The sequence below is a fragment of the Heloderma suspectum genome, chromosome 13 (genome assembly GCF_057233095.1).
Source record: "Heloderma suspectum isolate Gila_16-S chromosome 13, 16-S_ref, whole genome shotgun sequence".
Classification (NCBI taxonomy): Eukaryota; Metazoa; Chordata; class Lepidosauria; order Squamata; family Helodermatidae; genus Heloderma; species Heloderma suspectum.
The window spans coordinates 30,425,250-30,681,862 of NC_139470.1; the positions used below are offsets into that span (position 1 = coordinate 30,425,250).

At 49.2% G+C, this 256,613-nt stretch overlaps 10 protein-coding genes across 34 annotated transcripts; 5 read left to right on the top strand and 5 right to left on the bottom strand.

Moving 5' to 3' along the window:
* Positions 1–15,417: 15,417 nt before the first annotated feature.
* On the top strand, positions 15,418–23,317 carry DGCR6 (DiGeorge syndrome critical region gene 6). 2 transcript variants are annotated; one of them, XM_084819707.1, is made up of 5 exons: positions 15,418–15,635; positions 18,461–18,621; positions 19,695–19,795; positions 20,901–21,041; positions 22,890–23,317. In XM_084819707.1, exons 1-5 carry the CDS (start codon positions 15,472–15,474, stop codon positions 22,971–22,973), a joined length of 651 nt encoding a protein of 216 aa, XP_084675833.1. In that variant the 5' UTR covers positions 15,418–15,471; the 3' UTR covers positions 22,974–23,317. The 2 variants fall into 2 exon arrangements, with proteins under 2 accessions (XP_084675833.1, XP_084675834.1); XM_084819708.1 differs by lacking the exons at positions 20,901–21,041; positions 22,890–23,317 and adding an exon at positions 20,188–20,396.
* Positions 23,318–31,578: 8,261 nt separating this feature from the next.
* SLC7A4 (solute carrier family 7 member 4) lies at positions 31,579–50,067 on the top strand. 4 transcript variants are annotated; one of them, XM_084819710.1, is made up of 5 exons: positions 31,579–31,690; positions 34,865–35,914; positions 36,668–37,344; positions 39,408–39,516; positions 47,001–50,067. In XM_084819710.1, exons 2-5 carry the CDS (start codon positions 34,933–34,935, stop codon positions 47,192–47,194), a joined length of 1,962 nt encoding a protein of 653 aa, XP_084675836.1. In that variant the 5' UTR covers positions 31,579–31,690; positions 34,865–34,932; the 3' UTR covers positions 47,195–50,067. The 4 variants fall into 4 exon arrangements, with proteins under 4 accessions (XP_084675836.1, XP_084675838.1, XP_084675837.1 ...); XM_084819712.1 differs by having other exon boundaries at positions 34,868–35,914; XM_084819711.1 differs by having other exon boundaries at positions 31,661–32,013.
* A 205-nt stretch (positions 50,068–50,272) lies between these two features.
* On the bottom strand, positions 50,273–72,614 carry LRRC74B (leucine rich repeat containing 74B). Of its 2 annotated transcripts, XM_084819714.1 has the most exons (11): positions 72,446–72,614; positions 70,179–70,320; positions 68,977–69,119; positions 67,447–67,579; positions 66,726–66,932; positions 62,945–63,054; positions 58,875–58,990; positions 58,006–58,084; positions 57,830–57,925; positions 57,205–57,321; positions 50,273–52,522 (listed from the first exon to the last, which is right to left on the bottom strand). In XM_084819714.1, the coding sequence occupies exons 1-11, from the start codon at positions 72,557–72,559 to the stop codon at positions 52,514–52,516; spliced, it is 1,266 nt and encodes a 421-aa protein (XP_084675840.1). In that variant the 5' UTR covers positions 72,560–72,614; the 3' UTR covers positions 50,273–52,513. The 2 variants fall into 2 exon arrangements, with proteins under 2 accessions (XP_084675840.1, XP_084675841.1); XM_084819715.1 differs by lacking the exons at positions 70,179–70,320; positions 72,446–72,614 and adding an exon at positions 69,570–69,718 and having other exon boundaries at positions 50,318–52,522.
* A 1,738-nt stretch (positions 72,615–74,352) lies between these two features.
* Positions 74,353–100,276, top strand: P2RX6 (purinergic receptor P2X 6). The gene is made up of 12 exons (XM_084819273.1): positions 74,353–74,486; positions 75,685–75,835; positions 79,509–79,580; positions 80,462–80,537; positions 80,971–81,064; positions 82,395–82,475; positions 93,447–93,588; positions 95,392–95,501; positions 97,416–97,509; positions 98,491–98,556; positions 99,246–99,323; positions 100,238–100,276. Exons 1-12 carry the CDS (start codon positions 74,353–74,355, stop codon positions 100,274–100,276), a joined length of 1,137 nt encoding a protein of 378 aa, XP_084675399.1.
* Positions 100,277–101,103: 827 nt separating this feature from the next.
* LOC146336290 (transmembrane protein 17B-like) lies at positions 101,104–110,438 on the bottom strand. The gene is made up of 4 exons (XM_084819274.1): positions 110,327–110,438; positions 105,144–105,247; positions 103,143–103,256; positions 101,104–101,448 (listed from the first exon to the last, which is right to left on the bottom strand). The coding sequence occupies exons 1-4, from the start codon at positions 110,436–110,438 to the stop codon at positions 101,104–101,106; spliced, it is 675 nt and encodes a 224-aa protein (XP_084675400.1).
* A 1,607-nt stretch (positions 110,439–112,045) lies between these two features.
* AIFM3 (AIF family member 3) lies at positions 112,046–178,985 on the bottom strand. 7 transcript variants are annotated; one of them, XM_084819722.1, is made up of 21 exons: positions 178,657–178,985; positions 168,862–169,115; positions 155,087–155,257; positions 147,721–147,934; positions 144,508–144,617; positions 142,154–142,263; positions 141,444–141,488; positions 139,382–139,478; positions 137,788–137,900; positions 137,117–137,203; positions 135,438–135,529; positions 134,257–134,387; positions 133,117–133,232; positions 132,879–132,950; positions 131,837–131,900; positions 130,954–131,030; positions 129,925–130,042; positions 126,852–126,950; positions 125,799–125,874; positions 119,167–119,271; positions 112,046–114,639 (listed from the first exon to the last, which is right to left on the bottom strand). In XM_084819722.1, the coding sequence occupies exons 2-21, from the start codon at positions 168,890–168,892 to the stop codon at positions 114,600–114,602; spliced, it is 1,968 nt and encodes a 655-aa protein (XP_084675848.1). In that variant the 5' UTR covers positions 168,893–169,115; positions 178,657–178,985; the 3' UTR covers positions 112,046–114,599. The 7 variants fall into 7 exon arrangements, with proteins under 7 accessions (XP_084675848.1, XP_084675849.1, XP_084675844.1 ...); XM_084819717.1 differs by lacking the exons at positions 168,862–169,115; positions 178,657–178,985 and adding exons at positions 118,678–118,715; positions 155,478–162,504 and having other exon boundaries at positions 114,530–114,639; XM_084819723.1 differs by lacking the exon at positions 155,087–155,257 and having other exon boundaries at positions 178,657–178,940.
* A 5,329-nt stretch (positions 178,986–184,314) lies between these two features.
* Positions 184,315–196,079, top strand: SIRT4 (sirtuin 4). 7 transcript variants are annotated; one of them, XR_014785729.1, is made up of 7 exons: positions 184,315–184,484; positions 185,853–186,361; positions 188,354–188,648; positions 189,410–189,597; positions 190,689–190,733; positions 190,971–191,085; positions 193,031–194,997. XR_014785729.1 is itself a non-coding variant. In XM_084819724.1 (5 exons), the coding sequence occupies exons 2-4, from the start codon at positions 185,853–185,855 to the stop codon at positions 189,560–189,562; spliced, it is 957 nt and encodes a 318-aa protein (XP_084675850.1). In that variant the 5' UTR covers positions 184,315–184,484; the 3' UTR covers positions 189,563–189,597; positions 193,031–196,079. The 7 variants fall into 7 exon arrangements, 3 of the variants coding, with proteins under 3 accessions (XP_084675850.1, XP_084675852.1, XP_084675851.1); XR_014785728.1 differs by lacking the exon at positions 190,689–190,733 and having other exon boundaries at positions 193,031–195,003; XR_014785731.1 differs by lacking the exon at positions 190,689–190,733 and having other exon boundaries at positions 184,315–184,470; positions 193,031–195,003.
* A 3,911-nt stretch (positions 196,080–199,990) lies between these two features.
* LOC146336293 (hydroxysteroid 11-beta-dehydrogenase 1-like protein B) lies at positions 199,991–212,490 on the top strand. Its single transcript, XM_084819728.1, has 6 exons — positions 199,991–200,082; positions 204,465–204,595; positions 205,590–205,701; positions 208,647–208,835; positions 210,409–210,552; positions 210,651–212,490. Exons 1-6 carry the CDS (start codon positions 200,001–200,003, stop codon positions 210,863–210,865), a joined length of 873 nt encoding a protein of 290 aa, XP_084675854.1. The 5' UTR covers positions 199,991–200,000; the 3' UTR covers positions 210,866–212,490.
* Positions 212,491–222,583: 10,093 nt separating this feature from the next.
* On the bottom strand, positions 222,584–241,335 carry LOC146336294 (uncharacterized). 8 transcript variants are annotated; one of them, XM_084819730.1, is made up of 8 exons: positions 234,125–234,176; positions 230,548–230,594; positions 229,626–229,848; positions 228,171–228,294; positions 225,396–225,538; positions 223,811–223,887; positions 223,254–223,355; positions 222,584–222,803 (listed from the first exon to the last, which is right to left on the bottom strand). In XM_084819730.1, the coding sequence occupies exons 2-8, from the start codon at positions 230,562–230,564 to the stop codon at positions 222,644–222,646; spliced, it is 846 nt and encodes a 281-aa protein (XP_084675856.1). In that variant the 5' UTR covers positions 230,565–230,594; positions 234,125–234,176; the 3' UTR covers positions 222,584–222,643. The 8 variants fall into 8 exon arrangements, with proteins under 8 accessions (XP_084675856.1, XP_084675859.1, XP_084675858.1 ...); XM_084819733.1 differs by lacking the exon at positions 230,548–230,594 and adding an exon at positions 233,020–233,160; XM_084819736.1 differs by lacking the exon at positions 230,548–230,594 and adding an exon at positions 233,020–233,160 and having other exon boundaries at positions 222,590–222,803; positions 223,811–223,884.
* On the bottom strand, positions 234,893–248,552 carry PLA2G1B (phospholipase A2 group IB). The gene is made up of 4 exons (XM_084819738.1): positions 248,384–248,552; positions 245,457–245,613; positions 242,739–242,866; positions 234,893–235,267 (listed from the first exon to the last, which is right to left on the bottom strand). Exons 1-4 carry the CDS (start codon positions 248,415–248,417, stop codon positions 235,146–235,148), a joined length of 441 nt encoding a protein of 146 aa, XP_084675864.1. The 5' UTR covers positions 248,418–248,552; the 3' UTR covers positions 234,893–235,145.
* Positions 248,553–256,613: the final 8,061 nt, after the last annotated feature.

Below are 256,613 nucleotides of genomic sequence, written 5' to 3' on the forward strand. Positions count from 1 at the left end.
AGTCTGAATCCAGCTGGCACAGTGCAGGTTTTAAACCGGAAAAAGGGCCTGGTTGGACAGGAGACAGCCGAGGGCAGTTCCCCGATTTATATTTGGGTCTTTGTCACGACTCATTCCGAAGTTCCTTCCCTGCACCACCCGCCACCACCACCTTCCTCTTCTTGTTCGCCTGTTTAGTCTGTGCGAGGAAGCACAAATCACGGCTCGATGTCATCGCTCTGGCCGGATCTGGATTTCATTGTGGCCCACGTGAGCAGCCTCAGCTGACGGCTTGGCCTTTCCCCCCAGAGTGTCTGCTGTGCAGGATGCAGAGGGGCAGTGGCTCCTTGCCCGCTTTGCTTACCCGCCCAGGCAAGCCTTCCTCACCAGCTGGCAAAGAGAAGCGGCTGCACGCCAGCGTGGTTCCTTGTGGAGCGTTGCCGCTGCGACACGGCCTCCCGCTGAAAGCAGAAGGAAGCGACGGGTTGAAGCCTTCGCTAGAACTGAACGGGAGAAGTGGGCCTGGGAAGTTGGCAGCATGAGCCTGTTCTGCCACGGCAGATGTCCCCAACTTGGTGCCCTCCGGATGTGTTGGCCTGCAGCTCCCATCACCCCCAGCCATTAGCCATGCTGGCTGGGGATGGTGAGGGTTGCAGTCCAACACATCTGGGGGGCTCTGGTTGAGAGATGTCTGGCCTACCATGCCCATGCTGACCCCTTGAAGAAGCAGAGAAGTCCCACGCAGCCCTGCTGCTGTCAACTCGCTCTGGTACAAAAATGTGTTTACTGTTTTGTCAGGGGCGTCAAACCTCTTTTCACCTGAGGGCCAAATGCCATTTTGGAGAAGCTCTTGGGGGCCACGTTCCAGTGGCAGGCAGGGCTGAATGCAAAAGGGATGTGGCCAAGCACTGCCAGTAACTCAGCCCGGGGGGGGGGCGGGGGGGGCTTCAACCTTCTAGAATGGGGGCGGGGGCTGCGCAAAAGCCAGGAAACCACCAAACGATAAGGGGCCGTGTGGGGAACACCAGATACCAACACTGCCCTCGGGAGAAATGGCCGCTGCCCTCAGAGATGCCCGTCAAGAGCACAGGCTTAGTCCGCAGGCTGGTTCCAGGCGGAGGGCTCCTGGCACTATCCATCGAAAGCCACGGTGCAGCTATTTCGCCTTTCCCTCCTTCACGGATTTTTCTGTGAAAAAAGACTGAAGAAGTGATGGGAAAATATGGGCAATTTCACAATAAAAGCCTTATCTGGAAGCACCCTAACGCCTTTTTAAGGGGGGGGGGACCCCTGCCCTTTCCATTGCAAAGAAGCCTTTTAAACTCCCCACCCCTGCATGCGTGCCTTCCCCAGCGAGAGGAGTGTGCCCCTCGCAGCACAGCACTGGGTTCTCCCAGGCCTAGCAAAGACAGAAGAGCTAAACGCTTCCCCAGCACCACTCTGAAATAACGCCGAATGTTTAAACAACATGGAACAAAAGAAATCCCAATGCTGGCTTTGAACTGGGCTTTGACATTCATTTTACTCTTCCCCAGGCTGGCATTTAAAACCGATTCTGGACCAAGAACATTTCTAAAATTCATCTTCCCTTTTTCTAGTCCTCCTCACACACCCAAACCCATTACTCCTAATGTTTCTCTGTTTTCCCTGGGAACTCTTTCTGATTAGTGCTGGCCTAAAAATAAAGGCTCTGTTAGCCGGCAGTTATTTTTTCTATATTTCCAAATCGGGGAGGGCACAACATGCTTCTCTGACCCTCTGTGTAACTTGAGATCTTTTGCCCAAGGCAAGCTCCACAGACCTCCTAGTCTGCACAGACTTCCTCCATTATCTCCACTGAAAGAAACTGCAGAGGAAACATCTTTTCCTCTTTGTTCACGTGTGTGCGTGTGCATGTATGTTTTTAATCAACTTGAGGGGTTCTATGAATCTTGAAAGTTCTGCAAATGTTACTTTCCTTCAACATAAGCTGGTTCCTATAAAGCAGACATGTTGGAGCGCAACTCCCATCGATCCCAGCCAGCATGGCCAAAGGTATGGCCCCAGGTGGGGGAAGGACGCTATAAAGCCTCTGTTTTGCAGCCCCCAGAGCTGAATATTCTTCTAGGGGCAGTTTATACTGACCACTGCCATGGCAGTACTAGGAACTCAAGGGGTGGGGATGTGGGAGGGGGTGTAATATCTGTTTATTTGTAAATATGGATTCTGGATGTGTTTAAGGGAGGGATGTTGGCAGACCCCAAACCAACAGCACTAGCAGCCTCCATGCTCCCCAGAAGCAAGGAGCATCCCCTTGGAGCTCTTTGCCCAGGCTGCTCCCTCCAGCTTCCTGCAAAGACTCAAAGGCTTCACGCCCTTCACTGGACGTTACATTCCAGGTTGTCGTACTCTTTCCTCCAGCCACCGACAGAGCAGATGAGGTGTATGCAGTCCCTAGCAGCCATCAAGGCTGTAAAGCAAGGAAGCAACTACAGAAAAGCCTTCAGGTAGCCATCTCCTCTCATCATGCATGCAGTACAAAAGCATTACAGTATGAAGCTATGGATGATGCCCGCGGTTGGATCTCGCCCTAAAGAAGGAGTGCGCAGTCGGCAATACCTGCTGCTTGCACTGGCTACAGGCGCCTGGCTGCTGTGACAGTGGGAAAGGTATAGGGCTCTGTGGACTGGTTGGAAACACTTGACAGGCCTAATGTGCACTGCGCAGAGAGCAACAGAGTTGTGTGCTGTTAAATACACCCACTGCTGCAGACAAACCTCACAGCCCAATGCAATGTCAACCCCACACACATACTTTCCCCTGCCTGCCGGACCAGCCAAGCTGGCCGGGTCCAGCAAGTGAGAGGCAGCGTTACTCTACTGGCGCGCTTCTTGCCAAGTTAAACATCTCTGGGCACCACCACAGCTCCCACAAGGAACTCGGCCCTTCCCAGAGACAGGCAGGCAGCCGAGAACGGCAGAATCCTGAGCGCAGCTTTTTGCCAGATTAATTAGAAGACGCCCAGGACCAACATCTGGTAGCTATTGAGGGCGGGGGGGTGAGTGGGATGTGCAAGGAGTTGTGGGAGAAACAATTATGTCCACAGCTGCCTTCCCCAACCTGGTGCCCAGCAGTTGTGTTGGACTGCAACTCCTGGGTGGGGGGTATGGGAGCTGTAGTCCAATACTTCTGGAGGGCTCCAGGTTGGGGAAGACTGGTCTAAGGCACAAAGGAAGCAAGAGCAAAGTCCCAATGGGCTTCTCCCTCTCCTGCACGGAGCCAGGGCTGGGCCGGGTTCAGCAGCAAAACAGAGCAACAGTGCTTTGGTGGGCACTACTGAAGCCACTCGCAAGCCAAGAAGCATAGCCTAGGATTGCTCGCGGTGGTACGGAGAATGCCAGGGGGATGTATGAGTGCAGAATGGTACCTGACACGGAGTCAGGTTATTGGCCCATCTAGCAGGCAGACTGAAGCCTTGAACTGTTCTCCCACATAGGGGGACACTCTGCACATTGCTCAGAGGACCTCTCATTTGAAGAATTAGCTACTGGCTGGGATTCCTTGGCGTACTGCCATCACTTCTAAAAGGGACCCCAAACCTGCCCCATTGTTAATTTTCGCATTTGATACTGTTAGGTGCGTGCACCCCACTTCCCAGCAGCGAGAGGCTTCAGGGGTTCCACTGTTTACCCAGCATTCAGTTTCCTTAGAAGGAGCTCACTGGGGACTTAGGGCATTTCTGTGATATAAGGTTTATTTAGACATATATACATGCTGAGCCTAAGGTGAGGAGTCACAGCATTAACCACCAACAAATTCTTGTTCCCGTCACAGTTCGAGGGGTTCCTGCAGAGAGCAAAGGCGGCTCTCTGCTGCCCTTTCAGACCAGGTTCCAGCACAGACTTCCTCCTGCGCACAAAGGGCTCCCTCTTCCCCTCCCCTTGCCTAGTGGGGGAAGAAAGCATCATAGAACAGCAGGGTTGGGAGGGGCCTACAAGGCCATGGAGTCCAACCCCCTGCTCAGTGCAGGAGTCCAAGTCAGAGCATCCCTGACAGGTGGCTGTCCAGCCGCGTCTTGAACGCCTCCAGTGTGGGAGAGCCCACCGCCTCCCTAGGGAATGGGTTCCACTGTCATATTGCTCTTACAGTCAGGAAGTTTTTCCTGATGTTCAGCCGGAATCTGGCTTCCTGTAACTTGAGCCCATTATTCCGTGTCCTGCACTCTGGGATGATCAAGAAGAGATCCTGGCCTTCTCTGTGACAACCTTTCAAGGACTTGAAGAGCGCTACCATATCTCCCCTCAATCGTCTCTTTTCAAGGCTAAACATGCCCAGTTCTTTCAGTCTCTCTTCATAGGGCTTCATTTCCAGTCCCCTGATCATCTTCATTGCCCTCCTCTGAACCCTCTCCAGTTTGTCTGCATCCTTCTTAAAGTGCGGTGCCCAGAACTGGACACAGTACTCCAGATGAGGCCTAACCAGTGCTGAGTAGAGAGGAACTAGTACTTCCTGGGATTTGGAAGCTGTGATTCTATTAATGCAGCCCAAAGTAGTATTTGCCTTTTTTGCAGCCACATCACATTGTTGGCTCATATTCAGCTTGTGATCTACCACAATTCCAAGATCTTTCTCGCTTGTAGCCACGTATCCCCCGTCTTGTAACTGTGCATTTGGTTTCTTTTTCCTAGGTGCAGAACTTGGCATTTATCCCTATTAAATTTCATTCTGTTGTTTTCTGCCCAGCGCTCCAGTCTACCAAGATCACTTTGAATTTTGTTTCTGTCTTCCAAGGTATTAGCTATCCCGCCCAATTTTGTGTCATCTGCAGATTTGATCGGCATTCCCTGCACCTCCTCCAAGTCATTAATAAAAATGTTGAAGAGCACTGTGCCCAGGACTGAGCCCTGTGGTACCCCACTAGTTGCCTCTCATCTCTGCCCATCACCCGTGCCCTCTGGGGCCATCCCAGCTCCCACTGAAACATGTCACCAGAATGTTACCTGGAATCAACTGTCTTTTAAGGGTGCAATCCTATGCATGTTTAGACAGAAGGAAGTCCTATAAGTCCCAGCATTCCCCAGCCAAGGTACCCACCCATACTGTAGAACTACATCCAGAAATCTTAAGAATCAAGGATTACAGAGTCGGAAAGGATCCTGAATCTCTTTGCAACCTAGACACTGGGCTGTAAGGGATGGCTGAAAAGTCATTCAGACCAACCCCCAACCTATAAGAAGACATTAAAACGTAGCCCCCAAAATGCCCATTCATGCTCAGTGAGACTGAGCAGAAAAAATAAAGGACCAGAAGCGAACGTACCCTTGGAAAACCTGTCCCAGGAATAAGAGCCACCCAATAAGTACACATAGTAACTGGGTACATAGAGTAACAATAGAGCTACTGTGCCTTTCAAACAGGTACACTTGGAGCCTGTGGCAAGCAGAATTGAGGTTGCTCCACGCCTGGGAGCCTGGACCCGCTTACCTACAACTGTCTATTGCACTCGGGGAAATGAGCTTTTGAATAAACGTGTTAGGGGTTGCCCTGCATGAGTCAGGTAGCAGAATGAAGTCTGAGGAGCTGCTCCTCAAGGAGCAGGGAGGAAAGCGGCACCTGCCAAAAGGCTCTCCACTGACCATTCTGGCTGGGATGATGGGAGTTGTGGCCCAACACATATGGAGGGTGCCAGGTTGGGCAGCCTTTCCCAACACGGCAGCCTCCAGATGTCTGGGACTCAACTGTCTTACAGGAACCCAGACAGCCTCCTGTGCGTATGGGAAGAGCCTGAGGAAAAGCGTCCTGTTGCGGCCTAATCCACAGGCCGGGGAAATACATTTGCCACTCATGCCATGGATCAGGGCCCCCCCAAGCCACAAGCTTGATTTTTAAAAGTGCACAAGATCTTGGAGGCAAAATAAACATGCGATAGCCAAGGACGCAACTCAGCCTTGCTTGGAAGCAAGCCCCATTGGGGTGCCATCTTGCACATCACTCTTAGTTGTGCATCAAAGTCCCTCATGCACTAGGCCTCGTTTCAGTACAGTGGAGCTGCCTCCCTTCACCGAATCGCTTTGAGAATCATGAGGTCCAGTGGAGTGAGCAAGGCCCACAGAGGGCAAAATGTTACACACACACACAACGCGAGGGTTGCCAGTGGGCCAGAATTTCACCCACCTGGTCACTTGCCAGAACAGGAGGTTGAAGAGTGCCCTCACCCCTCACCCCGATAGATAGATTAGATAGATAGATAGATAGATAGATAGATAGATAGATAGATGATAGATAGAAAGAAAGAAAGAAAGAAAGAAAGAAAGAAAGAAAGAAAAAGAAAATCGAGCAAGAGAGAGATTTAAAGTTCTCCCTTGAGGGGTGAGGGCACTCTGTCTAAGCTCAGAGGTATCTGGCTCTTAGGTGCTTATTTGAAAGAAAGAAAGAAAGAAAGAAAGAAAGAAAGAAAGAAAGAGAAAATCGAGCAAGAGAGAGATTTAAAGTTCTCCCTTGAGGGGTGAGGGCACTCTGTCTAAGCTCAGAGGTATCTGGCTCTTAGGTGCTTATTGAAAGAAAGAAAGAAAGAAAGAAAGAAAGAAAGAAAGAAAGAAAGAAAGAAAATCGAGCAAGAGAGAGATTTAAAGTTCTCCCTTGAGGGGTGAGGGCACTCTGTCTAAGCTCAGAGGTATCTGGCTGTTCGGTGCTTATTTGATAGAAAGAAAGAAAGAAAGAAAGAAAGAAAGTCGAGCAAGAGAGAGATTTAAAGTTCTCCCTCGAGGGGTGAGGGCACTCTGTCTAAGCTCAGAGGTATCTGGCTGTTCGGTGCTTATTTGATAGAAAGAAAGAAAGAAAGAAAGAAAGAAAGAAAGAAAGAAAGAAAGTCGAGCAAGAGAGAGATTTAAAGTTCTCCCTCGAGGGGTGAGGGCACTCTGTCTAAGCTCAGAGGTATCTGGCTGTTCGGTGCTTATTTGATAGAAAGAAAGAAAGAAAGAAAGAAAGAAAGAAAAGAAAGTCGAGCAAGAGAGAGATTTAAAGTTCTCCCTCGAGGGGTGAGGGCACTCTGTCTAAGCTCAGAGGTATCTGGCTGTTCGGTGCTTATTTGATAGAAAGAAAGAAAGAAAGAAAGAAAGAAAGAAAGAAAGAAAGAAAGAAAGAAAGTCGAGCAAGAGAGAGATTTAAAGTTCTCCCTCGAGGGGTGAGGGCACTCTGTCTAAGCTCAGAGGTATCTGGCTGTTCAGTGCTTATTTGATGAAAGAAAGAAAGAAAGAAAGAAAGAAAGAAAGAAAGAAAGAAAGTCGAGCAAGAGAGAGATTTAAAGTTCTCCCTTGAGGGGTGAGGGCACTCTGTCTAAGCTCAGAGGTATCTGGCTCTTAGGTGCTTATTAGAAAGAAAGAAAGAAAGAAAGAAAGAAAGAAAGAAAGAAAGAAAGAAAGAAAATCGAGCAAGAGAGATATTTAAAGTTCTCCCTCGAGGGGTGAGGGCACTCTGTCTAAGCTCAGAGGTATCTGGCTGTTCGGTGCTTATTTGATAGAAAGAAAGAAAGAAAGAAAGAAAGAAAGAAAGAAAGAAAGAAAGAAAGAAAAGAAAGTCGAGCAAGAGAGAGATTTAAAGTTCTCCCTCGAGGGGTGAGGGCACTCTGTCTAAGCTCAGAGGTATCTGGCTGTTCGGTGCTTATTTGATAGAAAGAAAGAAAGAAAGAAAGAAAGAAAGAAAGAAAGAAAGTCGAGCAAGAGAGAGATTTAAAGTTCTCCCTCGAGGGGTGAGGGCACTCTGTCTAAGCTCAGAGGTATCTGGCTGTTCGGTGCTTATTTGATAGAAAGAAAGAAAGAAAGAAAGAAAGTCGAGCAAGAGAGAGATTTAAAGTTCTCCCTCGAGGGGTGAGGGCACTCTGTCTAAGCTCAGAGGTATCTGGCTGTTCGGTGCTTATTTGATAGAAAGAAAGAAAGAAAGAAAGAAAGAAAGAAAGAAAGTCGAGCAAGAGAGAGATTTAAAGTTCTCCCTCGAGGGGTGAGGGCACTCTGTCTAAGCTCAGAGGTATCTGGCTGTTCGGTGCTTATTTGATAGAAAGAAAGAAAGAAAGAAAGAAAGAAAGAAAGAAAGAAAGAAAGTCGAGCAAGAGAGAGATTTAAAGTTCTCCCTCGAGGGGTGAGGGCACTCTGTCTAAGCTCAGAGTATCTGGCTGTTCGGTGCTTATTTGATAGAAAGAAAGAAAGAAAGAAAGAAAGAAAGAAAGAAAGAAAGAAAGTCGAGCAAGAGAGAGATTTAAAGTTCTCCCTTGAGGGGTGAGGGCACTCTGTCTAAGCTCAGAGGTATCTGGCTGATCGGTGCTTATTTGATAGAAAGAAAGAAAGAAAGAAAGAAAGAAAGAAAGAAAGTCGAGCAAGAGAGAGATTTAAAGTTCTCCCTTGAGGGGTGAGGGCACTCTGTCTAAGCTCAGAGGTATCTGGCTGTTCGGTGCTTATTTGATAGAAAGAAAGAAAGAAAGAAAGAAAAAGAAAGAAAGAAAGAAAGAAAGTCGAGCAAGAGAGAGATTTAAAGTTCTCCCTCGAGGGGTGAGGGCACTCTGTCTAAGCTCAGAGGTATCTGGCTGTTCGGTGCTTATTTGATAGAAAGAAAGAAAGAAAGAAAGAAAGAAAGAAAGAAAGAAAGTCGAGCAAGAGAGAGATTTAAAGTTCTCCCTCGAGGGGTGAGGGCACTCTGTCTAAGCTCAGAGGTATCTGGCTCTTAGGTGCTTATTAGAAAGAAAGAAAGAAAGAAAGAAAGAAAGAAAGAAAGAAAGAAAGAAAGAAAATCGAGCAAGAGAGATATTTAAAGTTCTCCCTCGAGGGGTGAGGGCACTCTGTCTAAGCTCAGAGGTATCTGGCTGTTCGGTGCTTATTTGATAGAAAGAAAGAAAGAAAGAAAGAAAGAAAGAAAGAAAGAAAGAAAGAAAGTCGAGCAAGAGAGAGATTTAAAGTTCTCCCTTGAGGGGTGAGGGCACTCTGTCTAAGCTCAGAGGTATCTGGCTGATCGGTGCTTATTTGATAGAAAGAAAGAAAGAAAGAAAGAAAGAAAGAAAGAAAGTCGAGCAAGAGAGAGATTTAAAGTTCTCCCTTGAGGGGTGAGGGCACTCTGTCTAAGCTCAGAGGTATCTGGCTGTTCGGTGCTTATTTGATAGAAAGAAAGAAAGAAAGAAAGAAAGAAAGAAAGAAAGAAAATCGAGCAAGAGAGAGATTTAAAGTTCTCCCTTGAGGGGTGAGGGCACTCTGTCTAAGCTCAGAGGTATCTGGCTCTTAGGTGCTTATTTGAAAGAAAGAAAGAAAGAAAGAAAGAAAGAAAGAAAGAAAGAAAGAAAGAAAGAAAATCGAGCAAGAGAGAGATTTAAAGTTCTCCCTTGAGGGGTGAGGGCACTCTGTCTAAGCTCAGAGGTATCTGGCTGTTCGGTGCTTATTTGATAGAAAGAAAGAAAGAAAGAAAGAAAGAAAGAAAGAAAGAAAGAAAGAAAATCGAGCAAGAGAGAGATTTAAAGTTCTCCCTTGAGGGGTGAGGGCACTCTGTCTAAGCTCAGAGGTATCTGGCTCTTAGGTGCTTATTAGAAAGAAAGAAAGAAAGAAAGTCGAGCAAGAGAGAGATTTAAAGTTCTCCCTTGAGGGGTGAGGGCACTCTGTCTAAGCTCAGAGGTATCTGGCTGATCGGTGCTTATTTGATAGAAAGAAAGAAAGAAAGAAAGAAAGAAAGAAAGAAAGAAAGAAAGAAAGAAAGTCGAGCAAGAGAGAGATTTAAAGTTCTCCCTTGAGGGGTGAGGGCACTCTGTCTAAGCTCAGAGGTATCTGGCTGTTCGGTGCTTATTTGATAGAAAGAAAGAAAGAAAGAAAGAAAGAAAGAAAGAAAGAAAGAAAGAAAATCGAGCAAGAGAGAGATTTAAAGTTCTCCCTTGAGGGGTGAGGGCACTCTGTCTAAGCTCAGAGGTATCTGGCTCTTAGGTGCTTATTTGAAAGAAAGAAAGAAAGAAAGAAAGAAAGAAAGAAAGAAAATCGAGCAAGAGAGAGATTTAAAGTTCTCCCTTGAGGGGTGAGGGCACTCTGTCTAAGCTCAGAGGTATCTGGCTGTTCGGTGCTTATTTGATAGAAAGAAAGAAAGAAAGAAAGAAAGAAAGAAAGAAAGAAAGAAAGAAAATCGAGCAAGAGAGAGATTTAAAGTTCTCCCTTGAGGGGTGAGGGCACTCTGTCTAAGCTCAGAGGTATCTGGCTGTTCGGTGCTTATTTGATAGAAAGAAAGAAAGAAAGAAAGAAAGAAAGAAAGAAAGAAAGAAAGAAAATCGAGCAAGAGAGAGATTTAAAGTTCTCCCTTGAGGGGTGAGGGCACTCTGTCTAAGCTCAGAGGTATCTGGCTCTTAGGTGCTTATTAGAAAGAAAGAAAGAAAGAAAGAAAGAAAGAAAGAAAGAAAGAAAGAAAATCGAGCAAGAGAGATATTTAAAGTTCTCCCTCGAGGGGTGAGGGCACTCTGTCTAAGCTCAGAGGTATCTGGCTGTTCGGTGCTTATTTGATAGAAAGAAAGAAAGAAAGAAAGAAAGAAAGAAAAGAAAGTCGAGCAAGAGAGAGATTTAAAGTTCTCCCTCGAGGGGTGAGGGCACTCTGTCTAAGCTCAGAGGTATCTGGCTGTTCGGTGCTTATTTGATAGAAAGAAAGAAAGAAAGAAAGAAAGAAAGAAAGAAAGAAAGAAAGTCGAGCAAGAGAGAGATTTAAAGTTCTCCCTCGAGGGGTGAGGGCACTCTGTCTAAGCTCAGAGGTATCTGGCTGTTCGGTGCTTATTTGATAGAAAGAAAGAAAGAAAGAAAGAAAGAAAGAAAGAAAGAAAGTCGAGCAAGAGAGATATTTAAAGTTCTCCCTCGAGGGGTGAGGGCACTCTGTCTAAGCTCAGAGGTATCTGGGTGTTCGGTGCTTATTTGATAGAAAGAAAGAAAGAAAGAAAGAAAGAAAGAAAGAAAGAAAGTCGAGCAAGAGAGAGATTTAAAGTTCTCCCTCGAGGGGTGAGGGCACTCTGTCTAAGCTCAGAGGTATCTGGCTGTTCGGTGCTTATTTGATAGAAAGAAAGAAAGAAAGAAAGAAAGAAAGAAAGAAAGAAAGTCGAGCAAGAGAGAGATTTAAAGTTCTCCCTCGAGGGGTGAGGGCACTCTGTCTAAGCTCAGAGGTATCTGGCTGTTCGGTGCTTATTTGATAGAAAGAAAGAAAGAAAGAAAGAAAGAAAGAAAGAAAGTCGAGCAAGAGAGAGATTTAAAGTTCTCCCTCGAGGGGTGAGGGCACTCTGTCTAAGCTCAGAGGTATCTGGCTGTTCGGTGCTTATTTGATAGAAAGAAAGAAAGAAAGAAAGAAAGAAAGAAAGAAAGTCGAGCAAGAGAGAGATTTAAAGTTCTCCCTCGAGGGGTGAGGGCACTCTGTCTAAGCTCAGAGGTATCTGGCTGTTCGGTGCTTATTTGATAGAAAGAAAGAAAGAAAGAAAGAAAGAAAGAAAGAAAGAAAGTCGAGCAAGAGAGAGATTTAAAGTTCTCCCTCGAGGGGTGAGGGCACTCTGTCTAAGCTCAGAGGTATCTGGCTGTTCGGTGCTTATTTGATAGAAAGAAAGAAAGAAAGAAAGAAAGAAAGAAAGAAAGAAAGAAAGTCGAGCAAGAGAGAGATTTAAAGTTCTCCCTCGAGGGGTGAGGGCACTCTGTCTAAGCTCAGAGGTATCTGGCTCTTAGGTGCTTATTAGAAAGAAAGAAAGAAAGAAAGAAAGAAAGAAAGAAAGAAAGAAAGAAAGAAAGAAAGAAAATCGAGCAAGAGAGATATTTAAAGTTCTCCCTCGAGGGGTGAGGGCACTCTGTCTAAGCTCAGAGGTATCTGGCTGTTCGGTGCTTATTTGATAGAAAGAAAGAAAGAAAGAAAGAAAGAAAGAAAGAAAGAAAGAAAGTCGAGCAAGAGAGAGATTTAAAGTTCTCCCTCGAGGGGTGAGGGCACTCTGTCTAAGCTCAGAGGTATCTGGCTGTTCGGTGCTTATTTGATAGAAAGAAAGAAAGAAAGAAAGAAAGAAAGAAAGAAAGTCGAGCAAGAGAGAGATTTAAAGTTCTCCCTCGAGGGGTGAGGGCACTCTGTCTAAGCTCAGAGGTATCTGGCTGTTCGGTGCTTATTTGATAGAAAGAAAGAAAGAAAGAAAGAAAGAAAGAAAGAAAGTCGAGCAAGAGAGAGATTTAAAGTTCTCCCTCGAGGGGTGAGGGCACTCTGTCTAAGCTCAGAGGTATCTGGCTGTTCGGTGCTTGTTTGATAGAAAGAAAGAAAGAAAGAAAGAAAGAAAGAAAGAAAGAAAGAAAGAAAGTCGAGCAAGAGAGAGATTTAAAGTTCTCCCTCGAGGGGTGAGGGCACTCTGTCTAAGCTCAGAGGTATCTGGCTGTTCGGTGCTTATTTGATAGAAAGAAAGAAAGAAAGAAAGAAAGAAAGAAAGAAAGAAAGTCGAGCAAGAGAGAGATTTAAAGTTCTCCCTCGAGGGGTGAGGGCACTCTGTCTAAGCTCAGAGGTATCTGGCTGTTCGGTGCTTATTTGATAGAAAGAAAGAAAGAAAGAAAGAAAGAAAGAAAGAAAGAAAGAAAGAAAGTCGAGCAAGAGAGAGATTTAAAGTTCTCCCTCGAGGGGTGAGGGCACTCTGTCTAAGCTCAGAGGTATCTGGGTGTTCGGTGCTTATTTGATAGAAAGAAAGAAAGAAAGAAAGAAAGAAAGAAAGAAAGTCGAGCAAGAGAGAGATTTAAAGTTCTCCCTCGAGGGGTGAGGGCACTCTGTCTAAGCTCAGAGGTATCTGGCTGTTCGGTGCTTATTTGATAGAAAGAAAGAAAGAAAGAAAGAAAGAAAGAAAGAAAGTCGAGCAAGAGAGAGATTTAAAGTTCTCCCTCGAGGGGTGAGGGCACTCTGTCTAAGCTCAGAGGTATCTGGGTGTTCGGTGCTTATTTGATAGAAAGAAAGAAAGAAAGAAAGAAAGAAAGAAAGAAAGAAAGAAAGTCGAGCAAGAGAGAGATTTAAAGTTCTCCCTCGAGGGGTGAGGGCACTCTGTCTAAGCTCAGAGGTATCTGGCTGTTCGGTGCTTATTTGATAGAAAGAAAGAAAGAAAGAAAGAAAGAAAGAAAGAAAGAAAGTCGAGCAAGAGAGAGATTTAAAGTTCTCCCTCGAGGGGTGAGGGCACTCTGTCTAAGCTCAGAGGTATCTGGCTGTTCGGTGCTTATTTGATAGAAAGAAAGAAAGAAAGAAAGAAAGAAAGAAAGAAAGAAAGAAAGTCGAGCAAGAGAGAGATTTAAAGTTCTCCCTCGAGGGGTGAGGGCACTCTGTCTAAGCTCAGAGGTATCTGGCTGTTCGGTGCTTATTTGATAGAAAGAAAGAAAGAAAGAAAGAAAGAAAGAAAGAAAGTCGAGCAAGAGAGAGATTTAAAGTTCTCCCTCGAGGGGTGAGGGCACTCTGTCTAAGCTCAGAGGTATCTGGCTGTTCGGTGCTTATTTGATAGAAAGAAAGAAAGAAAGAAAGAAAGAAAGAAAGAAAGAAAGAAAGTCGAGCAAGAGAGAGATTTAAAGTTCTCCCTCGAGGGGTGAGGGCACTCTGTCTAAGCTCAGAGGTATCTGGGTGTTCGGTGCTTATTTGATAGAAAGAAAGAAAGAAAGAAAGAAAGAAAGAAAGAAAGTCGAGCAAGAGAGAGATTTAAAGTTCTCCCTCGAGGGGTGAGGGCACTCTGTCTAAGCTCAGAGGTATCTGGCTGTTCGGTGCTTATTTGATAGAAAGAAAGAAAGAAAGAAAGAAAGTCGAGCAAGAGAGAGATTTAAAGTTCTCCCTCGAGGGGTGAGGGCACTCTGTCTAAGCTCAGAGGTATCTGGCTGTTCGGTGCTTATTTGATAGAAAGAAAGAAAGAAAGAAAGAAAGAAAGAAAGTCGAGCAAGAGAGAGATTTAAAGTTCTCCCTCGAGGGGTGAGGGCACTCTGTCTAAGCTCAGAGGTATCTGGCTGTTCGGTGCTTATTTGATAGAAAGAAAGAAAGAAAGAAAGAAAGAAAGAAAGAAAGTCGAGCAAGAGAGAGATTTAAAGTTCTCCCTCGAGGGGTGAGGGCACTCTGTCTAAGCTCAGAGGTATCTGGGTGTTCGGTGCTTATTTGATAGAAAGAAAGAAAGAAAGAAAGAAAGTCGAGCAAGAGAGAGATTTAAAGTTCTCCCTCGAGGGGTGAGGGCACTCTGTCTAAGCTCAGAGGTATCTGGCTGTTCGGTGCTTATTTGATAGAAAGAAAGAAAGAAAGAAAGAAAGAAAGAAAGAAAGAAAGTCGAGCAAGAGAGAGATTTAAAGTTCTCCCTCGAGGGGTGAGGGCACTCTGTCTAAGCTCAGAGGTATCTGGCTGTTCGGTGCTTATTTGATAGAAAGAAAGAAAGAAAGAAAGAAAGAAAGAAAGAAAGAAAGAAAGTCGAGCAAGAGAGAGATTTAAAGTTCTCCCTCGAGGGGTGAGGGCACTCTGTCTAAGCTCAGAGGTATCTGGCTGTTCGGTGCTTATTTGATAGAAAGAAAGAAAGAAAGAAAGAAAGTCGAGCAAGAGAGAGATTTAAAGTTCTCCCTCGAGGGGTGAGGGCACTCTGTCTAAGCTCAGAGGTATCTGGCTGTTCGGTGCTTATTTGATAGAAAGAAAGAAAGAAAGAAAGAAAGAAAGAAAGAAAGTCGAGCAAGAGAGAGATTTAAAGTTCTCCCTCGAGGGGTGAGGGCACTCTGTCTAAGCTCAGAGGTATCTGGCTGTTCGGTGCTTATTTGATAGAAAGAAAGAAAGAAAGAAAGAAAGAAAGTCGAGCAAGAGAGAGATTTAAAGTTCTCCCTCGAGGGGTGAGGGCACTCTGTCTAAGCTCAGAGGTATCTGGCTGTTCGGTGCTTATTTGATAGAAAGAAAGAAAGAAAGAAAGAAAGAAAGAAAGAAAGTAAGTCGAGCAAGAGAGAGATTTAAAGTTCTCCCTCGAGGGGTGAGGGCACTCTGTCTAAGCTCAGAGGTATCTGGCTGTTCGGTGCTTATTTGATAGAAAGAAAGAAAGAAAGAAAGAAAGAAAGAAAGAAAGTCGAGCAAGAGAGAGATTTAAAGTTCTCCCTCGAGGGGTGAGGGCACTCTGTCTAAGCTCAGAGGTATCTGGCTGTTCGGTGCTTATTTGATGAAAGAAAGAAAGAAAGAAAGAAAGAAAGAAAGTAAGTCGAGCAAGAGAGAGATTTAAAGTTCTCCCTCGAGGGGTGAGGGCACTCTGTCTAAGCTCAGAGGTATCTGGCTGTTCGGTGCTTATTTGATAGAAAGACGGAAGGGAGGGAGGAAGGAAACAGTCCAGCAGACGCCCTTCACGTTCTGCGGGCGGGGGGCCTCTGCCCGCGCTCAGCGGCGCCCAGGCCGCCTCTCGAGGGCCGGCCCCGACCCGCGCTGCGGCCCGGCCCCCTCCGCCCGCCCGCGAGGGCGCGCCGCCGGCTCCCGCCCAGCGAGAGGCGGGGCGGCGCGAGGCCTCGCCGCTCGCCCGCCCGCCGGCCGGCCATGGCGCGCTTCGGGGCGGGCTTGGCCTACGACGCCGCCGAGGACGCCGGCGACGGAGGAGGCCGCGCGGCTGGGGGCGCCGCAGGACGCGGCGGCGGCGGGCAGCAGGCCCGGCACTACCAGCTCCTGTCCGAGCTGCAGGCCCTCGTCAAGGACCTGCCCAGGTGCGCGGAGACGGGCCGCCTCGCCTCGCCTCGCCTCGCTCGCCTCGCGGCCGCTTCCTCCCCGCGGGCTGCGCGGGCAGAAGAGCCGCCGCGGAGCGCTTCCTCGCCAGCCGGCGCCCTCCGGATGTGCGGGGCTGCAGCTCCCTTCGCCCCCGTCCGCATCATGCCTGGGGGCGGTGGGAGTTGCAGGCCTACACAGCTGGGGGCCACTGGGGTGGGCAGCCGTGCCCAGCCTGGTGCCCTCCAGATGTTTGGGACTACAACTCCCAGCATGACTGGCCATTGGCCATGCTGGCGGGGCCCGATGGGAGTTGAATCCAAAAGGTCTGGAGCAGGGGTCCCCAACCCCCGGGCCGCGGACCAGCACCGGTCCGTGGCCCGTTAGCAACCGGGCCTCGGGGGGGTGCGAAACCCCCTCACCTTGGGTCCGCGGGGGCCTGTGGGGGGGGGAGGCAATGTGCCCCTTCCCCCCCCCCCGAATCCTTGCCGGCTCCGCTCCGCGGCAGGTCCACAACGCTGCCGGCCGGCTCTGGCCGCTGGCGGACTTCTGGCCACTGGGACGCAAATGGCGGCCACGTAGCGGACGCCATTTGCGTCCCTGTCCTTCAGGCAATAGGCTACGTAAATCTGTACTTAGCCGATTACCGCAACTGGACCCTGGCGCCAGAAAGGTTGGGGACTGCTGGTCTAGAGGACACCAGGCTGGGGGAGGCTGCTTTGGGGAGGGGGGTCACAGTCAGTGCCTGTACAATTCTGCATGATGGGCGGAGAAAGTGGACACAGATGTTTGGTGTTTTGTTTTATTCCTTCCCCTCCATCCCTCCCTCTCCCGGCATACCAGAACCTGCGAGGAAGCATCCTGTGGTGCCTTAAAGACCAACAGACTGATTTACAGCAGGAGGTTTCATGGCCTCGGAGTAGATTCTGGGCTGCTGAGGACGGCCTTCAGACTGCCCCTGAGGAAGGGCCGTGTTTTTGAAGTCGTAAACAAAAATCCTCCTTCACCCAGCAACACAAAATTAAATGATGGAACTTGAGTGACTGCAAGATGCGGGGATAGCTTTAAAAGGGGGTTAGACAAGCTCATGGAGGAGAAAGATGGCTACTAGCCATAATAATAATGCTTTGCACTTGTATAGCACTTTCAAGTGTCCATGTGCATTGATCTAGTTGTAATCCTTACAACAACCCTGCATTCCTCATCTGCAATTGGCTGAGACAGAGGCTTGCCTAAGGCTACCTATGAGTCCAAGGCAGAGGTGACATTTGAACCAGGGACTCTCCAGTTCATCCCTCAGTCTCATAGGATGCAATCCTATGCAGGTTTAGATGGAAAAAAAAGGCCTACAATTCCCAGCATTCCCCAGCCAGCCATGCTGGCTGGAGGATGCTGGGAATTGTAGGACTTTTTTTCCATCAAAACCTGCATAGGATTGTTCCCTCAGCCACTATGCTACATGATGGACACGTGGAGCCTCCATGATTAGAGGCAGTGTACCACTGAATACCAGTTTCTGGAGGGCAGCAGTGGGAAAGGGCTGTTGCCTCCATGCCCTTCTTATGGCTTTCCATTTGGGCTTCTGGTTGGCCCCTGTGGGAAGTGAGACGCAAGACCTTTGGTCTGATCCAGCACAGCTCTTCTTATATTGATGACAATCAGCACCCATCCTTTTGAGCAACCGGCAGAAATACAGCAGGTGCAAGATGCAGATTTATGAGGAGTGTCACTGGTTGCATCTCTACCATAGGTCTTAAAAGCACAAGAGGGTCGGGGAGAGATGCAGTCTGGCTTATTATTACTAACAGACTCCGTTAGAGTCTTGCCTTTGCCAAGCAATACTCGTATGGTGGCGACGGTCTACGTTACAGGATTGTTGTACAGACTGATAAAGTCTGTAAAACAGTGTATTACTCTGTTATTAGCACCATGCTTTACAGAGGCCTGGATGCTTTGTCGATGGAGATGGCATACAAATCATTTCACCCAAAGTAACTTTCCTGAGTGTGGGAAGAGAAATGATCCCCAGTGCCGTCTCCCTTGCCAAGTAACAGTGTTGCTGCCTTCCCCTCTGCAGGTAGTTTACTGAACAGATAGGTATGCACTGTCTTGGATATGACTCCATTAGAATTATAAGAAACTAAGAGGAGCCCTGCTGGATCCAACGAAAAGTCCATCTAGATCAGCATCCCGTTTCCCACAGCGGCCAGTCAGATGCCACTGGGAACCGAGTTGAGCCTCAGGGTGCAATTCTATGCATGTTTATACAGGAAAAATATCCCAGCAGGAGTTGTAGAACATTTTTCTGTCTAAACACATACAGGATTGCGCCCTAAAACTCCTAAACTTTACTGCATTGCAAACCCACTTTTCTGGGTTTTTTGTTCTTTGCAAGCCCCTGTGTTGTCTTATCTGATGGCCACCATTTGTTTATTTTACTACGTATCTGTGTCACCCAATAACTGAAGCTCTGTAGGCAGTTCATGTAGGTGGGGGTGGAGACTGAATAGTTTCCAGCTTAAATTCTATGTGCACGCAAGCCATCCTAGATCTCTTTGATGTCTCGGCTGGAGCCACTTAAGCTGCTGAAGAGGCAAGCAGCTGTTAATTTTTAAACAGAAAAATGGCTTGCTTCTTCAGCATGTGGTGCAAATGTCACAGAAACTTTCAGTTGCCCAATGTATTTTCTTTGTCATCCCAGGGACCACTGGAAAGAGCATGCCTCTTGCATCACTAGTTGAGAGCTACTGCTGTTGAGATACCTTTGCTCATAAAATCCAAGTGAGCCCAGGATGTCCCTTGACTCTGTTCTGCTTTTTCCTCCCAGTTCTTCCCAGCAAAGGCTGTCGTACACTATCCTCAGTGACCTGGCACTGGCTCTCATTGATGGGACTGTCTTTGAGATCGTCCAGGGCCTGCTTGAGATCCAGCACTTGACAGAGAGAAACCTCTACAACCAGCGACTTAAGCTGCACAGTGAGCACCGAGGCAAGGAAACGACATCACTTGCATGAAATGGTGGTGCCTCAGAGACCGACTGGCCTCTTCTACGCACCAATCAGGGTGGTTAAACAGCGGGAAACGTGGTTTCCCCCTTCCCGCTCTTTTAATGAGTGAAATGAGGATTGCAGGTCAGCTGAGGTGGTGGTGATTATTTCACACACTTTGCAGGAGAAAGAAATTAAGTGATGCCCGCTGGTCTGTTTTGGCAGAGCTCCCCAAGCCCAGACTTGAGGCAGGAATCATTCCTTGCTGGGCCTTTAGCTGAGCCTGCCTGCAGTGTTGGGAGAGACCTCTTTAGCACACACAGTTTGGCCTTTAAGAACAGTTTCCCTATCCCCTGGTGAGCTCTGGGCAAGGTGGGTAAAAAAATCCATGATTATTGTTTTCTTTAATGGATTTTAGGATTTCTGTTTTCTTAAGTATGTATGTCCCTTAAAAATAGACTGGTTCAGAATGGTATCTGAATGGAATACAAGAATATTAAAGCCTTCTCTCATAAGCTCTTAAAACTGAAACTATGACCCTCTCTCCCAACCGGGTGCCCTCCATTTATTTTCGACTTCAACTCCCATCAGCCCAGCCAGCATGGCCAATGTAGCCTGAAACATCCGGAGGGCACCAGCTTGGACATGCCTGGCTTAGAGCTTGACCATTTACTTCCCATGTCATGGAGATAAAAACTGTGGCAGCCTTACCCAGCCTGGGACCCTCCAGATGTGTTGAACCACAATTCCCATCATTCTTAGACTGTGAATGATGGTAATTGCAGTCCAGCACATCTCAAGGCCCCAAGTTGGGGAAGGCCAAACCGATGCAACAAGCCATTTCTCTTTGAGGCAAATAATTCACAGGGAAGAGAAGGTTCATTCCTACTACTAAAGGGGCGATTTTGCCACCACTTTCTACCCCCACCCCCCACTTCCTGCAAACAGTCACTCAAACCCGATTGCCCAGGCTAGGGCAGGGGGCCAGCAGCAAACACACCATCAAGTCAATCGTGTGCTCTCCTCTTCTGACCCCAAAGCAAGCAGTGACCTTTTGCTTTTGTCCCCTGCCAGTTCTCAAGCAGGAGATGCTGCATAAGCACAAGGAAGCCCAGCAGGGCTGCAAGCTGCACAATCTACCCCTTCTCAAAGCAGCCCAGCAGAGGGAGCTGCAGGTAAGCAAGGTCTGCCACTTCCCCAGGTAGGAAGGAGGGGCTTGATCCGGGACAGCCTTCCCCAACCGGGGACTCTCCAGATATTTGGGACTTCATCCTCCAGGAGCCCGAGACAGCTTGGCCGGTGGCCTGAGATCATGGGAGTTGTAGTCTGACACACCTGGAGGGCGGAAGGCTCTTTCTGTGTAGGTTTCCAGGACACCACTGAATGTTCAGGGGAAATGTTTCTCCCACTCTTGCTCCAAGGAGTTCAGGGCCGTAACTCTGGTGCCCTCCCATTCTTACACTCCTGTAAGGCAGATTAGAGGAGCTACGACATGGAGGGGTCGCAGCACTAACTGTCTTATGCCCCTATTCCATCTTTTTTTCCTTAATGAATTGTCCATGATAAGAAAAAGATGGAAGAAGTGGTGAGAAAACACAGGAGGGTTACGAGCGGAAGATGTCATTGTCCGAAAACGCGCACGCGCACATGGAAGTCTGCAAATGACGCAGGATGAAGGCTCGGTAAAAGCCTCGTCTGGAGGCACCCTAGACCTGGCGGATGTGACCCGCCAGGGTCATCCAGTGGGTTTCATGCCTGAGCAGGGATCTGAACCCAAGTCTTCCTGATTCCGGTCCAGCCTCCTTCACCACGGCAGCACGCTGGCTCACTGCCAGAACTAGGCGGGAGGTTGGGCAGCATTGGGTTACATCCCCACCCCAAAGTCCTGGAGGTACCTTTGTGGCTGGGCTTCAGTCAGGGACTGGCTTCCATATTTGGGGTCAGGACATAGTTGCCCCCCATGTACAATGGCTGGTAGGCCTGTCGGGCCTTTCTTTCCTCTGCAACACATGGTTTGGCTTATTTACACAAGTCCTGAAGCCATTAACTCATTTCCACAAGAAGCCCAGTGTGACTAAGATGGTCATGCTGGCTGGGAATGATGGGAGTTGCAGTCCAACACATCTGGAGGGCGCCAGGTTGGGAAAGGCGGGTGCAGGCTGATTGGGCAGTCCTGCATTGCCGGGGGCCATTGGACCAGCCAGCCCCTTTGCTCCCTTTTCAATCCTGTGTGATCTTTTCTCAGGTGGGTTTTTGCTCTCTTTTCCCCCTTTTGCCCAGGCCATGGAGCAGCGAATTCATGAAGAGCAGCAGATGATGGATGAAAAAATTGTCCTGGAGCTGGATCAGAAAGTGGTTGACCAGCAGAGCACGTTGGAGAAAGCTGGCGTCTCTGGGTTTTATATCACTACCAATCCCCAGGTCTGTGTAGAGCAGTTGGATTGTTCAAAGCCCTGGCAAGGAGTTTGAATCTTCAAACAGTGTCACAGGGACCCCTGAGGCACCTTAGGTGCTTACCAGGGTTACTCGGTGAGAAGATAAATGATGCAGATGGGTTTCCCTCCAGAAAGCTCTCCCATCCACGCCCACTGTGCAGCTGCAGGGATGTGGGTGCACACGCACGCTCAGAGCCCACAGTGTGTATTGCCGCATATGTATTCTTACTTTTCTAAAAATATTATTCAAAGTGACGTATGATAAAAGAATAAACCCACAGTCAAACACCACTCATAAAATTGTCAGGATGAAAGCACTGAATTTCCGGGCCAAATTCAAGGTGTTGGTTTTGACCTTTAAAACCCTACATGGCTCCGGCCCAGCCTATCTCAAGGAGCGCCTCCAGCAACACCAGACAGGCTGCTCAACAAGATCAGCCTCGGATGGCCTTCTCTCTGTCCCATCAGCCAGGACAGCTAGGCTGGTGAGGACGAGGGAGAGGGCCTTCTCTGTGGTGGCCTCCACTCTGTGGAACTCCCTCCCTAGGGAACTCTGCCATGCCCCCTCTTTAATGAGCTTCCGCTGTGCATTAAAAACATGGTTGTTCAGACAGGCATTTGGGGTGGGCTAGGGTAATATTAGAAATGTGATGTTTTTAATGTTGAATTTTATTGTACGAACTGTTTTTATTGCTATACATCGCCCAGAGTGGCTGGGTGACTGGCCAGATGGGCGATTAATAAATTAAAGAAAGAAAGACAGCAGGAAAATCCAGTGGCAAAACTCTCTAGCAATCCCATCATCCGAAACACCTCATCCAGCTGAAAAATCTGGCTGGGGTAAAAGACGAGAGATTTTGATCGGATGGTGGTGAAACTGAGTGAGGGGGGAAAGGCTGCATGGGAGGGTGTCTCCTAAGGCGAGTACCACCATCGTACCAGCCGTCCTAGCACCCCAGCAGAATGGACAATGGAGGAAGTGGGAGCACAGAGCAAGGAAGCTAAGCGAGCTTGGAGTCTTAGCAAGGAAGCCAAGTGAGCTTGGCAATGCTTGGATTCTAAGGGTTCCTTGGAATCCAATTTGATACGGAAAGGGCTCTGTGAAGATCAGGTGTTTGAAGGCCACAGCACTAACCTGAACGACTGGAGAGTTCTCTCCCCCTTCCTTGCAAACATGCATGATGGATCTGTCCCCCACATCTGCCAGCACACTCAGCAGCACCCACAATCTGCCCCCGTGGCCGCCTCATCTTGCTTCTTGCAGTAGAGATAAAACTAGAGAGTCACTGTCGGATCATTCTGAGAAATTGTGCTGCAAGAGTCATGTGACTCGGCCTCCACAAGTCACACGACTCCTTGGAAGACAGAGACGTGTGTTGCCCCAAAGATGTGGCAGTCTTGTAAATAAATCCACAGATGTATCTAGCCCGTTAGCCTGCTTTCCCAAACATATTTAAGGGCACAATACTATGCATTTTAAGATAGAAAAAAATCCCGCAATTCCCAGCATTCCCCAACCAGCCATCCTAGCTGGGGAATGCTGGGAGTTGTAGGACTTTTTTCTGTCTAAACGTGCATAGGATTGCACCCTAAGTTAATCACTTGTGGTTTAAAATGGGTGGGGGACCTTTCCTGGTTACATCGAGATGGTTTTTACTTGCTACAGGTGAGTGGCTACTTACGGGAAGGCTGGAGTAAGCTCTGATGCCTTTTTGCTCCCCTCCCTACTCCAGCAGACATCTTCATACCTCACCCAGGTACTGACATTTGTGGTCAGTTGGAAGAAATTAGTATGTTCTCTTCCTGAGGTAAAAATATTATTTTCCCTTCACAGGAACTAACTCTGCAGATGAATCTCCTGGAGCTTATTCAAAAGCTGCAACAAAAGGAATCTCAGCCAAGAAAGCCATTCTCTTGAGGAGAGGAGGGCACAGGGACAGCTCTTCTCCTGTGTCTAGCCACGATCCTCCCTCCGTGGGTGTCATGTTAAAGGAGATTACTCAGTGTTTTGTTCTTGCATCAAAAGATGGGTACATCCAATTCCCTTGCCAGAATGCAGAAGACAAGGGACGCAATGGGACCAAGCTTTCTCACACCCCCATCATACCCACCAAAGCTTGAGCTTGATTCTGTATTTCTTTCTTTCTTGGGTGTTTATTTATTTATAGCTGTTGAGGAATTTCCACTTATCTCAAGGCTATTTGACATTGTAGTCTATGGATTGTGGTCTCTAAAGAAGGCAATAAACATAATTCAGTATAATTTAGTTTCAGTGCAAATTCTCACCTTGGGGAATGTAGTTTTGGGAGTGGGGAGGAGAATGAGCCCGTGGTTCCAAGTTTTTTGCCAGAACTTTATTTTATTGACGGCATTTTGATACCACCAGTTAATACGTTTGCTGAGCACTACACACAAACTACATTTAAGCCCCAGAATATAAAAATGCTACATAAAGATAAAAAAAAAAGTTAAAAGAGCATCAGGATAAAACCAGCAACAGCAGTTTCCAAGGTCTAAAAAGCACGAAAACATTTTTTTTAAACTGAAAAGCCTGGGGAAACGAAACACCCTTCAGCTGGGGAGCCCCTTTGTGAAGGGTGTTGCACAATCGCCAAGACGCCACCGCTGAGAAGCAGCAGCTGCCCACCTTGCTTCCTTCAGCTGGGCACCTGAAGGTGATCTTAGGGTCTGTGCGGGTATATATAGAAGACACTCCTTCAGATAGTTTGATTAAATGGAATTAGGTTGATTAAATGGAATTAGGACTGAAATTGAACCGGCAGCCAGTGCAGAGGGCAAAGCACTGGGGTAGTATGATTAAATTGGCCCAGCTAACAATTATGCTGCCCCATTTTAGACCAGCTGAAGTTTCTGGACCATTTTCAAAGGCAACCCCACATACAATGCACTGCAGAAATGCAGACAAGAGGTTACCGCAACATGGATAATGGCTGCTAAACCAACTCTGTCCAGGTAGAGCCATAGTCGGTATATCTGCATAAGCTGATTAAAAGTGCTCTCCACTGAGGCCAACTGTGCCTCCAGTGACGATGCTGGATCCGTGCACACCCTCAAACTAAACCGAAGGGGTCCTGTAGGGGAGTGCAGCCACCTCCAGAACAAGTTGAACACCACTCTAAGGCACTCCCTAGTCAGGCTCGGTGGGCTAATTGTCTGGCTCTGTGGAAGACAGCTTTATGTGTGATATTCAGGGAAGGCAGCCACACTCTTAACCGTAGCCAGGCAGCCTCACCAGCCAAATGTAGGGATGTCAGAGCGTTCTGCCACGGACTCCAGTGAGGCCAGATTCTTTAGAATCCAGCCCCCCGGAATCTGTGGTGGAACGGCCTCCCCCCCCCCAGCCACCCCGCGGAATCCCCCTGGGACAGAGTGTACCTGGCGGCGGCTCCAGCAGCAGCGGCTCCAGCGGGTCTCCCAGCCACTGCCTGGCTGCTGTGGCCGCAAATGGCGGCCATAGTAGCAGCCACCATTTGCATGGCTGCCTTTTTCATGATAGGCTATGTAAATACTTACGTAGCCTATCATGGCAAAGAGCAGGGGCGCAAATGGTGGCCGCTACACCATTTGCGCCCCTGTTCTTTGCCGTTAATAGGTTACGTAAGTATGTAGCCTATCATGGCTTGGCAGCCACGCAAATGGTGTAGCAGCCGCCATTTGCATGGCTGCCTTTTGTCATGATAGGCTATGTACATACTTATGTAGCCTATCACGGCTTGGCAGCCACGCAAATGGTGGCCAGCATAGCAGCTGCCATTTGTGGCCGCAGCAGCCCAGCAGCAGCTGGAATTCCGGCTGTGGGTGGCCCCAGCTGGCAGCTCCGCGGAGTCGCCAGGGAGCAGGGCCAGCCAGGGAGGATTCTGGGGGGAGGGATGGCACGCCTATCCCCCACCACGGATGCCCCGGAACGGAGCCAGGTAAGTGTTTCATACATCCCTAGCCAAATGCATATTTTAGAATTGTTTGTTGCATTCCCAATGCAGCATGACATTTTTTCTAGGTTTGAGATAACACAATAAACTGGCTCATTGTTGGCATCCTCGCTCTGAAGGGCTGGTAAATCCCAGCCAATGGGAGGTAATCTTTGATTATTGCTAAGTGTTTGATAGGGCACAGCTGCAGCGTGTTTTGGGAGGAGAGCTGCTTGGACCTGCGTAAGGAGCATTCCTCAGGTATGTCAGCCTCTGCGTGTGTGACGGCAGTACTTGCTCTTGTCCTTTGCCTGGGACCAAGCAGGTTAAAATGGAGGGCTTGGCATAACTAGGATCTACATATCCTTGGGTGAGAAGAAATGTTCGATATGGAAAACTTGTAAATGCTCTTAGTGGGGTGGGGAGATTACAGCCAAACTGCTGAGATATGGCCAACCCATTCTCTTTCTGCCATGACTTGGGGAGAGGTTGAGAATGTGTGAACAAGTGGAGGACCATTGCTCACTATTCTATGATTCTATGATTTTGCCAACTTGGTGGCACCATCTTTCTGCACCTTTCCTTCCCATGGGCATCCCAGGGGTAAGACATTCAGCAGTTTCTAAAAGGCTGGACCTCTGTAGTCTAAGACAACCTTCCCCAACATGGTGCCCTCCGTATGTTTTGGAATTCAACTCCCAGCATCGCTGATCATTGGCCATGTTGGCTGTGGAATTGTAGTCTGAAACAGCTGGAGGGCACTATGTGTGTGGGGGGGGCTGGTCTAGGGGGAGGAAGTGAGACTGGCAGCTGTGCCCACAGTTTGCCTCTGGGTGGCACGAACCTTCAGTTATTTCACTGATTGATTGTTCATGGCACATGGTTTGGGAACTGTCTGTCTTTCCAGCACCACTCAGTAACCACTGATTTGATTAAGTGTGCTTGTGTTTAAAGAGAGAGCGCATCATGGTGCTTTACAGAGTTACATAAATTTAAAGGGATGGCTTAGGTTCTGAGGAGCGTACGAACTAAATTTTGACAGATGGGGATAATGGAGCGAGGGCGGACAGAGTAACAGGATGTATGTGCGGAACTGCAGTTACATGTTCCTTGTACATCTTGGATGGGGATAGCCGTGTTTTGAGATCAAAGGCTGCTGTCTCCAGGAGCTTTTGAGTTTTTCTGGTGCTTCCCTGCGCAGACAAATTAACCACTGAGCACACCCCGGCCTTTTCCCCGACATGGCCCTACACACTTTTGTGCAGACATGAGCTTTCCTGGACAGTCAAATGTAAGCTCTTGGTTTGTATTATTAGTTATTGTATTTGTATTTGTGATGACTGCAGGTTGGTTTCTTTTGTCATCCTGCTTGGCTCCCTTGAGACTTGTGTCTTAAGGGGAGAGTCCAGCTCAGCCAAGAAGCCATTGCTGTTAGTTCGGTAGTTGTCACAGTGGTTTCCACAACCCATGGTGAGAACTGGGGGCCTTCCGAGGGTTACAAGCGAAACATCTTTAACCAAAGCTCAAATTGGAGACTTCTTTGAAAAATGAGGTGCCATAGAAGGGTTGCCCACCTTAATGATAGGGTGGTTTACAGTAAAGAACCAGTGGCCATGCTGGCTGGGAATGATGGCACTTGCAGTCCAACACATCTGGAAGGTGCCAGGTTGGAGAATACTGATGAACGCCCCCCCCCCCAAACTACAAGACTTCCAAGTTGTTCAGGCTTCCCCTCCCTTGAGTAAATGCAGCTTGGGCACACTGAAGCCATCAAAGAACTTGGCACTCTTGGAATAAGAGGAGAGGGCCTCTTGCAGACTGATAACAGGTTAAAGAACAGGAAGCAGACAGTAGGAATAAATTGTCAGTTCTCACAATGAAGGGATATAAACAGTGGAGTCCCACAAGGATTGTATTGGGACCAGTGCTTTTCAACTTGTTCATATATGACATGGAATTAGGAGTGAGGTGACCAAGTTTGCAGTGACCCTAAATTAGGTGACCCTAATTTTTTAGGGTGTTTGAAACAAAAAGGGATTGCAAGGAGCTCCAAAATAATCTCTCCAGACTGGGAGATTGGGCATCAAAATGGCAAATGCGGTTCAATGTAAGCAAGTGCAAAGTGATGCACTTCGGGGCAAAAATTCCCAGCTTCACGTATAAACTCATGGAATTTGAGGTAGTGGTGACTGACCAAGAAAGAGATCTTGAGGTTGTGGTAGACAGCTTGATGACCCAGCGTGTGGCTGCTGTGAAAAAAGGCAAATTCCATGTTGGGCGTAAGTAGGAAAGGAATTGAAAATAAAACTGCCAATATCATACCGCCATTACACAGATCTATGGTGTGATCACACTTGGAATACTGTGTACAGTTCTGGTCACTACAACTCAAAAAGGATCTTGCAGAGTTAGAAAAGGTGCAGAAAGGTTCAGCTAAAATGGTCAAGGGGCAGGAGCAGCAACTCCCTACAAGGGAAGTTTACAATGCCTGGAACTTTCTAGCTTAGAAAAAAAATGGTGAGTAAGGGGAGACATGCTAAAGGTGTTCAAAATTATGTATGGTGTGGAGAAGGTGGATTGTTGTTGTTGTTCAGTCATTCAGTCGTGTCCGACTCTTCATGACCCCATGGACCAGAGCACGCCAGGCCTTCCTGTCCTCCGCTCTCTCCAGGAGCGTGCTCAAGTTCATATTCATTGCATCGGTGATGCTATCCAGCCGTCTCATCCTCTGCCATCCCCTTCTCCTTTTGCCTTCAATCTTTCCCAGCATCAGGGTCTTTTCCAGATAGGAAGATGTTTTTTTCCTCCTCCCTAATACTAGAATCCCCTTCATGGATCACTGCCTTGTTGTGGCAAAGGGGCTTGCGTAACTCAGTGAAGCCATAAGCTATGCCGTGCAGGGCCACCCAAGACGGACAGGTCATGGCAGAGAGTTCTGACAAAATGTGGTCCACTGGAGAAGGAAATGGCAACCCACTCCAGTATTCTTGCCAAGAAAACCCCATGGAACGTATCACAAGGCTAAAAGATAAGATGCCGGAAGATGAGCCCCTCAGGTCGGAAGGTGTCCAATATACTACTGGGGAAGAGCAGAGGGTATTTCCGAGCAGCGCCAGAAAGAGTGAAGCGGCTGGGCCAAAGCCGAAAGGACACTCAGCTGTGGATGTGTCTGGTGGTGAAAAGAAAATCCGATGCTGGAAAGAACAATATTGTTTAGGAACCTGGAATGTCAGATCAATGAATCAAGGTAAGCTGGAGGTGGTCAAACATGAGATGGCAAGATTGAACATCGACATCTTGGGAATCAGCGAACTAAAATGGACAGGCATGGGCGAATTTAATTCAGGTGACCATCATATCTACTATTGTGGGCAAGAATCCCTTAGAAGAAATGGAGTAGCACTCATAGTCAACAAAAGGGCGGGAAAAGCAGTACTGGGGTACAATCTTAAAAACGATAGAATGATCTCAGTACGAATCCAAGGCAAACCATTCAACATCACAGTAATTCAAGTCTATGCCCCAACCACTGATGCCGAAGAAGCTGAGGTTGATCGGTTCTATGAAGACCTACAACACCTTCTAGAACGAACACCAAAAAAAGATGTCCTCTTCATCATAGGGGATTGGAATGCTAAAGTAGGAAGTCAAGAAATCACCGGGATAACAGGCAGGCATGGCCTTGGTGTACAAAATGAAGCAGGATAAAAGCTAATAGAGTTTTGCCAAGAGAACACGCTGATCATAGCAAACTCTCTTTTCCAACAGCACAAGAGGCGACTCTACACATGGACATCACCAGATGGTCAATATCGAAATTAGATTGATTATGTCCTTTGCAGCCAAAGATGGAGAAGCTCTATACAGTCAGTCAAAACAAGACCTGGAGCTGACTGTGGCTCAGATCATGAGCTGCTTCTTGCAAAATTTCGGCTTAAATTGAAGAACGTAGGGAAAACCACTAAACCATTCAGGTATGACCTAAATCATATCCCTGATGAGTATACAGTGGAGGTGAGGAATAGATTTCAGGGATTAGACCTGATAGACAGAGTGCCTGAGGAACTATGGACGGAGGTCCGTAACATTGTTCAGGAGGCAGCAATTCAATCCATCCCAAAGAAAAAGAAATGCAAGAAAGCCAAGTGGCTGTCTGATGAGGCTTTACAAGTAGCTGAGGAAAGAAGGGAAGCGAAAAGGAAGGGAGAAAGGGGAAGATATATCCAACTGAATGCAGAGTTCTAGAGAATAGCAAGGAGAGACAAGAAGGCCTTCTTAAATGAACAATGCAAAGAAATCGAGGAAAACAACAGAATGGGAAAGACTAGAGATCTCTTCAAGAAAATTGGAGATCTCAAGGGAACGTTTTATGCAAAGACGGGCATGATAAAGGACAAAGAAGGCAGGGACCTAACAGAAGCAGATGAGATTAAGAAGAGGTGGAAAGAATACACAGAAGAACTACACCGGAAAGATCTGAATGTTCCTGATAGCCATGATAGTGCAGTCACTGAACTTGAGCCAGACATCCTAGAGAGTGAAGTCAAGTGGGCCTTAGGAAGCATTAGTAACAACAAAGCTAACGGAGATGACAGTATTCCAGCTGAGCTATTTAAGATCCTAAAAGATGATGCTGTTAAAGTGCTGCATTCAATATGCCAACGAATTTGGAACACTCAGCAGTGGCCACGAGACTGGAAAATGTCAGTTTACATTCCAATTCCAAAGAAGGGCAACGCCAAAGAGTGTTCAAACTACCGCACAATTGCGCTCATTTCACATGCCAGCAAGGTGATGCTCAAAATCCTACAAGCTAGGCTTCAGCAGTATGCGAACCGAGAACTACCGGAAGGACAAGCTGGGTTTCGAAGAGGCAGAGGAACTAGAGATCAAATCGCCAACATTCGCTGCATCATGGAGAAAGCAAGAGAATTCCAGAAAAACGTCTATTTCTGCTTCATTGACTATGCTAAAGCCTTTGATTGTGTGGATCACAACAAACTGTGGCAAATTCTGAAAGAGATGGGGGTACCAGACCACCTTACCTGTCTTCTCAGAAACCTGTACGAGGGTCAAGAAGCAACAGTAAGAACCAGACATGGAACAACCGAGTGGTTCAAAATTGGGAAAGGAGTACGACAAGGCTGCATATTGTCACCCTGCTTATTTAACTTATATGCAGAGTACATCATGAGAAACGCCGGGTTGGATGAATCACAGGTCGGAATTAAGATTGCTGGGAGAATTATCAACAACCTCAGATATGCAGATGATACCACCCTAATGGCAGAAAGCGAAGAGGATCTCAAGAGCCTCTTGTTGAGGGAGAAAGAGGAGAGTGCAAAAGCTGGTTTGAAACTCAACATTAAAAAAACGAAGATCATGGCATCTGGCCCCATCACTTCCTGGCATATAGAAGGGGAAGAAATGGAAGCAGTGACAGATTTTACTTTCTTGGGCTCCAAGATCACCGCAGACGGTGACTGTAGCCATGAAATTAAAAGACGCTTGCTCCTTGGGAGGAAAGCTATGGCCAACCTAGACAGCATAGTAAGAAGCAGAGACATCACCTTGCCGACAAAGGTCCGTCTAATCAAAGCTATGGTTTTCCCAGTAGGAATGTATGGCTGTGAGAGCTGGACTCTAAGGAAGGCTGAGCACCGAAGAATTGATGCTTTCGAACTGTGGTGCTGGAGAAGACTCTTACGAGTCCCCTGGACTGCAAGGAGGTCAAATCAGTCAGTCCTAAAGGAAATCAACCCGGAGTGCTCACTGGAAGGACAGATACTGAAGCTGAAGCTCAAATATTTTGGCCGCCTAATGCGAAGAGAAAACTCCCTGGAAAAGACCCTGATGCTGGGAAAGACTGAAGGCAAAAGGAGAAGGGGACGGCAGAGGATGAGATGGCTGGATAGCATCACCGATGCAATGAATATGAACTTGAGCACGCTCCGGGAGAGAGCGCAGGACAGGAAGGCCTGGCGTGCTATGGTCCATGGGGTCACGAAGAGTCGGACACGACTGAACGACTGAACAACAACAAAATACTAGAATCTGTGGCCCTCCCATGAAGCTGTTTGGTGGGAGATTCAGGACCGAGAGAAGGAATTATTCCCTCACACAGCGCATCCTTGAATTGCGGAATATCACTGCCACAAGATGCAGCGAAGGCCGCCAATCTGGATGGCGTTGAACGGCGATTAGACAAAATCAGGGAGGAGGCGGCGGCCGTCGGTGGCTACTGGTCCTGATGGTGCACACCGACTGCTGCGGTGGAACGGGGCCGGGGGCGGGGGGCAGTTGCATTCATGTCCTGCCCATGGGCTTCCCGTCGGGACAGCGGCTGGCCGTCGTGTGAAGAGAACGCTGGGCGAGTCGGGCCTGGGGCAGACCCAGCGCCAGCGCTGCCCCGAGGTCCCTGCGGCCCGCCCCGGGCTCCGGCAGGCCCGGCCACCCGCGCCTTCGCGGCCATCGCCTCGGCCCGCCGCGCCGGGGGGTTCCTGCCAGCGCACCTGCCGGCGAGAAGGCGCCGCCGCCTGCCATCCCTCCGCCGCGGCGCGCCGGGCGCAGCTGGCAGCGGCGCGGGGCCGGGCTGGGCGCGGCAAGGCGCCTGCCGCCGCCCCCCCGCGCGTCCCTGCGCTGCGCGGGCCGTGACGCAGCGCTGCTGCCCGGGCGCGAGCGGGAGCGGCGGCGCCAGCCGCGGCAGGTGAGCGGGGCGCGGAGGCCCGGGCAGCCCTTCTGCGGCAGCGCGGCCAGGCCGGCGGGGGCCGGGCCGGGCCGGGTGCGCGGGGAGCTGTCCGGGGCAGGGCCGTGCTGACGCGGGCCGCTTCTCGGCCGGCCGGCCGGCCTGGGCAGAGCTGGTCCAGGCCCAGAGGAGCGCGGGGGCGGGCCAGGAGCGGGTCGTCTTCAGCTCCCCTCCATCCAACGCACCCGCGGAATTATTAACCCCCCCCGGCGCCGCCGCCGCCGCAGGTTCCCCTCCCCCTCTTTTCAGGCGGAACTGGATCCAAGGCAGCCCTAGAGAACCAGGTGAGCCCCCCCCGTCCCGCCCGCCCCCAGTGCTTCTCGCGGAGCCTCAGCGCAAAAGCCGAGCACCTGGGCCTGTGCAGAGTTCCGTTCCTGCCCTACTGAAGAGTCTCAGCCAGCCCTCCACGCGCATCTGGGGCTTAAAGGCAAGGCGGCCTGCCCCCGCACCCCTCTCGGAGGAAAAGAGCGCTGCCTGCCCAGTGGGGTAGGCACAGGGGAGTGGGGGGCAGAATGGATAAGTGCTGGGCTAAGGGCTGAACTAGAGGTGATGTCAAGGGCATCTTTGCATTTAATGTGCAGGGTTTGTTTGTTTGTTTGTTTGTTTAAAAATGCAAATAGCATCAGCTGAGAATGATCGGGATTGCAGCAGACAGGCACTTTAACCCGTCCTGTTCCTGCTGTGACCCTGAGGAATATCCACTGAAGATGATGCCCCAGGCCAAAAGTACCCCTGGGAGACAGGGCTTGTCCGCAGCACCTTTGTGCCTGAGGTGGGAAATCCAAAAAGTGCTCCCCCTCCTCCAGTTATTTCTTTATTTAAATTGATAGCCCACCCTTCACCTTACAGCCCCAGGGTGGGTACATACATATCGATAAAGCAATATAAAACCATTTAAAACCACCATCAAAAGCTCTGTTGAGGTCGTGATGCAAAAGCTTCCTCCATGTCCAAAGAGGTGCATCTTGACTTGCTGATGAAATCCATACAATGACAGCATCAGACACATGCCAGAGGGGAAAGAATCATGCAGCCACGGGACCACCGCAGAGAAGGCCCTTTTACATGGGTCACAATCCACTGGGAAATGGTCCTACACGTGGTCTGTTGAAATGAAGGGGAGCAGCATGAGAGCACCCTCCTTTTCCTTTTAAGAGGAAAAGTGGCCTCTTAGTGGCCTCTAATATCTGCCCTCAGAGGCTTCCAAACACACACAGATACACACACACACACACACACACACCTTCTGTCTAGGCCACAGGGAGATCCTTTTTGCAATGCCTCCAACATATTTCCACTGAGGGACGTCTTGAACATACAGATAACAGGTGCAGGGAGATGGCTTGAGAGCCGTTTTCCAAGGTCACCTGCCCAGTCTGGGGTGAGGGCATTCACAGCTTGGATGGGTGGGTTCCTCTGTGTAAGATTCTCTCTCTTTATATCTACACCTACACACACACACACACACACACACAGTTGTCACCTGTGGCGCACGTTAGCCATTCCAACTCACATTACCCCTAATGTGGGTGAGTGCATGAGAGGCAGGTTCACTATTAAATTGGAAAAGAAAAGAAAAAGACGAACCAGTCACTGATAAGCACATTTCTTATGCTTGCTTTTTATACCTCATAGTAACAAGAAATATGGATGCTCCTGAGGAATCAACCCATGTGTTTAAGTTGAATTTATTTGTATGCTGCTTTTCCACAGTAAGCTGTGCCCAAAGACACTCGCACTAAATGCTAACTTATCAAAATACGTAATATGGGGGGGAGGGAGGAATTTGTTACAAAACATATCAATACGTTCAAATGAGACAAAGAGCAATTCAATAAACAGAGGACAAATTCAGTATTACAATGAAATAACGCAGGTGGGGTGGGGTCTGAAACATGGGAGCTGGGGTGGGGGCATCCATCCTAAATTGGAAGGATGAGGGGGAATGGTGGGAGTTGGCCCAACACATCTGGAAGTCACAAGGATGTGGAAGGTTGTTGGACAAGGTTTTTGCCCTCCAGGAAGACTGCAGTTTGCCTTGCTCAGGTAAGGAGTTTAGCCCATTTCAGTGGTCCCCACTTACCTGATTTTTGGATACCTCTCCCAGGTAGGTCACTGTCCCCATTCTTGTCCTTGTGGGTATGCATCTTTAAAAAAATGCATTTGGTGTGCACATGCATGCATTAGAGTTGCTATCCTGCCAGTTTCAGCCCCCTCTTCCAGGGTCTCTAATAGTTAGGTCTCTAACTATTAGAGACAGATGCATCTTGATATTGGGCACATACATACTAAGGCTCCACGTAATGGCTTCTAAAGCAGTGTGTATTACCAAACTACTCACAGTTCCTTAAAAAAAATAGTGTGGCAAATGGAGGACATGGTGCTGCAGAGCGGGTAGAAGAGAGCCATCAGCAGTGTGTAAATGGGCTGTGTGCGTGCTTCAGGCAGTGATGAGGTAAGACACAAGAGTGTTCCTGCTTGGGGCTGCAAAATGGTGGAGGATACATGCTGCTCCTGTGCAGCCTGGACAAGCTGCCCTCTTGAAACCTTGAAAGCACAGAACGCTGTGGATTTAAACAGGAGAGCTGTGTTACTGTTGAGGGACCTTCTGTCAACATAGCAAATGCTTTGGGATGTGGCTGCTCTCGTGTTAACAGGGCGCCCAAATAACTGGGCCCTGCTTCAAAGACTGGAGGATCTTTTTCTGTTGATATTGGGGGAGGGAATGCACCCTAAATATGCTCAGAGGTGCTGTTATTCATTCAAAGCTGAGCCTTGATGCTGAAATAGCTTCCATGTCAGAGTCCTTGGTGAGGCCTGGCTCAGCCTGAATCCCTTCCCCCTGGGCCCTGCACCACCAGCCTAGAAAAACTTGCCGGAAGGACAGCTAGCCCTTCACGCAGGATTGTTTTTCCCTTAACTAAACCTGTTCTGCAAGCACACTCCATTCTATCGTAATCCCAATAGGCGGAAGAGCCGGGTACCTTCCCAAGAGCGGCTTCCCTCCTTGCAGCCGCTTGACTGGCACTCTGGAAAAGGTCACTGCCCCAAGCAGCTTCAGTTGCTGGCACGGCAGAGCTGGTCCTGGTGAGCAGGTGGGATTTTACGACTCTTTTCTGTCTTCCTTCTGACCAGAAGACGGGGACTGCTCTGCCTTCCTGCTCCACCTGCTGAAAGGTGGGGGACCCTCCTCTCCCGCCACAATGGTGAGCCACCTGCCTCGCTCTGCGGACTTGGCCCGCTTCTGCCAGAAGCTCAGCCGGGTGAAGACTCTGGAGGAGGACATGATGGAGACGTCCTTCAACCGATGCCTGACCACCGTGGACTTGGCCCTGCTGGGCATTGGGGGCATGGTGGGCTCCGGCTTGTATGTGCTGACGGGCACCGTTGCCAAGGAGACTGCGGGGCCCGCCATCGTCATCTCCTTCATTGTCGCAGGCGTGGCCTCGCTGCTGGCGGCTCTCTGCTATGCTGAGTTTGGGGCCCGTGTGCCCAAGACAGGCTCCGCGTACATGTTCACCTACGTCTCTGTGGGCGAGATTTGGGCCTTCCTGATCGGCTGGAACGTCATCCTGGAGTACATGATCGGTGGGGCCGCCGTGGCCAGGGCATGGAGCGGTTACCTGGACGCCATCTTTGACCACAGGATCAAGAACTTCACAGAGACCCACATTGGCACCTGGCACGTCCCCTTCCTGGCCCATTACCCAGACTTCTTGGCATCTGGCATCCTGCTCATCGCAACTGCCTTTATCTCCTTCGGCGCGCGAGTCTCCTCCTGGCTCAACCACGTCTTTTCTGCCATCAGCATGGGCGTCATCCTCTTCATCCTCGTGATGGGATTCATCCTGGCCAGGCCCGAAAACTGGGCTGCCAGTGAAGGGGGGTTTGCCCCGTACGGCGTCTCGGGAATCATGGCTGGCTCAGCCACGTGCTTCTATGCTTTCGTGGGCTTTGACGTCATCGCCACTTGCAGCGAGGAGGCCAGGAACCCCCAGAGGGCCATCCCGAGAGCCATCGCCATCGCGCTGAGCCTTGCCACAGGTGCCTATATCCTGGTGTCCACGGTCCTGACGCTGATGGTGCCCTGGTACTCCTTGGACCCCGACTCTGCCCTGGCTGATGCCTTTTACCAGAGAGGTTACGCCTGGGCGGGCTTCATTGTGGCCGCTGGCTCCATTTGCGGTAGGTCTGGGCCGTGTCCCCAGGTGGGGGGCTTCTCCCAGCAGCACTTGCGCCCCCTCCTGCCCCATGCTCCTAATGCAGGGCAGGGAACCGCAGGCCTGGGGGGCATATCTGGCCCTCTTGGGGACCCAATCTGCCCCTCCAGGGTTCTCCAGATGGCCGGGCCCACCGCCTTTCCTGGCTGCTGTGCAGGTTTTTTGCCCCCTTCTAAAAGGTCGAGATGTTCCAGAGCATCTGGAAGGCAGAGTTCCGGGCAGCAAGTGCCTTGAGCCACGATAGGGTGGTGTTTTTTTGTCATTTGGCCCCGCCCCCTTTGCCTCCGGCCCCGCCCACCCCTGGAAAAAGCCCCGGAGAGCTGCTCTGAAATGGCAGCTATTCGCCCTCGGGCTGAAAGAGCCCCGGCGGCTTGCTTGTCTGCCCTTGTCCTTTCCCCGGTAGGCAGTCCACTCCTAATATGACGGCCGATGTGGCCCACAGCTGCAGAGTCCCGTGGGGGCCGTTGCAGAGGTGGGTGTGGGGAGCGGCTCCCTGTGTCCTTCCACGCTGCAGTGGAGCGCTCCTCTTCAAGCAGCTTCCAGCAGGAAGGGGCTGGGGGGTGGGTGGGCCTCTGACCCCGAGCCTTTCCTGGACGGCCACCTGTCGGGGATGCTCTGACTTGGATGCCTGCATGGAGCAGGGGGTTGGACTCGATGGCCTTGTGGGCCCCTTCCAGCCCTACTGTTCTATGATTCTATGATTCCTTTTTCTCTCCAGCCATGAATACAGTTCTCCTCAGCAACCTCTTCTCTCTGCCCCGGATTGTCTACGCCATGGCTGAGGATGGGCTCTTCTTCCAGGTCTTCTCGCGCGTGCACCCCCGCACACAGGTCCCCGTGGTGGCCATCGTGGTGTTTGGCATCCTGATGTCTGTCCTGGCCCTCATCTTTGACCTGGAGGCCCTGGTCCAGTTCTTGTCCATTGGCACGCTGCTGGCATACACCTTTGTGGCCGCCAGCGTTATCATCCTGCGCTTCCAGCGGGCCAAGACAGAGCCTCCCAATCCGTCTGCGGGGAGCGAGACTGCCCCAGCCTCTGCCGATGGCATCGGCACCGCTGAGCCGAAGGAGTACGAATCATTCTCTGATAAGCTGCAGTTGGTGGGCAAGGAAAAGGCAAAAAGCCAGCGGGAGCCAGGGCAGCTGAAGGCAGCCTTTGAACCCTACCTGGACTTCCTCAGTGATTTCTACCCTGGTGAAGTGGTCACGGTGGCAGTTATCATCCTTATGGTGTCTGCCCTCTGCTTGTCATCCATCTTGGTGTTTGGGAGGAACCAACTTCACCTGCCCACCTGGAGTTACGCACTGCTTGTCGTGCTCTTCAGCCTGGCCTTTGTGTTCAGCTTGTTTCTCATCAGCGTCCACGAGCAACAGCAGAGCACCCAGACATTCCAGGTAACCATGGCCAGAGCCCAGTGAGTGATGTTGGGCAAAGACTTTGCCCCCCAACACCGCTTGGATTCTCTCACTGTGGAGGTTTGAGGCCTACAGAGGCAGAAGGAAAAACGGTCAGGCTTAGAGGCCTGGAGTTTTCTGTTGGGAGCGGATAGCGGAGTAGTTTCATTTTTCTGGTTATGTTTCATTTTCATTTCCCTAGTGAAGTTTCATTTCTTCTGGTTTGAAGCAGTACTTTCAGTTTTGAGGGAGGTGGGTATATATAGGGTTAGGGCTGCAACCAGAGCAAGAGTCAGAGAGAGTCGAGAGACAGCCAGAGACTGAAGAGAGAGCAGGAAGAAGCAGCCTAGAAAAGTCTAAGGACAGCTAGGGTAAAGGAACTTGCATTTTACAACTTTTATTTTCTTTTAATGCCTTTTGCATCACTCAGCTCTATTGTGTAAAAACCTTTAGTTATGATTTGCTAGCTTTACATTTATCCCTAAACAGTTGTGGTTAAACCCTGTGCCTAGAGTGTCAGTCACCCCACATCTACAGCCTAAACCCCACGTTAATGGGAAGGAGAAGTTTAAAAGAAGGAAGGTGGTGCTCTTACGGAGGCAAAAGATCCTTAAGGAGTTACTCAGGGGGTCCAAGTTGTAAGTGGAACATTGACACTCACTCACTCACTCACTCACTCACTCAAGCAGCCGATTTGGGACCTCAAAGGCCCAATTCACATGCGATCCGCGTGATGAGTGTGGAAGTGGGCTTGGCAACAGTGTGCCGATGCAAAGCTGCCAAAAGTGGTGATGTGAGGAGCATGGGCGCAGTTGTGAGTTGTGCTCCTGGTGAAGCAGTCACAGAACCGTTCTAATTCCAGCCACTGCCAATATCTGTGCACCCCAGAGCCTTGCAATGTCAAGTTAGGTATGGGTCTCCAAATTGTAATTTGACCACCCGGCAGGGCTGTGGTACACCAAGGAAGTCCTGTGTATTTCAGAAAGGTTTGTGAAATGTGTTAAATGCGGGGGGCGGGGGGGAAGTACAGTCTGTAAAGCAGCTTCAGTTCCCCCAAAGTACGACCATACAAAGTGTGCTCCTTGCAAACCAGCAGCTATAGCCTGGAACCTCTGTCTCCTTCACTGATTGTATCAGCCATGGGGAGGGGCCGTAGCTCAGCGGCAGAGCCCCCACTTTGCATGCAGAAGGTCCCGGGTTCGATCCCCGACAGCAGCTCCAGGTAGGGCTGGAAAAACCCATGCCTGAAACCCTGGAGAGCCGCTGCTGCCTGTCAGTGTCAACAGCCATGGTGGCTGGGAGCTCCAGTCCAGCGCATCTGGAGGGCACTGACCTGGGCTACATTCCAGTTGTTAGATTGTCTCCTTCAACCCCCATCCAAGCAGTTATGATGCGTCACACGTCTAGTAGCTAATCAGCACCAAACACCGGCAGCCATGAAGATGGCAAACTGCGCAAAAAGTACTGAGAGAAGGCCATTTTGCACATCCAGAGAGGATGATCCAGCAGCTGCCTTGGCTGGGCCCCCAACCCCTTTCACCCAGCCCTTGTTGAAAAGGCCACTGACTGCCCACCTGGTCTCATAGAATCATAGAATAGGAGGGTTGGAAGGGGCCTACAAGGCCATCGAGTCCAACCCCCTTCTCAAGGCAGGAATCCAGGTCAGAGCATCCCGGACAGGTGGCTGCCCAGCCTCATCTTGAATGCCTCCTGCGTGGGAGAGCCCACCACCTCCCCAGGTAATGGGTTCCATTGTCGTATTGCTCTGACAGTCAGGAAGTTTTTCCTGATGTTCAGCCGGAATCTGGCTTCCTGTCACTTGAGCCCATTATTCCGTGTCCTGCAGTCTGGGATGATCGAGAAGAGATGCTGGCCTTCCTGTCTGTGACGACCTTTCAAGGACTTGAAGAGCGCTATCACATCTCCCCTCAGCCTTTTCTACTCCAGGCTAAACAGGCCCAGTTATTTCAGTCTCTCCTCCTAGGGCTTTGTTTCCAGTCCTCTGGTCATCTTTGTTGCCCTCCTCTGAATCTTTCCTCTCCCCATCTTTGCTTCCTCTTTAGCTACCGCTGGTGCCCTTGACTCCTGCGCTGAGCATTTTCATCAACGTCTATCTCATGCTGAAACTCAACTACATGACCTGGCTGCGGTTCTCTGTCTGGCTGATCGCAGGTGAGTTTGGGATGTGGCTGCAGAGAGAGACACTCCTTGAAAGTGGGTGCTGAGAGAAATTAGTGGGGGGCAGCTTCCTGGGAAACACCAATATGGAACCAGCACCACAAAGAGCACACTGGTGGTGTCACACCCAGTGCTGCTGGGTGACCAGTCCCTTCTTCAGCTCATACAACCTGTACAAAGTTGAGACTCAGCAGATTGCTTTGACACCAGCGGATGGACCCAGGTGGGAAGAGCCCGTTTGACGATACACTGAAGCCTTCAAGCAACCTTACACAGCTATCAGAGCTGGACATGTTGTGCCTGCCCATCCAAGTGAAGCCACGCCCACTGACACCCCTAGGCACGGTCCCCGCCATGGGGCACCCCATAGCCGCCTGAGGGAGGGCCATGTCCCTGAGGGGGCTGCCCCACAGCAGGGGGAGGGCCAGGCGTGCAACTGTGACCCTCGGCCTACGAATCTTTTGAAGGCCTCGAACTGTCTGGAGGGCAAAGCCGTGTGCTACTTAGTGGCATCTGCTGCTAGCGGCTGAAAGTGTAACTGCAGGCTTCTTCCACATGGACACACGTACATTAATTAAAATTAATGCATTTTTAAAACAAAATGACCCTGAAGTGCACATTCCCAGGGTCCCCTTAGTATACATGCCATGTTTCAGGTGTCTAGCTTTCATGGTCTTGGAGCTATGGTGATGACGGACAGACAGGCAGAGACACATCCCCTTTTATGATTATAGGTAATCATATGGTTAACATCTGTGGTTAAAATTTGCTCGCTGCAGTGCTAAATCATCGTGCCAAGTTTGGCTGAAATGGATCAAATGGTATTGAAGCTGTAAATCTTTTACAATTCTGATTGGCTATTTTGTTTCAAGATGATGGTCCAAATTTTCACTATGCCTAAAACCATCCCAGATAGAGGTAGAACAAATCCTAAAAGTTTCATTAGGATCAGATGTACGGTTTTCGAGTCTATCAAGGACATACAAACACTTCCTTTTATATAGAGACAGAAGATAAAAGAGAATTTTATGGAGAATTAACTTTTATTCATCTATGCCTGGGGTCTCGAATATGGTCCCTACAGACACCTCCCTTGGCCTCCACTGAGCTCCCTGCCCCTCCCAATTATTATTATAAAGATTTTTAATTAAAACAAATTAACTGATTGGTTAGCTGGCATGCTGCAAAGCAAAATGCTGCCCTCCAGTTCCACCTTTATTTGGGCTCAAAAGAGTGTTTTTGTGTTTTGGCGCTCAGATGCCACCTTTGCCTTGTACTTAGGTTATTGGGCAAGTTACTTGCCCTATAGTCTTACCAGCTTGCCTTCTATGAAAAAATGAGTGTTTATGAATGGGCAAGACCCCCACTCCCCTTCATGGATCACTGCCTTGTTTTGGCAAAGGGGCTTGCATAACTCAGTGAAGCCATAAGCTATGCCGTGCAGGGCCACCCAAGACGGGCAGGTCATGGCAGAGAGTTCTGACAAAATGTGGTCCACTGGAGAAGGAAATGACAACCCAGTCCAGTATTCTTGCCAAGAAAACCCCATGGAACGTATCACAACGCTAAAAGATATGACGCCAGAAGATGAGCCCCTCAGGGCAGAAGGTGTACAATATACTACTGGGGAAGAGCAGAGGGAATTTCCAAGTAGCGCCAGAAAGAGTGAAGCGGCTGGGCCAAAGCCGAAAGGACACTCAGCTGTGGATGTGTCTGGTGGTGAAAAGAAAATATGATGCTGGAAAGAACAATATTGTTTAGGAACCTGGAATGTCAGATCAATGAATCAAGGTAAGCTGGAGGTGGTCAAACATGAGATGGCAAGATTGAACATCGACATCTTGGGAATCAGCAAACTAAAATGGACAAGCATAGGCAAAATTAATTCAGGTGACCATCATATCTACTACTGTGGGCAAGAATCCCTTAGAAGAAATGGAGTAGCACTCATAGTCAACAAAAGGGCGGGAAAAGCAGTACTGGGGTACAATCTCAAAAACGATAGAATGATCTCAGTACGAATCCAAGGCAAACCATTCAACATCACGGTAATTCAAGTCTATGCCCCAACCACTGATGCCGAAGAAGCTGAGGTTGATCGGTTCTAGGAAGACCTACAACACCTTCTAGAACGAACACCAAAAAAAGATGTCCTCTTCATCATAGGGGATTGGAATGCTAAAGTAGGAAGTCAAGAAATCACCGGGATAACAGGCAGGCATGGCCTTGGTGTACAAAATGAAGCAGGACAAAAGCTAATAGAGTTTTGCCAAGAGAACACGCTGATTATAGCAAACACACTTTTCCAACAGCACAAGAGGCGACTCTACACATGGACATCACCAGATGGTCAATATCGAAATCAGATTATGTACTTTGCAGCCAAAGATGGAGAAGCTCCATACAGTCAGTAAAAACAAGACCTGGAGCTGACTGTGGCTCAGATCATGAGCTGCTTTTTGCAAAATTTCGGCTTAAATTGAAGAACCTAGGGAAAACCACTAAGCCATTCAGGTATGACCTAAATCATATCCCTTATGAGTATACAGTGGAGGTGAGGAATAGATTTCAGGGATTAGACCTGATAGACAGAGTGCCTGAGGAACTATGGACGGAGGTCCGTAACATTGTTCAGGAGGCAGCAACTCAATCCATCCCAAAGAAAAAGAAATGCAAGAAAGCCAAGTGCCTGTCTGATAGGGCTTTACAAGTAGCTGAGGAAAGAAGGGAAGTGAAAAGGAAGGGAGAAAGGGGAAGATATATCCAACTGAATGCAGAGTTCCAGAGAATAGCAAGGAGAGACAAGAAGGCCTTCTTAAATGAACAATGCAAAGAAATCGAGGAAAACAACAGAATGGGAAAGACTAGAGATGTTTTCAAGAAAACTGGAGATCTCAAGGGAACGTTTTGTGCAAAGACGGGCATGATAAAGGACAAAGAAGGCAGGGACCTAACAGAAGCAGATGAGATTAAGAAGAGATGGAAAGAATACACAGAAGAACTACACCGGAAAGATCTGAATGTTCCTGATAGCCATGATAGTGCGGTCACTGAACTTGAGCCGGACATCCTTGAGAGTGAAGTCAAGTGGGCCTTAGGAAGCATTACTAACAACAAAGCTAGCGGAGATGACAGTATTCCAGCTGAGCTATTTAAAATCCTAAAAGATGATGCTGTTAAAGTGCTGCACTCAATATGCCAACAAATTTGGAACACTCAACAGTGGCCACAAGACTGGAAAAGGTCAGTTTACATTCCAATTCCAAAGAAGGGCAATGCCAAAGAGTGTTCAAACTATCGCACAATTGCGCTCATTTCACATGCCAGCAAGGTTATGCTCAAAATCCTACAAGCTAGGCTTCAGCAGTATGTGAACCGAGAACTACCGGAAGTACAAGCTGGGTTTCGAAAAGGCAGAGGAACTAGAGATCAAATCACCAACATTCGCTGGACCATGGAGAAAGCAAGAGAATTCCAGAAAAACGTCTATTTCTGCTTTATTGACTACGCTAAAGCCTTGGATTGTGTGGATCACAACAAACTGTGGCAAATTCTGAAAGAGATGGGAGTACCAGACCACCTTACCTGTCTTCTCAGAAACCTGTACGAGGGTCAAGAAGCAACAGTAAGAACCGGACATGGAACAACCGATTGGTTCAAAATTGGGAAAGGAGTACGACAAGGCTGTATATTGACACCCTGCTTATTTAATTTATATGCAGACTACATCATGAGAAACGCCAGGTTGGATGAATCACAGGTCGGAATTAAGATTGCCGGGGGAATTATCAACAACCTCAGATACGCAGACGATGCCACCCTAATGGCAGAAAGCGAAGAGGATCTCAAGAGCCTCTTGTTGAGGGTGAAAGTGGAGAGTGCAAAAGCTGGTTTGAAACTCAACATTAAAAAAACTAAGATAATGGCATCTGGCCCCATCACTTCCTGGCATATAGAAGGGGAAGAAATGGAAGCAGTGAGAGATTTTATTTTCTTGGGCTCCAAGATCACCACAGATGGTGACTGTAGCCATTACATTAAAAGACGCTTGCTCCTTGGGAGGAAAGCTATGGCAAACCTAGACAGCATCACCTTTGATTCATATAATCAAAGCTATGGTATTCCCAGTAGCAACGTATGGCTGTGAGAGCTGGACTGTAAGGAAGGCTGAGTGCCGAAGAATTGATGCCTTCAAACTGTGGTGCTGGAGAAGACTCTTACGAGTCCCCTGGACTGCAAGGTCAAATCAGTCCATCCTAAAGGAAATCAACCCTGAGTGCTCACTGGAAGGACAGATACTGAAGCTGAAGCTCAAATATTTTGGCCACCTAATGCGAAGAGAAAACTCTCTGGAAAAGACCCTGATGCTGGGAAAGACTGAAGGCAAAAGGAGAAGGGGACGGCAGAGGATGAGATGGCTAGATAGCATCACCGATGCAATGAAGATGAACTTGAGCACGCTCCGGGAGAGAGCGCAGGTCAGGAAGGCCTGGCGTGCTATGGTCCATGGGGTCACGAAGAGTCGGACACGACTTAACGACTGAACAACAACAACAACAAGACCCCCACTGCAGCAGCCATTTTGTGAGAGCACCCACAACAATCTCTTTAAATTCCACATGTGCCCACAGAGCGCCTCCAGCAGCACCAGACAGGCCGCTTAACAAGATCAGCCTTGGATGGCATTCTCTCTGTCCCATCAGCCAGGACAGCTAGACTGGTGGGGACGAGGGAGAGGGCCTTTTCTGTGGTAGCCCCCACTCTGTGGAACTCCCTCCCTAGGGAACTCCATCATGCCCCCTCTTTAATGAGCTTCTGTCGTGCATTAAAAACGTGGCTGTTCAGGCAGGCATTTGGGGTGGGTTAGGGTATTTTAGAAAATGTTTTTATTGTTTTTATTATATGTTGTACATCGCCCAGAGTGGCTGGGTGACCAGCCAGATGGGTGATTAATAAATTTAATAATAATAATAATAATAATAATAATAAACCTGGGGACTCCTGATCTATTATGAGTTTAGTTTAATGAGATTAAACTAAAGGCATGTCCACAGCTGAATCTGAGGAAAGTTCAAACTTTAAATTTTGTTAAAATCTGATCTCAGAATTGACTTTCAGAATTGAAATTTGACATTTGAAATGCCATTGTTTTGGTTGAATAAAATCAAGAAAAAATTGCTGAAATTCATTTGTGAGTCATTCTGTCCAAAGCTGTCAAATCGTGTCAACTTTTGATGGTTCAGGCAATATCCTCTGATGTCAAATGCTGCACTGAAAAAAATCATGTTATTAGAGCACATGCGAATAGAGCATGTTATTAGAGCGCATGCAGACAGAGCATGTGATTAGAGCACATGCAGACAGAGCATGTGATTAGAGTGCATGCGAACAGAGCATGTTATTAGAGTGCATGGAAACAGATCATGTTATTACAGCGCATGCAAATAGAGCATGTTATTAGCACATGCAAACAGCATGTTATTAGAGAGCATATGGACAGCACATTATTAGACCATGTTATTCCCAGCATCCACACAATTGATGGTTATCCAGCTTTTGTTTGAAGAGCTCCAGTGAGGCAGAACGTTTGCCATCAAAATGAACATGTGACAATTTTCTGGATAATGTTCTGGGGAAATTCACTTTAGGTCCAGTCTTTCATAGCACTGAGGAATACCATATTCGTGTTTATTTTTTTTATTTATTAAATTTATTAATCGCCCATCTGGCTGGTCACCCAGCCACTCTGGGCGATGTACAGCATATAATAAAACAGTGTAAAACAATAAAATTCTACAATAAAAACATTTTCTAAAATACCCTAACCCACCCCAAATGCCTGCCTGAACCACGTTTTTAATGCACAGCGGAAGCTCATTAAAGAGGGGGCATGGCAGAGTTCCCTAGGGAGGGAGTTCCACAGAGTGGGGGCCACGACAGAAAAGGCTCTCTCCCTCGTCCTCACCAGTCTAGCTGTCCTGGCTGATGGGACAGAGAGAAGGCCATCCGAGGCTGACCTTGTTAAGCGGCCTGTCTGGTGTTGCTGGAGGCCCTCCTTAAGATAGGCTGGGCTGGAACCATATAGGGTTTTAAAGGTCAAAACCAACACCTTAAATTTGGCCTGGAAAACAAGTGGTAACCAGTGCAACTCCTTCAGCACTGGAGTGATGTGATCTTGCCGGCAGCTGCCTTTAATCAGGCGAGCCACTGCGTTCTGCACCAGCTGCAGCTTTCGAACCGTCTTCAAGGGTAACCCCACGTAGAGCACATTACAGTAGTCTAGACGAGAGGAGACCAGGGCATGTACTACTGATGGGAGCAAACGGTCAGGAAGGAAGGGGTGCAGCCGTATCAGATGGAGTTGATACAGCGCTGTCCGGCTCACAGTTTCTCAAGAATGCCCCCCCAACCCCAGCAACAACATGTACTTGAATATTTTTTCTATTCCAGCTGACAGTACACTTAGGAGCCAAAAAATTTAACAGCTCTCAGTTTTAAGCAGCAGTTAGCTGATGGGCACCTCTGGTCTCCGAAACATTTGCAGCTGAATGTGATATTAATGTAGCATCTTAATATGAATGCACGATATTCACTAGCCACTGATGATACATTGATGGGTACTACATGATCATCTTGGGTCATCGAGATCAGGGGGCTGCAGAGAGGCCCTTCCCTCGGTCCTGCCACGGTTTGGTGGAGACCGTTCTGGGTAGCTGCTCCCAGCCTCTGGAAGTCCCTATAGAGGGAGGTTAGTTGGCTCCCTCTCTGTTGTGCTTCTGCCAACAGGCAGACAATTTTATTCAGGCAGGCCTTTGGGATGTACGCTGGTCTTTTGCTGGTGGACATTTAACTGCTTGGGTACTATGTAATTCTTTTATTGTTGTGTTTTTGATAGTTTTGTTTTTATGTTATGTTTTAGTTAAGATTTTGTTTTAATCCCTATTTTATTACTGTTAGCCACCTTGATCACTGTTTTTGGTGGAAAGGTGGGCTGTAATTTTAATAAATAAAACAATTATTCAAGTCCTCAAGGTGCAAACTGCCCAGATGGAATACATTCAGATATGTTTTTCAAAAAAATACTAACACGGCTCCTGAAGTGGGATGTGTTTGTGTGGATCCACCATGACAGTTGCGCTCCTACACTGTTGGTTCCTTAGCGTGGCCTGCTGATCAAAGTGTCTTTCCTTGCACTTAAATAGCTAATTAAGCATGTTAGTTTTATCGCTGTAGTGCTAAGCAAAGCATTTTTTCTGGCCCCCTTTATGCAAACAAGCTACATGCACTGGCAAAATGTCTGACAGAACTGAAGGTGGTTGTGCGAGGCAAGAATAAAATGGACTCCCTGGATGTTCTGTTGTGCGAGCAACTGTCTGTCTGAATCTGCCATGCTGCTGAGATGCGAGGGAGGCGTGGCGCAACAGCAGGCTACGGGTTTCAGATTGCTGCTGATCTTGCTCTTCCTCTCCACCCTCCAGGCTTGCTGGTCTACTTTGGCTACGGCATTTGGCACAGCAAAGAGAACCTGCGGGAGGCCCAGTCGCATGCCGTCAGTGCCCGCTATGTGGTCTTCCCAAGCAGCAGCCTCGAAGAGACGGTCCAGACCGTACAACCCAGCACTCAGCCCTCACAGGGGCTGGAGGAAACAGTGGAAGAGGAAGCCAAGAGATGATGTGGGGAGGCCTAACCAGAGGAGTCCCTTCCCTTGTCCCCACCCAGCCCGCCACTCTCCAGTGTTTTGGCAGAGAGAAGCATCCTTACCTGGTCCAGCCAGGAAGCCTTTGGGAGTGACAAACTACTGCCAGTGGGGCAGAGACCCACTGCCCCCACTTTTGTGCTTGGACCCCATTTCTGTTGCTGGACAGTTGGACCGATCTTGTTGCCAGATGCCCTTGGAAATTGCCCATTCTGTCCTACCCCTCAGCTTGGAGTTAGGCTTTGATCCACAGCGAATTACTCGAAGTTTGTGACCAGTCTACTGGTGCAGGCCTGTCATCATCGTTTCCCGTTACCTACTTGTTCCCATTACCGTCCTCCGGGGTCCTATCATGGCCATTGTCATTATGGGGTCTTGGTCAACAGGCCTATTTAGATTGCTCTGGGGCGGTCCAGCCTGTAGTTCCAGGAAGGATCCTGTTGGATGGGGGTGAGAAGAGGGAAGATAGAGCATCCAGGACAAGAGGGTTTTGACTCTGGTTCCCAGACCATAACTAGACTAGACCATGTGATATTTAGGTAAAGTCCATTGCTGTCCACCACAAATATATTTTCCAGTCAGTATAAATGGCAACTCTAGATGGCACAAGGCACTTTCACACTGTGAGCTTCTCTTGCTGTTCCTGTGCAAGCCCGTGAAAGCAGGGCAGAGATCTGAGGTAACCGTCTGAAGTTCTGCTGTCCTGGCCCCATTGAAATGAATGGGAGTGCTCCCATTCAGTGCAGGCCCAATGCAGTGCAATGGGGCCTGCACAGTGCAACCCCCCACTGGGCTGTGCCCTGTGTTAACTGGTGGAAGAGAAGTGCTATTTGGATTGCCCACTCAGGCACCAACATGGCTTGGGCCCATCCTGCACCAAGGGGGCTTTGCTGATTTCAGAAGCTTGGCAGTAAAGAAGCAGCTGGCTTCTCATGCTCACCCTAGTTCTTAGGGACACCTAAAGTGAGGCTGCATCTTCAGCCTTCCTAACTTGTAGCAGGGGAGCTCCCAATCTGAGGGGGCAGATTTGCTGGCACCCAGCCCCCCTGCAGCACATGCCCTCTTCTGCCTCTAGGCCCTCTCCGCGTGGGTGTCACGTGCTGCAAAAGCAGCCTACTCACACACCTTGCGGCACTTTTCAGCGCCCCATGGCGGGCTCATCCCTCTTAGCCCCTCACAGAGGGCCAAGACTTACAGATGCCAGGGTGACACTTTTTAATTTTATAAGATAGATCTGTGTTTCCCACACTTCAGGTAGCCGAGACAGACCTTTTTCTGAATTAAATTTAGAAGCATACTTAGTTCTATGTCAGAACGGTTTGTTTTAGTGTGCTCATAAGAAGGGCTACATATTAGGGAATGTCCATGGAAAGCCCAGCAGAGGCTGTTCTGCATAAACGGCCTACCTTCTGAGCAGCCGCCCCCCCCTGGTTTCTGCATTAGGCTGCCACTCCAAGAGGCCTGCCTCCTTTGAGGCATGAAATTCTGCTGTGTGTCCACAGCAGGAGGGATTGAAGGAGGCAGTTGCACCTGTTGTGGAGAGAGACAGCTGTAATCCATGAGGCCAATGGAAAGGAAGCAAGGCCAGAGCAGCAATACAGCAGGGAAGCTTCTTTTCATTTATTATTATATTTCTTTACTGCCCAATAGTCAGAGCTGCTTCTGTGGGCAGAGATTCCCCACACTGTGCACACTGGAACTTGTGTTCTTTGCGGCACGCAGCACGGGCCATTGCTGTAATTATTCTCTTGGTCTTTCTAAAGCAGCCTTCCCCAACTCCATCTTTCCTAGCCAGCATGACAGCTGGATGGAACATTCATTTTATGCAGTTCTTCCCAAGGGAAGCAAGGAAAATATCTGTTTATTTCAAAAAGGACTTTATACTGCCACCCGCCTGGCCATGCAACACACAGGACCTACTCTCCTACAGAAGCACAGCTGCGGGCCCTGCTGGTAAGTCATCAGCTTGGGAACTGCAAGATTGATGATTTATTTATTACCTTTCTATACTGCCCAACAGCCAAAGATGGCCTCCCTGTTCTTTATGTGCCTTTCTCCTCTTAGTTATGTTCAGAAGATGCTCACCTGGTGGCTGAGTATTTGCTCAACCACTCCCCCGCACAGCCCCTTCTGACCCACGCTGCCAGATGGCGCCACCTGGCAAAAGTAGGCTGCACCAGCCAATTCATGTTGGTTACACGTATGCATAGATCCACATCAGTGATCTATGGTCAGCTTTCATCTAAGCAGGAGAACCAGTCTCTGTATTTAAAATTGTGGGAACAGGCCTGCTCCACAACAGTGCCTGCCTTGCGGCCAGGGGGTGCCACCTACCAGTTCCCCTGCTGGATGCACTTTCTTCTGCCACACAGGAAGACAGGGCAGCTAAAGGAAGTGAAAAACAGCTAAGGCTTAGCGGGCCAACTAAAAAGGGACCAAGAGGCCAAATGTGCAACTCCTTAGGAACAAGAAGCTAGCTGGCATTCTGTCTGTCCATCCTCTTGCAGATTGCTAGGAATAGAAATTCTCCCTGCACCTCCTGCCCAGCAAACCAAGGTCTGTTCTTGATCTCGCCCATTTATGGAGGTAGTGTGGCTGCTTCAAGGACTTTTGGAGCTGGGGTTTATCATATATATGCCCATCTACTGTCAGGGAGACCCAGGTAGGAAGGACATACCGCTTCACTCTGTGTCCCAGCAGCTGCTCACTTGCTCCCAACTGCCCCTAGACCCACCACAGCCTGGGTGTTGCCCTCCTTGCCACTGTGTTTTCTTGCTCTGCTACGACTCTGCTCTGTACAACTTGTGACAAAGAAGCCAATCGCATATAAAGATTTGTTGTTCCTTGGCTGTGAGTTGTGATGATGATTTTCTGCACATCACTTAGACAGGCCACAGAAGCCAAATATGGCTACAGCACTAATCACAGGATCTTGCCCTCAGTAGCACCCACCAGCTGCCAGGGCAACCCGTGTGATACTCAATTCTCGCCCTCTTGCCCCCAAATCCCAGGCCCAGAGAGTAACCCAAGGCCCACTCATCAAGGCAAGATCCTGCACAGCTCCTCTGGATCATTCCACAGTGGTGTAAAGCAGCATTTCCCCAGGAGGTCGCACTTTAATAGAAAACAAGCCACCTCTTGCATGAAATTAAAGCAGAGGAGAAGAAAAAAAGAGGGAGAACATCTTTCTTCCCTAGAAGCACATATTTTATATCAAGACTTTTCCAAAGGGAAACACTCCCAGCACAGGGAGCTATTGCACATAACAAAAATATAGCTTTAACCTACGCGGGGGCATTCTAAGGGCTGCAGCACAGTGGGCATCACGCACATTCGCTGCATGCAGATCTCCAGGGTTCAATCCCCAGCAGGGACAAGATGGATTTCAGGGTTTGGGAAAGCAGGACACTCCTGCCAGTTAGAAACAACAGGGGACTAGATGTCTAACTAATCTGACTTGCTGTACAGCAATTTCTTCTCCTGAGGCTTCACTAGTATCCCACACTTCTGACTGCTTTCATTCTGAGGAGGATAAGAGGTCCAAAGACTGGACTAGTTATTTCAACACAGTATGTGAATGTCTGCCCTTGCAACTACTGGCTGGCTTTGTGCCCCTTTCTGCTCCCAGATCTTCCTTGCTCACAGTGCCCCGAGCTCACTTTTTTAAAGGTGTGCTTAGCATTGCCTGCTTTCTTAATGAGAATAAGCATCCATGATCTAGAGCAGAAACACAGCATGAAGGGAGGGGGATTGAATTCTTTCCTTTGTACCCCATTTTCCTGCTGAAAACCACCTCTCCCCGCACACTTGGCTGCTGTTACCTTCAAAGGTGCTGTCTTCTACAAATAGCATCTATGGTCAAATAGCAGCTGGGGGGGGGTGATTTTCAGCAGGGAAAGAGGTAGAGAAGGCTTAAAAAAAACTGTTCTCCACAACTGCTTTTCCTATTTTCTTTAAAAACAAGTGGCCAGCATTAAGTATGCTTTTAAAAAGTCTCCTTAAGGGTGCAATCCTATGCATGTTTAGACAGAAAAAAGTCCTACATGCATAGGATTGAGCCCTAAAGGGAGCTTAATAGCTAAACTGAACTTTTTAGTGTGCCGTTTCACCCTCAGACTCCTACCTCTAGCCTTCTCTTCTTCCCTCCTTCCTCTGGACCATTCCCTCTTTTGCCTCTCCTTTTATAGGACTTTCTGCTTCCTTTCTTCCTCCTACTCTGGCCCCACCTCTTCCTTCCCTGGCCCCTTCCACTTGCCCCACCCTTCAGCATGACCTGAGGAGCTCATTGAGAACAGCTAAGAATCCCAACTGCCTGCCTTGACCTTCTATGACACGAAACCAGCTCAGCCAATCAGCACGAGAAGCTTCACCATCACTTCAGAACCCCTTAACCATGACAAAGTAGAACACCCTTCCCCAACCGGCTGCCCTCCAGCTTGGCTATGCTGGCTGGGGATGTTGGGAGTTGTAGTCCAACACATCTGGAGGACACTAGGTTGGAGAAGGCTGGTGTAGAATATTGACAACTTGAGAAAGGTTCACAGGAGGGTTATGCAGATTATGCAAGAAGAAAAATACACAGTGAGGATGCTAGAAGAAGTAACAGGCTTCAAACTATAGAAAGGCGGATTTTTGGTTAAACCAGTAATTCCCAAACTTGGCGCCAAAAGGCATGAGTATGCAGAGAGAGAATAAATTCATTAAAATGGTACTGTGGGCTCAGGAGTACCATCTCAGGAGGATGCTTTAATATCCTTCCAATCAGCCTCCACAGGTATTCAGTGGCATTCACTGCCCCTGAACATGGAGATTCCACTTAAGACTTCGCAGCCAATAGCCACTGATAGACCTCCTCTTCTCCCGCCATGAACTTGCCTCATCCCCTCTAGATAGTCATCTAGAGTTGCAGTTCAACACATAAACACATCTTGCAATTAATTCCTTAACTTCATTATGAGCTAGCCATTCTTACACATTCACACTATAGTAATCCTTTGTGGGGATGCTTTATCCCCTATATTAATCCTTCTCTCTTACGAGTGAAGCACCTCCAGTTTTAATTCAGAAAATAAAGATGCCCTTTAACAACCAGAAGTTTGGGAAACACTGGGTTAAGCACAAAAAGCAGCGTTAAAACAAACCATGGATGGGGAGGAACTGCAGGGCCTGCCCCACCCTTAAGTGTCAGCAGAAGGAAGAGCAGAGGCTCACAGGATGGGCTCCTCTCCCATCATACAGGTAACCAAGAAACGGAAGATCAGGGATTCATTGGGCCAGCCAGAGTCAGGGATCTTCTCAGGAAACCTATGAAACAGGGAAAACACATACACCCTGAAATGTCAGTGGCCATGTTCCCCAGCATTGCTCTTGTTCCAATGTATTTCACCAAATGAAGTTAGAAAGCACAAGATTCAAACTCCTGGCCCGCGGGGAAAGACCCAAGGCCCAGGGCTAGGCCAGGCCTTTGACAAACATTCTGAAGGGTACACATGGCTTCTGTGAAGGAAGTGAATCTCCAATACTTGTGGAACATCACCAAGTGCTGGGATCTGACCAGCCTGTGTCTGGGGAGGGGATCACAGATTCTACGTAGATTCTACGTATGGGTTCTACATAGGGATGGCGGAGAAATCTGCCACAGACTCCAATGAGGCTGGATTCTTTAGAACCCCCGGAGTCCGTGGCGGAACAGAGTACTCCCCACCACCACCCTGTGAAATTCTCCCCGGACGGATCCTACCTGCCGCTGGCCGGTCTAGGTCCGTCCACTGCCCTCCGCTGCCCCAGTCTGCGGCCGCAAATGGGGTCCGGCGTAGCGGACTCCATTTGCGTACCTGCTCTTTGCCGTGATAGGCTACATAAATATTTACATAGCCTATCACGGCTAAAGCAGGGACGCAAATGGCGTCTGCTATGCCAGATGCCATTTGTGGCCGCAGACCAGCAGCAGACGGAAGTTCAGCTGCGGACGGCCCCAGCCGGTGGCTCTGCGGACTCGCCACGGAGCGGAGCTGGCCAGGGAGGATTCTGGGGGGAGGGACAGATCGCCTCCCCCCCAGCGGATTCCCCAAACTGGATGGGTGAGTGGGGTTCGTACACCCCTAGTTCTACAAGGCAGGCTCAGGCCAGGGAAGAAGGTGGTGGTAAAAGCCATATTTTGTCTGTTTTAGAACTGAGGAGCAGCATCCCAGGAATGACTGTGGTAGCCTAGTGCAGAGAAGTCTCAGGAATATAAAGCTGGAAGTCATAATCGATTGCACGGGCCTGAGTCTTTTAAAATTGGTGGGGGACTAACCCAATAGGAACTGAGAGGGACAACCCCTGCCCCCACTCCCGTAATCCCCCTGGTAACTACATGTCGGCGCCTTCATGGATCACTGCCTTGTTGTGGCGAAGGGGCTTGAGTAACTCAGTGAAGCCATAAGCTATGCCGTGCAGGGCCACCCAAGACGGACAGGTCATGGCAGAGAGTTCTGACAAAATGTGGTCCACTGGAGAAGGAAATGGCAACCCACTCCAGTATTCTTGCCAAGAAAACCCCATGGAACGTATCACAAGGCTAAAAGATATGACGCCGGAAGATGAGCCCCTCAGGTCGGAAGGTGTCCAATATACTACTGGGGAAGAGCAGAGGGAATTTCCAAGTAGCGCCAGAAAGAGTGAAGCGGCTGGGCCAAAGCCGAAAGGACACTCAGCTGTGGATGTGTCTGGTGGTGAAAAGAAAGTCCGATGCTGTAAAGAACAATATTGTTTAGGAACCTGGAATGTCAGATCAATGAATCAAGGTAAGCTGGAGGTGGTCAAACATGAGATGGCAAGATTGAACATCGACATCTTGGGAATCAGCGAACTAAAATGAACAAGCATGGGCGAATTTAATTCAGGTGACCATCATATCTACTACTGTGGGCAAGAATCCCTTAGAAGAAATGGAGTAGCACTCATAGTCAACAAAAGGGCGGGAAAAGCAGTACTGGGGTACAATCTCAAAAACGATAGAATGATCTCAGTATGAATCCAAGGCAAACCATTCAACATCACAGTAATTCAAGTCTATGCCTCAACCACTGATGCCGAAGAAGCTGAGGTTGATCGGTTCTATGAAGACCTACAACACCTTCTAGAACTAACACCAAAAAAAGATGTCCTCTTCATCATAGGGGATTGGAATGCTACAGTAGGAAGTGAAGAAATAACCAGGATAACAGGCAAGCATGGCCTTGGTGTACAAAATGAGGCAGGGCAAAGGCTAATAGAGCTTTGCCAAGAGAACACGCTGATCATAGCAAACACTCTTTTCCAACAACACAGGAGGCAACTCTACACATGGACATCACCAGATGGTCAATATCGAAATTAGATTGATTATGTACTTTGCAGCCAAAGATGGAGAAGCTCTATACAGTCAGTAAAAAACAAGACCTGGAGCTGACTGTGGCTCAGATCATGAGCTGCTTCTTGCAAAATTTCGGCTTAAATTGAAGAACGTAGGGAAAACCACTAAACCATTCAGGTATGACCTAAATCATATCCCTTATGATCATACAGTGGAGGTGAGGAATAGATTTAAGGGATTAGACCTGATAGACAGAGTGCCTGAGGAACTATGGACGGAGGTCTGTAATGTTCAGGAGGCAGCAACTAAATCCATCCCAAAGAAAAAGAAATGCAAGAAAGCCAAGTGGCTGTCTGATGAGGCTTTACAAGTAGCTGAGGAAAGAAGGGAAGCGAAAAGGAAGGGAGAATGGGGAAGATATATCCAACTGAATGCAGAGTTCCAGAGAATAGCAAGGATAGACAAGAAGGCCTTCTTAAATGAACAATGCAAAGAAATCGAGGAAAACAATAGAATGGGAAAGACTAGAGATCTCTTCAAGAAAATCGGAGATCTCAAGGGAACGTTTTGTGCAAAGATGGGCATGATAAAGGACAAAGAAGGCAGGGACCTAACAGAAGCGGATGAGATTAAGAAGAGGTGGAAAGAATACACAGAAGAACTACACAGGAAAGATCTGAATGTCCCTGATAGCCATGATAGTGCGGTCAATGAACTTGAACCCGACATCCTAGAGAGTGAAGTCAAGTGGGCCTTAGGAAGCATTACTAACAACAAACCTAGCAGAGATGACGGTATTCCAGCTGAGCTATTTAAGATCCTAAAAGATGATGCTGTTAAAGTGCTGCACTCAATATGCCAACAAAATTGGAACACTCAACAGTGGCCACAAGCCTGGAAAAAGTCAGTTTACATTCCAATTCCAAAGAAGGGCAATGCCAAAGAATGTTCATACTACCGCACAATTGCGCTCATTTCACATGCCAGCAAGGTGATGCTCAAAATCCTACAAGCTGGGCTTCAGCAGTATGCGAACCGAGAACTACCGGAAGTACAAGCTGGGTTTCAAAAAGGCAGAGGAACTAGAGATCAAATCGCCAACGTTCGCTGTATCATGGAGAAAGCAAGAGAATTCCAGAAAAACGTCTATTTCTGCTTCATTGACTACGCTAAAGCCTTGGATTGTGTGGATCACAACAAACTGTGGCAAATTCTGAAAGAGATGGGAGTACCAGACCACCTTACCTGTCTCCTGAGGAACCTGTATGAGGGTCAAGAAGCAACAGTAAGAACCGGACATGGAACAACTGATGGTTCAAAATTGGGAAAGGAGTACGACAAGGCTGCATATTGTCGCCCTGCTTATTTAATTTATATGCAGACTACATCATGAGAAACGCCGGGTTGGATGAATCACAGGTCAGAATAAAGACTGCCGGGAGAATTATCAACAACCTCCGATACGCAGACGATACCACCCTAATGGCAGAAAGTGAAGAGGATCTAAAAAGCCTCCTGTTGAGGGTGAAAGAGGAGAGTGCAAAAGCTGGTTTGAAACTCAACATTAAAAAAACTAAGATCATGGCATTTGGCCCCATCACTTCCTGGCATATAGAAGGGGAAGAAATGGAAGCAGTGACAGATTTTACTTTCTTGGGCTCCAAGATCACCGCAGATGGTGACTGTAGCCATGAAATTAAAAGACGCTTGCTCCTTGGGAGGAAAGCTATGGCACACCTAGACAGCACAGTAAGAAGCAGAGACATCACCTTGCTGACAAAGGTTCGTATAATCAAAGCTATGGTTTTCCCAGTAGTAATGTATGGCTGTGAGAGCTGGACTATAAGGAAGGCTGAGCACCGAAGAACTGATGCTTTCGAACTGTGGTGCTGGAGAAGACTCTTACGAGTCCCCTGTACTTGCAAGGAGGTCAAATCAGTCAATCCTAAAGGAAATCAACCCTGAGTGCTCACTGGAAGGACAGATACTGAAGCTGAAGCTCAAATATTTTGGCTACCTAATGCGAAGAGAAAAGTAACTGGAAAAGACCCTGATGCTGGGAAAGATTGAAGGCAAAAGGAAAAGGGGACGGCAGACGAGGAGATGGCTAGATAGCATCACCGATGCAATGAATATGGACTTGAGCACACTCTGGGAGAAAGCGGAGGACAGGAAGGCCTGGAGTGCTATGGTCCATGGGGTCACGAAGAGTCGGACATGACTTAATGACTGAACAACAACAAAACTACATGTAGGACACTACCTTAAGTCACTCAAGAGTCTTCCTCCAGTTAGAGAGGGTTCAGGGAACTACTGAAATGACTGTTGGAATGGGGGGGGGGTATTTTCCCCTATTTTTTGACCAGCTGGGGCATTTTGACCACTGTGGGCATTTGCTGATGTTTGTGGAGACAGAGGAGTTTCTCAGAAACCTGAAGGTGTGCCAGAACCAGGAGTTGCTCTCGCTACCTGCATGCTTCTTTTGTCCCGCTGTTGTCTCTGGTCCATGAGGTTCTGTAGGTTTTTGAATCACTACAAAAATCTGCAAGACCCATTTGATCAGAGATAACAGTAGGATGAATGAGCACACCATGGGCAAGGATGCCACTGAAAAACATGTTGCCCACCAGCGTGGATTCATTTTCCATACCTTTGAGGGGTCTGTTCTGAAGAACCAACTGTTTCCATCATGTTTGATCTGAAGACTTGGAAAAACTTCTTGAACAGCATCACAGAGTCCTGCAAAGTCCTGCTTCACAACGATCTCCTGAAAGAGAGAAAAGATCCCCCCACCCACCCACATCACCACATCACGTCTTGGATCAGACCAAGATCCAGCTAGTCCTGCATTCTGTTTCCAGCCAGATGCCTCTGGAAAGTTCATTGGCAGGGCATGAAAGAAAAGAAACAGCCTTCCTTGAATCCCAGAATTTGGTATTCAGAGGTACACTGCTCATGTATATGAAGGTTCCATTTAGCTGTCATGATTACTGCTTGTTCCTAGACCTATACTCCCTTGAATTAGTCTTATCTTAATCCAACATTGTAGCAGAGACTCCCACAAGTTAATCATTTACAGTGTGAAGTAAAAGCAGCCCTGACCACAGCACTGTGCACAATCATATGCACTACTATGTAGTCCTTGCAGGGACTTCCCTTTGCCCCCACTCCACTCACATCTTTGCTGGAGCAGATTCCCTTGCTGCATGTCTCTGGCCAATCCTGCATTGTCTACTACATGTCAGACAGGCCATACTCCACCGATTAATACCTACTGAAAAATCCAGAACCTCCAAGACAGCACCAGGGTTTGCTCGGATGGCTCTAAGAATCCCAGTGCAGCCTTCACTCTGGATGGGGTTCCTGGCCATCTGCAGATCACAGAATGAAAACAAGTGGGTTTGTCTGCACTGGAGCGTTGGGGTCCAGCCCCCTCCAAAAAGCTACTCACACCAAGGCTCTTCAGGGTCTTGTTTTCTTTCAGGCCCAAAGCAAGACAGAGGGCTCCTTCCAGAGAAATGCGATTATTGCTGAGGTGAAAAAAGAGAAAACCATCTCAAGCCCTTCACACACACACACACACACACACACACACACACACACAGTGCCCTTCCTTCTAATATGCTCAACATCCAAGCTGAGCCACATTATACGGTGATTGTTAAGACCTAAATCAGGAACTTCACGGGTTCTCCAGAAAATCTAACTAGCCTCCTTTGGTTGATCACCAGCCAATACCCCTGAACTGTTTGGGGGCTGGCCAGGCAATCCCACCTGGCATCCAAGACAGCAACGTCCTTTCAGCCAACACCCTTTTGCTCCCTTCAGCATCCTTTCTGCAAGAGTGAGGCACCTCTGCTTATCCTGCCAGTTCCATCCAGGTTTCCACTTGGCCCTAATTTGTGCTCATGGCTGTGGACCATGCTGGCTGGGAATAATGGGAGTTGCAGTCCAAGACATCTGCAGGGCAGCAGGGCAGGGAAGGGTGAAGTAGGCCCATGCTAGGCAGACATCAGACTGCTTGATCTATCAGGATGGGGTCGGGGATTGCTGTTGCAGCACTCCCACTTTCAACTTTCCTACTCACCAAGAGCGGGCATAGTCTAACGGCTAAGAGGGTGAGCTGGGAAGTCTCGGATTTGAATCCAACTTCAGCCAAGAGCTCACCAGGTAACCTCAGCCAAGAGCTCACCAGGTAACCTCAGCCTCGGCTCCCCCATCTTATAATGACCTACTTCGCAGGGTTGTTGTAAGGACTACTGAGAGGAAAAAAGCTCCAAACGCTCAGAAAGCACAAAAAGAAATGCTGCGCTTTCTTACCCAATGTGGAGTTCTTCCAACACATTGTTGACTTTTAGGGCTTCGCCCAGGGCAGCCGCTCCACTATTACCAAAGCCATTGTAGGAAAGATTGATCACCCGAAGGAATATATTTGCCTGTGGAAGGAAGGAGGTAGTCTTAGTAAAGCCTTGTAGAAAATTCTAAAGCTTTAATGTCCACATTAGCTGTGGGCCTTTTCTCCATAGCTCCTACAACTCCACAGTCCCTACACTTCCCTCTCCACTGCTCACAATGGCTACTGGTACCCCTGTCTTGTCAGTCATGTTCTTTTCTTTCTTTATGGTATCATACATGCTCTGCCTCCTTTCTGCATGACACTGGGAAGAAGCACTGGGCTTTATTGCTAGCTCCATGCACCCACTTTGCCAGCAAGGGCATGACACCGCAGTTCCAAAGACAGTGGGCAGAACCGGTTCAAACTCTTGCAGCATGTGATAGTGCTGCATCAAGAAGAGTGCACCGAGCCCCAGATCTTGGGCCCCATGTAGGGTCACTGAAAGCAGACCAACCCTACCACCAGAAGCAAGGGGAAGCAACCAACTGGAGAAATTTGAGTGCTGCGAAGAGTGCGGCAGAGTGGAGGAGAGTTAGATCTGGTCCAACAGAAAGGTCTTCAGTGCAAGCCTCTGTGAATGGAACGTCCCATATTAGCTAGTGGGAGGGGTCTCAAGGCAATTTGGTACATGGGGAACAAGCTGCCATTCCTGATGTATCAGACTGGTCTATTTTGATTTGCACAAAATGTGTGAACCCGGCAGGTGTGGGTTACATGAGGATTAAACAACCCTTGCATAATCCATGGTTTGTTTAAGGGTTATGCGAGGGTTGTTTAACCCTCACATAGCCCACACCTGCCAAGTTTGCACAACACGACAACCCCCAAGCGGGGGCTGCATATTCAAAATGATGCCATACACGCTCCAAGAAAATGGTGGCCTTACATGCTGAGTTAAGACCACCCAGACACTCTCCTTCCTGAGATTTCTTTATTTAGGGTGCCATATTGTTGTCTTGACATATTTGAAACAGATTTAGGAATTGACTTCATAGAATCAAATAGTAGGGTTGGAAGGGGCCTACAAGGCCATCAAGTCCAACCCCCTGCTGTTGACCAGGAAACCACAAGCAGACACAAGTGCATCAGCGCCCTCCTGCCCATGTTCCCCAGCAACTGGTGTACAGTTGCTGGTGAACATGGTATACTGCCTCTGATACTGGAACACAGTAGCACACAGCCATCAGGACTAGCAGCCATTGATAGCCTTCTCCTCCATGAATTAGTCTAACCCCTTTTTAGAGCCGTCCAAATTGGTAGCCATCACTACATCTTGTGGAAGTGCATTCCATAGTTTATGCACTGCGTGAAGAAGTCCTTCCTGTCCTGAATCTCCCACCAATCAGCTTCATGAGATGAACCCAGGTTCTAGTATTATGAGGGAGAAAAATGTCTCCCTATCCACTTTCTCCACACCACGTATAATTTTGTACACCACTATCATGTCTTCCCTTATCCTCCGTTTTTCCAAGCTAAACAAGGCCAGTTGTTGTAACCTTCCCTCATAGGAGAGATGCCCCAGCCCCTTGATCATTTTATGTGCCCTCCTCTGCTCTTTTTCCAGCCCTACGATCTTTTTTTAGGTGCGGTGACCAGAACTGTACACGGTATTCTAAATGCGGTCGTACCATAGATTTATATAAGGGCAATATGATATTGGCAGTTTTATTCTCAATTTCCTTTCTAATTATGTCTACTGGATCCCACCTGTCTACATGTTCATTGACACTCTCAAAGAACTTTAAAAGGTAGTGAGACAGGATTTACCTCTATGGAAGCCATGTTGATTTTTTTTTCAGCAGGGCTTGCCTTCCTATATGCTTACTAAATAATGCTTTCAATCAATTTACCTGGAACCAGATGTTAAGCTAACCGACCTGTAATTTCTCGGATCCCCCCTGGATCCATTTTTAAAATCAGGTGCTGCATTAGCTATCTTCCAGTCATCTGGTATAGAGGCTGATCTTAGGGACATGTTGCACATTTTGGTTAGAAGATCAGCAATTTCATATTTGAAGAGCCAGTGTGGCGTAGTGGCTACAGTGTTGGACTGGGAGCCCAGAGATCCGGGTTCTAGTCCCCACTCGGCCATGGAAGCTCACTGGGTGACTTTGGGCCAGTCACAGACTCTCAGCCCAACCTACCTCACAGGGTTGTTGTTGTGAGGATAAAAAGGAGAGGAGGAGGATCATGTAAGCCGCCTTGGGTTCCTTGCAAGAGGAAAAAAGGCGGGATATAAATGCAATAAATAAATAAATAAATTAGAGTCCTTTAAAAACTCTAGGATGGATACCATCTGGGCCCAGTGATTTATTTACTTTCAGTTTGTTGATAAGGTTGAGAACTTCATCTTTTGTCACCACTGTCTGCCTCAGTTCCTCAGACTCCCTTCCTGAAAACATTAGTTCAGGCAAAGGTATCTGTCCTGTATTTTCTGCAGTGAAGACTAATGAAAAGAATTCATTCAGCTTGTCCACAATCTCCTTGTCCTCCTTTAGCTCCATTATTATCCAACGGTCCAATTGCCTCCCTATCTGGTTTCCTGCTTCTGGTATATTTAAATAATTCTTTATTGTTGGCCTTGATGTTGTTAGTGATATGCTCCTCAGAATGCTTTTTTGCATCTCTTATTATCTGCTTGCATTGCCTTTGTGCAAGCTTGTGCTCCCTTTTGTTTTCCTCACTTGGGCAAGACCTCCATTTTCTGAAGGAAGCCCTCTTTTCTCTAATAGCTCCCTTGACACTGCTTGTTAACCATGCCGGTGACCTCTTGGACTTGGTGCTACCTTTCCTAACTTGTGGTATACATTTTAACTGTGCTTCTGTTATTGTGGTTTTGATTAACCTCCAAGCATTTTGAAGGGATTTAACCCTCTTGACTCCCCCTTTCAATCTCCTTTTTACCAGTTCCCTTATTTTAGAGAAGTTTCCTCTTTTGAAGTCAAATGTGACTGTATTGGATTTCCTGGGCAATTTTCCACTTAAATATATATTAAATCTGATAGCCCTGCAGCCACTGTTTCCAACTGGTTCAACAATGGGTCCAGAGGGATTTTGGACTTGGCTCTTTGAATAGGAGACAGCACAACCTGCATGTGACAGTTTCTTCCATTTCAAAAGCAGCTTGCCATGTAGCGGGGGGAGGGGGGACATTTTTAAAGAATATGGAGTCCAATGCCTCATTGGATGCAGCAAACTAGTTGTCAATCCCAGCCAGCCTAACTGGAGCATATTTCATTCCCAACAATGATGGTCCTAATTTCCTGCCCTCCTGAAGTCAGGGGAACCTCCAGAATCTAGCAGTCTTTCTGGGCACACACCAGCAGAACTCCAGCACCTAACACAGGCAACAGAACCACAAGGAAAGGCTCTTCTCCTTCGCTTTCTTTCCTGTTGGATTATTAGACCTCACTGGTTCAGGACTGACAAGCTCCCCACTCCCTTCATTATGCCTTCTGACTTCTTCCTCCTTTGGCCAGATGTCCAGTCTCTTGATCTACCCTCGCTCCCCATACCAGCTCTCCTGTGTCCACACCGATGTTACCCTATGTATCAGATGAAATTCGGCAAAGCCTTCCCCACAGGAATCCAGCCTTGGCAGTACTGTCTACAGTGCCTGACAATCCCTCAGTCGGCCCCGTTTCAGTGAATCCCTAGAGAAATGGCTTGAAATGCTCCCAACGTATCTCAGGACACAAAAACAAGGCCGACCAACTACCAAGTCACTGATCAGAACTCTCTGTCCATAAAAACTGTCCCCCTTTAAGGCCAACTGTAATGTTAGCGCAACTGTATCCACACAAGATCATAGAATCATAGAATAATAGGGTGGGAAGGGGCCTACAAGGCCATCGAGTCCAACCCCCTGCTCAATGCAGGAATCCAAGTCAGAGCATCCCCGACAGGTGGCTGCCCAGCCTCGTCTTGAATGCCTCTAGTGTGGGAGTGCCCCCCACCTCCAAGATGGAGGATCCAGAAAGAACACAGTTCTTACCCCTAAGCCTCTGGCAATAGCAACCGCTCCTTGGCCCCGAAAGTAGTTCCAGCTGAGATTGAGCTCCTTCATGCCCACGTTTTCAGCAATCGCTGCTCCAAGAACTTCACCTGATTAATTACAGGTGGGGGGAAATGGTTTCAGAACACAAGGAATGGAAGAGGGACTTGGGAGGTCAGGGCAGCAGAGGCCTTGGATAACAGCATCAGCGACATTGGTCTCCCCCAAAGCACCCCTCTGACTTCTGACAACTTGCACTGTTGAAACCTCACAAGGCTTCTTGGTGCCGGAGGTCAAGGTGGCCCAACAACCTCGACACTATTGGTATTTCTCACCGGAGAGCAGGAAAGGAAGGAAGGAGGCTGGAAGGAGCAACAAGCAGACAGAAAGCGTGCTGCAGGAAGGTGCGCGCGTGCATGGAACAAATCACTGAAAAGGATTCATGGAAGTGAGCCAAGCCAGAGGATTTCTTGGGAAAACGGGATCGCTTCCAGAACAGCCTCACCATGAGCAGAGCAAAGTGGGCATCCTCTGCACAAGCCCTACTGAAATGAACAGGAGAATTTCCCAGTGGACTCATACCCCAACATTAATGCGGGGGAGTGGTCTTCCTGCCTCATTCTTGGACCAACCATGGTTGTACCAGAGGCACCATTTGGAGCATGAGCAAGCACGTTTTAGCCCTCATGGCTGGGGAGAAATGACAGATTCCCTTTCCGTGGCTCAGTTCTGCCTCCAGGTCAACAAATGTGTATCTAAAGAACAATTAGGTATGCACCTTTACCAGCACAGGCTGGTTCACTAGTGGCATCCCTAATACCTGGACGGAAACAGCCTGGCCTCAATTATCCATCTGCTGGTTGACCACGGTATCCTCCTGGACCGCCTGGAGGGCTTGGGCATTGGAGACACCGTATTGCGGTAGTTCTGGTCCTTCCTCTCCGGCAGGTACCAGAGGGTAGCACTGGGAGAGGAGGTGTCGGACCTGTGGACACTCACTTGTGGGGTGCCACAGGGTTCCATCCTCTCCCCAATGCTATTTAACATCTATGTGAAGCCGCTGGGGGCTATCATCAGGAGGTTTGGGGTGCGGTGTCATCAATATGCGGATGACACACAGCTCTACCGCTCGTTTAAATCTTCACCAAGGTTGACCGTAGAATCCATGTCCAAATGTCTGGAGACGGTGAGTGGCTGGATTGAAGCTGAACCCTAACAAGACTGAGGTACTTCTGGTTGGAGACAAGAGGCGGTTGGGGGATGGTGACCTGGTGTTGAATGGGGTACGGCTACCCTTGAAAGAGCAGGTCCACAGCCTGGGGGTCATTTTAGACTCCCAGCTGTCCATGGAGGCTCAGGTGTCAGCCATGAGCCGGACAGGGTTGTACCAACTCCATCTGATAGGGCAGGTGCGCCCCTACCTTCCCAACCATCTGCTCCCATTGGTAGTACATGCCCTGGTCTCCTCTCGTCTAGACTACTGTAATGTGCTCTACATGGGGTTACCCTTGAAGATGGTTCAGAAGCTGCAGCTGGTACAGAACGCGGCAGCTCGCCTGATTAAAGGCAGCTGCCGGCGTGATCACATCACTCTGGTGCTGAAAGAGTTGCACTGGTTCCCGGTTGTTTTCCGGGCCAAATTCAAGGTGTTGGTTTTGACCTTTAAAACCCTATATGGTTCCAGCCCAGCCTACCTTAAGGAGTGCCTCCAGCAACACCAGACAGGCCGCTTAACAAGATCAGCCTCGGATGGCCTTCTCTCTGTCCCATCAGCCAGGACAGCTAGGCTGGTGAGAACGAGGGAGATGGCCTTCTCTGCGGTGGCCCCCACTCTGTGGAACTCCCTCCCTAGGGAACTCTGTCATGCCCCCTCTTTAATGAGCTTCCGCCACACATTAAAAACGTGGTTGTTCAGGCAGGCATTTGGGGTGGGTTAGGGTATTTTTAGAAATATGTTTTAAAGTAGAATTTTATTGCTTTAAAACTGTTTGTATTGCTGTACATTGCCCAGACTGGCTGGGTGACCAGGCGAGTAAGAAAATCAATCAGTCAATCAATCACCTCCAGGTTCAACTACTGTAATGCACTATAGGTGAGGGTGTCTCTGAAGATGGCGCAGAAATGGCAGTTAGTTCAGAATACTGCTGCTGGGGCAGGGTGTTATGAGCCTATTATGCCAGCACGTTGCCAACAGCATTGGCTCCTGGTCCATTTCTGGGCCCAATTCTAAGTGCTGATCTTGACCTTTACAGCCCCTCATGGCTTGAGGAATGGCCAGGAACATCCAGGATCAGCCATCTCCACAGGTGCCTGCCTGTATGTGGGAGATCATTGTCAGAGGCCCTTCTCCAGTCCGGGTGGCTACTGAGGGAAAGGGCCTTTTCAGTGGTAGCATCCTGACTTTGCAACAGTCTCACAGAGAGACTCACTGGGCCTTACTTTGATGTCTTTCTGGCACCAGGTGAAGACCTTTTTATTTTGCTTATCCGGTTTAAATTAATTATTCCGATATTATCTTTATGCTGCTTTTATAGAACTGCTCTTTTTAGCTTATTTTTATGTATCAGTTATGTTATGTTTTACTGTATTTTTTATATTTTACTGTAAGCCACCCTGATAATGTATTTAGGGCAGGCTAGAAATTATAAATAAATAAATATTTGCCTCCCTCCAAGTCCTACCTTAGTTTGTTCTCTTTCTTTCTCTTTCTTTCACTTTGGCTGTTCCTCCCTATTTTCTGTGCATACTCTCTTGCTCTCTTTGTCCCCTCCTGTTTTCCATCAACTCACAGTGTCCTATCCAAAGTTAAGGGTAGAGAAAGAGAGATCTGGCCAGCAGAAGGTGAAGATCCTTCACTGCAGAAAGCAAATAAGGAGATTCTAAGCAATAACAGATAAGGAAGAGTCAAGAAACTCAAAAAGGAAACTGTAAAAAAGAACAAAAGGAGAGACTAGGCAACTGTATGAAAGGAAAGAGGAAGGAGTAGAGCACAAGAAATCAAGAACAGTGCAGAAATTAAAAAATCAGAAAAGGAGGAACTGATATAAAGCAGAAGGGGGAGTGGACAATTGTGCCTGCTTCATCCTAAAAATAATATTGTAGCTAGTAGTCGCAACTCGTGAATATATAAAACAGGTCAAGCAACACCTTTTTTTGAATCTCCCCTTATTGGCAAAAATATCTGGTTACACAGAACTCTTTCCCACCGAAAAGGGAAAGCTAGGAGGGAAGGAATTCTCAACGATACACAGACCACAGCTCCTTATTAATTCAAAAATTCATAGTCCTCAAAGGCAGGTGGTGGTCTGTCTAGTGTAACACACACACACCCCTTTGCAGAAATTCATGACAGCCACTAAAAATTTCCACATTTATTCTTTATTTATCCCATGCTCCAAGTTATGCTGGAAGCAGGTGAATTCCAGTTATGCTGGAAGCAGGCACCCTAGATGTTTAGAACTTTAAGTGTTTACAGCACAGTTGGGAGCAGTGTCTACGTGAGTCCTCCAGCAGCAGCACCTCTATTTTCCACCCCAAGCAGCAAAATCTTTCCCGGTGGTTCCCTGGCTGGCAGATATGACACTTAAGGACGTCTGAAATTAGCTGATACTCGTAAGAGCAGGCATGCCTTGGATGGAGCCTCTTCCCAGTCTTACCCCGCAGCACTAGCTCATAAACCCATTGAGGAAACCCCCAGTAAGTCCTTCCTGCAAAAATCACACAAACACAGCCTCCCAACATACCATGCATGTAAAATACACCTGCGCTAAAGCGGCTTTACCTGCAGGCCCCCCAAACATGTTGTGGCTCAGATTGAGGAACTCCAGTTTGTTGTTGGTCAAAAAGGCATCTGCTAGATAACTGGCTGCATCATCATTTAATTCATTTCCGGAAAGTTCCAGGGCGACAAGTGTTGTATTTTCCCGAAGCATAGCAGCTAGAGCCTTTGCCCCTTTCACTCCAAGTCTGTTCTCTGATAAGTCAACATCTGAGAGGGAAAAAGAATGCTGACCTTTCAGCAGTACCCCCACCACAAATCAACCTCAGATCCCAGATCCATATCTTCAAATGTCCTTGTCCTTCAAATAATCTCTTGATCAATTAGAGAGGGAAAGAAGACAAGGAGCTGTCACCGTGGAATAACTGATCTCACTGACAACCCCTCACAGAACAATCCCTTGTCACCCCCCACCGTACAAGCCACCCATTCCAGTATCTCCTGGACTCCGGAAAACTAGGAGTAATCATTCTCAGGATATGGAATATAAAACCTGAGAGGCTGGGCTTATTTAGGGCTGCTCCACTGCATTCTCAAACATCACTGTGAAACCACAAGGGCTTAGACACTTGCTTTTTAAAAATGAAAGCTGAGGGTCTCAGGAATCTAACAAAGGCCCCACCAGCTATGCAAAGGTATCTCAGTACTGTGTGTTACATGGACTATATTTTGCCCCATTGCTGTTCTGAAACACTTCTCAAAACTGCTAACTTAAGAAACACACCTGAAATGTAACAATTTTCCTTTAACATATCTGCAACTGCAGCTGCCCCATCTCCATTCAGCCAGTTGTCACTCAAGTTCAACTTCACAATGGAGGTGTTATTTGCCAAGGAAAAAGCTAGAGCTCTGGCCCCCTGAAATATGAAAGAGAGGAGAAATTATCAACTCCAAGGTCACAATCACATGGGTGGCCTATACTGGATTGGACTAAGGGCCCATCAGGTTCCGCTCTAGCCCAGCTCTCACAAATGGGAGTAGTGGGCTGTACCGCTTCGGATTGCAAATGGAGACTCCCAGGATGGGAGGAAGGCAGAGCAAACTAAAACAGGCTGCAAGAACCCTTCGCCCTCACAGCTAGTTTCCCCTCTGGGTCTTTGGCCTCTGGGGTTCCACACTGTTCTGTCTTGTCCCCTACGTTATTTAATGTCTACATGAAGCTGCTGGGAGAGGCTTGGTGGGTGGCGCCTGGGGAAAAGGCCTTCTTAATGGTGGCTCTACCCTAGGGAGGCTCCCTTGATGCCTACTCTGATGTCTCTTCGGTTTATTTTCTTAGGCCTTTTATTGTGCTCTGCTTTATCTGCACTAGGTTTGTTGTTTTGGAGTTATTCCTCCCTCTTGTATTGTTTTTATTACATTTTTGTGTGTTTTAATTTGTTTTATTGAGTTTTGAGATTATGTAAGCCACCTTGGGAATTTTATTGAAGCATAAATCCCTAAAATATAAGAAATGTTAAAAATTCGGTGCAGACATCAAACGCTGTTCTTAACAGCAACACTCAGCATTTCTTAACAGCCTAAAGCGCTGCGTAACGCTTCAAATATGTTACCTTAGTAATCCCTGCAGCAACCCTGTAAAGTAGGTCAATATCACCTTTTCCACACTGTGGATGGAAAGTGGGGGAAGGGAGATGGGGTGTGCTGAGGGAACCTACTGAGTTCCTGATCGAGGAAACCCTCCAACTAGAAAGCTGCCATTTAGGGTGTCTCTGCATTAACAGGAAATCCCGCAGTCCTACCGGAGCATTTTGCTTCCATTTCTGTGGCATTATTAGCGTTGGCTCCTTTAGACGACGACCGTGACATGGAACTGAGAACGCTCTTTCTCAACAGCCTTACCGGGGCTTTCTATATTTTCCCCTGAAACTTCACCATCTAGTGGTGGAATTATTACGGTATGCTGGCACTATACACTGCGGAATCATAGAATCATAGAATAGTAGGGTTGGAAGGGGCCTACAAGGCCATCAAGTCCAACCCCCTGCTCAATGCAGAAATGGCGGGTTGATTTTTTTTAATATTCTAGCTATCTCCGATCCTTTTTAGGGCTAGATAACTGGGGAAAACCACGGAAGATGTCCTGAAGGTTGATGATAAAGGACCCACAAACTTCCATGAGTGGCCAATCACGAGTGCACACTAAATGCCTCATGTAGAAACGGCCTTATGCTCCCTGTTGCAATTGCAACTGCTACATGCCAACCCAAGGCCAGATTAATGGGGCTGAAGAATGGACATTTTCTCCAGTTGTTACCTTGGGGCCAAGGCCGTGGTGCATCAGGGGCAGTTCGGGATCTTTCATGTGCCGTAAAAAATAAGAGATTGGGACAACACCATACATTTGGCAGGTGGAAAGGTATTTGGCTTTTCCTGCTGGATCATATGATGGCTTAGAATCTGTGTCAGGAAAAAAGAAAAAAAGGACCAGAGTCACAGAAAAAACTCGGCTTTCTGAAAAACAATTAGTTTTTCCCAATTAGCCATTTAGTGGAAAGGTCAACTTACTTAAAATCTATAGTTAGTAGATATTCCATTTGCATCCAAGGGCACTGTGCCCTTAAGATTCAAAGCATGAGGTGACACGTCACCTTCCACCACCAACACCGAGACAAGAAACATGTGCAAAGGCCAGTCCAGCAGGACATTCTCTATGTGCACGTTTCGTTGAAATTAAAGGAAGAGCTACAGGAGCAGGGGCACTGTTAGGCCCAGACTGCCAGGCACAGGTACAGGGCCCTGCAGCCTGGACGGCCCCCAAATGCTGTCCTTAAAAAAAAAACTTTCAGAAGAGGCCTCACACACTCTCCCTCTACTTCCTCCTGCCTTGTACTCACTCTCCCCACTTACCAGGCAGCAGCACCTTTCCTCCTTCTGTTTGACTTATAGAACAGGTTGGGCATGCTGCAGAGAAAGCTGTAGTCACGCCTGGCTTCTTCATTTCTCCAGGAAGCCTTCTCCAGAGGCTCTGCAGCACACCCAAACTCTTCTGAAAGTTAAAAGACAAAGAAAGGAAGGAAGGAAGGAAGGAAAGGTGCAGCTGCCTCGTAAAGGAAGAGTGAGCAGGAGCAAGAGTGGAGAGTGGGGCGAAGTGAGAGAGCAAGAGCAAAGAGTGAGACAGGGTACACCGGGGCGGGGGGGAGCACAGAGAGAGAGAGAGAGAGAGCACTAGGGGGAGTTGCAGGAGAGAGACTCCTGGGGCCAATACAGGAGTGTGTGTGTGAAGGCTCCCAGAGGGCATCTCGCCCAGGGCCACCTCAACCATGTCAGTGCCACAACAGAAGATGTTGAGGCAGCCACTAACAGAGAGGTTGGTGGAGGGTTTTAAGGGTTAGACACATCATGGAAGACAGGCCTAACAGCAGCTGGCATAACAGCTACATATGGAACCTCCCTGGTCAGAGGCAATGTACCCATCCTCTAAACACTGGCTGTTGGCATGCAACCTCTAAGCCATACCTTCTATTTCAAGGTCTGTGTCCCACTCTTCATCCCTTTCATCCTCCTCCTCTTCCTCAGACTCATTCTCAGTGTTCTCTGTATAGCAGGCATCACTTTCCTCATGTAGAGTCTGAGGTTCACCAGTGGACCTGGAAAAGGTCTGAGAGAACATACTGTCAAGATGCACACAGACACACATATAATTTTGCCCTGAGAAAGTAATTATGCAGAAGAGCATCTTTTCCTGGGAAAACTAGGGAAAAAATGTTTAAAAGCAACAACTCACTACCGTACTTAACACTGAACCAAAAAAATCAGCCAGCTTGAAGTGTCAGAGCAGGACATGTGGTTAAGCAGGACATTATTTTTTGTAATTAATCCGGCACATCAACTCAATTTACCTTAGCTTTTTTCCTATTTATTTAAATTATTTATTTGCCCATTTTATGCCAATTTGTTTGTTTATTTCAGGCATTTAAACCAAAAACAAAACACTAAACTAGAAAAATCTGAGTGAAATTGGATTAGACGTTTTCAACGGATGTTCCCATTCTGAATGGTAAAGCATTCAGTGTAATTCAGCAAGCATCTCCCTGGTCCTCAGGAGTGGTCCAACTGCAGGCCAACTAATCTCAACTGGGACTAGGACCCAGGCCTTCATGGCTGAGGCTCCAGTTGTGTGGCACCTTTCCCAAAAGCAATCATGGCCCTAGACTTAGTTGACTTAGTTGAAAGTGTGGTTAAGATGATAGCCTAACAGCCAGATCTACGCACATTCACTTGGAAACGAGTCCCACTGAGTTCCACAGAATTGCTTTGACCTGGTTCACATGACATAACAGTCCATCATGGCTTAATTTACCTGTAGGGAAAGTTGCATCATGCCAGGCACCCACCGGCGCCAGTTTTTCATGGCGCCTGCAGGCAACTGGCTTGCCATGTCATACAAACCCAGCTAGTAAGGGTTGTTTGAGAGTTAGACAGCCCTCAAATAACCCTAAAACAAGCCATGGGTTATTTGAGGGTTGTCTAACCCTCAAACAACCCCTGCCGCCCGAGTTCGCATCACACGACAAGCTACAGCAAGCCAGGTGCACAACACAACAGCCGCTGCAGGTAAATTAAGCTGCAGTGGGCTGTTGTGTCATGTGAACCAGACCATTACATAAGCCGCTTGGACAGAGAAATGTCCTTTGGAGCTCTCTAAAGCACTATGCACACTGATGGTGACATAGACAATATGAAATATGGGAATAATACTTACTGACCTTATTTATTTAAAGAATTTTAAGCCTGCTCAATTTCAGCCAAAAAAAAGTTCCAGGAGTGGCTTACGTATCAGCAAAAACAAATATTAAAAGACATGACACTAAAGGAAAAGGGATAGGGAGGGAACGGGGGCGGGGGGGGAGCAAACTCAGGAGTAGTAGATAACGTGGTGCCCTCCAGATGTTTTGCGCTACCGCTCCCATAATCCCTGACCATTGGCCATGCTGGCTGAGGCTTATGGGAATTGTAGTCCCCATTTAGAAATATGGTGTTTTTATTGTAGAATGTTATTGTTTTAAACTGTTCTGTTATATACTTTGTACATCGCCCAGAGGGGCTGGGTGACCGGCCAGATGGGCGATTAATAAATTTAATTAATTGATTAATTAATTAGTCCAAAGCATCTGGAGGGCATCGGGTTGCCTGCCGGTTCTTAGCCACAATGTTCTTAACGACCAGTTGGAACGGAACACAGCGCAAGGCGAGGGGGAGCCAAGAGCGGCTGGGCTGTCAGCGGCGCAGACGGGATGTCCCGCTTGGCGCGGCGTCCTCCCTGGGCCGCTGCCAGCTGATGGGGGGAGAAGCCTGGCCCCTTGCAAGGTTGTCGTGAGGATTGCAACGACGGAAATGTGCGTGGTGCTTTGGACCCTCTGTCAAGCGACAGACAGACAGACGTGTACGCCTGCTATTATTGACGCCTGTGAGCATTTTGCTTTTAGCGCTCAGAGAAGGGCACTCCTGTCGCCCCCAAGCCCCTCACAGCCTTCCCAACCCCGGAGCCTTGGGGACGTGTTGGACTACAACCCCCATCACCCCCAATGTTCATGCTGGGTGGGGATTATGGGAGTCGTAGTCCAGCACGTCCGGAGGGCGCCAGATTGGGGAAAGCGGCTCTATAACTACAACCCCCAGAATTCCGCGCGGCCAGCTCGGCCCCCGCCCGCTAGCAAATCGGCCCTCCCCCTCCTTCAGCCTTGCTTCGCCCTCGTCCCTTCTTCTCTGGCGTTTTCCCTCACCGCTGAACCTCGGGAGCCACCCCGGCTGATATCCGCGGGAGAGCCGCCACCGGGCAACCGACCCCCGACGTCAGTCTCCTGCTCGGGCACTGGCGACAGCGGCAGCTTCGGCATCAGCGCGGCTCGAGCCTAGTCCGCCCTCTGGCTACCATGGCAACGGCGTCGCAGCGGGGAGTGAGGGGCGGGGCTTCTAACGGAAGGGGCGGGGCGGGCAGGGGTCGTGTGCGGCGGTTGGAGGAGAAAGGTGAGGCGATTACCCTATCAAATCTCTTGGGATGGTATGAGGGACAGTTGCTGCGCCCGCCTTGGCTTATCTGAGAAGTGCGGTCGGCGGACCGTCGCCTAGGAGCGGCGGGTTCGAGTCCCGCCGCGAGCTTCTGAGGCGCCTCTTTTTTCCCATTAAAGTTGCTTCTAACCTTTTTTTTGGCGGGGACGGGGCGACATTATAATAATATGATATCAATAAGATACAGATTTTTACAATAAGGCAAATAACGAGAGTGGCAAAACATTTTCATTCCACTTCATATTCTAGAATTAAACAATGTAAGAAAAACCAAGCGTATAGATTCTCCATGAATTCTTTTAGAACGGGTTTTTTTAAAAAATGTGTTTAATACTGGAACATGAAATATAATGTTAATATTTTCCCATTTTCACTGTTTGCTTTATTGGAAGATTTGATACCAACCGGATACTTTTCCATAGTGCACAAGAGGCGCAGGAGTTTTAATTTTACTCCATTTCGCTGTCACGCTTTTAAAGGTCGGCTTACTGTTGAAGGTGTCACACACGTAATGCTTCTGTTCAGCTTGCGCTTTGGCAATGCTGAGTTGCCCCTTTTTGGGAGGAGGTCATTGTATGGCTAAATTCTGTATTGGAACACTCCTTAATATTTACTGATGTACATGCTCTTTTTAAATTATCTGCCTGCTTCCTGGAAGCTAATGCACGGTCTGCGCAAATGGATTCTCTGCGCTCTTCGGACAGCTAAAAGACCGATATTACAACATTAGAAGGATAAATGCTTACCTCGGATAATGCAATGGGCTGAAGACCTTCCAGTACATTCAGCATTTGAACATGTGGTGTATAGATGCCACCCGCCAATGGATACTTATTTGGATATTTGGTACGCTTTTAACTTTTTGGATTCGGCCGCTAACCCCGTTTGGTATCCAAAAGCTCTCTTTAAGTGTCAAAACGAGCAAGTTTGACCACTCTCTGTTAGCACATGGAAACGGCTTCCGCAAGACATGCTGATGGAAACTGGCTTCGATAGCTTTCGAAAGGAACAGACAAATCTGTGGAACAGGACGGGTCTATGCACAGCTGTTTGGCATGGTAACTGAACACAGCCTCCAGTTTCAGAGGCTGCGGTTTGACCCTGATATGGAGAACGGTGCCCTCTAAACGTGCCCTCCAGCTTTCGTTCTGACATCTTACTGTTCAAGGTAGATGTCAAATCACGGTGTTTTTTTCCCCTCCCCACAACCCTGGGGAAATCTGACTTGAAGGTGGAGTGACCACTGTAAAATACGCTATGTACATTTCTGAGCAAATTCTCCATTTGGTGCCTGAATCACTCCCCTGGGCTGCACGCTGATGTTCTGTCAAGCTGCAGGATGCGCACTGCAGAGACCAGTGAATGCATGGCTACAGGAGGGGTGTCACTGTTAGACCCTCATGCCCACCCACCCCCATTCCCAGTTTTAGAGGGTCGGTGTGGCTTATACCCTTCTCTGTCCTCTCCTGACTTTTGGGAGAATGCTGACACAGATTCCAATGTCTTGGACATATTATTTTTAAAAGTTGCCTCTTTGCTTTTTATGCTCCACCTGGGCAGTGGGCCAGGATGTGGTGCTTACTGCTGTAGGCTGCTGCCGGTATTTCACAGCCAGCCAGCAATGGAGGATCCCTGGAGCAATTCCTGCTTCGGCCTTCTGGATTATAAAACGGAGAAGTTTGCACTGACCAGGAACAGAAAGGTCGGTGTCTTGCACCGCCTGATCCAGCTGGTGATCCTGGGCTATATCCTTGGGTAAGAGAAGAGGACGGAACCATGGAGGGGGCACTGATACACCTGCAAAATCGCAAGTCATGGGCATTTCTAGTGACTAAATGGTAAATGGCTTAGAGGTAAATTGCTGCATTGTCTGGAATGACGGTACAGCCTTCAGCTGTAGAAGGGACCTCTGAATCCTAAAAGCCTTTGTCAGGAGGAGCTGGGATATTGCAGGAATGGGGGGGGGGGATAGCTCAAATAACTGGTTCCCCCACTTCTGCACATGTGCCATCTTTGTCACCCACATATCTAGGGTTGCCACATTTTTATGTGGCCCTGCTCCTCTGCCTTTAACAGCAGCTTCACATTAGAGTCTGTGCCAAAATAAATGATGGTGATTATTATTATAGCACTATCAATGGGCAAAGTATAAGAGGACTCTGCTTAGCATCTGTCATTCACTAGATGGGAAACAACAGAGGAATTAAAGGAAATCAAAATGGGTAAATGGGAAGAATGTGCATTTATTACATAAATTGCAAATAAATAATACAGTTATTACCGTTATAGATATACTTAGGGTGCTTCCAGGTGAGGCTTTTATCGTGCCATCACCCCGCCTCATTCATAGAATTTTACAGGGGTCCTGATGACGTCGTCTTCCACTTGTAACCCTCCCATGTTTTCCCACTGCTGCTTCTGTCTTTTTTCTTACTGCGGAAAATCTATTAAGGGGGAAAAGACAAAAGAGCTGCACAAGGCCTTCTAATAATTAGCACCAGAACCCCTCTGTCTGGAAGCACCCTTAGAGGCGTATGGATGTTTAGACAAAAAGAAGCCCTATACCTCCCAGCATGCTCCAGCCAGCAATGCTGGCTGGGGGATGCTGGGAATAGTAGGCCTTTTTTTTGGTCTAAACAAGCATAGGATTGCGACCTTAGTTACACTAGGAAATGGAGACTAGCACTTGTGCCCAAAATACCACCCTTCCAAAGCTGTAAAGAACAGCCTGCTCTCTGAAAGGCTCAGAAGGGGTCAGCCTAATGAGCTTGGGCAGAGCAGTCCACCGTAGGGGGCCTGTCACGGAAAAGGCCCTGCTCCTTGCAACTGTCTTGGAATGTGGAGACAATTCAGCAGAGTCCTGCCAGGTGGTCCCCATGGACAGGGCAGTTGATCTGGGGAGTCGGAGCTTCCTCAAGCACGTTGGCTTCTTGCTTTTTCTGCCTTGTTGCAGATGGGTGCTCCTAGCCAGAAAGGGCTATCAGGAAAAGGACACCGACCCTCATGTCTCTGTGATCACCAAATTGAAAGGGGTTTCAGCTACACACATCAAAGAGCTTGGACACCAGCTGTGGGATGTAGCAGATTATGTGAAGCCCCCTCAGGTAAGTATTTGGGCCAGACCATAGCAAAACTGAGGACAGACAAGATAGGAAGAGGAGGAAAGTTGCCGCGGAAGTATTTAGACAAATAGAACAGATTAAAGGGTCGATTATAACATGAGGTGGGGGGTGGAAAGAAGTATAAAGACACATCTTGAAATGTGTTGCTCCAAATTACTGTAAAGAGTATCCACTTTTCAGTGAATGTGTCAACCTGTGTTCCTCTGAGACTTCTTGAAAAGGAAGTCAGTTATGACATTAACAGCACAATCATATGGATATTTACTCAGAAGTAAGTCCCACTGAATTCAATGAAACTTACTCCCCAGTAAATGTGTACAGGGTTGCAGCCTAAGGATTGCACACCTGGGAGTACGTCCCACTGAAGTCAGCTTACTTCTGAGGAGACATGCATAGAATTGCATTGTAAGGCTGCAATCCTACACACACCTCAGCTCAATAGGGCTTACTTCTGAGTACACATGTATAGGATGGCACTGTAAAGCAATATTCCACATTCTGTCAAACTAGTGGTCAGTGGTCACTTCCCATTTGACATTTTTGAACGTCCGTCCTAGTTTTTATAGTGATTAATTCCCACCCACCCCCAATTTGTTAAGTCTGACTGATTACTGCGTTGTTTTTAAATGTTGTTCAAAACTCATAAAAAACAAAGATGGGGCTGATCTACACTTACGGGTTTTTTCATTTCCAATGAGGTTTCACCGCCCATCTTTCACACTACGTAGTGCCCGCCTCGAATTGGAACCGGAATTTCCTGCTTCCGTGCTCCCGCTTTCAATACCCTAATATCCCGGTATTTCCCCTTAATGTGCTCTGATTTTCCGCCTTCACTACCGTATCTGGTCGTAGTCCCCTCCCCTGCCTGTCCATATATGGCAGTGTTTGTATTTCCCTCCTGTCCAATCACAGCTCTCTATGGCCCCATGTTGTCTTCCGGCTACTGATCACATAGCTTCCTCAGCACTCCTTGTTTCTTCAGCAACAAGCAAAGGGCTGGATTGTCTGATCTCGGAAGCTAAGCGGGGTCGGCCCCGGTCAGTAGTGGGATGGGCGACCACCTGGGAATCAGGCTTCCTGCACTGAGCGGGGGGGGGGGTTGTTCTATCCCTTCAAATGAGACTAAGTTTTACCCCCTTCTATCCCTCGCTTCACCTTTTTCAAAAAATTAAGGCATTATCTTCGAAGAATCATGGCTTTTCCGCGATTTTTTTTTTCTAATTCAGGCACGAACTTCAAAGATTCAAAAATTCTAAGATTTGAAGCTTCACATCTTCGAATCTTAGAAGATCATGCCTGAATTAGAAAAAAAAAATTGTGGAGAAGCCACGATTCTTCAAAGATAACCAAAGGAGGTCACCCATCCCACTACTGACCGGGGCCAACCCCGCTTAGCTTCCGAGATCAGACAAGCACGTGCACATCCAGCCCTTTGGCTGTTGCTGAAGAAACAGGGAGTGCTGAGGAAGCTATGCGATCAGTAGCCGGAAGACGACATGGGGCCGTCGAGAGCTGTGAGCGTGGTGGGTGTGGAATCAGCAGAAACAGGAAGAGTTTCTGACCCTCCAATGAGAGCCTCCGTCTTTAAGAGCAGGAAAACATCACAGCGCTCGAGTGTGGACTGAGCTCACACATTCGATGAAGCACCGCAACGGGGAAAATGGGTGAGTGTGGATAATCACGTTTTAATGCGAGAGCGTTTAACCCAACAGGACACCGAATGCATTGCGACGACGGGTGCAATGTAGATCGGTCCATAGCCACACTGGTCCATGAGGAAAAAAAATAGCAATACCTTTATTAGGACCAACCAAATTGCCACAAAAGATTATGCAGGCTTTCAAGTTCTCCAGAACTCTTCATCAAGCTGAGTCAGCCTTCCCCAACCTGGTGCCCTCCAGATGCACTGGACTACAAGTTCCATAATCCACAGCTTGGGGGAGGCTGGGCTAGGTGATACACAAACAGGGGATGGGGGAAGAACACCAAGGTCCAAAAATTACACCAGATATTGTGGCCTTGAGTTCTGCTGTTTGCTGAAAAGCAGTAAAGAAATGATATATAAGAATACAGTAGCGTAAGCCTTATTACTAGAGATCTACCAGACCAATTTTGTTCATTTTAGTTTTAAACTGAAGATGTAGATGAGCAGAGAATTTTGAAACTTCAAAAAAGTTCAAAGCTCAAGCTTTGGGCAGCTCAGGAACGGAGAAGGGGGAGGGATGAGGCAAAGGGGAGGCTAGTGCCTATGCACCACACTGTGCATGTAATGTAACACGTGACACAGCGTGTGCATGCATGTGTAGTAATGCTTAAACCTGTGAGCTCTTGGAGTGCTGGGCCAATGGAAGGACAGGCACAGAATGTTGGGGAAGGGGCTGAAGAAAAGTCAGTTGGTGGGAGGAGGAGGAGGGAGAGAAGCTGAGGAGAAAGAGCTGCAAGGACACCAGAGGGAGAAGAGAGAGTGAAATCTTACATCATGTGCTTTCAACCTCAAACTTTAAGAAATGGTAAATGATCTTTTTAAAAAGATCATTTTGTTTTCACCTTTGCTGTTTTATTTGTAGTACATTTATTTGAAAAGTGTAAAGTTGTTCCATTCACAAGTGAAACAGGCAAACATATTTTTATCGAAGCACGCTCAAACTACTAGCCCCTGTGGCGAGATGGGATTTACACTAGTAACAAATGAATAAATAAGCAATTGTTTCCCATGTTAGAAAAGCTCTTTTGGTGTGCCTGTGACTTTTGTGGCCTACCAAACTCTTACCCAGCCTTGCTGGGGCTTGCCCAGAAGTCATTCTCAGTGGACACAGACAGGCTGCTGGAGAGGGTTCAGAGGAGGGCAACGAAGATGATCAGGGGACTGGAAACAAAGCCCTGTGAGGAGAGACTGAAAGAACTGGGCATGTTTAGCCTTGAGAAGAGAAGACCGAGGGGAGATAGGATAGCGCTCTTCAAGTACTTGAAAGGTTGTCACAGAGAGGAAGGCCAGGATCTCTTCTTGGTCATCCCAGAGTGCCGGACACGGAATAATGGGCTCAAGTGACAGGAAGCCAGATTGCGGCTGAACATCAGGAAAAACGTCCTGACTGTTAGAGCAATACAACAATGGAGCCCATTACCTAGGGAGGTAGTGGGCGCTCCACACTGGAGGCATTCAAGATGAAGCTGGACAGCCATCTGTCAGGGATGCTCTGACTTGGATTCCTGCATTAAGCAGGGGGTTGGACTCGACGGTCTTATAGGCCCCTTCCAACCCTAGTATTCTGAGCTTCTACGATTCTATGGATTGTGCCCAATGGGTCAGATCTGTTTGTCTCCCACTTCATAGCCCTCAATGGCACCCATCATCTGCTTCCCCCTGGAATGGTCTCTTAACATTCCCCCATCTCTGAAATCTTACTGCTTTGTGTAGACCACCCGGCGAATTCATGAGCGAACACAGGATTGGATCTAAATTAACTCCAAGTAGACACATTGAAACCATAGGACTTAAATTAACCATGACTAACATAAGTCCGATTGATTTCAGGGGGTCTGTTCTAAGTATGAGTAACTCTGGATCCAACCCAAATCTCCCCAGGCCAAATCCAGGGCTCTGTCCATTGGACAACAGAAAAACTAAATGTCTATATTTTGAAACATTTCCTAGGGAGAAAATGTATTCTTTTTGGTGACCAATTTCATTGCTACTCCGAAGCAAGTGCAAGGGTCATGCCCAGAGGTACGTTGCTGGCTCCTCTTTTTCTTGTCCATCTCCCAGTCATTTTCTCTTCAACTTGGCTGGCTGGCACAACTCAGGATGTGTCCCCATATCCACCTCTCTGCCATTCATCTGCTCTTGCTTGTGCATGCTGTAGACCCAATTGCATCATAGCTGATTCTGTGTAGGGCTGGATGGCCCAGCATCATGGGAGTGGGTCACCCCCAGCTAGGGGGCCCATGGTTGGGGAAAGGTGGACTATGAAATCTCGGAGAGAGAATTCCCTGCACCCTTACCAAACTGCAGTTCCCAGAATTCTCTGGGGAAGCCACAAATTAACAGGTGTTAAATAACTTGTAACAATGCTAAGATGACTGTGTTATCGTCACCAATTACTGCTGTTGTGAATGGTCAGCTAAGCTTGTTCTACATACATTTGCGTTTTATTGAATTGTCACAGCATGTCCTTTTTGCATTTCATTGCCATTTAGTCCCACTGTTAAACATTTCCCCCCTCTACACCTCTGCGAACTTGCCAACTGAGGATAACACTTCATGCATCTAGTGGTGAAGGCTAAATCTACACATAGCAGTTTTATCGTTATCATAGTGCAATGATAACTGTTGGTCCACATGACACCAGTGGTCACCAACAGTTATCACTGCAGCATGATAACAGTGTAACTGCTATGTGTAGATTCAGCCGAACTGGACTGTAGCCCACAAAAGCTTATGCCACAATAAATGTGTTCGTTTTTAAGGTGCCACAAGACTCTTTGCTGTTTTCTCAACAGTTGAAGTGTTATTTGTTTGTTTGTTTTTTAAATGTCAGTTCTTAAGTGTAGATCCAGGCTTTATTGGTATAAGAGTTGCATATTTTCCTTGTCACCAATCTTTTCTAGCACCCTTCTGTTCCCAGTGGAAACTGCCAGAGAGATTTGGACTGTCCTGCAGGACAGCCTGTGGTCCATGGAAATGGTAAGGAGACCTGTTTCAGTCCTGGTTCCCCACCCACCCCTCCGCTCCCCAGTTCATGTTTGACACCAATTCAGTATGTGAACTTTATTTGGCCCGGCAGTTAGTGCTTGCTCGATCCCCTATCATTTTTGGAGTTCTCCTCCGCATCCTTCCCAGCCTCCCTGAGTTCAGGACCCTCCAAGACTTACAGAAAGAAGCCAGCCACCAGTTCCTCATCCCTGTATTACCTATGAAGTGCCTCAGTCTTAATCAGAGCCTTGTTCCCTCTAGCTGAGAATTGGCTGTTGGGGCAGCTGTTTGGAGCTCTTGGCTTCCATTGGACATCTGAAGGCCCTAAATGGGGGCAGGCAGGTGGGTGGAAAGCACCATGAACAGAAACAAGGACAGCAGTCAAAGAAAGGTGTGATTGATCTGGGGTTTTGTTCTCTTGCAGGTGTAAAAACAGGGAAGTGCGTCCAATTTAACATCTCTCATAATACCTGCGAGATCTACGGGTGGTGTCCCGTGGAAAACAAGACCTTGCCCAGGTACCAAAGTCGGTAGTGGGCTCTCCCACATTGGAGGCATTCAAGACGAAGCTGGACAGCCATCTGTCAGAGATGCTTTGGCTTAGATTCCTGCATTGAGCAGGGGGTTGGACTCGACGGTCTTATAGGCCCCTTCCAACCCTACTATTCTATGATTCTATGATTCCTTGCTGCTGCTACTTCAACTACCATTGTTTAGAAGTAGTGGGACATGCAAGAAAATGTTTCAGTGTGGAATGTTCCTGTTCAGGATTCCAGCCTCTCCACTCCATTCCCGCTTCCCACCTGTTTCCCCTGGTTTTCCCCAACAGTCAAGCAGCATTCCACCAACAGTGAGCATGCTCAGTCCTGATTGGGCTGTTTGGGGTTTTCTTGTACTTCTGCAAATTTTGGGACACCCCCAAGCCTGCTGATACCTTCCTTTTGTGAATGAATGGTGCTGTTTTGGTTATGTAAGGGCCGGCACTTGGAGAACTGAGATTGCTCTGAGATGATGCCTCTATCACAGCAGCCCCACCAGAAGCCAACCAGAATTTTTCAGCTAGAAAGAGACAGTACTTGTTAAGAAAGAGGGAAGTGGCTTGAGAGAGGCATGACTTCCCTTGAGGTGTACCAGCTGTCTCTTCTGGCTAAAATCTATTTAACCAGAGGTAAAAGTAAAAGATAAGTATACATGCGATGAGCAGCAATCCCTCTTTCAAACTGCCTTCAACTCTCTGGAAAAACTGTGGTCTGTCTCCAAGAAAGATGCATACCCGTTATCAGTCACTGGGCATCTCTACACCAGCCTAAAATCCTGCATTTAAAATGGGGCTTTCTGCTTCTGTTTTAAATGCAGGATCACGACGACTCCCTTTTTCACGTGCTTCCTTCCCCCCCACCCCCTTCCCCCTCCTTCTCCCCATATCTGAGTCTTCCATTATCTTTCATTGAACTCGCTCCTCTTCTTACCGCTTTTACTCTTTTCATGGAGGAAACTGAAGTGGAACACAACGGGGTAATTTGATAGCTCATTATTTGCGATTTATTTAAAAATGGAACAAAGGGCATTCAGTGCAGGAGACGCCTTGAATGATCATGGCGTCATGTAAAGAGCCCGCATACTTCCATGAAGGAGCCATCTCAACCGCAGGGTAAAAGCTCGGTGTGAAGGAACCCACTAACTACTCTCAGATGGCCACCAGAAACCTTGTTTTCTCGCAGCACAGTGACTTAATTTATTTTCCAGTGCTGTAAACAGCTGGCAGGTTGTAGAAGACAAAAACAAATTGTCATGCTCCTTCAATGAGTTCCTTCATTCATGGGCCCACCTGTTGTGTTTCCCATCTAGGAATCCACTCTTGGCTGCAGCAGAGAATTTCACTCTCTTTATTAAAAACACGGTCAACTTTACCAAGTTTAACTTCTCCAGGTAAGGACTGAGGTCTTTAAACAGGCTGAGAGTTGCCATGGCTCGAGACCATTTTTTAGATGGTTTGAGAGAGGGAGCGCAGGCTGAGGTGTGTGTGCACATCCCGTTTTTGCCTCTGGTTAAATAGGTGTTGAGGTGTTCTTATTTTTTTTTTTTAAAACACTGCAAAACCTGAGCAGAGGTGCTGACAGCACAAAATAAGTCAAGGCTGAAGGTTCTCTCTTCTTTCAACCATTCATTACACTCGAACAATCAATAACACTGTAATGTTATAATATTGTATTTTAATGTTTTAAATTTTGTAAACCGCCCAGAGAGCTTCAGCTATGGGGCGGTATAGAAATGCAATAAATAAATAAATGTTAGCATCAAATAGAGAAGCAAAGTTCAAATATCACTAGAAAAAATCACTGAGCCCTAGCAAAATTACATACAGTGCCTCCAATAAGTATTCACCCGCCTTTGACTTCTCCACATTTTGTTGTGTTACAACCTGGGATTAAGATGGATTGAACTGGCATTTTTACCATCTGATTTACGCAACATACTTAACACTTTGAAGGTGCAAAATATTTTTTTTGTGGCACAAAAGTTAATTAAGCAAAACCAAACTGGTATTTGTTGGTTGCATAAGCATTCACCCCCCTGAGCCAATACTTGGTAGAAGCACCTTTGGCAGCAACTGCAGCTGTGAGTCTTTGGGGGTAAGCCTCTACCAGCTTTGTGCATCTGGATCCTGCAATTTGTGCCCATTCTTCTTGGCAAAATTGCCCAAGATCTGTCAGATTGGATGGGGACTACTGGTGAACAGCAATTTTCAAGTCTTGCCACAGATTCTCAATCAGATTGAGGTCTGGGCTTTGACTGGGCCATTCTAAGACATTGTGGTACTTGTTTTTAAACCACTCCAGTGTAACTTTGGCTGTGTGTTTAGGGTCATTGTCCTGCAGGAGGGTAAACCTCTGCCCTGGTCCCAGGTCCCTTGCAGACTGAAACAGGTTTTCCTCTAGAATTGCCTTGTATTTGGCTCCATCCATTTGCCCTCAATCCTGACCAGTTTCCCAGTCCCTGCCAATGAAAAGCATGCTCACCACATGATGCTTCCGCCACCATGCTTCACCATGAGGATGGTGTTCTCAGGGCGATGAGCACTGTTGGCTTTGCGCCACACACGGTGTTTTGCGGTAAGGCCAAAAAGTTCAATTTTGGTCTCATCAGACCAGAGAACCTTTTCCCACATGTTTGCTGTGCCTCCCACATGCCTTTTGGCAAAATCCAAATGGGATTTGATGTGGGGGGTTTTCAGCAATGTCTTTCTTGTCTCACCATTCTTCCATAAAGCCCAGCTTTGAGGAGCATCCGGGTGACAGTTATCCCATGGACAGTTTCTCCCATCTCAGCTGTGGATCTCTCCCAGCTCCTTCAGAGATAGCATTGGCTTCTTGGTTGCTTCTCAGACTACTGCCCTCCCTACCCGATGACTGAGTTTTGGTGGATGACCTTCTCTAGGCAGAGTCGTGGTTGTGCCATATTCTTTCCATTTTGTAATAATGGATTTAACGGTGCTCTGGGGAATGTTCTTAGTTGAGGATATTTTTTTATAACCCAACCCTGATTGGTACTTCTCCAGAACTTTATCCCAGACTTCTTTTGATAACTCCTTGATCTTCATGATGCTGTTTGTTTTCTCACAAACTCTGGGGCTTTCCAGAAAAAGTGTATTTAATCTGAGATCATGTAACACTTGAATTGCACACAGGTGGACTCAGTTCAAATAATTGTTGTTGTTGTTCAGTCGTTCAGTCATGTCCGACTCTTCGTGACCCCATGGACCATAGCACACCAGGCCTTCCTGTCCTGCGCTCTCTCCCGGAGCGTGCTCAAGTTCATATTCATTGCATCCGTGATGCTATCTAGCCATCTCATCCTCTGCCGTCCCCTTCTCCTTTTGCCTTCAGTCTTTCCCAGCATCAGGGTCTTTTCCAGGGAGTTTTCTCTTCGCATTAGGTGGCCAAAATATTGGAGCTTCAGCTTCATTATCTGTCCTTCCAATGAGCACTCAGGGTTGATTTCCTTTAGGATGGACTGATTTGACCTCCTTGCAGTCCAGGGCACTCGTAAGAGTCTTCTCCAGCACCACAGTTCGAAAGCATCAATTCTTCGGCGCTCAGCCTTCCTTATAGTCCAGCTCTCACAGCCATACATTACTACTGGGAAAACCATAGCTTTGACTAGACGGACCTTTGTCGGCAAGGTGATGTCTCTGCTTCTTACTATGCTGTCTAGGTTGGCCATAGCTTTCCTCCCAAGGAGCAAGCGTCTTTTAATTTCATGGCTACAGTCACCGTCTGCGGTGATCTTGGAGCCCAAGAAAGTAAAATCTGTCACTGCTTCCATTTCTTCCCCTTCTATATGCCAGGAAGTGATGGGGCCAGATGCCATGATCTTAGTTTTTTTAATGTTGAATTTCAAACTAGCTTTTGCACTCTCCTCTTTCACCCTCAACAAGAGGCTCTTGAGATCCTCTTCGCTTTCTGCCATTAGGGTTGTATCGTCTGCGTATCTGAGGTTGTTGATAATTCTCCCGGCAATCTTAATTCCGACCTGTGATTCATCCAACCCGGCGTTTCTCATGATGTACTCTGCATATAAGTTAAATAAGCAGGGTGACAATATGCAGCCTTGTCGTACTCCTTTCCCAATTTTGAACCAATCGGTTGTTCCATGTCTGGTTCTTACTGTTGCTTCTTGACCCTCGTACAGGTTTCTCAGGAGACAGGTAAGGTGGTCTTGTACTCCCATCACTTTAAGAATTTGCCACAGTTTGTTGTGATCCACACAATCAAAGGCTTTAGCGTAGTCAATGAAGCAGAAATAGACGTTTTTCTGGAATTCTCTTGCTTTCTCCATGATGCAGCGAATGTTGGCGATTTGATCTCTAGTTCCTCTGCCTCTTCGAAACCCAGCTTGTACTTCCGGTAGTTCTCGGTTCGCATACTGCTGAAGCCTAGCTTGTAGGATTTTGAGCATCACCTTGCTGGCATGTGAAATGAGCGCAATTGTGCGGTAGTTTGAACACTCTTTGGCGTTGCCCTTCTTTGGAATTGGAATGTAAACTGACCTTTTCCAGTCTTGTGGCCACTGTTGAGTGTTCCAGATTTGTTGGCATATTGAATGCAGCACTTTAACAGCATCATATTTTAGGATTTTAAAGAGCTCGGCTGGAATACTGTCATCTCCGCTAGCTTTGCTGTTAGTAATGCTTCCTAAGGCCCACTTGACTTCACTCTCTAGGATGTCTGGCTCAAGTTCAGTGACCGCACTATCATGGCTATCAGGGACATTCAGATCTTTCCTGTATAGTTCTTCTGTGTATTCTTGCCACCTCTTCTTAATCTCATCTGCTTCTGTTAGGTCCCTGCCTTCTTTGTCCTTTATCATGCCCGTCTTTGCACAAAACGTTCCCTTGAGATCTCCAACTTTCTTGAAGAGATCTCTAGTCTTTCCCATTCTGTTGTTTTCCTCGATTTCTTTGCATTGTTCATTTAAGAAGGCCTTCTTGTCTCTCCTTGCTATTCTCTGGAACTCTGCATTCAGTTGGGTATATCTTCCCCTTTCTCCCTTGCTTTTCGCTTCCCTTCTTTTGTGAGCTACTTGTAAAGCCTCATCAGACAGCCACTTTGCTTTCTTGCATTTCTTTTTCTTTGGGATGGATTTCGTTGCTGCCTCCTGAACAATGTTACGGACCTCCGTCCATAGTTCCTCAGGCACTCTGTCTATCAGGTCTAATCCCTGAAATCTATTCCTCACCTCCACTGTATATTCATCAGGGATATGATTTAGGTCATACCTGAACGGTTTAGTGGTTTTCCCGACGTTCTTCAATTTAAGCCGAAATTCTGCAAGAAGCAGCTCATGATCTGAGCCACAGTCAGCTCCAGGTCTTGTTTTTACTGACTGTATGGAGCTTCTCCATCTTTGGCTGCAAAGGACATAATCAATCTGATTTCGATATTGACCATCTGGTGACGTCCATGTGTAGAGTCGCCTCTTGTGCTGTTGAAAAACAGTGTTTGCTATGATCAGCATGTTCTCTTGGAAAAACTCTATTAGCTTTTGTCCTGGTTCATTTTGTACACCAAGGCCATGCCTGCCTGTTATCCCGGTGATTTCTTGACTTCCTACTTTAGCATTCCAATCCCCTATGATGAAGAGGACATCTTTTTTTGGTGTTAGTTCTAGAAGGTGTTGTAGGTCTTCATAGAACCGATCAACCTCAGCTTCTTCGGCCTCAGTGGTTGGGGCATAGACTTGAATTACTGTGATGTTGAATGGTTTGCCTTGGATTCGTACTGAGATCATTCTATCATTTTTAAGATTGTACCCCAGTACTGCTTTTCCCACCCTTTTGTTGACTATGAGTGCTACTCCATTTCTTCTAAGGGATTCTTGCCCACAATAGTAGATATGATGGTCACCTGAATTAAATTCGCCCATGCTTGTCCATTTTAGTTCACTGATTCCCAAAATGTCGATGTTCAATCTTGCCATCTCATGTTTGACCACCTCCAGCTTACCTTGATTCATTGATCTGACATTCCAGGTTCCTAAACAATATTGTTCTTTACAGCATCGGATTTTCTTTTCACCACCAGACACATCCACAGCTGAGTGTCCTTTCGGCTTTGGCCCAGCCGCTTCACTCTTTCTGGTGCTACTTGGAAATACCCTCTGCTCTTCCCCAGTAGCATATTGGACACCTTCCGACCTGAGGGGCTCATCTTCCGGCGTCGTATCTTTTAGCCTTGTGATACGTTCCATGGGGTTTTCTTGGCAAGAATACTGGAGTGGGTTGCCATTTCCTTCTCCAGTGGACCACATTTTGTCAGAACTCTCTGCCTTGACCTGTCCGTCTTGGGTGGCCCTGCACGGCATAGCTTATGGCTTCACTGAGTTACGCAAGCCCCTTCGCCACAACAAGGCAGTGTGACCTCTAAAGGCAGTTGGTTGTACCAGAGCTTTGTCACAGCAAAGGGGGTGAATACTTATGCAACCCAGACTTTTCAGTTTTTTATTTTCGGACCCGTGGCCACTCACTTGTGGGGTGCCACAGGGTTCCATCCTGTCCCCAATGTTATTTAACATCTATGTGAAGCCGCTGGGGGCTATCATCAGGAGGTTTGGGGTGCGGTGTCATCAATATGCGGATGACACGCAGCTCTACCTCTCGTTCAAATCTTCACCAGGGTTGGCTGTAGAATCCATGTCCAAATGTCTGGAGACAGTGAGTGGCTGGATTGAAGCTGAACCCTAACAAGACTGAGGTACTTCTGGTTGGAGACAAGAGGTGGTTGGGGGATGGTGACCTGGTGTTGAATGGGGTACGGCTACTCTTGAAAGACCAGGTCCACAGCCTGCGGGTCATTTTAGACTCCCAGATGTCCATGGAGGCTCAGGTGTCAGCTGTGAGCTGGACAGCGCTGTATCAACTCCATCTGATATGGCGGCTGCACCCCTACCTTCCCGACCATCTGCTCCCATCAGTAGTACATGCCCTGGTCTCCTCTCGTTTAGACTACTGTAATGGGCTCTACGTGGGGTTACCCTTGAAGACGGTTCAGAAGCTGCAGCTGGTACAGAACACGGAGGCTCGTCTGATTAAAGGCAGCTGCCAGCGAGATCACATCACTCCAGTGCTGATGGAGTTGCACTGGTTACCAGTTGTTTTCCGGGCCAAATTCAAGGTGTTGGTTTTGACCGTTAAAACCCTATATGGTTCCGGCCCAGCCTATCCTAAGGAGCGTCTCCAGCAACACCAGACAGGCCAATTAACAAGGTCAGCCTCGGATGGCCTTCTCTCTGTCCCATCAGCCAGGACAGCTAGACTGGTGGGGATGAGGGAGAGGGCCTTCTCTGTGGTGGCCCCCAATCTGTGGAATTCCCTCCCTAGGGAACTCCGCCATGCCCCCTCTTTAATAAGCTTCTGCCACGCACTAAAAACATGGTTGTTCAGGCAGGCTTTTGGGATGAGTTAGGGTATTTAGAAAATGTTTTTACTGTAGAATTTTGTTGTTTTAAACTGTTTTATTATATACTTTGTACATCACCCAGAATGGCTGGGTGACCAGCCAGATGGGCGATTAATAAATTTAATAAATAAATAAAATATTTTGTAAAATATGTAGATTTATTTCCTCCACTTCGACATTATGGACTATTCTGTGTAGATCAGTGACAAGAAATCCTAATTAAATCCATTTTAATTCCAAGTTGTAACACAACAAAACTTGGAAAAGGCAAAGGTGGGTGAATACTTATGCAAGGCGCTGTAGAAATTAAAATGTCAGTGTGTAATAGAAGCAATGTGAAAATGCACAACTAAAAGGCTAAAGAAAAACCCCAGAGCAATCAATTCTTTTAATAGCCAAATAAGCAAATATAAAATGCAATATACATGTTAAAAAGCATTTGCTTGAGCAAATGACAAGATAAAGAACTAACAACGGAGCAGCAGCCCGTTTCTCAGGAAGGCCAAGTTGCCGTCAGGTGTCTTACAAGTGCCCGAGGGTGCGTCCAGGCAGATGGCTCCTAGCGCTCTCTGGCAAAAGGCATTGTGCAGGTAGAACTTCCCTGTTTTTTCCTGCTTAATAGACTTTCTATGGAAAGAAAAAAGATGGACGAAGTGGTGGGAAAACACAGGGGGATTACAAGTGAAAGACATTATCTGTGGTGTAGTGGCAAGAGTGTTGGACTAGGAGCTGGGAGATCTGGGTTCCAGTCCCCACTTGGCCATGAAAGCTCACTGGGTGACTTTGGGCCAGTCACAGACTCTCAGCCCAACCCACCTCACAGGGTTGTTGTTGTGAGGATAAAATGGAGAGGAGGAGGATAATGTAAGCCGCCTTGGGTTCCTAGTGAGAGGAAGAAAGGCGGGGTATAAATGCAATAAATAAATAAATAAAATTATCTGGGGAAAAAACACCTTAAAAGTCTATGAATGAGGCAGTGCACCTTAAAAGCCTCATCTGGACACACTCCGAGATAAAATGTACCAAGTGCAGAGGTATCAAGATCTAGTCCCACGTCAGGATAGCAGGCCATCTGCATTAATTTCCCACACACTTGGGTGCAACAACCCAGCCTTATAAACAATCGCCCAGATCACACCTGGGCCTCCAATTAACCTGACTAACTCCCTACCCATCATCAGGGTGAGTCGCTAGTGTCCTTTTGTCCATCCATCCCCTTCCAATGAAAATAGCAAAAGAGAGCCAGTGTGGTGTAGTGGCTAGAGTGCTGGACTGGGAGTCAGGAGATCCGGGTTCTAGTCCCCACTTGGCCATGGAAGCTCACTGGGTGACTTTGGGCCAGTCACAGACTCTCAGCCCAACCCACCTCAAAGGGTGGTTGTTGTGAGGATAAAATGGATGAGGAGGATGAGGAGGATTATGTACGCCGCCTTGAGTTCCTTGGAGGAAAAAAGGCGGGATATAAATGTAATAAATAAATAAATATAAATAAAAACATTGACCTGGTTCTCACGTAACACTAACCCATGGTTTGTTGCCCTACCCAAGGTTTGTCTGGCAGATGATCAAACAAACTATGGTTTGTTTTCCCAATTCTTAGGTTGTTTGTTTCTCTCATTCTCTCCTACTCCTTCCCTCCGTCCCAAGTTCCTTTGCAGCGCTATAGTACTGGTATGTAGAGCGGCCAGGCTTTTTGACCATTCTTGCTTGCTTCCTCTGTAGCCTGGCAAAACAACCCATGAACAGCCCATGGTTCTGGGTTCACATGTAATGACAAGCCATAGTTAAAACCACTGGGAGTTCACAACCCAACAACAAACAACATTCTCATTCTGGGTTGTTCATGGTTATTGTTGTTGTTATTGTTATTATATTTTTCACTGCAAAAAGTAGTCTTGAAGCAACTTACACACCATACAGAAATCCATGATTAATATAAAGGGAGAAGTAGGGAGAATGAAAATAAACCATAATCAGTACAATAATACAAATAAAAATAAATATCGTAAAACGTTTTAGATTATGTTTTTAAACAGTACAATATGAAAACTGTTCATCCACAAATACACAAAATCAATGATTTGTTAGCACAGTGAGATGCGCGCATCACGGCAAGCCAGAATGGGACCTGGTTTGCACATCACATGGATTAGCACGATGTGCAACCAGGTCATTGTGTAGAAATGAAACTTCTCCTAAATCACTTCCACTTCTCTTAAGAGTGATTGTCTGTCTCCAGCTTCAAGTTTTTCCTCTGTAGCTGAGGGACCTCGAAGAAGGTCAGTCCATGGGAACCTGCCATGCCTGAGAGATTTGTCTCAGGAAGGGGCCACTTAGCTTAGTTTGGTGATAAAGGAAGACTTAGGGAGGGGATCAAGGTGATGGTGAATGCTTCCCTCGAGGAGAGAGTGATGCCATCAGCCCTCAAGGAAGCGGTGATAAGACCACTGTTAAAGAAGCCCTCCTTGGATCCCCAAGACTTGAACAACTTTCGCCCAGTCTCAAATCTGCTGTTTTGGGGCAAGGTGATTGAGCAGGTGGTGGCGATACAGTTGAAGGCACACTTGAAAGAAGCCGATTATCTGGATCCATTTCACTCAGGCTTCAGGCCTGGACATGGGATAGAAACGGCCTTGGTTGCCTTGGTGGATGATATGGGGAGGGCTCTGGATAGGGACAAATGCTCCTTACTTGTTCTCCTCGATCTCTTAGCAGCTTTTGATACCATCAACCATGATATCTGCCTGGAGGGGTTGGGCATAGGGGACACCATATTACAGTGGTTCTGTTCCTTCCTCTCTGGCAGGTATCAGAGGGTAGCTCTGGGGGAGGAGACTTCAGACCCTTGGCTGCTCACTTGCAGGGCTGTTCTCTCCCCGATGTTATTTAACATCTATGTGAAACTGCTGGGGGCTATCATCAGGAGGTTTGGGGTGCAGTGTCTCCAACATGCCGATAACATGCAACTCTGCCTCTCATTTAAATCCTCGCCAAGGTTGGCTGTCAAAACCCTGTCCAAGTGTCTGGAGTCAGTGAGTGTCTGGATGGAAAGGACTAAGCTGAAACTGAACCCCGACAAAACTGAAGTACTTTTGGTGGGAGATAAGGGGAGGTTGGGGGATGCTGACCTGGTGTTGAATGGGGTGCGGCTGCCCCTGAAGGACCAGGTCCGCAGTCTGGGGGTCATTTTGGACTCTCAGCTATCCATGGAGGTTCAGGTGTCAGCCGTGAGCCGGGTGGCGCTGTACCAACTCCATCTGATATGGTGGCTGTGCCCCTATCTCCCTAACCATGTGCTCCTGTCAGTAGTTCATGCCCTGGTCTCCTCTCGCCTAGACTACTATAATACGCTGTATGTGGGATTGCCCTTGAAGATGGTTCGGAAGTTGCAGCTGGTGCAGAACACAGCGGCCTGCCTGATCAAAGGCAGCTGTCGGCGAGACCACATCACTCCAGTGCTGAAGGAGTTGCACTGGTTACCAGCTATTTTCCGGGCCCAATTCAAGGTGTTGGGATTGACCTTTAAAATCCTATATTGTTCCATCCCAGTCTATCTTATGGAGCACCTCCAACAACACCAGGGACGCCACTCAACGAGATGGGCCTCAGCAGGCCTTCTGTCTGTCCCATCAGCCAGGACAGCTAGGCTGGTGAGGACTAGGGAGAGGGCCTTTTCTGTCGCGGCCCCCACTCTGTGGAATTCCCGCCCTAGTGACCTCCGCCAAGCCCCCTCTTTGATGAGCTTCCACCGTGCTTTGAAAACCTGGCTGTTCAGGAGGGCTTTGGGGTGGGTTAGGGTTTTTTAGAGCACTGTTGTTTTGTTCAGTTGATTATGTAAATTTGTTGTATTTCGTGTTGTTATTTGTATTGTATGCCGCCTAGAGTGGCCAGGTAGCCGGCCAGATGGGCAGCTAATAAATCTCATAACTAAACAAACAAACAAACAAATAATTTGAGCGATGGAAGGTCTCCGGCCCTCTGGAAGCAAGTGGGTACCCTTTCCATCCATTTTAATGTTGCTTTTTGCAGGGGTGGCTCCCAGTTGAAGGGCCCCTTAAGTTGCTTTCCCATCAGCCTGTAAGACATTTGGGTGGCTGAGGTGGAAAGTCTGATTGTAATCTTTCCCAGGGAAAAATTTCCCTGACGTTCTCATACTCAAGTGTCGTTGCAGTGAGCAAGTGCTGTGCAAGGACTGCTGGGAGGTGCAAAGCCATGCAGGTATAACTCTAGTGGTGGATTTGGGTGCCATTAAGAGTAGCAGAGGTAGACACTGACAGTCACTACTCTAAGCCCTGGCACGTAACCTGCCATGAATTTCTCCTAGCAAACCCCACTGAAATGAGCAGGAGCTGCACAAGACCACAGTAGTGAGAAGAATGCCAAACCCGCATCTTGATGGTTCAATTCCTAGAGCAGGGGTGCGGAACCCCAGCCCCGAGGGCCAAATCCAGCTCACCTGGGATCCCAATCTGGCCCTCCAGGGTTCTCCAGATAGCCACTTCCCCTGCCCCCCCCGTTTCCCCCAACCACTGATTATTTATGATTTCCCACATTTTGTGCAGTTTTTCCCATTCTGAAAGGCTGAAATGCCTCTCCTAAGGCTTGGTTATTGGCCGTAAGAGCTTTAAGCAAAAAACAACAGCAGCAAACGCTGCTATTTGTGTGGGGTTGGGTTTTTTTTTTAGTATTTTTGCCCTTCCCCCATTTTGCCTTTGGCCCTTCCTGCTGCTGGAATGTGGCACCCCAAAGCTTCTCTGAAATTTCAGCTCTTGGGCTGAAGGAGGGTAGGCACCCCTATCCTAGAGAGACGAGAAAGAGGGTAACCATTGTGAAATCTTGCACACACAAAAAATGCTTCTTCAATGTATGGCTTTCCTTTGGGTTGAGTTGTTCCTACAAGTGGTTTCCCAAAGGCCCTAATTCTTCTCTTGATTTCTTTAAGGACCAACACTTTAAAGACAACCGATGACGCCTACTTCAAGGGCTGTAGGTACGATGCTCTTGCTAGTCCTTATTGCCCCGTCTTTCGTATTCACGACATGGTCAAGGCAACGGGAGAGAGCTTTGAGGAGCTTGCGCTCTGGGTAGGTTCCTTTCCCTGAGCCGCAGGCTTGACTGGCAACTGCCTTTTGAGTAGATCACAACTTTGAAGGCCGGGTGCATTGGGGAGGCACAGGCCGGGTGCTTTGGGGCTCTTTCCCACCCCAAGCAAAGTAAATACGTCCTGGCTAGGATTAGCCATAGAAATGAGGGAGGGGGCTTCTGCTCCTGGCTTGAAAGACAGGCAGGGGATGATTTCCCACCTAGCAATGCTATGGTTTCCCATAACAAACTTTGTCAGTATCGATTCCTACAGTGCCTCAGCAGGGTGCTACAGCATGGCACCTTTCCATGCTGCTGATATAAAACAGAAGCTCCAAATTGGTGTGGAAGGTGCTGGCTATATGGCTGTGTTGACCTTTTCCACATGACCTCAGGACATGTGGATGACCATTCCCTTTGCTTGGTGGATTGCTGGTTAATGGCCCAGAATGATCGGCTGATGCATGTATTATTTATTTAAGGCATGTTCATACCAGCCATCAAAATGGATTCCCGGGCAACCGATGGGAGCAAATGACAAGGGGATAGCTGGCAATCACACGTAACGACAACCCATTGGTTTAAAAACCCACGGGTTGTCGTGCGTGCAGCGCACGACCCACAATTGGCTCCTTCATAGGCTGTGGCGTGCGACGTCCAAATCCAGACCGCTGGGTCGTTTAGGGGCTAAATAACCCAGCGGTTAACCCATGTCTTGTCGCTGATTTATCCAATAGGTTGTTTAACCCCTAAACAACCCAACGGTCTGGGCTTGCACACCATGCTCCACAACCTACAAAGGAGCCTGCTATTGTGGTTGGTGGCATGGAAGCAGAGGGGCGGACGTGCGGCAGGATGTGCAGCATGCCTGCTCATGCATAACAGCCTATCTGTTTTTAAACCAATGGGTTGTCAGTAAATGTGAACAGGCCCTCTGTGCGTTTGATGAAGTATTCATCGGAGCTTGGGGAAGGTCACACACACCAGCGGTGGATAGGAGGAGTGGGGGCATCTCTACACCCGCCTAAAATCCTGCATTTAAAATGGGGCTTTCTGCTTCCATTTGAAATGCAGGATCACAACGACTCCCTTTTCCACCTGCTTCCTTTCCCCCTTCCCCCTCCTCCTCCCCATGTCTTCCTTTATCTTTCATTGATCTTGCTCCTCTTCTTGCCACTTTTTCTCTTTTCACGGAGGAAACTGAAGCGGAACACAACAGGGTAATTTGATAGCTCATTACCTGCGATCTATTTAGAAACGGAACAAAGGGCATTTAGGTCAGGAGATGTCCTGGGGGGTCACGACGTCGTGTAAAGAGCCCACAAACCTCCGTGAAGGAGCCACCTCAATCGCAGGATAAAAGCCCGGGTGTGAAGGAGCCCAAAGTATGTCACACAAAGAGAACCAGCAGCGGTTTTGGAGAGACGAAACATGCGAGAGAGCTGTGAGTTGGCTGAGGGCATCTCACGCGGTGCCTCTCTCCAAGGATCTGATGTGAGGGGGCGGATCATCCTGCCTTGCAGGATAGCCTGCCATTCACTTACAGTTCTGGCCTGCCCTGTTTATGCTGGTAAATAAAGCAACTCCTGTGAAGGCCTGCTCCATGCCTTTGGCTCATCCCAAGGAAACGGAGGCTGAGTACCTCTTGGACCTTCTCGCCGCTCAGGGAATGGGGGAGCGTACAGCAGTGTGGGGTGGGACAGGCTGAAGCAGCCCACTGAGGCCATGGGAGATTCTGGGCGCTCTCTGCTAACAGATCACGGTGCCTTTGTCTGTTTGCTGCTACTTTTGTGGGTCCTACACAGGGGGGAGCCATCGGCCTGCGTATCGACTGGAACTGCGACTTAGACCAGCCGCCTGCAGCATGCCAGCCCTGCTACTCCTTCAACCTGCTGGAGAAGAAATTTAATTTCAGGTGGGCGAATCAGCCAGCAGGCCCGAGGGCCGTGTGAATTCAGAAAGACAGGTTTGCTTGCTCTGAATTTTCGCCACCATGGGAATTATTCTGCTGTTAGCTGCAAAGCACTTAAAGGCAGATGGGAATAGACTGGGGGTGTGCCAGGGCTCAGCGCCAGCATTGGTATATGAAGTGAGAATACTCAGAAGTGCCCCTGAGCAGGTGCAGAGTACATCTTACTCAGCACTTAGTAACCATATAGTCTTGGCATTTCAGGAATCAGGGGAATGGAGGAATTGTTGGTTCCAGACTGATATGAGCACTGCCAACTCTTTTTTGTAGAACTGAGGCAAGCTAGAAGAGACCAGTTGGTTTCTTGCCTGACATGCTGCCATCTGGCAGCAGGATATAAAAAAAAAAATTGGGCACCAAGCACAACTGTGCAACCTGGAACCTCTGCATACTAGACATGTTTTCATAATGTATATTGCGTAATATATTCTGCAGCATTTACTGTTTTGCATAACATTTGCTGGGTTTGCTAGTCACAAAGAAGGGCATCTGATTATGCAGAGCACAGAAGACTCCCCCACCTCAATTCTCTTGTCTTATTCAGGCATTCTCCTTCTGGCTGCTGAAATTTCACCCTGTATTCCCCACACACTTTCAAATATCTCCCTACAGCCATAATGACTAGAAACTTGTTAGCTTTTTTAATTTCATTTCATTTTTTAAAATGAAAGCTGGGATTCCCAGGAACCTCCCACTAATTAACATGGGGCAGACTCCATTGGGATGTTCTCCTGCTCAAGGTCCATAAAAATGATCAGGAGCTGCACAAGAGGATGGCGTATTGTGTGTCTTGTGGACTGGATCTGCCCGTCTCCCACTCTACTGTCATTAATACTGCCCAGAATCTGCCACCAGACCTTTCCTCACCGTAGGGCCGTCTCTGAGAGCTGAAGCAATGGACAAGATGGCTGAGGCAAAGGTGATTGACCAGGGTGTCATGGGTGGGGTGTGTGTGTGTCATGAATTCCCCTCTCTTCAAATTTAGATCAGGGAATAAGGATTCTACTATGATGGATGGGGTTCCACTTCCCCTGAAGATCCAGGTTTGCAGTTTGAATCTTGATTCAGCCCCAAACCTGGATGCCCACGGCTCAGCAATGTCCAGGAGTGTGTTCCCACAACTGGGACTAGCGCGCCTCTTCCTAGATGCGTCTGATATGGCCACAGTCACACGTGCCTTAGTTATAGCCTGTTTAGACTACTGTAACGTGCTCTACGTGGGGCTGCCTTTGAAAACTGTTCAGAAACTTCAGCTGGTCCAGAATGCTGAGGCCAGACTGTTGACCGGAGCTGGTTACAGGGAGAACGTGGCTCCCTTGTTACAACAGCTTCAGCAGGCCTGTTTCCAGGCAGAATTCAGAGTGCTGGTTGTGACCTATAAAGCCCTGGGACCAGATACGGGAGAGACGACACTCTCCCATGCTGACCCTGCCCAGGTTTTAAGATATTTGGGGGGAGGCCCTTTTCTTGGCCCCTTCACCAATAAAGACATGAGAAGGGCCTTCTCGGTGGCCACCCCCAGGCTCTAGAATTCCCTGCTGAGGGAGGCTGGGTTGGCCCCTTTCTCTTGTCTCTCCTTATTCAGGCAGGCCATTGGCATGGAATCTCCTCTGTTGCTGATGGGGCGTTTAACTGCTTGGGTGCTGTTTATTCCTTTTAATTGTGCTTTAAATTTGGTTTTATGTTACATTTTAATTAAGATTTTATTTCCTGTGTTTTATTATTGTTAGCTGCCTTGAGCATCACTGGGGGGGTGGGTGGAGGGTGGAGGCGGGATATTAAATAAATAAACAAACAAATAAACAAAATCCCAAGGCTTTGGAGGCTTGTGACTTATCCATCCATATGGTCTCTTCTCAGAACTGCCACCTATTATCAGGACCCGTTGCGTCGGCATTCCAGGAGCCTCCTGAAACTCTACGGCATCCGCTTTGACATTTCTGTCCATGGCCAGGTAAAGCCCTGAACTGTCCCATACATGGCAGGTTCCTGCTCAGCATGAATCCCCTCCATTGCCCCAGGTGTTGACTTGAATTGCAGGCTCCCTTCCCACCTTCCCCATGAGCGGCGTGCTTCCAGCTGTGCCTCGCACCACCTCCTCCTGATCCACTCAGCATCTCGCCTCTCTCCTCCTCAATCTGTTACAGTCTGTATTGGTTGGCCATTAATCTTCATCCTCCTCCACACACACACACCCCACGCACACTCCATTTGCTTCACTTGTCCTGTAGCACATGAAGCAATACAGTTAAAAATTTAAATGATCTGTTGTGCCACTGATGCGAAGAAAGAAAACACTTTTGCTTCTAATTATTGGAGTAATTGGGGCCAGATACTCCTGTCAGAACTTATAAGAAACTGAGGAGGAGGAGTCAGAATTATAGAAGGGCCATAGCTCTGTGGATGAACAGCTGCTTGGCATGCAGAAAGCCCCAGGTTTGATCCCCAGCAGCATCTCCAGGTAGGGCTGGAAAAGATCCCGGTCTGAATCCCTAGAGAGCCATGGCTGCCAGTCAGTGTAGACAAGATTGAGCTGCATGGGTCCATCGACTGGCTTACTATAAGGCAGCTTCCAGTGTTCCTAATTAGAAAAAGATCAATGGTGCTTTAACAGGAGCTTGATTTACAGAGGTTATCAGGCGATGTAACATTTATCTCCACTCCATGCAAAGCTTCACCTGCTGATTTATGCAGCTGCTGCTCAAGGCACAAGAACAGGCCAGGTAGGGTTTTTGCAGGTCGGCTGGCAACGCTAGCCTTGCCATATCATACCTGGCTATTTTGAGGGTACATTTCTACCAAACATCCCCAAATCCCATTCCTTTCCAACCACAGACTTGTTTACACGACATAAACATGGCAGCAATCTCCCATTACGTATAAACATATCTGAAGTTATTTTCTCTCTCGCTCCATTTCCCCTCTTTTTGCTCAGGCTGGAAAGTTTAGCATCATACCCACCGCAGTCAACTTGGGAACAGGGGCTGCGCTTCTTGGTGCCGTGAGTATGCCCAGATAGAATCCCCCGTCAGCCAAAGAACCATCTTGGTGGATGTGCAGGGGGACCCAGCACTGGGTGCAGCAAACTCGGCCATCTTCAGGGGTGCCTACATTCCAGGGCTCTCTCCCTGTCTGCTGTGCAACTTTCTTGGGGAGAGAGCCATCCCGATGCTTCTTTGAGAGGAGGCACACGGAAGCAGCTTCTGGCAGGAGAGATTTTGGGAGCCGTTTTACCTCCATCAGCTGCCCATGGACATTGCTGGAAAGGAGAGGATATTGAAAATGAAAAGGTGAAACGTGTGCATACCATGTAACCCTGCCACTGGTTACGTGGTACGAGTAACTAGACCAGGCCTAAGAAATGGAGGTTGGGGGCAGCCGAGTTTTAATTTGCCCGGGACAGCAAAAAGCTTTGGGCAGCCCTGACCTGAGCGACTGAGCCCTGCCTCTGTGCAAGCAAGCGGGCCCCTGATCCTCACAGATCTTTGCCACAGCCAGATGGCTCTTAACAGCCAGCACTGTACTCAATCATCCTGATTATGCATATTGCAATTTTAGAATGGATTGAACATTGATTTGTCTGTTAAATGCTATCTTGTATATTACAGAACTGTGTATTTAATTAAATGCATTACTTAAGCAGTAATTAATGTTAGGGTTAACAACGAATCAAACATTTTGCCATCCTAGGCTGCCGTTGTTTGCGATCTTGTTCTGCTCTACCTTGATGCCAAAGCCGAATTCTATCGGGGCGAGAAGTATGAGGAGGTAATGAAGGGGTGCCAGCTTGGTGCCATTTGTGTGCGTGTGCTGCCTGTATTGCTCCTGCAGAATCTTGCATCGTAAAGGCACTGCTTCCGTTGTGCCTGCATGCTGTCATTCCACCCCATTTAGTTCTCATTGCCACCTCCCGTTGCTCCAGTACAGAGAACAGCTGCATCAGCAGAAGCCACTGCTCACATTTTCCCTGTGATCTGCATGGAGGTAGTGGGGAGAAAGCCTGTGGTTGCTTGAACGTTTACTGCATTGCTGGAGGTAATCTGTTGTACCCTGCATAGCAGGCCTTTGGCAGAAGCCTATTTTTTAATGCTGTTTGCCAAAACTGTTTGCAAAACTGTCCCTATCCCGTAAGGCAGGGGTAGGCAACCTGGTGCCCTCTACGTGTTTTGGACTACAACCCCCATCATCCCCAGCTAGCATGGCCAGTGGTCTGGGGCTATGGAAGTTGTAGTCCAAAACCTCTGGAGGGCACCAGGTTGCCTCCCCCTGCTACAAGGAGCGTGCATGTTCCTGCATTTCATGGAGGCTTCCTCTAATTCCTTTCCATTATTCCTGCTTCCCCCAACCTCTCTATTCCTTCAGCTGCTGCCCATCAATGTCCCCCCCACTCTCATGCTTCTCCCTCCACTGACTCGGTGCCCAGTGTCCAATCCCACCCCTCAAAGACCCCTTGCCTCCACCCAACCTGAGACCTAGTTTTGTGAGGGGACGGGGGTAACGGATTTCTTCTGTCTGCCATTCCCCAAGCCAGGGGTGGCTCTGGAACCAGAGGAGGGAGGTGGTGCACTCCGCTGCACCGGGCCCTCCATCCCCTAAAGCCCTTTCCGAGGGGGGATGAGCAAAGTGCTGCACCAGCTGAGCAGCATCCTGACCCTTCATAGTTCCTCTCCTGTGTCCTGCAGGCAAAGCCGCCTAAAGATGAAGGCGACACGGCCTCATAGCTTTACAAACCAGACATGCTCTAAGGAGAAACCTGGCGTGTGATGGACTCTCAGGTGGACAAGGTCTCTGCCTGCAACTCTGGAGAAGTTTGGCCTTCCTGCCAGCTGAGGCTTTCTGAAATCTGGCTGGCATTTTGTTTAAACAACCTCAGGTAGCATGCAGGGGAGAGGCACACACGCAGCCTGCCGCCAGAGAGAGCAGATAGCCCATTGGTCCATTGAGCCCCGTACGGACTTGGTATCAGGGCACCACTAACGTTAAGCAGCCTCTTTGACTGGTCCTCCTGGGCCACTGGCCTCTTAGGCAAGTCTCACTCCACTCATCGTCTCCATCACAGTTCAACACGTTGCTGTTGCGGGAACTGAAACCGGGACGTTGGCAGCAATCTCCCTCTTGAGACGGAGTCTAAGCTGCAGACCTCATGGCCACAACATAGGACCTAACCTCTGCAGTCTTTTGATTCCTCCTTCCCCCGCTGCTTTTTGTCCATCTAGCCCAGGGTGCACAACCTTTTCAGTCCCCAGAGCCACACGGGATCCTGGCTCGGGGGCCACATGCACACACACACCCAAGCTAGCAGCAGCGGGAAAAGAGCAATCTGTATGAGAATGTATGGGGGGGACAGGGCACTGGGGGGGCAGGCACAGTTAAGGCCTGTGGGGGCAGCTTGGGCCTGTGGGGGCAGCTTGTGTACTCCTGGTCTAGCCTGATGAAGAGTCCTGGAGAACTCAAAAGCTCGCTCGCTCTTTTGTGGCATTTTGGTTGGCCCTAATAAAGGTATCGCCTCACTGTGGGTTCGGAGTCTTCTTTTGCAGGAAGTGGCCCATTAGTGATCCTGTGCAGACAGTGGGGTGGGTTCAGGGCTGATGGGTGGCTGGCTGCCCCAACGAAGCTCCCTCCGCCGGCCACCTCGTGTGCTCTGGGCGGGCTGCCCCGCCCCGCCCGGGCCCTCTTCAAATTGTGCCAGGTAGAACTGCAAGGCCAGCTGCGTGGCCATCGCTTTGAGTGCCAAGGAGGCTGCTGTGATCTCCGAGATGAGGAACAGGAGGAGGAGGAGGTGCACGGCCATCTCCAGGGGCAGCCGGGTGACGTGCTCGTCAGTCAGGATAAACAGCAGGACGGGCATCTCAATCAGGAAGGACAGGAGGATGAAGCCAGCAAGTTCCGGAACCTGCAGGAGCCACGGGAGGGGGGTTAGCTGTTTGCTAGTGAGGTTAGAATGGCTGGACCCCGCTGGGGAACTGCTCTGTGCAGGGCTTCACCCTTCTGTGGCTACCCCACCCCAAATCTCACCCCTGAAGTTGGTCTCAGAAGCCACCTGTCATGCTGCAGAAGTGAAGCCTCGCCTGCACTAGAGCCAAAATCAATATACTCCTCAAAATTCTCTGAATTTTTAGTGTTTACCCTTCACTAGACATTCGCTCAGCAGTTGAATGTGAAAGCCAGTGTGGTCACGGTTAGAGCATTCGACTAGGACATATCCACACTTAACCAAGAAGCTCGCTAGGTGACCTGGGGCCAGTCACACTTTCTCTCAGTGTGACCCACCTTGCAGGGTCCTTGTGAGGATAAAGTGGAGGGGGGATCCAGAGTTACCTGGAAGGCAGGTGAGATAGAAATGGAAGAAATAAAACAAACGTTTGCCAAGCCTTTGACATCCAATTATATTTAGTTCAAAATCGGGTACTTAGCTTAGCTATCTGATTTCAGTATTAGCTATTTGGCAGCTGATGTCTGAGAAGTATTGGCCATCTGACAGGCAACGGCAGTTTTGTTTCATTTTGACACTATTTGAGATTTGTCAGCTTTTGAAATTTCCGCATTTTGACACTAGCTAAAAACAAAATACTCAAGAGATGCTGACAAGTCCAAAGCACCCACATTTTGATATCAAATGTCACATTCAGACTGCAAATTCGAATCTCCAATATGCATCCAAAATTTACAACAGCAAAATTGGAAATGTTGGTGCATTTCAAAGGTTTGCAGATGTTGGTAGGTGGGAGGGGGGTTCATACAGGGATGAGGAATCTGAATCCATGCTTCCAGTCTTACTGCAGGAGAGTGTCAGGCTACCAAAGTTATGGGAGGGGGATGAACTTTCTGTTCCCCTCCAGCTTTTTTGTATGAAGAATGTGAAACACACTTTTGCTACCTCCAAACTATGATGGCAATGACTTTGCCCAGCTCTCTCCTGTCTGCCTTTCTTCTTCCCCATCAGACATGCACAGAGATCCTTTAGTGCAGGGGTCCCCAACCTTTTTGGACCGAAGGGCACATTTGGGAAACTACTGTGGGCACTACCACAAGATGGCTCCCATGGAAGATGTGGCAAGTCATATAATGGCTGCTGTGGGGGCCTGGCTAGTCAAAAGTGAAGTAAAGAGGTGGTGGTGGGGAGAGAAATAATGAGGCTAGAGGCTGGGAGGGAGGGAGAAATGGCAAGGCAAAGTGGTAGAGGGGGGAGAAAGAGCAAGGCTAGAGGCCAGAGAGGGAGAGAAAGAAGACTACCCTAACATTTTCCAGGTTTTTGTTTTTAAAAAAAAATTGAAGGGGGCAAGGGCTTCATGCGCGCTATTGGAGCTGCCCACGGGCACTGCACTGGGGACCGCTGCTTTAGTGTGCTCAAGGACTTCCACACACATCAAGGTAGGCATGCTATCCAGCTTCGGTGCATCTTTAGATAAGCCATCTCATTTCTTGAAGTGTCGGGGAAATTTCATTAGACTTGATAGAAAGGTCCCGGAAAGTTTTCTTGGTGGTTCTGTTAGGCTTCCCACACCCCAAGTATGAACCCTCCACATGTCCCTCCTCTTGGAGAGTAGCCTAGGTGAAGGATGGTGCCTTTGTCCCATAACATCTTACCTTTTCCTGCAAATTTCCAATGTATCCAAGGTACAGACGCAAAACTTCAGCTAAGATGAGCATCAGATATGCAGCAACAAGCAGAAACTGGTAGTAAGTGGGTAGCAAACTATACTGTAAGAATAGTAAAAATAGATGAAAAGAAAGCAGTTTGATTTCACCAGACAGCTCACACCATGAGATGGTACCACAGCCTTCCCCAAACTGGTGCCCTCCAGATGTGTTCGACTGCAATTCCCATCATTCCCAGCCAGCACGAGAGTTGCAGTCCAACACATCTGGAGGGCACCAGCTTCGGGAAGGCTGTGGACTGTGGTACAACTCTGCCGCCCTGCCACCCATCCATTCTTATGAATACACTGCGGTCCTTCTCCCAAATTGCTCTGCAAAGAAAAGAGTGGGACAGTGGTACCCCATGTTCACCATATTGGGCAAGAAGCAATAGGACTAAACTCTGGAAAGGCAGATTAAACCACAGAATTCTATGACCCAGTTCAATAGCAAAACCAGGAAGGTTTTGAAATATTCTTGTTGGAGATTTACAAGTTGGAGAGTTTTACTTCATTTACATTGTTTGCAGGGCCCCCAGAGAAGACCTTTGCCAAAACGCCGCTCAGCCTAATGAACCATTTCCTTGTGCACCTCAGACTTCTTTGATCCTTGTTTTGTCCTCCTGCACAGCACATTGCAAGTCTAGCAGGGCAGGGAGAGGTGGTTGAGCTAAAGTCCTGCAAATGTGCCGCAACTGCTGCGATCAGCCTGTATGTACCAATCTGTGATGAGTCTCTCACCTGGGACACTCCGGAAACCTGAGGTTTTATCTCCTGCTCTGCAGGAGATGTGGTATCCTGGAGGTGGTGGAGTTACTCATGATGAAAGAATGGGCTCCTACCAGAAGGAAAGGCTATGTTCAATATGCTTGGTAAATTGAGCTCCCATTTGCAGTATTTGGCAACCAAGGTAAAAGATTTCCTTCTCTCTCGAATCGCACAGCTAGTCCAACAGTCAGCCTCACTGTACAAGCAACGCGAGGGGTTGCTTGAGGCATCCATGCTCTTTAGGGGTGCCGAGGACAGGGGAAGGGCCATAACTAGCTGGCACAGCACAGGCCTTCCCTGCAGAAGGTTCCACGTTTAGTCCACCAAGGCAGGGTGGGGAAGGACTTCCTGCCTGAAACTGGCCAGATGTGGATGATGGTGGCTCCAGTTTCCAGAACGGGTCCAGCTCCTTGGATTGCACCTTTAGAGGCCTGGCTGGTGGAATCACCACTCCTCTGAAACTGGAGCCACCAGCCTCCACTGTGTCCATCGCCACCGGCAGTCAGCTAGACAGACCAATGGCCTCATTCAGTATAATGCAGCCTCCCATGTTCCCAAGCAATATGTGCTCCAAGAAGAGCATGCCCAGGGATCTTTTGCAATGTCTCCCAAATACCTCTCAGATCACAGGCAGGGTCTTTGGAGGTCATCTTGTCCAGGGGTGAGCAGAAAGTAGATCTCCAGAAGTTTTGGACTTCAACTCCCAGCATGCTGGCGGTGGCTTCTGGGAGTTGCAGGAACGACAGGAGACAGCTCTGCTCCATCTTTTGCATAACAGCGTTTCAGATATTTGAAGACCACTGTTACGTCTCCCCTAAATCTTCTCTTTGGTAAACATCCCCAGCTCTTTCCACCGTTCCTCATAGGACTTGGTTTCCAGACCCCTCGCCACCCTTCTCTGGATGCACTCCAACTTGTCCGTGTCCTTCTTGAAATGTGGCTCCCAGAGCTGGATATTGCAGATGCTGCCTCGTCGGCCCAGAATGGAGCAGGGCAATGACTAGACCATTCGCTGCAGCTGCAAGGGGCAGCAAAACCGTTCACACTGGCCCTGTCTCTTGCACAGCTCACAGTCCTGGAGCCCCCAGCACCCGTTCAACAACCCCAAGCGCTGAGTGGATTGAAATTACACACAGACACACACACACACGAACTGGCTACACAAAGCAGCCCTCAGTGGTACCTTGAGTTCCAGCATGACCCCCTCCGACAGGCACCAGAACGGGAAATAGAAGGCATTGAAATAGAGCATCATCTGTAGCGGCAGACAGGGAAGCACCGTCTGGCCTGAGCAGGATACAAAATAGCAAGGGCTGCTTGGATCGAGAGCTGTGCGCAGATGGCCTCTCAAAACTCTCCAGCCTATTTGTGGGCGGAGAAACTGGGGGGACAATTTTCACCAACTTTCTCCTAGGGGAGGAGAAATCCTCCAACCATTGAGGCTTCCACTTTTCTGAGGCAGAATTTTGAATGTCTTTTGGTGGTATTTCTGAGCTTCCCTAATCACTGGGAGGTGGCCGAGGGGGCTGTGTGTGTTTTCTCTCTGTGTTACACGTCTTTCCATCGCTCTGCAGCCTCCCAGGCCGCCTGCACTTCCTGAATGGAAAAAGCCCCATGGGAGGAAAGGCCTCAGGACGTCTTCCTCAGGATAGCTCTGACTGAAGGGTGGGAAGCTGAGGAGGCTGCAGGCTGCCACAGAGACAGCCTTGTACAATGAAAGACAGGACAATCACGCACACTCCACAGCCACCTCATAAGTAAAGGAAGGACAAGAACCCCAAACGCAGCCCATGAGAATTTCTCCAAAATTTCTCCTCCTTGGAATTTCTTTTCGAAAGCAATTTATTTTCTATCAAATTGAATGAGAATGGTCGGAGAAATTTTCAGCACAGCGCTAGTTGAAACAGCAGGTCAGGAAGAAAATGGTTTCCCATGGAATGGCCGCCAGTCTTCCTCTTTTATTTATTTTTTTACAATGATTTATTAGCTGCTTTTAATTGTTTGTTTGTTTAAAACATTTCTGCATCACCCTTGGTTATTAAATCACAGGCCACTGTGCAGAATTCAGTAAATTAATCAAACAAAAAAATCTTCTAAGCAAGGATTAAAGCTCAGCATGGTTTGGGACCGTGAGACCTGATAGAACACGTGTCCCTGCCCGTACTTTAAGGTCATCCACAGAAGCCCTTCTTGAAGTTCCCCCTCATTCTAAGGCTCGGAGGGTGGCAAGAAGAGAAAGGCATTTTTTTGTGGTGGTCTCCCAGCTCTGGGATGCTGTCCCAAGGGAAGCTCGCCGAGCACCCGCACTGCTATCTTTTGGGTCCAGGCAAAGACGTTCCTGTTCTCCTAGGCAGTTAACATCTTTTAGGGCCCAATCCTATGGAGTTTTAGACACCAAAAAGTCCTACAATTCCCAGCATTCCCTGCCAGCATTGCTGGCTGGGGAATGCTGGGAGTTGTAGGACTTTTTCTGACTAAACATGCATAGGATTGTGCCTTTAAAGTCTTTTTAGATATTTTAGTATTTTTGTGTTTTATTATCTTATTCCTTGCAATGTGGCTTTCCTTCTTATACCTGGCATTGTATTTTACACTATATTGGTGTGTTTATTAGTTTTATATTGTTGATTTTATTTGTAGTAGTAGTAGTATTGTAAAATGCCTAGAGAAATTGACTTTATGAAGTATTTAATAAATAAATAAATATATTTTTAATTCTCCCAGGCATTTTAGCATTTTAGCTTTCTGAACTTTTAGCTTTGCTGTTTTAAATCTGTATTTTAAACTCCTGCACTGCTGCTAGGTTTTATTGTGGTTGCATTGTTATATTGTGGCTTTAATGTTCTATATATTTTATATTGTTTTATTGTTTGCCGTTTGGTTTTAATTTTTGTGAACGACCCAGAGAGCTTCGGCTATTGGGCGGTATAGAAATGAAATGAAATTAAATGAATAAATAAATAATAAAAAAAATCAACCAAATGCCTGGGAAAAGAAAGGGGTTTTCAACATGCACTGAAACACCCATCCTGTCACAGCGCAGTGGGGAGAGATTTCCAAAGGCCCTGGTTGCCATCAGATGTACAGTCAGGGCCAGAAATATCGGAACAAGGATAACTGTTTTGGCAGTTGGGCTCTGCACACCACCACATTGAAGCTGAAAGGAAACACACCCAGATGGGAGCGAAGTCAGGACTTCCAGCTGTAATTCAAGGGGTTTGACAAAAGTGGGGCACTAACCATTCAGGAAGGACAGCCAGTGGCATGCACACACACCCATCATTGGTGGCTCATAAGTAATGGAACAAACCAACATCATTTCAAACTTAAGGATTGGCTTTAATACCTGGATGAAAATCCTTTCCAGTCAATGACTGCCTGCAGTCTGGAACCCATGGACATGACCAAACGCTGAGTTTCCTCCCTCGAGATGCTTTGCCAGGCCTTTACTGCAGCTGCCTTCAGCTGCTGCTTGCTTGTGGGTCTTTCTGCCTTCAGTCTTGTCTTCAGTAAGTGAAAAGCGTGCTCTATTGGGTGGAGATCAGCTGACTGACTTGGCCATTGCAGAACACCCCACTTCTTTGCCTTGAGAAACTCTTGGGTAGCTTTTGCTGTATGTTTTGGGTCATCATCCATCTGCAATATGAAGTGGCGTCCTATCAGTTTGGCAGCATTCAGCTGAATCTGAGCAGAAAGTATAGCCCTATACACCTCAGAATTCATCCTGCTGCTTTGATCAGCAGTCAGGTCATCAGTAAACACCAGTGACCCGGTTCCATTGGCAGCCATACATGCCCATGCCATAACACTGCCTCCACCATGTTTGACAGATGATGTGGTATGCTTTGGATCATGAGCTGTTCCTTTCCTTCTCCATACTTTTATCTTCCCATCATTCTGGTACAAGTTAATCTTGGCTTCATCAGTCCAAAGAATCTTATTCCAGAACTGGGCAGGCTTTTTTAGGTGTTTGCTGGCAAAGGCTAATCTGGCCTGTCTGTTCTTGAGCGATACCAGTGGTTTGCACCTTGTTGTGAAGCCTCTGTATTTACATTCATAAAGCCGTCTCTTGACTGTAGATGTTGACAATGACATGCCCACCTCCGCAAGAGCGTTCTTGACCTGGCTAGATGTTGTGAAAGGGTTCCTCTTCACCATGAGCAGAATTCTGCGGTCCTCCACTTTAGTTGTCTTCCATGGTCTTCCAGGCCTTTTGCTGTTGCTGAGCTTGCCAGGGAATTCCTTCCCTTTCAGGATGTTCCAAATTGTTGTATTGGCCACTCTCACTGCTTTTGCTGTCTCTCTGATGGGTTTGTTTCCTCAGCCTAATGATGGCTTTCTTCACTCGCATTGGACACCTCTTTGGAGCTTATGTTGGGGGTTCCAGTGAACAGCTACCAAATGCAAATGTAACACTCAGAACCCCCTCCAGGCCTTTTATCTGCTTGAGTGGTCATGGGGCACCCAGGAAACAGGCCACACCTGGCCACGCAGCTGCTTTTCAGCCATTCGTTCCATGACTTATGGGCCACCAACGATGGGTGTGTGTGTATGCCACTGGCTGTCCTTCCTGAATGGTTAGTGCCCCACTTTTGTCACACCCCTTGAATTACAGCTGGAAGTCCTGACTTCGCTCCCATCTGGGTGTGTTTCCTTTCAACCTCAATGTGGTGGTGTGCAGAGCCCAACTGCCAAAACAGTTATCCTTGTTCCGATATTTCTGGCCCTGACTGTAACTGTGCCGGTGACAGGACAGCTAGGAGGCCCTGATCCTTAGATAGTGGAGGGGCAGGTTGATATGGGAGAAAATGCTTTTCAAGCTGGAGTGCAAGTGCAACAGTTAATACGGTCAAAATTACTATCCAGTGAAAGATGCTCCCGCAGAGCGTTGGTGCACTTCAGTGGAACCCGCACAGCAGACGCTCCCTGCGTTCAGTGACATTTGAGTTTTTGATCTCTGGCACCAAATTGACTTTGGCACTCTTGTGCAAATGTTGGGTGTTGCAGCCCAACACATCTGGAGGGCACCAGGTTGGGGAAGGCTGCTGTATTTGTTTATTATTTGTTACGTTTCTATCCTGCCTTTCCTCCAAGGAGCCCAAGGCGACATACATGATCCTCCTCCTCCTCTCCATTTTATCCTCACAACAACCCTGTGAGGTAGGTTAGGCAGAGATTCAGTAACTGGCCCAAAGTCACCCAGTGAGCTTCATGGCCAAGTGGGGACTAGGACCGGGATCTCCTGAGTCCCAGTCAAGCGCTCTAACCACTTCTCCACACTGGCTGTAAAGTCCTACTGAAATTCATGGAACAAGTTAGGCACGACTAAAGCTGCAACTCTACAGCCATTTCCTGGGAGTAAGCCCCACTGAACTCGGTGGGACCAAGTAGACATGTATAGGACTGTGTTGTAAGTTCAGCCTCACTTATGTAAAGCATGACTTACATCCCGTGGGTCCAGACCCTGGAAACTGGCCACAAGAGAAGATCATCTCTGTTTAAATCAACTGGAAATGAAATGTTTGGTAATGGTGGAAATGGGTGTCATTAGTGACAAAATGAATACCATCCTCCTGAATAATAAAAGTAATGAAGGTTTTTAACAATGAAAATGAACTGAGCGACAACATGAACACAGAGCAATGCTTGCTTTTCCCCAGAAAGCTCGCGAGTGTGTTGTGTGTTGGGGTGGGGGCAGACATACTGCCTCTGCATGGCTTCTGAAGCAGCATCAGTTTGATATCTCACATTGCGTCAGAAGCCATCGCGTTCCATGGCCCGTGCTTTATAGTTCCATCACAGAACTAGAGCAGTGCTGTGCAGGGTTTAGAGCGATGGATTGGGACTCAGGAGCGGGTCCTAGTCCCCACTCGGCCATGATGCTCACTGGGCCAGTCACTGACTCTCAGACTAACCTACCTCACAGGGTCGTTGTGAGGATAAGATGGAGAGGAAGAGAATCACTTACGCCTCCTTGGGCTCTTCAGAGGAAAGAAGGCAGGATATAAATGTAAGAAACAGATAAATGATTGTTCATTTTATTGGGGGGGATGAAGGCAGCCTAGTGGTCTATGCAGGACAAGCTATTTCACAGTTAATGAATAGCAGGTGGAAAACGTACTAGGCAGTACTGTCGGAGGAGGCAGGTGGCTCTGATGTCAGCGGGGTGGTGAATCTGCTCTGGGTTTCAGCCAGAGCTCTGAAGGAGCTCCCCAAGGTGCTTCCAGACCACTGACCTCTGCAAAGGTGGCAGAAACGGGGTTGCTTCAGGCAGTAGTAAGACTACTGGAGCCCCTGTTGGCCTCTGCGCAAGACAATGTCAGTCCTGCCCAGGCCCAAGGGCAGCCCACTCCCCAAGCGTCATACCTGGATGTGCGGGCTGTGCCACGCCACAGTCGCCTGTCTTGTGGCTGATGGAGCCCCTGAAAGTCGACAAGCCCTTCTGGAGGCTGGGAGGGAGAGGAGTCTGCAGCGCCATTGCTCCCGATGTGGGACCACCACAGTCTGCCCCCTGTCCTGTTCTTCACCCGCCTCACGCTCCCGACCTGGATCAGGCAGGGCTGGGAAGAAGCGGCGCTAATTGCATTACAAGGTTGGAGAGCAGCGCAGCTGTCGCTCAGCCACATGGCTCACAGCCGGAAGAGTAATCCGGCTGTGCTCAAAATAGGGCTCAGGAAGCCGAAAACACTATTTGCTGGGTCAGGTTGCCATCTTTTTTCTGGCCCTGGCCCTGGCCCTGCGCCATGGCACAACGTGTGGCAGGAGAGGCCTGTTTTTGGCCAGCTTGTTCACCAACACCTTTAACAGTACCTTGATCTGCAGATGTCAACATGATGAGTAGAATAGAATCATAGGGTTGGAAGGGGCCTACAAGACCATCGCGTCCAACCCCCTGCTCAGTGCAGGAAGCCTGATTCCCAGGCCGTCTCCCATCCAAGTACTAACCAGGGCTGACCCTGCTTAGCTTCCAAGATCAGATGAGATCAGGCACATCCAGCCCTTTGCTCAATCTCATGCTGACCTCATAAAGCTTTGCGGCTGATTTCTGCAGACCAAGTTGCTGTTAAAGGTACAGAAGCAAGCTGGTTGGTGACCCACCAAGACAAATGCAGCCACCAGCCATGTACGTAGCCCACCAGGTGCTGGGCAAGCTCCTTCTCTCTGTGGGCAATGGGTCAGGCAGCGAGAGGAATGGGCTTCCCACACTCTTGGTGGGCTTCCCTCCTAAATCCATCTCTCCCTGTACACTTTCTTTATCCACTGATAATATCACCATTGGGGATGGGCAAATCTCTCCATTTCATTTTCTCTCACTTTAGCCATTTTCCCAGTCTTAACTTTGTTCCATTTCCGCATCAGTTTGGCATTATTATTATTTTTTAAAGCCACATGAACATTTCTATGCATTTGCATATACATTTCACTTAAATATATGCATTTTTGTACATTATTTTGCCTACTTTATGCATTTTTGCAAGCAATTTCCCCATGTACAATGCATTTTCATATGTTATTTCCACAAATATACACATTTTTGTGTACACCTTTCTGCAATGTACACAGTTTTGATTGGAGAACTGCACTGTAAAATTCAGGGAAGAGTGAATTAAAGATAACTGCATTTCAGTTTGTTTATTGGTTCGGGAATTACAAATTAAAATGCAAAGCCAACAAATGCTTTGGCCCATCCCTAATTCACCATCCAGCCTGTTGAAAAGGCCCAAAGGCATGGCTTGGTCTTGGATGCCTCTCTCCCCTTTGCTCCTCGTATTCAGTCCATCACCATGCAGGGATCGACAAATGTGTTTCTCTCAATTGTTCATTTTTCCAATCTTAAATTCAGCTTGTCCCAAACTTTGTTTTACATTTGCATGAAAATCACACACATTTTGTGCGTATTTCCCCAAATGCATATATGTTTGTATTTAATTTTGTCTAATATACACATTTTTGCAAGCAAGTTCTAATAAAATCCAGTTTTGAATTTGCATATATACACATAAAATGCATATAAGATGTGCGGTTTTGTGTGCACCTTTCACTTATATGTATTTTATAATGCATTTTTTGACTGGAGAACTCCATTGCAAAATTTGGGGAAGTGCAAATTTCGAAGGATAACTGAATTTTGGTTGGCATATTGGTTCGAAAGTGCAAAATTAAGTTTGCATTAAAATGTGAACCCAACGAATTTCTCTCCCATTCCTATAATGTTGCAAAAAGAGGGCTCTTCTTTGTCCCCTTGGCAAAAACTCTGGTCGGTGACCTGGTCATCTCTTCCCTGGACCACATCAACCTTCTCCTCTCTGGTTGTCCAGTTGGTTGTCCTGAATTGGATACAATTCAGGAAGTGACACTTTTCCCAGTATGAAGTGATGGGGAGAGACATCCACACACCAGTTAAAGTTTAAAGGCACAGGAGCAGGGCAAGTTCAAAAAGAAAAGGTGGCGATCCCAGAAGAGGTCTCCTTTCATCCCAGCCAGCAGCTACTTCAACACCATTCAAAGCAAGACAGAAGACAAGGTGGTATAATGTGTATTATTTATTAAGAACCTAGAAAAAAGAGGGCAAGTTGTGAGATGGCTAATTTTGCATGACACTGTGACAAAGCAAGTGGAATTTTATACCAGTCCAATGAAGCTATGTGGACAGCTGAAATGCAGGGCAAGCAAATGCCGTTACCACCTCTTTGGGCTTTTAGCAGCCATCCCAATGGCGGGCATCCAACAGACAGTTCTTTCCCCCAGGAGCAACAAGAAATGTCGCAGCTGTAGAAGTCCAGCCTGCAGACACTTCTGCAGCCATCAGGCCTCTGTCCACATGAAAAAGGGCAACTCTGCTCTCAACACCCTGGACGCAGAGACTGCACCAGAGGCTGCGAGCAGGTGGCTAGCCCTCTTTGAGGAAAGAGGAGAAGGCTCAGCTGCTGCCTCTCCCATAGCTGCATCCCACCCTCATAGCTGCACCCCCACCAGGGGGATGACCCCTTGGGAAGAGAAATTTCGCATGTCCCAAGCACATAAAGAGCCCACACTTTGGGCCTAGGTGATGTCAAAGGTTTGCCACTTAAGCTAAAGGCAACACCGGGCCTCTCATTTCTCCTCAGGCAGGCGTCTCCAAGCTGGTGCCGTCCAGATGTCTTGGACTACAACTCCCATCATTCCCAGCCAGCATGCCCCAGGTCTCTCCCCGGAATTACAATGAAAAGGTGTCTAGGCAAAGCCAGGTGATTGACCAGAGGAAGAAACAGCTGGGAGCAAGCTGGGGTTGATTATTTGGAGAGGTTCAGCCTCCGCAGCCCTTCGCCTCTCATGACAGGCAGGTAGCTACATCTGGGCAGCTCTCTTTACCCAGGGTGAAAGGAATATAAAAATGCAATCATGCCAAGAAAAGCAGAATTCTGCAGTCTGTATTGTTGATGCAAGTGGAACCCATTTGCATTGCTTCTTTGATCTTGAGGAATGTATTCAGGCTTGCAGATCACAGGAGGGGTGAGGCTGTGGATGATGCTCCCTACAGTGATGAAAATCTTATTCCTCCACCTCTATGGTTACTGAGATTTCAGCAGGCATTGCCCTCATGCTTTCAAGCAGGACTTGGCAATCCCTTGAGGGCTAGAAACTTGCTTTTTTAAAAAGGAAGGAAGGAGGGAAGGTGGGAAGGGGAGGGAAGGGAAGGGAGAAAGCTGCAATGACTAGGAAGCTGAATTCTGCTGGTTCTGCATTCCTGCAGAACACACACGGTCCTGTTTAGAGAGTGCACAGGCAGGCATAGCAGGAGAGAGCTGGCAGAAGGAGGCGTGGGATGAGGCATGGTGTCCAGCACAGCAGCTGCAGCTCTCGGCAGCACTGATGCAAACGCAGCAGATCTCTGGCAGCACGAAGGGAGAGAAGGAGAGTCCCGCGGGCCCACGCGCAACCAGGCTTCAAGCCTCCCTCCTCTGCCCAGCCCTGCTTCTCATTGCTCATGGTTGCTCCAGGCTGCTTCCCAGGTCTGTTGCCACTGGCCCATGTCAGGGAAGCAGGCAGAGTGGAGCCACTCACTGCCATGGCTACAGGAAAAGCATGGAAGGACAGGCTTGGGGGGAAACTGTGGCAGGCCATGGAGCAGAAAGGAGGAGCAGCAGCCATCCAAACATGGATGGCGAGTGGCAGCCACCGAAGATGTGGCTGCCGACAGCAATCCGTGGAGATTTCCCCCTGCCAAAGAGTAGTATCGGCGGTGCCTGTGCTTCCAGCAACGGCTCGCCACATCAGTACCAAAGAAGTGCAAGGGATCGGCGTTTCCCTCTCTCCGCAGCAGTTCCTCTGGCTTCGTGGACAGCTCTCCAGCAGCCCACGTCCAGCTTGGGCCCAGGAGGCCAAGAAGGGAAGCCCGTGATCTCCACGGGAGCCTTTCCTTCGGGTGGGTCTGCGGGGCTCCCAAAGCCACTCTGTGTTGACCACTAAAGTGCAGGTTAATCTCGAAATGCATGGTCCCACGCGTGGGCCCTCGGGAAGGCAGGAGGAAAACAAGGGCCCAGGGGAAGGGTTGGGGGAAGGCGCCGGATTCCTCCAAGTCTCCAAAGGGCACGTGGCACCCTTTCCCTCCCAGCTACTGCAGAGTCTGTCGAAAACCAGCCGTTTGTTTCTAGGGCTGTTATGAGCCTTTTCCAGTTAGCCAGGACATGTCTCCAGTTCTACAGGAAAGACAAAAAAGGAGCTTCACTGCGGGAACACTGCCTGATCCTCCCCCAAGAGCATGAGCCTTGGGCTGTAGGCTGACAAGGGTTGTTAAACAGGTTGAAAATACAAAGAGGCGTTAACCAGAGCAGACAGCCGGCGGGGGGCGGGGGAAACCACCCAGCTGCTGCTGCCGCAGGGATCCCTCTTCCAAAGCCCCTTTAGCTCTCCCATTGTCTGTCTCCACCCAGGGTTGAAGGCTGTCCAGAAAACCTGCAGAACCTGACTTTCCACTCTCTCAAATACTGTGGCTGGAGGAACAATTCCACACAAGCATTTGTATGGGTGGGAGCCACCCCGCAGGGGTTCTCCCCGACTCAGGGTGTTGGGTTGTCGGAGCGGCAGATCGGGGCTACAAGCCCAGAGCTTCTCAGGGCATTCGTGGGGGTGGGGGGGTGCACGTCAGGGTGCTGGGTCAAGGGCTCTCTGGCTCTCACCCAGCAGGGCCCTCCATTTCTTCTTGTGCAAAGGGCTGCACCTTTTGCCTAGCCTTGGCAGCTAGCCAAAATCTGTGGTTGCCAGGCCTCTGCCTCTCCTGCACAGGGAGGTGGGGAGGGCTCAACTTGGGCACTGCAATGTGCTTCAGAGGTGGCCCAGCCTCAGGGGGAGGGAGGGCTGTCGGCCATCTGTCCTACGCCACCCTTCCAAAGTCCCAAGCTGCCTCTGAAGTGGAGCACGAAATGGGCAAGCTTCCCCCCCCCCCCCCGCTGAGCTTTAAGCTGAGGAGAGGCCTAAGAGGCCCTCCCTGCAGTTGTCCTGTGCTTCGCAGGTGCTCGGGAGTGCTACAATAGCACAGGAGGGCTGCAGAGACGTGGCGGGGGGGCAGGGCAGGGGTTTAGCACACTCGCCAGAAGAGGAAAGGACACCTGCAGTCATGAGCACGGGCTTGAAAGGTTTGCAAGGGTATGATGGCTTGAAAGAATACAAAAGTCTCTCCCTTCCAACATGCCCTTCACCAGCTTCCCATCTGCTTCCAAAACCAGCACAAATTCTTTGCCCTTCTTTACCATTGATGCTCCTTATGGCCTCAGCCCCCCCCGCCCCAGCTCTGCACTCTCATAACCCAGCACATGCCTTTGTTCCTCCAACTTCACCACGCTCTGCTGCCCACAGGCCTCCCACAATTCCACCCATTCTCCCTTGCTGCCCCTTATGCCCGGAACACCGCCCTGATGCCTCCTTTGTTCCTTCAATTCCCTCCGCTGGCCCTAAGTCCTATGGACACCTGGCCTGCATAGTACATACCCAGCCTCAGTTATTCTGGCCTCCGTGTCCCCTCCCTTGGTCACCTCTCCCTCCCTCCCCCTCCCTCCCATGCCTACATTTAAATTGTAAGCTCCTTGGGCAGGAACCTGGCTTCTCTGGGAAAGGCCCTCTGCATAGTTCTGGGCCCACTGATGGTGCTACAGAGATAACAATAGAATGTCAAACGGAGCTAACTGCTGCGTCAGAATGGGCCTCACTGACACCAGCTGGAGAAGTAAAAGTGGTATCTGAGGGGTGGGAGGAACAACGCAGCATCAGCCACTGCCCCATGCATGGGCTGGGAGATGCAGGATGCTTGTTTTGGCCACAGCTCCTTGCTCACTACTGCCGGCCACCTCAAACTTGCGATGAACTCTATACACTATGCCACCTTTGCCCAATCTTTCAAATAACCCCACAGAAGTCAGTAGCCTACATAGATTTTTACTGGCCAAATTGCTAGTGAATTTGTGGCACATTGATGGACACACCGGGGGGGGGCGAGGGGGAGGAGAAAAAGAACCGACTCTCTTCCAAGTGACACAGGCTTCCCATAACTGGTTGCCTTGAGATTATTCCTGTTCACCATGGGACAACCAGGCAGGAGTGACTGTTTGACATCCCTGCCTTTGCATCCCTGAAATGTTAAGTTCATGCATCTACAGCAGAGGTGGGCAACCACTGGTCCAGGGGCCAGTTTCCCCCCACCCATGGGCTGCATCCTGAAAAATAAAAATAAAAAAAACATTTTTAAAGAACTGGCTCCCGTAGTGGCCACAAAGTGCCCCAAGGGTCAAAAGCAGCTGGTCTGTAAGCTAATTATGACCCTTTTGGCACCCTGTAGCTGCTATAGATGCCCCCCCCATTTTTTCCTGAATTTGGTGGGCAGCAGGGAGCATATGGCCCACCCCAAATCTACAGAAACAGAGGCAAATTCTAATTATCCAGAGGCCCCTTTCCTGCCTTCTGCTACAATTCAGCCTCAAAGTTGAAAGCAGAGGGAGTGCTCTCTTAGGCTCAGTACTGAGCCCCTGGTGAAATGTTAGCTGTTGAATGTGAAACTCTTAGCAAGCTCAAGATGCCGACTAAAACATACATACTTGCCATAGCGGATGAAGAGTCTTAAATGGCAGCATAAGAGCAGAAAGAGAGGAAGGGAGAGAAAGAAAGAGAAGAAGAGAATAAATATTTGCTGCCAACTGCAAGAGCCCAGGATCCTTCCTCCCTGCTAAAACAATCAGAATTCTACCCTAAGCTAGCCCACCTCTCTGGCTTCTGAGATTTCAGCAGGCATTGCTCACACACTTTCATGTTTCTCTCTACAACCATAGGAACGAGAAACTTGCCTTTTGGAAATTCTGCACATTATGTACTTGCCACATCTTTTGAAACATTTATTCAGCTTCTACTAGTCATTGGAAGGGTAAAAATAAAAACCAACGACAGTAGGTCACAGGCCCAACCCTGTCCACTGGAAATCACGGCACTGCAACACTGAAGACTTCACCAGGCATTGGCCAAAGGCTTCCCAACAGGTGAGCTATTTTCCTATCACTGCATCCACTTACTGGGAAAAGAGTCACCTGTCCCACAGTTGAGAAGTGCAAAAAGTCTCTGCCAGAAAAGAAAAAAGCAAGACTGACTTTTGAGCTGATATTTGCAGGTTTAAGGACTAGAAATGTGCATTTAAAATAAATGCTGAGATCCACCAGATGCTGCAATCAGTGCTCAGTTTTATGCTTCGACAGTGCAAGTGTAGAATGCAGACAGTGCGGCCCACCAGCCTTGCGCCTTCTGGAAGTCGGGGGGTGGACTGGCAGTAGACACTTCCCTCTGAGGGCAGTTTATTTATTTATTTATTTATTTATTTATTAATCGCCCATCTGGCTGGTCACCCAGCCACTCCGGGCGATGTACAGAGTGTATAATAAAACAATTAAAACAATAAAATTCTACAGTAAAAACATCATATTTCTAAAAATACCCTAACCCACCCCAAATGCCTGCCTGAACAACCACGTTTTTAATGCGTGGCAGAAGCTCATTAAAGAGGGGGCATGGCAGAGTTCCCTACAGAGGGAGTTCCACAGAGTGGGGGCCACCACAGAGAAGGCCCTCTCCCTCGTCCCCACCAGTCTAGCTGTCCTGGCTGATGGGACAGAGAGAAGGCCATCCGAGGCTGACCTTGTTAATTGGCCTGTCTGGTGTTGCTGGAGACGCTCCTTAGGATAGGCTGGGCCGGAACCGTATAGGGTTTTAAAGGTCAAAACCAACACCTTGAATTTGGCTCGGAAAACAACCAGTAACCAGTGCAACTCCTTGAGCACTGGAGTGATGTGATCTCGCTGGCAGCTGCCTTTAATCAGGCGAGCCTCCGCGTTCTGTACCAGCTGCAGCTTTCGAACCGTCTTCAAGGGTAACCCCACATAGAGCGCATTACAGTAGTCTAAACAAGAGGAGACCAGGGCATGTACTACCGATAGGAGCAGATGGTCGGGAAGGAAGGGGCGCAGCCGCCGTATCAGATGGAGTTGATACAGCGCTGTCCAGCTCACAGCTGACACCTGAGCCTCCATGGACAGCTGGGAGTCCAAAACGACCCCCAGGCTGCGGACCTGGTCTTTCAAGAGTAGCTGTACCCCATTCAACACCAGGTCAACATCCTCCAGCCGCCTCTTGTCTCCCACCAAAGGTACCTTGGTCTTGTCAGGGTTCAGCTTCAGCTTATTCCTCCCCATCCTGCCACTCACCATCTCCAGACATTTGGACAGGGATTCTACGGCCAACCCTGGTGAAGATTTGAACGAGAGGTAGAGCTGCGTGTCATCCGCATATTGATGACACTGCACCCCAAACCTCCTAATGATAGCCCCCAGTGGCTTCACATAGATGTTAAATAGCATCGGGGAGAGGATGGAACCCTGTGGCACCCCACAAGTGAGTGGCCAAGGGTCCGAAAATAAAAAACTGAAAAGTCTGGATTGCGTAAGTATTCACCCCCTTTGCTGTGACACCCCTAAATAATAATATAGGGTTTTAAAGGTCAAAGCCAACACCTTGAGTTTGGCCCAGAAAACAACTGGTAACCAGTGCAACTCCTTCAGCACTGGAGTGATGTGATCTCGCTGGGGGCTGCCTTTAATCAGTCGAGCCACTTCGCAAACAGAAAAGAAAAAAAAGGGGGCGGGACCAATGAGCTTGTAGTAAATGGCAGCCTGAACTCAGGTGCATCTACTCACTCCACGTCTCGCTTCCGGATCGCTCTGCCAGCTCCCATGACGTCAGCAACCTTGGAGACGAGTGGGTCATAGTTCATACTTGCCACAGCAACCACCTCATCGTTCCTAAAAGAAAAAAATCCAGAGGGCGCTGAAGGGAGGGCTGCTGGCTGTGGGGCGGCAGAGCTGCACAAGAGGGGCAGGAAATCGTCCAAAGGAGCAGGTGGCGCTTCCCCCCCTTTGAGCCCACTGAAACAGTGGAGTGGCAAGCAAGCTTGTCGGCTTCTCCCTGGGTTCCTCCCCAGTAAGCGCCTTAGGGCAAGGGTGCATGTAACATTTTTAGAGCAGTAAGGCCACTCTAGACGTGCCCTCAATGTGTTCGGTCCAAATGTACCTTCCCTCCCAGGAACAAGTTCTGGAGGGAAAACATTCCACAGCTTGGAAGACAAAGCTGGCTGTGCATAGCACTGATTGACCCACTTCCGTGATATCACTGCCAAGGCTGCCATTGCAGCTTGAAAATTTACAGTGAGCTCTGCTCTCATGTCATGCCTGTTGAGTCTGGGTTGTTGTTGAACCAAAAATTCTCTTTGGGTGAACTTTTGTGCTAATTTGTGTAAACAGCGGATTCTAATGCCTAAGCAGAGATACTGCTGCAATTCTTTGAGTTTGACTTATCCCTTCAGTTGATTTCCCACAGGACAAAAGAAACAAGAGTACAGGGAGCTGCCTCAAACAGAGCCAGACCGTTGGTCCTCTAGCTCCGTGTTGTCTGCACTGGGCCCCTCCAGATGTTTTGGGGTCCAGCTCCCATCCACCCAAGCCAGCATGGCCAATGGCCAGGGCGGATGGGAGTTGCAAGCCAAAACATCTGGAGGGGTCCTGGTTGGGGAAGGCAGGTCCACACTGACTGTCAGTGGCTCTCTGAGTTTCCAGGCAGGGATCTTTCCCAGTCCTACTGGAGATGCGGGGATTGAATCTGAGACCTTCTGCATGTAAAGCAGGGGCTCTATCCTTCCCTACTAAGGCATTTAACTACAAAAAATGCCTGGGTTCGCACAACATGCTAACCATGCTCAGGGGTTGAGTGTGGGTTGTTTGTTGAACCGTGAGTTAGCTTGCTGTCTGAACCCAGGACATTTTCCACAGGGTGGCTTGTTAATGATGCAGTGTGGCTTATTTTTCTCGAACAAGCCGCCTTGAGAACCCACGGTTTGTTGCTGGGTTGTTCAAGGTGGTTAACAAGCTACCCTGCAGAAAATGTCCGGGGTTCAGACAACAAGCTAACCCACGATTCAACAAACAATCCATGGTTCAACAACCCACACTCAACCACTGAGTGTGCCTTAGTGTGTTGTGCGAACAGCCCCCAAAACTGTTAGTTTCCATTAGAAGAGATGCTGCATATATATCTTTCAGATTTGTTCATGTTGTAAGAATGTATAAACTTCCATCTCATGAAATAGGCTCTTGGTTATGAAAGCTCATCTCACAATACCTTTCTCAGCCTTTAAAGTGCCTCAAAACCCGTGGCGGCTCTTTCTTTCTGTACAGACTAACACAGCTATTCTTTTACAATGTAAACCCTGAAGAATTTTTGATGAGAATGTTTCCCTATTTCATCATCATCATCAGTCTAAAACTCAACCATAAGTTGAAGAGAGTGTATTAGCAAATCAACCACCTTCCAGAAACTCCATTCCTTCAGCAGATTACTTTTGCTGTTGTGCTTGAACCAAGTTTTATACCCAGATTCGCTGCATCACCACATATCTTGGATTGTGTTGCTTGTGCATTCAAGATCCCTCTCCTTAGGTACAGCTGCTGCCTGTGGCAAAACACGCGGACCTCTGGCTTAGGCAGTTTAGGTCGGAGAAGGAAAATCTACCTGCATGAATGCCTGGCAACAGGAATTCTCTGCTGCCCCGCCCCCCAACCATCTCAATTGTCTGATCACTGACAAGAACCACTTCTTCGACGTGGAATGAAAATTCCAGCTGCACAGTGTGGACAAGTAGAGAGAATGGCCCATCACCAGAGGAGAGTCCAGCACCAGTGGAGATACAGGAAGGAGGAGGACAGCATCTGACTAAACTACTGAGAGTTAAGTTATCCCATGGTAAAAGAGAATGGTCAATTTAAGCAATCTCCCTTGCCTCCCAACAGAGAAAATCCAGGCCAGCAGAGTTAGGGTGGTACCCGACAGACAGCTCCTAGTGCTGTCAATCAAAAGGCATTGTGCAGTTATTCCATCTTTCCCTCCTTAGTGAATTTCATGTGGCAAGAAAAGTGGTAGAAGAAGTAGAGGGTAATACACAGAGTAAGACGACATCTGGACTCCTCCATGTTTGAGGCAGGGTGATGGCTAGTGATGGTGCAGAAATTTGTTTGGTTCACATTTTAACATGAACTTAGCTAATTTTGCAGTTTTTAACTAATATGTGAAATGGAACTCAGTTGTCCTTTGAAATTCATACCTCTCCGAAATTTGCAATGGAATTCTCCAATTAAAAATGCATTCAAAATGTGTCTACTAGGGGAAAGTGTATACCAAAAAGCATATATTGGGGGAAAATAACATTAAAAATGCATTATATTAAGAAAACTACTTGAAAAATAGAGAGCCAGTGCAGTGTAGTGGCTACAGTGTTGGACTGGGAGCCGGGTTCTAATCCCCACTCGGCCATGGAAGCTCACTGGATGACTTTGGGCCAGTCACAGACTCTCAGCCCAACCCACCTCACAGGGTTGTTGTTGTGAGGATAAAATGGAGAGGAGGAGGATTATGTACGCCGCCTTGGGTTTCTTAAAAGAGGAAAAATGGCTGGATATAAATGTAATAAATAAATAATACATTTATTATTTATAATAAATAATAATAAATAGAAATGTGTATAAGTCAAAATTGCACACAAAAATGTGTGTATTTGGAGAAATGTGTATGGATTTTCATGCAAACTTTTTAAAAAAATTATCCGAGTTTGGAATGAACCAAACTTAAGACTAGAAACATGAGCAATGGAGAGAAACTGAAATGGACAGGTGTGTCCATTCCTAGGCCGATGGCACAACAAAGGCCTCATCTAGAAGGACCCTGGCCACTCAGTGATGGCTGCTGTTCATCGACACCAGATAGCAGCTGCCCTATTGCCTCCAAAGCCTCTTCATCAGGTGGAATAGAAAGAAAGCAAAATGCCAGTATACCAGTGACTGGAAAACATGGGCTACTTATAAAGCAGAAAGCAAAGTGGTGTTATGTGTTTAGTCCCCCTTCTGCCTGTATACACACATCTGAAATATGCTACTTTTTGACCAAGCCGACAAAGAATTCTGTTGAACGTGAAAGATTGTCAAAGTGTCCAATAGAAGATAGAAAACTCCACCTAGTTTGCATCTAAAATCCCATCCCTTCAGCACCTGTGGGTGGAAGGAATAAGAAAAGGGGTGACCCAAATGTCCCAGTTAGAAAGGACAGCGCCCCAATTAGCCCTCTTCAGCCAGTGCTGTCCAAAGTTACCTTCCGGCCTGTACGCAGGGGGTCAGTGACCATCTCCCAAGGGCCCTCCTAGATGGCAGAATAACACGTCATTTCAGGAGCGCACTCTTACACGTCACCTAGCCCTGGTGGGTTTCAGACTTTCAAACTTTCTAATGTCAGGAATTTCATGTCACATCAGTTCATCTGCCGAAGTACCCCAGAACATCTGCCATGGAAGCCTATGTCACGGCAGAGGCTGCTGGAACATGCTCTAGGCCAGACTTCCACCTCCTGGTGCCCACCAGATGTGTTGGATTGCAACTCCCATCATTCTCACCCAGCATGGCCATGCTGGCTGGGAATGATGGAAGTTGCAGTCCAACACATCTGGGACGCACCAGGTTGGGGAAGGTGGCTCTAGGTGAATGCCACCATTCCCTGTTGCACCTTCCCTTTTATTTTTATTCAGTTAATAAAGAATTACTATTATCCTGCCCTTCAAATAAAAATTCCCCAGGGCAGCTTTACAAACACATTTTTAAAAAATACACTCAATTAAACAGAGTGTAATATCGAACACTAAATTAGTAAAAGCAGCAGATAAATGCCAGCATAAAATTAATTCCACTAAGAATGAATTAATAAAATGGCTCAGAGAAGAAAAGAAGGCACCTGGTGCCAGGTGAACCTCCCTGGGGAGAACAATTAGGGTGCCACCACAAAGAAGGCCCTCTCTCTTGTTGCCACCTGCCTTTCCTTAGAAGGTGGGGACATCAGGAGGAAGGTTTCTGAAGAAGATCAGTATGTGGAGGGAGGTGACACCCCAGGCGCCAATCCATACAGGGCTTTAAAGGTAAGCACCAGCATTGTGAATTTGTCCTGGAAATGGACCAGGTGCCAGTGGAGCTCTCTAAGCACTGGCATGATCTGGTCCCAGTGACTGGTCCCACTTAGCAGCTGCCTGGCAGTATTCCGGACCACACAGTCTACAGAGGCAGCCCCACATACAACGCATTATGGTAATCTAATCTGCTGGTTACATGACCATGGACTCAATGGCTACCTTCCAACCCTACTATTCTATGTTGTCTTTGAGCTTTTCTACATGAGGCTGTATTCACTTTCAGTTTCATTGCAGAATTGAGATCTGAGCACTACACCAGGAGTGTTTCCTTTCCTGCTTTTCCACCACACAACCTCTAGGTGGCACTGTGGTATAGCGGAATAGTGCAAATAAGTGCTGTGCTGAAACCCTGCCTGCCCTTTCACAACCTCTCCGTTTCCCTGAGAAAGAGGCAGCTGTTTTTCTGCCACTTCCGCTGGGATTTTGAGAATTTTGGAGAAATTTCTCAAGGTGCAGGGCTTGAGTGCTTCCCTTACTGGAAGGAGGTGGCAGAGGGCCTCCTGTGTGCTCTTTCTTTTACCATTCTCCCACACACACACACACACCCTGTTCTGTCCTTGCAGCCTCTCCGGCTGCTTGAGCTTCTCAGAAAGCTCCTGGAGGACTTAGCCAGGACTCCCTCCCTTGGGGCTTTCCAATGCTGCTGTCTGCTGAGTGCCTGAAAGCCAAGAGGGGCATTTTTAAAATGTTGCTTTATTGTTATTAGAAGTCCTTTCAGGAGGAGGAGGAGGAGGAGGAAGAAATCCTCTCTCAGCTTTCAGGCACTCAGCAGGCAGGCCACATTAGAAAGCCTGACAGGAGGGAATCCTGGCTAAGTCCGAGAAACTCAAACAGCCAGAGGGGCTGTGAGGATGGAAAGGGGAGGATGGTAAAAGAAAGAGCACCCCCACCTCTGCCACCTCCTTGCAGTAAGGTAAGCACAGAAGCCCTGCACCCAGAGAAATTTCTCTGAAATTCTCACCCCATCCCACAATTTTAGGGTGCAGTTTCTTTTTGCCCCTCCCCTCCAATGAATGGTTGAAAATAAATAGATCAAAAAATTCAGCACAGTGCTAGTGCAAATACACAAGTGAAAACCACAGTTTCTTTCGCTTTCACAATTAAATGCCACGTTTTCCCTGCTCTAAAAAGAAGTCACTGAAAGTGCTGGATAGGCACAGAAGTGAAGCTGCAGGGTCACAACATTGTCTAAAGAACCCGTAAACGATCATGAGTGGGGAATGAAGCACATGATAAATGCCTCGTGCAGGAAAGCCTTTCCTTGACTTGTGTGAACTGAGAGTGCAACCTAAAGATACATCCACGACTTGTCCACCCATCTGCATTGCCAGGGGAAATAGCCTGCCTTTCAGGGAGGTCTGTCCACCGCAACAGATCTTGCGAATGAAAAACACGAGAGATGCCTGCTCAGCACCCAGGGTTGTTCACAACACAGGGTGAAATCCACTGAATACCAGTGTGAGACCAGTGTTTGTAACAGTGTGAGACAAGTGTCCAACATCCCTTTCCACACAACCCCCCAGATATTTCTGCCTCAAATATCCACATAGTAGCTTGAATCTCCATGTCGATCCAAGCAATTATACATGTTTTGAAAGAAATTTGTTTTTGTTGAAATGCAGCAACTGGATGCTTAAGCAGATGGCGTACTTGCATACACTCCCCCACCCCCCGCTGAAAGCCACGTTAAAGCTGCAGTCCTAAACCCACTAAGTAAACCCACTTACTTAGGGAAGTAAGCTTCACTAAACTCTATGGTACTTACATCTGAGTAGACATGTGTAGTGGCAAGCTCTACTGATATTCTAATTCCAGTTCAATGGACATCGCTAACTGACTGGAACAATAAACTGGAGCACTTGTATCTTTTACTATCTACACACACTTTACAACCATTGTCCAAAGGGCTAGAAACTTGCTTTCTGGTTTTTTCAAGCTGTATTTCTTGGAATCAATTTCTGCTCCCAAAGCCCATTTCTGCTCCATTTTTGTGTGACGCAGCCACAGCAGACCCATGGAATGCCGCGCTCCTCTACCTAGAGATCGAGGAGTGCAGTGCATATATAGCATCCTTTGTAATGGCCTGTTTATACCAGTTGCTGGGGAACATGGGCCGGAGGGTGCTGTTGTACTCATGTCCTGCTTGTGGGCTTACCGTGGGCAGCTGGTTGGCCACGGTGTGAACATAATGCTGGACTAGATGGACCCTTGGTCTGATCCAGCAGGGCTCTTCTTATGTTCTAGCAAATGTGGACACTGCAGGGTACTTACTTGGTGTAAAAAGCCACAAACTTCAGTTCATCTAAGTCCCCCCGAATGATCACATCATCAAATCCTTCACCATGGCCTATAACCGGAAAGATAAACACACGTATCGGAAGTGATAACCATGTTCTCTGTGTACTCCATGCTAAAAAAAAATAAAAAAGGAAGGTACTCTATCTCCCACAGCTAATATAAATCATGAAAGTTAGGTGAATTATGCATGTTTCCTTCCTTATTTTGCCATGTTCTGCATGTTCTGGCTTGGCTAGTCATGGGGAGGAGCAAAGGCACACAATCCCCATCACTGCTGCCTGGAAATCTGGCTCAGCCATTCCTCTGCCATCACCCACATGCCATCAGGCAGATCTTGGCAACCACAAAGGCTAGAAACTTGCTCTTTAGTTCAGATTGAAAACAGAGATCCACAGGTAGCTACATTCTGTAGCGAATACCACACACTTGGGTTTTTTTAATTTCCTGTCCCTCCAGAATTGTAGCACACATGGGGATGGACGGATCGGTCCACTTCTGGTTTGTGTCAACTTTGCATGTGTTCATACATAAATCCATGAAAATGCAAAAAAAAATATTCTGCATGAAAATCCTTATTTAATTATGTACTTTGGAATGTATTTTCTCACAAAATACGCATTTATAAATGTGTTTTATCTCCACATAACTTTTCCAAATGTATTTTATCCTAAAGCACATGAATTTAAAAACGCATTTCAGGGGGGCTAAGAACCGCATTGCAAAATTCAGAGAACTGCAAAATCTGCATGTTAATCACATTCCGATCTGCAGATTAGTCCAGAAAGTGCAGATCCAGTCAGTTTGCATCAGGATTTGCAAAGATCCAATTCCTCAAGCAGACCTACGCAGACATGCAGCCGCTCTGCCCCCAACTCTTCACCTCTAGAATTACCCACACACACACATGCCTGTGAGTACAGCAGGCCCCTTGGCTTTGCATCTTCCTCCAAAGACCGTGCAGTCTTGCAGTGAAGGAGACGGGGCAGCCATGGTGACTGCCCTCAGACTGGGCGGTCCTTCTCTTACCTGCATAGCGGATGCTCTTGCCAAACATAGCTGTCCACAGGTAAGGGACTGTGCTGATTTCGGTCCCGTGGGCCAACATGTTCAGTGCTGCTATGCGCCCTGGAGAGTGCGGGAAGGGAGAGAGAAGCAATAGTGTTAGCAAAGAGCATCCATAGAGCCTTTTGAGAGCAGAGCAAAAGTCCCTCATCCAGTCCAGCTTTCTTTTTGCAGTTAGCAGCCAGCCAGTTTATTGTTTTATTATTTCAATTTTAACATTTTAATATAATTTTAATTATATTGTTGTTTAATTTATATTTTAACTTTTGTATATTTTCATATGTTTTAATTGTATACAGTATGTTTTAATTTTTGTACGCCGCCTTGTGTCCCAGTATTGGGGAAAAGGCGGGGTATAAATAAATAAATTAATATAATATAATTTACAGTCTGCCTTTCTGCATTTTCACCCACCCAAAGAGGTTGACAGTATGCAATCAAAAAATATCAAGATCCAGAATTCATCAACTAAAAAAAAACAGTTGCAGCAGACGCACATGGGCACAGGTTGTTTCCTCAGCACACCCTCCACACAGCCAGCCTCCACAGAGCGCCCACCTACATACCCCTTCATGGTTTCTCAGACGAGCTGTGAGAGGCCCCCGGGCTTTAAATAGCATCTGATGCCGGTAATGGACTGAATGAGGATGAACAAATTGAAGCTTGATCCGGACAAAGCAGAGGTGCTCCTGGCTAGTCGAAAGGCAGGTCAGGGAATAAGGACTCAGCTTGTGCTGGAAGACTCCGGCGCACCATCTGGACGCACTCCTGGACTCGGCCCTGAACCTGGACGCCCAGGTCTCGGCGGCAGCCAGGCGTGCGCTCGCACAGCTGAGGCTTGTGCCCCAACTGCGCCCGTTCCTGGAGACGTCTGATCCGGCCACGGTCCTGTGTGCCTCCGGTACATCCCGCTTGGGCTACCGTAACACGCACTAGGTGGGGCTGCTTTTGAAAAGTGTTGGGAACCTTTGGCTGCTCTCGAATGCTGCAGCCAGACCCCTGACCGGGGCTGGTTACAGGGCACATGCGACTCCCGTGTTGCAACAGCCTCACTGGCCACCAGTCTGTTCCCGAGCACAATTCACAGTGCCGGTTGTGACCATGAAAGCCTTCCGTGGCTTGGGAGCGGGCTACCTGAAAGGCCGCCTTCTCCCACACGAGCCTGCCTGCGTTTCAGGGCCTTCGGGGGAGGCCCTGCCTTTGGTCCCATCACCGCCAGAGGCACGTTCGGTGGTGCGGAAGGGAGGGCCTCTCGGTGCCACTCCCAGGCCCTGGAGCTCCCTGCCGAGAGCGGCGAGGCGAGGCGAGGCGAGGCGAGGCGGGCTCCCTCTCTGTGGTTCTTCTGCTGGCAGGCAAAGATGTCGTTACTCTGGCAGGCCTTCGGCATATAAGCTGGCCCACTGCTGAAGGGGGGTTCAGCTGGTCAGGTGCTGTTTATTTCTTTCATGGTTGTGCTTTTTATTGTGTTTTTAATTGATTTTTTAAATTCTATGTCCTGATTAAGATTCTGTTTTTACTCTTTAATTGTATTATCATAGAATCATAGAATAGTAGGGTTGGAAGGGGCCTACAAGGCCATCGAGTCCAACCCCCTGCTCAGTGCTTATCATTAGCCATATAAAGTAATCTCTCTCTCTCTCTCTACATACATACATATATATGGAAGTGTTTGCATGTCCTCAATGGACTCGAAAACTGTACATCCGATTGTGCTTTCAGGATTTGTTCTACCTCTGTCTGGGATGGTTTTAGGCATAGTGAAAATGTTGACTGCCATTTTGAAACAAAATGGTGGCAAATCGAAACTTTTGGATGCTAACTGCCTGTATGACATTTGATTGATTGTTATGAAACTTTTAAGATTTGTTGTACCTCAGTCTGGGATGGCTTTAGGCGTATTGAAAATGTTGCCCCCCATCTTGAAACAAAATGGCGGCCAATCAAAATTTTTAATTTTGTACTGCTTCAGTGTAACTGTTTGTTTGTATGTCCTCCAAGACCATGAAACTTAAATACCTGAAACTTGCCACGCAGACTAACAGGACCTTACGGGTGTACACCTCAGCATTTTCTTCTTTCTTAAAATGAATTACTTACAATTAATTTAAATGTGTCTGTGAGGTTGAAGCCTGCAGTGCAACATTCGGGCAGCACAAGGCCAACTTTCTTAACCAGGACATAGTTCTGCAGTTCAGATAGTTTGAAGCCAGGAGGAAGTAGTCTGAGGGAAAGAGCTAAACAGCTGGGCAGCCCCCCTCAGGGGAATGAAGTGGACAGACCCCTCCCTCAAGGGGCTGCGGGGGTCACCATGGCAGGGGCTGTGCCGAGGGGCCAGGGCAGGCATAAGGTGTCCAACTCTGGCAGCTGTGTATCTTTGCTTGAAGGCTTCACTGGACCAAACTACATCCAGCGCAAGTAGTCATAGAATCATAGAATAGTGGGGCTGGAAGGGGCCTACAAGGCCATCGAGTCCAACCCCCTGCTCAGTGCAGGAATCCAAGTCAGGATTCCTGTCATCTGATAAAGAATAAAATTAGTCATCTGATAAAGAACAAAAACTAATGGTCCCAGTAGCCTCACCTAACTTTTGTGATCTCACTAACTGCCATCCCTGTCAGCTCCCACCTCTCACCCCACTAATTCTCTCTCTCCCCCATCCAAGCAACTGCCTCAGCTCCTGCGCCCCGACTGGCTTTCCCATCTGACGCTGACTTCACCCGTTATTCCATTCTGACCCCTGCCACTGGCACGTTCCGCCCTCTCCCCTCTGTCTCGTCCTTGATCGATTCGCTCCATTCAGAGCTTTCTACACAACTTCTCTGTTCCTCTCCCGCGAATGCTGTAACCAAATGGCATCGGGGTGCAGCATGGCACCGGCCATGCCTACGGGTGCCAGCGGGCGTGGCGTCTCTCCGACGGGCAGGCACAGTGTCTCCAGCTCTCAAGCGTGAGAGGCTGATCTGTATCAGACGAAGGGCTGTTCCCAACCCGTGTGAAGCCGGGTCCTTTTGCTAGTAAGTAAATAAACGGCACCAACCGTGCATTTGAGCCATCTGCCAGTGAGGGATGTTCACCTTCTTGTTGTTCCTCAGTGCCAGTGGAAAAGCAACGGCATCCCCAGCCGCAAAAATGCCTGTGACGCTCGTCTGCATCATCTGGAAGGGAGGGGAAAGATCCCATTAATGGAGAACACACCTGATATTTGTACCACATGATTCAGGCCTCCCAAAAAACCACTGGGAAGAGATTATGAGAGTCAGGGTGGCGTAGCGGCTAGAGTGTTGGGCTGAGGCTCGGGAGATCCGAGTTCTAGTCCCCACTCGGCCATGGAAGCTCACTGGGTGACTTTGGGCCAGTCTCAGAATCTCAGCCCAGCCTACCGCACAGGGTTGTTGTGAGGATAAAATGGAGAAGAGGGGGACCATGTGAGGTGCCTTGGGTTCCTGAGAGAGAGGGAGGTGACTGAGAGAGAGAGAGAGAGGTGAGGTGACTGATCAGCTCCAAGCAAGGACCATGTTTCCTCAAGAGTCTGTGCTGAGAGGAGGGGTTGAGCATTTCCTCTCCCAGCTGATTTGAGGCGGGAGAGGAACTCCATTGTGTAAGGGTAAAAACTGGCTGGAGACCTGAAATCATCTGGGTGGGGCAGGAAATGCCCACCCCCATCAAGGACCCCTGGGGCAACAGGGTCTTTGCTGGGGCATGGACACTTTCCCCCACCCAGACTGTTTTGGGGCCACAGCCCCTCTTTCCCCCCCATTTCAGGCAAAATAAATCCAAGTGGAAAAAAATATACGAGAGAGATCCAAATGGGAAAAAATGACTTTGGAATTAGTCCATTCAGGCTAATTTTAATTCGTATTCATTAAGTCTGAATTAATACAAGTGGGGCTCTTCCGTATTTAATTTTTCTTTCGGATAAAATGAATGCACACCCCTAGAATATGCCCCTCTTGCCTCATCACCTCCACGTTTGCTCCTGCTCCTTCATCTGCCCCTATGCCTCCGCCACCCTTGCATCAGGCTCCAGCCTTCCTCCTATACTCAGTCAAGAGTTGGGCTGTTTTACCTTGTTCACTACAATGAAACCTTTTGAGTCCACATGAATGCCACTCTGCTTCAAGAAGCCCGTCGCTGGCTTCGCGCCTGCCGGAAAAGTATAAGGAAATACTGTCGGCGGGAGGTGCTGTGCAGAAGCCCCGCCCACTGGTCAACCTGGCCCCAAATCCACCCCCCCACCCCGCATTTATGCGCAAATTGAAGGGTCGGTTCAAAATAATACTGGGCAGTTGGGTGGCAACATTTGGAAGTCACCCTGCAGCAACTGCATCCAGCTGGGAAACGGAACTGTTCTTTAAACAGCTACGTAAGGATCAAACCCTGGCCTCGGTGTCCCACCACGCGTTGAAGCATTTTGTTGCGTAAGACGCATGTTGCAACGGCTGGCTCACAGGCAGGACGCAGCACGGCTGCTTAAAGCACTTGTGCTGACATGTCTGTGAGAAGGATTTCATTTCATTTATTTCTATACCCCCCAATAGTCAAAGCTCTCTAGGTGGTTCACAAAATTAAAACCCTAACATACAACATGATAAAAGAGAATCATCATCATCTGTTAACATACAAACATTTTAAACGGGTTGAAACGGCTAAAAACAATTGGTAAACAATAGTTAACAATAAAATCCCAAGACCTGATAAAACAGCTAAGATTAAAAAACCCTATTGTGTGCTGTCGAATGCCTGGGAGTAGAGGAAAGTCTTATCGTGACCCTGAAAAGATGACAGTGTTGGTGCCTGGCGGACCTCACCAGGGAAAGCATTCCACAACCAGGAGGCCACCATGGACAAAGCCTTTCCCTTGTTGTCATCCTCCAAACCTCCCTCAGAGGAGGTCCTCGGAGGATGGCAACAGAGCAGCACACCTTCACAGTCAAGACATGACCATTTACCTATGCCTATGACACAGACATCGGCACGGAGGACTTTGCCACTCTTCAGCACAACCTCCTTTAGCTTTAAGGGAGAAAAAAGGAAAGGTGTGGTAAATGAAAGGACAAGCAACATCTAGTTATGTCCAGAGCTTATACCTTTTGTTTCACTCAGCTGATGATGATGCTTACTGTGAATACAGGAAATAAAGAGGGTGGCGTGGATGGAATCCTGCATTGGATTCCAAAAATGATCCTGCATTGAGCAGGGGGTTGGACTCGATGGCCTTGTAGGCCCCTTCCAACCCTACTATTCTATGATTCTATGATCCCACACCGGTATTCCCCAACCCGGTGCCCTCCAGATGTGTTGAACTACAAACCCCATCATCCCCAGTTGGACTACAAACCCCCATCATCCTCGGTCAGATTCTCAGGTCCACTCATCAGAATGTCTACAGAAGCAACATCAGACCCACTGGGCCTCCCCACGCCCACCCCTCTCCTCCCCATTGCTCCTGCACATTTTCTCTGCAGCTTCCAGTATCCACTACGCCCCCCCCCCGGCAATACCTTATGGAATGCCCTGCTCGTGCACAAATGCATTGCATGTAAAAAAAAATTGGCTTCCACAAGGAAATGAAGACGGCTGCCGTTTTCTCACTCTGTGCCTGCACTGAGTGATAAGGAACATCTCTCAGTATCACTGCCAAGCAGAATTAGACTCTTCCTAGATCTATGCAAGCTATAGAACAGCCATCCTCAATCTGGTGCCCTCCAGAGGTGTTGGGACTATAACTCCCACTATCCCCACGCAGCTTGGACATGCTGGCAGGTGGGGGATGTACTCCGGCATGTCTGGAGGGCACCAGGTTGGGAAAGGCTAGTACAGAACCATATTTTTTCTCAGCAAACCTCACAGTACAGGGCTAGAAGCACAGCAGCGACACCTTCTCTAGGGGCCCTGGAGCCTTGAAAAGGACCAGGGACCATCTTTAGGCAAAGGCCGCACAAGCCCCATGGACAGTGCTTCTGTGACCCCAACTCTCTGCTCATGCTCTACCTTGCCCTCCTGTTCCCGCAGCTCTGAGACTTCAGTCTGCATGTAGAATTTCACACGGTTGTTTTCAAACATCTGTCCAAGAGTGGGGGCAGGGGGGGAGAGAGGGAGGGAGAGAGGGAGAGAGAGAGAGAGAGAGAGAAAGGGAACTCTGAACATTCACGAAGGGTCAGTCAATTCAAAACTTAAGTCAGCCCTCCTTTTTAGCTCTGCTTCTAAGACAGAACACAGCTGCCATTACCTTCATGACGGCATGCCCAACTTTCTCCCCAAAGAACTTCTTGAAAGGCACTTCTTCCAGCTCTACCACTGAGACGGAATGGGCCTTCTCCGAAAGATAGGCCGCCACCTCCATCCCTGGAAAATGGAATGCAGAGCGATGCTTTTGCTGAAGAGCTCTGAGCCACGCTGAGAATGCGCCAAGGACACTGATGGCGCTGGTTCAAAAGTAGCAGGCAAGGTTTTAGCCCCCAGTAAGGACAGCAGAGGGACAAATCTGACTCCCAGGGCAAAGTCGATTTGGGACACCCACTTGTGCAAGCCCTACTGCACTCTGGCAGAGCCGTGGCAAACTTTTGTGAGAACATCCAGGCGGAGTGCTGCTCTGTAGACTGTCCGTTTGCCCCTCTGCGGCCATTAACAAGCACCAACTTATGGCTGTGAAAAGACAGCTGGGCAATCCTAGCTCTTGAGTGACATCTGATGGGACAAAGGGAACCAACTATGGGTGCTTCCAGACAAAGCTTTTACTGTGCAATCGCCCTGCTTCGAACACGGAAATTTAGGGGGGCGGGGGAGAGATGTCATCTTCCATTTGTGGCCCTCCTGTGTTGCCCCACGATTTCTTCCATTGTTTTTCTTACCAGAAAAAAATCCATTAAGGAGAGAAAGATGGAAGAACTGCACAAGACCTTTAGACTGGAAGCGCTGGGAGCCTCCGCCTAGAAGCATCCCGTAACTGAAAATAAGGGAGGAGACAGGCCAACTCTGCCCTGCATCCCAGACACAGAGGGGAGCACCTCTTGTGCCACATTTACTTCTGCAGGGACACGGAATATGTTTTTAAAAAGAAGAAATACTAAAGGCCATAGTGAGAAAGGTGGGAGGGCAAAACCTATCCCAAGTCCATAGCAAAGGGGCGTTGAAGCTCAAAGGGGGTCCCAATCTGGCCATGTCTGCTTGCCATTCCCCCAGCCCCACTCCCTTTCCCCCAAATGCCACTTGTGTCGTGGTTTCCCAGCTTTTGTGCCTTTTCCCCCCATTCTAAAAGGATGAAATGCCTCTCCCAAGCCTTTGTTGCTGGCAGGAAGAGCTTGAAGCTTTGGGGGATTTGGGGGATCTGGTCCTTCCCACCACTGGAAACTGGCCCAGAAATGCTCACCGAGAAAGGAGGCACCTACAACGACCGCATTTTTGCTGGTGGCCAACCTTACCACCCGGTTGGCGTCTTCCAGCGTCCGGATGGTAAAAACGTTCTCCACCTCTTTGCCTTTACAGCTAAGGGTTTTGGGTCTGAAAATACATGAATTCAGGGGGAGACCAGAGTTGAAAAATAATTCTACAAAATTGTGAAGTTGGGCAAAGGTTAACAATTTGCAATTTGGAGACTGATGTCAAAAATTTACATTCAATGTGACATAAATATTTGTCTGTTTCAACTGGTTACAGCTGTAGTCCTATACACACTTCCTTGGGAGGAAGCCCTATTGAACACAGTGTGGCTTACTTCTGAGTAAACATCTGCACTGGTAACAACTGAACGAAGTCAGCTTAAGATGTAATACATTCTGTTGCATGTCCGCCTTCAGATACTATCAAATACTGACTGCTACTGCATGCCAGATGCCAAATACTAACTGCTACCTGTCAGATACTGTTCAGTACTGTCTGCCTCTTCAGGCCAGTTGTCAGATACTGTCAAAAATTGACTGCAAATGCAAAATTGCTAAATGTCCAAGGCTGATCCCAAGTATTCAATACTGGAGAATATTTACCACTAGAATTTGCAGAGGAGAAGTGTGGGGAGGTTGTTTCCGCTCTAAGTAAGGCCCTTTTGCATCCAACAAGGAAATCTGCATCCAATACCTAAAGTTTGCACTCAGGGGAAATTGCAGATTCATACAGCCCTGTTCCCTATTCAGCCTGTTTTACAGATGGAGAGCCTGACACCCGAAGCCAGTTACTATGCCCCGCTCAGAGTTTTTGATTTGAACCTGGTCCCTCACTGACCCTAGCCCAATAACTGAGACACAGGACTAGCCCTGCTGGCTGTCACTGCAGAAATGTGATCAAGTTACATCCATTTCTTCCAGTGTAAATGGCATCAGCTGAAATATATTAACCTGAAATGTGGGTTGTAGGAACATACATTGGTTTGGATGTGGGTAAAATAAATAGCCACTTCGCTACACCCCCGAATCGTAACTATTCAAAGCAGGCAGGCAGATGGTTTCCTGTGCATGGCCAAAGGGCAGCTCACAACCATCCACGCCCTACCTGTTCCATCACGTTCAAAATGACACATCGACTCTGGGTGCACAGAATGTTCTGCTTGTTGCTTACGTGTTTCCAGTTGCAAGGAGCAGTTTGTTATACTCCATCTTAAACCCGTCCTTGAATACGGCCGTCTTGTTCTTGACATCCACAGCGACAACCTGAAATGGTTCCTCCGGATCATTAAAGACAACACCCAAGGGAACATTTAAAAGGACCAAACTACGTCACCATGACTGTATCGGCCCTGCTGCCTTGTATCTCCTCCTTGCCGCTCCTCACGTACCATCATAAATGACTTCCAAGGGTAGCAGCTTCTTTCCTCTGCTACCCCTTCAAGAGGTAGCAGCCAAACCAGACATGAGTCACAGAGTTGGAAGGGACCTTAGAGATCATCTATGTCGGCCCCCTCCTCAGTGCAGGAGCTGCAGTGCATGGTGTAGCATCCCAGACAGACCGCCGCGCAGCCTCCGCGTAAATACCTCCAGCAAAACGGGCGTGTCTTCTGGGCCACCTCGCCCGCAATGCCTCGCTCTGAAGAATGGCCTCCTCAGCGTGAGACATGTAGGCCTGGTGGGCTCTCTTGCTTCCCCCCTCCTCCACTTTCTGAAGGCAAGGACAACATTTGCCCATATCTAGTCGTCCAACATCTCACCCGCTCTCCAGGAATTCTCAGAGACAACGGCTCTGAAATCATGTCTGCAAGCTCCTTCAGCATCTGGGGATACTGTTCATCTGGCCCTGGAGATGTACACTCATGTAAAGTGCTACGTGCTCTCTAACCATCTCCTTAGCTAAGCTGGGCTGCAAGCCCTTCCTTATATCATTTCTTCTACTTTTCCAAGGTGGAACACAGTTCCCTGTCTGGGAGAAGACTGAGGTAGTTCCTCAGTAGTTCCTGAGGAGTTCCGCCCCTACTCGGTCGCTTGTTAACACTTCACCATCTTCTGCAAGCAGCTTAAACGCACAGCTACAGCTGCCCCCCCTCAGACACACATCTCAGTAGGGAGGTACGCATGACCCCCTTGCTGAAAGAACCAGCAGCCATTCCAGCAGGCTGTACGGCGGGAGATGAGAGAGGGGAGCCAGGGCCGTTCCAGCACCCTCACTGAATGAGTTTTCTTCCTCTGCCCTCCCCCTTCCTTTTTCCCTGTGTGGCATATCTTTTAGATTGTCCGCCTGTGGGCAGGGACGGTCTTATTTTCCTGATTGTATGTAAGCTCCTCTGGGAGCCCTTCTGGCTGAGAAGCAGCATAAAAATACTTCAAACAAATAACAGAGAGAGAACGTCTCGGCACTCTCTGCACACACAGAGAACCCATTCTCATGAACATCCATCAGACCAGAAGTGTTGAACCTCTTTCAGTCTGAGGGCCAAATTCCATCATGGAGAAGCTCTTGGGGCCCACATTCCAGGGGTAGGTGGTACCAGAAGCAAAAGGGTTGGGGCAAAAGACCGAAAACAGCAGGTTATTTTAGCTGAAAGCTCTTACATGGAATAGCACTGGCAGGGCAGGGCCAGGACTCCCAAAGGTCCTCCTTCCTGTGGCTTTGGGCAGGCATTGAGGCAGTCTTCCCCAGCCTGACGCCCTCTGGATGTGTTAGGCTGCAACTCCCATCATTGGGGACAATGGGAGTTGTAGTCCAACCCATCTGGAGGGCACCAGTTTGGGGAAGGCTGTGTTAAACACACAGAAGTTCAAGATCCACCCCCTCCCACAAACACACAGACAGACAGACAAACATACCTGCATTTCTGTCAGGACCTCAATGTCATATGTACGAAAGAATTCTTTGGGGCGCAAAGCAATCTGATCAGCATGGGAATCCATCGACTGAAATAAGAAGCCGTTTTTGTCTTCAGCAGCTACGCAGTTTAAGACCACAAGAGTGATCTATACAGCCCCTCCCAGGGCTGGGCCAGCCATGCAGCACGGTGAGGCAACCTGCTTCAGGTGACACCGTGAAAGGGAGGGGGGGGGGTTCAGTGAAGGCAAGACTTGGCGTCTGAACAGCGCAGCGAGACCTTTTAACATGTTGGCCCTGGGATGGGGGGGAGGACACCATTTTGGCTCCACTTCGAGCAGCGAAATGTCTTTTGCTGCTTGATGGAACCCTCCCAGATGACCGGAAAAGCTGTAGCATCCTCCTTTGCATGCTAATCTGGGTCAGTCCTGGGGCTGTCAGCTGAGGTAGCAAGAGAAGCTTAACTACTTATCAAAGGACCCTGAGCCCAGCCCCGTATCCGTGGAAATCCATGAAGAAGAACACAAAAAATCACTCAGTTCCACTTAAACAGCAAGAAGGTTCAGGAGGGTTTCAAGCTGGCATTACAATGCAGCCGCCTCAGGGCACATGCTATGGCCCTTGCCCTCAGCAAAGGCTTGAGGAAACAGACGACACGCTGGACAATACAAACCTTACTGAGCTTAGGCCGGTCGTAGGGCAAGTGCCTGTCCATCGTGCACATCACGATCCGGTCCGAGAAGCCTTCTTGTCGCAATGTTTCTGCACACACCAGTCCAGCGGGACCTGCGCAAACAGTGGTAGATTTGGAAGTGGAGGCCAGGCACTCCTCTTGAGGGTCCCCATAGCCACGCCCCCAAGGAGAGTCCAAGAATAATGCTGGAAGCTGTGTTGATCCATATGTACGTGTGCGTGTATGTTATACATGTGTGCAAGGGGTAGCTTGCAAGCTAGTGTTGCTGGGAAAATCCATCCACACCCCAGCTACTGTGAGGGTTGCAGCGAAGCTCAGTGGGAACAAGGAAGTCTAAAGGGGTGGCAGATGACATCACTGTCCCTGCAAGGGACGTCCGTTGCCAGGAAATCCAGCCCTTTGGGGGGCTTGCTGGATTTCTGCAGTGCCCCCGACTTGGCTTGCATTTGAGCACGAGCTGTGGCTTTCTTCCCGAAATCCAGGAACTTTCTCAGGCTTTAAAAAAAAAAATCAGTAAATAGCCATTTGCGCAAATTGCAGCCACAATTTGCACAAATTATGCAAATTACGGCTGCCATTTGCACAAATCACGCAAATTATGGCTGAAATGTGCACAAATTGTGCACATTGCAGTTGCGATTTGTTCAGTTTGCTATTTATGCAGATGTTTTTTAAAAACTGAAAATCCGTGAACTGCCCTGAATGGAGTCAGGCCTGCTCAAGGGAAAGCGAGCCAAAGTCTGGGGGGCTGAACTGATGCAAGTTCAGTGAGTTCCCCCACAAAAGACGGATTCCTTCGGCATCCCTAGTCCCTGCTAATAAAAAGGTCCAGGTGCTTCAGCCCTGCGCATCTTGGCTCCACTACACCACTGCCTCCGAAAGAACTACATCAACGTTAACAATGTTTGTTGGTTTGTATGAGTTTAGTGGTTGTGGTTTCCAGCAAAGAATCCTGCATGTTGTTTTGTGGTGAAGATGCTGAGAATCCTCAGATCCCCAAATCCAGCCTTCCCCACCCTGTTGCCATTCCCATCATTCCCAGCCAACATGGCCAATGGCTTTCCCCAACCCGGTGCCCGTCAGATGTGTCCAACACATTTGAAAGGCGCCCGATTGGAGAGGGCCATTCTAAACAGTTGGGAGTGAGAACCCCATGCTGCAAAACACCCAGGATCTCCCAGTTGATCTCCCAGTGGCTCTCCAGGGTTTCCCAGCCCTGCCTGGTAGCACCGAGGACTGAACCTGGGACTGTCTGCATGTAAAGCAGGTGCTCTACCACTGAGCTACTATGGTCCTTCCCCAGTGACTTTGACTCTCTGGGAAATTTACTGGGAACATCAGAAGCTCCCTTACGTCCATGTAGCCCAGTACTGTTTCTTCTTAATGGGAGCAGCTCTCCACGTCCTCATGCAGAGAAGGGTCTCTTCCCCCACCGGCTACAACATCACACCCAGAAGGTCTGCTATCCCTTTAGTGAGGGCACACTCATGCACGCATGCACGCACGCACGCACTCACGCCCACGCCCTGGAGCTCCCGCTGCAGCCCTCTCAGCCCGCGCCAGCCCGCCATACCTGCCCCAATGATGAGGACGTTCGTGCTGCTGATGCTGTAGTGGCTCAGGGAGATGCACTTGGCCATCACCTTCGTCCGCCTTTGCGTCTGAAGAGCCTGGGGGCCGTTAAGGAGCCCGCGTCAGCCTTCAATCCATTTGGGTGCCTACAGTGGAAAACCCAAAGGACCCCTGCCCCCAACACCCACACACCCACGCCGGTTAACTCAGCCTTCCAAAGATGCCACCGACGGCAGCCGTGCCACTTTGCCTCCTGGGAGGAGCCCATCCTGCCACCTTCAGCCTTCTCGGTGAGTAGGCTGCCAAAGAGCTGAGGCGGCTCTCAGCTCATTTCGGTGGGTGGGTGACGTTTGTTTGTCTGTTATATCCCACCTTTCCTCTAAGAAGGAAGATCTTCCTCCTGCTCTCCATTTTATCCTCACAGCAGCCCTGTGAGGTAGGCTAGGCCGAGAATCAATGACTGGCCCAAAGTCACCCGGTGAGCTTCATGGCCAAGTGAGGACGTGAACCCAGGTCTTCCAAGTCCCAGTCCAACACTCTAACCACTACACCACCCTGACTCTCAACAACGTTGTAACACTCCCATGTTTTCCCACCGCTTCACCCGTCCGTGGAATCCACAGAAAATCTATTAAGGAGAAAAAGACAGCATTGGTGCGCAATGCCTTCTGACTAGAAGTGCTAGGGGCCCTCCGTCCAGATTCCAGAAGCACCCTCTATCGAAATGCCTACATACAAAAGTGGGAATCCAAAGAGCTCTGTGGGGCCACCCAAGGACTCCAGTTACCCTACCTGCACTGGGGAAGGCCTCAGGCCTCCTCTCCAAGATCGTGCTTTATGGTGAAGGCAAACATGACATTTGGAGGAAGGAATGAAAGCATCCCTGTTCACATGTATACAATATGTTTTTGTCTGGGAAACCTGGCTGCTGCAAATTTCTGGAGTCGCCACTATGAAGCAGGAAAAAGGTGACTGTTGGCCAGCACCAGTACCATCACCAACACACGTTCCTTCTCCCCCTTCTTAAATTCTTGAAGCTCTTCTGATTGTATGATTTTTGCCTGTTTGTTTGTTTTGAGTTTTGGTAAAGTGTAGGATGGCCACGTAAATGAAGAAACTTACACCTGCTAGTTTTTTTTAAATGTAAAAAGTGGGCATCATATCCGACGCAAGACTGCAAAGAGGCAAGACGGATGGCCAGTCCAGTGTTCAACCTCCTGGAACACACACCTGCCACGAGTGCACAGCGCAGCTGGAGAACCCATTGGGACAACCCCTAGAATAGTACATGGCTTTTCCCTGCAGCCTGTCCATACTCCCTGTCCCTAGGGTTGGGAGGGCAAGTCACCGCCACCTCCCACAGCTCAGGTCTGGCACATGAGCTGCGTTTCAGTTAATCTGGTTCGTGAAAATGCAGTGGGCAAAGCTCCACTGTACAAAGCGGTGTCTCTTGCCTACAATGAAATCCATGAGTTCCTGGAGCTCATATCTCCCACCATGGCAAGAACCATAAGTACCTCTGTGCTTTTTGCATTAGAAGCACGACCCCTTTCCCACTCCCCAAGTTTCTGCTTTTGCCAATGCCCTGAGCGGTTCTTACTTACTAAGAGTAAGACCCTTGGACCCTTGGTCTGATCCAAGACTCTTGGACCCTTGGTCTGATCCAGCAGGGCTCTTCTTATGTTCAGGTTTAGAGCCCTGCTAGATCAGACCAAGGGTCCATCTAGTCCAGCATTCTGTTCACACAGCTGTCAACCAGGAACCCACCAGCAGGACACGAGTGCAACAGCACCCTCCCGCCCATGTTCCCCAGCAACAAGTATATACAGGCATTCTGCCGCTGATACTGGAGGTGGTATGTAGTCATCCGGACTAGTAGACACTGATCGCCTTCTCCTCCAGGCATTTGTCCAACCCCCTTTTAAAGCCATCCAAATGGGTGGCCATCACAACGTCTTGTGGCAGCGAACGCCACAGTCTGGCAACGTGCCGTGTGAAGACCTAACTTGCGCAGGTCATGCCGTAGGATTTTGTGCTGGGATTCCAGTAGCCATCTCGCTCACCTGTTTGCTTGCTCGAATGTACACCTTCTCTTTCTCAATTTTCACCTAGGATTAAAAATTGGCATTAAAAAGGTCATGTTTTATGTTCTAACTTCTCCCCATTCTTAGAATAAGGATTTAATAATTATAAACTAGAAAGAGAAAACCCTGCCTTCCCCCATTAGCAAAAGTAAATGGTCCTTGAAAGTAAACGTTGAGGATTCCAAAGCTGTGCCCATCCAGACAGTAGAAATACATTTGGGTGCCACGTGATCAGAATGCAAGAGTAGCAAAAAAGAGGGTTGCCACCAAAATTCTCACTGCAGCAAAAGCCAGTGCCAGTGTGGAAGAATTGTGAGAGAACTCAAGAACGTCTGAGTCGTACATCCCCAGTAAAAGAGACTCGTGTCTGTAAACTGCTCATCTTGCGGGGATTCGTGGGAAGGGCTAGCTCTAGAGAGTGGCACATTTGGGCTTTTGCCAGGGCCCGAGACCAGCAATGGGCCCCCACGCCTAGCAGCGCCGCCATTCTCAGTTTGCATGGAGCAGGGGCAGCAGGAGAGATTTCTCCATTTGTGTCCCCCCACCGCCACCCCACTGTTCTGGGTTAAGGGAGCCACTGAGGGCCTCCAAAATTCTGCCGCAGAGGGATGCTAAAGATTCCCAGTGCACGGAGAGCCAGGATATTATGTATTTTGCCAGCCTGGCTGTTACACCTGGAGAAAGATCACCTGAAATTTTGGCAGGCTGTCCAACCCAGGGAAGTCTTCTATGTCACCTGTGCCAATGTTGAAGCAAGCCCCGTGCCAGGGGCAACGTACCCGTCCTTTGGACAAAACCCCTGCAGAAAGGATGGGAAGGAGCCACAGGCAAAATAATTCTACCTGCCATGTTGAAACTGCCATATCTCAGGCTTTACTGCTTCTTAAACACCATTAAAAACTGTGAGCAACTAACAGGACAGGCAAAACTTAGTGGTCTGGTTCACATATAACACTAAGCCATGGTGTAGCTTGTTGAAATCTGGCTGCTCGTTGTGTCCAAACCCATCCCTGCAAACAAACTATGGTTTGTTAAGCAGCTACAAACACAAACAGAAGCTTGTTGTTGGCTTATGAAGTCTGGCTTGTTTAAAACCATGGCTTGTCGTATGTCTGAACCCAGACTGTGGCTTATTCCTGGCTTGTTTGTACTGCTGTCTGCCCTGAAACAGAGGTGCCCAGCAAGAGAAGCCTGGAAACACTCTGAAGGCTGGCAAAATGGGCAAGAGAGAAACAAAATCGAAATAGGGGAAACAAACCATGGTTTGTTTCTTCATCTGCAAGACAATTCATAGCTAAAGCAGCAAACCATGGTTAACTTATGTAAACTGCCCAGAGAACTTTGGCTATGGGGCGGTATAGAAATGTAATAAATAAAATAATACCAATAATAGTAATAGTAACAACAACAACAACAACAATGTAAACCATGGCTTAGTGTTATGTGTGAACACAGCCAGTTAATAACAGGACTGTTGTTCAGTTAGAGAATTTCTAGGTGTTTGCTCATCTTACAGTACACTTAAGAGTTGCTCATCACATGTTGGGAATCATACTATAAGCACTTTTATCTCACTGACAGCGTTCACAGCATTCCCCAACCTGGTGCCCTCCAGATGTTTTGGACTTCAGCTCTCTTCACCCCCAGCCAGCATGGCTAATAGTCAGGAAAGCTGGGAGTTGTAGGGCACCAGGCTGAAAAGGCTGAGTTGTCACTTCAGAACTCCGCAACGTTATCATAGGGCTGTATTTACCCTGCACTAGAAAATTAAAAGGTTGCTCCCAGGCAATCCACCAAATTCTTTGACTTGTTAAATTTATATGAATTCAGAAAATTTGAATAATTTTACTTACTTTGAATCATTTATGTAGTAATTGTTATCATTCTGCCCCAGCTGCCGAAATATTTGTTCAGCCACCCATCTGGCTTCTGAATTTTTTTCAGCAGCCATTACCCACACATTTCCAAACATATCTTAATAGCCATAAGGGCTAGAAGCTTGCTTATAATTTGAAAAAATGACAGCTGAGATTCTCAGAGGTTGAATTCTGCACCCACTACAACAGCATTCCCCAATCGGATGCCTTTCAGATGTGTGGGACTGCAACTCCAACCATTCCCAGGCCATTTAACACATCTGGAGGGCACCAGGTTGGGGAAGGCTGCCACACATCCTGCAAATTTCTGTCACACATCCTGCACTTTTTCTACACTCCCGCAGAGTCACAGAATACACGAGAACTCCCCCCAAACTCCTTACTGCCATTCCCACAGGTTTATAGAAGGAACTTCTAGGGGCCATCTATACGGCACCACTTTCACCCTTCACTCCATCGTAACTGCGCAGCATTGCAGCTGCGAATTAGCTTCTGCTGCGGTACACGCGCAACTTACTGCGGACTTCTCCAGCGGAAAAATCCGCTGTGCCCTGACACAGGGCTGCTGAAGTGAAGTAAACTGCAGCAGTTGCGCTGCTCTTTTTTTTTTTACTGTTATATTCAAAAGCGCAGCTGCACAGGCACGTGAGGGTGGGGGTGCGACACTTTGGGTTTTAGTGGCTGTTTTGTATTTTAGGGGCCTTTGTGTCTGTCCGTTCCTCTTTGGTAAGATGTGGGTAGTCTGCTCCTTCGTTACCATGCCAACTGCTTAGCATGGTAACTCTCATGATGGTTCACACATGCGAAGGGGCGAGCCCACGTGAGGGGTACGTGCCTACCCATCATTCCAAAATGGATACCTCTCTGTTACTGCACAGCTGCAAAGGAACAGAGAGGAGTGAAAAGGTGTCACAGAGCGACGCAATCACTAAGCCCGCCTACCCCACGCCCACCACAAACTGTGAAGTCAGTTTGAGGATGGGACAGACAGCTCAGCAACCGTGGTAAACCCGCAGCAAGCTTAAAAAGTGCAGCAAACATTTTCCCTGTGAAAAACACAGTTGGGCTGCGAAGTGGCAACTGCATCGTATGTCGTGAAGGTTCGCAGCCGCCCTGGAATAAATGGCTCATGTAGATGGGAGCCTGGACACATACAAGAGACTGACCTTTCACCAGTGGTGCACCATAGTGAGGACACTTGTGGCCCATGGCATAAAATTCCCCATTTTCTTTGACGAGCAGCGCCTTCCCACAGCCTAGATCAACCTCGCGCATCCTAGAAGGATAGGGATTTTGGTTAAAAAAATAGCTTTAATATTATCTGAAAGCAAACTTGAGTTTTACACTTGCGTTGTTAGCAGGGAGCCTAGCAGAGCGAGGAATGTAGTGTGGACTGTAGTGGTTCTGTGGCTAAGTGGCTGAGCTGTGAACTAGGAAGGTCCACCGGTCGAATTTCATCTCTGCTGTGAAATCGATAAGTGGCCATAGGCAAAACTCTCTCTCTCTCTCTCTTTTCTCTCTCTGCTTCAGCCCTCTGACCTGCAATACGGGTCACTCTACCTTAAAATTGGAAAGCTGACGTGCGAGGCCACCCTCTGCTCCCTGAATGTTATACATGTGTAAGAAAGAAGACCGGCGTGCAGCAGCGAACTGCTGGACCCACGGGCAGCCGTGCTCGAATGCGGACACGTTACGTGCGTCCCAGAGCTAGGAGCCACAGCAGGGAGCGGAGCCTGAAGGTGCTGCTCTTTCGATCCATTAAGGCAAAGCCGGCAAGGGTCCATGTATTTATGCCAGGCCTGGCCAATCCAGAGGCTTCGTGCGGCCTGTCAGTCAGAGGGGCTGGTGTTGCAGACCCCTTCTTCCGTCTGCACCTGAGAAGGGTTCTGAGGCCTGTGTATTCGCGGTCCCAGACAGGCCCTGCGCGAGGCCCCAGCTTCAGATCAGGACGTTTCCGGCTCAGGGCGTTTATTCTTTCCACGCGCACGCGCACGCGCGCTGCAGGCTGAAGGCCACCATCTCCGGCAATAACGTCAGGGCTGCACTGCCCAAGACGTCTGCTCGGGAGGCAGCTGCAAGCATCTCTCAGCACGCCGCCCTTGGGTGCCCCAGCAGGACTGGCGCCAAGGGCAGGCGTGGTCAGGCACCTGCCAGGTCCCACACTCCAGAAAGGCCCCACAGAGAAGAGCCCCGGACCTGCCCCTCCTCTCCCCTGTTGCAGCCTGCTCGTTCACCTGCCCCTTGCTCCGGCGGTGGTGTGAAGGAGCAGCAGGGGTTTGCCACTGCTGACTGGCTCTCTGTCCAGGCAGCAAGTGGGGGCAACGAGGAGGAGGAGGAGGAAGAGCAGCTGGTGACCATGGGGGTGAGAAGGGGGGCTTGCTGCAGGAAGGGCCGCCGGAGGGTCTCTTGCCCAAGGGCCTCCAGAACCTGGAGCCAGCCCCGCGCCCCAGCCCCCTCTTGCGGCGTCCGCAGCCGGCCTTGCTGCATTCTGTGAGAAGCTCTGTTTCAGACCGGGCCAGAACTGCTTGCTAAATAACAACAGAGCGGCATGGGGGCCGGGCGGGGCAGGAGGCGGCAGAGAGAATGGGAGAGCAAAGAGAGTTCACAGCCGCCCTGAAGAGCTGCGTGACCGGCGAGGGAGCCGCCGATGCTTCGGAGCACAGAAGCCGGCCTCGTTTTCCGCTGTGATCCTCTGTCTGTTCAAAACGCAACTGCCAAGACTTGCCCGCTTCTTTCGCCTCGGCCGTTTTGAGCATGGTCCCCCTGGTCTTCCGGTCATTATTTCTCACTGCAGCCTTCCCCAACCTGGCACCCTCCAGATGTGTCGGACTCCCACTCCCACCCTCTCCAGCCAGCACGGCCAATGCAACTGAGGGACCAGGCTTGAGTCAGCCGCTTTATAGGACCAGGTGGAGCCTGGCTGCCACCTGATCCCTGCGGAGCCTACGGTTGCAATACCGCCCCCGGACCGGCTGCAGCGCGGCAGAGAGCAGCTTCCACCTGCAGCAAGTGACCATGCTGGCCCAGAGAGCCTGGATCCTTCTGCAAGAGCCCCTGCTTTGAAGCCACAGGCACCATCCCTCAAATAAGTCTCAGCCGATTGAGGGCCAGTTCAAAAGATGGAGAAGGGCCGATTCAGGACAAGCTGCCATTCTCACAATTATCAAGGCAGCTGGCACCAGTTTGCCTGCAATTTGTAACAGGGGGCCGTGCCCAAGCTCCAGGCAGCCAGGGAGCATCACTTCTGGGGGACAGCTGGTCTCACCACCTCAGGGGACAGGGGGAGAGCTGGTCTTGCCACCTCAGCCACCTCCTCTTGCACTGTTTAGTATAAAGCCCGGTGATGAGCCAGGCGTTTTGCTCTGAAACAGAGAGCAAGGAAGACACCCCCTCTTTGCCTGAGGGCAGATAGGAGAAAGGGGTGCTCTGAGAGCTTCACAAGCAAGTTAAGAGTTTTATGGTTGCAAGCAGCATTACTCTAAAACAGTCACACAACACAGAACGCAGCAAATTGCCCACAAAGGGGGCAGGGGAGGGAAAACACCCCAAGTATTAAAGGCTCTCCTTGCACTATACAGCATGCACAAGCCCTGCAGCAGGGGTGGGCAACTTCTGGGGGTTGGAGGCCACATGGTCCCCCACCCAGAACCAACTGGGGGCCGCCCCCTCCCCTGCCGCTGAAATTGTTTTCAAACAGAATCATGCTCCCACAACGCTTATGGGGGCACGATTTTGCTTCCAAGCAAGGTGTGGACTCCCTGCACACCGCTGATCCAAGCCAAATTGGATCCACCTGTGGATCCAAGCCAAATTGGTCTGTTGTTTGAACTACCAAATGGGGGCCTGAAACAAAACTTGTCATCAGTGCACACCCATAACACACACACACCAAGGCCTTTGCTATATGTAACCTTTCCTTGCTCCTGCACAAAGGCTGAAAGTTGTGCTAATGGGCGTTCTGCTAGCAAATAATAAAGCCGTGTTGCGCATTGGAGGGGAATACTGAATTTGTTCCATGCTCTTGGAGGGATTACAATTCCAAAATCAATGAGGTATGCTATTGGTCTCTGACACTGATGGCAAGCGAACAGCTTCAAAAAGATACTCTGACCATTGATGCTTTGCTTGCTAAGGTTTAGAAAATGCTGTCATCCGTTGTTTGTATTTTATGCAGAACCAAATAAAAGTCTTGATTTCTGGAACAAATGCACTGATGTTGTGAAATTTCACAACTGTTGTAGGAAAAAGTGTTAGGATGTTCAACTATCTTACAGAGATAGTTACTTACTTCGTGGTTTGAGGTCATGTGTGTTTCACGTGTTTTCTAATTTTTATGAAAACACGTAAAATTCTAGTTAAAAAAGAAGTTCTGCACTCACTGCCCATTGTCGAGGTCCTTCACATAACACACAGAGGCTTCGACCACATCCTTCAGGTTCCGGTACGGGTTGATGGCGAGGGGGTGCTCCTCCAGTTGGTAATGCCGTGAAGTCCCGTTGGCTTTGTAGACAATAGGGCTGGCTTTTCCGTTGGGCAACATCTCCTCTTTGGCTCTCTCTTTCTCTGGCAATACCACTTCAATTTTCACTTCAACTGCATGAGCAAACAGAGATCTTTGTTATACCTAATGAGCAAACACCCCTCCCATGCTTGGCTCCAGCCATTGGTAGATAATCTCTTGAAGGGTTACGTCTGCCTCCAGCAGAACCGTTGAAGGCCCAACAAAATGGGCAAAAGATCAGCACAGATGTTCCCTCTTCAAAATCACCAGTTCAATGTACAGTTTGCACAACATCTAAACATTTAGGCAGAAACATGCACTGTTGCAGTTGTGTCGTGTATCATACCATAAGGTTTCAGACCCACAATCCGGGTTGTTCTCATGGAATCTTGAGAAACAGGATTCATTTTAGAACGTTTCCAGCCCTCAAGGCTGCAGGGAAAAACCTGAACACAGGTAGACTGGATGAGGCTTCCAGCAGTCACAGATGGCATCCCTCCTTGTGGCCCCCAACCCCTGTTCTTCTCGCTCTACATATTGCTCTCCACCCCCCACGCACCCTGTAAACCCCACACTATGTCCCCAGTTGATGAACCTTGGGAGGCATGTGGAGGGAGGGGGGAGTTGCAGCTATAAGTTACGCTGGTCTTTTCGGTGGTGGCATCCTGGTACATGCTCTGGGCTGGATCTAGACCAGTACTAACTGTGCACTAGCATCGGCTACCTCTGGTGCAACACCAATAGCATTTGCTGGTGCAACGGGTTTTCAGGGGAAACCCGTCACACCAGCAAACACCACTGGTGTTGTGCTAGAGGCAGCTGATGCTAGTGCAATATCATTTACTTCAGCACTAGAGCCAAATAGGGTACTGCCCAAAGTAAATTGCCCTAATATCTCATTGTAATCAATGTGACAAGTTGGTCATGACTTGAGGTCCCATTGATTTAAATGGGAATTAAGTGCAACTAACATAGTCTGGATCCAACTCAGAGCATCTCTGTGCTCTGGACACAGAGGCCCGTTGCACCAGCATGCACAGTCCCTGTCAGAGAGGTCAGGCCATCCATGGTCTGGGCTGGCACACTTTCCCTACCTGCGGCAGCATCCCCAAGTGGAGCAGTTTACTTTCCCACACAGGGTGAATGTGGCAGGATTGACTTATATGGGAGAAAGTCGAGGGGTTAGGGTCCCACTGGGGGGCCCCATTGGGTTGAGGGCGACTTCTACTTCCTGTCCTATTCAGTCAGAACACAGAAGCCATGACGATGCTACATTTATATATAGCACCGTTCGAGGGTTCAGAGTGCATCATATACATTTTCTCAGCGCTCCTTGCAAGAGCCCTGTAAGGTAGGCTGGTATTAGTATCCCCACATATTGCAGGTAGGGGGACTGAGGCAGACAGAACAGTAGCTTGCTTCACCATTGTTGCCTCAGGAACACCGATATCCCAAGACGCCACTTCCACGCCCTTCCAATCCTGTTCCCTGAAGCCTTAGTCCGCCTCCTCTACTGAACCTCAGCCTAAGTTTGTGCGAACTCAGTAAACTGGCCTAAATGACTGCTCTTCCCCTGCTTTCCCACACCTCCTCGCCTTCTATTGCAGCCTTCTTTCCCCAACCTGGTGCCCTCCAGATGTGTTGGGCTGCAACCTCCATCATTCCCAGGCACTGAGGGGGGCTAGGAATAATGATGGGGGAAGAAATGAAGCAAGCTCACAACAGCTTCCCTCCCTAGTCACCTGGAAGGGATTCTTAATTCTCCACAGGAAACCAGGTGAGTGGCTATTTGCAAGACCGTTGAAAAGGGTCCATCCACTCTTGCAAGACGACCTCATTACAGGGGAAAAAAGACTGGAAGGACACTTTGGTGAGCAGCTCATGAGATGGGAGTGCTTCCAACGGCTGCGCTCAAGTCAGTGCCAAAACCTTTGCCAACCTGCAGGTTCCTGTTGGGGCTAGAAATGCCTCTCTGGGTACATTTCATGGACTCACTGAGCTGCACCATGAATTGGCTCAAGAAGGGGTAGTTCTGCCAATGAAAAAGAGAGAGCTCCCCCCTGCCACCTTCCAAGGCATAATTAGTGCCACTCATCTTGTTTTGATGGAAAACAGAAATTATTTTTTAAAACAAAAACTGATACTCATCACGGCATCATGGCTAACAGATAAAATAAAGCTTTCCCAAGCAACTTTGGATTTCTGGCAAGCAAGGAGAGTGGTGGAAACTGGTAGGTAAGAACTTAAGCACCTTCCTGGATCAGGCCGATCTCGTCCAACTTCTGTCTCCAGCAGTGGTCAAGAAAGCAGACCAAGAGCCAAGTCATTGTGCAGGAAGTGGCATTAATCTAGCCCTCAAGTGTGGAACAGCGGATGGGGAAACTCTGAGCCACAGGCCGAATCTGGCCCGTGGAGGTTCCTCATCTGGCCCACAAAGGCGTCTGACTCCCCAGTGCCTCCCCTCTTCAAGCCCCACCCCTTGGAGGCTACTTGGGGTTTGGGGAGAGAGTGGGGAGGGGAGCCCCGCTTTCATTTGCTTAACCCACACTGTGCCTCGGCCGGGGCCGCTTGTTGCATGCCAGCCTTGCCCAGCCAGGGACCAGATGATGTCAGGGGTGCGGCCGCTGCCTGCATGTCATCTGGCCAGAGGGCCAGGTTGGGGGAGGCATTTAACTCTCCCTATAATATGTTCCCCACCCCTGCTCTAAAGACTAACTGATCCATTTCTTCTACAAAAGCTTGTGCTACAATGATCTGCTCAACTTGAAGGAGCTGCCTCGTTCTCTATCCATCAGGACATGCCATACTTTTTAAAAAGGTACCTGGGCTAGTGGCAATCCCCACATCTTGGGGTATCCTCAGAGAAGCATTTGTCTGTAGACAATCCCCACATCTTGGGGTATCCTCAGAGAAGCATTTGTCTGTAGACAATCCAGCATTCAAGATCATTTACTTCTGGTCATGTAAGAAGCCAGCCTAGAATCAAGGTTGCAACGAGTACACCCTCACGAATGATCTACTACTATCGCTCTACAAAAATGCTAATCAGGAACTGATCTCAGGATCAACATTTAACAGTCACTCAGCCTTGTGGCTAACCAGGGATTTTGCGGTGGGTTGGAGGACTGATCTCTCGCAGGCTTCATACTCAGCCTTGCCTTTGCTTGGCGTCCCTCATATGAACTTTAAACTATTATTGTATTTATATACATATATAGTCTGCAGCAGAACTCAAAATGCTGCGGGGGAAATCCTCTGTAGTTAAGCTATTTTGAGGACACACAATGGATGCTGTTTTGCTACAACTTCCCCCAGCCCCCAACCCTACCCTGGAGAGAGAAAGCCATTATTAATTCCAAGATACCATGTAAAATTAACTACTTCCAGGATTAAGTCATTTTATGGATTAAATTGGATTAAAAACCAAGAGCTCAAGGCAGGTAAAACTCTGCTAAGTATTCTACTCAATCTCTGGCCACCAAAAGCCAGTCTAAATTAAAAATGTCTTATGCCTCTTCTGGAATTTACAGAGGCTCAGGCTTTGGCTAGCCTCCAGGGAAAGATAATTGCAATCCTGAGGGACAGCCATTGGGAATGCCTCTTTGTGCCCCCTTTTAGCCCCAGTTTGGTGCATAGGTGATGGACCTAAGAGAGAGTGCCCCATGTCAGTCTTAAAGGTCATGGTGGAGCGTGAGGGTGGAGGCAACCTCTGAGGCCGGCTGGGTCCAGCAAGCCATTTATGACTGGGTGTGTCATCACTAGCCACATTTTATTGAGCCTGGAAGGTAAGAGGGCAACAGTGCAGAGACTGGAGCACTGATGTAATATGCTGCTGGTGTCACTGCCCTGGGGCACTGCTAGGCACTTAAAGGAGTCAAGTCCCATTCTTTCCATGGGCATCAATGGCAGGGATTTTTCTAAGCGTACTGCCCTGCGGAAGGGGGATTGGGGGGCACAGTGCACTGGGAAGGGAGGGTAACCCCTCCTTGCCCAACTGTCATCCCCCTGGAATCCCCCCCCCCCAGCATGGCAGTTCAGTTTAGGAAAAATCTCCCATTAGCACCAATGCAAAGATTCTCAGCTTAGTTGTCCTGCGGGGGGGTGGGGGGCTGTGGCAGCATGTAAGAAGAAAAGGGTAAACGCTTCCCTCCCCAGTTGAAACCACCCTTGAAAACTGCCCCCTGCCTGGCAGTTCAGCTGAGGAAAAAGGCTTCGATTGGCACCAGTGGACACCTGGGTCTCTGGGAAATAGATCTGTGGCCGTGGGAAACAGATCCAGGGCTGGAGCCCGTCCTTTGACCCAGGCCTAGGACCCTCCCCCCCGCGACATCACCCCCACATCAGAAGACAGGCCGCAGCACTTTTGGCGAGGGAAAGCTCCCAACCCAGCCTTCCCCAGCCCGGTGCCCTCCAGATGTGTTGGACTACAACTCCCATAAACTGTCTGGGGTTATGGGCATTGTAGTCCAACACAGCTGGAGGTTGGGGAAGGCGGCTCCAAATTTTCATCTGGCAGCCACACATCCCAAGCATTTCTATTCCTGACCATTTTCCTTGTCTTCTCGACTTGCCTGCAGCCCATAGGTTGTGTCAGGGTGGACACTGAGCCCATAGAATCCCAGAGTAGTTCTGATTCTGAGGAAGAGCAGTCGCTCCTGGGAGAGGAGCGCGCTCCTCTTTCCCCGGGCCAACAGCTGACGGAGATTCCTCCCACCAGCATTCCTAGCTTAGATAGCAGTCCTGGGAGTGACAGAGCGCGGAAAGCAGACTTGATGGACGCGCGACGCCGACGCAGAGAGCGGCACCAAATGGAGGGCGCAGAAAGGAGGCGTAGTGCCCGGTTGGCGCGCAAACAACGGCTGCGCCCAGAGGATCCAAGGGAAAAGGGGAGGGACTCTCCCTAGTCCTTAAGTTCAGGGGTCTGCCAGGAATTCCCTTTCAAACGGGGACCAACTGTTCCAACTTAGGGCATAGGTACTCTGCTGCTCATATCTAGTTGCTAACAGTAGAGTTGTTAAGTTGTAAAAGAGGAATAAAGCTTTGAAAAGAATCCATTTGTCTGTGTCTGGACTTGGCTACAGGATTAGACTGAGAGAGGCCTCCAAGGAGCCCTTGACAGGCTGCTCCTGCAAGGTAGAAGGGGAAGCCCCACAGGCTGCCCTACCCTTTCTAGGTCCTAACAGCTGTTCATATGAGTGCCATTATGATGGCCTTGCGTCAGCTGAGGAGATGCATTTCTCTGGACTTTTGTGTACCTTGATTGCTTCCTTAAATAGCCATTGATGGCTGGTGGCTACTTCAGCAACTAGAATTTGAAGGACTTACATCCTGCCTTTCTGCCATGGAAGATGCCCAAAGTGGTTCACGGCATAATCGCTAACAGATCAGTAAGAAACAAAATCCCAAACACCAAAAGCAACAGATAAAATATCACAAAGGCACGCAGAAGTAAAACTCAAGAGATGTCCACAGCTAAAATCCTGCTGGAACAGGACGGTTTTACACTTTGCCCGGAATGACATCAAGGAAGAAGGGAGACAGCCAAATCTCCCAAGGCTGGGCGTCTCAAAGATCAGAGGCAGCGACCGAGAAAGCAGAGAATGCGCCAGCCAGTGGCTCCTGAGGCTGAAACCAGCGCTCTGCCCTCACGTGTGCAAGTGGCAGCAGGAGGGAGAAGGGAAGAAGAGTCCAGCTGGGTTTGGGGCTGCAAGAGAGGACAGCTGTGCACGGGACTCCCAGGGACTGGGAGTGGCAACTGTCCCTGGAAAGTGGCAGCTGTCACTTGACCCCCAAAGACCCACCTGTCTTTGTCACAGACAGGAAGGCCAGGATCTCTTCTTGATCATCCCAGAGTGCAGGACACAGAATAATGGGCCCAAGTGACAGGAAGCCAGATTCTGGCTGAACATCAGGAAAAACTTCCTGACTGTCAGAGCAATACGACAATGGAACCAATGACCTAGGGAGGTGGCGGGCTCTCCCACACTGGAGGCATTCAAGATGAGACTGGACAGCCATGTGTCGGGGATGCTCTGACTTGGATTCCTGCACTGAGCAGGGGGTTGGACTCAACGGCCTTGTAGGCCCCTTCCAACCCTACTAGTCTATGAGTCTATGACTCTATGACCCCCGCCATGCGCCTCCATCCTTTAACCCAGTATTGCACAGCACTGCATTGTAATCCCTTGGGCACACTTTGCATTACTTGTGCACCATCTTAATGTATTAGTCTGACTGGGATGCAGAATTAGAATGGCCTCTCATGTTAAAACAGCTCCCTATAGGAATCCCATTTGCATTTCCGTTTCAAAGTGCATGACATTGCTTCGAAAAGGCCAAACGAAAACAGGAAAAAAGAGAGAGACCCTTTTCCCCATTAAAAACCTTGTTGATTTTTCCCCCATTTAAAAGTAAGCAGTACTGGAAATGTCAATCAGTAAATCAGGGAACTAAAACTTTAATTGGTTAAGTGATGGGGACAACTTTAATGAGCAAGGGCAGATTTCAGTTGTTCGTATGTGAAGACTATTCTTGTGCTGGCATGTAGGGGTGTAGGAGGATTTGGTTTCCATTTGCTTAACACCAGAACATGCCCCCTCACGTTCCCAAACACAAGCCCGCTCTGCAGGCAAAGCCTGAATATTCCTGAGCTTGCGATCACATTCGCAAACTGCTTACGTTCGAAAAATGTGCACTTCAGTAACATGCATTTTGGGGAAAATATGCATTTTCACACTTTGGTCAATGTAAAGTACACATTTGGGGGTGCGCTTTAAAAAATGTGCACCTAAATGAGCATTTTTCCTGTTCAGACAACAACGAAAACTTTGCAATCAGGAATGGGAATGAGGTGGACCGAGCTTCAAAGTGGAACTCAGAAAATCTCGCAGAGCTCTAGCCTCGCTGATTCTCCTCTCCCTACTGGCATGTTGAATGAAAAAGACATGAACACGTCTTTCCTTCAAACAAGAAGTGGTTACACTGTAAACTCTCACACTTCCTTCAGGATCTTTTCCTTCAGGAAACTTGTACTGAGGTTTGGATGATATGCAAAATTTTAATTTCATCAAGTAATTAATTGGTTAAAATGCAGATGATTAATCAACAAAAAAACCCTCTTTAATCAGTTGACAGCCCTAATTATTAGTATTTAGATCCTATCATTCTGTGGTGATTGAACCTTCATTGAATCCATTCATTATTTTGACCCAGGATTGGTGGTTCACTGGCTGACTCATATTTACCAAGTTCATTCCGTTTACTTTTTTTAAACCTTGGCATAGTGGTGCCAGGTTTTATCCAGTCCTCTGGAACAGCCTCAGTATTCCAAGATTTATTAAAAATCAGCCTGCTCAGGGGTGCAGAGAGCTCCTCGGCCAATTCTTTTAAAACGCCTGGGTGCACGTTATCTGGTCCTGCGGATTTAAAAACGTTCAACTTTAGTAGATGCCGTTTCATCTCCTCTGTGGTAGGAATATTATACAGGCACTGTTAAATCAGAACACATCACCCATCCGGTTTCCCCAGCTTGGAACACTTTCATTCTTCAGTACAATTGCTGCCATTTTTAAGAACATGAGAAACATCCAGCTGCTAGAACAGACCGAAGGCCCCCAATCACCTCCAGCATCCTACCTTGCACCGTGGCCAGCCAGGTGCCCCAACGGGAAGTCCACAAGCAGGACATGAGCGCGATCGCTCGCTCCCACTGCACTCTTGTTCCCCAGCAGGTAGCATGCAGAGGCAGCATGCCTCTGACCCAGAAGGGAGCATATGGCCATCGTGACCAGTAGACATTGATAGCCCGATCCGCCATGATTTTGTCTAACCATCTTTTTGAAGCCATCTAAATTGGTGGCCATCACTTCTTAAGGATGCAGACTTCCGAGTTTCACTAAGCACCACATGAAGAACTACTCCTTTCTTAACACATCTACTTAGCAAAGAGTAAAGAGAGATATCAAATTGAGGTTGCAATCCTATAGACCAGCCTCCCCCAACCTGTGGCCCTCCAGATGTGTTGGACTACAACTCCCATCACCAGCCAGCACACCCAGCAGCCCTGCTGGTTGGGGGTGACAGGAGTTGTACGCCAGCAATCTGGAAGGTGCCAGGTTGGGAAAGGCTGCTACACACACTTACCTGGGAATAAGTCAGTGGGACGTACTTGAGTGGACATGTACAGGATTGTGTCACAAAGCAGAAGTTATAGTGGGTACTTCACACACACACACATGCACACACACTGTCACAGTTTCCATCAAGGGTGGGCAACCGCAGGCGGTCTAGGGACGTTTGGGGCAGCCGTCCGCATGGTGTGCTCAGTGGGCTCGCCTCCCTAAGGGCCCCCCTCCTCCTCACCACTGCCTATCTGCTTGCCCTCTCCCTCTGCCAACACATCACTGCCCCAGGGGAGAAAGCAAGGCTGTCAGGGTTCCCCTAATGACCTGGACCCCCTGAGCAACTCCTTAAGGATCTCTTGCCCCCTTAGGAGTCTCACCTTCCTTCTTTTGAACTTCCCCTTCCCAATAATGTGGGGTTTAAGCTGCGGACATGGGGTGATTGGCACCCGGGTTTCAACAACAAGTTTACTGGTAAATTAAAGCAAGCAAATTACAACTCAAGGTGTCTACAGAATAGAGCTGCGTGATACAAAAGGCCTTAACAGAAAATAAAGGTTGCAAAAACACACGCTCCTGTTCCCTAGCTGCACGTAGACTTCTCCAGGGGGCTTCTTCCTGCTGTCTCTTCCTGCTCTGGTCTTCCTCTCTCTCTCCCCCTTATTATCCCCTCCTTCCCCAAAACTGAAAGTACTGTTTCAAACCTGGAGAAATGAAACTTAACTCCGGAATACGAGACATAACCAGGGAAATGAAACTACTCTTCACACAGATACCCCCTGCCCCAATAGGCCTGAGCTTTTTCTTTTCCTTGCCCCTGTAGGCCTCAAACCTTCACATCAGGTGAATGGAGGCTGCTGGTCCTTCCCCTCAGCCTCAGGGCAGGTGAGCAAGTCAGACAAGGATGAGGGGTGGACAGGCTGGCAATGCCCCCCCTGGGGGGGGTTGCATTTTGGTAGATGCCCAGTGGTTCTGACCACTGACACCAGCCCAGCCCAGAACTCTCTCCCATGCCAACTGCTCTCTAAAAATATTTAAACATATACCCAAACTGAGATGTTTCAACACACCCACAGTTCCATCACCCTTTTCACTGGGAAAATCAGCTGAAAGAGTTCCCGAGGCCCATATTTCTAAATGATGAACTGGGCGTCTCATTCCCGGATGGAAGAACCCAAGATGGCCAGGTGAGTCGGACTCTGTACTCTTGAATCCAAATTCCCCCACCCAGCCCCGATGAGCCCCATTCTAATAATCACAACCTCCACTTTTCCACTGAACTGCATGGTTATTTTCTGCCTGTTGCTGCTCTCCCTTCAATTTCCATCCTGCACCATTTTTCTAAAGAGGGGGTAGGATGCATTCCAACACTTAAGCCAGGGATGGGCAACTTGTGGCCATCCAGATGTTGTCAGACTCCAGCTCCCATCATGCCTCACCATTGGCTATGCTGTCTGGGGCTGATGGGAGTTGCATCCGACAACACCCTCCTCATCCCCGACTTAAGCTGAGTGATGAAACATTTAATTATTTCACTAACAACTATTGACACGAATTGCTGATTTAGCCCTCTGCAAAAAGGGATTTTGTGTATATTTGGCAACATACTCCTATTTTTGTAATTAGCATTTTTTTAAATGAGTAGGGCAGGTTCCTGCTTTCACACCTTCAGTTGAATGCACGCTTGGGTTGAAAGCTGGGCCAGTGGACACAGGTGGGTGCCGCCTGCCCCATCTGCTGGACCCCGTGTTCCACTAAATGGGCAAAGGGGCCTCAAGAGCCGTCATCTGGCAGGGGAGCAGGCAGTGGGAAGGGAAGGGGTGCATAGGCTTCTGTGGAAACCGAACCTGTAAGTCCTTTCTCCTTCATTCTGCGTGGGAACAGACGCCACCATAGTTGCTCGGTGGAAAGGGAACGAGGTTCTGACCCTAACATATTCCTGGTGGCAGGCTGAGCCACAACGTGTGGACACCACCGGTTTATCATTAAGCAGCCCAGAGCCTTCACTTGCTTATATCCTTGCATGTGGGCACCCCGCTTCCAAGCAGTGAGAAGTTTCAGGGGCTCCAGCGCATAGCCAGGGTTCCGTTTCCTTAGGAGGTCACTGGAGACTCACAGCATTTCTGTGATAGGAGGTTTATTTACAGATCTCTACAGGCTGAGCTTAAGAGGAGGGTCTACAGCATTAATAAGCCAACAGATTCCTGTTCCACATCAGAGTTCTAGGGGAATTCATAGGGGCATAGGATTTCCCATACAAAGAGCAAAGTCAGCTCTCTGCAGCCTCTTCCAATCCAGCACACACACAGGGCCTGTTCACATGTCATGGCAGACCACTGTGGGTTAGTTTATCTGCGGGGGCTGTTACATTATGCTGGGGCCCCCATGGGTGCCTGGCTTGCTGTGGCTTGCTGTGCTGTGCAAACCCAGGTGTCGGGTTGTTTGAGGTTTAGACAACCCTGAAATAACCTTAGAACAAGCCATGGTTTTCAGGGTGGTTTGTAAAACCACCCCAGCCAGCCACACTCACTGGGTTCAGATGTCACAACAACCCACACCCGGCGAGGGTAATTATGCTAATTAGGCAGCTTGCAACCCACACCTGGAGGGAGGGAGAATAAGCCACCATGGGTGATTTTCCCTCCGTGATCATGGGAACCTGGTCACAGAGTTGGAAGGGATCCTGAATCTGTTTGCAGTCAGAGGCACTGGCCTGAAAGGTTATTCAGACCAATCCCAAACCCCGTGGAGGCTGGTAGCACCGATGTTAGTGGTGTGGTGAATCCACTCTAGGTTTCAGTCAGAACTCTAAAGGAGCTCTTTTTGAGTTCTGACTGGTTCCGATTGAAACCTGGAGCAAAGTTAACGCCCCACTAACATTGGAGCCACCAGCATCCACTGCCCAAACCCATACCACACAATTCCTGGTAGTGCAACTGGGAGAGCACGTGGTTGCATAAAGACTCTTTGCAAAGGCTCTCTACATTCACTCAGAGACACTCTCTGCTGGCTCCCACATTGCAGGGCGCTGGGGAGACATGCTGGGCTGAGCACCAGCGGGGCTTCCCCTAACTCCTGTTCACCTTCAAAGAAGTCATTAATGAGGCAATAAGAGAAACACCGTCACATGCCATGGATTAAAGACTCGCTGATTATGTTGCCATAGAAGAGCTGGCCCTTCGCACTCTCCAAGGGGCTTAACCTTTCGGAACACAGTCCAAGGATAAGTGTGTCCTGCCAACTGGATTGAGGAAAAGTTAACGAACATGGTTTTTATACCCTCTTACTTGTTAGAAATCTTATTCTCTATCAAACACAACGCAGTCGCTTCCTTGCCCGATGGGAGCCTCCCAGGGCAACTTGGCCCTGTCTCGTACACGCACGACGCAAACACACCCGTGCTTACGCAGCGCAAGGCTTCCCAGCCCTCCTCAAGAAAAGTGAAACCGAACAGAATCACACAATTCAGCGGGGAAGAGAAGGCTGTGATTTTTAGAAGGGGCCTCAGCAGAACTTTATTGCCGGAGCGGGAAATTCAGATTTGACAGTACAGACTCAAAGACTTAGAAGTCAGCTAACGGAGAGTCGAACGCCCTGTTGCTCCCTGACTGCATGAGCCACCCGGTTCCCCAAACGGAAATAAAGGGCCTTGCGAACGGCACTGCCACTGATTTTCAAAATGCAAATGGCAATGAAGCTGTGGGTATGTCAGAAAGCCAAGGGGGCCTGGGCTGGGGTTGTTGCTTTCGTACAGTGCTTGGGAGCTTCCCTGAGCCCTCTGGCCAACCGCCATCAGGAAAGGGAAGCGGGGCTAGACGGACCCTTGCTGTGATCAGGCAGAGCTGCTCTTGTGTTCTTTACATTATGGTTTTTTTTTTAAATGCCTTCTGTTTAAGAGAAGAATTAAGGTGCTCACCCATTCGCTCATGCATTAAAAAGCCTGGACCCTGTCAATGAAGGAGACATTGGGCTCCCTTCCCATGCACCCAAGCTTTTCCTTGGGGTTTCAGCCCCAATCCTCTTCCCTTCTCTTGCAGGCTGAGGGGAATGCTGAGGGGAACGCTGAGGGGAACAATATTATGGGGTCAGTGGCCACGTTGTTGCACACTGCCCCCCTCCCCGTTTCCCTGTATCTCTATTTGGGTTAGAGCAGGGGCAGGTAACATGGCGCCCGTGGGCACCAGTATGCCGTCGGGCACCTCTCTTGGAGCCCATCAAGGTGCCCTGTCCTTCCTACTTTTTATTTTTTTTAACAACAGAATTTCTTACAGGCAGCTGGGATCACTTCAAAGCCAAGTGAGGGCCTTTAGGTGCTCCCATGTTCTTGGCCCATGGATGCCTCCAGGCCACATGTGGGGCTCAGAGACATTCTTAGGAAATGAAGGTGGCGGGTGGCTGCAGGCTGATTCTCTCATCTGCAGTGTGCCCATTTTGTGGGGGTGCCCAGCACAGTTCCTCAAATTGCCAAATGTGCCCATGGATCCAAAGAGGTTGCCTACCCCTGGGTTAGAGAGAATGGCATCTGGCAGGCTGAATACTGAGGCAACAGGGTAGAGGGGGAGGGAGCGAGAGGCCTGGGGGAAGACAGGCCTGGGGTAAGTCAGTGTCTGTATCATCATGAAGTGACTCCCAAGTTAGCAAGAGCAAGAAGGAGGAAAGTCCCACGTTTATGAGTAAAGATGGATATAGGTTGGCCTTTGCAACAGGTTGGCTCTGTTTAAAATTACTTAACAGGCAGAATAGTCCTGTACTCTAGGAGGCCGGCGTAAAGTCCTGCCGTCAACAGAGGTGGAACATATAGGACATGGCATAAATGTGCCCCTCCCCAGTGCTGCCCATGCCTCCCCCATAACTCCGGCCCGTTCTAGGTTCCACAAATGCATCTTCACCACCGGAAAAGCTCCACCAGCCAAGTGTTCTGCCTGCATACCTGGGGTGCCCCACTGTGTATTTTCTGTGGCAGCAGCATATCTTATGTTCTGTTGACACCGCGGGCTTAGGCCATATCCTAAAGCCTCTCGGTTAGCAGATCTCAAGTATAGGATGGCATCCTAAATCTTTAGAATTTATGAGCAGAGCAGAGCGAGTGCTGGGCTCTGAGAATGTTTGAAAAGTTCCTTTTCTGGTTTTACTTTCGTAACCCCACACTCGAGACTGTACTCTGCATCTTAAGATAAGCGCTGGCTGGCTGACAGGATTAAAAGTTTAGAATTTACAAGCATATATCTCATATGCTGACATACCACTGACTCAGCGATTTCCATGCTTTTTGCTGCATGAGTGAATTTGTAAGGGCAATAAAGGCTTAAACAGAAGGGTTTTTTGACCCTAGAATATTCTCTTTGTTTGACAAAGAAATCCACCAAATTAGATGAGCCCTCAGGGTGGAAGATGACAACATTTAACCACACCAGAGTTCTATTAATGATTAGATTTAACTGCACTTTAATGTACGGATGTGCACTGATCACAAGATTCAGTTTGGACCCCAATTCGGAGATTCAGAAAACAGCTCGATTTGCTTTGGACCAATTTGGAGGCCATCCGGTTTGACTAAGGGGCAGATCTAAATTTCAATTTGGAAATCAGAAGCTTCATGCCACCCACTGAGTATAACTGTAAATCAACAAATGACTATAACTTTTTTGCAGTTTGACAGAATTGGATGAAATTCATAGGCATAGTAGCCCCTGGTAACATGCCACATTTCAGGCAAATAGGTGCAGGGGGTGGATGATGTATGTAAGCATAGGGATGGACGGAACACTTACCTTCCATTCCGTTCTGTTTCCGCTGGGGGGGGAGGTGCTCCGTCCCTCCCCCCGGAATCCTCGACGGGGGGGAGGTGATCCGGTTCTCCCCCCGCCCCGGAATCCTGCCCGGCCGGCTCCGCTCCGCGTATTGACGTAGACTAAGACGGCGAAAAATAAGGAACGCAAATGGTGGCGGCTGTAGCCGCCGCCATTTGCGTACATGTTGTTGTGTGTGTGTTTTTAACCCAGACGTGATAGGCTACGTAAGTCTTTATGTAGCCTATCAAATCTATGTAAAAAACAAACAAACAAACACACAGACTGCAAACGGCGGCCGTGGCAGCCGGTTGGAAGACCAGCTGCCGCCGCCGCTGAAGCCGCTGCTGGAGCCGCCGCTGTCTGGAACATCCGCCCCAGGTAAGTGTCGTCCCGGGAGGGATCTGCGGGGGGCCGGGGAGGTGGCAGGCCGTTCCATCACGGATTTCAGGGGGCCAAATACACTGGCATTTGGCCTCACCGAGATCCGTGGTGGAATTCTCTGACATCCCTATGTAAGCATACCATGGCAGAAGGACCTGAACATCCAGCATTTTTCAAGCAAGCACCCAATGCTACTCCAGCCTCCCAGGTCCCACACACACCACAACATCGCTTCTAACATTCCTGCTCCTGGGAGAACTAGCAAAGCACAATGAACACTGGATCAGTCCTGTGATATATTGCTTCAACTTCCCTCCCCAGAAGAATGGGGGTTGGACAGCCCTGGTAAAACCATTCATAGAATCATAGAATAGTAGGGTTGGAAGGGGCCTACAAGGCCTTCGAGTCCAACGCCCTGCTCAGTGCAGGAATCCAAGTCAGAGCATCCCTGACAGGTGGCTGTCCAGCCTCGTCTTGAACGCCTCCAGTGTGGGAGAGCCCACCACCTCCCCAGGTCATTGGTTCCATTGTCGTATTGCTCTGACAGTCAGGAAGTTTTTCCTGATGTTCAGCCGGAATCTGGCTTCCTGTCACTTGAGCCCATGATTCCGTGTCCTGCACTCTGGGATGATTGAGAAGAGATCCTGGCCTTCCTCTCTGTGACAACCTTTCAAGTACTTGAAGAGCGCTATCATATCTCCCCTCAGTCTTCTCTTCTCAAGGCTAAACATGCCCAGTTCTTTCAGTCTCTCTTCATAGGGCTTTGTTTCCAGTCCCCTGATCATCTTTGTTGCTCTCCTCTGAACCCTCCCCAGCTTGACTGCATCCTTCTTAAAATGTGGTGCCCAGAACTGCACACAGTACTCCAGATGAGGCCTAACCAGTGCTGAGTAGAGGGGAACCAGTACTTCCCGGGATTTGGAAGCTATGCTTCTATTAATGCAGCCCAAAAGAGCATTGGCCTTTTTTGCAGCCACATCACATTGTTGGCTCATATTCAGCTTGTGATCGACAACAATTCCAAGATCCTTCTCGCTTGTAGTGTTGTTGAGCCACGTATCGCCCATCTTGTAACTGTGCATTTGGTTTCTTTTTCCTAGGTGCAAAACTTGGTATTTATCCTTATTAAATGTCATTCTGTTGTTTTCTGCCCAGCACTCCAGTCTATCAAGATCACTTTGAATTTTGTTTCTGTCTTCCAAAGTATTAGCCATGCTGCCCAATTTTGTGTCATCTGCAAATTTGATCAGCATTACATGCACCTCCTCCATTCAGTGTGATTAGACACTGAAACAGCCATTCACAAAACTACATCCCTCTTTCCTTCCCCCTTCTTTCCACCCTGGAATTTTCCTTATATGGAGAGCTTGGAGGAAAATGTATATTTGTAGACACACTGTCTGGGTCTCTGGATCCCTCCGAATCCACATCGCTCATGAAGCTTCAGGAGGGTTCCGTTTCAGTTCAGACATCTCCCGAATCTTTTCTAATCAGCCCAATTCAGTTCAGGATTCAGCTGAACCTAAAACACACACCCACTTTAAGGTGCTGAAAGTACTTAATGTATAGTGACCCAGTTTTGATCCAGATGCTCGGATAGGATAGGGCTCTTCAAGTATTTGAAAGGTTGTCACAGAAAGGAAGGCCAGTATCTCTTCCCAATCATCCCAGAATGCAGGACACGGAATAATGGGCTCAAGTGACAGGAAGCCAGATTCCGGCTGAACATCAGGAAAAACTCCCTGACTGTTAGAGTAATACGACAATGGAACCAATGACCTAGGGAGGTGGTGGGCTCTCCCACACTGGAGGCATTCAAGATGAGGCTGGACAGCCATCTGTTAGGGATGCTCTGACCTGGATTCCTGCATTGAGCAAGGAGTTGGACTTGATGGCCTTGTAGGCCCCGTCCAACCCTACTATTCTATGATGCTATGAAACAGATATGTCTGAAAGTCTCAGCAAATACAGCAGCCAACCTGGTCCCCAATGACAAAAAGGTTCCTTGAAGCTATTGAAAGTTTCTTCTACATAAAGCAAGATAATGTTCAGGGACAAAATTATTGAGCTTTAAGAATAGAGAAGTCTTCTTTCTATATTGTAATTAGATAGCACATATTGACCTCAAAGAGGCACTTGGGAAATATGGGTTCTCAGCTCTCCCAAGATGCCTCTTCACTCTAGATGGAAATGTGGTGTCCATCTTCTTACACAGAACAAGAGAAAAGTCAGCCACACACTAGATTACACACACACACACACACACACACACTTACGCACTTCTCCCCCCACCCCTAAATTATACTGCTGAAATGAAGAAAGCTTGGAATAACCAGGAATATATTTTTGTGTGGAAGGACAGTGAGCTCCTTTCAGTTCTGGTATTCAGAACAAATTCCTGAGCTCAGAATTCTGTAATTATGTTGCACCAGGCTCTTGTTAATGGATCTCAAGATTCTAGTAAAAAAACAAAATAGATTGCACAAGCCTGAAGTCTGTCCACTCCTGTACTAAAAGATCATGCTTTTTTAATGATGGAAGGTCTACCTCCCAAAGCTGATGGATTTGTAATCCCAAGTTTTCAATGTTTACAGCTCCAACATTTTTTTGCTAATGATATTGTCCTACAACATATGAATAGAAGGTTAATTTTATTTTAATTTATTCATTGCAATAATACTCATTCCTGCAATGGATTGGTCTCAACCATTATTTATAAAATCATAATCCTGATTGGGACATGTGACAGAGTGGCTTTAAAATGTATTTAATATAGTATACAACAGTAACAAATTGACAAATGGCTTATTTTAAAAAAATCAATATAGAAAAATAAATTAATCTGATCCATTGAAATGTTTCTGGTTTGCTGAACCGTTCTGCTTGAGTGGTCCCCCTCCTCTTGCATAGCCAAGAGAAATGCAGGAGCTTTTGCTTCCATTTTAAGCTAACCACAGCTTAGTGCTATGTCTGAACCTGTTGAAATGATTTTTAGTCCTAACTGTGGTCAACTGAACAAAGCAAACTTAGAACCATGGTTTGTGAAGCTGTCTTGTTTCAACTAACCATAATTTAGACGGGGTGCGCAAACGCCAGGAAGGCACCAGTCCATCGGTGGTCAGGGAAAAGGGTCACCTGGGCAGTCCCCGGCAGGCCAGATTTGACACAGCCCTGAGGATCAACACCCCTGATCTAAACTGAGGTCTGAAATGCAACGTATGCTTTGGTGTCCCCCTCCTGATGGTCACAAGCACAGGCTTTCTCAAGACGTTTGCTGCCTGAGGCACAGCAGACCGGACTGGCACTTGAATCTTACTTCAGCGCTGGCTGCCTCCATGGCACCTGAGGGCGGCCAGCTAGATGGCTGAGGGGCTGCGAGGCAGGCTGGTGTCATCTCTACAGCTCTGTCCTCCAGCACCTCCCCACCACTCACTGCTCCACACCAACTGCTGGCTGAGGCAGCTGCCTCACTCCACCTAACAGAAGAGCCGGCCCTGTTCATCAAGTATTTCTGAAATTTAGCCAGGTTATACCCCCACTTAGGTAGATTCTCCATGGCAAACTTCATAGAGGTAGGACAAATGGTCTTGATTATATGATGAATAGAATGTTCAGGTTGTGCAATGGCAAAACCAAGACAACTTAAACACTGGAGTCACACAACAGCAGCTCCACATAAGAAGAGTATGTCAGCGCCGTCTTTCTACAGAGAAGCGTTGGAGCTAAGAAAAGAGGAAGATAAATAAATTACGACAACCAAGATGAATAAGTAACAGCACAAACCTTGCCAACTCCATTCCAGGCATCCAAGCCTGCAACCCTACACTCTAGATACATTTACTAAGAGCTCTCCATGTGGTACGCGCCATTTCATTTCACGGTGCTACTGTGTGTTTTCTGTAGGTTTAGGAGAAAGTGGCAATACACCTACAGATAGAGGGAGGGGGTTGCATGACTAAAAAAGAGAAGCAAACAGCCCCATATCCACCCACCCTTTCCCTCTAGAGTCATTTTCATAGATCTTCCCCAGATATTGCTGTAAGACGCCTTGGGAGGGCTTCTGCCCTGAAAGGCGACCAAGAAATGTTATAGATAGATGACAGACAGACAGACAGACAGATGATAGATATAGATAGATAGATAGATAGATAGATAGATAGATAGATAGACAGACAGACAGACAGACAGATTCCCTCTAATAGCAAACTCAGGTGGTTGAGTGCCTATACATTTGGAGGCAAAACAGGGGCACCCTCCCTCCTCCAAAAAGGGAGTGGTTCTACATCCTTGGGAGAAGTAAACAAGATTGTAAACTAAAAGAAATATTAAACCCTACAAATGGCCCAGCAAGGCCAACAAATGGCCTTGTGGGAGCCCAGGACTTACATAAGGTTGGTGGCAGCTAAGGCTACAGAGAGAAGGGAAAGGGGTCTAAAGGAACCAGACGCCAGGCAGACTTTGTGAGTCTATCAATGCAGTCGATGAGAGCAGCTGGCCCTGGAATGTTAGGGTGTCAGATAAGAAGAAAAAATGGAGGGTACAAGAAGAGAGGGAACTGGCCTACTACCCCCCACAGTTTACAACAAATATTCTGGAGGGAGGATTGTGCATACCAAGAAGTTTTTAAAAACTCCTTTCTCTGTGTTATATGGGGATGTTTCAGGAAGAAGTAAAGGAAAAAGGACAACTTTTCCCTTTCCCACTCCTCAGAGCCCCCTACTTCAAAATGCTCTGGTTCCAGGTTGGAAGCCCTCTAGCGCTATAGCAGGGGAAGGCTGGGGGTGGGGGGGAATGAAAGGTGTCCCTTTTCTCCCTGGCCCTCCTGAAACTCTCCCATGTCCTGAGAGGCCTGAGCAGGACTACAAGACTGCTGCCCCAGGCTGACTGGAGCCCTGATCAGGAGCAGCACTCTTAGGGGGTGGAGATACACTGCAACACTTGTTACTGGTTCCACTGGTGGCTTCTGATAAATAAATCCTCGTGGTCCAAAAATAAGTCCTGGAACAGAGGCGGATAGATCAGATCCAGCAGGTACTTGTCCTATGAAAACCTCACTGAAACGAACCAGAGCCGCACAGGAAGTGCTCCAGCACGGCTCCCATTCATTTTAATGCAATTTCCTCAGGAGAACTTTGAGGTGGATTGGGCCCTACTTTTCTGGAAGGAAGGCTGGGCTTTCCACTTCAGGCATCAACATGTCTTGAGCCAGCCCTGCCTGTGGATGCTCCGTGGCTGCATCAATCCAGGGCCTGCTTTTCACTGTGGCAAATGTTCCCCCCACCTCAGAAGAAGTCCTGTGGATATTGGTCATCAGAATACTTTTGGCGCGCCCGTGAGAAGCCCCGCGAGGTCACAGGCAAGCTGACACAACAGGGGACCTAGACAAGCAACTGCTGCGGGTGGCGTGGAGCTCGAGCGAGCGAGCGCAACCACTCAGTTAAGCAGGAACTGAGAGTCAAAGGCAGCTGGAAATTTGTTCCTGGCCATTAACAAGTGACATGAATGACTGTTGACATGCCCCTCGGGGCTTGAGGAATGTTAGGCCTTTATTATTATTAGTTTTTGGAGGGCAAAAATAGCTACGCTTATTAGACATGGGGAATGTGCGTTCCCTTGTTTTAATTTTGTCAGGATTTATTGATTAACTGAGAACACTGAGCTCCCGTCTTGAGCTCCCTGGCATACGGAGGGGCCCAGGCCTTCTTCCCTCTGGGCGGCGGCCAGGCCTTGCACAGGGTCGTGCTGGGGGCCCCGGAACCGACGTGGACGCCCAGGAGGCAATACCCGTCGAGGGGCAGCTGGAGCCCCTTCCAAAGAGGCTGCACTATCGAGGGACAGAACCCGCCTGTGCTGGAGACCCCGATGTCGGCAGTGGCAACGTCAGGCCCTCACCAAAGCCCCACATCAACAACAAAGTACATATTTGGCTGTCCATGCTAACATCTGGGAAGAAGCAGAGCATCCACCCCACTATAAATCTCTTCAGCAGCTACCTGGAAGTTGCCAGAGCAACAGATTTGTGGGTTCCCCAGAAGGCCCTGCCCCCTCCCACTGGCCCCGCCCCTTTCTCCCCGGCACTAGCCGTTTGGTGGCTTCCTGGTTTCTGTGTGGCTTTTTTCCCCATTCTAAAAGGTTGACATGTTTCTCCTAAAGCTTAGTTACTGGCCATAAGAGTTTTACGCTACAATATGCTGGTATTCTTTGCATTTCTGGACCGACCCGTTTTGCATTCAGCTCCGCCCACCACTAGAATGTGGCCCCAAGAGCTTTTTCGAAACTGCATTCATCCCTCAGGTGGTTCCCCACCCCTGTCCTAAAGTGACATTCAGACCCACCTGTGCCAACTCCAAAATTCTACTCTATCTTACATTGGTTCCTGTATTTTACCCAACTATGGTAAATCCTCAGGAAGAGACTCTCTCCACCGGCACCCCAGCCCATCCCACAAGATCCCAGTGTTTTAGCATTACCTCCCACCGTCTCCAAGCTCGTCACATTTCATTAAAGTCATCACCATGCATTGTGCTTGCATGAAACAAAGTTTTGGGGGGATTAGCCAATTGCTTTAATAATCCCTCCATGCAAAAGCACAGAGAATTAACATTCTCCGCAGAGCTCTCTCCACGGAGTGGCCTTCTGCATGCATGACCTAGTTTAATCACAGCTCTGAACGAACAAGGCAATGTGGGGACAACTCGAGCAGAGGGTTTTTCGAAAGCAGTTCACCTGGCTTAGGTTTGGAGAAGCATCCTCCCATGATGAGCCAGGCGGAAGGAAGGAGTCCCGGAAGGACAGGCGGGGTAAGTCAGAAGGTGGCGTCTTCAGACTGGCCTCCAGAGACATCGACCTCCAAACCAGGGAGGGATCAGGAGCCACAAAGAGTCACCATGGTGGTGGTGGCGGCGGCAGCTGGGACCTCTGCTAAAAATGGCCCCTCACATCCACATCTGTCACTGCCACGTTTGGCCTCCCTTCATGACCTATATTAAATAAAAAGTTCAGTTAGTAAGTGGTAACTAACACGCTTCCCAGAAAGAGTCACATGAAGTCATTCTCCATGTGTGTCGTTTTTAAGTTAATTGGTGTAGTGCATGCGCCTCGTGCATCTGTGGGATTGACACGCCAATGAATGGCTTCCAGCTTCACATGGACATTAGTACCTCCGGTTTGCTAAAGCAGCCTTTCCCCACCTGGTGCTCTCCTGATGTGTTGGACTGCAACCCCCATCCTTTCCAGCCAGCCTGGCTGTTGGGAATAATGGGAGTTGCAATCTGACACATCAGAGGGCACCAGATTGGGAAAGCCTGCTTTAAAGGATCCCATACGATAGCAGGGGAAAACATGAATATGTGTTTGCGGAAGGTCTAGAAACCAAGGACATTCCCAGATGGTGTGTAAAAACCTGTAGGAGAGCTCTTGCCACCCCCATGTAATTGATGTGAAAGGGGGCTTGCCTCAGAGGGATAACTGCACTCACTCAGAGCTTAGCATCAATGGCAGCTTTCCCCCTGGTGTAAATAATAGCTGGAGTGGGGGAGGCAGTCTAAATTGGGACCACGGCAAAAAGATAAGTCCCCTCCTGCTACCATCGTCCTGATCCCCTCCCTGGCTGTCATGTACTTAAAAAAAAGAAAGACCAGTCCTTCTTCTTCTAATTGCACAATTATCATCACATCTAGTTTAGCCCTCAATATTATAATTTCCTTGGGGGCAACTCCAATGTAGAGGGGGGGGGAAATAAAAAATATTTTCCACACCATCTCAAAATAACCCAACAATGGCAAAGAATACATTCTTGGTTGCTCTTCGAAAAACTGGATCAGAGTTGCCCATGAGGAAGAGTTATAATCCTCGAATCACTCTTGAGCTATAAATGGTCATTTGTGCACCTTTGAGGTCCTGTCCTTTTTCATTCCTGCTTTTGGTGCCATCCCTTCTTTCCTCCATTGTAACCAAATTCAGAGCATATTTGGACGGGAGCGAAATAGACTTGGGTCCCTCTCTTCCAAGAAATCACCTAAATATCTAAATCATCCTAAGGTAATTTCAGTAACTTTATCTTTCTCATTGTCTGATGGAACATTTTGGAAAGCCCAAGTTCCTTTTTTAATCCTTTGGATTCAGCCCTCTGTGACCTGTGCTCCATTCCACTCTGAGCAATCCTCAAATGAAGCACTTTTATCTTTACAAGGAACAAAGGAAGAGGTCATAAAAAACTCAGCAGGAGAGATGTGCTCTAAATAGTTTCCAAAGTGCCTTTGACCCAGTGCTGTGGGGACACATTAGAGGCCTCAGTGCAAGGCTGGCCTAAAGGTTTCCAAGCTGTGTTCTGGGAAAGGACCCCTCCCTGGTGTTCCTTGGTGGCTCCTCAGGGGTGCCTTGATGAGAGGTTAAAAGGGGTGGGTGGACACACTCCCTGCAAAGATACCTTTACCCTTGAAACAGGTTTATTTCTCTACTTCAGCCTTCCACAACCTGGTAGCCTTCAGATGTTTTGGACTTCAATACCCATGGGCCAAAACATCTGGAGGGCACCATGTTGGGGTAGGCTGCTCTACTTTTTCTTCCTCTTCCATTTCACTGCTGACTGGGCAGGCAGCAAAGGTGCAATTGTTCAGAATTTGGGGGAAGCGTTGCATACCAACAAGAATGCTGTATGGTAAGGGGGTGTGCAAACTTCCACGTTGTATAAAATGTTATGTACTGCCTGGAGGTTCTTAGTCTGCAATAACCCCTGCCCTGTTCATGGCTTTATCTAGGGCCCCTTTAAAAAATTTCAGCAAGTATCCTCTCATGTAAAGCTGAGTTGTAAGAATATGATCCAGTTTATTTACTATTATTACATTTATATCCGACTCCCACTTGTAAGGAACCCAAGGTGGCTCACACACTCCGCATCTCCATTTTATCCTCACAACAACCCTGCGAGGCAGGTTAGGATGAGAGTCAGTGACTGTCCCAAAGTCACCCAGTGAGCTTCATAGCCAAGTGAGGACTAGAACTCAGGTCTCCCGAGTCCCAGTCCAATACTCTAACCACAACACCACACAGGCTCTCTTTGTGGAAATCCCATCTATTACTACCTACGATGTGTGTGCAGGATGGCAAGAATCACATTTCAACAATGACATAGAATCTGTTGTGGTTTTTTACAATATACACCTATGAGGAAGGGCCCATTCTTTATCGCAGGGGTGTTGAACCTCTTTCGGCCCAAGGGCCAAATTCAGTTTCAGAGAAGCTCTTGGGGCCGCATTCCAGTGGTGGGTGGGCCCAAAGGCAAAGTGGCCTGGGCCAAACATACAAAAAATGCCAACATACTGTAGCGCAAAGCTCCTTCTGCCAGTGACTCAGCCTCATGAGAAGCATCTCAACCTTCCAGAATGGGGAAAAAACTGCACAAACACCAGGAAACCACCAAGCAAGCGGCGGTTGGGAGGAGGGGGTATAGCCTTCTGGGAAACCGTCCCCCCAATCCATGGAGGGACAGATTGGGACCTGAGCGGAGCAGGGAGAAAGAGGAGGAGCCTCTGTGTGCCTTGTCTCCTCTCCTTCTGGGACGTGGCGCAGATTGGGTCCAGACAGAGAGAGCAGCAACAGCAGCAAGGAGGAGATGGGGCCATTCAGGAAGGCCCCCAAAGCAGGAACCCTGGCTCCCCCTCGAGAGGAGTAGGCCGAGGAAGGGCTGCTGTCTTCCAAGCACAGGCAACCCCTTTTGTGGTGGGGGCAAGGAGAGAGCCAGTCAGCTGTAGAAGAACGATGGTGGGGCCACGATGGGACAACGCGTGCCCTCCAGCCCATCTCCTGGCTGCTGTTCCAGGAAATTACAGTCTCCAGATCAGAGCTGTTCGTCAGCCAGAGCTGTCAGGTTGACTTTATCTTCCTTTGCAAGTCAGCCTGACGATCTTCCAAAATTAATCATTAAGCAAAAGGTGCAATTAAGATGTCAAAGGTGCGTCAATAAAATGCTCATACATTTCATGGGTGCTGAATTGCATCGAACGTAAAAGGGTGAGCCAGAAACAACAACAACCCACATACAGCATGGAGAAGAAACTGAGAAGAAGGATACGTTGCGGGGAGTTGGGAAGGGGCATTATAGAAGTTTATAAAAATCATAAATAAATGGTGGTGTGGAGATATACATTTATTTCTCGTTCAACACCAGAACGTAGGAATTACCCAATGAAATCGATGGACAGTGTATTCAGGGCAGACCACACACAGTACTTCTCCTCACAACTCACAATTAGCCTATAGGGTTTGCTGCCACAATTTATAGTGATGGCCACTAACTTAGATTTTGTTTAAACCATTTTTATAATGCAGGGACAGGGGATTGCTCACAAAAAATCTGAAAAGAATTCTTGCAGCATCCTCCAGACGGGCTCGTGCAGAAGGACAATTCCACTCATCTCATCTGAAGAGCACCGAAAGGCAGGAGCAAGCTGGAACCCAGACCCAAAGGCAGTGGAGGCTGGTGGCTCCGATGTCAGAGGGGTGGCAAACCCGCTCCCAATTTCAGTCAGAGCCAGTCCGAACTCTAAAGGACCTATCCAAGGAGCATGTTGGAAAGGTCCTTTAGAGTTCTGACTGAAATCCTGAGCAGATTTACCACCCCACTGACACTGGAGCCACCAGCCTCCATTGCCCAAAGCACACCACCTGCCCAGTGGTTCTCCTGTGCAAGCACCACTGAAATGCATCAGAGCTGCCCAGTCCTCTCCATTCAGCACCTGCAGCTCGCTTGGCCTACCTCCCATTCAGGAAGCGCTATCCAATCATGAGCAGAGCATGGCCTTCTTGGTCGTGGCACCCATTTCCTAGAAATTCTCTTTCAGGGATGCCCACCAGGACCAAATGTTGGATTGCTGCCTAAGGGTAAATACCTCTTTTTAAAAACGTTTTTCTGAAGGCATATTTGTTTTATTCTGCCTGCGCAACTTTACCTCGATTTCATGTGTTGCTGTTCTCAGTGCTGCTGAGGCTGTGTGTGTGTGTGTGTGTGTGTGTGTATTTTAATCTAGTTTGCATTAGTGGTTCCCAAATTGTGTGCCTGGAGAGAATTGCTTGTGTGCCAAAAGAAACTGAATAATTAAAAGCTCCTGCTGTCAGCTTCAAAGCACTCACCTACCCCAGAGGATGTGGGTGGAAAGGGGGAGGCCCTCCGAGTGACTTGGGGCCCCGGGGCCCCTCCGTTCCATCGGTGTTTTCTGGGGGTGGGCTGTTCTTCTGGGCCGCCCCTCCCAACAAAGAGACTCAGCTGTGCGCGCTGCCCTCAGACGTGGCGCTCTGTTGCATCTCAGCACAAGCCGCTTCTGCTCTGAGCTTGCCGTCTTCCCAGTAAGGAGCGGGCCTGCTCCAGTCAGTATCTCAGCAGAGGAGAGGCCCTACCACCTACTTGCAAAGGTAGCCTTTGTCTGCATGTAAGGCGTAGGCTGGCCTACTTTGCAGGGGACTATCCTCAGGGAAAGGCAGCTTCCCTCTGAAGGACTATCCAGGCCAAGCTCCCGTTCAACGGTAAAGAAATCAAAGAAGGGAGAGTAGCAGTGCCTTGCAGGCTGAGCGGATCACCTGCTCACGGTCTTCCCCCCAAGGGCATTCCTATTTAAATTATACCAATTATTTCTGCATTTGCATCTATACCTATAAATCAACTCCTGCGACTTTTATGCAAATCTCTCCCTTTTTGTCCTCTTTTTTTGGAGATGCATGAGTGGCCACTGTCTGTAAGAGCAAACAAAGACACTAAGAGCCAAGCACACCTCCCTTTTAATTCGGCAAAAGCACAATCCTATGCATGTTTAGACACTCATGCAAAAGGCCTGCAACTCCCAGCATGCCCCAGCCAGCATGGCTGGCTGGGGCATGCTAGGAGTTGCAGGCTTTTTGCATGTGTGTCTAAACATGCATAAGATTGTGCCTGAAAAGAAGTGGGCCTCAGTTGTCAGAAATGTGGGGAACACTTTACATGGTCATCATCACCTCAGAGAGTATGAGAGGAAGACCAACAGCCATATTGAAGTACAAACTGAAGTGCTTTTCCTAGAGGAGATCGCCCCTCTTTTATTCAACTCCATCCCTCCTTCTTATTCTTCCTTGAACCCATCAAGACCTATAACATACCATGCCGCCGCTGTTGTTGCTGTTATTATTATTACTGTTCTTTTGTGGAGAAAAAGGTATTGGAACTCTTGGATTATGGTTCTTTGGGAGTAGATGGTGATACACACTCACATGAGTGTGCATATATGGTGCTGGAAGTCAGTTCAGGTGAGTTCCACCAGAAAAACAACACCAGCTGTTGTTGTTGTTGTTGTATTTATTTACACCTATGTGCCACTTTTTCAACACTTAGTGCCTCTCCAAACAGTCAACAGCAAAAATGCAATGGTCAATACAAAAACTAATGCAAACCAACAAATCAATTAACAACATTACATGATATCCATAATAAAACAACAATCAGCAATGATACAAATCAGCAGAGAATCATTTTGAAAGAATTTATTTTGTTTTATTTACATGTTCTTAACCCCACCTTTCAGTCTGGACGGGCAGATTACATCAATTTTTAATTTAAAAAGCAAAACAACCAAAATTAAAAACCAAAATAAAATATACAACGTAATAACAGTGAGCTAGTATGCTCAAATATGCAGGAGGAGTCCCAACTTAAACCAAAACCCTGGAGAAAACAATTAACCTAAAGGCCGTAAGATAGAGAGCCAAATGGCCTTCCAAGGTAAGGGGTCAACCATCCTAGGGCACAATCCTGGCTGGGGAATGCTGGGAGTTGTGGGACTTTCTTCTGTGGAAACATGCATAGGATTGCACTCTTAGTGCCACTACCGAGAAGGCCCCGTCCGCAACCCAGCCAACCAAATCTCCAAAGAGCAACAGGAGGCGGAGCAAGGCTTGAGACGCAGAATACAGTGAGGCCAGCAGGCTGGAAGTTATGTGGCTATAAATATGTCATTAATAGATACTTATCTTATTGAGTTCAGTTATTGTTTATTGCTGGCCCAATTTAGCCGTCAGGCTCAACACATGGCTCGGACATCAGGAACATGCTACAGGCTCACCAGTCCCTTCTTCCCCTGCTGTGCACTGATTCCTTCCTCCACTTCCCCGTTCGTGGTGACCTGTGTATAGTTTCCCCCAGTTTGTACATCATAGCAAACTATGGTTATTGCAAAACAGGAAAATGCAGGACAGAATTGCTGCAGAAAAAGAGAGGGAGGAGCCGGTGGGAATGCAGCAAGTTCCTGACAACGAATGATGGTTTGACTGTAATGCCTGATACAGGCCTGAGCATGTTAAAAATGCTCTTAACCTTGACTAGTAGTTTGGGGTGGAGATCATACAGCAAATCTCCCCATACAGAGACCCCGGCAGCCCAGGAAGCAGGGTGTATCTCCAGATTATACTAATTGGGACCATGCTCTCCATTTCCTGCTTTATACTGGTTTAATAGTCAGGGGCCACGGTGGCTTAGTGGTTAAGATGCTGAACTGCAGACTGGAAGGTCGGCAGGTCAGCAGTTCGAGACCCGCGTGCCGCATGACGGAGTGAGCTCCCGTCTTCAGTCCCAGCTCCTGCCAACCTAGCAGTTTGAAAGCAAGAAATTGCAAGTAGATAAATAGGTCCCGCCTCGGCGGGAAAGGTAACAGCGTTCCGTGCACCTTGGTGTTCAGTCATGCCGGCCACATGACCACGGAAGCGTCTTCGGACAGCGCTGGCTCTTCAGCTTAGAAACGGGGATGAGCACCGCACCCTAGAGTCGGACACGACTGGTTGGGGACACCTTTACCTTTTTTAATAGTCATTATGGACCTTTGGAATGAGAGGGGACTTTCCAACCCCCTGCTCAGTGTAGGAAATCCTTCAGTTCCAGCATCCCGTTGAGCCTCGGGCTAAATACCTCCAGCGAAGGAGAGCCCACCACCTTGTACTGCTAGGGCGTTTGTCATAATGAACAGGTCCTGCATAGGGACATATCATCCACTCTAGAAACCAAGCAGTTTTATACCAGACTGCTAGCTGCCTCCCCCATGAACTACAATTCCCAGTATTCCCTGGGGGAAAAGGTAATGACCATTAAACCAGTTGCGGTCTGCACAGTAGACATGTCTTATGTTATCGTTCACTTTGCCTCTCTCATCCGCTTCTTCTCCAGTTCTCCATCCCCTCTCGGGTTCCTCCCTCTGGCCACCTCCTCTTCACATTCACTCTTCACTCTCAGCTTCTCCTCCTATGTCCTTCAGCCCGCCCTGCCCTCTCTGGAGTCACAGCAGTTCAGCCAATGGAAGCCAGAGAGATAAAGGTAGCCTAGCAGTCAGAGCCCCCCCTAACTACAAAGCCCCGTGGTTTTAACATTTATGTCCTAGGCAGCTCTTGGAGATCCTTAGAAGCTTTTGAGCATGGAAAGAATGGAAATGGCTGTCAAAGTACCCTGAACAGAAGCTTGCCTTCCCCCACAGACACACTTCATGGGATGGCTGAGATGACACAAGGGTAGTTAAGCAGCCACAGTGACTGGTTAGCCATCCCTGCACATGCCAGTCGCATGCCGCCCGATTTACCCCCACCAGGTGTGGCTGGAGTGGTTAACAAACCACCCAGAACCTATGGCCTGTTCTAGGGTTCTCACTCACCTTCACGAGGTTCAGACGTCACAACAAGCCATGCCCAGCAAGGGTAGCTTCGTAAGTTGCACAGCATGCAACCTGCGTGCGGAGTGGTGGTCAACAAGCCACTGTAGCTTATTAACCACCCTTGTGTTGTGTGAACCCAGTCACAATCTCCTCCTAAGATGTGTAGCCTTTGAACAGCCTTCCACACCCTGGTGCAATCAAAATGTGTTGGAGTGCAACTCCCATCATTCCCAGCCAGCATGGGTGTTGGCCATGCTAGTCTGGGAATGATACTAGTTGCTGTATGACACATCTGGAGGGCACCAGGTTGGGGAAGGCTGCCTTAAGGAGCAGGGGTGGGCAGAAGGTAGATCTCCAGATGTTTTGGAATTCAACTCCCAGAAACCCTGGCCAGCATGGCCAGCGATCAGGGGCAATGTCAAGCAATGTCATTGGGCTAGTGTGTAAGGTACCTCGAGCACAACAGCAATAGCTTGTGCAACAGGATAGCCCAGACACATCTGGAGATCTACTTTCTGCCCATCCCTGCTTTAGAGGGTTTGAGGGCAGTGGGTGAGGGCTCATGGGAAGATTTAGGGTCTACCATGAAATATTCTTCCTTCCCAGTATGTTTCTGATGGCCCAACAAGGTTTCCAGACTCAGCACTGGTCTTGTAAAAGTCAAGCTTTTTTTTTTTTTTTTAACTTTTCTCTGGAAATAGCTCCATTTGCCAAGCTCAAGTCCAAACTGAGCCAAGGGTGGTTCTCCCACTGCTAGTGGAAACCCAACAATCGCAGCCATAGTCTTCACTACCACACTGCACCACCACCAAGTCTTTTAGCATGTTAAAATATAGACTTCTCTTTCGACCAATCTGGAACAGAGGCAAGGAGAGACTTCCTGGCTAGGAGTGGGCAGTGGTGGGAGGATTTGAACTCAGGACCATGCCTGACAATTTACCCATTCAACCATGCTGCTTCTAAATGGGTACACACTCAGTTTCTCTGACGTGATCACAAAAGCAATGAAAGAACCATCCCTACTACATACAGTCAGCCAGAGATTCTTTTGTGCATTAGAACATCAGATGTATCCTTTGACAATGTAAACATCTCTGAGTTTGAAGCAAGAAAAGAGCTGTTATTCTCGAGAAATAACTGGGCAAACAATCCGTGTGAGCCTTCTGAGCTTCTAGTCACATCGCCTGAATCCTTGAACACCCCTCAGCATCTTTGATGTTGAAGGATACAGAGGGAGTGCTCAGCACTTTTCAAAAATTAGGTCATGTATTTTAGGCTGATGCATGTACTCCCAACTCCTTAGAATAATAAGAATAAGAAATATACTTTTTAATCACTTTTTTCTTACTGACTTCCATCCCACGTAGTTATTTATGCCACACTCCAGTCATGATTTTACCATGGGCAGTACATAATAAAAATAGGAGGTGAAAGAGTCATTCATTATCCTGATGGTCAAAGCCCATCCGAAAGAGAAAGACCATCCAAGCATAGGCAAAAAATAAAAAGAAGGGACCCTATTAAAATGCTGGCCTTTTTGTACCTCAGCTGTACCGGCACTATAGAGCAGGAGAGCCAGCGATTTTTAGCCCAGCAGGAGTGAAAAACACTGCAGCTTCTTAGAGCTGCAGTCTCTCAAAACCACACAGAGAGCCTGGATCCCCCCCCCCCGGTCAACACTTAAATTAGGGATTGTACAGCTGTCTCATCAAATGCACAGCCGTCACTACATAAAAATAGCCGGAATTGTCATAGGGAAAGAAATCTCCCCATAGAATTTCTCCTCAGCTGAGAACACGAGAGAAAACATCTTGGCTCCTTTTAAGCTCCTGTCTATCTGTCTACAGCTGGAAGGAATTCTTACCTGTGCAGGGGGAGAAATGAGCCATGCCAGCAGGACATCAGGGGCTTATGGGACACACGACAGCTCTCCTGGGACCGGCCAGCATCATATGCAGGAGGCTCTGTGTCTTATTTGGAAAGCGTGCAGCTTGGTCTGTTCTCCTGGGTGCCTGCAGCCAGGCAGTCCAGTCAGTTCTGTGTCAACTGCACGCAGTGCTGATCAAACTTGGCAAGAATTCTTCAGGGCTCCCTTCCTTCCTTCCGGTGCCAGCTGCCTTCCTTCACTGCCACTGCTCATCTGCAGCCCGGAAACTTCACACTGCTGCTCGGTTCTGCTCTACAAGACACTTCAAGGCACCCGCCAGCAAGAGGCCGGGCTACTTAACCCCCCTGGTGGCCGAGGAGAAGACGGGCCCTTTGCCCCGCGGCCAGCCCCACATAGAAGCACTGGACGAGTGAACTTTCTCCTGCTGAACCGCATCCCTGCTGCAGGAGAGTCAGGGAGAAACATATGCCTTCCTTTCGACCGGGGTGACCCAGGAAGAGAGCCCAGCGAACGCAGCTGCTCCCTTCTCTCCATTGGGGCACGGCCACAGGTCAGAGAGGTCAGATGTGCTCACATCCCATCCAAATAAAGTCCAGAGGGGTGGCCCTGTTAATCTGCTGCAGCCAACGCAAGGAAGCGTCTTCCAGCACCTGAAAGACCAACAAACCTGTTTATGGCACAAGCTTTCATGGACTACAGTCCAGTGGATTATAGCTACATGTGTCTGACGAACTAGTCCGTGAAAGCTTCTGCCATACCAAATGCATTCATCTTTAAGGCGCACAAGACTCTTGGTTGTTTTTCACCAAAATAAATGGAGGTCGTCTTGGGTGGCCATTTACACATTGCCAAAAAGAAGACACTGACCTGCATAAAAACTGCATATGTGGATTTATATGCATAGATGGACATTTAAAAATAAGTATAATTATTTAAGTAGAAATGCATCTCACCAAAGTAGGGAAGAGGTGCCCTGGGTGTGCCCGCCTGCTCATTCTGCTGTCCAGGTGTTGCCCGTTGATGGGGAACCTCTAGTCTCTGCTCTGCTCTCCCTTCTTTTGGTTCTTCATCGCTAAAGCAGGCCTGGTTTGGACAGCCCTTCAAACAGAGGACTGTATTCTGTGAAGTAGGACACACGGCCACTCTACTAGTCCCCAGTTGCGGGTGTGAGATTTCTTGCTGATTTCAACAAAGATTAGAACCGCCTGTACTTACTGTGGATCGCCTCTGGAGCACACACTCAATTTGCGCCTAACCCCTGAAGCTTACTTAGGCTGGTTACAATGAGTACATTGGGAACCAGATTCACACCTCTGCGGCTGCGACACTGAGTTTTGCGAAGGAGAATGATTGCCAAAGAAAGGCCCACCAAATGTTGGGAACCTGGATGGAATAGCTGTGTTGACCTTGAGAAAGGTAGGAAGCTTCCCTTGGCCCATCTAGTCCAGTACTGCTGACCCTGACTGGCAGCAGTGGCTCTCCAGGGTTTCAGGCGGCAGATTTTTTCCAGCCCTACCTGGAGATGCTGCCGGGGATTGAACCTGAGACCTTCTGCATGCCAGGCCGCGGCTCTGTCACTGAGCTATGGCCCATTCCAGAAATGTATTTGTAAAACCTGAGCACTTGGCATTTGAGCAGCAGTGTTTTAAAGGGGTGTCCATTCTCAGCACACAGTAAGTTTTTCTTTTATTTACCTAGGAGGCATGTAGAATGAGGGCCAAACTACATGTGGCATTAAACATGTGGTTCACAGCTGCAAATAGCATCGGAACATAGGAAGCTATCTGATACTGGCTCACACAAACAGCTCACTGTGGTTTATTTAAGTCACGGTGGGCTGTGGCGTGTGTGCAACCATTTTGAATATTCAGTGCCTGGCTGCAGCTTGTTATGCCCTGCGAACCCAGGGACTGTGGGTTCACGCATGACAAGCCAGGCACTGAAGATGCATATCCCATGCCACAGCCCACCATGGTTTCAACAACTAAACAGTGGGCTGTTTTGATCTAGAACATGACCGTAGAAGGGAGGGTAGGTGGGCTTTAATCCTTTTCCACCCCTGTGGTCCCAGTCTGAACGGGTGCTGGGCTGCACCAGCTATTATCTAAATTGGAAGAAAGCTCCATTTGCACTGAGCTACAGGATCACTTCCATTTCGTTGTTAATTTAAGGATGTCCCTCCCTTGTCCATATAAGCCACTTATATGGCTTTGTCTGCTGTATGAAGTAGTAGGCGAAAAGCAGCCTTCCCCAACCTCATGCCCTCCAGATGTGTTGGACTACAATTTCTAGCATTCCCACCAGCATGCTGGGACTTGTAGCCCAAACACATCTGGAGGACACTAGGATGGGGAAAGCTGGTTTAGAGCACACTAACAAAGAAAATTAAGACCATTGCACAGAACTGTATATGGAAATAATATCACATTAGTTGATTTTATGCTTTTATTATGGAGTTAGCAGCCTTGGGCATTGCTTGAGAGTGGAAATCATGAATGTTTTTAAAATATATATACATCAAATATTCCCCAAGCAGGCCTCTAAGGCACTCCTTTCTTAAAACGTGTGATCAGCACAGCACAACCTTATGCTTGTTTACCCCTACTGTGTTCAATGGAGCTTACTCCCTAGTGTTTAGGATGTAGCCTGAGTTGCTTAGCTTCCGCACAGTTCCCTGACCTGGGACAGGTTCAGACATTACCTATGCCTACTCAGAAGGAAAGGAAGACAAGGGTGACGCAGGAAGTTCTTCCATGTTGGATTCCAGGGAAGGATTTCATGTACATCAGGGCGTATGAGCAAAGTCAGCAGGGGTGGGTGCAGTGGAGGCTGGTGGCTCTGATGCCAGTGGGGTTTTGAATCAACTCCGCATTTGTCTGAACCAGTCAGAACTCTAAAGGACCTATCCAAGGTGCAAAGCACACATGCCTTAGTTACATCCGAAGCACCCTGGATAGCTCCTTTAGAGTTCTGACAGGTTCAGACTGAAACCCAGAAGGGATTCACCACCCCACTGACCTCAGAGTCACCAACTTCCACTGGTGGGTGTCAGTGGTGACAGGGAAGTCCAGGCACTGTCCAATCCTAAATCCAACACTGTCCAGGATCTTTAATTCCAAAAACCAACAGTAACATACAATAACACAGAAATAATAATAAAAAAAACCCTATTAGGGGTGCAATCCTATGGCTGCTTGTCAGCAGCTAGACGGCCATAGGATTGGTCAGTTTCCAGGAACCGACCTAGGAGCCCCCACTCCGTCTCGCGTGACCTCGTAGGCAGCGTTGATCGGCCCCGCGCTCCAAAGAGCAGCATGGAGTGGGGGAAACAGGGCGTTCCTGTAGGTGGGGAGGTTGGAAGTGATGGTATGACATTTCCTATGTGTTGTCCAGCCTCCTGACCCTGCGCTCTGAGGTCCTGCAGCTAGACAGCTGAAATCGGCTGTCTAGCTGCAGACGCAGAGTGGCAGGAGCACAGAGGAGAATGGCTCCTCACCACTCCTCCTGCCCTGCATTGGGTAGGCGGTCACCCCTGGGTTTGGAGGCGACTGTTGATCCCCATAGGATTGTTCTCCGCCTGGTTGTCTAAAATCTGTACCACGATTTCAATTTTTTTTTTAATCTTTTCATAGATTTGCTGTTAGGCCACTGATGAAGACTGCATTTGGCTTATGTTGTTACTGGTTTTAGAGAACCGGGCTTATTAGAAATTTTGTTATTTGTGTGTTATTATATGTCACTGTTAGATCTTACAATTAAAGATTCTCTAGAGGGTTCATTTTTCCCTCTGAACTCTGCCTTTGGATACCTTATTTTTGTTAATGAGTATTTTGTGCCCTTTGTTGTTGTTATTTTACACAATCCTAAATCCAGTCCTGTGGCTGACTTCCTCGGGATGGTCCAGAGAATGACCAGAACACACAGGATAAGAATTTGCAGCACTGAGCTGTGGATGGGAGACCTCTCCTGGGGACCACATGCAGGTGGAAGGCAGCAAACAAGATATGAACGTAGGACCCTGTCATATAGTGTCGTCCTTTCTCCTTGGGGTGCTGCCACACAAGGCTTTTACTGTGCCGTCGTTCACGGGATTTTATGGGACAGGTCCAGACGTTGTCATCTTCCATTTGTAACTCTCCCATGTTTTCCCAGTTTCTTCCATCTCTTTTTCTTTACCGGAAAATATCCATCCAAGGGGGAAAGATGGAATAGCTGCACAATGCCTATCGATTGGTAGCACCAGAAGCCCTCCGTCTGAAAGCACCCCTCGAGCGACGATGCCTCTCCAAGGTCTTTTGGCAGGGCTCTTTCCCAAGATGTCAACCCGGGCTCAAAGCCCTCCTACAGGGTTTTTTTTTGTTTCGCCTGGTTTGAGGTTGTGATGCCAGTGACACAGTGTGATTTTATTTTTCCGATTTTTCGTCAAGTTGTCTTTCTATTGTCTCCTCATATCCACTTATATTTCCCTTAAATATTCTCTAACTGTATGTTTAGTCATTTAATGCACCACATTTGGGTAACTGTTTCTACCTTAAGAGGCACGTAGCCTCTTAAAGCCTCAGAAGAAGCGTGCAGCTTATGAAGGGCTGTTGGTTTTGGGCTCTAATCTAAGAAGCATGTAACCTCTTGAGATTCAGAGAGCTTGAAACTCTTTGAGATTTCTTTGTGACTAAGTTTGTACCTAAGAGGTGTGTCACTTCTTTAGTCTTGAGTTTCAGAGAGCCTGAAACTCTGAGATTTGTTTGTAATCAAGTTTGTGCCTGAGAGGTGTGTGACCTCTTCAGCCTCAGAGAGTGTGCAACTCTCTGGGGAGGTTCTACTTTTGTTTATTTCTTTTCCCCCCAATAAATCTCCATTTCTTTCATCTACATTGGTTGTGTGCGTGTTCTTCTCCACCTCATAAGATCCTAAACCTCTCAGCCTGATCAACTGAGTGGTCCTGGGAAAACTGAAATCCGCATTTCACACCAGTAATGTGAGCTCCGCATCTGAAGTTGCCTTCCCCAACTTGGCGCCCTCCAGACGCGTTGAACTGCAACTCCCATCAGCCCCAGACAGAGGGATGCCAAGGCCCCCGGAGGGCACCAGGTTGCGGAAGGCAGGCGTAAAGCACGCCAGTTTAGCCTCCACCAGACACAACGTCCAGGCCAGAGAAATGTTGGCAACGGGGTGCCAACCCGGCAGGAGAACAAACCGCCCGGCCTGCTCTTGCGCCATTTCGGAATGGCCGGCTCGTCGGGGGCTGGGCGTGGAGGCGGGCAGGGTTCAGACAGCCTCCCCCGGCGGCAAGCTCGGCGGTGCGGGCGTCCACCGCAACAGTCCCCCCGCCCCCGCAGAGCCCACAAACGGTGGTCGCCCCCGCGGACAACCCCAGTCCAGCGGTTTCCGCGTCTGCTCGGCGCAGGCCGCCGCGAGGTCTCAGTCCCCCCCTCGAGCCCGGCCCCCGAAGCACGCGCGTCTCCGCGGGGGCACCTCGCGGCGGCGCGGCGCTGCCGAGGCCAGGGAAGCCGGGGGCGCGCGGAGGGCGCCCGCACCCTGCCGGCGCCGCGCGCCCCTCGCCCCCGGCGCCCCCCGGCGCGCTGGGCCGCCACCCCCATCCGCCGGGGGCGCCGCCCCAGCCGCGCGGCGCGCCCCAGGCCGGGGAGGCTGCAGGGGAGGCGCGCGCCCAGGGCGCGCAGCCCGCGCCTCCCCGGCACGCGGCGGACTGTGGGAGCTGTAGTCCCCCCGCCGTGGGAACTGCGCTTCCCAGCAGCCTGTGCTGCGGGCGGGGGCGGTCAGTGGCACCCTTAGGTGCGCCAGGAGAGGTGAGTGCGCGGGGGCCCGCCTGGGCGTGATCCCGAGCGTGCAAAGCGGGCGGGGCGGGGAGAGGAGAGGAGAGGTCGCGCGCGCCCCTTGCCAAACGACCTCCGGCCCTGGCGCTTGCCCAGCGGCTCGTCTAACGGAGCGAGGCGCGACGGGGCGGCCCTCCGAAGGGCTGCCTGCGCGTTCTCACGACCCGCCGGCCGGGAGAAGGCCGCCCCGCGCTTTGCACGCGCAAGCGGCGCACGTGCGGCAAGAGGCGCTGAAGCCCTTCCGAGCAGCGCCCCCCCCCCCCGCGCGCCCGCCGGTACAGCTCATCGCTCGACAACGGGAGCAAAGCAACTCGGGCTGCGATCCTGTTTGGGCTTGCATCTGAGTAAGCGGGCCCAGGATGGGATTGCCGGTGGATCGTTTCCCACAGTTATTCCCCCAACGTGTGTTGGACTACAGCTCCCATCATTCCCAGCGGCTGGGGGTGATGGCGGTTGTATAATCCGACACGCCCGAGGGTGGGGAGGGCTGATTCAAAGCGAGGATAGCCAGTTCTTGCTTCTGCGCCGTCTTGGCCTCTGGCGGGGCCCCTGCGACCCTAACAGAGGCATTACCAGAAACCCCCTCGTGTTTTTGGACCGCCTCCCCCTTCTCCTTTAACAGTTTAGCTCCAGCCCTGTCCATATTTGGCTGTCGGCCCCCCCCCCATTAAAAAGAGCATTATGGGAGAAAGTACCTCTGAGCAGGTACAGAGTGGTGTTATCTCGTCATGGAGCATCTGCAACTTGTCTCACACACTTGAAATTCAGGACGGGGTACATAGCCTTGAACCCAGTTCTCTCCCTCGCCCCAAATTAAGATCCACCTCCACCTCCTGTGCCAGAATTCTGAGAACATTTTCTGATTTTTGAGCTTAAAAATGCTCGGAGATTATGGCGATCCTCCAGTACCATTGCTAAACTAGTGTGGCGTAGTGTTTAGAGTGGCACACTAAGACCAGGGAGACCTGAGTTCAAATCCCTGCCTCACCTGCGACTGACCTAGCACCAGTCATTATCTCTCAGCCTAACCTAACTTGCAGGGTTGTCATGAGGATGAAATGGGTGTGGGCGAACCATGTCCACTTGCTCCAAGTTCCTTGGAGGGAAGGAGGGATGAAAACTAAACCGTATAACCCTAAACATTATTCTGGTACTTTGTATGGGACTGCCCCTTGCTTACTTTCACTGCTGTGCAGGCAGAAATTCAGCAGGTGACTCTTTCCCACCGAGGTTAGAATCTTGTGACTGTCCTGAGCCTTTGTGATGCGATGGGCCCAAATGCCACATAAATGGATTTTGAAACAACAGCTGCCACTTCTCTCCTTCTTCTCCCTCACCTAGATGAGTGTGACCTCTGTCCTCAAGGCCTTGGAAGGATGTGCGGCCCTTGGACCGGCCTGTCGTGGTTCCCACTCTTCCGCGGCCAAGGCTGCCCAGATGCTGCCCTTTGTTCCGGCCAGTCCCGCCCTGGACCCCGGGGAAGTCCAAAAGCTGCAGGGCTTCATTCTGAGCTCCCGGAGGCTCTTTGTGATGACTGGAGCCGGGATCTCCACCGAGTCTGGGATCCCAGACTATCGCTCCGCAGGCGTGGGCCTTTATGCCCGGACGGACAGGCGGCCCGTCCAGCACACCGAGTTCCTCCGGAGCGCCAGAGCCCGCCAGCAGTACTGGGCCAGGAACTTTGTGGGCTGGCCCCAGTTTTCATCCCATCAGCCCAACGTGGCACACCTGGTGCTGAAGACCTGGGAGGCGCTGGGGAAGCTGCACTGGCTGGTGACCCAGAACGTGGACGCCCTCCACAGCAAGGCTGGGAGTCGGCGGCTGACAGAGCTGCACGGCTGCACCCACAGGTTGGGAAGGCTGGGGGGCGTCTGGCTGGCGGGAAGGGGTGCGGCATTGCGGCGGGGGAGGGCGCCCCCCACCCACTCCCTGCTTTCCGGCGATGCCTGACTGTATTCCTCAGGAGCCCCGATTTGTGGCCAGCTCACTGAGAGGAGGCCGTTACGCTAACAGCCAAGCAGGCCCTTCTACCTAGAATGCACGCCAGAAGTGGAAATCTCTTCCTTTCCACGTGTCACACTTCTATGGTGCTCTTACGTGGGCTGCCTGGCAGCCTCCTGTCCAGCTCGCTAGCCAGGCCCAGACCTGCTCGCCTTCAGAGCCCTGCAGCTTCTCTGCTCCCACCTATTTAGAAAACCGCCTCATACTCGGTTTTGCCTATGGCTGCCTTCCCCGGCCTGGACTGCAACACCCATCATTCCCAGCCAGCATGGCTGCGGTCCAGAGGTTTTGGACTACGACTCCCATAAGTCTTGATCATTGGCCATGCTGGCTGGGGGATGCTGAGAGTTGTCCAGCACATCTGGAGGGTGCCAGGCTGGGCAAGGCTGCTCTCCTTGGTGCTTGCCAGATGTTTTGGGCTACAACTCCCTTCAGCCTGGGCCAACATGGCCAATGATCAAGAATTATGGGAGTTGTCGTCCAAAATACCTGAAGGGCAACAGGTTGCCTTCCCCTACATGGCCTCGCAGATCGCTTTTGCGTAAAAGAAAGGGGGCAACTGTTTGACCTGCATTGGCTGTCATCGTAGAGAACTATAAAAACTAACCAAAACAAATGCACTTAAAATGCACTGTTTATAGAAGTTTTTTTAAAAATAAATCTTGAATCTCTCCAGAGGGGGGCCTTTCAACCTTGTTGAAAATCTTGCCCCCCCCCCCGCCCCCCGTTGCATCGCTGGTTACGATAAAAGTACGGAATAACAGTTCCACGTTGCCCCTTGCTCAGCTTAGGGGAGGTTCACTGGCCACAACCCTGGGTGGTGGTGAAAGACCTGGTGGTCTTGGCTCCCCTCCTAACACCACCTGGGTTAACTTGCAGAGCAGGCATTTGCCGCTTGATCCGGGTCTGTCCTGGTGGCCAAAGCTGGCATCCATTCGGCAGGCGAGTCCCTACTTGGGATGGATGTTGTTCACTGCACTGATCACAACCACTAAAACCTAAGCAGAGGGTGAAAATCAGATGGTTTTCCAGGTGCTGGGATGTATTTGCAAGAGGGGTGAGCAGGCAAGATGCAAGCAACGATGTTACAGCTTGGACCATATTTAGGAGTGCAGTGTTTAGCCAGTTCATAGGTTGTTAGACCAATCAATTAAAACAGTGTTTGATTGGCTAAAAGGGTGCCATCAATTTTTCAGGCAGCGGATGATTACAAATGCATTAGGAACTGTTTTGTATACTGCAAATGTTTATAGAACCCACTGTAGGGAGACGCCAGCTTAGGAGATGGCATCTTTCTCGCCCTGGAGGGGTGCCTCCCGCAAGATGGTCTTGGCTGCGATGCCTTCTAAAAGCAGGAACTCTGTGTGCCTCTCAGAACTGTGTATTCATTCGCAGATTTAACCGATTCATCATAGGAGTTTTGATCAATTAATCAGCAAAAAACTTCTTTTAGTGGGTGACTGCCCTGCAGTATTAATTACAACCTGTGAGTTTATCTGCCCAACTGACTGAAGGGAGACTTGAGCTGGGGGGATGTGGGGGGGTGCATGTGCACGTGCACAGAACTGATGGGGCAGCTTTTGAGATGTTGGGGAAGGGATTCAGCCTCAAAGGACACTAGAGAACAGCCTTCCCTAGCCTGGTGCCCTCCAAATGTCTTGGACAGCAACTCCCATTGTCCCCAGCCAGCATGGCCCCTGAGGGGAAGTTGGGAGTTGCAGTCCACCGACCTGGAGGGCACCAGGCTGGGAGAGGCTGCTGGAGAGCCCATCTGCTTGCCCTGGGGTGTCTGAACGCCGTGGGGAGGACATGTGTTTTATTCAAGGGTCGTCGTCCCGCAGGGTCTTGTGCCTCAGCTGTGGAGACCGGTCGTCCCGTGCTGAACTCCAGGCGCGCTTCACGGCCCTAAACCCCACGTGGAGAGCAGAGGCATGCAGTGTGAACCCAGACGGGGATGTCTTTCTGTTGGAAGAGCAGGTGCACACTTTCCGTGTGCCCTCTTGCAGCAAATGCGGCGGGCCCCTCAAGCCAGACGTGACGTTCTTCGGGGATTCTGTGAGCAAAGAGAAAGTGGACTTCGTCTACCGACGCCTGGCTGAATCGGACTCTGTCCTGGTGGCGGGGTCTTCGCTGGAGGTACGCGCGTGTTGCTGGGGGGTTGTTGCTTGGCGCAGCAGAGAGCGCCTGTTCCCAGAAATGCTGACCCCGCCTCGTGGAGCATGCAGCTGTTTCAGCTTTAGCCGGACTATTTAGCTTGTGTCATATTTTTCCTTCCCGCATTTTGCATATGTTCCTCGGTTATCCTTACAAAACCTCGGAGGTTGGTAAGTATTATTACAGACAAGGAGAACCTGCAACAAAATGCTGAAGTGTATCCTCGCCTTCTAGCAGGACTTCAGAGTTTCTGCCAGCCAGCCGTGCCCTCCTCCGGGATACTGCATGCTGTAAGAGGCTCAAGTCCCGTCTTCTCTCCCCCTCACCCCTTTTCCATTTTTCCCCTAACTGACGGTCAACGTTCTGGGCCTACTGGGCATGCTCAGTCCTCACCGGGCTGCTTTTCTATTTTTTTTTATTTTTTGAGGAGTTGCTCCTTAGGGGGGTTGGGATATTTTTCAAACCTTGCAGCTCCGCCAAGCATGCTGACACCTCTCTCTTGTTCCTTTGGCCTCATTTCTGGCTCTGTTTCTGTCGGCACTCGCTGCCTGAGTTTACCATTAGAGGATCCAATGGGATTTCTGGAATGAGAGAGAGAGAGAGAGAGCAGGCTGGAGGCTGCCAGTTTATGGCCAACCTGAATTTTGAACCCAGGACTTTCTGGTTCTCTTTGCCACTACACTTCCACAGCTCTCCAGCAAGGCTTCCCCTGCTTGACAAACTATCGGTTTGTGTCCCGCCAGGTATACTCGGCGTACAAGTTTGCTCTTGCAGCTCGTGACAGGAAGCTGCCGATTGCCATAGTTAACATCGGCTCGACAAGGGCAGACGCCTTTGCATCTTTGAAACTGAATTCTCGTTGTGGAGAGCTGCTCCCTTTGATCGTCCTAAAGTGACCCCACTGGGCACCCCGGGAAGCCAGCCGTCAAGGGTGAGTCGAGTGTTCCCACCCTGCAAAGGCCCAGCTGAGCCAGACCCTTGATCAGGCAGGTTTGAGGTACAAGGACGGGCAGTGGAGGCAGGTAGCTCTGATGTCAGTGGGGCAGCGAATCTGTTCCAGGTTTCAGTCAGAACTCTAAAGGGGCTATCCAGGGTGTGAAGCCATCCGAAGTGCCTTGGAGAGCTCCTTTAGAGTTCTGACTGGTTCTGGCTGAAACCCAGAGGGGATTCACCACCCCACTGACATCGGAGCCACCGGCCTTCACTGGGGAGAGGACTGGCTGACAGACCCGAGGCCCACAAGCAACGAAAGGGGAAGGCACTGGATGCTGCACAAAAATAGAGACTAGTGATTCTCAAAGTGCCTGAAATATTTATTCTGTCCAGTGCGTTTCAGAAATACAATTCCTTCTTCAGGGTCTTCTAAAAACAGATTTTATATAAAAATCATATTTTTAAAAATATAAAAGGTTGCAACACGCCACTTTCTATAACCTAACCAACTACAGACATATCTCCCATCATGGATAAATATAATACCTATTAAAATATTCACCACAACAATATATTCTTAACCTTGCATCCGTGCCCTTCCTTGAAAAGAGGCTCCGCTCTGCTTTAGTCTGGTGGCTTCATGTTAGGGCTCGCATAAATCTCAAGAGCCAAGCCTACTGCGGTCTGCTGCCCTGGCTAATGAGCCCAACTCTTGCACAAACACAGGAGCTTTAGAACTTTGGTCTCACGATAAAGAGGGAGAAGCACTTTGAAAAACTACTTTTGTTGTCTTGCTTACTTATCTTCCCATACTTGGGATGGTATTATAAATATATTTATCAATGATAGAAGATATATAGTTGGTCATGTTATGGAAAATGGTTTGTTGCAATCTTTTATATTTTTTTTTTAAAGTTTTAAATGTGAGTAATGGTTTTATATAAATTTTGTTTGTGCTTTTATTTATTATTTATTACATTTATTCATATGTCACGTTCCAGGATACAAAATCTTAACAAGGCGGCTTTCAAGTAACAGACTTTTAAAAAACTCTCCCCCCCTCTCCCGCTCTCTATATATAATCCTCAGGACCCTTTCCCACAGGGCAGCTGGTAGAAGATGGCCCTGGGAGCAGTGAGTATCCAGTTGGAACAGGAGCCTTCACCTACTGCCTTCTCTCTCCTGGAATTCTTCCCACAGGGCAGTTGAGGGGAGATGGCCCGGTGGGTGGACGGGGGGGAGGGAAAGTCCAGCCAGCTGGCCCTGAGGCCTTCTTTCCCTGCCTCTTTATAGAAGCCCCTGAAGAAGGATGTGTATTTCTGCTGTTTCAGGCCCTTTGAGAAACACTTCTCCCTTGTTTTTGTATGACAGACAGGAGGACCAGCTGCAAGTTGCGCAGTCCAGGGCAGGCATGAATCGAGCTCACGAAAGGGTGGTCTAAGGAGCCAGAGGCAAATAAGGAAGCCCAAGGCTCTCATGCAGCACGGTAGGTCTGACAAGTGAGAGGCGAGCATCCGATGAACAAAGGCGGTCGGTTTCTGAAAGGAAGCAGTACCGGCAGGGTGAGGCTTTAGTAGTTTGTAGAGTGGCTACGCTTGGAGATCTGTTGGTCAGAGCAAAGGAGCCCAGAGCAAAGGAGCCCAGCCCAAGGAATGCATAGTTCCGCCAACCATAGAAGAACAATGGGGTAAACGCGTTTCACCTCCTAGTGGTCCTTCATCAGGGAAATCTAGAACGAATGTACAACTAACTTTCGTTATCCTTCTTAAATATACTTAGGGAGCAATTCTGTGGCTGCTAGACAGCGCCTAGATGGCCATAGGATATTGTGTTATCTGCAAACTGACCTCAGAGGCCGCGCTCGAAGGTCGGTTCCCAGAGAACCGACCTCCCCTCACTTTCTCTGGAACAGCCCCGTCCTCCGCACTTGCAAGAGGACTGCAGAGTGGCCGAAAAGGGGCATGGCTGGGGGGCGTTCCAGGGTGGGGAGAGGGGAAATGCCTGTACGACACATCCAGTGTGTCGTACAGCAGCCTCCTTACCCACTCCATCCTCCTGCAGCTAGACAGCACAATCAGCTGTCTAGCTGAAAATGCAGGGGAGGAGGAGCGTGTGCTTCTGTGCTTCTCCTGCCCTGCTTTGGATAGGCGGTCGCCTCCAAGTTCAGAGGCAGCCGCCTATCTGGATAGATTTGCGCCCTTACAGCATTAGCCATATCTATTTATACAACTGTAGAGACATCATGGGGGACCGCGGTGGCTTAGTGGTTAAGACGCTGAACTGCAGACTGGAAGGTCGGCAGGTCAGCAGTTCGAGACCCGAGCGCTGCGTGACGGAGTGAGCTCCCGTCCTCAGTCGCAGCTCCTGCCAACCTAGCAGTTCGAAAGCAAGAAATTGCAAGTGGATAAATAGGTCCCGCCTCGGCGGGAAAGGTAACAGCGTTCCGTGCACCTCGGTGTTCAGTCATGCCGGCCGCATGACCACGGAAGCGTCTTCGGACAGCGCTGGCTCTTCGGCTTAGAAACGGGGATGAGCACCGCACCCTAGAGTCGGACACGACTGGTTGGGGACACCTTTACCTTTTCTTAGAGACATCATGCCTAAAATGGAAAAAATGCAGTAACATTGTTATCCTATCATTAAGACATATGTTTATAAAACATCACTCCAAACCATGAAAGATCTGTGATAGAGAAAGGAGGCTCCAGTGTTCATGAATTTTAAAAAGAATAATTTTGTCCTTATAAAGTATGAAAGGTAATAACATATGTGTCATCTAGTATTCACATATATTCCGAAAGAATAAATAAACTCACTCAGAACTTGAAGCTAGCCAAGTAGTACAGTTGAAACTAAGGGCTCAATCCTATGTAGAGTTTAGACAGAAAAAAAGGCCTACGATTCCCAGTATGCCCCAGCCAGCTATGCTAGCTGGGGCATGCTGGGAAACATAGGTCTTTTTTTCTGTTTAAACATGCATAGGATTGCACCCTAAATTGAGCTATTTTGAATTGGGCCCAGAAATGAACTGGGAGCCATTTGCAGCATAAAAACCTGGATTCTGCAGCCTGTACAGTTGCCTCCCATTTGGCATAATTTATTCTGGTTTGACTAGCCATGAGGAGAGACAAAAGAGCTATGTGTGGCATTGAACGCTGCTGGAACTCTGTTCAGCCACCTCTTTGGCTTCTGGTATTTCAGTAGACGTTGGCCACATGCTTTCAAGTGTATCTTGTGGGCTAGAATCTTGCTTTTTAAAAGAGAGATGCTCCGCTCAATTCTTCACCCAAATGCCGTATTCTGTGCTTCCACATAATTGCAGCATATAACCCAGCCCTGCTCTTGAAGTATGGGGTTAACTAGAGTTTAACTGGATGTTGGTCTTCAGCACATTAGGGCAATTAAGCAGCTGCTGCTTCTGTCACCTACAGGTTCCCACTGATGCCTGGCCTGTTCAGAACATTGTTCCAATGGCAAAACTGCAAAGAGGTACCACCCGCAGGTTGTCTGAGGACGCCTTCCTGCCCGCCTCTTCCTCTTCCTCACCCAGCTTCCAAACTTCTTTCCTTCTGATATAAACTTCTTGGGTTCCAACAATGGCCAGTTCTGCTTTTTCCTGCTGTACTCTTGGTACAATGGTTTGCCCATTCAGCGCTGCAAACGGTTCCTTTGTCACTTGAAGATACCAAAACAGAAGAATCCCAGAAGGCCTAACATCTTCCCCAGTTGGGGATAGATGGATCTGTCAATCTCAGTCTCCATCGGGATTGTCGGGGTTTTGAGGTCAAGCTTGTTCCATCCCATTTCCGCACTGGCTCATGAGAGAGAGAGAGATAATTTAAATCCATAGTGAAATTCATACTTTTTTTTGTTTTTATTTTTCATAATGTATTCACATTTTCCCAAGTACTTTACATAGCTGAAATACTGTTCTGTGCACACCTTTCTCAAATATGTGCATTTTATGCGCCTGCAACACATACAAACTTCAAGATTCTCTGCACATCAATTCTTTTTATGGAAGTCTATGGCAGGTCCTAGACTATAAATCCATTTTAAAAAACTCAACAGAGTAGATTTCTCACCCATCTGTAACCCCAATCATCTTGTAGCTTTTTGGAGTATTTGAAATGGAGGTTGGGGAAATTCAGATAGAACTTTTAGTTCAGCAGGGATCCAGAGGGAGAAGGATTTGGGACAATTGTAGGGATCACATTACCCATTGACTTAAATAGGACTGCAGCTACATTGCAGTCATAGAATCATAGAATAGTAGGGTTGGAAGGGGCCTACAAGGCCATCGAGTCCAACCCCCTGCTCCATGCAGGAATCCAAGTCAGAGCATCCCTGACAGATGGCTGTCCAGCTTTACCTTGAATGCCTCCAGCGTGGGAGAGCCCACCACCTCCCTAGGTAATTGGTTCCATTGTTGTATTGCTCTAACAGGACGTTTTTCCTGATGTTCAGCCGGATGTTCAGTCTAGAATGGCAAAGTTTTTTTCCCCTCCCAGCTGGAGAGGTGAACAAAGAAACTGGCTTCATCCCTGGCTTTGCGTATGCTGTGATTCTATGGAAGCCCAGAAAAGCCACAGGATTTCTTGGGAATTTTGGCTTTAAAAAAAGAGGGGAAACCCCACAACTTTTCTAACCTTTACGGTGGCAGAGCTGAGGTATGTTTGAAAGCATGGTGGCAGCCCTTACTAAAATCTCTAAAGTGAGGTTTTAGGTGTCAGATGGGGGGCCTGCAATACCCCCTGCATAGATCTCTGCCCATGCCCAGAATAACACAAGCAGACTGAATTAGGCAAGATAGTAACAACTGCAGAATGAGTGATGCGAAATAAGAGAACTCCTGCATATCTGCTTACTCTGTACAGCTTGCAAAATTCGGTCGCTCTTGTTGCGGAACACAGGTTTCTATGGATTTTTTGGCTGTTTGGAAAGAGAATTCAGACCTGATGTTTGGTTGTTTAGAACGAAACGTGGCTTGCCTGTGATGGGGAGGCTTGTTTGGGCAGGAACAGGAGGTGGGCTCTGAAAGGGCTGCTGGTGGTGTGACCGTAGCTCAGCATGCTGTGCATGCAGAAGGTTCCAGGTTCCATCCCCGGCCTCTCCAGGATCTTGGGTGGCCAGTGCTGGAAAAGTCTTTTCTCTCTCTGAGAGTCAACAACTGGGCTGGATGGACAATCTGTCCTGGTTCTTGGTAGCCTCTGCTGTTCCTTTCAGGCAGGGGTACCAGCTATGCTAGATTCTGTACAGCTCCTAGCAGACAGTTGGAGGTAGATAATTGTACTTTCAAGTTTGGGGTTATTTAAAATTGTTCATGTCTGTGTGAGCCATCCTAGGTTGTTAAGGTGGGGTTGGATAGATACATAATGAAATAAAGTATATTTATTTTACTGTCCTGGAAGAGTCAGCAGGGTGGACTTGAGCAAGAGCAGCTGGTTTTGCCTTGTGTTGACTTCTTTCTTTCTTTTACTGGAATGCGGTTGTCAAATCTACAGAGGAAAAATGCATACTTAGGAATTCTTAAGAGTGAAGGCATAACTAATCTATGCTACCTGATTCCAAGTGTGGACCTTTGCTTAAGGATGTAAGAAGCACTTTGCTCAATCAGACCCAGGTCCACGTAGTCCAGCCTTCTTTGCAAGAATCCCTGCACTCAGCAGGTACCTAGGCCAGTAGGCGAGTGGCACTGGCCTGGGCAAACTGGAATGGATCCAAAGGATGGCAACCAAGGTGGTCATTGGAACAGAAAACAGATCTATGAGGAAAGGTTGAAGGAGCTGGGTATATTTAGCTTTGAGAAGCAAAAACTAAGCGTGGGGCAGGGTAGCACTCTTCAAATCCCTGAAGGGCTGGCACAGAGAAGAGGGCGTTGTTCTCTGCCGCCCAGAGGGCAGAACTAGATTTAATGGGCTTAAAAGTTACGGGGGAGTAGATTTTGGCTGAACATTAGGAGAGCTTGGGGGTGGTCCTAGACTAGTTGCCAGCAACAAACCACACAATCGGTGCCCCCACCCCAAAACCCCAAGGGCAGATCTAGGCTGAGGTTTTTGGTAAACTGGGACACATTTTGCCCCCACATTCCTTTTAATGAAGAGGACAACCGCCCCCCCCCCCCCATGCATCTTGGAAAGCAGAAATATCATTTAAAATAAAACGCGCTTCAGAAAAGGAGATCGTTACCGTGTTGTGGTGCTGGAGCGTGAGCACCTCAATGACGCCATGAGCTAAACTGTGAAGGGACACCCAAGACGGGAAGGTCATGGCAGAGAGGTCAGACTAAATACGATCCCTGGGGAAGGAAACAGCAACCCGCCCCAGTATTTTTGCCATGAAAACTAAATGGATCAGTTGGACTCGGCCTTGGGGGTGGCGATGGCTGACAGGAAGCTCTGGTGTGGGCTGGTCCATGAAGTCACGAAGAGTCGGAAGCGACTGAACGAATAAACAACAACAACATAATAAAACGCCCCCAAAATGGGTTGTAATTTTTTTTACTGTATCAGCACAGAGAGTCTGATAAAAACAAAAAGGAGATGAGCACAGCATCCGCTCTGCGAAGGAACAGAAGTCCCATCTGCAACGTCCAAGGAGGTCCCTGGAAGAAGGGTACGGCTTGCATCCTAAGGGCAACATGTCCAACAAGGTGCCAGCAGCCCCTAAGCTCAGCCCTCCAGGGCAAAGGAAGCGGCTGCTCTTGGGGGGGCCTCTCGCTCCCTGCCTCCAACTGCGACCAGCCAGCCGGGGATATCCGCATCGCCTGAGGGAGGACCAGGCTCTGAAGGCGGGCCGGCAGGTGGCCTGACTTAGACCCACCATCCCCAGTTGGTCTCACGCGCCTCCACAGCCTCGGTCATATTCCCTCTGTGCAAGCACGGGAATCGAAATAATGACAGCTTTGTCGTTCTGTTTTTAATTGGTGTTGTTTTCCTCAAATTCGGCACCCCGCTTAACTTGGTGACCTAGGGGACTGCCTGGTCTGCCCATGTGGACAGGTCTCCCCTGGGAGAAACCTCTTGATGCCAAGAGCAGTTCGACAGTGACCCATGAGGGGTGGGGGCCCTCCCTTGCTGGGGGTCTTTAAGCAAAGGTTGAGCGGCCATCTGCTGCAGGCTTCCAGCACTGAGTGGGGAGGTGGACGGCCTAAAGGCAGATCTCCCAATGTCTTGGACTTCAACTCCCAGAAGCTCCCTGCCAGCATGGTCAGTGGTCAGGAATGCTGGGAGCTGAAGTCCAAAACGTCTGGAGATCTACTTTCCGCCCACAGATCCGCTCAAATTTTGTAATACAATAAAATAAACATATTCCAGCCTTCCCCAATGTGGTGCCTTCCAGATGTGTCGGACAACAATTCCCATCATGGCCGTTAGGCTGGCTGGGGCCGCCTGGAGTTGCAGCCCAATGTGTTTGGAGGGTGCCAGGTTGGGGAAGGCTGGAATATAACATAAAGCCAATCGTTACAAGGGGACGGGGGCAGCCGGTAAGTTGAAGTCCTGGCTAAACAAAGCAAAAAAAAGCCTTGAGGTGGCAGGAAAATTTGCGGGGGGGGGGGCAGGCGGGCATTTTCACAACCCGGGCGCTACCACACAGAAGGCCTTGTCCTGCCCGAGGTGCGTGCCTGCGTGACCTGGCCGCTAGCCCTTCCACAACTCCGCCCCCGGGCGGCGGCCCTCGCCGTTTTCCCACTCTGGCAAGCGACGCCCGGCGCGAGAGCCCCCCCGCCCACCACATCTGGCCGCCCTCTGCGTCTGCTCCTCTCCCCTCGAGCGCCCGAAGAGCGGGGGCTCCGCCCGGCGGCCGGGCTCTGGGGGCCTCCCCGAGCGGCAGGCGTTGCGGGGGGGCTGGCCCCGGAGAGCTCCTCTGCGGGCTCCGCCTGCCGGCTTGCGCGGGGAAAATGCGGGGAGGGGGCTGGCGGCGAGCCCTCCTGGCGCGGGGGGGGGCGCAGTTTGCTTCTCCGCCTCCGCTGCCCGAGCTTTGGCGAGCTGCCACTGGGCTGCGGGCCTTGCAGCGAAGGCCCGGGCGGGGGCACAACGTGAAGGGGAGCCCGCGCGGCCCGCCGTGCCCGCGGCCCGCATCCCCGCAGGTCGGCGTCATCCAAGCAGGTCAGGTTCCGACCTCTCCTCGAAGCCATCTCATCGTGGCCCTATTAGATGGAAACCACCCTAGAACGGGAAGGTTCTCGCCTGTTTTCTGCACAGCAGACCTCCCGCCCGCGCCCGCGCGCCGCTGGATTGGAGAAACAAGCGGAGAAGCAGGTTTTTGTGAGAAGGAGTGTGTCAAATAGAGATGAGAAGAGGTGAAGCAGCCTTCCCCAACCAGGCCCCCTCCAGATGTTTTGGAGTCCAAAATTTGGACTGCAACTCCCAGGATGCCTGGCCATGCTGCTTGATGAGGCTGGTGGGAATTGAAGCCCCAAACATCTGGAGGGTAGCAGATTGGGAAAGGCTCTTCTAAAGCTTGTCAGCAAATCCAAAATTAGCAAATCCGTTCTGGACAGCATTGCTCTGAGTGTTTTTGAACTCAGATGTGAACTTGCGTTCTTCTAGCAAAAATATGCTGCTTTGTCAATAAAACTGGCTTCCTTATCAGAGGATTGGGAAATAACCACCGTAATACCAGTGTTTGGGGGGGGGGGTGCAGAGCAAATCCAGGAAATTATGGGCACATTGCCCCAATGTCAGTCTCGGATAAGCTGAGGGAAAGTATTATTTAAAGTGTAGAAAAACAAGCCTTGCTGGATAAGAATCAGCATGGCTTCTGTTAAGGGAAGTCTGGCCTCACGAACCTTTTGGAATTCTCTGAGAGTGCCGACAAGCATGTGGATAGGGGCGATCCAATAGAGATTATATACTTGGACTTAGAAAATGTTTTTCACCAACTGTTCCTGATTAAGAGGACTGAAGCTCCTCTTATGGATTAGTAACTGGTTAAACAACAGGAAACAGCACAGAAGTGACAGGACTGTTCTTGCAATAGAGAGAAGTAAGCAATAGAAGTAAACAGTGGAGTCCCTCTAGGATCTGCATGGGAACTGGTCCTGTTTAATTTGTCCATAAATGTGCTCCAGTAAGGGTTAAGTGGTGAGATAGCCAAGTTTATGGATGATACCAAATTACTGGGGATGGTGAAACCCCAACTGGACTGTCAAGTAAGTCCAAAAAAGATCTCTCCAAACTGAGCCAGTAGGCAACAAAATGGCAACTGATGTTCAATGTAAGTGAGGTTAAAGTGAAGATACGGAATAATGGGCTCAAGTTACAGGAAACTAGATTCTGGCTGAACATCAGAGAAAAACTTCCCGATTGTTAGAGCAATACGACAATGGAACCAATTACCTGGGGAGACGGTGGGCTCTCCCACACTGGAGGCATTCGAGATAAAGCTGGACAGCCATCTGATGCTCTCCTGCACTGAGCAGGGGGTTGGACTCGGTCTTATAGGCCCCTTCCAACCCTACTATTCTATGATTCTATGATGCACCGGGGGGGGGGGGGGGAGATCACAAGTTCATATATACATTGATGGGGTCTGACCTGGTGGTGATCACCAGGAGAGAGACCTTGGGTTAATGGCTCAATGAATATGGCTCAGAGCAGGCGGGGGTTGTACACAAGAGGGGAAGATGCTGCTGAACCAAGGATTTGGAGGCATGGCTGGAACACTTGGGCCCAAAATCTTGGTCTGGCTCAGGCTGAATCCTCCCAATGGAACAGTCTTCCTATGCCTCATCTCTGATGGCCTCCAGGATGCACTCTTGGCAGCTGAGAAAGAGTGAAGCTCATTTAAAGTTGGCTGTTCTACGCATTCTGCAGCAGCAGGCCTTGCCTTGCATTGCACACTCCGTCAAGCACCACAGCCCAGCCTGGTCCCTGGTCCACAGACAATGAGTATACCTGCGTGATGCACACAGTGGATGACTCACCCACTCACAGCTTACATCAGCCTTCCCCAACCTGGTGCCCTACAGACTGCAACTCCCATCATTCCCAGCCAGCCTGGCTGGGAATGATAGGTGTGGTAGTCTAACACATCTAGAGGGCACCAGGTTGGGGAAGGCTAGCTTCTGCCACTGAGGTGTACATGAAAAGCATCTTATTATTATATATGTGTGTGAGCGTGAAGAGGCCAACTTCACAGATTTTTAAGCTCCTGAAATATTGGCCAGGCTGCATAAGGTTTCTTTTTAATGACAGACTTTGGACTTCATCTGTACTGAAGAACCACAAGAAAGGAGAAGCTGGAGGCAGCAGGGAGGCGTCACCCCCACACCTCCCATTGGGGCCGGGCTGCTGACTGGAGGTGGGGAGAGGCCTGTGCTGAACTGGTTTTTCCATCGGGGCGGGCGGATGAGTAAGAAAAGCCATTGGAGCTTAATGATTGACCCCAGAGGCAGCCATGGCAGCCCTCAGGATCCTCGGCTCTCTCCTCGCCATCCTGTGCGCTTACTATTTCTACACCCAGGAGACTTTCTCCGAAGGTAAGCAAAGCCCGGGGGGGTCAGCTGGGTAGCCCCCCTCTCCTGATCAGGGACGCTGAGAGTCTGCTGCAGCCAGAAGACAAAACGTGCTCTGCTTGTCTTCGGGCCATTGTGTTCACATGCCCCTCCGAGTGTGCCATCACAAACGTAGCAAAGCGGGTTCCTGTACATGGCTGCCGACGTGTGTGATTCTGGTGTTAATTCAGTGGTCTTCTCTGAGGTCCAGTTTGCACCTTTGCAACAGTTGGGACTGGGGGCCAGCTCTAGGAAGGCTGTTCCCTTCCTGCAGTTATGCCAAAAACCTGGCGCAAACAGGAGGAGGTGGGATGCAGCCAAGGCCTGGGATGGGGTAAAAGTCCATGCTCCCCTGTGAATGCTAACAATCCCTGCTCAGTTTTATGAATGCCCCCAAACAGAGAGGGATTTCCCTACTTTTCAGAATATATGAATATCACTTGACAGTCACTGGGTCTCAGACATTCTCTGTGACATCCATGCGTACAGTGGTTGAGGGATCCCAGAGAAAAGATGATAAAGTGATACAGAGGACAGTGGGAAGGGAAACTGTAGGTCCTGAAAGCTGGACCACTGAGCACAAATATAAGATATAACCCAAACATTTGCTTGAGCCTTGGTCCAATCCAGTTTTGGGGGAGGGAGGATCCCACAAGTGGGCTTCATCTCAAGCTGGGTTATACCAGCGGCACCAACTTCATCTTGTTCTGATTTACTTCTGTAGCCTAAGTAGCTGCTGTTGTGTGAGGATGACTTTTCTGAGGGGGAAAACTACTCACTTCCTTGGACACAATTGCCTGAGGAGGGTCAGCACTCTGGGGGCTCACCTCCGCGCTTACTTCCCTGCTACCCTGCCTCATAGACCACCTAGCCTGATGAAGAGTTCTGGAGAGCTCAAAAGCTTGCACAATCTTTTATGGCATTTTTGTTGGTCCTAATAAAGACATTGCCTACTTGTGGGTTTTGGATTTGACAACCTGGGATTTTGGAATACATTTATATGCTGTCCAGTGGTGCAGCTAGGTAATTTTAGACCTGAGCATAATGCTGTTACTGGGGCGCCCTTTAGACAGCCATGTGTATTACACAATTAACATGTCTCTCTCCACCCCCACTCAGTTGCAATTCCATGCTTTACATCTGCTTCTACATTCCTGATATGTTAGAATAGCAACAAAACTGTCTGCCAACTCTGATTTTTTTTAAATACCCTGAGCATGTACAGTTTGGCATTTTAAACTCACTTAAATCAAAGCACCATCATGACTGCAGGAATAAAATGGAGTTTGCTTCTAATGCCCTGATGCCCTCATCTCTTGCTACTAGCTTGGCAGTCGGAGGGGCAGGGCTGGGCTGCAGGGCCCTGGACTTTGGCCCCAAGTGGAACCACCGACTCTGGGCAGACAGGACATCAGCCTAAAATCCTGCATTTAAAATGGTGCTTTCTGCTTCCATTTTAAATGCAGGATCACAACAACTCCCTTTTTCACACACTTCCTTTCCCCCTTCCCCTTTCCCCCTCCTTCTCCCCGTATCTGAGACTTCCATTATCTTTCATTGATCTCGCTCCCCTTCTTGCCGCTTTATCTCTTTTCACTGAGGGAACTGAAACGGAACACAACGGGGTAATTTGATAGCTCATGATCTGCGGTATTTAAAAACGGAACAAAGGGCATTTAGTGCAGGAGACGCCCTGGAGGGTCACAGCATCATGTAAAGAGCCCGCAGAAGGAGCAATCTCAATTGCAGGATAAAAGCTCCGTGTGAAGAACAAGTCAGTAGCTTAGATGGGAAGGGATTTCCCAGGCAGTCAGATCAGACCCAATCCTGTTTAGCTTTAGCATCAGCTGTCCTCCCAGCATGCCCTGGGGTTCCCAAGGTCTGGCACCTTCAAAGTCTCCTTTGAATTTTTTTTTGGTTCAGTATTGTGCCCCAGTGTCAGACAGATAACATCTAGGAAATCCAAACTAGTTCCTTCGTCCTCATTAATTTATCTCGCAGGAGTCTATTCTATTCATTCTCTTAGGGGCACAGGGACCCACATTCTCCAGTCTGGCAGAAGCCGATGTTAAGACTGAGGGGAGATATGATAGCACTCTTCAAGTCCTTGAAAGGTTGTCACAGAGAGGAAGGCCAGGATCTCTTCTCAATCATCCCAGAGTGCAGGACACGGAATCATGGGCTCAAGTGACAGGAAGCCAGATTCTGGCTGAACATCAGGAAAAACTTCCTGACTGTTAGAGCAATACGACAATGGAACCACTTACCTAAGGAGGCGGTGGGCTCTCCCACACTGGAGGCGTTCAAGACGAGGCTGGACAGCCATCTGTCCCGGGATGCTCTGACTTGGATTCCTGCATTGAGCGGGGGATTGGACTCGATGGCCTTGTAGGCCCCTTCCAACCCTACTATTCTATGATTCTATTCTATGATTCTATGTGACCAAAATATCGGCTCTTTTGGGGAGTGCCCAAATATGACTTTAGGGAAGAGCAAAGATCTTGTGCAACTCTCATGTGTAAAAGGAGCTGGCATTCCTCTGAAGCAAGCGCTCCCTCCAGGCATCTGGCAGTATGCTCCATTGATCCTGACATAAGATCCAAGGTGTGGGTCTCACATGGGGGGCTCACAAGGAGGCAGAGGGGGTAGGGGAAGGAGAGCTGGGGAGAACAATTGGGTGCAGCAGTTTGGCTCACTTTCAGAAGAAGTGCCTGGAGAATGCAAGATTGCAAAACCGTGGCAGTATCTGTACGGCTAGAGAGTGTTACTGAGAAGGGCTGTCGGCGTGTTTTAACCCGCAATACTGAGCTGTGCTGGCTCTCATTCACTGCTTGTTTCCCTGGCTTCTCCCATTTCTTCCCTCTATCTCTGATTTGCTCCACAAGTTTGTAACCCCTGCCCAACCTGGTGCTCTCCAGATGTGTTGGACTGCAATTCCCATCATTCCCAGCCAGCATGGCCAATGGCTGCAGCCCAGCACATTTGAAGGGCTCCAGGTTGAGGGAGGCTGCCCTTGCCTCTCCAGAGAACTTCTCCCTTTTGCTGTAAAGTCTGGTGTGACTCAGCAGAGTTGCCTTATACAGCAAAAGCGTGGTAACAGCATTGTCAGGGGCTCCTTGGAGGCCTCTCTCAGTCTAATCCAGTAGCCAAGTCCAGACACAGACAAAGGGATTCCTTTCAAAGCTTTATTCTTTTACAACTTAACAATTATACCGTTTGCAACTAGATCTGAGCAGCACAGTACCTATGCCCTAAGTTGGAACAGTTGGTCCCCGTTTGAAAGGGAATTACTGGCAGACCCCTGAACTTAAGGACTAGGGAGAGTCCCTCCCCTTTTCCCTTGGATCCTCTGGGCGCAGCCGTTGTTTGCGCGCCAACCGGGCACTACGCCTCCTTTCCGCCCTCCATCTGGCGCTGCTCTCTGCGTCTGCGTCACGCATCCACCAAGTCTGCTATCTGTGCCTGGTCACTCCCTGGACTGCTAACTAAACTAGGAATGCTGGTGGGAGGAACCTCCATCAGCTGTGGGCCCTGGGAAAGAGGAGCGCGCTCCTCTCCCAGGAGCGACTGCTCTTCCTCAGAATCAGAACTACTCTGGGATTCTATGGGCTCAGTGTCCACCCTGACAAGCATTTAATATTAGAGAGAATAAACGCAGGCTGGACCCAGTTCAGAAGTAGTTCAAATCAACTTACTTTATTAGTGCTTTTATGTACATCATTGAAGAAGGCTATCTAACACTGTAACTACAAGCACCCCCTAAAGCTGGGTGCATGAATGTAAATAAGCAAAAGCATGAGATATGGTTTCTTGCTTCCTTTAGGGAGAGAGCACATGTTGCTTGTTGCAGTGACAAAAAGGAAGAGGAAGGGGAGGGAGTAGGAGAAAGGAACGGATCAAGTTACAGGACAAAAAGGGGGTGAGCAAGACAAGTGGCTGGTAGTATAACACTTTCTCTATCGCCCCCCAGTGTCTGGAGGTATGCGGAGTTGTTCCTATGATCCAACACCTTTGTCTAAACTTAGATTGCAGACTTCCTGGATCAAGCTCCAATTTTCGCCTTCGGTCAGTCAAGAAAATTCACTGATGGCAGAACCAGAATAATGACTTCAGCAACCCTGTGAGATATATCGGGCCCAATTTCTCTTCCTCAGCCTAAGATCATCCAGCGGGAGCTTAATGGATGAGTGAGGATTTGAACCCAGGTCCCCCGCTCAAAATCAAGCACTCTGTCTGCTAATGCCACACTAGCCCCTCACTGAAGGAATCCCGACATTGCAGGGGCCCTAGGGTGTCCCCTGTGCTGCTCTTACTGTGTCAGGCAAAGAGCCACACATCGTCTTGACAGCCCCTTTCTATGTCTGCAGAGATGGTGCGAGGAAAGCGTGTCCTGGTGACGGGGTCAAGCACGGGGATTGGGGAGCAAATGGCCTACGAGTTTGCACGGATGGGGGCTCACGTAATGGTGACAGCCAGGAGGGAGGAGCAACTCCAGAAGGTAAGCTGGGAGCCCACTGCTGCCCCTCTGATCGGAGTAAGCATTTCTCCAGTCGTATTGAACGCTCAGCCTTTCCTGACCCGCAGCCTCTCCGCGAGGGTCCTCAGCCCGTTTGCCAGCATTCTCCTTAGATCAGGACTGTGGATTGCTTCCCACTCCGGGCGTTCTATTAGCAGGGCCTAGCTAGAAAGACAATATTATCTGCAAGGAGAGCCACTCGGCCTCTTCCTTTCTCCCAAAGGCTTTGTGCAGAAATGTAACATGCCTTCTTCTACCTTTGGCTCCACGGCTTCTGTAATTCCATTATCTGTATCCATGTGGATTCTATGCATGTGTGTCTGTGCTAGGGATGAGTGAGAATTTCGTTCAATCCGGGGTTTTGATAAATGTGGTGTAGTGGCGAGAGTGTCGGACTGGGAGCTGGGAGATCTGGGTTCTGGCCCCACTCGGCCATGGAAGCTCACTGGGTGACTTTGGGCCAGTCACAGACTCTCAGCCCAACCCACCTCACAGGGTTGTTGTTGTGAGGATAAAATGGAGAGGAGGAGGATAATGTAAGCTGCCTTGGGTTCCTTAAGGAGGAAAAAAGGCAGGATATAAATGCAATCAATCAATCAATAATAAAATTGCTAATTTCTTCAAAAACAAGAACAGCAAGAACTGGAGGTTTTAAAAAAATTCACATGAGGGAGAAACCAAAACTAATAGATTTGCCCAGGGCTTTGAGTGCTTTGCTCTTAAAAGTCTGGGTTTGGATCTAGGTTTATTCCATCATGTCAGTGCTGAGCTAGGGTGGACGCCTCTTTTTTTAACAGGAGAGGCCAAGGATGGGACCTGCCAGGGCGGGGGGCGGGGGGAGAAGCGGGAGAGGCTGTTCTAAGCAGAGTCTGTAGTTTGATGCAAGAGAAAAACATGGCTGCTTCTCTGGAATATAGACACTGATACATTGCCATGACAGTCTTTCCCCATTTCCCCCTTTTCCGGTTCTCTCCAGGTGGTTCAGAAGTGTCTGGACCTGGGGGCTGGCTCTGCGTCGTACATTGTCTCGGACATGAAGAATTTGACTTCTGCCCAGAAGGTCATTGAAGAAACCAAGGCTGTCCTGGGTAAAGACTCCTGCCTGCCCCTCATCCAGCAACCGGGACCCCGGCCTGGGGAGCCAGCAGCTGGGGCTCCAGGGCCTAAGGGGCGCCCACAGAAGCTGAGGCGCGGGCAAAGGGCTTCTTCAGCTCACGCCCTCGGCAGGAGCAGTAGCAGAGGCTGTGGCAGCATTTGCCCCTCGGGGACCTCGGCGGCTCCCGCCCGCCGGCCAGCAGCTTAGCTGGCACAGTGGGCAAATGTGGCGACGAGCTCTGTTGCAGTTCGCATCGGGGAGGAAGGCGTTAAGGTGCCCTTTGTCGCTGTCCCAGAATGCACGGCTGCCTGAGGCGCACAGCCAGGGGAAGGTGCTGCCCAAGCCCCCTGCTCTCTGCCTCGCCTTTTCCGCGCCACGGCCAGCCACCCACAGCAGGGCCTGCCGCTAACTGGTAGTGAATGCCGATCGGCCCTGCAAAGGCTGTATAGGGTGGCCACGTGTCCTCTTTCACAGAGGACAGTCCTCTGTTTGAAGGGCTGCCCAGCCCAAGCCCAGCTGGAAGGTAAAGAACCATCGGAAGGGAGAACTGAGCCTTGAATGGGCTGGTCAGCGCTTCTGATGACAGTGAGATGTGCTGTGCTGCTTTTTAAATTATAATAATCATTTCTAAACTTGCGGCCATACATATAAATTAGCACGTGCACATTTTATGCAAATGGGTGTCACCTCTCGTCCTCTTTTTTGGCAGTTCATCAGTGGCCACCCTAGGGATGTTTGCGAACCCTGGACCATGGGGGCTGAGCACATGGAGGGCCGGAAATACCTGGGAGCCCTGGGAGCAGGGTCAGGATGGCAGGGGAGGGGAAACAGATGCCACAGGAGGGCCAAGGCAAGCCGCAAAGAAGCGGGGTGCATCCGTGGGGCACAGGGCAGGGAGGCAGAGGCAATGCAGGACAAGGAAGGGGCCGTGGGGAAGGAATCCGAAGCACTGATGCAGCGGCCCCCCGACAGCAGGAAGGCAGGTGGATTTTGAAAGCGCGAGACTGGCGGGCAGGAGGGCTGACAAGGGAGGCTCGCAAGGAAGGCTGGAACCTGGCTGGCTCTGTTTTGCGTTAGGCTGCATTTGGAGTCCCGTAACCAGTTCTGGGCATTTTAAAAAGAGCATTGACTGAGTGGACCACATCCACAGAAGAGCGAGCAGGCTGGTGAAAGGTCTGGAAACCGAGTCTGACGAGGAAGGGTTGAAAGCGTATGCTTAGTCTGGAGAAGAGAAGATTAAGAGGAGGCATGAGAGCGGCCTTCCAGTATCCGAAAGGCTCTCGGGCAAAAAGGTGGCGCAGGCTTGTTCTCTGTTCCTCCCAAGGACCGGACTAGAACCGATGGCTGGAAATTGCAGGGAAGTGGATTTTGGCTAAACATTAGGAGGAACCTCCTAACAGTGAGAGCTCTTCAGCAGTGGAATGGATTGTCTTGGGAGGTGGTGGGTTCTCCTTCGCCAAAGATATTTAAGCATGGGCTGGACGGCCATCTGTCTGGGATGCTGTAGCCATACCCTGCGGTGCAGAGCCTACACTGAACAGTGTGTTGGACTAGATGATCTCTAAGGCACCTTCCAACTCTATGATTCTATGAAAAGTGATACAGCATCACAGAGGTGCCAGTTTATTTTGTGCCAGCTTGCCCAACTTTTAGTTACATTACATGTAGAGATACTTATTTTATTATTTTTACTTTAAATGTGTATTATCCTTTTCTACAACCAAATAGGGCTTCCCCCCACCCCCGAAATGTGTTTAGCATCAGAGCAAAAGAATCAAACTCCAGAAAAGAGGACGAAAGAGGAGAGATTTGCATTAAAAATGCATATGCTAATTTATAAGTGTATAAATAATTACTATTATTCAAATAGAAATGCAGTACGTCTCACCCTGCTGGGGAAGACTCCGGCGAGGTCCCCAGTGTGCCTCCGGCTCTGTCTGCTGTCCCAGGGTTGCTAACTGTGGGTGGGGGACTCCGGGGCCACTGCACGGCTCAGCTCCGTAGGGCTCTTGATCTTTCAGCCAGACTTGGCCTGGACAGATGTTCGGGGAGAGGATGCCTCCAACTGAGGGCTTGCCCCTGACTGCCCTCCAAATGCAGGGCTATCCTCTGTCCAGGAGGACGTGTGGCCACCCTGTTTTTCCTCCGCCCTGGGAAATCCGTCAGGGGCTGCATGCGGGTGGTGGGTGGGCTGGAGCCCAAAGTGGGTGGGGCCAGAGCTAACCGGCACTCGCTCTTTCTCCCCTCCCCCATGTGCAGCTATCAAGCTTTAAAGGAAGTTTCCACTGGCACCAAGGGGTGCTTTTGTAAAGCCAAATTGCTGCACAAGATTGGGGCCAGGGAAGGGGTGCCATGGGCTAGCTGGGGAGGGCCCAGAGCACCCTCACCCGTTTTAAAGGCTTCTTTCCGCCAGTCTTTTACACTTAAACATCATTGCCAGGCAGGGGCCTATTAGGGTGGTTTTGTAACTGACACAAGGGCCCAGCCAATCAGTGCAATGCACAGCCCTAATTTGGGGAGGGGAGAAGATCACGTCCCAGCAGCATTTTTTTTTTTCAGATCTTGCTTCTTCTCAGACTTGAAAAGTGGGTTCCCTTTGAGCCCATTCTGGGCAAGATTGTATATTTATTTATTATTACGTTTATATCCCACCCTTTTTCCTCCAAGGAACCCATGATCCCCCTCCTCTCCATTTTATCCCCTGTGAGGTAGGTTAGGCTGAGAGTCAGTGACTGGCCCAAAGTCACCCAGTGAGCTTCCAGTGATCCAAGTGGGACGAGGACCTGGATCTTCCACGTCCCTCTCTAGCCACCACAGCGCACTGGCTCCCAAATGCAGTATATGCGGTCAAATGCAGTTCTGTGGGCTTGAACAGCAGGCTCAGTGCTACATTTCTGTATGTCTGAATGCATCCCTCTGTGCGCTTTTCACTTTCAGGGGGGCTTGATCACCTCGTCTTGAACCACGTTGGGGGAAACTCTGGATTTCATCCGTTCAAAGGAGACACAGAGACCGTGATCACCTCCATGACGGTTAACTTCCTCAGCTACGTCCAGCTGACCATTTCCGCACTGGACATGTTGAAAGAGTCTCATGGGAGTATTGTCGTCATATCCTCCATGAGCGGTATGGAAAGGAGTCCCTCACAGCATTCAGTTCCCCTCCACATGGAACCAACTGTGAGGAACTGACTGCCAGCAGATTTGGGGCTTAGACTCTAAGGGGGCAGAAAAGGGCAACCAAAATGATCAAGGGGCTGGAGCACCTCCCCTGCGAGGAAAGGTCGCAACGGCCAGGACTGATTAGCTTAGGAAAAAAGGAGAGTAAGGTACAAAATGATGCATGGTGTTGAGAAAGTGGAGAAGGGGAAGTTTTTCTCCTTGCCCGTAATACTAGAACCCAGTGAGACCATCCCATGAAGCTGAATGGTAGGAGGTTCAGGACAGGTAGAAGGAAGGACACCTTCACCCAGCTCACAGTTATGGAATTTGCTACCACAAGTTGTAGTGATCGCCCCTAATTTGGATGGCTTTAAAAGCGGGATTAGATCAATTCAGGGAGTAGACAGCCATCAGTGGCTGCTAGAATCAAGGAGAGCGTACCCCTGTATATCGGCTACTGGGGAACACGAGCGGCAGGATGCTGTTGCACTCTTGTCTTACATTCAGGTTTCCCCCAGCAGTGGGTTGGCCACTGAACATAATTTTGGACTAGATGGTGGATGTCCCCAACCAGATGCTTTGGACTTGAGTTCCCATCAGCCCCACCTAGTATGGCCAGTGCTCAGGAATGCTGGGAGTTGTAGTCCCACAACATCTGGAGGGCACCAGGTTGGGGAATACTGTCCTACTGTGCTTTACTCACAAGTAAATTGTGCCGGAGACTAAGTCACACTGAGCTTAGTGGGACCTGATTCTGACGAATGTGTGGGCTTGCACTTTTGAGTGCATGCATCTGTCATGTGTTTCATTTGTTTGGAAATGTTGTGAGGAAATAACAGTTTGGAAACAGAGTTCTCCCACTCCCTTTTCAGTCCAACAGCACTGTCTTTTACACGTCTTAACAAAAGCTTGGGGAAGGGCTGTGGTTCAGCGGCAGAGCCCCTGCTTTGCATGCAGAAGGTCTCAGGTTCGATCCCCAGCAGCATCTCCAGGTAGGGCTGGGAAAAACCCTGCCTGAAACCCTGGACAGCCGCTGCTGCCAGTCAGTGTCAACAGTACTGGTCTAGATGGACACATGGACTTGGTATAAAGCAGCTTCATGTGTTCCTATGGTCTGGTCCAGCATGGATCTTCTTAGGTTCTTATCTCATTTTCCCCCACCCTGTTACTTTAGCCGCCTTTCATAGAGGCAGAAGTCCTGCCCTGCTGGATCAGGCCCACTGGATCAGGCTTCCAACAGGCACCAGCTAGAAACCTGTATGGGTGATAGAAGTTGCAGTTCATATCTGGAGGACACCGGGTTGGGAAAGGCTAGTTTAGAAGCTTAGATCCAGGCAGCAGAGGGAAGAGAAGTTCCATCCCTTAGCAAAGAAAGCGAGGTGACACTCTCGTTCATCCTTACTGGGGAGTAAACCTTACTGACTTTACGGGGACATATTCCCAAATAAAGAGACACAGAACCCGGCTGCACAATGCTGATCACCAATGGAATGGCTTCTACAACCATCTGAATCAAAATGTATTCCTCTCTGTCTTAGGGCGCATTCCTGCCCCGTTCTCCATCTCGTACTCTGCAGCCAAATTTGCGCTGGAGGGCTTCTACTGCAGCCTGCGCACTGAGCTGCGCCTTCTGAAAGTCGATCTGCCTATCACAGTTGCTGTGTTGGGGTACATTGACACAGGTGAGCCCCAGCCAAGTGCCACCTTTTCCATGGCCACCTGACCCTCCTCGATCCTGTCTCGACTGAGCTAAATATCTTCTTTGTGATCTCTCCTGCAGACACTGCTCTGAAGATAGTGGGTGGCAAAATCAACATGCAGGCAAGTCCAAAAGAAGATTGCGCTCGGGAGATAGTGAAAGGTGGTGTGCTGCGACAGCGGGAAGTTTTCTATCCTTACTGGACCACAAAACCCATCCTGCTGCTCAGAGACTGGATGCCAGAACTCTTGGAGCGATTCATTGGCCAAGCCTACAGGGTGGAGAATATCCTCTAAAAACAGCTTGTGCCACTAACAGCCGGTGTTCTCGTGCTGCAAAAAGCGGGTGTTGCTCTTTCAGGTTGCAAGTCATTCTGTCCGCAAAGTTTGCCACAATGGAAAATGGCAAGGCATGCAAAACGGGGGAAATAATAACTTGTTCATAAAAAAAGGCCTTTTGTTGTGCACTGAGGTTGAATTCAAATTTCACTCCAGCAACTGCCTTCCCCTTGCTTCCTTGCTGCTTGTCAGGGAATGTGTACAGTGCAAAGGGAAAAACACTTTTGGAGATGGTGTGGACATGCGCTGGGGGGTCATAATTGACCCTGGCATGCTGGGGCCCAGTCCAGTTATAGGACCCACCAATCAAGACCCAGTGTGAGGACAGACAGCAGTCAGCATCTGTCTTTTCCAATTATTCTTAACATCGTGGAGAAAACCATCGTGGGAGGGACAGTACTGGTAATCAGCTCCAGATTAGCATATGTGAAGCAGTGTTGAGGCTAACCCCAACGTCCCTGCAAGGTGGGACAGGTCAGATACACCCAGTAACCTCCCTCTCCTGCCAAGAGGCACTAAATTTAGCACTGAGGTTGAGCAGAAAGGATCACACTCACTTGGAGTTGAATAACTGCTTATGAGAGGGAACAGGGATGGAGGGAAGGGGAGGATTAGAGGTGGTAGGCTGTACAGAGAATTATGAAGCTGAAAACTTGCAAGGAAAACCAAAGCATACACAGAGAGCCTTTATACCACACCCCCAAACAAAATAACCAAACTGACTAGGCTGGTCTTCCGCATCTGGGCCTCCCAGGATAATGTCCAGCTGACAGCAGGACCAAGACCACCGTGATGGAGACACCACACGCCTCCTTTGATCTCCTTTTAAAAGCCCAGTCCCAGCCACCCAGGGCAGATTTCCTTTAGCCATTTGCCAGCTCAGCCCACCTTCGTCCAGAAGAGGTAGGCGCTTCCCACCAAGCCCAGCTGTTTTCCCAATTAACAGGGACTGAGCCTGGCCTTGCGCAATGGGGCCAAGGAGCTGGCAGATAATGTAGCAGAAATCAGAGTCAGAGAGACCACGGAGTAAAGAAAAATGAGTATTCTTTATTTAACGCGCGGGCTTAAGGCTGGAATCTTTTCCAAAGAGCCAAAAGCCCCGAGGCATAGCCACACATTACTTTTATAGAGATGATGACACACAAGCGACCCTTTCTCCCACTCCCTCTCCTGTGGTTTTACAGTTGGTATAGTTGTTTATAGTACAGGAAATGGGCCATAGGGCATTCTATCTTGAGAACAAGGATACAGTCTTGCAGTAAGCAAAAAGGCAAAATCATGACTGTGTTGTGCAATTCGGCTTGCTGACAGGGAAAGTCTCTACATTGCTGTTCCTGCCAAACTATGCTAGCTCAGCAAGAACATGAGACCACTTAGTCTGACCCCCGACATGGCTGCTACATTCCCCCCTTAAATGCATAATTTTATTACAATTATAGCATTTCATTACACAAGTAGACATCTCGGTTGGCAAGGCATAACACAGGATTTTTATGGCAACTTTCTTATTTAATATCTTGTTGAGCTATTAAAGCATAGCGGGCGGCTGTTTTTGTGGCTGAGGCAATAAACAGATTGTTTAAGCAACGCATAAACCAGGGGATGCAGAGGCATAACAGTACCCCTACCACTGCTACTGGTAAAATCAGAACAAATAATGCTTTGAGCCAGCTGAGATCTGGAAGCCAAGAGGTCAACCAGTCGAGCCAATTATGTTGCTCTATTTTGATGTCAGCGACTATTTGGTGCAGTTTGGTGTTCATCTACAGCATTGCCATTATCAGTTAAGTTAAAGCAACAGAGCTTTTGGTGTGTCTCACAACCCAAATGATGAAGAAGGAAGAGGTAATCTATACTAGCTCTATTTTCTAGAACCGCACCTCTTAGATCACGCAACTCTTTATTTAACAATGACAATGCTCGTGAGGTGGCATTTATGCTTTTGGCTAAGCTGCAAGCTAACCAGTTGATCTCCAGACCATCAGCCAAGGCTAAACCTGGAACCCCAACCAGTGACATTGCTAAGGCCAATTTTTCTGAGTCAGAATATAACTGCACATGACTATTACAATTTTTAGTTAGTTGGAGTGCTCGAGGCTGCCGTCGACGGATTTTCTCGGGCCACAGGGGAAGAATTGGCACCAGGCGGCTGAGGCAACATGGGTGGTTATTAGACAAGTTGGCAGGAATGAATGACCAAGTGCGGGAACTACATGTCTAAAACCATCCATGAGGCAAAAGTATGTGGGCATCATTAAAAGATATGTTTTGAATTTTATTACAGTGGAAGGGGGCCAGGGATAGCTTTATATTTTCTGGAAAATTTTTGACAATTAAGCATTCGTGCACACGTAGTATTTGTTTCAGCAACGATGGGGGTGCGTAGAGTGAACTCTGTAGGGGGTAGGATCTTTGCAACCACGCCCCAATTAGCATTTTGGGAATAAGTTAAACTTACACCATAAACTCTTAACATGGTATCTCTTTGAATTTTCCCAGGATGTCTACAGACAGGTATTAGGCAAGAGCTAATAAGCCTGTTTGCAGGTATATCTTTTGGTAAACAAAAATACTTTATCCCAGTGATGTTAGCTAAGTGAAGCCAGTAATTATCAGCAAATTGCTGGGACAAACTACCTTCTCCAGGGGCAGGCCCCCCTTTTTGCACCTTATTAAGGAAACACAATGCAACGCTACTAACACTACAACACTCATGTTTGATCTTCTTTGGGATCTGACCGTACGCCGGGCAGCTATTCACCTGGCAAGCTGCAGTAGGGTCTAGTCCCCTTCTTCAATTCTCCAGTTGCAGGTCTGACCGTACGCAGGGTGGACAGTCTCCCGGTGTGCCCACAGTAAGGTCTAGCCTGAGTCTTCTTACTGCTTTTTCAGAATGATTTTTAAAGGATTTTTAGGATGTCTGTTTACAGTCCATTCCCCTCCTTTCGCTCTCTTGACTCGTGTTTAATGTACACGAGTTCATAGCTGTGGGGGTGGAAAGTATAACAGTTTTTGGTCCTCTCCATCTGGGAGTCAAAGGGTCATTTTTCCCTCTTTAACTCATACTTTATCTCTTGGTTGGAAAGGATGAATCTCTGTAATGGGAATTGGGGCTTATTTTCTAAGACAAAGCGACTCTGGGCTTGAAGAACTTTGCCCAGTGTTTGGACTTCTTGTTTAAGGCTAACGTTTGCTTGCTCTTGATGCTGCTCCAGTGTCAATTATGAAGTCAATGTCATGGCCCCTCACAGTGGCAGTGACTAGGGGCTTCCCAGGGCTGAGATTAAGGGGGCCCGGTCTGTCTTATTTAAGACTTTTGGCTTTAGCCACTTTAATGAAGGGGGCTTCTTTATACATTTTTATAGACCCCTGCTTTCCAGTTTGGTTGCTAACTAAGCTGTCTCCTCCCTCGCCCGTTCTGGCCCCTTTGGTTTTCTCTTTCATGTATTTGATTTATTTCATTTGGGCATTTACGCCACCAATGTCCATCTTGTCCGCACTGGGCACACTGTTTTTTTTCTTAAGAATCTTCTGCCTCTGCCGGGTCTTTTTCATTTCTTCGTCTACATTTTCTTGGGCCTCTGGGTCGAGGGGGCATACTGGCAATAGGCATTTAAAAGATGCTCCAAGTACGCTCTGGGGGCTTCGGTGGCACCTTGCAGCACTTTAGACACTTTGGTTATATTAACTGACTTTTTCATACTTGCTGTCATGGCTTCTAACAGCAGGGTTTGATACTGGGTGAGGCGCTTTAGCCCCGCTTGTGTGTTGGGAGAGAGAAACCTCTCTCCCTCTCTTGCTTTTTCTCTCTTTTGCTGATCTGCCTGTATTGCAGATCATGTTTCAAACTTTTTATATAAAACTTTCCGCTCTATGCACCAGCCTTGTCTTTTTGCAAGTTAAACTCACTTACTTAAACTTTTCTGCCCTACACTAGTCTCAATGACACACATTTGGGATAGGCTGTTCTTCTCTTTCTAGTTACATTTTTTTTTTAATCTTAAAGAACTATTACATTATTGTGGCTACTTTATCCCAGGTAATAAGCTTCAGGCACAATCAGCTGCTTTTAATTTACCCTGGGGGCAACTATGGCCACGCTTCTTTTCTACAAATGTTTTCTCTCTTTGCTTCTTGCCTCCTTTTTCTTCTTTTTTCTTCTACTTTCTCTATTCCTTCTTTTCTACTTGCCTTTCTCTTTCTCCTTGTCATCCATCGGGAACCACACTTAGTATCATTTGGAGTTGCAACTAACACTAATCTGCAAATATCACATATATTTTATGATATTTAAGAAATCATAAAATATACACAACAAACTTTTTCTGCAATTTAACACAATGAATGGAAAACACTTTTTGCATGGTAAGGCATGATGGAGCAGATCCAGCAATTATACTGCTCTTCTGGCTGAAAGCTCAGGGCCCATTAAAATCAAGGGACGGGCATACTCACGCAAAGAGTTTTAGGTCACCATTTTTGCATCGGCAACTCTATGCTGCATGAGTTCTGGCAGAAGGAAATCTAAAAGTTATAGATCAAACTTAGCCTGCTGTACACTGAGCTGACTACAAACACAGACACACAGTCTACAGCAATGAGAGTTCAAGTTTATGAGAAGCTTCACAGCACTGTCCATGGAAAGTCTTTGACAATTCAAAATTTTAGTCCATGTGCAGAGTGTCTCTAAAAAGCCCAGATGATGGAGCCAAACAGAGAAGGCTCTGGGCAATGAAGATGAGATGTTTCCAGCAACGGCTCCCCACTTTTGCATCAGTTTAAAAAAGGGGAAGTGTGGCCCTACACCCCTTCTGACAGACAAGGGACTTTAACTTTTTAGCAAGGCCTCTGTCTAAACAGAACGGCACAGCTCAGCTCTCTAGCCGTGACGCTTTAACCTGGGCAACTCCTCTGTAAATTTTATTTTACTTCCGTCAGGTTCTCACAGACATCTTTTCTAGCTTCTCTGCCTGCCAAGGCCAGACCAGCTAGGGAGTTGAGTGACTCCCCCTGGCTCTGAGAACGCTGATGGAGATAAGCTCATACAGACTTTGACATTTTAAAAACTTACTCTTTTTTCTCTTTCCTTTAATCTGGTACACGAAAGCAAAGTGCCGAAACTCAGGACACTGGGGGGGTGATGGGCATCGCCTTATACTTGCATTTTTTTCAGGCAGCCATTAATCTTCGGGGAGGCGGTGGGGTGATTTGCAGGACTTCAAAGGCAAGCTTCCCAGTTTGTTTGTATTTGTAAATCCCAAGCTTAAAACAGGACACGATGAGGTACAGGGCAGCCAAATCTTTGCTTTGGCACGGGCAACAAATAACTCAGGTTAGCTTTCTTCGCTGGGGTCTCAAACAGGAAAACAGTCTTAATTTAAAGTTGTAACATCACTGACAGCGTCAGCCAGCCAGCTACACAGATTTCACTGTTTTTCAAGACAGTTACTCCAATATCTTCTTTTCTTCTCAATCAGGTTGGGTCTCCCAGCTTACACAGTTTATTGCAGCTTCCAGGAGCATGGTAGTAGCGTAATTTTGGCTTGGCCAGGAACATGCTGTCTGGTTTCTCGGTCTCTTCAGCACACACACTCAGGCAGTGTAACACTGGACACTCAAATCAGTGAGATTTCTTCATTGCAGGGAATCCCACGGCAAAAGCTTAATGGTTACGCTCTTCAGAAATCATATAGCTGATGGTCTACAGGCTCTATGAAATTCTAGGACAGTTCAAAGCTAAACACGGCTACCTTGACAGAGATCTTCATCATGGTCTCTCCACTTCATTCTGCCTTGGGACCGTCCTATGGGCATGGCACACTTTCCACTCGAAGAGGGGTCTAGCCTGTGCCCTGGGGGCTGATTCTTCACCTTTATTTCATTTTGCGCCTTCATCTTCTGGGTCTTCATTTTCAGTTTCCATTTCTTAGGGATTTCATCTCAATTAGGCGAGGTGATGATGTTGCACAACTCAGAACGTTGTGGGCAATTCTCCTGCTGCCCTCCCGGCGCACTAGGCTAACGGTTACTTCTTCAGCCTCACACTCCCACGCTTCGTCAAAAGTCAGGCTGTCTTGCAACATTTCTCTGATTAACAGCCTCAGATCTTGTTCTTTTTTTTTTCTCTCAGCTCGACCTTGAGCTTTTTTGCTATTTCCTCTCTCTATTCTGAATCCTTTTTAAAAAATCTTTTTCCTTTTTTTTTTTTTAACATCTCAAGGGGGTGCAAGTCTTGCACCCACCTCCCATAGCCTCTCTCCTAAGATAAAGACAGACACAAGGAGGGAAAGGGGATTGGTCAGTGAGTAAGGGGTCTCACTGGCCGACACAAAAGGAATTTCACACCACGCACTTTGCTACTGGCCTGGGCACCCGGACGGTCAACGGTATGCATCAGAAACCGCAGTAGCCACTCATACCATCATCAATCTCTCCACTGCATCCATATGTCCCTGCCACCCACTTTTCCCACTTTTCACCAGAGCGGAAAGCGGCTTCCCCAGCTTCCTCAGCTTCCTACTGAGTACTGGCGTGCTGGGTACTGGCGCCCGCTCGGGGGTGTGATCAGGCCCCCCTTCTACTCGCAAGGAGTAGGTTCTTTTCGTATACGTATACTAACACTGGCCTTCTTCATGAGGCGGGGCCCTCTTTTTTTCTGCCCAGTGGCCTTTCTCCCTAAAGGCGGGGCCCACTTTTACTCCATACTTGCCTTACTCCTGAAGGCTTCCAATGTGGGTTTCAACTCAATTGCAGCTGCGATACAGGCAGGGCTCAAGTTCCTTTCTCCGCTTCCCAAAGTTCTCTTGGTGCTCGCTGCCGTTTGGGCGATCCCGGCGCAGGCTCCCTCCCATTTACCCGACAAAAAGGTCAGTGGCGCCAAGAAGGGGAGGCGTGCGCCGAGCTCTCCCTCCCGGTGCGGCGATAAAGAGCAGGCAACTGCCACCTCTCTGTCTCAGAGCCTGCCAGATCCGAGTCACGGCACCATTTATGTAGCAGAAATCAGAGTCAGAGAGACCACGGAGTAAAGAAAAATGAGTATTCTTTATTTAACGCGCGGGCTTAAGGCTGGAATCTTTTCCAAAGAGCCAAAAGCCCCGAGGCATAGCCACACATTACTTTTATAGAGATGATGACACACAAGCGACCCTTTCTCCCACTCCCTCTCCTGTGGTTTTACAGTTGGTATAGTTGTTTATAGTACAGGAAATGGGCCATAGGACATTCTATCTTGAGAACAAGGATACAGTCTTGCAGTAAGCAAAAAGGCAAAATCATGACTGTGTTGTGCAATTCGGCTTGCTGACAGGGGAAGTCTCTACATTGCTGTTCCTGCCAAACTATGCTAGCTCAGCAAGAACATGAGACCACTTAGTCTGACCCCCGACATGGCTGCTACAATAACACACCTTTCCAGGCGGATGCCCAGGATGTGACACCCAGGCCTGGCCTCATGGTGGGAAACAGGCCGTCATTCTTGACAGTGTCTGCGTACTTGGGCAGGGGTACTGAACCCCAGGCTGGTGAGGTTCCAATCCCCAGATGGCCCCACCCCCGTCACCAACCATTGGGTGATTTCCTGGCCGTTGTGCAGTTTTGCCCCCATGCTAAAAGTGTGAGATGCCTCTTGTAAGGCTCAGTCCCTGGCGGTAAGAGGCTTAAGCTAAAAAGTGCTGGTATTTGGGGCATTATTATTTGGCCCCACCCACCACTGGAATGGAGCCCTGAGAGCTTCTCCCAAATTGAATTCAGGCCTTGGGTGGAAAGAGATTAAACACACCCGTATGAGGAGAAACGGAGCTGGCTGGAGCAGACATCCAGCAGACACTTTAGCAGAAATCCTCCTCGGGTACCATTATTTGCACGAAGCCACCTAGGTGCAAGGTGCTGGTTACAACTCCAGGATCCATGCAGGTGGCAAAGGAGTGCGGTACCCTGAAGTCACGGCTTCCACATCATAGAAAAGGCAGCCAGAGTTTGCAGCTTCTACTTGGGCACTTGCAGAATTTGATTTCTTGCACATTTGATTTTGAAATCTGGTTTCTTGCAAAATCAAAGCACCAGCCAAAGGAAGGCGGAAGCACGTGGCACCTGGTTTCACGCATTCTTTCCCAGTTACCCTGAATGTTCCAAGGGAAACCAACACTGGTCAATGGGCCAATGCAAGATACTATGGTTCAGAGTGCATCTGGAGAGAAGAAGCTGATTATCATTCTCAAATTTTGTCAGGGTAAATGTACGACTACAGGAAATACACCTGGGATATTATTGAAACAAGACCATGCCACAACTATTATGTAAGGTCGAGTTGTGCCTGTTTCTGCTGCCGCCCCCAACCTAATTCTTGCAAGGGAGGAAATCCAGAGCTCTGCCTGGGAAGAGGTACAACCAGCTAGACCCCTCCTGTCACTATGGACAATGGCAGCTGCCTTCCCTCTTTCCTCTCCTTAGGCAGACCCATATAGGTAGAATAACGCCAAGTGGCTTGGCTGGCAGAAAGGGAAACTGTCCTGGGCTTCTTGGAAACTCACTGCAAACCCCTCAGGTCCAGATTGAAAGAAGATATTCATCAAGGCTGTAAGGCTGTTACGGGAGTAAATCCCATTGAACTCAGTGGGACTTACTTCTGAGTAAACCTGTACAAGATTGCGCCGTAATATAATAAGAGAGATCATCGGAAAGCAGATAAGTACTTACAACCTGGGAAAATGCGACGTATGGATACCATTTTTGTTGTTCTGGTTGTCTTTTAATGTTTTAATATCTTTACAATTTTAATATTGATGATTTAATTAATTTTTATACAGTTGTATTTATATTTCTATTTATAGGTTTTAATTGTAGCAGTTTGAACGTTGTAAGGCCTCCTTGAGTCCCAGTATTGGGGAAAAGGCAGGATTTAATAAATATAATAATAATAATAATGATAATGATAATAATAATAATACGAAATAAAACAAACATTAAAAAGTACACTAACCTAAGCCAAACCCTTGGAGAAGCAAATACAAACATCCAGGGGTCACCTTCATGTCAGCACCCTTGGGTGGGCAGAGGAGTGACAAGGTGACAAGAGAGTCTTAGTTCATTTTATGGTTGTTAGCGTTGCCCTTATTTTCGCCGTAGTCTACGTAAATCTTTACGTAGACTAGACATGCCAAAATAAGGAACGCAAATGGCGGCGTCCATGGGCCGCCGCCATTTGCGTACGCGCTTCCCCCCCCCCAAAGTCACCCGTGATAGGCTACGTGACGATTAACGTAGCCTATCACGGCTGACTTTGGAAATCTAGCCGTGATAGGCTACGTTAATCGTTACATAGCCTATCACGGGGTTTTGTTTTGTTTTTACTTTATTTTGTAATGGCGGTGGTGGCAGACGGTCCGAAGACCGGCCACTGCCCCCGCCCCTGCTCCTGCCCCCGCTGAACCGCCACCGGGACCCGCCGCCGAGAGGGACATTCGCAGGAGGTAAGTCCCATCCGGGGGGGCAGGGGGGGCGGAGAATTTCACCGCCAACTTCGGGGGGCCGAATGCGTTGGCATTCGGCCTCACCGAGATTCATGGAGAAATTCTCAGAAATTCTCCGCCATCCCTAGACTTCTTACTGCACCATGAAACTGGTCCTGCTGCCCCTCGGAAACTGGGTACCAGAACTCTTGAAATACCCAATTGTCAACTCCTGCAGCTTGGAGAAAATCCTCTGAAAAGGCGCTCAGCTGCAGCGCATCTGCAGGGTTCCCGTGCTGCGGGGGCTTGCTCTCAACTGCATTGTAACGAACTCATTCCGTGGGGTCATACGTGGCTGCCCCGGGGGCCACCTCCAGCTCCCATCTCTGCCACGGGGCTTCAGGAAACTCCCCGGTGCCTCGGCCCAGCCGCCGCGCCCTCTGGGAGCAGAGGGCATCTGCCCTGCGCGCCCCCTCAGCCCCCAAGGCCAACGTCTGCACGACCAAGATGCGGCAGGCGGGCCTCCTGGGGAGGCGCTGCCGGGCTGCGCGGTTGAGGGCCTCGAGCTACTCCGTGCGCGGCCCCGGCGGAGGGGGCACCCCGAGAGGCCCTCCTGGCCCGGCCCGGCCCGGCCGTGGGGCCCGGCCAGTCGCTCCACGCCTGTGCTGGGCGGACACGTCTGACTCAGCTGTGGGGCTGCTGGCCATGGTGCTGATCCCGCAGCCCCTGAGTCGACACCTCCTGTTCCGTCTGGAGCTCGGAACCCGTTCTCCTCCGGAACTGCTTTTGCCGCCGCCCGACCCCGTGTCCCCTTGCTTGGGCCGAGGCCCACTCGGGACAGCAGAAACCACAGTGGAACAGCAGAGCCCTTGGGCGAGGCGCCCCCAGCGGGGCTCTTCTCGGAGCAGGCCATGCCCTCCCCACTGCCCCTCCGTCTGCCTCTCCCGTGTCCCAAGGGCTGCCCCATCACCCCACCCTTGCCACTGCTTCCATGCTCAAGGAGGGCACACTCAAGGAGGGCCTCCACAGGGGCCCTAAAATGAAACCCTGCCTGATCCCCACCTAATCAATGACATTTGTAACCTGTCCTTATGAGCAGCGCGGGGTGGCCTCCGAAGAACAAAAGGGAAACCCTCCCCTGCACTGCCGAACACACAACAATCCTGCAAGGCAGGTCCATTTGCGAGACGTGGCTCATCCTAAGACTCTGCTGTGAGCAGAGCAGGGATTTGCTGGACGAGGGACGGCTGGATCCAGTCTAACTGCTGCTTTGGTCATAAAGCGCACACTGCTCCATAAGGGTGTGTCCACAGCAGCAAGGAGGCTAGAAATGGGCCCGCCAGCGGCTTAGTTACACATAAAATGGAGAAGGATGGTAGCTCCCAGTTTCCTTCCCTTCTTCCTCCCCTGAGCAAACGGCTCCCCTCCAAGAGTTATGCACTGCTGCCCAGGAATGGAGGAACGTGCTGCAAACAGACCCAACAGCTTTAGGCGCAAATCTGAAACAATGTGTATGTTAGGGCTTCCCTCCAGGCTCAAGGGTTTCGCCTCCCTCTGGGATCTTTGGGTTGAGTCTTTGTAGGGTGGTTGGCGTGCAGACAGAATCCCCAAAAGCTTGGGCAGAATCCACCCCCACCCCCAGCCGCTATCTCCCAAAGGCTGGTCCTGTACATAAATCTCTGGAGATGAAAGACACAATGGGGAGCCAAGGAACCACACCAGCTCTCCATTAGCCTTTTACCTGCTTGGGATCAAGGTGAGCTGTCATTTTGTATCCCAGTAGGCGTAACTTAGCTTGCAGGAGTGCTCAAGATAGTTGACCTTTCTCCATGTGACGGTGACCTGACTGGCAGTATATCTTTCCATCTTGGACGTGCCAACGATCCTGCTGTGGCATCTGTCACCCCAGTGATCACCAGGGTTGATTCTACTGATCTGGCTGGCCAAGCAGGGGCCTCCTTCCTCCCTCACTGCTCCATGTACACCCCCCCCCCCTAAGCTGTGTGCTCAGCAGAAGAAGGCAATCATCTGTTAGTGCACTGAAGTAGTGCGCTGTTTTTCAGCCGAGGGTATCTTTCCACCGTCAACCCCCCCCCCCCACTAACCAAGAGCACTTCCAGGCAAGTCCCCTAAGTAGTATGAATGTGTCCGCTTTTCCCACAAACCTGGTTGGCCATTTTCTCTTGCCCAGTATTTCAAGATGCTTCGACGGTAGAGTCATCCACACAGTCCAGAGGAGCATGCACTGAACTTTAATTCGCATAGCATCTTCCCATACACAAAGAGACATTTAGGCCCCTGTAGAGTTTGAGTCAGGGCTGGCAGTTTCGTTGTCCTTCTCGTCATCTTTGTTGCCTTTGAACTTGGCCAGCACAGGAGTGTTGAAAACAGAAGCGGTGCTGGATGAGCCAGGACTCTGGGAAAGCGGAGCGGGACCACTGGCAGGAGTCCTGGAACAACAAAAAGTTTCCCTTGAGGATGCCCAGGTGCCTCCTGAGGCCTCTCTATGCTACAAATGAGCTAACCAAACAGCAACTCCAGCTTCCAGGTCCAAGGAGGAACAGTTGAAAGAGCTGGCTGTATTTAGCCTGGAGAAGGGAAGATTAAGTAGTTTCACAGGACCCTTTAGGAGGAAGCTATGACAGCTGGTGCCTAGAAGAGCTGCCTTGGGGAAGCTACAGGTCAGTTCTTCATCCCCTTCATTCTGATGAAATGCCTCTCCCTGCATGGGTATTTCACCATGGAAATGGGGGTTGTGTGGGCAGCTTTAGAAGGGTCACAAAGAAGAGAAACAGGTTCTCAGGATGCAAAAATCAATTTATTAACCACCTTCTCTTCTTTGTGATCTACTTTGGATGCTCACCTTCCTCTGCTTTTTCAACCTTAGAAGGGAGCTGTACCTTGGGAAACTGGAGTACTTCAGCCGGCTGATGGAATTGCTACCCAGGAACGAGGGCCGGAAGCCACCAGGGTTCAGCATTAAGGGACGCAGGTCAACCATGCTGTTTGAAGACAGAAGAGAGGAAGTGGTTAGGCTCAGAATCACATTTACCTGCTCAGCAACAATTCACCTGTTCTGCAGGCAGCCTACATGCGGAGAGGCAGGTCTCCCCATCTCAGCCCTCATCACGCCTTTTTCAGCCAAGCCAGCCTCTCCCATCCCAAGCCTTCCTGGGAGATCAACCCAGTGTCAAGGGACTTCCTCCTATTTAGTGTGTCTTTCCAAGACGCTGGCAGCCAGAGGGCCTCTTTCGGTTGCTACTGTTTGGTGCCGTGAAGATTACCCCTCTCTTGCTTCCATGCCCTCCCCCACCCACACACACACAGAGTCTACTTATGTTCCTCCCAGATAAGGACCATAAACCTCCTGGGAAGACCTCAATGGAGCACCCATATCTTGTCTGCTTTCTAGTCAAATTGGGCCCTCTCCTTTGCCTGGCCTTCAACCACCTCCCACCTCTTTTGATTGATGGACGACATGCCAGCCCAGAGCTGCTTCAGGTCTGCGCTGGGACTGATGCTTCTCTCCATCTGCTGGGGGTGAAAAGGGAAGACTTGTGAGGCACTGCAAGCAATGATCCACCCAAGAAACCACGTCTGGTGCCAGCCTGACCCCCCCCACCACACACACACACGCTCCTTTGGTGTATTTGTGGAAAAGATGCAAGGGCTGGAGGAGAGGGGAGCCCCTCACTTTCCTGGCTAGTCCAAGCCCTGTTTGTTTAGTTTTTCAGCTGAGCAGAGATGGAATGGAGAGACGGGAAGGCAGGCATGGGACAGCTGCATCACCCGCCCAGCATGCAGCCTGCTCCTGGCAGTCCTCGTGGAAGGAACCCTCATGGGCCGTTGCCTGCAGTTTTTTCTGCTTTGGAGGAAAAGGGCAGCCCCGGATATGCTCGTGGCCCAGTTCAGCTCAGAGACAGGATGAGAACTCAGCAAGTGAGCGTTCAGCGTGAGAAGCACCATGTTGCAAGCCTTGAGGCTGCGCTCAGGGCCACAAAAACACATGTTAGCAAAGCGAGCATTATATAGGTCAGTCTTCCCCAACCGGGTGCCGTCCAGATGTGTTGGGCCGCAGCTCCCACCACTGGCCATGCTGGCTAAGAATGGCAGGGGCTGCAGCCCAGCACATCTGGAGGGAGCCAGGTGGGGAAGGCTGATATGGGTAGGTGGACTGCAAAGCTGAGATTGGCACAGACACGCTCCATTTCTGGATACTATGTGAGCCACCCGCTTGATAACAGAACGGGCTGAGGTGTGTAAGAGGCCAGAAAAAAGCCCAGCCAGCAGCAATCTGGTGTGCAAGTGCAGGATGGTATGGATAGCGGTATTCTCAATGTATTTCTGTTTTTGTGTGTGGTTTTCTCAGGCTTCATTATGAACTGAGTGTAACATGTACAGAAAAGCAATATACGAAGCAAGTGACTAACAGCCCTCTTCAAATACAGGAAAGGTTTGTCACACAGAAGAGGGCAAAGTCTCATTCTCTGCTACTGCACAGGTAGGACTAGATTTACTGGGCTTAAAAAGTTGCAGGATGGTAGATTTCAGCAAAACATTAGGAAAAACTGTGACGGTAAGACCAGCTTGACAATGGCTGCAATTACACTCCCTGGTTGGAGGTCTTCAAGCAGAGCCCTGACAGCTGTCTCTTTGGGATGCTCTGGAGTTCCAGCACTGAGTTTGGCTTAGGCCCCCTTGAGCTCTATGATCTTGTGGAAATGTTGATCTTAGGATCAACATTTTAGTACCACATGTATTTCCTACCAAGAGAAACAAAGGTCAGAGAGCGAACTTCGACAGTGGGTGGGTGGGATCAGCAACTGGCAGCCCCCTAGGCCAAAATTAGCCCTCTTTGAACAGTACAGTCCGGCCCCACCAGTTGTAAGCCAGAGCTGTGTAGGGAAGGAATCTCTCCTGTAGCTTTGGATAAATGACCTGCAGGATGTCAGCAGACTAGACATCCAACTCTGATGCAAAGATCAGGGGAAACTGTGGGAGGAGGTGGTTGAGGACGTTTTTCAGGAATTAGAAGCACAAACCTGCTTTGGGAAAGAACCAAAGATCTGGGGCATGGCAGGAACACTCGAGTCCAGAAGCTTGGTCTGGCTTGGGCTGAATCCTCCCAATGGAACAGTCTTCCTAGGCCTTATCTCCGATGGCCTCCAGGATGCATTTTTGGCAGCTGCGAAGGAGTAGAGCTCATTTAAAGTTGGCTGCAGCAGCGGACCCAGCCTTGCCTCTCATTGCAGTCAGCCAGGCACCGCAGCCCAGCCTGGTCCCTGGTCCACAGACAATGAGTAAACCTGCATGACGCACAAATCTGGATGTGTACCCCTTGTGCCGCTGAAGTGTATGGGGAGAGGATTTTAAATATGCAGCTAAAAAGATGTCATCTGTGAATCATAGAATCATAGAAGAGTAGGGCTGGAAGGGGCCTACAAGGCCATCGAGTCCGACCCCCTGCTCAAAGCAGGAATCCAAGTCAGAGCATCCCCAACAGGTGGCTGTCAAGAAGAAACCAAGTGTACATAGTTTTAAATTCCTCAAAATGTTGACGGCCAGAAAGAAAGGCGAGATGATGATGATTCTAGAATGAGTGTACAAGCAATCGGTTTTCACTTTCAAGTATTTGTTGATCATCAGTTCTAAGTTGCCAAGCTCTTGGAGGTGAACAGGACAGAAAACCCACATGTCTCTTTGGGAAATGGCACAAGCATTATTCGGCACACCCATAGCTCCCCAGCATGCCCCAGGATGTTCTTATTTGGGATTGCCATCTCCTGCTTCCTCATCTGAGCCCACCCTGCACTGTCAGAAAAGTGAACTGGAGTCAGCTGGGGATGCTCCACCCCACCAAATCCCTCAGGCCTGGCAGAGCGGGCATCAGCTCCTCCGTGGCCACCTGGCCCTTGACCTCGGCCACACAGAATTGGCTCTCATCTGCAGACACTGCGGTGAAGTCAGTGGGAGGCAAAGTCACCATGCAGTCAAGGCCAGAAAAGATTGTGCCTGGGAGATAGTGGAGGGCAGTGTGCTGAGACAGCAGGAAGTTTTCTGTCCTTACAAGGCCTGCCCTGCTCCTCAGAGACTGGATGCCAGAATTCCTGAAACAACTAATTGGTAACTCCTATGAAATGGGAAATATTGCTGGTACTGCACCACTATATGACACTATATGACAGATGTCAGGGGTTGCTCTCCAACACACTGTTACAAACTCATTCCACAGGGTTATTAGTGGTTCCATCCACAAACTTTGCCACAAAGGATGGGTTTCAAACTTTTCATGCTACCTTCTTGCTGGGGGAATAACTGTCATTTCTTTATAGTCATTTAAGGCCAATCTGAACCACCCTGGAGGGGAAACCAAATGCTTAGGAGGCAGGAAGCAGGCATGCTCCAGGGAGCCACAATTGCCAATGGTGCCTTAGCACTCTAGCTCTGGGGTCTCCACCGTGGTGCCCCTTGGTGCCTGCTGAGCTCCCTGTCCCTCTTGATTTTTTATTTCATTTCTTAAGGGGTTTTTTTTAATTTAAAAGAATATCCCAGGAGGCTGGCATGCTGCAAGCAACGTGCTGCCTGCCAGCACCATCTGTATTTGGGTTCAGAAGAGTGGTTTTGTGTTTCAAAGCTCAGACCCCACCTCTGCTTTGTATTTAGGTTCTTGGGCAAGTTACTGTTCCTTTAGTCTCACCAGTTTGCCTTTTGGGAAATGAGTGTTTGTGACTGGCCGTGCCCACCATGGCAGCCATTCTGTGAGCACTCCCTCAAAATCCTAAATGTGCCCACCAGTAAGGTTGAAGACCCCTAGCTGGTGGGCTGGGCCACTGCTGAGCCATTAAGGGGCCCACCAACTGATAGCCACCTTGGCTTTCATTTAGCACAGGAGCCAACAAGGTTGGACACTGTAACCTTTCTGAGGCCCAAGGTGAGGACGCATCCCAGACTTGCAGTAGTGCAGAGGCCTCTGGGACACACTCTCAGTTTGCACCATGCTCCGGCACTGCTCTCGACACAGCTTCCTCCTCCCAAGAGAAAAGGGGCATCCTGCCTGGTGCATGTCCCACCACATGTTTGGAGTTGTACATCTCCCCCTTCACACCTGATATGTCTCCCCACACAGAAGGCTGGTGTAAATGTGGCAGGTGTGCAAATTAGCCACTACTCTTCTCAAGGTAGTTTTGTAACTCCGTACTCTTGTGATGTGGTTTGGATGCACCACTAAACTATTTTAAGTTTCAGGTTACGTCAGAACCCAGAACTGTCATTAATTTTAACTATGGTTTAGGGAAACAAGCCAACTTCATAATCCACAGTTTGAAGTTGACTTGTTTCCCTAAACCACAGTTAAGCCAAACCAGAGTTTGTCTGGGTTCAGACATCATTTGCAGTCGGTTAAAAATCAAAGCAAAAGATTCGAATCTGGAAGAAAGGAGAAGGGAGCCCAAGACTGGCACACTAGGATTCTGTGGGGAAGTGGTCAAGGACGGTCAGGTGGCCACAGGAGAGCTGACGTTACACTGCCAAGCCTGGTAGCCTAACTGGTAATTTAGGGCCCGGACTTCTATACATGCAGTTAAGAACAACGTGTGTATCCTTTACCCACACTGAATTCCACTGGTCACTTCCCTGCCCACCTACTCATCCCTTCAGTTATGGAGGGACATCAGATTTCATTATGCAAAGGAGAACTAGGGGTGGTAACGATGGAAGCACTTTGGAGCAGTGGGGGTGGGGCACAGGGAAGAACTACCTGGAGCAAAGTCCAGACGCAGCCTCTGGAAGAAAGGGATAAGAAATGCAAGACTTCTTACCGTGAGCGTAGTCGTTGGCCTTCTCCATCTCACGCCTCAGTTGCTGCACCTTTTCTTCCATTTCCATTTGCCCCAGTGAGTTGTCAGAGTTCACGTCTCCCTGAAGCAGGGAAAAGAACTTGGCCTGGAAAAGATCAATGGGTGTGTGGGTGTGTGGAAGGGCCGCCTATGTGAGGCTGGAAACTATGGTCTGGTCTAGGCAGGCAACAGCAGGAGAAGGTGGATTCCAAGGTCACACTGTGGACAGCACCACTTCAGATTGTGTGTGTGTCTGGAGGGGCAGGGGAGACCATTTCTGAAGGAGCAGAAAAAAGGACACTTCCCACCAGAAGAAAATGTTCAGGGAACATTTCCAGCCCACCCTCTAGCTGTGCTAGATTTCTACTTGCAGGGAAGTTGCTGTTGTTTTTGATATAGAGCACTATAAAAAAAAAGTGTCAGCTCCTCCACCTGCAGTCTGAAGTGGAACAGTCCTTTCTTCCATCTCAGGACTCTACCATGTCATTGAGCTGTAGGTGTGGATCCATATTTTGCTAATCTCGGGGATTAATTTCAGATGAGCTGGCTGATACATTCCTAGACTTAGATAAAGCCAAGCACCCGATACCCAGCTACTACGGACAATACCACCTCCAGAGCTCATCTGGCCTCAGTCCACCTATGCAGTCCAACCGCCACATACTGGAAACCAGTGTAGCCTTCTAAGAGGCCTTCGCAGCAGTGGTTCCAGGTACTGCCAGCCAGCCAGCCAGCCAGCCAGCCAGCCAGTGTAGCGTAGTCCAGTCTTCCCCAAGCCAGGGCCCTCCAGCTGTTTTGGACTGCAACTCCCATCATTCCCAGCCAGCATGGCCATTGGCATCGGGCCCTCCAGATGTGTTGCTCTCCATCACAACTGGAGGGGCCCAGGTTGGAAAGACTGGACAAGACTTGTTCTTGAACTGGAGACACTGGAGTTCAAAGAACATCCACATGGGAAGCTGCCTGTATCTAGGCTAATACTGTCTCCTCAGACAGGCCGAGGGTCTTCTTGGGCAGAGGGACCTTTCCTGGCACTAGCTCAGTGGTCCGTCTTCAGACTGGAGACGCCAGTGAGGAGACTGAGGCTGGGACCTTTTGCATGCAAAGCAGATGCTCAGCAACTAAGCTCCAACCCCTTCCCATTAATCCCTGATTAATCTCCAGTTAACATCTGCACATCAGGCTGCTGTTAAAGCTGCTGGTCATGGAGAATAGGTCTCCCAATGCCTATTCACCTAAGATTGCCAACTTTTAAACCAGCCTCTGCTCCTCTGCATTCACAGTGGTTCATCTGCAGAGCCTGACAGGGGATCAAGGTTTCGTCTCCCAGTTTCAGCAGACTTCAGTTGCTGGTCCCTGCAGTGAAAGGCATGGGAGTGAGCCGGGGTGTTTTCTCTCTGGCCCTCCAGCAAGTCCTCTTAGGAAGCTCAGTCTTACCTTCAGATATTGCACCAGGCTAGCTTTCTCATTCTCCACCTGTTTTCTCTTGCGCGCCACCCGCTCGCAGATTCCTGGGTTCTGCTCCATTTGGGTGTAAAGGTCTTGCAGGGATTTCTGAGTGTAGCTCAAGGACTGCCGCTCAAAGTCCCAGGGGGAGATCCGCTCGCAGAAGGAGATGATGAGCGGGTATTCGTTGTCAAATTCGTCCAAGGTCTCCATTCTACCCTTGGCCAAAAAGAGAAGGGGAAGGCAAGGAGGGAGGCTGTCAGGTGTTAGGCAGAAAATCCAAATGAATTAGCATCCTATTAATTAGGACATTCCACAATCCACCAGGAGGTTTTCCTGCACAAGCTTCATTGAGACGAACAAGACATCTGCATCTCTTGCCCATCTCCCATTCATTTCAATGGAGGGGTTGCATATGAGAACTTCCTGGTGGATCATGCTCCATTTGCTAAATCTGTCCATTTCCTACCCTGAGCCTTTCTACACAAAGCTGTTATTGTGCACAAGTGATTCCTCACTCATGGTAGTTTGCAGGTCCTTTACACAATGTCATCATCCTCCAGGGCCTCTCCAGTACTTTGCAACCGTTATCGTGGTTTTTCCCTATGAGGAAAGTCTAGTATTTTTTCTGAATGGCTTTATAGAAACCTAGTGTAATTGTGCTATTCCACTATACCACAACACTACCTAGTGGTTGCGTAATGGAACGTACAGAAAGGAAGCGAGAGAGAGAGAGAGAGAGAGAGAGAGAGAGAGAAACGGAAAAAAAACATATGTAAAGTAGCCGTTCTTAATCCCACAAAGAATCCGGAAGCTGGAGCCTCTGTAAAGGTGTGGGTTAAAAGCCTCATATAGAAAAGCCACCTGTTGCCCTTTATTGGCGCCCAAGGGCTGCAGTTCTGTGCATACTTACCTGAGAGAAAGCCCCATTTCACACAGTGGGATTTATTTCCAGGTGTTCTTTACAGGATATAAATAAGAAAAATAAAAACAGCCATGAGATCCAATTTAAAATCTGTCAGCTGGGACAGCTGCTTCATCAGAGGCTAGAAATCTCTGAAAAGGGGAGGGCCCCTTGTGGCCCTCCAGATATTTAAGGTGCAGAACTTGGCATTTATCCCTATTAAATTTCATTCTGTCGTTTTCAGCCCAGCACTCCAGTCTATCAAGATCCCTTTGAATTTTGTTTCTGTCTTCCCAGGTATTAGCTATCCCGCCCAATTTTGTGTCATCTGCAAATCTGATCAGCATTCCCTGCACCTCCTCATCAAAGTCATTCATAAAAATGTTGAAGAGCTCTGGGCCCAGGACTGAGCCCTGCGGTACCCCACTCGTTACCTCTCCCCCGTTTGCGAAGATCCCATTGATAAGCACTCTTTGAATACGATTCTGTAGCCACCTATGGATCCACCTGATAGTTGCTTCATCTAGCCCACTTTGAGCTAGTTTGCTCATCAGGAGATCATAGGGCACTTTGTCGAAAGCTCTGCTGAAGTCGAGGTATATTATGTCCACAGCATTCCCACAGTCCACAAGGGAGGTGACTTGATCCAAAAATGAGATCAGATACATCTGGCAGGATTTGTTCTTGACAAATCGATGTTGGCTTCGAGTAATCACTGCATTGTTTTCAAGGTGCTTACAGACTGATTCCTTTATCATCTGCTCCAGAATTTTCCCAGGGATTGATGTCAGACTGACTGGTCAGTAGTTCCCAGGTTCCTCCTTTTTTGCCCTTTTTGAAGATAGGGACAACATTAGCCCTCCTCCAGTCATCTGGCACTTCACCCGTCCTCCATGATTGCTCAAAGATAACAAGACAGTGGTTCTGAGAGCTCTTTTGCCAGTTCCTTTATTACTCTAGGATGCAGTTCATCTGGCCCTGGAGATTTGAACTCATTCAAAGTAATTAGTCGTTCCTTGACCATATGCCTATCGATCTCAAGCTGCAATCCTGCCCCTTCAGCCTGTCCTTCGCCTTTGCGAGGGGGCTCATAGACTGGGACTGAGCCAAAGTAGGAATTGAGCACTTTTGCCTCTTCTGTGTCATGTTATCATTTTGCCATCCTTATTTGATAGTTGGACCACCATTTCTTTCCTCTGTCTTTTCCTGTGCACATAGCTGAAGAAAGCCTTTTTGTTGCTTTTCACATCCCTCCCTAACCTCAGCTCGTTCTCAGCTTTAGCCTTCCTGATGCCATCCCTGCAATTCTGCACTACCTGCCTGTACTCTTCCTTTGTTGCTTGTCCTTCCTTCCACTTCCTATATGTGTCCCTTTTTGTTTTCAGGCCATCTCTACACTTCTCGTGAAGCCGCGTTGGCGTCTTCTGTTGTCTTCCACCTTTTTTTCTTGTTGGAATTGTTTGTAATTGTGCCTTTAGAATTTCCTTTTTAAAAAAACTCCCACCCATCTTGGACTCCTTTTCTCGTTACAGTCGCTTGCCATGGGACCTTACTTATCATTGTTTGGGGTTTATTAAAACTGGCTTTCCTAAAATCCTCTCTCTCATCTAATTTCTGTCATCTTATCTTGGGGAGGCCAAGGAATATCTCAACCAGTGTTTGAAGGCCACCTTCTAATAGCAGAAGGATGAACAAGCTGAAATTTAATCCAGACAAGACGGAAATACTGTTGGCTGGGGGTCTGAATGTTCTTGTGGAGGTATTCAACCTCTTTTGAATGGGAAAGGGTTGCAATCCCCCTGAAGAAACAGGTTTGCACTTTGGGGGCACTCAGAGAGACCCAGGTGGAGGTCTTTTACCAACTTCTTCTGCCTCCTTTCCTGCATCCAGCCCCCATCATGGTCATTCATGCCCCTGGCCACCTCCAAGTTGGATTACTATAATGCACTCTATGTGGGGCTACTCTTGAAGATAAACTTCAATGGGTCCAGAGTGCTGTGGGCAGATTGTTGCCTGAGGTCAGCAGGATGGGCCATATTAGGCTGGTTTAATACTGGTGTCACTGATATTCTGGTTCCAGCCTTAGCTCAAGATGTTGCCTTTGGCCTTTTAAAGCCCTCACTGGCCTGGGACCCGCAGAGTCTCTCAGGAATCGCCCCATCCCATATGGACATGCTCAAGAATTTCACTTGGAGTATGGAATGGCCTCCCAAAGACTCCTTAAGTGCGCATGCAAGATGCTGTTTAATGGCTCTGTTTTATTGCTTCTGTTGTTTTGCTCTTTGCTAGTTTTACTGTTTATTATACTGGGAAGTTTTGTTTTTTAATGATGTAAGCTGCCGAGAGCATGCATTTGCAGAGAAAGGTGGGGTACAAACATTGGAGTAAATAACATAAATAACAAGTTGTGCTGGGATGTTGTACACTGAGGTTTGGAAAAGCCTGGAAGCCCCCTCTAAGTTGTCACCATTTCTCTCTTACAGGGCTCCCGTTCCTTTAGCAGCTCCCTCATAGACAGAAATTCAACAGATGCTGTTTTTTTTCATGGAGGTGCCGAGACGGGGAAACTGCGGACCTGTTTGACTTCTGCCAGCCATGCAGCTGTTTACAGGCACAGGAGCCCTGCCAGAAAAAAAGGTGGCAACTCAAGTGAGTCAGTGTTCCCGCATCAGGCTAGAACCACGGAGATTCCAGGTTCAAATCCCCCCTCAGCCACAAAGCTCGCTGGGTGACCTTGAGCTACTCACGACTACTCAGTCTAGCCTGCCTCATGGGGCTGTTGTGGGGAGTGGGACTGCATATGCTACCATGAGCTCCATGGAGAGGTGGGATGGAAATGGAAATAAATAAATCCTTCTTCCCCCGTACACTCCATCTTCATTCTCCTGCCTGACCCACATCAGGGAGATAAGACCACCCACTTTGCATCCTTCATTGACAAGGTAGCAAAATGCGGGAGGGGACGCGCTTGCCTCGCACGCAGAAGGGGGAAAGTGGCCCAAAACAACAGCAAAGGTGGGCGAAGAAATGCTGGTTAAATCCCCCCCCCCCATCTTGCATGGGGTCAACCACTAGCCCCAGAAGCGCCACCTTCCTTAGGGAGGAGGCCGGAGGTCTTTTCTCGAAGCCCTTGGACAATCCCGGGTGGGGGGGGGTGCAGGGCAGGGGAGGGGTGGTATGCGGGGGCAAAGGGAAGGTGGGCCGGCTGTGCTGAGGGACGTGGGGCTCCCCGGAGGCTGAGCTCCGAAGCAACGGGGGGGGGCACAGCCCGCCCTGCTCAAGGGCCAGATTTCCAAGCCACGGACACACGCGTCCCCGGGGGCCGGAGGAGGGCAGCCGTCCGGCACCCTGCCCGAGCCCCGAGCGCTTCCCAAGCTGGTGCCCTCCAGGCTGGCTGGGCGTGATGGGAGCTGCGGTCCAGCACGCCTTGGGGAAGGCTGGAAATCTGTCGCTGGACAGGCTCCCCACCAACGGGGGGGGCGTCGAGGCGGGGCGGGGGAAGCCCAGCCGGGGGGGCGTCGCCCGGCGAGGGGGCGGCCCTAGGGGCGGGGCGCGCCCAACCGGCCCGGGCGGGGGCGCGGCTCACCTTCCCCGCCTCCCGGCTCGGCTGGCGCCCGGCGCTGCCGCCCCGCGCCTGCGCCGCCCACCCCGTCGGGCTGGCCGCATTGTGACACGGGGCCCCCCTGCTCTCCCTGCGGCCCGCGCTCCCGGGGGGCCGGGCGGACGGCGGTGCCCCGAGCGCCCGAGCGCGCGCGCCAGGCTCGGCGGAGGCTGCCTCGCGGCGGGGACCCCCCGCCCCCGGCCGCTCCCGGGCTTTCGGCGGGGCGCTCCCGCTGCGCTGGACCGCGGCTCCCATCATCCGCCTCGCCCGGCCCCTCGCCCCGGCTGCTGCTGCGCGGCCTCCCGGCCCGGACGCCCCCGGGCCGGGGGGAGAGGAGACGGCGTCGCGGCCGCGTGTCTGCGGGCGTCCCCCGGCCCCGCTCGCCCGCCTGCTCCGGCCGAGGCGGCTTGCGCGAGACCAGCTTCCCGGGCGCGGTCGGCGGATGAGGGGCGCCCGACGCGAAGCGGAGGCCCTCCCTGCAGCCGGGCGGGGCGGGGCGGGGGGCCGGGACAGTCCGCCGGCAGCTGCTGCTCGGCGAGGGGCCCAGATCCCGTCGCACGCGCGCGCGCCCCGGGAGGAGACCCGGCATTCTGCTGCAGGGGGTCAGCGGGAGAGCCTCACATCCGTGTCGAAATGATGACGGCGGGGCTGCCCCCTTCATAGCGGAGAGGAGAGGAGAGGAGAGGAGTTTGGGTGCTGGCTTTTATTCCCGAGGAAGCCCTTTCCCGCAGAAGGCCCATCTCACTGATTCTTAGCTCCATTTATTTGAGATCATTTATTCACCAGAATAGTATCGAGCCTGTATTTCAGGGCACAGCCCCCCCCCCCCCCGGCAGTTTGCAAGAAGAGGCGCAGAAAGAATTTACTCAGCCATCCCCCAATTCAGGGAGGAGCAATAGCGAATGATCTCCGCAAGACGCCGCTTGAGCCCTGCCCTGACCCGGGAATAATCCTCGCCAGGCGTGAGAGCGTGCAAAAAAGCCTGTGGGTTGGGACGGCGCAAGAGTCACTGGCAGTACTGGCTGGTATCCAGGTTCTTGTTGCCCTTGTTGTAAGGAGCCCCCGCAAAGCAGATGGCAGCACTGCGGTCGCAGTTGCAGACAAATGCCTGACATTCGTCGTTCTTGTCTGGAGGGAGAAGGGAAGAAAGAGGGGATATGAGAAGCCCTGAGCCCCAGCACCTCTAAAAAGAAAATAAGGACTGCCCATACTCTCTTCAACAGCACTCGGAAGACACGGGAGGCTTTCGAAGCTTAGAGCAGCCTGTCAAATGTCCCTTTAGCATTCGTCCATTTCCTCTGAAATTGTGATAATTAGTTCATTTCCTTTTTGTGGAGCCAGCCAATCTCAGAGTCAGATTGTTGCTTTCTAGTGTTTTCTGTGTTGTCCTCCCATATTTTTTCAGCTACCTGATTTGTAGCAATTCTTTCCATAATAAAACAAAACTGGGACACCATCCTATACTCTGTGAATAGCCCAAACTGCTACTGGAGTAATTTTCAAGGCTCCTGTACTTTTAAGTAAACATTTCCTGTTTGCAGCTTCTGATTGTTTTATTGCTTCCTGTTGCTTGTGACTGCCAGATTAGTGATTTATGTTAATGGTTTTAAGGTTTTATTGTTTTAAATTGTATACCACCTTGATGGCTTTTTAGTAAATAAGGCGGTATATAAACAGTAATGATGATAAATAATAAATAACTGCCTGTTTATTGGCCCCAGAATAGCCTTTCTTAAAGCACAATCCTACATACATCTCAGAAGTATTGTTTCCCACCTCCCAGCTGAGCAGAGCAGAGCAAGCTGCTCCAGCTGGTCCAGGGACTACAGAAGCAGGCAAGCTCCCAGAGAGCGAGCGAACAGGGGGAGCAAACAGGAGTTGGCCAGGGGAGTTCGGCAGGGGAGGTCAAGGGGGAGGCCCCTAACATTTTTTTAAAAATTATTTTTATTTTTTATTTTAACTAACTTTTTCCATTTATTTGTCTTGTAACACACACTTTCACACCAGTGGGACTCTGCTTTTAACCTCTACTGAGTAGAGGAGCAGGCACAGGCTAGTCTAGAACAATCACAAAGCTAGACACAAAAAGGGAAAAGAGGCTATGGAAGGACAAGACTCTCCAGTGGTGGTGACCTGCAAGGTGTGTGCCATGTTTGTTTTCTTGCCTGAGAACAACGTGGCCGGCACCTGCAACAAGTGCAAGTTGATCACGCTGCTGGAGGAAAAAGTAAGTGGACTGGAGCGGCGACTGTCGACCCTCCGGGGAATAAGAGAACACAAAGATTTCTTGGACAGAATGGGGGAACTACAGCAGCAAAGGGAAGACCAGAAGCTCGAAGAGCAACAGCAAGATGAGGCAGTGGGAAATGCTGAAGTGAGGAAAAATGGAATAGAGGATACTCCTTGGAAAAGGGTGACAGGAGAAGAAGAATTAGACGCCACTCTGAAGCAGTGGAGCTGTGGAACCGATTCCAGGTACTTGCGGATTAGACTGGAGGACAGCCTGCAGAGGAAGAATCACAGGGGAACCTGCATGAGAGTGAGCAAGAGGCTAAAGGTCAGTCAAACAGAGGCGATGAAACCCAGGCCTACAAGAAGAAGAGAAGAGTGGTAGTAGTGGGAGACTCCTTGCTGCGTGGGATCGAGAGCCAAGTATGTCGCGAAGACCCGTGGACTCGCCAGGTATGTTGTCTCCCGGGAGGACAGATTAGAGACGTGACTGAAAGGTTGCCTGCACTCATAAAGCCCACTGACAGGTATCCCTTTCTTCTCATCCATGTGGGAACAAATGATACCGCCAAGCGGAGGTACGAAGAGATCACGTCAGACTTTGAAGCTTTGGGAAGGAAACTCAAGAACTTTGGGGCCCAGATAGTTTTCTCATCCATCCTTCCAGTAGTTAGAAGAGGGATAGAAAGGGAACGAAAAATACTCCGGGTGAATGACTGGCTACGAAGGTGGTGCCGACGAGAGAGATTTGGATTCTGGGACCACGGGCTATACTTCCTGGAAGACGGGCTATTGGCTAGGGACGGGTTGCACCTCACAAAGGCTGGGAAGAATGTGTTTGGCCACAGCATGAAGAACTTCATCAGGAGGGCTTTAAACTGAATCCTACGGGGAAGGGAGATGTAATGTTGGGGGTAACAATGGACGAAGGCGCATGCACTGCAACGGAGAGAACAGCTCTGATAGCGCCCAATAATAGTCTTCAGACACATGTAGGAAGAAAGCCAGACTATGAAGCACGTGGTCTTCGATGTCTATATACTAATGCCCAGAGTATGGGAAACAAACAGAACGAACTTGAACTCTTAATACAAGAGGGAAATTATGACCTGATAGGTATAACTGAGACTTGGTGGGATGACTCTCATGACTGGAATACAGCAATTGAAGGATATAACTTGTTCAGAAAGAACAGGAGGAACAGAAAGGGAGGTGGGGTTGCACTGTATGTGAAAAATACATATCTCTGCACAAAAATACAGGAGGAGGAGCTTGGTAGCCCCATCGAGAGCATCTGGGTTGAAATAAATGGAGCAAAGAATAAAAGGAACCTGGTGGTCGGAGTCTACTACCGGCCACCCAGTCAAGGAGAAGACAAGGATGAAACTTTTGAAAAGCAAATAGCCAATGTTTTAAGGAAGCATGATGTAGTAGTAATGGGGGACTTCAATTTCCCCGATATTTGTTGGGAGACAAATTCTGCAAAACATGGCCCCTCCAGGAAATTCCTGACTTGTGTGGCGGATAACTTCCTCCTACAGAAAGTAGAGGAAGGAACTAGAGGATCGGCCATCCTTGACTTGATCCTAACCAACAGAGATGACTTAGTGGATAAAGTAGCAGTTACAGGAACTCTGGGGGAAAGCGACCATGTTGTACTTGAGTTCTTGGTTCTAAGGGAAGCAAAAGCCGAGTGTAGTCAAACGCGTACCCTGGATTTTAGGAAAGCTGATTTTCATAAACTCAGAACAATGATCAGTAAGGTCCCATGGCAAGCGATGCTAGCGAGAAAAGGAGTCCAAGATGGGTGGGAGCTTTTAAAAAAGGAAATTCTCAAGGCACAATCACAAGCAATTCCAACAAGAAGAAAAGGTGGAAGACAACAGAAGAAGCCAATGTGTCTTCACAAAAAGCTTAGGGATGACCTGAAGACAAAAAAGGACACATATAGGAAGTGGAAGGAAGGCCAAGTAACAAAGGAAGAGTACAGGCAGATAGCACAGAATTGCAGGGATGGCGTCAGGAAGGCTAAAGCTGAGAATGAATTGAGGTTAGCAAGGGATGCTAAAAACAAAAAGGCTTTCTTCAGCTACATGCATAGTAAAAGGCAGAGGAAAGAAATGGTGGTTCAGCTATTAAATAAGGATGGAAAAATGATAACAGATGACAAAGCAAAGGCAGAGGTGCTCAATTCCTACTTTGGCTCAGTCTTCTCCCAAAAGAGGGTTTATGACCCCCCTGGCAAAGGCGAAGTACAGGCTGAAGGGGCAGGATTGCAGCTTGAGATCGACAGGCATATGGTCAAGGAACACCTCATTACTTTGAATGAGTTCAAATCTCCAGGGCCAGATGAACTGCATCCTAGAGTCATAAAGGAAGTGGCAGAAGAACTCTCAGAACCGCTGTCTATTCTCTTTGAGAAATCATGGAGGACGGCTGAAGTGCCAGATGACTGGAGGAGGGCTAATGTTGTCCCTATCTTCAAAAAGGATAAAAAGGAGGAACCTGGGAACTACTGACCAGTCAGTCTGACATCAATCCCTGGGAAAATTCTGGAGCAGATCATAAAGCAATCCATCTGGAAGCACCTTGACAACAATGCCATGATTACTCGAAGCCAACATGGATTTCTCAAAAACAAGTCCTGCCAGACCAACCTGATCTCATTTTTTGATCAAGTAACCTCCCTTGTAGACTGTGGGAATGCTGTAGACATCATATACCTCGACTTCAGCAAAGCTTTCGACAAAGTGCCCCATGATATCCTGATGAGCAAACTAGCTCAAAGTGGGCTAGATGAAACAACAATCCGGTGGATCCACAGTTGGCTACAGGATCGGACTCAAAGAGTGCTTCTCAATGGGACCTTCTCAAACTGGGGAGAGGTAACGAGTGGGGTACCGCAGGGCTCAGTCCTGGGCCCAGTGCTCTTCAACATTTTTATTAATGACTTGGAGGAGGAGGTGCAGGGAATGCTGATCAAATTTGCAGATGACACAAAATTGGGAGGGATAACTAATACTTTGGAAGACAGAAACAAAATTCAAAGTGATCTGGATAGACTGGAGCGCTGGGCAGAAAACAACAGAATGGCATTTAATAGGGATAAATGCCAAGTTCTGCACCTAGGAAAAAGAAACCAAATGCACAGTTACAAGATGGGGGATACGTGGCTCAACCACACTACAAGCGAGAAGGATCTTGGAATTGTGGTCGATCACAAGCTGAATATGAGCCAACAATGTGATGTTGTCAGCTTGCAGACAAGCTGGAGAGGGTTCAAAGGAGGGCAACAAAGATGATCAGGGGACTGGAAACAAAGCCCTATGAAGAGAGACTGAAAGAACTGGGCATGTTTAGCCTTGAGAAGAGAAGACTGAGGGGAGATATGATAGCGCTCTTCAAGTACTTGAAAGGCTGTCACAGAGAGGAAGGCCAGGATCTCTTCTTGGTCATCCCAGAGTGCCAGACACGGAATAATGGGCTCAAGTTACAGGAAGCCAGATTCCGACTGAACATCAGGAAAAACTTCCTGAGTGTCAGAGCAATACGGCAATGGAACCAATTACCTGGGGAGGTGGTGGGCGCTCCCACACTGGAGGCCTTCAAGACGAGGCTGGACAGCCATTTGTCAGGGATGCTCTGACTTGGATTCCTGCATTGAGCAGGGGGTTGGGCTCGATGGCCTTGTAGGCCCCTTCCAGCCCTACTATTCTATGATTCTATGTGGCTGCAAAAAAGGCCAATGCTCTTTTGGGCTGCATTCATTGAAGCATCGCTTCCAAATCCCGGGAAGTACTAGTTCCCCTCTACTCAGCACTGATTAGGCCTCATCTGGAGTACTGTGTGCAGTTCTGGGCACCACACTTTAAGAAGGATGCAGACAAACTGGAGAGGGTTCAGAGGAGGGCAACAAAGATGATCAGGGGACTGGAAACAAAGCCCTATGAAGAGAGATTGAAAGAACTGGGCATGTTTAGCCTTGAGAAGAGAAGACTGAGGGGAGATATGATAGCACTCTTCAAGTATTTGAAAGGTTGTCACAGAGAGGAAGGCCAGGATCTCTTCTTGATCATCCCAGAGTGCAGGACACGGAATCATGGGCTCAAGTTACAGGAAGCCAGATTCCGGCTGAACATCAGGAAAAACTTCCTGACTGTCAGAGCAATACGACAATGGAACCAATTACCTGGGGAGGCGGTGGGCTCTCCTACACTGGAGGCCTTCAAGACGAGGCTGGACAGCCATTTGTCGGGGATGCTCTGACTTGGATTCCTGCATTGAGCAGGGGGTTGGACTCGATGGCCTTGTAGGCCCCTTCCAGCCCTACTATTCTATGATTCTATGATTCTAAGTAAGTCCCACCAAATTCAAGAGAGCGTACTTACTCCCAGGTATAGAGTATACCTTACAGGGTATAGAATTGCAGCATTAATTGCTCTAATGTCAATTTCTGTTCCCAGAGTGTGGGGGTGGGTAGGGTAGCATTAATGACTGGATTCCTCTCGTTTTCCCCTTTCATTTTTATAGCAGAATATTATTTTGTTATAAAAAATAAAAGAAAAAAGAATGAGAGCAAACTAGTAATTAAAGTGTCTTCCTTCCCTTTCCCCCACTTTCAATTTATTTATTTATTTTATTTATTGCATTTATACCCCGCCTTTCTTCCTCTCGCTAGGAACCCAAGGCGGCTTACATTCTCCTCCTCCTCTCCATTTTATCCTCACAACAACAACCCTGTGAGGTGGGTTGGGCTGAGAGTCTGTGACTGGCCCAGAGTCACCCAGTGAGCTTCCATGGCCGAGTGGGGACTAGAACCCGGATCTCCCGACTCCCAGTCCAACACTCTTGCCACTACACCACACTGGCTCTCAAGGGAAGCATAGAGACGGGCCTTGGGGCAATGAATAGAGGGCATTTACTTTTAACAAGCACCTGGAAGGGGCGTTTTCATTTTCATTGTCACTAAGTCTTCCGGCATGATCAACAGGAAGCGATACAAGAGGCGGGGCCTGCAAACAGGAAACATTTAAATAGCGCTGGAAAAGTCCATTGCTGAACAAGATATAGGAAGCGGCCTCATACTCAGTCACACTGTTTGTCAGTCGAGACCAGCATGGGCCACTGGAGCGGGCAGCTGCTTTCCAGGGGCCTCAGCCGTGCATCAGCAGTTCCTTGGTCCTTTGACTGGAAATGCTGGGGATTGAACAGGGGCATCCTGCATGCAAAGCAGGTGCTCAGCCACTAGGCCACGGGCCTTCCCATGGCTCACTTCGAGCACAGTCCTAGGCATATTTAGACTGAGAATTTAGACAATATTTAGACAAGTCATTAATAAAAATGTTGAAGTCCTATAATTCCAGCAAGCCTTCTTCTGTCTGAGCATGCATAAGATTGCACCCTTACTGGTGAGTAATCTTTATAGGAGGGGCTTTGCCCTGGAGAAGGGCAGTGCTGCTGGGTGACATACTGCTCCTGGTTACAGAAACGGAAGGCCCTGCTGTGGAAGCGACCACGGAGCGCCTCCCCAGCCTCCGCCACCCTGGTGCGCTGCTCGCCCTCCTTCCTGGGTCTTGGTTCTGCTTTGAGCAGTTTTGTTTCACGTCTAGAACAGCTTTCTCAAGCAGCGCTCTGAAGAGCGAGGAGGAGAAAGCCACGCGGGGGTTTGAGAATGAAGCCCCAGCATGGCGTCCTCACCCTGCCAACGTTGCGAGGGGGCGTGAGGAGCGGGGAGGCGCCTCTTGGACCCTGCAAGGCTTGGCTTTGCTGCCCCAGGGCTGGTGTCCCTTACCCTCTTTGGCAGTTCCCACCCCGTCAAAGCCACAAGGAATTGCCCTGCTGACTCAGAGCACTGCTCCGCGTGGCGCAGGGCTGTCTGCTCTGATTGGCAGCAGCTCTTGAAGGTGGGAGGGACGGACGGAGGGAGACCCCTTTCCCAGAGTGGCTGCCAGGCATCTGTAAGAACCCGTTTTGGGCCCTTGAGGACCAAATGTGGCAGCAGGTAGTGGATTGAGGGCTGTATGCAAGTGGGCATGGCCAGGGCCACTACTGGGTGTGGCCGGGGCGTGGTCGTTCCACCCACATAGTCTCCTGACGCACACAATTCTCTCTCTCTCTCTCTCTCACACACACACACACACACACACTCACCACCATCCTCTACACAAAAATAGGCAGTGGGGAAATCTAGCTGGGCCTTGGGCGCCCACGCAGGCCACGCTGCAGGTCTCCGAGGGCCTTGCAGGACGACCCACCTGTGGTCTAACTGCACATGCCAGCTAGGATGGGAAGCAGGCCCTTCCGCGCACAGCCCACGCGCATGAACAACTGGGCTTGAGTCCCCGCTATGCGTGGCGTGGCGTGCGCTTACCTTCACAGGTGACCTTGGTGCCGGAGCACTTGTAGTGGTAGGTCTTCGTGTAGGGGTTGTCCAGGATGAACCTACATTTGGGGTGCTCCAGGGCTGCGGCGTAGCAGTTGTCATGGGTTTGGCAGCATCTGCTCAAGAAGCAGACAGAAACGTTCCGAATGATTCTCTGGGCTTAGTACGAGAGCAGCAAGATGAGGCCAAGGGCGGTCCTTCTGGCCCAGCACACTCTTCCCAGAAGCCCCCAAGCCCACGCTGAGGCCACGGGCCTCCCTCATTCGCCCCCAGCCTATGGCGTCCACCGCTCGATTGCCTCTGCATGCAGCAGTTCCGCTCTGAGCTCTCCTAAGAACACAAGGGCAGCTCTGCTGGATTCGGAGCCCATACAGCAGCTCCCCACAGCGGCCAGCCGGATGCCAGCAGGAAGCCAGCAAGCAGGGCACAGAGGCAAGAGGCCCCTGGCCTGGGGGTGCACAGCCCCTTGGCAGGGAGGTCCCACTGAGTTGTCAGGAAATGTATGGAAATGATCAAAAGACATGATCACCACCACATCTTGTGGCAATGAGTTCCATTGACTAAGCCAGGGGCAGAGAACCGTACGGGCTCAGGGAGGGGGACAGGGCCCTCCCCATGGGCCAGGTGACATCAGGGTGCCACAGTGTCCCCCAATGGCGCTCTTCCAGTCAGTGTTTGCCGAGGAACCAGCTTCGCATGTCCTTAGCTCCCCCCATCGGGGGGGGGGGTGGCTTGGGGGGGCAGCTTCCATGGGCCAGGTGGAGAAACTCTGTGGGCCGGATGACGTTCCCCATCCCATTAAGTGAAGAAGCCCCTTGTTTCGGCAGTCTTGGACCTATGGAGAGCCAGGGTGGTGTAGCAGTTAGAGTGTTGGTCTGGGATTCGGGAGATCCAGGTTCTAGTCCCCATTCAGCCATGAGCCTCACTCGGTGACTTTGGGCCAGTCATTGACTCTCAGCCTGACCCACCTCATAGGTTTGTTGTGAGGATAAAAAATGGAGAGGAGGAGGAAAAGTGGGACATATTATACATGTAAGAAATAAAAGAAATACCGCAATCGGCTTCATTGGGTGGCGCCGAAGAGAAAAAAGTCTCCCCATTTTCATGTATATTTTGTCTCACCACTCCTCCAAGAAGTGCAAGCCAGGGCACATGGCTCTTTATATTTCAGCCTCACAACAACCCTGCAAAGTAGGTTAGGTCAAGAGGTGGTGACTGGCCCAAGGCCACTCAAAGGGCTTCACGGCTGACTGAGGATTTGAATCCAGGCCTCCGCAGTCCTCATCAACACTTCTACACCATTCTCCCTACAGCAGCTGTAATATTTATAAACTTCTACCCAGACTCCTGTTTCCAACGGTGTGAAGCAAGATGCCTTGGGGAGCTCACAGGCAGAACAGGATGGTCACAGCCTTCCTCTGTTGCTCGTCTCCAGGACCTGGTGCTTTTGAACATGCAGGTTTTGTTCAGCTATCGCAGCTAATAGACCTATTCTCCATGTGACTAACAGGTAAGGCTCTGGATTAAACAGACTGACCAGTAACTATGTTTTACCGGTGGAGTTAGAAACAACCTTTTTGAACGCATGCACCATCAGCAGCGGGCTGAGCCCCAGATCTTTTAGGTACCTAGCACTGCCCCTGCTCCAACTGGTCCCATTTCATAGTGACTGTTTTTTACCACACAACAAAGAGATGCAAGGCCTAGGGAAGGTCATGTGTTTTGGGTGAATGTACAGGAGGTGTAAGGCTGTGGTGGCTTAGTGGTTAAGACGCTGAACTGCAGACTGGAAGGTCGGCAGGACAGCAGTTCGAGACCCGAGCGCCGCGTGACGGAGTGAGCTCCCGTCTTCAGTCCCAGGTCCTGCCAACCTAGCAGCTCGAAAGCAAGAAATTGCAAGTAGATAAATAGGCACCGCCTCGGCAGGAAAGGTAACAGCATTCCGTGCACCTCGGTGTTCAGTCATGCCGGCCACATGACCACGGAAGCGTCTTCGGACAGCGCTGGCTCTTCGGCTTAGAAACGGGGATGAGCACCGCACCCTAGAGTCGGACATGACTGGTTGGGGACACCTTTACCATTTTACAGGAGGTGTGAATGTGGGTTGGTACAGGAAAGAAATGTACTTACTGTTGGAAAGCCTGGTGTGACTTACAGCAGAGTTGCTTTATATAGAGAAAGTGTGGCAACGCAGCATTTAACATTGGAAGTAAAGCAATAAGCACAGGCTAGAGCCCGTTTAAGAGAAGTCAAATCAACTTTCTGTATTAGTGCTTTTATACACATCAGCAGTGAAAACAGGCAGGTATTTGGGGTGAGTTAGGGTATTTTTAGATGATGTTTTAATGTGTAACTTTACTGTTTTAAATTGTATTGTTGTACATCTCCCAGAGTGGCCGGGTGATCGGCCAGATGGGCGATTAAGAAATTTAATAAATAAATAACTACAAGTACCCACTAAAGTTGAGTGTCTGAATGTAAGTAAGTGAAGGCATGAGATAAGGTTTCTTGCTTCCTTGCTGGAGGAGAGCACATGGTCCTTGTTGCAGAGGCAAGAGGAGGAGGAAGAGGACGGGGAGAGAGCAGGAAAAAGGAAATGGAAGTTACAGGACAAGGGGGATGAACAAGAGAATTGATGCAACATGTTCCGTGTTGCCCCCTAGTGTCTGGGGGCATGTGAAATTGTTCCTATTACCCAACAATTACCTGTCCAGCTCATCCACGGGGGTCCCACTGCCTCCAAAGCCACAGTAACAGCCATAGCTGCTGTAATCGTTCAGTGGGTCACTACCTGGGATGGTGCATTTGATCATCTTCTGGAATTGCCACAGATTCCGGACCTTGGCAGCATTAGCTGAGCCCACTAAGAGAGAGACACGCACATTTCTCAGAGGAGGTAAAGTGTTTGGGGAGTGTGTCACTTCCATTGTTACCTGGAAAGAGTTTATTTTTACTTTTAGAGTAGCAGTGCAAGACCCAATCTGGCCCTCCGGGGTCTCCAGATGGCCATGCCCTCCTCGCCCCCAATTGTTTGGTGGTTTTTGTGCAGCCCCCCCCCAACCTCTAAAAGGTTGAAATGCCTCTCCCAAGGCTGAGTTACTGGCAACCAGAGCTGTAAACTACAATATGCTGGTATATTTTGGTAAGTTTGGCCCTGCTCTTTTGGCCTTTGGCCCACCCACCCCTGGAATGTGGCCCCCAAGAGCTTCTCCAAAATGGAATTTTTATTGCCCATGTGGGAGGATGCCACCCAATATTGCTGTCTGAGTCTCAGCTCTGGATGTGCCTCTGGCTTGGAAGGAGGTAACCATGGAACAGCAGCATGCAGAGTTGCAGCAGGCAGCCTCCTCTGAGCCTCCTCCTTCAGCCTCCCTCAGCCTCCTCCTTCAGGACAGGAAAGAGCAGACAGAGCAGAGGCTGACTGGAGATGCACACACAGCAGTGACTCTGGGACAGAGCAGAGGCTGACTGGAGATGCACACACAGCAGTGACTCATACAGAGATGCAGTTGCCAGACTGATTTCTTCTGGTGCGCTGGGGTGCCCCCTGAGCATGCAAGTGTAACTAGTACCAAAATTACTGGGCTAGGACAGTAGAACACAACTGCACAAGAAACAAGAGAAGGCACCACACCCTAGAGTGAAAGGGAAGGAGACCTCGGAGGTGCACAACACACTTTGACTGACTGTTATCAAACTCTTCCTCAGGGCAACTCAGATTCAGTGCTTTTAAACAAGAATCCAAAACTGTCTTCCACATGCGACTTTGCAGCGGGATCCTGGATCACACAGAGTTGTGTGCAATCCAGACACAGGGGCACCAATATATCCTTTGCAGTGTTGGCCAACAACCTGGGACACTCGAACAGGGTGGGGGTGAGGGGAGGCAAAATGCCCCAAGCCACCCCTGCTAAAGTCCTCTCTCTCTCTCTCTCTCTCTCTCTCTCTCTCTCTTCCTGCTGAGCACCAGATTAGAAATATACAACACCAAATTAGAAATCTCTGACAGTCTTGTCTTTGTGCGAATGCACCCGCTGGAGTGAAAGAGGGGCGCCACCCTGGATTTCAGGGGTGGGAGATCCCTGCGGGTAGCTCATTTGCACTTGTATACGAACAGCATGACAGTAATTAATTGATAGATGTTACAGCACTAGAGGCCCCCCCTTCCCGTAGGCTTAGTGCAGGTAGCAAAAGCAAAGAATGCCCCGCCCCAGCAAAGCAATAACACTTCTTCAGAACATTTCTTCAAACCCATTGACATCTCCCCACCCTTTCCTGACCTTTCCTTCCTTCCCTCCTTCCTCTGTGTCCTGCCCTTCAGTACAATTCCCAGAGCAGCTTTAAAACCACAATAAAACAAAACATACAAAAATATATTTATAAAGGTAACATTACTCGGAGCAGTAAAAACAACACATGCAGCAGGATGTAACCAATCAAACAAAGTTGTTGAGACCTCAGAAATAAAAGGCCCTTTCCTGACACTGAAATGATATCAGAGTAGGCGTCAGGTGAGCCTCCACTATCAGGGTGCCACCGCCAAGAAGGCCCTTTCCCTGTTAGACACTTGCCATAACTCAGATGGGGAATTGGGAGAAGGGCCCCTGATCAGGACCTTAGTGTGTCAGCAGGTGATCACATATGCTGGACCCAATCCATGAAGGTCTTTAAAAAGGTTACAGCCAGCACTTTGCATTGAGCCTGGAAGTCGACCAGGAGCCTGTGCAGTTGATGAAGCATCCACATGATATGACTTTTAACACTGGGTCTCGGTAAGCAATCTAGCAGCTGCTATTCTGAACAGCAGTTTCTGAACCATCTTCAAAGGTAGACCTACATATAATGCATTACCGTAGTCCAGCCATTGGCCTGTGCTGGCTGGGAATGATGGAATTTGCAGTCCAACACATCTGGAGGGCATCATGTTGCGGAAGGCCGCAGGAGTCTAATCTGGAGGTTACCAGGGCATGGAGAACAGGGGCAAGCTGTCTCTTCCTGGGCATGGTGGCAGCTGGAGCGCCAGCCAGCCCAGGCTGGAAAAGGCTCTCCATGCCACAGTGGCAACCTGCACCCCCAGTGGCTCTAAAACACGCCCAGACTGGACTTTGGCAAGTCTGCAGGGAGAGTCCAATAAGGGGGGGGGGCACCAAGGAAGTCTCACATCAGCCACCCCTGCTCCCCATTGCCTGAACCAGATGCACAGATGGCGTCCCAGCAAAGCTCCCTCTTCATTCGCAGGGTGATTGCATCACACGAGTCACTTGCAAACTCTCCATTCTGTTCAGAATGGTAGTCTAAAGCAAGGCAGCCTCAGTGGGGCGGTTAGGGGGCCTGAGGCACGAGACTTCAGATGCAATCTCAGCTGGGGCATGCTGGGGCATGCTGGGAGTTGTAGGCCTTTTTTTCTCTCTAAACATGCATAGGATTGCACCTTAATGGTCTTATGAGGTGTGCATGTGTGTTTGGGGGGAGGCTCTTTAGATGGTCATGTGTATGACCTCAAAATGTGGTGAGTCAGCCCTGCTATGCTTGGGTCATTCCTCCTCATTCCATCAGCCCCAAAGCCCTGTCCTGACGGTGCCATTGCACAGTCTCCCTCTCTGGTCCGTCAGGCCTGGGTAATGGCAACTCACCAGAGGCCAGCAAGAGGAGGAAGAGAAGTTTCATTCTGTCAGCAAACTGAGTGCTGGAGGCAGTTTTCTGTGGTAGGCTTTCCCAGCCTCTTTATAGCCCAGACTTATCTTGGCAACAGCAGCTGAGATAAGAGAGCCCTGTTTACCTGGCTCTAAGCATCCCTCTTCTGTCAGAGGTCGACACGGGGCTGCACATCACACAAGGCCATCTGAAAACCAGATGCTTCTTTCCCAAGGATTGGCTCAGCCCTGTTTTCCAGTGAGAGGGGTCTAGTTTTAAACTTGTTAACATCATCATAGTGCAAGACATTTGGCAGAATGTCCCCCCTGCCTCGCCTGGAAGGTTTTAATTTGAGCTGAGGTCCAGTTTTTAGCCCCCAGGACTTGTCTTTTTACTGCAAGCCTGGAAATGATGATGTGGGGGGAGTGAGCATTGCTGTTCCATCCCTGTGTGATGCTGTGCAGCTTGAATTAGGAGGCCAGGACAGAGGGCAGAGCATCTGGGCAATCTTGAGACCCAGTTGTCCCTTTTTGGAAATGCAAGGCCTGGTTCACACAATGCACCTTCCGGGTGTGTTGGTCTATATCTCCCATCATCCAGAGTTAACACAGCCACTGCCATGCTTGTTGTTGTTGTTCAGTCGTGTCCGACCCATCGTGACCCCATGGACCAGAGCACGCCAGGCCTTCCTGTCTTGCGCTCTCTCCCGGAGCGTGCTCAAGTCCATGTTCATTGCATCAGTGATGCTATCTAGCCATCTCATCCTCTGCCGTCCCCTTCTCCTTTTGCCTTCAGTCTTTCCCAGCATCAGGGTCTTCTCCAGGGAGTTTTCTCTTCACATTAGGTGGCCAAAATATTTGAGCTTCGGCTTCGGCATCTAGTGCCCATGCTGGCTGGGGCTAATAGATGTAGTGCAACACACCTGGCGGGTGGCAGGTTGGGAAGGGCAGGGAAAGAGGGCAATCCTGCTTCAAGCACCGCAAACGTTCTGCCTCCTCTGCTGCCCCCGATGCTGGGCCCCTCCTGGAATACGTCCGTGCAGCTGTCTCCCTGACCTGCTTCCACGTCCTCCTCAAAACCCACTTTTTTCCACACTCCCCACCCCGTCCAAATACCCTTCTGCAGGTATTCTGACCTGCCCCCCTCCAGGGGTGTTGGACTGCAGCTCCCATCTTTGCTGGCTGGGGATGATGGGGGTTGCAGTCCAACACCCCTGGAGGGGGCAGGTTGGGAAGGCTGCCCTAAGCCAAAGTACACTTCTGCAGTCATTGCACATTCTCCCTGTGTCTCCCTGCTTCCATTTCCCTCCCCGTCCTGCACTGTCTCCCTAATGTTGCCCCTCGGGGAAGGAGCCTGTCCCCTCACACCGCTGGCGAAGTGCCATGTGCAAACAGTGGCATCGCATCCACATCGGCCCATTCGCACGCATGCACGCCATCCCTTGATGGAGCACTCGGAAGCAGCAGGACCGGAACCCATTCGAAGGCTCGGCTCACGGACTCTTCCCCAAAGCCTCCCTCCGAGCTCACGCGCAGCTGCCTTGGTGTGGCCATCGCCAATGCAGCAACAGCATTGCAGGTCACTGGTGCAGTATCGCCTGCTGCAGCCTCCCCCAATCTGGGGCCCTCCAAACATTTGGGGCCACAACTCCCAGCATGCTGGCTGGGGCTGATGGGGTTGGAAGTACAAAAGATCCAGAGGGCACTGGGTTTGGAAAGGCTGTTAGCTGACACGGAAAGATCTGTCCCGACGCAACTGAGAACTTTTTTAACCGGAGAGGCCAGGGGTTGAATGGGGAGCCCAAGACCCTCTTTTGCATGTGCACAGCAGGGGTTCTTTCGCTGAGCGGGGAGGGAGGGCGCTTGGGCTTTCCTCCTCACTCCACTGGGGAACATGATCTTGAGGTCATAACCGCCAACACAGCTAAAGGATTTCAACCAATCCACCTGGAGGTCTTGGAGGCCACATGAATGAGTCCTGCACCAACTTGAGAATCACCTCTTGGGATCTCTCAATTTGCCCCTGGCGCTGACCCAAAGATGGTACAGATGGCATCAACAGCAGCCCCTGTGCTGCTGAATTCCATTGGCTGGATGACAGCTTTGCCAAGCGAAATAGATCCATAAATCAATGAACAGGTTAATGAACAGGTGGCCTGGCACCCACAGCCTCCCTGTGCCAGGGGAGAAGACAGCGCTGTTTATCCCCAGGTAGAAAGCCCTCCGATGGGCTCCTTCCAACCAAGAATGGGACTGCTGAGGCTGGGTGTGACCGACACCCCCCCACCCCCCGGCCATGGCTCTGTTCTAGGAAGGCTCTTGTTCCCCGGAGGCAGAGAACACCTTCTCCCAGTGGTCAGGAGGGCTGGCCCGGAGGACACTGGCTGCTGCCCAGGAAGCAACAGTGTTAAACAGAAGGGCAGGTGTGACTCTGGCAGCAACCCAAGCAGATCCTAGTCAAGCCCATCAGCTTGCTGGAGACCCTGCCAACCCCACAAAGAGCAGCAGGCCAGCTCAGTCACGGAATAATAGAATAGTAGGGTTGGAAGGGGCCTACAAGACCATCGGGTCCAACCCCCTGCTCAGTGCAGGAATCCATGTCAAAGCATCCCTGACAGGTGGCTGCTCAGCCTCGTCTTGAAGGCCTCCAGTGTGGGAGAGCCCACCGCCTCCCTCAGTAATTGGTTCCATTGTCATACTGCTCTAACAGTCAGGAACTTTGTCCATTGTCATACTGCTCTAACAGTCAGGAACTTTGTCCATTGTCATACTGCTCTAACAGTCAGGAACTTTTCCTGATGTCCAGCTGGAATCTGGCTTCCTGTGACGTGAGCCCATTATTTCATGTCCTGCATTCTGGGATGATCGAGAAGAGATCCTGGCCTTCCTCTCACTGACAACCTTTCAAATACTTGAAGAGTGCTATCATATCTCCCCTCAGTCTTCTCTTCTCAAGGCTAAACATGCCCAGTTCTTTCAGTGTCTCTTCATAGGGCTTTGTTTCCAGTCCCCTGATCATCTTTGTTGCCCTCCTCTGAACCCTCACCAGCTTGTCTACAGCCTTCTTAAAGTGTGGTGCCCAGAACTGGACACAGTACTCTAGATGAGGCCTAGCCAGTGCTGAGTAGAGGGGAACTAGTACTTCCTGGGATTTGGAAGCTATGCTTCTATTAATGCAGCCCAAAATAGCATTTGCCTTTTTTGCAGCCACACCCTATTGTTGGCTCATATTCAGCTTGTGATCTATAACAATTCCAAGATCCTTCTCGCTTGTAGTGTGGTTGAGCCACGTATCCCCCATCTTGTAACTGTGCATTTGGTTTCTTTTTCCTAGGTGCAGAGCTTGGCATTTATCCCTATTAAATGCCATTCTGTTGTTTTCAGCCCAGCACTCCAGCCTATCAAGATCACTTTGAATTCTGTTTCTGTCTTCCAGGGTATTAGCTCTCCCGCCCAATTTGGTGTCATCTGCAAATTTGATCAGCATTCCCTGCACCTCCTCCTCCAAGTCATTAATAAAAATGTTGAAGAGCACTGGGCCCAGGACTGAGCCCTGCGGTACCCCACTCGTTACCTCTCCCCAGTTTGAGAAGATCCCATTGATAAGCACTCTTTGAGTCCGATCCTGTAGCCAACTGTGGATCCACCGGATCGTTGTTTCATCTAGCCCACTTTGAGCTAGTTTGCTCATCAGGAGATCATGGGGCACTTTGTCGAAAGCTTTGCTGAAGTCGAGGTATATTATGTCCACAGCATTCCCACGGTCCACAAGGGAGGTTGGTTACCTGATCAACAAATGAGATCAGATTCGTCTGGCAGGATTTATTCTTGACAAATCCATGTTGGCTTCGAGTAATCATTGCATTGTTTTCAAGGTACTTACAGATGGATTGCTTTAGAATCTGCTCCAGAATTTTCCCAGGGATTGATGTCAGACTGACTGGTCTGTAGTTCCTAGATTCCTCTTTTTTGCCCTTTTTGAAGATAGGGACATTAGCCCTCCTCCAGTCATCTGGCACTTCCCCCGCCCTCCATGATTTCTCTAAGAGAATAGACAGCGGTTCTGAGAGCTCGTCTGCCAGTTCCTTTATGACTCTAGGATGCAGTTCATCTGGCCCTGGAGATTTGAACTCATTCAAAGTAATGAGGTGTTCCTTGACCATATGCCTATCGATCTCAAGCTGCAATCCTGCCCCTTCAGCCTGTACTTCGCCTTTGCCAGGGGTGTCATAGACCCTCTTTCGGGAGAAGACTGAGCCAAAGCAGGAATTGAGCACCTCTGCCTTTTCTTTGTCACCTGTTATCATTTTGCCATCCTCATTTAACAGTTGAACTACCATTTCTTTCCTCTGTCTTTTCCTATGCACATATCTGAAGAAAGCCTTTTTGATGCTTTTAGCATCCCTCGCTAACCTCAGCTCGTTCTCAGCTTCCTGATGCCATCAAGACATTCTATGGCACTCCAACCCCCATCACCATCATTGTCCTGCCCCAGTAAAATGGGGGATGACCCAGGGGTCAGTTCTCCTGAGCAAGCCCCACTAAAAAGAATGGGAGTTGCCTCCCCTGTTCGTTTAAAGGGGATTTGTGCTGGAGAACGTACCACTGGATCCCCTTAGATCAGCCTTCCCAACCTAGTGCCCTCCAGGCTGGGGGAAGGCTGCCATAGACCGACCTGCCCTGTGTCCCACTTGGCTGCCCTTCGTGGCGTCCAAAACCGTCCCCCTCGCTGTGACTCAGACCCAGGCTACTTCTGGGTCAAAAATCAAAGGCATCTTGGTTTTCTTCAGCTCAGCCTTCCAAAACCTGGTACCCTACAACTCCCAGAATTCCTGCCCATTGGCTATGCTGACTGGGGCTGATGAGAGTTGAAGTCCAAAACATCTGAAGGGCTCCAGGTTGTGGAAGTCTCCCTTCACTACAAATTTAGCCCTCTGGAGAGCCTTCGAAACACGACACGCAGCTTTGAAACACTCATCCATTGCATACCACCACAACGCAAAAGCCGTTTTCAAATAATTTATTAGGAATTTAAAACTGAAAATCTGGAAAAAGGAGTTACAGGTATGGAGAGAACATCGATGTGTAATAAAACTGGCTTAATAAAATCCACAGCTTTATTTTGATTAAAAAAAAGAGAAAAGAACACACACGACAGCCGCTCCCAAACCGTGGCTCCAACATCTCGGCAGCAGCCAAGGGAGCCAGAATGCAAACTCCAGAACTTGGTGACACAGCCAGATTTGGAGGTGGGCACAGAAGCAGCTCAGCGCGTGTACCAAGGAGGCACCACAGTGCCCCCCACAACCCCCCCAGGCTGAAGACTAGAGAATAAAAATAAACCCAATAAATCGCAGCTGCTCTTTCATTTCTTTTCTTTTTTTAAAAAAAGAACCCAGACATACAGACTCGTCTCAGTAACAAAAAATTATTGCTTTGTGTTTCCAGTACTAATTCGCGAAGTGTCCTTTCCCATTTCTTCCATCAGCTACAGAACTCTCCCAATATTTTCGCGCTGCTTAAGGTGGGGGCTTCGGCTACTTGGGATGTGAGGACAAGACAGCCACACCGCAGGGAGAGGAGGAAGGCGGAAGGAAGGTGCGAGACAGAGAGAGAGGAAGGTGGCATGATGGAGCCCTCGTGGCCCAGGAGTCATACACTGGGCAGGGGCAGTTCATGCAATTAACAGAATCAAGTAACGAAGCTTTACCTGGACTGTACCACTTTAGATTGCCAGTGGAGGAAATCTGCAAGTTTGAAAGATTTAATTAAACAACAACTAAAACCTCCTTGCATACAGAAACTAGAATGCGAGAGAGACGACTGCTATGCACCCTTATCCCCGATATATTCATATATTCTACGTGCAGGAGAGCAAGGGCAGTCATCAGACAAGGGCACATTCAAACATGCACTCTCCAGCGTGTGTCTAGGAAAAGCTGCACCGCTTCATTAAGCTGATTGTATAAACCAACCCTCTTTTCTTCTGTCCCACTACAATCTCTGGTCAAAATGTTTTAGTGGGCTTTTGCACTGCTTGTCCAGGGATAATAGGAATCACACCTAACGATGGCTCAATCCTGCCTCACTTCCAGCTCTCTTAAAAACAGCTCTATTTGAAACCGTCTCTGTTTCGGATGCAGTTGCCCCTCCCCATCTTTGTATCTTGCTAGTAGAGGCTACGTTTGAGGACACAGTTGTTAAAAATTGTTTTAAAACTTAAGATGAAGCTACATTATTGTCCCTGGGAAGAAGTGTCAGGCTGCATCTTAATCAAAGGCTCAATCACTCCCCTTAATCAAGGTCTTTGGTTCAAGTTATGTCAGACCCAAATCTGCCCTGGAAGGTCAACGGCTCCACAGGGTTATTTGCTGCAATGGGTGGTGCTCAGGAGTGAACTCCTGCATTACCCAGAGGCGCACTTGTCTCCGCCACCAAGGCTACCGTCAGCAAGATACTGCCGCCCATGGGGGCTCCCTGATGAGTAGACCTGCTGGAGAAGTGGCACTGCTGCATTTGCACACAGCGTTTTTCACTGAGTGCTTAAAAAATCATCTGAATATCGCAATGAGTGAAGTGACCTACCTGGCTGCCTACGTGGAAGAAATGCCATTGCATCTGGATTGGGACCAAGGAACCTGGCAATGGGGGGGGGGGGACACGCTGACAAAAATGTACGCCAGGGTTCCCCAACAAGATACCCTCTAAATGTGTTGGACTACAACTCCCATCATACCCCAGCCAGCATGGCAGGTTAGGGAAGGCTGGTGTACATTTACTTTCGATGGTCATCTCTCAAGTTTCAAATGGGTCTCCCTTATCCAAGGGACTGAACTGGTCCCCAGTGCTCCCAGTTTTCTGGGCCCAAATTACTTCACAAGATCAGCCCAAGACATTTTGCATCACAAGAAAGTAATCAATGGCACCCTCTCTCTGCACACTAGTGGGAAGATCTCTTGCACAAGCCTGACCGACATGACTTGGAACTGCAAAAGCACACAGCAAGACGGCCCAGTTGGCTGCAGAGTGACTGTGACTGGCCAGTGACTGTGACAACGTCAACTACTGTTGTTGCCTTGTGCCACTCCTGACCACTTCAGTGGAGCCTGAGACCTCACCCCCTGGGCTGACTGCACCCCACCCTGATTAGCGTGTGGAGAGAGGGTGCCAGTTGGTTTGTCCACCTCAAGCACCAAAATGTTGCCTTGTTTAATGGATTAAATCGGGGGTGTTGGACCCAAGGGCTGAATTTCCTTTCAGAGAAGCTGACGGGGGGGGGGGGGCATTCCAGTGGTGGGCAGAGCCGGAGGCGACAGGGGTGGGGCCAAAACACCCCAAATGCCACCTATATTTTAGCTTAAAGCTCTCGTTGCCAATAACGAAGCCGCAGGAGAGGCATTCCACAGCCTTTTAGGCCCGGAGAGAACACATGCAAACGCCAGGAAGCCACCAAAGTCTTGGTAGTCGTAGGAAAGGGAGTCGAGCCAGGGCGAGGGGAGGGGGCGACCTGGCGAGCCCCTGAGGGCTGGACTGGGAGGACAGGCGGCCTAGATTTGTCCGGCAGGCATGTAGTTCAACGCCCCTGTGCTAAATGGAGATCGGGAGGCGTGACGGCAGCGCAGCCGAACCCTTTGGATTTACCGCACACATTCTCACTTGTTTCAATGAGGCTGGTGCACGAAAAGGTCCCCCTGGGGCGACTCCCGCGGGGGCCAGGCTGTCTCTTCCCCACTCTGCTGCCCACACAAATGGAATCCAAAACCTCACGGAAAGGTCACCTCGGGTTCTCCACTGAGACAGGGCTGGCCTCTGTGGGAATGCAACTGCTGCTTGCAAAGCAGACCTCGGGGCAGCAACTGCACCACGGAAGTCGGAAGCAACCCCAGAGCCCTCTAGAACAGTGCCTGGCTGCGGAGGGAGGCCAGCCGGCCGGAGGCCTCCCTGCAGGTCAAGCGACGCCATGCACAGCACAGAATGCAGCAACCAGGGGAGGGAGGCGCCCACAGAGAGCACCCCAGGGCAAACAGCTCCAACAGTGCCCGTGAGCCAAGTCACATGCTGCAGGGCAATTTCTGATGGGGGGGGGCAAGGCAAACATCTGATGCTGTTCTTACAAATTAATCCATGTGTGGGCCGTGGGAAGCGGGCAGTTGCGGCGCGTCTCTCCCTCATGGGATCCCTGAGAAGCTTGAAGTCTCCCTTGCTAGCAAAGCCTCTTTTGCCCAGTGCC

Bases quoted from the DNA above. Each gene is read 5' to 3' on its own strand.
- AIFM3 (XM_084819716.1), bottom strand. From the start codon at position 155,688: ATGGCTTCAAAAAGATGGTTAGACAAAATCATGGCGGATCGGGCTATC. The intron at 132,951-133,116 runs GTAATGGCAGCT...ACTCTTGGACAG, and splicing joins TTGGGCATGCCGTCATGAAG to ATGTTTGAAAACAACCGTGT. The intron at 131,031-131,836 runs GTAAATGGTCAT...CTTTTCCGGCAG, and splicing joins TGTCTGTGTCATAGGCATAG to GCGCGAAGCCAGCGACGGGC.
- SIRT4 (XM_084819724.1), top strand. From the start codon at position 185,853: ATGAGTGTGACCTCTGTCCTCAAGGCCTTGGAAGGATGTGCGGCCCTT. The intron at 186,362-188,353 runs GTTGGGAAGGCT...GTCGTCCCGCAG, and splicing joins CTGCACGGCTGCACCCACAG to GGTCTTGTGCCTCAGCTGTG. The intron at 188,649-189,409 runs GTACGCGCGTGT...GTGTCCCGCCAG, and splicing joins TGGCGGGGTCTTCGCTGGAG to GTATACTCGGCGTACAAGTT.
- LRRC74B (XM_084819714.1), bottom strand. From the start codon at position 72,559: ATGCCGAAGCTGCCGCTGTCGCCAGTGCCCGAGCAGGAGACTGACGTC. The intron at 67,580-68,976 runs GTAACAACTGGA...TTCATATTTCAG, and splicing joins ACCACGGCCTTGGCCCCAAG to GGGGCCAGAGCTCTAGCTTT. The intron at 58,991-62,944 runs GTAAGAACTGTG...TTCCTTCCACAG, and splicing joins CTATTGCCAGAGGCTTAGGG to GCAAATATATTCCTTCGGGT.
- LOC146336290 (XM_084819274.1), bottom strand. From the start codon at position 110,438: ATGGCGCTGCAGACTCCTCTCCCTCCCAGCCTCCAGAAGGGCTTGTCG. The intron at 105,248-110,326 runs GTATGACGCTTG...TATCCTGCTCAG, and splicing joins GGCACAGCCCGCACATCCAG to GCCAGACGGTGCTTCCCTGT. The intron at 103,257-105,143 runs GTACCACTGAGG...CTATTCTTACAG, and splicing joins GGGTCATGCTGGAACTCAAG to TATAGTTTGCTACCCACTTA.
- LOC146336294 (XM_084819730.1), bottom strand. The intron at 223,888-225,395 runs GTTTGTGCTTCT...TTTCACCCCCAG, and splicing joins TTGGTTCTTTCCCAAAGCAG to CAGATGGAGAGAAGCATCAG. The intron at 223,356-223,810 runs GTGGGAGGTGGT...GTCTTCAAACAG, and splicing joins TCGTCCATCAATCAAAAGAG to CATGGTTGACCTGCGTCCCT.
- PLA2G1B (XM_084819738.1), bottom strand. From the start codon at position 248,417: ATGAAACTTCTCTTCCTCCTCTTGCTGGCCTCTG. The intron at 245,614-248,383 runs GTGAGTTGCCAT...TCTCTCTCTTAG, and splicing joins CCTCCTCTTGCTGGCCTCTG to TGGGCTCAGCTAATGCTGCC. The intron at 235,268-242,738 runs GTAAGCGCACGC...TTCTCCCTCCAG, and splicing joins CACCAAGGTCACCTGTGAAG to ACAAGAACGACGAATGTCAG.
- SLC7A4 (XM_084819710.1), top strand. From the start codon at position 34,933: ATGGTGAGCCACCTGCCTCGCTCTGCGGACTTGGCCCGCTTCTGCCAG. The intron at 37,345-39,407 runs GTAACCATGGCC...CTTCCTCTTTAG, and splicing joins AGAGCACCCAGACATTCCAG to CTACCGCTGGTGCCCTTGAC. The intron at 39,517-47,000 runs GTGAGTTTGGGA...TCCACCCTCCAG, and splicing joins CTCTGTCTGGCTGATCGCAG to GCTTGCTGGTCTACTTTGGC.
- DGCR6 (XM_084819707.1), top strand. From the start codon at position 15,472: ATGGCGCGCTTCGGGGCGGGCTTGGCCTACGACGCCGCCGAGGACGCC. The intron at 15,636-18,460 runs GTGCGCGGAGAC...TTTTCCTCCCAG, and splicing joins CTCGTCAAGGACCTGCCCAG to TTCTTCCCAGCAAAGGCTGT. The intron at 21,042-22,889 runs GTCTGTGTAGAG...TTCCCTTCACAG, and splicing joins ATATCACTACCAATCCCCAG to GAACTAACTCTGCAGATGAA.
- LOC146336293 (XM_084819728.1), top strand. From the start codon at position 200,001: ATGGCAGCCCTCAGGATCCTCGGCTCTCTCCTCGCCATCCTGTGCGCT. The intron at 204,596-205,589 runs GTAAGCTGGGAG...GGTTCTCTCCAG, and splicing joins GGGAGGAGCAACTCCAGAAG to GTGGTTCAGAAGTGTCTGGA. The intron at 205,702-208,646 runs GTAAAGACTCCT...TTTCACTTTCAG, and splicing joins AGAAACCAAGGCTGTCCTGG to GGGGGCTTGATCACCTCGTC.
- P2RX6 (XM_084819273.1), top strand. From the start codon at position 74,353: ATGGAGGATCCCTGGAGCAATTCCTGCTTCGGCCTTCTGGATTATAAA. The intron at 74,487-75,684 runs GTAAGAGAAGAG...GCCTTGTTGCAG, and splicing joins ATCCTGGGCTATATCCTTGG to ATGGGTGCTCCTAGCCAGAA. The intron at 99,324-100,237 runs GTAATGAAGGGG...TGTGTCCTGCAG, and splicing joins GGGGCGAGAAGTATGAGGAG to GCAAAGCCGCCTAAAGATGA.